This window comes from Globicephala melas, chromosome 1 (genome assembly GCF_963455315.2).
Source record: "Globicephala melas chromosome 1, mGloMel1.2, whole genome shotgun sequence".
In the NCBI taxonomy this organism is placed as follows: domain Eukaryota; kingdom Metazoa; phylum Chordata; class Mammalia; order Artiodactyla; family Delphinidae; genus Globicephala; species Globicephala melas.
In genome coordinates this window covers 34,357,906-34,630,041 of record NC_083314.1, presented here as the reverse complement: position 1 = coordinate 34,630,041, position 272,136 = coordinate 34,357,906, and the positions used below count along the sequence as shown (strand labels likewise).

General features: G+C 47.6%; 7 protein-coding genes, 1 long non-coding RNA gene and 1 pseudogene across 25 annotated transcripts; 7 read left to right on the top strand and 2 right to left on the bottom strand.

Annotated features, from left to right (window-relative positions):
- Positions 1 to 8,047: 8,047 nt before the first annotated feature.
- Positions 8,048 to 34,707, top strand: RAB7B (RAB7B, member RAS oncogene family). Of its 2 annotated transcripts, none has more exons than XM_030872818.2 (6): positions 8,048 to 8,169; positions 15,692 to 15,760; positions 16,291 to 16,417; positions 17,141 to 17,356; positions 25,977 to 26,102; positions 32,707 to 34,707. In XM_030872818.2, the coding sequence occupies exons 2-6, from the start codon at positions 15,708 to 15,710 to the stop codon at positions 32,785 to 32,787; spliced, it is 603 nt and encodes a 200-aa protein (XP_030728678.1). In that variant the 5' UTR covers positions 8,048 to 8,169; positions 15,692 to 15,707; the 3' UTR covers positions 32,788 to 34,707. The 2 variants fall into 2 exon arrangements, with proteins under 2 accessions (XP_030728678.1, XP_060141459.1); XM_060285476.1 differs by lacking the exon at positions 8,048 to 8,169 and adding an exon at positions 15,361 to 15,447.
- Positions 10,319 to 10,475, bottom strand: LOC115861758 (large ribosomal subunit protein eL39-like; annotated as a pseudogene).
- Positions 34,708 to 73,749: 39,042 nt separating the features above from the next.
- SLC26A9 (solute carrier family 26 member 9) lies at positions 73,750 to 93,067 on the top strand. Its single transcript, XM_030872807.2, has 20 exons — positions 73,750 to 73,874; positions 76,566 to 76,705; positions 76,812 to 76,922; positions 77,561 to 77,736; positions 79,258 to 79,422; positions 79,901 to 80,053; positions 80,386 to 80,468; positions 81,225 to 81,372; positions 81,651 to 81,764; positions 81,961 to 82,038; positions 82,599 to 82,694; positions 84,899 to 85,005; positions 86,083 to 86,152; positions 86,274 to 86,366; positions 86,505 to 86,618; positions 87,261 to 87,530; positions 88,625 to 88,679; positions 89,868 to 90,013; positions 91,440 to 91,511; positions 92,766 to 93,067. The coding sequence occupies exons 1-20, from the start codon at positions 73,750 to 73,752 to the stop codon at positions 92,811 to 92,813; spliced, it is 2,364 nt and encodes a 787-aa protein (XP_030728667.1). The 3' UTR covers positions 92,814 to 93,067.
- A 12,689-nt stretch (positions 93,068 to 105,756) lies between these two features.
- PM20D1 (peptidase M20 domain containing 1) lies at positions 105,757 to 133,231 on the top strand. Of its 2 annotated transcripts, XM_060293664.2 has the most exons (14): positions 105,757 to 106,049; positions 108,627 to 108,713; positions 110,202 to 110,434; positions 110,882 to 110,968; positions 112,215 to 112,348; positions 112,648 to 112,767; positions 113,520 to 113,595; positions 113,968 to 114,029; positions 114,272 to 114,350; positions 116,356 to 116,427; positions 121,619 to 121,787; positions 123,909 to 124,008; positions 125,229 to 125,324; positions 126,592 to 133,231. In XM_060293664.2, exons 1-14 carry the CDS (start codon positions 105,875 to 105,877, stop codon positions 126,695 to 126,697), a joined length of 1,596 nt encoding a protein of 531 aa, XP_060149647.1. In that variant the 5' UTR covers positions 105,757 to 105,874; the 3' UTR covers positions 126,698 to 133,231. The 2 variants fall into 2 exon arrangements, with proteins under 2 accessions (XP_060149647.1, XP_030728662.1); XM_030872802.3 differs by having other exon boundaries at positions 125,229 to 133,231.
- LOC132596793 (uncharacterized) lies at positions 111,198 to 139,037 on the bottom strand. Its single transcript, XR_009562799.1, has 3 exons — positions 138,564 to 139,037; positions 116,436 to 116,610; positions 111,198 to 113,628 (listed from the first exon to the last, which is right to left on the bottom strand). It is a non-coding gene; the product is annotated as an uncharacterized lncRNA (long non-coding RNA).
- On the top strand, positions 138,171 to 161,262 carry SLC41A1 (solute carrier family 41 member 1). Of its 5 annotated transcripts, none has more exons than XM_060293669.1 (12): positions 138,171 to 138,255; positions 138,625 to 138,742; positions 141,291 to 142,313; positions 150,231 to 150,338; positions 151,465 to 151,536; positions 152,181 to 152,325; positions 152,464 to 152,610; positions 153,217 to 153,364; positions 154,211 to 154,290; positions 154,805 to 154,939; positions 155,248 to 155,396; positions 158,686 to 161,262. In XM_060293669.1, the coding sequence occupies exons 3-12, from the start codon at positions 141,939 to 141,941 to the stop codon at positions 158,869 to 158,871; spliced, it is 1,545 nt and encodes a 514-aa protein (XP_060149652.1). In that variant the 5' UTR covers positions 138,171 to 138,255; positions 138,625 to 138,742; positions 141,291 to 141,938; the 3' UTR covers positions 158,872 to 161,262. The 5 variants fall into 5 exon arrangements, 4 of the variants coding, with proteins under 4 accessions (XP_060149652.1, XP_069899728.1, XP_060149650.1 ...); XR_009562798.1 differs by lacking the exons at positions 138,171 to 138,255; positions 138,625 to 138,742 and adding an exon at positions 139,170 to 139,592 and having other exon boundaries at positions 158,686 to 160,971; positions 161,112 to 161,262; XM_070043627.1 differs by lacking the exon at positions 138,171 to 138,255 and having other exon boundaries at positions 138,620 to 138,742.
- Positions 161,263 to 172,536: 11,274 nt separating this feature from the next.
- Positions 172,537 to 178,775, top strand: RAB29 (RAB29, member RAS oncogene family). Of its 4 annotated transcripts, none has more exons than XM_060293644.2 (6): positions 172,541 to 172,607; positions 172,934 to 173,183; positions 175,330 to 175,401; positions 176,096 to 176,277; positions 176,552 to 176,673; positions 176,957 to 178,775. In XM_060293644.2, exons 2-6 carry the CDS (start codon positions 173,060 to 173,062, stop codon positions 177,066 to 177,068), a joined length of 612 nt encoding a protein of 203 aa, XP_060149627.1. In that variant the 5' UTR covers positions 172,541 to 172,607; positions 172,934 to 173,059; the 3' UTR covers positions 177,069 to 178,775. The 4 variants fall into 4 exon arrangements, with proteins under 4 accessions (XP_030728655.1, XP_060149627.1, XP_060149632.1 ...); XM_060293649.2 differs by having other exon boundaries at positions 172,583 to 172,602; XM_030872796.2 differs by lacking the exons at positions 172,541 to 172,607; positions 172,934 to 173,183 and adding an exon at positions 173,266 to 174,768.
- A 9,741-nt stretch (positions 178,776 to 188,516) lies between these two features.
- On the top strand, positions 188,517 to 219,139 carry NUCKS1 (nuclear casein kinase and cyclin dependent kinase substrate 1). Of its 2 annotated transcripts, none has more exons than XM_030872793.3 (7): positions 188,517 to 188,780; positions 204,084 to 204,133; positions 205,681 to 205,786; positions 208,488 to 208,543; positions 211,680 to 211,832; positions 212,601 to 212,747; positions 213,685 to 219,139. In XM_030872793.3, exons 1-7 carry the CDS (start codon positions 188,764 to 188,766, stop codon positions 213,882 to 213,884), a joined length of 729 nt encoding a protein of 242 aa, XP_030728653.1. In that variant the 5' UTR covers positions 188,517 to 188,763; the 3' UTR covers positions 213,885 to 219,139. The 2 variants fall into 2 exon arrangements, with proteins under 2 accessions (XP_030728653.1, XP_030728652.1); XM_030872792.3 differs by having other exon boundaries at positions 188,518 to 188,780; positions 212,598 to 212,747.
- Positions 219,140 to 243,983: 24,844 nt separating this feature from the next.
- On the top strand, positions 243,984 to 262,888 carry SLC45A3 (solute carrier family 45 member 3). 8 transcript variants are annotated; one of them, XM_060293609.1, is made up of 7 exons: positions 250,184 to 250,365; positions 251,612 to 251,813; positions 254,726 to 254,796; positions 255,891 to 256,301; positions 257,117 to 257,902; positions 258,598 to 258,863; positions 261,001 to 262,888. In XM_060293609.1, exons 4-7 carry the CDS (start codon positions 256,130 to 256,132, stop codon positions 261,436 to 261,438), a joined length of 1,662 nt encoding a protein of 553 aa, XP_060149592.1. In that variant the 5' UTR covers positions 250,184 to 250,365; positions 251,612 to 251,813; positions 254,726 to 254,796; positions 255,891 to 256,129; the 3' UTR covers positions 261,439 to 262,888. The 8 variants fall into 8 exon arrangements, 7 of the variants coding, with proteins under 7 accessions (XP_060149608.1, XP_060149594.1, XP_030728648.1 ...); XM_060293611.1 differs by lacking the exons at positions 250,184 to 250,365; positions 251,612 to 251,813; positions 254,726 to 254,796 and adding exons at positions 244,294 to 244,359; positions 245,894 to 245,970; XM_060293625.1 differs by lacking the exons at positions 250,184 to 250,365; positions 251,612 to 251,813; positions 254,726 to 254,796 and adding an exon at positions 243,984 to 244,053.
- The last annotated feature ends 9,248 nt before the right edge of the window (positions 262,889 to 272,136 follow it).

The window sequence follows — 272,136 nt, the reverse complement described above, 5'->3', positions numbered from 1 at the left end:
AAGTTGTATGCCCATACTTTTTATCGCTTTTTGCTAATGTTTTATTATGGAAACTTCCGAACATGTGCACAAGCAGAAATTATAGTACAATAAATCCCTGTGCAGCCCCACTCAGTTTCCACAACCCATCAACACATGGCAGGGCCTGTTTTAACTGTTTCACCAGCTACTCCTCTCTTCAGCCCCACATACCTGGATTATTTTGAAGTAAAATTCTTAGCATCACATCATAAATCACCACATCAAATATTTATCCATAAACCCTTCTAATACAGGTATCCCCTGCTTTTCAAAAGTTCACTTTATACCACTTTGCTTTTATGAAAGACCTACATTAGTACCTGTTTTCCCTAAACTAAAGGAATCCAAAGAGGATTTTTTGCACTTATGAAAAAAAGGCAGAAATAGAAAAAAGCAGTCAGTGTTTGTTTTGCAGCAAGCTTTGATAGAGGCAGGGCATACCCAAGCAGTGAGAGTGGTACCACCAAGCTCCTTCATGGGAACTACACTCAGCATCTGGGCATCAAGCCTCCATAGCTTTGAACTGTATCTGTGAGCATCTGAGCTTTATCTTGATTTAATTTGTGTGTCCGTTAGCAAGGTGTGTCCATTAGCATAGTTTCATAGGAAACTTCTACTTTCAGATAGCAAGGGAAACCAGTATTCTTTTTTTTTTTTTTTGGTTAATTTTATTCAAGCATAGTTGATTTACAATGTTGTGTTAATTTCTGCTGTACAACAAAGTGATTCAGTTATACATATATATATATTCCTTTTCATATTCTTTTCCATTATGATTTATCACAGAATATTGAATACAGGTCCCTGTGTGGGAAACCAGTATTCTTAAAGGTGCTGTCAGTGTTCAGATGTTTCCTATTGCCTCATAAATGTTTGGTCATTTTTATGGTTGACTTGTTTGTGTCAGGATTCAAGGTTCACAAAGTACATTTGTTTGAAATGTCTCTTTTCATCCATAGTTGCACGTTCTGAATTTCACTGGTTGAAATCCAGAGCTGTCATGTAACATGTTTGTCTGAGTTCATTGTTTCTATAAAACGATAGTTAGATCTAGAGGCCTTATTTTGTGGAAGGAACACTTCATAAATGGTGCTGGGTACCTCTACTGTATCCCATCGGGGACAGATAATGCCGGTCGCCTCTCAATTTGTAACGTTAGGACTGATGGGTGGGTTCCCGAGTTGCCAGCCTCATCCACCCACGATAACGTTCCCTTCAGCGTTTGACCTAAAGGTTTCAGCAGCCATTGATGATCCTCGCTTAGATCCACACTATCACTAGGGGCTGAAAACAGGGATTTTTCTAATTCTATTTTTCCTCCTGTATTTGTTAGCTGGCACTCTTCTATAAAAAACAACCCTTTCATTAATTATTGTCCACTATGAGGTACAGCTCATACAAGAAAGGCAAGATTACCTGCTTCTTTCCCTTTATTTACCAGTTTTCAGAATAATGAGTATGTTTCAACTTTCCTGCCATTTTTTAATGCTCAGATCACCCCACGTTTAGCCAGTGGGCGCCCCTTCAGTTTAGCTCCTGTGAACTTTTGACTTGACCTCAATACAAAGAGATGTTCTAGGCCCGTTTTCCCACAGTTCTGGTTCTTTGCAGTGTGTTCATGTGTTTGTTGTAAATGAAAATATTTCACAGTACATGGGAGGGGTGTGGTTGGAGAGAAAGAGAGAGGGAGAGAGAGGCTCTGAACAGATGCTTTTCACCTTTGGGAACCAGGGCCCATCCTAAGTGAGCTGATATGGGGAATCTGGGTCTAAGGACCATCCTTTGCCACTAGGAACAACTTGTCTTTCTTTTCCTTCCTTTCAATTTTGCTTTTTTCAAAATGGAAATATCTTCAGCGTTTTTCTTATTCTAAAATATGTGAAAGTCCCCATGAGCCTCCTCCTCAGAGATAAGCATTACTATCAATCTGAAGTTATCTTATGCAGACTTTTTTCCTTGCATATGTTATCAGAGATGGCTATTGGTAAGGAAACCTTTTTCTTTTCTCATTTAACAGTAGATTTCCCATCAGTATATTCTTCTAACTCATTCAGCACAGTGTCAATCTATTTATCAAACCCTCTCTTAATAAATATTTGTTCTGTGCCAGGTGCTAAGAGAGACACCCCAAGACCTGCAAGACAACTGGGGCAGGCCCTGGCTGTCACTTCTGGCAGCAGAGGTCGTGGAAAACACACCAGGCTTAACCCTAACCCTAAGCCTGTATCCACATCTGTGCTCCACCCCTCACCAATCTGGCATCCTTGGCTAATTACTTTGTGTCTCCGGGATATTCTCCCTGCAGAGCTCTTGGGAAGAGTTGAGCTTATCTGGATGGAAGCGCTTGGGTCATAATGTTAGCACCCCTTCCCTCTAAGCATCAGGATCCAAGAAGTTCACAGCTACACACATGCACACACTTTTTTTGCTTTGTTTTTACTCTCTTTTTGCCTATATATATATATACACACACATTTTTTAAACTGAATTATTGCTTTCAGAGCAATATTTAAGCAATTAAGTCAAAAGCAGCATAGTGGGGCTTCCCTGGTGGCGCAGTGGTTGAGAGTCCGCCTGCCGATGCAGGGGACGCGGGTTCGTGCCCCGGTCCGGAAGGATCCCACATGCCACGGAGCGGCTGGGCCCGTGAGCCATGGCCGCTGAGCCTGCGCATCCGGAGCCTGTGCTCTGCAACGGGAGAGGCCACAACAGTGAGAGGCCTGCGTACCGCAAAAAAAAAAAAAAAAGCAACATAGTGGAGTGGTCAACAACACAAGCTCTGTGAGGGCGGGGCGCCAACCTTTAGAGGGCATCCCTGCAGACTTTCTCCTCAAGGGTGACATGGGCAGCAACCCTGATGTGCTGGCCTAGAGCCTGGGGGTCCAGGAGCCTGAGTGGTGGAGGCTGCAGTATGAAAGTGATGCTTCAATCACATCTGTAGGAAGTGAAATCAGGCTCAGTCCCAAGGCTGCCCGAACCCAGTTCTGCTCTGAGCACTCTGGTCCCTCAAGGCAGAAGTGATGCTTTCAGTCAGTGTGGACTAAACTCCTGCTGCCTGTGTAAACCTACTTAACCCTAATAGCTGCTTTGGGTTTTCCACAACTGACCTTGACTCTTTGTGACCTTCACATCAGTGGTTATTACCTCTGAAATCCAGGACCGTGTCCCATGTCCCACGTCTGATACTAGCTCACCACCTCTCAGGGGTGGGCCAAGAAGTTTGGCCAAAGCTTCACTGTGCCCTGGGAGTTGTTAAAGGATGCTGTATTCATTTCCTAGGGCTGCCATAACCAAGTACCACAAGTTGAGTGGCTTAAGACAACAGAAATCTATTGTCTCACAGTTCTGGAGGCTAGAAGACCCAGATCAATGTGTCAGCAAGGCCATGCTCCCTCTGAAATCGTAGGGGAGAAAACTTCCTCACCTGTTCCAGACTTCTGGCTGGAATCCTCGGCACTCCTTGGCTTGCAGCTGCATCACTCCAGTCTCAGCCTCTGTCATCCCATGGTGCGTCCCTGTGTGTCTCTGTCTCTGTGACTCTTCCCTCTTATAAGGACACCAGTCACATCAGATTAAAGCCCCATACTACCGCACTATGAACTCATCTCAATTTTAATTGCACCTCCAGCGACCCTATTTCCAAATAAGATCATTCTGAGGTACAGGGGTTCAGACTTCAACCTATCTTTTAGGGAAACTCAATTTAACCCGTAACAGATGCTCTGCTAACTGACTGCTCTTATATTTGACTTTTGGCTTCTTAAAATCCTTTTAGGAGTTTTCGGTGTTTTGTTGTTCTTTTCTTGTCTTTTCTCTTCTTTTCTTTCCTCTTCTTTCCCTCACAACAAATCTGTAAATTAGGCAGAGGAGGTTTTCTTACCCTGTTTTGTGGATGGGGAAATTGGGTTATAAAACAATGAAACCATTTGTCAAAAGTAGAGATGGGGCTTCCCTGGTGGCGCAGTGGTTGACAGTCCTCCTGCTGATGCGGGGCACAAGGGTTTGTGCCCCGGTCCGGGAAGATCCCACATGCCGCAGAGCAGCTGGGCCCGTGAGCCATGCCCGCTGAGCCTGCGCGTCCGGAGCCTGTGCTCCACAACGGGAGAGGCCGCAACAGTGAGAGGCCCACGTAGCGCAAAAAAAAAAAAAAAAAAAAAAGTAGAGATGAAGGTAGAATTCATGTCTCCCAGCTCCTAATCCACTGCTTCTGATTCATCCTCCTCCCCCACCCAGGTAGTTGCCAGTTCAGGATATCTCAAAGGCCAGGATGAAAGGTAGATTCTAAACAGTCCCCCTAATCATGTTTACTTGTTAAAATAAAAATGTATAAGCTGCTGAAAAGTTAATGGTTGCTGACCCCCAAAAGGATTCAAACAGTGTCCTCATGTCTGCTCCTACATGGAGATAAGACCTTGCCAAAGGGTTCCGGGGAGGCTGCTGTTTTTGTGTGTCGGGCATCACTTCCTTTGAGGAATGGTTCCCCTCCTGTTCTAAGTCCTATGGCCTCTCCTGGTGGTTCCTGGGTTCCCGTCATCACCAGTGACATTACAGGGGAGGACACAGGCCTCAAGTCACACCTGTCAGACTCTCTCTCCTGGGAATGGGAATCTTGAGTGGGACCCCACAGGACAGAGGGGCGCCTGGAGCTGAGCCGTGCATGGCGGGCACACAGAGTGCCAAGGTCGCAGGGCTACCCTCCTTCTGTCCTTCCTACTGTGTCTGTTCTCAGCTAAAGAACTCTGGCACATGCATCTCATTGTAAGAGGGGGGCTGGGATGACTGTCCTGTGTGAGAGTCGGTGGCCTCCGGACTGTGAAGTCTGCTCTTTTCTCTAAGGAAAGTCCCAAAGCATATCTCAGTGACTTTGGCTGGGGAACCCTTAAAAGAAGAACTTGTGCTTAAGAGGATGGTAAGGGGAGAGAAGCTATGTGAGAACTTACCCAACACCCCACACACTTGGGGTGTGTAAAACACATCAGGGTTTAGAGCTATAGGTACAGGCCTCAGGACCATAGTGTGCCCCCTCTCCTCAGCTTCAACATCTGCCCTCATCTTTTCAACACTTGCCAGGTTATGACATGACACTAGCTTCTATAACAATGAAACCCCCAAATCACAGTGCCTTAGCACAATCAAAGTGTATTCCTCGTTCATGGAGAGGCCAGTTGAAGAGTCGATGATTCAAAACCCTGGGATCCGTCTGCCTTGTGGTTCCCACATCCCCTAGGACCTCAGAGTCATTCTACTGTCCTGTGGACAGGGATAGAGTATGGCAGCTCCTATAAGAAGTCTTCCCAGGCCAGGTTTGAAAGAGGCCCAGTACCAGCGGGACACTTCTCTATACGCATTTGACTTGAGCTCTATGGGACCAGGGGCTCTGTCTTGTTCACCATTCTGTCCATTGCTAAAATGTGGTCCATGACCATGCCTGTCTATAGCGGGTGGGAAATGGCAGTGAGCTGTGGCCTGGCGGTATAAGGGGGCTTGAATGAACACTGGTCGTCTCTGCCTCACCAGGCCTCTGGCTGGGATCCTTTCCTTTCTCCTGATTCTTAAATGTGAGTATGTCTCGAGTTCTGCCTCAGCCCTCTTCTCCCTCTCTCATTCTCCCCTCTCCATTTCCTTACCCTCTCCCACATCGGGGATGATGTGTCTCTGCTGAGTGCAACCAATGGAGACAACCCCTGTGTCAACATCTCTAAGCAGACGACCTGTAAATTTATGACCTTTTCAAATTAGCTCCTGTATCTCTGTTTCTCATCCTACACTATCTAGCCTGACCTCTTGTCCTACAATTCATTCATTTACCCAACAAATATTTATGGAGTCCTATCTTGGGCCTGTTTCCTTAAGGGGAAATTTTTTTTAAATGCCTGAGTCAGAAGCTTATATTTAACATTTTATTGGGAAGTTCAATTCAAAGGAAGTAAGAAAGGGGGAAAGGGAAGTGAAGAAGAAAGAGAAGGGGAATAGATACAAGGAGGTGAGTTTCCAAGCTGACTACAGATTTGCAGCAAACACAGCCACCTCCAGCAAACTCTCTGCATGGCAGCAAGGCGGTAGACTGAGGGCAGCTCAGAATGCACCATTGGCAGGGCGGTGGTGAGGGCCAGAGGTGAGTTTGAACCATGTCTTATTTCCACTGATAAAATACAAGTATCCATTTTGTGTCCCCCAAAGGGTCTGACACACTCAGATTATTGAATGAATGTGTGCAAGAGGGAAGAAAGGAAGGAACTTCAATGCACAGTGTCAGGGCCTCCCCTGCAGAGTAGAAGCTGGACGCCATTTTCCAGTGGAGCGTGTGTCAGAGGAAGAGAAGGGAAGTTGCTGACTTTTGATCCATGCAGACAGAGGAAGTGGGGACTAGAGCCTGAAGGTGCTTAGTGACTTGGCTTCCAAAGGTGTTAAGGGTAGTTTGCAAACATCCCCTAAAAGTATAAATTTCAGTCCCATATTCAGAGGCTGTAATGACTAGCTGAGGAGAGTTCACTTCCCCTACCCAAAAGCACCCATAGCAGCTGTTGGGCCCGTGGTAACTTTTACATGTTCTCTGAAAGAGGCTCAGATGTGCCTCTATACCTCTACAGATACCCGTCTCTCTCCCTCCCTCCTCTCTCTCTCTCTCTCTCTCTCTCTCTCTCTCTCACACACACACACACACACACACACACACACGTTCATTTAAAACCTGATCTCAGAAAAGCAGAAGAATGGGGGGCAGGGGATTCCAAAGGGCACCAAATTAAGGGCAAACTGGCTGTCATAAACCAGTGGTTGTCCTGAGGGCGAATGGAGGCATCCTTTCCAAAGTAAACCAAGTGGAATATGCCCTAGAATTTTTCCAAATTTAATGTATCCTGTCCAATACTACACTTCATGGAAATCACTGCACCCTCCCTCCAGGCATGTTTGCTAGTGAAACAAAGAAATGAGCTTCAACTGAAGCTTTTGTTCCACCAAAAACTCCTCTCCGGGGCCTGTATCTAGCACTTCATGTGGCCTAGTGTGGGTTCAGGGATATTAAGTCCACCCTTGAGGAATGTATAGTCTACCTGACCAGACAGACCTATACAGTAGCAAAGAAGCAGCGTCAGAGACTCAGATTGGAGAAAAGGAAGAACTTTTTGACGGTGAGGATTATTAAACTAAAGGATGGAACTCCAAGGAGGAAAAAACCCCATCTCAGGAGGACTGTGGGAAAGGAGGGGCGCATCAAATGTATTATAAGCCTTAAAGGGATCCATCTGGGCGTGTCTAAACTCACTTTATTCCCGTTTAATCTGCCAACCATAGTTACCCAAGGCATAGTTCCAGGCAGCTCAAATCTGCCTCACACTAACGTTTTAACTTCCTGTAGTCTCCTAAGAACTTCGGGTTGGGTCACACATTCTCATCTGAGAGGCACAGGGAGATGTCAGGACTTGCCTCCCATCTCACAAGTCTGGTTCTGTGTGTGTGTGTGTGTGTGTGTGTGTGTGTGTGTGTTGATGTGGTGTGTTTGTGTGTGTGTGTGTAGATGTGGTGTGTGTGTGCAGTATTAAAGTGAGGGCAAGGTGTGAGGACTAGAGCCTCTCCCAACCAGGCTGATGGCCGGAGGGAATCTACTGCACATGTGAGTCTGATAATTCAACCAACAAAAGGGCCCCTTTCCTGGGCGGCTTCCAGCAACAGAGGCAGAAGTTCCTAAAAGCAGCCGGACGCTTTTTATGGTGCCCACAAACTGGTACGTTACCTTGCAGACCCTCTGACCCACAAGGGCCCACCCTCATGCCTCCTATGCCTCACTCCCCCCAGGACCAGAGTCCCTGTAAACTAAATTCTCAAGGGGCCCCAAATCCAGTCAGCTCGGAAGCCTGGCTTTCCCACCCTCCCACTCCCTCCACCCACACGGCTGAGGTCACCCCAGCCCAGCCTCTTTTGCAGCTTTCCCAAGTTTGTGCACGAGACGGAGAGGAGGAAAACTCAGAAGGAAGTGGCTTAGCCTCAACAAACTCTTTTTTCCTCCCAAAGCCTTTTTCCTCTGACCCGGCCAAGACTGCTGCTCTAAGAGGAGACCCCGACCCAGAGGGAATCCCCGCCTGCCGTCAGAGGCTGAAAGGGCCCTGGAAGTTTTCTCGGTTCCCGTCTATTCCAGCAGCCCCAGAGGTATTTGGGTTTTGGGGTGTAGGGAGGAGTGGAGGCAAGGGAGGCTTAGAATCTGTCAGCTGCAGGGTTTAGATCCAGCCCAAAGAACACCCACGCCTGAGTAACTCCCAGGGGGTGGCAGCGAGCCAAGGCAGAAAGGACTCCCTGCCCAGCCAGGGGAGTTGGGGCCCGGCTCGGGGCTCTGCACGGCCGGCTGTCAGCAGCAAAGCGATGCAGCTGCCGGCACAGTCAGAGAAGGGCCAACCAGAGACCGGAGCCCTTCAGCAGGGCTGTGTCCTGCTAGCACCCAGAGTCTCCTCGCCACTTTGACAGGGCACCTACTGGGATGGAATCGTGTCAACCCAAGGGTCTCATCGGGGAAGGGGGAACCCCTGGAGTAGGAAAGTGTCCCTCTTGTTCTAAACTGTAAATACGCCTCTCAGCACAGCTCTGTGATGCTTGGGGAGCCAATGAGCAGCGTTGGACAGGCCCGGATGTTAGTCTCAGCTTGCCACAAACTAGCTGTTCCTGACTCTGAAATCCACTGGGCTATGATGGCATGTTTTTAACTGCAAAGTGTCCTATAGTTGCTAGCATTGTATATGAATAAAAATAATTTCTTTGGACTTACAGATCAATCCCCCACCACAGGTCACATGGAGATAGTAACTTACCTATATCCTCAGACCTACATAGTGCGTGGTAGGCATGCAGTCCATGTGCTGGATGGATGGATAGACTGATGGACGATGGACAGATGAATGGATGGATGGATGGACAGAAAGATGGATGGATAGATGACTATTTATTGAAGACTCAGTATTCCCAGCATGGGTCAGACTCTTTGGGGGGATACTGAGAGGTGTGAGGCATTGTCCTGCCCACTGGGCACTGACAGCCTACTTGGGGAAATAGAACTAATACCCCCAGAGAACTTAAAGAACAGGAGTGCTGAGCCTCCTGAAACCAGGGCTGTGGGTACACTTCCCAGAGAGAGCAGGTCTAAACCTGCTAGGATTTGGGTGGGTGAGGCAGACTTGTAAGCCTTCCTGTGAGGCAATAAAGGCATATGCTCCCCGATAGCCTCTTTTCAAAGGCAAACTTACTTCAAGACTGTAAATCCCATTTATGTTTTAGGGTGGATACATTTGTTATTTTCCAAAGCGTGGGAGCAGAGAGGGGAGGCAGTGACGTGGGGTAAGATGGTCTGAGGAGGGGAGGCTTTGCCTGCTTCAGAAATCTCAGCTGCCCCCCTGCTCACTGCCTCTCATCCCTCCCCCCGTCAGCAGAAATGACACCTCACCCAACACCTCTTTTAGGCGGAAGGTTGTGTCTGCGTCCCGGTTGGGGCCAGGAGGGTAGAGAGAAACAAAGTGGGAAGGTAAAAACACAGCAGGTCCAAGAGTTCTTAGAAGACTGACTTTAAAAAGAATGTGTTGCATGGGGTGGGGGCACTGGGGAGGCATCAACTGCATCTTTCTCACTCCCTGGGCACTGAGCTACACTGAGCTGTGGCAGATGGGCAAGGCTAGGGCTTAGAAGTCCTGCCAGGCAAGATGGGGAGAAGAGTTAGCCACGTGCAGTGGAGAACAGTCCCCGGCAGACTCTGCTCTGTTCAGACCTGAGCCGGCTGAAGGGGGGCCCTGCATTGCAAACCTGCTTTTCACTGTTACTTAACAGTGGAGGGTGATGACTCAGTCTGGCCTCTAGGAGGATGCACTGGTTTAAAGTATCTGAGTCAGCTGAGTGGGAGGAAGGAGGCTTAAAAGGACAGACATTGCCAAAGCCCAGCCAAGGGCAGAGCCCAAATGTTACAAGAAGGACCTTCAGGCACAGTCTGAAATCTGCACGTGGTTCCCTGGTGAGCCCATCCAGTGTCTACCCTCAAGCCACCCTCCATTGCCAGTGATGTAGTCCTGGTCACCCTCTTGCTGCTAGTTATCCTGGGACCAACGACCAGGCTGTTTTATTTTATTTTATTTTTCAAACAAAAGGGCTCACATATTTACTACTGAACCAACCTGCTAGTGCAGAAGCATAGAAACAAAGAGGAAAATCATTTTTCCCAGTAGAACATGTCCTGCTGTCCAGACAGTGGACAGCTAGATATGGTAAGATGCCAGTGACCTTGATACAGCATCGATATGTGGGCCGTCTCGTGTGTGATTCCTTACAGACCCAGCTTGGCTCTTCTCCAATATCTCCTCTTAGAGTTGTACCTGATTTTATGACCAGTTTTCATGCAAATCCACTGGGAGAGTGGGACAATTCTGTTTTTGTTTCCTGGCCAGGAATTGCTTGATCCTGAATGTCTTGTGAGAAGGCATGGCAAGGAACAGAGTCAACCACACACACCAAGCTGATGGAGAAGGGAAGAGAGAGACAGGCTATTGCAAATAGCAGCCCCAGCCAATCCCTGTCCTTCTGGTGGGGTGTAGGGGAATCTGCATGGCAGCAGACTTTGAGGGCTCAGCCAGAGGAAGAACTAGGGCAGTGGTGGGTGTAGGGGGCTCAGAGTAAAGGCTGAGGTGAGTTATAAGAATCTGGAGAAGAAAAGACTCAAGTAAAACTCCAAGACTTTAAATCTCAGGAGGGCTGGCAGGTAGTAGAGGAACTGAGCATTCTTTCTGTGGCTTCCAGGAGAAATCCACCCCTAGTGGAGGCAAGTTCTGTGGGGCAAGTCTGGCCATCTTTCCATGAATATGGTGCAGGTGGCTCAAGCACTGGGTGGGAGGTCGGACTAGATGAACTTTGGGGTCCTTCTGTAGTGAACTGGAGAATGATCCACACTGGTAGCTTGAAATCAGCCACGGTGGGAGTATTTACACCACAGAAAGCGGCAGGCACTACAAATCAGGTATCTGCCCCCCACCGTGTTTAACCGTTTAACCAGGTCTTTCCAATTTGCTCTAAGAGCATGACACATGCCACACTGCAGAATCAGCCACAGCCATGAGTGATGTCTATTTTACCCACAAGGGAACAGACTCACCAAGGTTAAGAAACTCTCCCAAGGTCACAAATATATGGAGGTGGGATGAAAACTCTGACGTCAAAACTCATGATCACTCTGGAGTCCCAGGAGGCCTCTCTCTCCTGCCCCAGACACAAAAGTGACTTGTCCTGTCAGGAAGTCACACTCAGATGTCTTTGGGCTGCCATCCTTCCACCTGCTCTTTATAAAGAAATGTTGTCTTTATTTGATGTATATATATATTTTTAGACGTGGTGAGGAATTCCAGGAATTTAAGCCAGGAAACTGGACTTCATGCCACATACACTGAAAAGTCCTCACCAGGCTTTTTTTATTTTTTAAATTTTTAAAATATTTATTTATTTATTTATGGCTACATTGGGTCTTCATTGCTGCGTGCGGGCTTTCTCTAGTTGTGGCGAGCGGGGTTTACTCTTCATTGCGGTGCACAGGCTTCTCATTGCAGTGACCTCTCTTGTTGCGGAGCACGGGTTCTAGGCGCGTGGGCTTCAGTAGTTGTGGCTCATGGGCTTAGTTGCTCCGTGGCATGTGGGATCTTCCCGGACCAGGAATCAAACCTGTGTCCCCTGCATTGGCAGGCGGATTCTTAACCACTGCACCACCAAGGAAGCCTTATTTGATATTTTTAATTACAATAACAACTTAGACTTGTGTAACAAATTTTAACAGAAGGCATATATAAAATAAAACAATAGCTCCTTGCCTCTAATCTACCTTTCCCCACATCCTATTAATCATTTAGTATGTATCTATCCATAGCTTTCTATGTATTGCAGGACAAGCATACATATAATATTAAACATATAGTCACACACACAGGGTTGTTGTTTTTATACAATTGTGATCATACTATACAAAATGTTCAGTGATTTTTTTTCACTTAAATTGTCATATTTTTCCACTTCATTACTTCACTCATTTAAAAACTGCCTAGTATTTCAGAGTATGTATGGATCATAATTTAGGCCAAGGGTCTTTTATTGATGGACATTTAGGTTACAATGTTCTTCAGCAATTATCTTTGTAAAAATGTATGTTTGAGCATATGTGTATTTCTGTTGGATAGACTCCTAGAATTAGAATCTAGGGTATATGCATATTAAATTTTGATACTGTCAAACTGCCGTCCAAAAAAGACAGTGCCAATTCAGAGTCTATCAGCAGTAAACAAGAGTTTTCCCCCACCCACTTGTCAACACTAAATATTATCATCAATCTTCTGAATTTTTGCCACTCTGGTGGGTAAAAGAGTGGTATTTTTTAACTTTGCATGTCCTTAAAAATTAGTAAGTTTAAGTGTCTCCCAAGGGTTACTACTTATCATTTATAAGATCTCTACTGGTTACTTATTCGTATTCTTTGCCCGCTTTTATGTTCTGTGTTGTCTTTGATTGTCTGTAGAGTGCTTTACACATAGTGGATATCGATCCTCTGTTATACGCATGCACTTTCCACCTGCCCCACCCTCAACCCCAGCTTTCCCTTCATACGCACACCAGCTCTGCTGCACCATGTCAAACCCGAACCATCCAGCCCCCCAGACTCTCCGACAGGGGCACCAAGTGGCAGGGTGTGTGATCCTCATTCTAGTTTCACAGAAGGCGGTAAGTAGGACCTAGCAGCTAAGAGTGTGATCTCTGGAGTCAGGCCTGTATTCAAGTCCCAGTTCTGCCACTTACAGACCGTGCTTTTAGAGATGAGCTAAACACCTCTCTAAACACTTCAGTGGTAAAACAGAGATAAGAGTAGTATCAATCCCACAAGATATTTCTGTGTGCTAACGTTTCTTGAGCCCTTAAGTAGTGCCATAAATGCATTATAATAATGTACTATGTGTGTTAAATGTAGTATAATAATGTATTCATTTATTAACCTCCCGATGATATGTTTATTTGCATATTCGCAAAGTGCTCTACAACACCACCAGGCGAGTAAATCTTAGCTTATAGTGTGAGCGTTGACAACTCCGCATGGCAACGTGTGAATCTGCTCCCCTCTGCCTCAGGATGCTCTTTTGACCCCTGTGGTCAGTCCACACACGACGGCTCCTGTTCAGCAGCCCATTCCCTTGGCTTCCACTGTGGCTCTTGTCCCTTTGGCTGCCTTTCTCTCGATCCCCTACAGCTCTACCAGGGTTTTGTTGGGGTTCACAAACCTGAACCCAGTGCCCTAGATCCTGTGCACACAGATTCTATGGTTCAAACTCAGGACGTCAGGGGGCAACATGGCACAGAGCAGCCTTCTCTGGCCTTTGACTCACACATTAACTCATCCGTATACTACCTGTGGGGCCTTAGATGAGTTATGAGTGACTTGGCTTCTCTGAGCCCCCGTTGTACTCATCTCATAGCTCATGATTTCCTAAGCCCTACAGAGCAGCCCCTGCAGGTGCTCAGCCAATGCTGGTTCCCTTCCCACTTCCCCTGCCTCCCTTTTGTCCTGACTCCCTTTCCAGGGCACTCTATTGGCCTTTGAGGCTAAGTTAGCGGGTTGTACCAAAGCCTTTAGGAAAGAGCTCACCCTTGCTCCCCTTCCCGACTGGTAACTGATGCTTAGAGACACATGCCTTTCAGAAGCTTCTGAGTCACTTCTCCCTTGGCTGGTTTCCTTCTGGGCGGTGACACCCATTACAAAATACCAGCCCCTGTTAATACTTTGAATTCTCTTCCTCTGCCTGTCTGAAGCGTGGGAAATGTTTGACGAATGAATAAATGAATGACAGAATCCTTGGTCTGTATTCATGACCCATCTTAATCTTGCTTCCTTTCTAGGCTTTTCTCTCTCCACACTCTTCGCCTCACCCTTCCCTGAAGCAAACCATCCACCTTCTCCACTCCCCTGTTCCCAGAGCTTTGATATTTCATTTCCTCCTTGGAAATATCACCCCCAACTACATGTGTCATTTCCTCAGGGCCCAGTTGGATTGGCAGCTTCTCCCGCAGCCCTGAATTCTCACAGCAGTTTCTTGGGGCCTCTGCCGAGACACTTGACATTTTCTCTCTGCTGTAATCACTCCCCCCTTTCCTTTCTCCCCTGATGACTCCCTGGAGTGGGCTCCTATTTGCTTTGTCTTTTGCCCTGGGCAAGGCTCTCGTGGCCCAGTCAGTTACACTCCAGTAGATAAAGCATTTTTCAACCAGAAGGGGCCTCGGGTCTTTGGGGCCCAGATGGCTCATCCTCTAGTTGGAAAGCCAAGACTCAAAGAGAGGAAGTAACTGGCCCAAGGCCACACAGTGGCAAAGTGAGAATTAGAACCAAAACCTCAGGACGTCCAATTGAGAGCTTTTTCCCAGTACCAGGCAAGTTCAAGCTGACCAACTTTTGCTACCTCGACCAGGCAGAGTCAGATCAAGGTTAACTCAATGCACCTACCGCATCCAAGGTCAGAAGACCCAGGAGTTGGGAATAGTATATATGTGTGTGCGCGTAAGGGTCGAACCAAGGAGCCGGTTAAGCATAATTCCCTGAGACAGTTTTGCTTTATCTTGTTAATAATCACAATATATATACATATATAATTTATATGTATAAAACAGACATACAAGTATTTTTCTCTTATAGGAACAATACATGTTTGACATGTGTGTTGTTAAAAAAAATTGGAACGTACTAAAAAGTATAGAGAACAAAGTTAAAATCATAGTTTCCTACCACTCAGAATTAACCACTTACGTTTTTTATATATTTCTTTCTAGATCTTTTTCCATGCAAGTAGGCATTCATTTCAATACGGGGGGGGGGGGGGCGGTATGGTATGTACAGTTTAGCGTCTTCTGTTTTTCATTTAGGTCCTGTGGCGTAAGCGTTTTCCCACGTTATTATAATATGCTCACAAACTCCATTTTAACGGCTGCTTAATAGTTCATCGTGTGCCATGATTTTTTTTTCTTTATTGTTGGATGTTTATAAATGACGCTGGGAAAAAACATTCTTGAACAAGAGGCTTTGCCTGCGTTTCAGATTATGTTTTTAGGACAAATTCCTAGAAGTGGAGGGCAGGGACATGTTTAAGGCTCTCAATACTCACTGCCAAGCAGCTTTCCAGAAACATGTACCAGTTACACCCCCACCAGCTGCATTAGAGAAGAGCCTTTTGATTCTGCCAATGCAGCAACACCTCGGGCTGAAGGAAGGCCACTCTTCCATCCAAAGCCTCTCAGCAGTCCTAACAATGGACCCCTTGTCCCACCCCCATCTCCTCTTCCCTCCATCCCTGGCTCCAGGCTTGGAACACAGGCTGTCTGCGAGGCCTCTGTTCAGTCCAGTCCAGCCTTGGTGCTCCACGGGGTTGGTAGAGCTGAAAGGTAAGAGGTGTGCCTGTCCTACAGGGCGGGGCCACCATCCTTCCAGCCTCAGGGAGACCCCCAGGGGGGGTGCGGAGGTGGGTGTGTAAGGGTTGCTGAGTCATCTGCCTCTTTTGGCGAACAAACCCATCCGATCCCAGGACAGAGTTCTGCACATGACGAGGGGAAAGTAGAGACCAGCCCCAGTGACAATGGCCACAGGGTTACTCTGGCCAGCATGTAGATGACTTCTGTTTCCCTACAGGCTCTGAAGCCCCTCCATGAATCCTCAGAAGAAGGTGGACCTCAAGCTCATCATCATCGGAGCCCTGGGGTAAGCCAAGTTCAGCTCGGGGTCTGGGGGTTGGGAAGAAGACCCTACCCAAGAACAGTGAGACGTCCTGTATGTGCTCCCACCTTGCATGGGTCCCTTTCTGATTCAGAGTGGCACCAGGGAGGGCATTCCACCCCAGGGAAGGGAGCTGAGATGGGAGAAAGAGACTGGGAGTCAGGCTACCTGGTTTCTGACCCCAGCTCTGCACTTAACTCTGCAGTAACTAGGTGTGTGAATTAGGCAAGCCATTTAGCATCTCTCTGCCCTCCTACCTCCTGCCACATACAGGAAAGACCTGAACCTTTTGCTGTGAGGCACTCAGCTCTCTGCAAACTTCTCTGCTCACTTTGGTCCCTGCTTCTTGTGTCCATTCCCTAGTATTAGCAAGCTACTCAAACTGCAAATGTTAGAAATTCAAAATCTCAGAGAGAGACAGTGGTGAGAGGGTCATGGTAAGATGTTGAGAAAGGTATGGATATGTGTGTGTGTGTGTGTGTGTGTGTCCACATGTGTCTGGGTTTTTTCCTTAGTGTTGGAAAGACTTCCCTCCTCCACCGATTCGTGCACAAGACATTTTACGAGGACTATCAGACCACACTGGGAGCTAGCATCCTCTCCAAGATTATCATACTGGATGACACAACTTTGAAGCTACAGGTGAGCTGCCCTCTCATTCCCTCTTCAACATACACACCTGAATATCACCCCACATTCCCTGGACGGCCACTCACACAGCAATGTGCACCAGGAGCTAGAAGAGTCTAGAGCATAGATCAGAAAACTTTAATTCATGGGCCAAATCTGGTCCGCCATCTGCTTTTGAAAATAAAGTTTTATTGGAACACAGCCCTGCCCGTTTGTTTACTCACGGTCTCTTTGGTTGCTTTCACAGTACAACAGCAGAATTGAGTAGTGGCAACAGACGGTGTATAGTCTGCAAAGCCTACGTTATTTACTATATGTCCCTTTACGGAAAAATTTACTGATCCCTGATCTAGAAGGAAGAGTATTAATCCAGAATTAAGAGGCCCCACCCTAAGGCTCAGGTTCCCTGGAAAACTTGCCAAGTGGACTTGGGCAAGTCACTCCCAAGGTCCAAATCTATCAGGTGGAAGAACAATGACTGTCCTGATGCCCCAGGTGGAAAATGAGGACTCAGATGTGAAAGTACTCTTGGGATGTTAAATATTACTGCAGAGATTCTGTAGTGTACATGGGTGACAGGGTGTGTGATGCCCATGTGTGAAAGGACCTCGTGCACCTGTGCCAGGGCTATCTGCCCCCTACCCAGAAAAGGAAGCTTTGTCATGATGAGACCTGGTTGGGCATACCTTCAGCCACTCATCACAGTCCCATGGAGCCTCTGTTCTTCCCCTCCAGATCTGGGACACAGGAGGACAGGAGCGATTCCGCTCCATGGTGTCTACCTTCTACAAAGGCTCTGATGGCTGCATCCTGGCTTTTGATGTCACTGACCTGGAGACCTTTGAAGCCCTGGAAACCTGGAGGGATGATGTTCTGGCCAAAACCATTCCAATGGAGCAGTCCTACCCCATGGTGGTGCTGGGGAACAAGATCGATCTGGCAGACCGGCAGGTACCGCTGACTCATTCATTCATTCATTTACCAAACATGTGAGGACTGGCTATATGCCAGGCACTGAGTTAAGTCCCACACATACAGAGTTGAATCAGGCAGGGTCCTTACCTTAAGAATTTCACAATCTAGTAATGGATGCAGATAATTTAAAGACACTTATGATACAATAAGATAAATCATAAGCAATCATAGAGATACACCTTGGATATTTGGGGACCATAGTGAAAGGGCATCTATCTACTTAAGCCCAGAGTATAGAAAGGGCTTCCTATAAGGAAGTGGGTTCCAGGCTGAAAAAACAGCAAGAACAAAGGTAAGAAATAGAATGATGTGAGCCGAGAGCCGAAGGCAATTTTGTCTAGAGAGAGGGAATGGAAGAATGAAGGCATCAGAAGTAGGCAGGTAGGATTTGAATTAACCTGTAGAACAGTATTTCTACCCAGGGTCAGATAAGGGGTTTGCAGTTATGAATTCTTGAAACTACAAATTTTCTGGGAAAGTAGTAATACAGTATTTATTTCTTATTAGCTTAAGCATATTCTATATCACCTGGCCAGCCACTTGACAAATGATCTGCTTGCTCCATGGCTGCGGTGACCACACTTATGTAGGTGTTCACCACTGCAGTGGCATTGAGTAGAGCTCTGTTCATCGTTGCCTACTAATGAGAAAAGAATAAAAGTAGACAATTTATAAAAGATGCTCTTGTGCCAAACAAAGCCCAAAGGACACCAAAAAGAGCGTCTGAACAAGTTGTCTTAGTGTTTCAAATAGAGAAAATAAATGGGGTTCATATTTGAACCACATTTTCACAAGTGTTCAAATGGAGAAAAGTGATAGGAGAACTGAGGCATCATTTGGAATGATGCGTGGGTGGGTGGATGAATGGACAGTGGTGCTTCCAACTAAACTATTACCACCATAAAGAAGAGCCTCTTGTTCAGAGAGAGAGAGGAGTTTGGTTCTGACACGCTGAGTTGGAGGAGCTTGGAGAACAACTAATTGGGAATGACCAGTAGGCTTTAGAACACATAAGAATGAAACGTCAAAGGAGAAGTCTGTGCTGGAAATAGAAATCTAGAAGTCATCAATTCTATGGTAACTTCAGGTTGCAAATTTAGTGTCAATTCTCTAATTACAAATATCCAATCTCAAATAAGAATCAAAGTCCTAAGTTCATTCACAGCCAAGGGGTCTCTCTTCTTTCCACTGGGGCCAGCTGCAAGTGAGAACACTGTGGTCTAGGAGGGGCATCTCATTGCCAACTTTATGTGTCCACACTTCCTCCCCTTCTCAGGATAATTTTGGTTTCAGACCCCATCAGGAATGAAGGAAAAAGAGGGATAAGAGGTCAGGAGAAGCGAAAACACCCTTATTTGACGGGTACTGTCTTAAGATAGTTTGTGCTCTCTGGGCCTAACAGGTATTTCAACTTGTCTCTTGGTGGATTACTCCTTTGGGTCCTAAGAAGCCTCCACTGGGAACATTTAACTGTACCTCCCCTGACAAGGGTCTTGCATATGCATATTCTTCCTCAACTCCTAATATAGGAGCTTAAGAGCCATCCTCCACTCCATGGGGTCCTTTCCTCCTGCAGACACTCTTCCTGATGGGGTTTACAACAGCTCCAGGCTGGCTAGCTCTCTGTGGAGCCCACCTCTCTTTCATAAGGCACACCCATGCATTCTGGCTCCATTGTAGGGCCAAGGGTAATTCGTTCTCAGTGCAGTCTGTCCTCTCTCTGCCCTGTTGCCTTTTGCCTTAAATCCCTCAGATGCAATCAGATACCAATCCACTGTAGCCACCAAGCTCCAGGGGTCATATGTTAACCTTTCCAAGTGGCCTCTTTTGGCCAGAGGTGAGGCCTTACATGGTCTCCCTCTTGGGAGGGGTGTCCCCCCAACACAACTCTCCGCCCCCCCAAAAAAATCCTTTCTAGCCTCCTTTTCAATCCTTTTATTCCATGCCGGGGTGTTAGAGTCGTCTAGCAGATTCTTGGTCATGAACGTTTGGAAATGTGCACGGTCCCAGGGGTGGTCTGTCTCCCAACCAACCTGATACCTGGCATCGATCACACTGTAGTGTCTCTGCCAAAGCTTCCATTTCACATCTTGCTTCATATACCTGCAAGTCGTGGGGTGGGCAGTCGAGGGAGTTCAAGACTGAGAGTCCGACGTTTCCTCAGTGAAATAAGAGGCACCATCTTCTGTTGAGAAGGGAGCCCAGGAGGAGTCTCCAGAATCATGGTGAAGCTGTGCCAGTCACTCTGCAGAGCAACGGGTGAAGGGGCTAGTCAGGGACAAAGACCAGAGCTGATGGGCAGAGCAACGGGTGAAGGGGCTAGTCAGGGACAAAGACCAGAGCTGATGGGCAGAGCAACGGGTGAAGGGGCTAGTCAGGGACAAAGACCAGAGCTGATGGGCAGAGCAACGGGTGAAGGGGCTAGTCAGGGACAAAGACCAGAGCTGATGGGCAGAGCAACGGGTGAAGGGGCTAGTCAGGGACAAAGACCAGAGCTGATGGGCAGAGCAACGGGTGAAGGGGCTAGTCAGGGACAAAGACCAGAGCTGATGGGCAGAGCAACGGGTGAAGGGGCTAGTCAGGGACAAAGACCAGAACTGATGGGCAGAGCAACGGGTGAAGGGGCTAGTCAGGGACAAAGACCAGAAGTGATGGGTGACACCAAGGGCTCAGGAGGCCAGGAGTTTGAAGTGGAGTCTATGTTGTGTTTTTCTTCAACCGTGGTACATGGGGTAAAAGCCAGGGACCTGATGGAAGGTTTTTCCAGACAAGAGTAGCTGAAAAACAGAGCTGCAAGGGGACTCACTGAGAACCCATGGAGGAAAGAGGAGAGACAAGAAGAGGCTGAAGAACGAGGAGGCTGTCAGAGGTTGAGGAACAGGGAAGAAGGAGGGGGGGGAAAGGAGACCAGACAATGGAGGCCCTGGGTCTGGGCCTGGGAAGGAGAGGCTGAGTGGAGAGAAGGTGAAGACGGCTACAGGGGAAGGAAGTGTGAGGCTCTCGTGAGCGTTGGGGGCTGCATGCAGAGGAAGCTTCACGAGATCGCAAGTGTTCAGTGAACCAGGGGGTACCTGGCAGGATGGGAGGCGTAGGTGACGACTCAGAGGGGTAGAGGGGGTCCGATCCCAGCTGCAGGGAGATGAGCTTTGCTCTGCAGAGAGAGGAAGAATAAAAGTTTGAAAGAAGCAGCAAAGACCCAGGCAAGCCCATCCAGGTCTCTGGGGTCTGTACTGAGTAGGGTGTGGAAATAACCCGCACTGGAGAGGGTGACAAGGGAAGGGCTTGAAGGGAGGCAGGAGGAACAGAGGTAAGGAAGTGCTCGCAGCCATGAAATGAGCACAGGGAGGTGGGGAGGAGGAACTGGAAGTGGGGAGAGCAGAGGGACTTCAGTCCAGAGACCCAGGATCGTGGAGCTAGAGGTGAGGCTGGGAAGCGGCTGCCCTCAAACGGCACAGACCCAGCAGGGGACACCGCCAGTTGCTGAGAGGCACACCCTGGGCTTGGAGATCCAGGCTGGAGACGCTCCCCGCTTGCACAGGGTTGAGTGGATGAGAGCTGAGGGCCACCGGAAGGGGCACCTTCTCTGGGCTCAAATTCATGCTCAAATTCGTGTGTGTCCTTGGCCAGTTCCAGCTTCTTTGTGAAATAGAGACCAGACTCAGATTTCATGAGGTTGTTTGAGGATTATAGGCAATGATGCCTACAAAGCACGTGGCAATCTTAATACATGGAAGTGACTGTTACCCTCCTTAATTTAATATCTCCAAGGTGTGGGCTGGGAAGATCGGGAAGCTCTTCCTACTTAACAAAATGAAAATGAATATTTAAAACATATATGCTAGATGTGGGATGATGAAAAAGCTGTGGAAATGAGCAGTGGTGATGGTTACACAAAGATGTGAATGTACTAATGTCACTGAACTGTACACTTAAATATAGTTAAAATGGTAAATTTTATGTTTATGTATATTTTACCACAATCAATCAATCAATACCTCACCAGGATAATTTTAAAGAAATTACTGACTTAGATTTTTCTTAAAACCCCTACACCTTCTACACAAGGTAAAAGTGAAAAAAAAATTAGTTTATTGGAAAGAACAGTTCTGCTAGCATCTATGCTGCAAGGAATTTATTCACTAGGACGTGAATTCTTTGCTCTACACTCAGGCAGTTTCTAACTTACTGCTGATTCATAACATTGGGATTATGTTTTCTTTGTTATTTTTGATTGGTTTAAGATGTATCGGTACACTAATCTTAACACACACAATTGATCATTTTAAATGCATATGAAGTATGGGGATATATGTATATGTAGAGCTGATTCACTTTGTTATAAAGCAGAAACTAACACACCATTGTAAAGCATTATACTCCAATAAAGAGGTTAAAAAAAAAAAAGGAAAAAATAATAAATAGGGGCTTCCCTGGTGGCGCAGTGGTTGAGAGTCCGCCTGCCGATGCAGGGGACGTGGGTTCGTGCCCTGGTCTGGGAAGATCCCACATGCCGTGGAACAGCTGGGCCCGTGAGCCATGGCCGCTGAGCCTGCACATCTGGAGCCTGTGCTCCGCAACGGGAGAGGCCACAACAGTGAGAGGCCCGCGTACCGCAAAAATAAATAAATAAATGCACATTAGGGAATTCCCTGGCGGTCCAGTTGTTAGTACTCCGTGCTTCCACTGCAGGGGGCACAGATTCAATCCCTGACTGGGGAACTAAGATCTCACATGCTATGTGGTGTGGCCAAAGGCAAACAAACAAACAAATTAATTAATTAAATGCATACGAGATGGAAAAGCATCAGAAATAAAAGTCTGCAAAGTGGACTAATTTTGTCAAACATCTGACTTTTAATGAACAAGCCAAATTGTAACAGGGAAAGTAAAATGTTAATAGTATATTGTCGGGACTTCCCTGGTGGTGCAGTGGTTAAGAATCCACCTGCCAATGCAGGGGACACAGGTTCGAGCCCTGGTCCGGGAAGATCCCACATGCCATGGAGCAACTAAGCCCGTGCACCGCAACTACTGAGCCTGCGTGCTAGAGCCCGCGAGCCACAACTACTGAGCCCACGTGCCACAACTACTGAAGCCCTCAGGCCTAGAGCCCGTGCTCCGCAACAAGAGAAGCAACCACAATGAGAAGCCCACGCACCACAACGAAGAGTAGCCCCTGCTCACCTCAACTAGAGAAAGCCCACGCACAGCAACAAAGACCCAAAACAGCCAAAAATAAAAATAAATTAATTTTTAAAAAGTAGTATAGGGCTTCCCTGGTGGCTCAGTGGTTGAGTCCGCCTGCCGATGCAGGGGACACGGGTTCGTGCCCCGGTCTGGGAAGATCCCACATGCCGCGGAGCGGCTAGGCCCGTGAGCCATGGCCGCTGGGCCTGCACGTCCGGAGCCTGTGCTCCGCAATGGGAGAGGTCACAACAGTGAGAGGCCCGCGTACCGAAAAAAAAAAAAAAAAAGTAGTCTATTGTCAGCCAAAACAAAATCAATGGAAGTAACACTTTCAAAATTTTCATACTTCCCATGTCCCCACGGCTGACACCCTGAGTTTATTTCCACAGTCAGAGCCTAAATTATAAATAGCTGTTATTTTATAAATAAAAGAAGACAAGATGATTTTAAAAATCATGAAGCTGTAACTAGAATTGGAAGGGAAAAGTGCTGTGTGGGTCATTTTCTTCCCAGGGCGACATTCTGAGGTTGAGTGGGAGAGGTGAGGGATATAAAAGGAATGTTAATTTGCAGCACAATCTCAACTGATATTCTAGAGTGTGTATTTAATCACTCCGTAAAAACCAGACAGAGAATGATCGGGGAGAAGTGAGAGAAAACGTCTGTCATAACCGGACTCTGGGCAGGCCCAGTCACTGTCAGTGGTTGAGAAGGGACAGAGAGATCTTCGGGCTGTAGGTGTGGGCTTGTCTTCCTAGCTTTGTCTCTGGGTGACCTTGGGCACCAGTCTGGGCTTCAGCTTCTCATGCCATAGCATATGAAGAATCTCCCTGCTTCTTGGAGAAGCAGAGACACTTGACTTCATTGCAATTTACTTCCATTTTTACTGCAACTCCTGAGCACCAACGATGTGCCCAGAAAAATGCTCATTAGCTGGTGGCAGTAGGATATAAAGAAGGGGGAGCAATAAGAAGAGTAAGTCCAGTCCTTGCCCTAAAGTCTTTTTTTTAAACTTTTATTCCTTTTCTTTCTTTCTTTAAATTTATTTTTGGCTGCATTGGCTCTTCATTGCTGCGTGTGGCCTTTCTCTAGTCGTGGCGAGCGGGGGCTCCTCTTCGTTGCGGTGCACGGGCTTCTCATTGCCATGTCTTCTCTTGTTGCGGAGCACGGGCTCTAGGCACACTGGCTTCAGTAGTTGTGGCGCACAGGCTTAGTCACTCCACAGCACGTGGGATCTTCCTGGACCAGGGCTCGAACCCGTGTCCCCTGCATTGGCAGTTGGATTCTTAACCACTGCACCACCAGGGAAGCCCACCCTAAGGTCTTTTAAAGAACTTTAAAAGATGCAAAACCTTTGGGATTCCAAAGATGCCATCAAGGTATTATTATAACATGTTAATTTCTAATGATTATTTATTTGTGTGTTACTAGTAAGGACAATAATAATCAGCAACTTGGCCATCCTTGATTCTTCATCCACATAGTTCAGGATTTTCCCCGATCTGTTAGGCTTCTTGGTTGTTCACCAGATCAAGGACATCTATGCTCCACAGAACAGAGCAGTTGTGGCCAGTTCGGGGGCCCCTCGCCCCAAAAGGCAGGAGGACCTTAGAGATCAGAGACCAAGACCATGGCCTGGACTCTCTCCCTGCTCTGCTGAAGTGCAGCAGCTCCAGGGAGACTGAGCGTGGGGGACCAGAGGTGTCATCTGGGCTCCCCAAAGGGCAGGCTGCTTAGCTACCCCAGTTTCTACCCTGCAGTCTTAGGAAGCGAGCCTCACAATACCAGAGCAATGCCACTGGACAACAGAGGCTTTGTGAAAGAGAGCCATGAGTCCCTGGGGCCTGCTGCCACTCCTGAGGCCAGGACAGCAAGGGCCAAAGAGACAGGGGACAGTGATGGTTCCTTGAATCCCAGTAAGCTAGGCTTTCCAGAACCTGCAGGAGACAATGTGACAAGGAACAGTCTCAGATCTCCCCCTGGCTGCCCTGGGTTCAAGGAAAGGGGCAGAATGATTCTTTCTCCATGAGAAAAACCTTGGCTCCCTTAAAGTGAAATAATGGTTAGAAAGTATCAGGCACAGCAAATATCAATATATGGTCATTCCCTCTTCCCCAAAATAATTGATTAGACTAAACTCAGGAACCAATGTCTTTGGAAGGAACCCACTGGCTGCCAGAGCATTCTCCAATCTAATCCTCAAACTGTGATTGGCGTTTGCATTTGGGTAGAGCCGTATTCATTCAGCCTGTACTGAGTGGTTCATGGTGCCAGGCCAAGAGCTAAAAGTCCTGACCCTGAGTTCAAGAAACCTGCAGTCCAGTGGGAGAGACAGACCAGCAGAATTCTTGTGCAGTGCCCTGAAGAGGGCAGTGCAGATGCCATGGGACCACTGAGCTGTGGCTGGATCCAAGTTCTGCCTTCCTTAGCTGTGTGATCTGAGGCAAGCTGCTGAACCTCTCTGAGGCTCAGTGTTCTTATCTATAAAGTGAAGCTAAAAAGACGCATTTCACAAGGTTGTTAGAGGATTAAGTGAGTTAATAGGATCAGATGTCTAACCTAGTATCTGGCCCAGAGTGGGAGCTTATCAACTGTTCCAAAGACTCTACCCCGAGGAAGAAGGGTTAACAGGGACCTGAGTCTCTGCCCAGCAGCGTGGGCCTGGTCAGCCAGCTCAGGAGAAGGAAGTCCTCCCTCCCTGGCTAGTGTCTGTTATGTCCACCTCCCTTTGAAGGAACTGAGGAAGGAGTCAATGGCAGGAAGAAGCTCCTAGTGTAGGCCTTAAGAAGATGGCATAGTTCAGAGGGCTCTAATTCTTCCAGGCCTGTATTCAAACCCTGCTCAGCCCCACACACTCCAGTCCTCGAACTCCTCATGTGTAAAATGGAGCTAACAATAGCTACTTCATTGGCTTATGTTAAAAAATAACACGTGGGGCTTCCCTGGTGGCGCAGTGGTTAAGAAGCCACCTGCCAATGCAGAGGACACGGGCTCGAGCCCTGGTCCAGGAAGATCCCACATGCCGCGGAGCCACTAAGCCCATGCACCACAACTACTGAGCCCGCGAGCCGCAACTACTGAAGCCCATGTGCCTAGAGCCCGCCCTCCACAACGAGAGAAGCCACCGCAGTGAGAAGCCCACACAGCGCAACGAAGAGTAGCCCCCATTCGCTGCAACTAGAGAAAAGCCTGCGCACAACAACAAAGACCCAACGCAGCCAAAAATAAATTAATTAACTAATTAATTTTAAAAATAATAATAACACCTGTAAACTTACAGACCCATGGAAGGTTCTCAATAGATGAGAGTGGTGGTGGGGAAGGTGGGACTGTGATAATGGTGATAGTCATGGTGGGGATGGTGGAGATGGGGACACAGGAACAGTGATCATTTCTTCCCCTCATGCAGGTGCCACAAGAGGTAGCCCAAGACTGGTGTAAAGAGAAGGATATTCCCTATTTTGAAGTCAGTGCCAAGAATGACATCAATGTGGTACAAGCCTTCGAGATGCTGGCCAGTCGGGCTCTGTCAAGGGTGAGTGGCAGCTGCCAGCTGCCCCCTAGGATGGGGCAACTCAGGAGCATCCAGAAAAGTATATATTGGGAGGGACGAGGGTGGGACAGGATTGCTCATCATCTTAATTAATCAGCTGTTGAATGGGCTCAACAGTATTCCAATTCTGGAACCACAGAATACCAGAGGCATCAAGCTTCCTTAGAATCCATCATCAGTGGTCCCTCAATCCGGCTGGTTATCATTTGTGGAGTTTCTAAAAAATACAGTTCGATACCTCACCCCTGGAGACTCTAATTTAGTAAGAGTTTGAAAAGTAATGCTCTAGTTCAGTCCTCACTGATGGGAGGGAAGCCCCAAGGTGCCAAGTATTGGTCCAAGTGGAATAATGAAGCCTGCGGGAGTTGCTGACATCCTCCAATCAAAATGATGGATAGATGTAGACCACTTGGTGCAGTCTCTCAACAAGCATGTGTTGAGTATGTCACGTGTGTCAGGTCCCGTCCAGGGCTCCGAGGTCCCTTGCTCTCATAAGGGAGACAGATCGGCACAGGAGTGGCTGCAGTGCAGGCACTGTATGGTGGGCAAGGACTGGTGATGGGGCCTCAGAGGAGGGACACACAGCCCACACTGCAGGGGAGAGAAGGGGGAGAGAGAAGAGGAAGATCGGAGGTCACCTGGAAGTATTAGCAGAGTTTTAATGCCATTCTGATATAGAGTTCAGAAACTCTGAAGAGGGTCCGTGAGAGATTTGCACAGGGAGGGGCTCAGCATGTTTCATTATTCTGCCATATGCAATCAAGGTGGGCTTCTTGGAAGTGGGGAGGTCATCACGGCAGTGATTCTGAATTGAGGAAAGGAGCGAATGAGGATGGGCAGTCGGAGGGCTCCCCTCTGTGGAAGGGCCTGCTGTCACGGGTCTGCCTGGCCCTGCCCTGTGGGTTGTCCACAAAGGAGAGGGACAGCAGCCACCCCTAGCAGCTGCCCAGGGAGAGGGCTCGAGCCTGCCACCCTTACACCCCGTTGCCTGCATCTCGGAGGTTGCCCCCGTGTGCTATTATTCATGCTTCCCCTCCCGGCCCCCAGCCCTCACTGTGTCATGTTAAAAGGAAGAAGAGGGGTGTCTATCTCTAGCACATGGTCAAGAAGTGCTGCTCTATCACACAGTCGGTGACACAGGTGTGCCTGCTCATGCCGTCCCCTGGAAGGTGAGGGATGCTCTTTGACCTCATAGCGTGATACGTGATCACTGATCCTCCACAAACACAGTGCAGTGATCGCCAGGTGCTCAGTCACGGGGAAGCTCCCTCAACCCACAGCCAGGGTCTGTGTGTAGTTAGCAACTGTCCTTTCTGGAGAAGGAGTGTCCTTCATTCTTGAAACTATGTCCTTCCTGCTGTGTCACTTTTATGACACAGTGATGTGAGTGGATGGTAGTTTGTCTGCTTGTTTTTCTTTTCCATTGTCCTTACTTGGCAAAAGAATGGATTGGCGACCCCGTGTCAGTCCCTCACAATGATGGGGGAAATTTACCGATGAGAAGTTTGGCGTTCACGGGTGTGATACCCGCAGTCAGACTGACCTGGGTTTGATCCCGTCCTCATGCTTTCAAGTGGACCCCTGGGCAAGACATATGACTTCTCTGAGCCTCAATTTCCTCATAAGATGGAAATAATTCCATCCCATAAACGTTCTTGAGTTGTCAGGCTAGGGCTGGAGATGTGGACTTCAGTGGCCCCACGGTCAGGTAAAGGAGTAAGGCATCCAAAACCGGAGGTCATGCAGAGAGAACAGGCTTGCGGTTGCCAAGGGGGAGGGGGGAGGGGAGGGAAGGATTGGGAGTTTGGGACTAGCAGATGCAAACTCGTATATATAGAATGGAGAAACACCAAGGTCCTATTGTATGGCACAGGGAACTGTAGTCAATATCCTGTAATAGGCCATAATGGAAAAGACAAAACATATAGGTTTACAAAAGAAAAAAGAAAACAGATAGACTGTCATGGAGTGAGGTAGGTGCCATAGGCTGGGGCGGGGAGGGGACACAGCCAAGGCATTGAGGTGACTCAGAGGTGCTGGTGGCGAAGGCGGGCAAGGATGCCTGCCCAGAGAGGTGACATGTGAGTTGGAGGTTGAAAGGTCATATGCAGTTTGCGTGGGGGACACGGTAGGCCGTTGAAAGCACAAGCAAGAGCCGCAGAAGGGCGGAGAGAAGGGCGTGGCAGAGGCCCAGGCGTGAGTCCACAGGGCTCACGTGAGGGACCACTGTGGGCTCCGTCTGTAAGAGGAAGAACCGTGGCATGGAGGGAAGTGGGGCCGCTGGGCCGAGGTGAGCGATGGGGCTCTCAAGGCCAACAGCACCAGACCATGAAGGCCTGGTGAGCCCCAACCAGACCTTGGACTTCATGCTGTAGGCCCATGACCTCTAGACCCGCTACCAGACTCCCAGGGCACACAGGGGCCCAGTACGGAGGCCAGGAGGGCGCATCTTCCAGCAATGTCTCTATTATTCAGAAATCTGGAAGGGAAATATTTCACCCTAAAATAAACATAATTACTCGAGCACTGAATGTAAAAACTCACACGGATTTTTAAGGTGAAACTGGAGTTTCCAAATCTATACTTTAAAATCAAACAGGAGTTTTCAAGGACATTTCCTACAAGTAGCTCTCCCCTCCTTCCCAGGGAGGTCATGTGCTCATTCACACCAGCCCAGAGTATTCGTAGAGGAAGACGTGAGAGGTGCTGCTAGAATAAGGAGGGAGCCGCAGCCTGGGGTAGGAAGAGCTGGGCTCTGAAGCCGGGTGGGTCTGGCTTATTTCCTGGCTCTACCTCTTACTCACTGTGTCCCTGACAAGTCATACAGCCTCCCCTAAGCCATCACTTCCTTCCCTTTAAAGTACAAGTAATAGTATCTTCCTCATGGGGCTGTTGCCAGGGCTAAATAAAATAATATGGTAGCACAGAGAAGGCATTAAATAAAAGGTAGCTATTTTTAAATGAAAGCTATGGCTAAGGGCTTTCAGCAGGGAAGTTTCATGCTGCAGGGAGGATGCGCTTGATGGGTGATTCAGAAAGGTCCAGGCATGAGAGGATGAAGACGGCAAGGACGGGGTAGATTAAAGAGACTTTGGAGGGAGAACCATCAGGGATTGATGATGATCAAATGTAGGAGAGAAGGAATCAGGAGCTGTTGAGGTTGATACCGAGGTTTCTAGCTTGGCAAACGGAGGGATGATTGATTAGTGATGCTATAGACCAAGATAGAAAAGAGAGGGGAAAGCAAAAATGTCACACGAGGAGGAGGCAATGGAGCACATGGCATTTGGGGTTCCTTGAGGTTCCTTGGAATGTCTGAGTTCTGCAGTGAGCTCTGGATGGAAAGAGCAGCTTACAGGTAGAGTGCCAGAAGAGGTACTCGGTTTACATTTTGAAAGGAGAGAAGGTAGCTAGTTACGTTAGTTTCCCAATCTGGCCACTTTCAAGGATTAGGGTATTTAGTTATTCCAAAATATGACTAAGAATGCCCTCATAATCAAAGAAGGGACACCCACCTGCTTTGGGGGATTTGGGATGAAGGGATTTTGCTCTTACCAACTTGGCAATACCATCCCTGCTGGGGCCCGGCGTGAACTGCAGCACGGAGGCCGGTTCCTTTTGGATTAATTAGAGAAAGACAAACTTGCCACATCCGGGAGGGAAGCAGGCTGACAGGCAGGTAAGCTTAGTGAAATTATAGGACTTTTATGAGGTCCTCAGGATGTAGGATCTAGAGTCAGGGCTATGAGGTGGCCAGGCTTGGAGGGGCAGACTCCCACAGTCACATCCCCACTGAAATGTGCATTAGGACACTATGGTGTTACTTTACAGTTAGACATGCACATACTTGCTAAGATGACTGGGGTCTGGAGAAAAGAATTACACAGGAAATCTAATAATGGACTGCCAGTGACTTGGAAGGTTTGCAGGAAACCTGAGGAGGGAGATGATGCCCTTATCGAGTGAAATGATGTCATAAATGGGAAGAGCTCAGGGCTGACTTGGACCTGGGGAGGATGTGACTCTTATTGGGTAAAGAGAGCTGGCATGAAGACCTCAGGCTTTGCCGGTGTGTAATGAACGAGGGCGTTTCTCACACCCTCAAAGGCAGCATTGTTTGTTCCTCGAATAAAGTGCAAAGCAGCTCAGAAAGCCCTCAGCTTAGACTCTCCCTCCCAAAGGCTGGCCTCGAGGACAAGGCACAGGTTCTGTTCATGATCCCAGCTGGGCCTTCTGTGGACGTGAGGGTGAGGCATACTCAGGGGTGATGAATCAACAGGCCCTGCCCCCTGGGTCCAAAAGACCCAGCTAGGAGAGTTCCTGATCCCAGGCAAGGTCTCTTTGATGTTTATGGTGAGAGGGGGACCAGGAAAACACAAAAAATAGGAGAATCTTTTCAAAAGCCTGTCTTTCTGGGAGAAGTGGATCAGTCAGCTTAAAAAGGGACTTAAACAGCAATGCTCTGCTCCCCCTCATCTCTCCCTGTGAGGCTCAGATTGTCAGTGGAGTGAGTGGGCCCTGCAGATGGGGCCAGCTGGAGGACTGGATGGTGTCCCGGGCGGTGCAGCCCCGAGCCCGCACAGCAGACCTGGGCAGTCCTGGGGGAAGGAGCCTCAGGAAACTCAGGGGAGGACTCTGCTGTTTCAGGGTGAGGGGCTGGGGAAGGCCTGTGGTGCGCTGGGCCGGCTCTGCCAGCAGTGGGCTAGGATCCTCCCCAGCGGAGGGGAAGATGGAACTGGGGTGTGGAGACATCCCCAGAAGGACAGGCTTTCATTAGGAGACACTGCCCCTGACTCCCCAGAACTAATCTTTCCTAATGAAAAAATATATATATATATAACAAATAAAATTCTAATAGCTCCAAAGAATTTGCTGAGGGCTACTCAAGGCCCATCATCCCGGCTGACTAAGGGTAGCTGGTGCTCTGCTGGCCCGGACACCCTACCAGGGAGCGGGTGAGAAATGGGGCCTCTTCAAGAAGCAAAGGGCTTCCCTGGTGGCACAGTGGTTGAGAGTCCACCTGCCGATGCAGGGGACGCAGGTTCATGGCCCGGTCCGGGAAGATCCCATGTGCCGCGGAGCGGCTGGGCCCGTGAGCCATGACCGCTGAGCCTGCGCGTCCTTTGCCTGTGCTCCGCAACGGGAGAGGCCACAATAGTGAGAGGCCTGCATACAGCAAAAAAGAAAAAGAAAAGAAAAAAGAAGCAAACAGTGGGAAGAAGGGCTGGGTCCCAGGCCCGGTGCCCTGAGCTCTGTGCTGTCAGGCTAACCTACTGCTTGCTGTATGGCAGCAGCAGCGAGTGACGGGGCATCATGGGACCTTCTCATGTGTCTTGGGGGGTGACCATCATGAGGGTGCCGCAGGCAGGTCTGACACAGCCTCCTGGGGTCCAGAGTCACCGGCACTAAGGGTTTGGTTGACATTCGCCAGCTGGGCACCATAGCCGGAGCCCAGGAGCCATGGAGGAGAAAAAAATCAGTGAAGGCACAACCACTCTTCTGGAAATTGTCCCCTCAGAGGGGCACTTCAGACAGACAGCCCCACAGGGGGCTCTGTCCAGCTCAGGTCTGCACCAGCATGTCCACTTACCCACCTGCCCTCACACACACACCACTGGCTGCGGGGAGAACATGAATGCTGGGAGCTCGGAGACTGGGGGGAGGCTTGGCCAAGGAAAGAGATGTGATCCCTCGAAGAAGAGACCCTTCAGTGTGTAGAACCCATCTCCTTGAGGAAGGACGCCCTCACCCTTGAACCAAGCTGGTGGGTCATAGGTGAGGAGTGGCCAGCTGCGTGGGGAGAGGCTTGTTAGACTGAGAAGGGGCTTCCTCTGGACCTCGTTGGGACAGGAGACTTTGGGAGGGTGGGCAAGGAAGCAAAAAGCTCCGGTAGAAACATTGAGTCTATTTTAGGGAGGGATCCCTGGACATGGGAAGTTCAGAGGATGGTGGGAGGTTGAGAGGTGGGCACGGTGAGAGAAGGTTGGGGTGTGGGGACGTTTGCAGGGAGAGGTTTCCTGCAGAAATGAGGAGTGGGCCGTCATCATCTCTGCCTGAGGGCAAACATCACCTCAGTTGTCCCCTCTGGAGAATGGCAAGTTACGGGACCTGGTTGGAGGTCAGGAGACCTGGGCCTCTAATGCAGCCGCCCACCTGCTCTGGGCTCCTGGGAAGGAGCTGGAGGAGGAGGTGAGGAAGGAGGGGGCGGGGAAGACTTCCTCCCCACCGGGCCTCAGTTTCCCAACTGCACAAGGTGGGGGAACAGAAAGCCAGACCACCATCGGCCATTAAGAAATAGAGGGCAGTGCTTCCCTGGTGGCACAGTGGTTGAGAGTCCGCCTGCCGATGCAGGGGACATGGGTTCGTGCCCCAGTCCGGGAAGATCCCACATGCCGCGGAGCGGCTGGGCCCGTGAGCCATGGCCGCTGAGCCTGTGCGTCCGGAGCCTGTGCTCTGCGACGGGAGAGGCCACAACAGTTAGAGGCCGCATACCGCAAAAAAAAAAAAAAAAAAGGAAAAGAAATAGAGGGCAGGTGGAGCTCTGCCTGCCAGGATGCGAACGCTGACTCCTCTTTTCCTTCTCCAGTATCGAAGCGTCTTGGAGAATTACCTCACAGACTCCATCAAGCTCTCACCAGAAGACCAGTCCAAGAGCAGTTGCTGCTGACTTTCCAGACTCCCGCTCTGCACACCCAGGGACAGAGCACGCGCAGGGCCTGGTCATCCTGGGCCCCCACCAGCCCCACTGCCCACCCAAGCTCAGATGGCAGTCCAGGCTCTGCGGCCAGAGCCCTGAATCCCTCGCATCTGCACTGGACCCAGAACCAGAGGGCGGCCCTGCCTCAGGCTGAGTGTAGAGAGGCCAGGGCTGGGCCCTTGAGCCTGGATGAAACTCCGGATGTCACAGCCAAACCCCAGAAGAGTCACGATTCCCTCGCGGACTCCAGCTTTCTTGCCACACTCCCTTCCCAGCCACACCCCTGCTCTAGAACGCACATCTCTGCAGACAGGCCGCTCTCTCTGGAGTCCTGTTATATTCTCCTATGGACTGGCCTTCCTCAGCCCATCCACCACCACCCCCAAGAGCCACAGCACAGCTTTGGACAAGGGTGCAGCTCAGGCTCCCTCGTAACCGGGGCCAGGGAGTGAGGGTCTACCTCAACCCCTGGCAGCAGCTGTTCAGGCCTGGGACACCCCCTGTTTGTCCCCTCCAGAATGCAGGACTGAGGGAGCGCAGGAAAAACCCACCGGGGACTGGTGCATTTCTCCCTGCTGGTGCTCAGGCAACTCCCATAACTCTCTCTGAGCTTCAACTTATTCATCTGTCAAATGGGAGTTGCATGTGCCCTGCCCACATCAGTGTGGTTTTGAAGACCAGAACCTCTGCTTGAATCTCAGTTGCTCTTGTTGAGATACATTTATTATTCTTTCAACAAGTATTTTTGAGTATCTACTATGTACGATGCATTGAGGTCCAGTGACAAATGTAACCAACCTTGCTCTCCTGGATCCGACATTCTGGCGAGGGAGAGAGGCAGTAAACACAGAATTTAAACAGGTATTTTCAAATAGCAGGTAAGTGCTTGAACAAAGTGAAACAAGGTAATGGGGTAGAGAGGGACAGGGGGTGGGGTTGGGTGCTGTTTCAGACAAAGTAGTCCATGAAGGCTTCCCTGGGGAGGTGACATTGACTCAAAGGCTAGAGAATGAGAAAGGGGCTGCCACCTGAACTCGACAAAGAACATTCTGAGAAGAGGTTGCAGCAAGGGCCAAGGCCCCAGGTCGAGGACAAACTTGCATGCCAGGAACAGTGAAAAGATGAATTTACCTGAGGACTCAAAGCTGCTGTCCCAGAGAAAAGCAAAGGGGACCCCGCCCTCTGGATGACTCCTTGAGTCTCTGTCAACCGACCAACAGAGGGCAGCAGTGATCCTTTCCTTCCAGCAGAGCAGAAAGCGGAAGCTCCACAGGCTCATGAAGAGCTGCAGTTTTCCTGTGTAGATGCTCACAGCTTCTTCTCGGGCTCTGGGCATTTTCAACCCTTCGAGATTTGTGGGGCAGGAAAATCCCAGTTTCTTAAGCCTACAGAGAGACGAGCAAAAACTGCAGCATCAGTGATTCAGGCAAGAAATCTGCATCAGTGACAAATACTAGAAGAGGGGCCTGGAAAGCCCATGGAGCCTCTGTCCCTGCAATCTCTACGGCCATAATCTTCTTTTTCTTCTGGCGATAAACAACACAGATAGAGCCCAACCTGAAGGGAATAGGCAAGATGACCCCACAGGGTCTCCCATGACCACATCCATGCCCACCACAGAAGTCTCCTGTCTACACAGAAGTATTCTTCCCTGAGCTCCCAGCAGAGCTGGGGATGTTAGCCTATGACTTCCAAGTGTCATCTGACACTGAAGATATGAGGTGGGAGTCAGTAAGAAAGTCTGGGGAACCCCTTCTCCCCACCCAGCTGTGAAGTAAGAATTGCTTGTCCTGGGCAGCGGCATGGACCTGACATAGGAGCAGGTGGCCTGGAGCACACTTTTGTCTCTGTGTCCTTCATGGGGGTGGCACCCTGCACATCACACAGGCTCTCCTAGGAGTCTGTCGGACTGTGGATTGGACGTGCGGTGCGTGGGCGTGTATGCAGCAGCCCGTGCGCTGCAATGGACGTAGGAACCATTCTAAACGTGCACAACAAATAACAAGTGTGTCTTTCTTCGTTTTAATCTTTTGTGGTATTTAGTTTTTAAAGTTTTTTTTTTTTCAATATCCCCATAGTTCAAAATTCAAAAGATAATAAAAGGGAAGACAGAGACAACAAAGAGTATAATAGGAACAGTGATGTAATTGGCAGGGCCCAAAATGAAAATGCCCCACCCCTTGGCCAAAAATCATGAGGCGTTCCGAGACGGTGACACTGGATCATTAAACCAAGCGTGGGGTCCTTCCGAGCGAAGGGGGCACACACCCAGGAAACTGCGCCTGAGTAAGCACTATGTTTTCAGTGCCCTCCGGAATGACAGAGCCCTGGCCAGCCCCACCTGGGCCGCTTGGAGATAAAAGGTTCTGTCTTTGCAAAAGCCACGTGCCCCAAACCACGCATTCTGAATCTTCCCCAGAGTCAGGAGCCAGGACTGAATGTTCACATGCGGGGTGGAGAGTGGGGACCTGAGGCCCACGGCATCCCTCCTATCAAGACTAGGGGACATGCTGGTGACCAATCTCCAGGGCAAATGGAACTGAGCCAAAACACTGTGGGCCGCTCCACACCCCTCCCCCACTCCTGAGTCTGAGACTGACCCTCGGTTCCCAGCCAGTAGGGGCAGGTATTCGCAGAAAGAGGCAGGATGTGGGGCTGCAACTCCCGGCCAAAGGGAGCCCACTAGAGCCTGGCGGGGGCCGGGCAGCATGTCCCAGGGCCCTGTCGTCAGCATTCTTTCAGAGAAGAGGACCTAGATTAACAAGACTGCTCCAACCAGGCTGCTCCTCTACCCACTACAGCCCTCCTCCGAGGGGCAGCTCCAGGCTGCTAGTGAATAATCAAGAGAATCCAGGCCAGGGCTCTGGGCAGCACACGCCCATGAGGCTTGGAGAAAAACAAACCCAGATCTTCTCGCCAAATAAACCTGGCCGGGCCCTACTGGGCGCCATGGTGCCCAAGGGGATTTGGGGAAACGCTGTTTCTGCATTTGCTCTTTGCTCAGCAGAGGCTCCCACTGCATCCACAGCCACAGGCAGATGCCGCAGTCAGGCCCGTGGCAGGTGCCCACAATGGGGTCCTGTTCCCAGGAGCGCACAGTCCAAGGGCAGCCTCAAAGCAGCCACGCTGGCAACAACACCAAAACTAGGTGCCGCGCACAGCAGACACAGCTGCGACAGCGGACCTGCGTGAGGCCAGCCCTGCTGCATGCGCACCTGGAGGCTCCCTCTGCAGTGTGTGCTGGCAAGGCAGGAAGTTTAGTTCCAGTAGAGGGCAGCGGCCTGTACCAGGACACTCTGTGCATGCCTGTTGGGGGCGTGGGGGGAGCAAGGGCTTAGAAGATCAGACAGTAGTTTTCCCTTGCTGAAGTACAGAAAAATTGTAACTAAGCTCATAGGCTTGGAGGGGAGCAAACAAAAAACCAGGTGAAGGGGTGCTGGCAGTGAGGGGACAGAAACCCTGCCAAGAGCCCTCCTCATACCAGTGAATCCTCCACAACAGCCCACGGAGGAGGGCATTGGCCTCATCTTTCAGATGAGGAGACTGAGGCTTCCTCTCCCGCCACTCACATCCCGCCATGTCCTGTCAACACCTCCTCGTCCTTGTCTTGAATTCATTTCCTTCTCCCCTCATCTTCTGCTCCAATGGGTCCAGCCGATCACAAGCCTTGCCTAGACCACACTTCCTTCCCCTTGAGCCCCCTGCCTGCCCTCTTGTCCCTTTCCTAACCACTCCACGTGGCAGCCATCGCAGTGGCCTCCACAGGACAAGTGCCTCTTGTGACCTACAAGGGCCCACCGCCGCCAGCCACTGCCTGCTTGTCAGGGCTCAACTCTGGCCATAGTCTCTCTCGACGCTGCAAAGGGAGGACTTTCTCTCAGTCCCCAGGGATGCCTCTCACCTCCCTGCCCCGCCTGGCAGGGGACCTCTGTTGGGAACTCTGGCCCCTCTCTGGTCCTTCACCAGGCCAATTCCTCCTTAGCTGTTAGTTATCAGCTAAAGCATCATTTCCTTCAGTAAGGATTCCCTGATACCAAGACCAGGTTAGGGACCCCACCATGTGCCCCCCCAGCCCCCCGTATCACAGTGCCAGAACAGTAGCTCCACTAGGGGCAGGGATTTTCATTGGTTTTATTCACCACCGTCTGCCTCATGCCCAGAGCAATGCCTGACAAGGGTTGGGACTGGAGAAATATTTTTGGAAGGAAGAGCTCCTGCAGTATTTTATCATAATTGTTTGTCTGTTTGCCCTTAGACTATAGTGTCCCTGAGGGCAGGGCTTGTTTTTTTTTTAAATTAACTTCTATTGAAGTGGGCCTGTTTTGATTAATCATTTTAACCCCAGCACTCAGCATAGAGACTGGTGCATAGTGGATGATAAATAAATACTGTGGAATAGAATAGAATACTGCATAGGTATTTTTTTAATAACAATAAAATGTTCTATGTAATGACATGGAATAGATAGCTGAGATTCATTGTTATGTGAAAAGGCAATGGCAGAATCATGGGAATAATATGCTATCTCTTCCATAACAGGAGGCTTAAATAAGATTTTATGTTCATGTTTGCTTGTACATAAAGAAAACTCTGGAAGGATGCATGGAAAATGGATAAAAGCAGTTACCTTTCAGAGGGGGACTGGGCAAGTGGGAGTCAAGAGTGAAAGCAAGACTCTTCCTTGTATAATTTTATACTTTGAACTTTGAACTCTTTGAATTATTACATAATCAATAATTTAAAAGAAGGAAAATTAATATTGGTGGGAAAAAGTACAAGCAGGGAAAGAAGCAAAACTCCAACCAGGACCTAGCTGCCTCCAGTCAGTCCATCCTATGGCCTTGAATCCAAGGCTGACAAACTTGGATTCTGCCACCAGAGGGTACACGACTAAGAAATGCTCCAAGCTCACATGCTCTGGCCAAGATGCCAAGTCCCTTGGGATGTGGTGAGATCATCTCAAATTCTCTTGGTTCTCGTGTGTCCTATCGGAGGATCCTGTCTCCTGGGATGTTAACTAGTAACTGAGCGATCATTTCCAACATCAGAAGCTCAGTTCTGGAGATAAACTATCAAGTCTGTGCACTCCTTTGTGAATTACCACACTTAGAGGTAGGAATTTCCCAAGGTTAATCTCAGGGCTTACCAGTTTGTCAACACTCTGGAACCCCCTTTCCTAAACCCAGCACTGACCCCTGGAAAGACACTACTCTAGCTTATAGGCTCCAAAGTAAACTGTACAATTTTTTTTGGATATATTGAGTAAGGCACCACATACAGGCCCTCCAAACCTGCAATTCCACCCTGCACATGCACAACCCTTGCTGGTGCACCAGAGGTCATGATCAAGAATTTTCTCCCACAGTCAACATAATACTAAACAGTAAAAAGCTGAAAGCCTTCTTGCTAAATTCTGGAACAAGATAATGTTGCTCACTCTCGCCACTTATATTCAACACAATATTTGAAGTCCTAGCCACAGCAATCAGACAAGAAAAAGAAATAAAATATATCCAAATCAGAAGGAAGAGGTAAAATTTTCATTATATGCAGATGACATGATACTCTATATAGAAAACCCTAAAGACTCCACACAAAAAACTATTAAAACTGATAAATGAATTCAGCAAGGTAGCAGGATATAAGATTAATATACAGAAATCTGTGGCATTTCTTTACACTAGCAATGAAATATCAGAAAAAGAAAGTAAAAAAAAAAAAAAAGATACTGTTTAAAATTGCATTAAAAAAAAAATTCCTAGGAATAAGTCTAACCAAGGAGGTGAAATACTTATATGCTGAGAACTATATATAAAACATTGATAAAGGAAATCAACAAAGATTCAGTGAAATGGGAAGAGCGTATCCCATGCTCTTGGGTTGGAAGAATTAATATAGTTTAAATGACTATACTACCCAAAGCAATCTACAGATTTAATGTGATTCCTATCAAAGTATCCATGACAATTTCCCCAGAACTAGAACAAATAATTCTCAAACTTATATGGAACCACAAAAGACCCAGAATTGCCAAAGCAATCCTGAGGAAAAAGAACAAAGCTAGAGGCATAACCCTCCCAGACTTCAGACAATACTACAAAGTTACAGTAATCAAAACAGCGTGGTATGGGCACAAAAACACATATAGATCAATGGAACAGAATAGGGAGCCTGGAAATAAACCCACACACCTATGGTCAACTAATCTTTGACAAAGGAGGCAAGAATATACAATGGAGAAAAGACAGTCTCTTCAGCAAGTGGTGCTGGGAAAGATGGACAGCCACATGTAAATCAATGAAGTTACAAAACTCCCTCACACCATACACAAAAATAAACTCAAAATGGCTTAAAGACTTAAATATAAGACATGACACTATAAAACTCCTAGGAGAGAACATAGACAAACATTCTCTGACATAAATCATAGCAATATTTTCTTAGGTCAGTCTCCCAAGGCAAAAGACATAAAAGCAAAACTAAACAAATGGGACCTAATCAAACTTATAAGCTTTTGCACAGCAAAGGAAACCATAAACAAAATGAAAAGGCAACCTACGGAATGGGAGAAAATATTTGCAAATGAAGAGACAACAGGGCTTAATTTCCAAAATATACAAACAGTTCATACAGCTCAATATCAAAAAAACAAATGACCCAATCACAACATGGGCAGAAGACCTAAATGGACATTTCTCCAAAGAGGACATAACATAACATATGGCCAACAGGCACATAAAATATCCTCAACATCACTAATTATCAGAGAAATGCAAATCAAAACTACAATGAGGCATCACCTCACTCCAGTCAGAATGACCATGATTAAGAAGTCTACAAATAATAAATGCTGGAGAGGGTGTGGAGAAGAAGGAACCCTCTTACATTGTTGGTGGGAATGTAAATTGGTGCAGCCGTTATGGAGAACAGTATGGAGGATCCTTAAAAAACTAGAAATAGAGTTACCATATGATCCAGCAATCCCACTCCTGGGCATATATCCTGTAAAAAACATAATTGGAAAAGATACATGCATCCCAAAGTTCATAACAGCACTATTTACAATAGCCAAGACATGGAAGCAACCTAAGTGTCCATCAACAGATGAATGGATAAAGAAGACGTGGTATATATATACAATGGAATATTACTCAGCCATTAAAAAAAGAGTGAAATAATGCCAACTGCAGCAACATGGATGGACTAGAGATTATCATACTAAGTGAAGTAAGTCAGACAGAGAAAAACAAATACTATATGATATCACTTGTATGTGGAATCTAAAAAATAGTACAAGAGAACTTAATTACAAAACAGAAACAGACTCACAGACATAGAAAACAAACTTATGGTTACCAAAGAGGGAAGGGGAGGGGGAGGGATAAATTAAGAATATGGGATTAACAGATACATATCACTATATATAAAATAGATAAACAACAAGGGTTTACTGTATAGCACAGAGAACTACATTCAATATCTTGTAATAACCTATAATGGAAAAGAATAATATAGATAGATAGATAGATATAGATATATACATACACATATATAACCAAATCACTTTGCTGTACACCTGAAACTAACACAATATTGTAAATCAACTATACATCAATTTATTTTTTTTAATATTTATTTATTCATTTTGTTTTTGTCTGCATCGGGTCTTAGTTGCAGCACGTGGGATCTTTCGTTGTGGAGTGCAGGCTTCTCTCTAGTTGTGGCGCACAGGCTTCTCTCTAGTTGTGGCACGCAGGCTCCAGAGAACCTGGGCTCAGTAGTTGCGGTGTGCGGGCTTAGCTGCCCCACGGCATGGGGGATCTTAGTTTTCCAACCAGGGATCGAACCCACATCCCCTGCATTGGAAGGCGGATTCTTAACCACTGGACCACCAGGGAAGTTCCAACTATATTTCAATTTAAAAAAAAAAGAATTTTCTTTGTAGTATTGTTTGTAATAGCAAAAAAAATTTTAAAGAAAGAAAGAAACTAGAAATGACCTAGATATCCTACAGGAAATTGGATAAATAAAATGTGGTATATTCAAACAATGGAATTTCACAGCAGTGGAAATAAATAAAGCCACATATATCAACTGGGTGCATCTTAGAAGCTTATAGAAGATAGCAAGCCATAGAAGACATACTGTAAACCATTTATGTAAAGTTCAAAACTAAATGGTTTATCTTCATACTTATTTATCACAAATGCATGTGGTAAAACAACATAAAGCAACAAAAGGCATGCAAACAACGGACTAATGGACCCCAAATTTAGACAGTGATTACCTTGATTGGGGGTCGGAGTGGGGGGAAGCAGAGGGATGCAATAGGGGCCAGACATACAAGGCACCAGGACGATGCTGGGAATGTTCTATTTCTCCATAGAGTTGTGGAGCCACAGGCAGTCATTTTATTATTACACCTTGCATCTTAGATGTATGTTACAGGCATTCTTTTTAATGACTCAAGTATTCAAATTTTAAAATTTCAACCACAGCCTGAGCTTTGGCGTCAGGCCCACCTGGGTTTGAATCCTGACCTTCTTTTCTTAGCTGTGGGACCTTGGGCCTGTCACCTGACCTCTCAGAGCTTCCACGGTCTCATCTGTATGTGGGGATAATAATGCTTACCTTGAAGGGTCATGCACGTGCTATGCCTGCTCGTAGTAGATGCTTAATAAATGGTGGTTATTACTGGATCAGGAAGAATTGCAAGGGTGTTGGTTTAAATCTCTTATTTAAATAATAAAGTGAATAAAGACATAGGATTCTGGGATCACCATTGTAGGTTAAGGGCACAATAAATGAGGATGCAATGAATAAACAAGTGAGGGAACAAACAAAAAAACTCATTCATCCTATTTGTACCTCCACATCTTCTCCCCTCAGTGACTTCTGGGACTCAAGTTGCCTGGTTAGCATTGTGGTCACCTAAAACAAAATCCAATTCTCACGCCTACCCAGGGCATCTGAAAGCAGGCAGCTGACAAGCCTAGCCCCAGGAAGATTCTGTCTCCACCCTCCAATCTGGACCAAAGAGAGGACCTTTGGGAAGAACTCACTGCATTCTCCCTATGCCACGCACCTGGCACAGTTCTGGGCCCATAACAGCTGCTTTTGGGGAGGAGAGGGCTTTGGTCAACAGGGAGCTCCCCAGACATTTGCAGCCTTGGATCCATCACTCTTGAATCTGTGGGAGATTTCCTTGCCCTTAAAGTCTCAGCAACATTTGTTTTGTATACAATGACAGCCCATGATTGGAAAAAATTAAGTGGATTTCCAAATCCTGAAAATGGGAGAGACTGATGTTTTTAGGGCTTCTGAGAATCTCTGCCAGTCTCTGATTTTATTTTATTTTTTTTCCTGTTTCAGGCTAGATCTAGGGGAGAGAGTTACCTGTGGAATCATGGACAGAATCATTGATTTGAAGTCAGGTTATTTTAACCAAGCTTTTGTGTGGTCTTGAGCCATTGTGCCTAGCCTCAGTTTTCTCCTCTGTAAAATGGGGACAATAATTATTTCTTGAGGACTTCCCTGGTGGTCCAGTGGTTAAGACCCTGTGCTTCCGTTGCAGGGGGCACAGTTTCCCTGGTAGGGGAACTAGGATCCTGCATGCCGTGCAGCACAGCCAAAAAATTATTATATCATTATTTCTTGGTCGTTTCACAGGGAAAGATAGAAAAATGATAGAAAGATAAAATAAAATCATGAATATGTTAGTCATTTGGAAACTATACAGCTCTACATAACATGGTGTAGAGAGAGAATGCTGGATTTGGAGTCAAAATACCTTCGTTGGTTGGTTGTTTTTAAGCTACCAAATATATTTTGAGGCTTATTATGTACCAGGCACTGTTCTGAGCACTTTATGAATGTTAAGTCATTTAGTCCTCACAGCAATCCTATGAACTAGGTGTTATATTATCATCCCCATTAGACAGATGGGGAAACTGAGGCACAGAGAGGTTAAATCCCTTGTCCAAGTTGCACACCAGTATGTGGCAAAGCTGAGATCTAAACTCAGGCTGTCAGGCTCCAGAAGCTGAGCTCTTAGCCAGCTATTCTGCGTCCTGCTTGAGAGGTTTGAAGCCTACACCAGCCTTTCACTAATTCTTTCTTCTATCTTCCATTCATTCATTCCATACATATTTACTGAGTGACTACTATGTGTCAGGCACTGTTCTAGGAACTAGGGATGGAGCAGTGAACAAAACAGACTGTTATGGAGCTTACATTCTAGCCTGGGAGATGGAACATACACAGATAATCACGTAAGGTGTCCAGAGGAATGAGTGTAGTGGAAGAAGGATAGAGTGGGTGTCTCAGGCTGTTCAGGCTATTGTAACAGAATACTAGACTAGGTGGCTAATAAACAACAGAAATCTATTTCTCACAGTTCTCGAGGCTGAAAGTCCAAGACCAGGGGGCCAGTATGGTCAGGTTCTGCTAAGGACCCTCTTGTGGGTTGCAGATGGCCACCTTCCTACCGTGTCCTCACAGGGTGGAAGGGACAAGCTTGTTCTCTGGGGTGTCTTCTATAAGGGCACTAATCCCATTCATGAAGGCTCCACCCTCATGACCTAATCACCTCCCAAAGGGTCCACCTCCTAATACCATCAACTTGGGGGTTAGGATTCAGCATATGAATTTTGGGGGAATACAAATAGCAGAGCAAGGAGATATAGTGTGACCATGGGCCAATGATGTCATCTCTTTGAGCCTCTGATCTCTTATTGTAAAATGGAGCTGCTGAGGCCTTGCATACTTCAACAGTCTAGGAGCCAATCAAATAAATGACAGAAGTGTACATGGTACATAAACTGTAAAATGCTATTCCAATGCAGGGATTGTGGAATTTGTTGTTATTTCCTCTGTTCCTTTGGTACTTGGTTCATATCTCTGTTTTAGTATGTTCACCATTGTTTCATAGCTGGCCATGCAGGTCACTGTGTCTCTCAATAAACTGAAGTTTTGAGGGCAGGAACAGACTCATGTGCAAAGTAAGTACGAAACAAAGATGTAATTATCCATGTCAATAATCTCTATTTAATGAGCCCCTACTAGTGCCACACACTTCACCTTCAATATATCTTATTATCTCTGTTCCCAGAAAGAGGCTCAGAGGCTCAGGGAGGTGAGTATCTTGCCCGTGGCCATTCACCAGGGAGTGACAAAACCAGCATGCGATCTTGCATCTCTCTGACTCCAAATCTATGATCTATCACCAACCCCAGTCTGTCACTGGGTGTTATTATCCATCACACAGCAAATATTTAATGAGCACCTGCAATGTTCTAGGTGCTTTACCGTGTGCTGGAGACATGGAGATGGATGAGGCAGGTGAGGTATCTGCCCATATGGAAGACAGAACCGGTAAGTTATCAAATAAATAAGAGAGGTACAGCTTTGATACTCCGGGAGTCCTATCCAGGTGGGGAGGCAAAGGAGGGCCTGTGTGAGGAGAGGACTGCAGAGCCGAACCCTGAGCGATGAAAAGGAGGGAGACGCAAGAGGGAAGAGATATGGGAATATATGTATATGTATAACTGATTCACTTTGTTATAAAGCAGAAACTAACACACCATTGTAAAGCAATTATACTCCAATAAAGATGTTAAAAAAAAAAAAGAATCTGACTTTCAGAAGACCTTGGAGGAAGAGCCAACAAAGAAAAGAAGCTGAGGTGTGAATGAGCTAGGAATGTTCTCCAAGCTGTAGGGCAGCCAGGGGCCTGAAGAGTCATGAGAAAGGGGACAGTGGTAAGAGGTGAAGTAAGAAAGGAAGTCTGGATCTGCACCGTGCAGGGCTTCATAGACTGTGGAAAGGAGCATGGAGACTAACAGAGGCTCCCAGGCAGAAGAGTAATGTGATCTGAATGTGATTATTTTTAGAAGAGATATTATTATTAGTTTAAATAGCATTGGAGTTTGTGAATAGTAATTATAACAATGTTTTTTTAAAAACATGTTTAGAAGACAAGAGACAGAGGGGAGAAGAGGTCAGGGAAGGCAGACGTAGGCAGGGAGTAGGGACAGTGGTTCAGCAAATGATTTTTGCAGGTGTTTCCCTTCGCCCGAGCTTCAGCAGAATTCAGCCTCCTTTATCTTATATACCGGGTTAGCCAAAAAGTTTGTTCAGGTTTTTCGTAAGAGTGTACGGGAAAACCCAAACGAGCTTTTTGGCCAATCCAGTATACTAATAATGGGCTGTAAATGGAAAACACTAGATTTCCGGGGCGCCACTGTGAGAGGGATCAGGTCTCTTCCCCTTTCCCTTCCTACCCCGAAGAGAGAGGTGGCCTAGAACCCCAGGGCTGAGGGGACCCATCTGCTGCTGTCTGGAGCAGTCTGGAGGATGCTTCTTAAAACCAGCCGTTTCTCCCCAGGAGCAAGGCTGTTGATTTCTAGATTCAGTTCAGTCTTGGCCAGAATGTGGCCTGGGAGTCGGGCCTTCTGGGTTCTTATTGTGTAGCCTTGGCTGCCCTCTGGGAAATGGGCGGACAAACCCAGCCTCATTCCTGCTCTACTCCCATGAATTTGTGAGTAGAAAGAAGATCCCCACAGAGTAGGGACAACAGAAATGGGAGATGGTACTGCTGGGACCTGGCAGAGGCCTCAGATGTCTACACCACCCCTTTTCTCCAATTCAGATGTCTACACTGCCTGTCTTCTCCACCCCATCCCTTTTACTATGCTCCTCCCCAGTCCTCTTCTCCCTCCTGGAGAGGAAGCTGATCCACATCTTAGGAAGCTGACAACAAGCAAAGGAAAGAAAACTCCAAGAAGGAAGAATTTTAAGAAGCAAAAAGATCTAATTTGAAAATTTCTGGACAACTGAGTAATCTCACCCATGCAAATTACACAAGATTATGCGAATTGTAATGTAAATCAGTGTACTGGCACATTTCCTCCTCTATTTCCAATCTCAGCTCTTTGTACTCCTGGAGGTGTCTGGGGTGAGGGGATCCTGGCAGAACCCCCGGTGCTGATGCAATGCTTGCAGGTTTGAGTTTTCCAACCTCTCCCACTCCCAGACTGCAGATTTCTTTTTTTTTTTTAATACATCTTCATTGGAGTATAATTGCTTTACAATGTTGTGTTAGTTTCTGCTGTACAACAAAGTGAATCAACTATATGCATACATATATCACCACATCCCCCCCCCTCGAGCCTCCCTCCCACCCTCCCTATCCCACCCCTCTAGGTCATCACAAAGCCTTACTTTGGTTCTGTTTCCCTCCACTCAGGCCACAAGGCATCCCTGGAAGGGACCTAGGAAAAAAGCCTTTACCAACCCCCAGCCCCCAAGACATCCCTTGTCCTAGTGGCTGGACAGCACATTTATGTACCATATTCAGAGATGATGGGGCAATTTTGAAGGAGGGAGGAGCTTAAAACAGACTTATGCAAATAGAGCTCCTTTATGCTAATGATATGCAAATACAGTTGGTTTTCTCTCCTTGGTCCCTGGAGCCAAGCAATGACTTGTCTATGTGCAGTGGACCGAAAAGAGGCCCAGAGAGAGAGCTAGAGAGAAGGAAAGGGAAGAAAGAGGCCTGAGAGTCCTGGCTGACAGTCCCCACCCCAAAGTCATCTGACCCCTGGGCAAAGAACAGCTGACAAGGCAGCCCAGGCCGCCTGGAGGAAGCACAGAGCTCAGATGGGTGGGGGTGGGGAAGTATCACCTGTGCCCTGAGCTTTCAGGACAGGTGCTGTCCCCTTCTTTCCCTGTGGGGAGTGCCTCTCACCACCTCCCTCCATCTGTATAGAGATTGTCTCTCTCTCTCTGTTATTATCTCCTACAATTGCTCATAAATGACAACACCCCCCAGCAGCCCGCCCAGCACTTGAACCCCTTCTGGCCCAGGAGGCTTGCCTGAGGATTAGCTCCTCTTTGGAGAGTCCACAATAGCCCTCCATATCCTTTGTGCCACTGTTTGCTGCAAATATTGAAGCTCTCTCCTGAAACCCCATTACAGGCCATCGGGACAAAGGCTTCCCACGGGTCTCCAGGACAGAGCCAGTGCCAGGATGTTCCTCGATACTATACCCGCTGCCTCACCTGCTGCTTCTTCTCCAGTTACCCCCAAAGGGAAATAATCCACATTCACACCAGGCATCCCTGCGCAAGGCAGTGGGCAGGCAGACGCAATGGTGCTCACTCCCAGGCTTGCCCATCAGAGGGGAAGTGGGGAGCTGGGCATTCTGGGGGTGAAAGGGGTCACAGGCAGTTGGGAGATGGAAAGATCTGGGGCGAGAGAAACTCGGGTGGAGCTGAGGACATAGCAGGTGCGCCATGCGCTCCTTTGCCATTGGGCCCTCCCAGATGCTTTACCTCTGCCTGGAACATTCCTCCCTCCCTCTCCCCAGCCTAATTTTCAGGGGCTAGTTTTATTCATCCATCTGGTCTCACCTTAGATTTTGCCTCATCACCTCCTCCAGGAAGCCATCCCTGCTTCCCAAACTTAGGTGTCCTTCCTCAGTACTTGTACCTGGTATTATAACTGCCTGCTCACTCTCTGCTTCCCTTGTCCCTCCATCACCCAGACCTCTGAGGTCCCCAGGGCAGCTCATCATTGCGCCCTCATGTGGCACAGCTCTTAGAGCATGGCAAGTAAATATGGCTGAATAAATGAATGATTGAGTGAATTCAATCAAGTGTGGGCTATGCCTGGTCCTTGAGTCCTCAGAATTCTGACTAAAATGGTGTTTTAGCCCCATAAAGGGGCCTGGGGAGGGAAGGACGAAGAATCTCTCAGTACTTTCTACGGAGACGCCTCCATTTAGTGAAGGGCACTGGACTGAGTCCACCAACCAGGAGACACTGTACAAGTCTCTGATCTCACCAGAGCCTCAGTCCCCTCATCTGGCAAATGGGAAGAACGATACTGGGAAGGTGAAGTGGGAGAATGCTCTGAAAACGGCAAATGAGTTGATACACGAGCGTTACTTGAAGGGATGTGAAGGACCTTGGCTCGGGGTGAGGGGACCACCTCACGAGAGGAAACAGAGCAGTTTTTCAGGTTGGCACCCAGCTGTCACCCAGGAACAGGTGCTGGGTTGGAGACACGGGGTCCTGCTTCCAGGTCTGAAGGTGGCAGGTGCACCTCTTGGGAACCTTGGGAGGCAACCCTGGAGTCTGAAAGCCAGCTGGCCCTGCTTTTCCACCTGCCCTTTCACTCTCCCAGTTACTGTAAGTGAGAAGCCTGGTCAGACGGGCCAGGGGCTGAATCCAGCCACTTAATGGGCAAGTTCTTCATTTCTCTTTGCCTCAGTTTCCTCCTCTGTAAAACAGAAATAATAACAGTGCTACCTCACAAGGTTGTTGTTAAGAAGCTTAGTTGAGTTAACTATACAAAGTATTGAGAACTGCTTCCAGCACCTCACAAGCTCTCCATAAACACAAGCCATTGTTCCTGTCTGCCCCCGTACACACCCTCACTTTGTTTCAAGGAAGCACAGAGATCACCCTCCCATTTTACAGAGGGAGAACCTAGAGAGGTTCCACTGGAACCGGAACTTACTAGAAGTTAACAGTGGTTCAGGAAAAGGAGTTAGACAAAGACCTAAGGTGTCCCAGTTTCTACTCCCATTTCCTTGTGGTTTCGGACTTGAATAAAATTCTCTCATTACTTCATGTCTATTAGCCCTGGCCACCCTATGAGTCAGCGACAGAGGTTTCTCCTGTGTCCCTCTCACCCTCTTAGCAGTGCTGGGCTATAGACACCCTCGAAAGATAAATAGTGGGATGGCTGATGTATTGAGAGATGGACAGCAAAGCAGAAGCAATCCCCTGATCTCACCAGGCTCCCCAGGGAAGCTGAACTATGGAGCCCAGCGCTCACCAGGGGTGTCTGGGAGCCCAGATGTCCAGCGGTGGACAGCAGTGTCCAGGTGACTCTGGCAGCCGCAGGGGCTCAGGGAGGGTACCTGACAGGCCTGGCAAGTTGGGCCAGGGGCACTGGTTCTGAGACAGGAGATTTCCCCAACAGGACTGTCAGAGGTGAGGGCAGCCTGGGCTGCTCAGCCTACCGAAAGGTCTTTAGTCATATGGAAGGAGGACCCTGTGGAAATGTGGCGGCATGTCTGAAAACTGGCAAGCAGTCAACTCTCTAGATGTTTCCCTGCAGGAGCACGGGGGTAGTTGGCGGGGAATGGGGCACCGCCACCCAGGAGTCTGCCCTGGGCAAGCTTGCTCCACAAGGAGAAAGGCTTTCCAAACAGAAGGGACTCTCCACTCGACCTCCAGCTCAGGGGGACAAGTCCTTGCTCGTGGCTTCCCCCTATGCTAAGCAAGTACCAGGCATACAGCAGACAACAAAACACACCTGAGGAATGACTGAATGAACTGTCCTCAAAAAACACCGGGATAGAAGCTTCCACAGCCTCTTCCTGGACCCGTGTCAGGACCTCACAGGTCCCTTCCTCTCATCTCACCTCAGTCCTTTCAGCTGCCGTTTAATCTCTGATTGCTGGGTCAAGAGTCTAATAAATAAGCCTCTCTAAGTTCTTGGATGGTGATAAGGTGCCCCCTCGGCCTTCTCTGGAATAAGTAATCCTAAAAATATCTTTCATCACTTCCTTGGCTCTCCTCTTGGCCCATCTCCAAGGCCTTCCTCAAATTTCCTCCTTGGACCCAAACCTGAGTGTTCCTGGCTGGCTCTGCCAGGGAGAGAGCTCTTGTGTGAAGAAGCCTGGGGTGTGGGGGGGACGGACCCGGAGGTGAGAGCAATTTTCCGCTTCAAGGGCCTCCAGCCAGGGGATTGCCTCCCTGCCTGGGTTTCTGAAACTCTGCTCATTCAACCGGTCTTATCTAACTGCCACCAACCCAGACTCCTTCCCGGCATCCTGGGAGATGAGTCCCTCCCTGGCAGGGTACAGTGTGATGATCGCATGCCCTGGCTCTCGGCTCTCTCCCTTTACCATTCCTAAGAACTCCCCCAAGGGAGCCTGTTCTGATGCAGATTCCCAAGCCCCATCCTCAAAAATTCTGATTCCAAGGATCTAGGGTGACGCCCAACCAGCTTCGTTTTAGGAAGCCCCCCAGATGCTGACGGTCCAGGAATACTGCTCATGGACCATCTCCCCAGGAGACCAAAGGGTCGAATGAGAGGTGGACAGCTCCTACAAGGAGGCAGAGACCTAGTCTTGCTGCCCATGCCAGGCAAGAGGCAGATGGCGAGCTGGGGGCCAAATAGAAGCAGGATCTTGGAGCTGGCCACCTTGGGAAACGGAAACCCTCTCGCACCAGCCCCCAACTCAGGTCCCAGAGCATCAGGAAGCCAGAGGAGAGAGGAGCAGGAAAGCCCCCAGAGGAGAAGAAATGCTGAGCAGCTTCTGCAGTGACAGAGGTTTTCCTCCATCCCAGGGCAATGACGGGGCAGAGACTGGCTGCCTAGTTGATGAAGTCTGGTTGCTGGGTGATGGGGGAGGATGGGGCAAGGGGAGCGAGTGGCCCCTTGGTGACCTGTAAGGCTGTCCAGTTATCCCTCCAGTCTCTGCCTCTCTGTCTTTTGGAGTCATTCTGATCCCTGAAACTGACAGCCCAGCTCAAGGCTCCTGAGCTTCCTGACTGCCCCTCCAGGTCGCCAGCCCACAGAGGAGCAGCAAACGCCCCACCATCGCCCTTTCACCCCATTGGTCTCAGGACCCTCACCACAGTCCCACAGTCCCGATCCACCCTTGATTCTGTTAGTCTCTGTGCAAACCCACCGCACCCAAGGGGAGCTGCCTTCTGGGCAGCCTAGTGGATTTAGAGTTGGGAGGCCTGGCCCGCTAACTAGCGGTGCGAGCTGGGGCAGCCTCCCGGCATTTCTGAGCCCCAGTTTCTTCATCTGTAAAGTGGGACTAATAATCCCCACCTCCAGAGTGCCCGTGAGGATCAAATGAGTGCTTGGTCAGTCAAATGCACGTTCTGTTGACTAGACATCCCCTGTTCAGCCTCAGCTGGCCCAGCCTCGTCACTCTTCCTCAGATACCCTACCCTCTACACCACCCTCACAACTTCCCTGTACACACCCAAACCCTAAGCATCTCCCGAAGCCTGCAAACTCCAGCCTGCAAGGAGTTCTTCTATTGCTCCCCAAATCAGGGTCACCTGTCAGTCTCCTCTCCCCACCTAGACCCCATGCTCCCCAGGTGCAAACTCTACGACTTGCCTGTTTGATCCCAGCTTAAATGATCAGATTTCAAAGAAGTCAGATGTCATAAAAGACACATCACACAAACCATCCCCAAATTCCTCCCTCTCTAGGGACCTGGAAACTAGCTGAGGATTTTATAGTATCAGGTGATCTCATGGTGGGTGGCCCAGCACAGAAATTCAGGGTTGGGGGCATTCCAGTTGGTGGCCTGCCAATCAGTGTTCACGATTCCTATTTGGGGGTTTTGGAGAAAGAAAGAGACCCTCCCTGGTAGTGCTGGCTGCTGGCAGAGACCTTTGTGCTTACAGCCAAATGGACCGGCTATGAGGACCTGGGGCATTTTACTTTACTTCACTTTTCAGAGCACACAGAACGTTAGAGCTGGAAGGAGTCTTAGGGGCCAGCAGGTCCCACAGCCCCTCCCACCTCCACTTTACAGTTGAGGAAACAAGGAGTGTCCGGCCCAAGGTCACCTCAGGAGACAGGGACAGAGCTAAAAGTCTCGATTGCCTAGCACTCTGGTCTCACTGGGAACTCCACTGGGAGGGAGAGAGGCTAAAGAGCTATGAAATGTACAAAGCACTCTAACATTTGTCTTTTATTTAGTCTCCTCTAACCTGTGAGGTAGGTATAATCAGTAGCATTCTAATTTTACTGTTGTGGAAGGAGGCTCAGAGCAGTTATAGTACCTGCCTAAGGTCACACAACTGACACGTCTGGAGCTCTGTCCTTGGAGCCCATCATGGCAAGCTGTATTACAGACCTGAACGCTTTTGTTTCATTGGGCTTAAGGGAAAAGGGCCCTTTGCCTCCTAAGTGGGAGTGGGAGAGTGGCCATTATAGGAGGTGGGAGGAAACCTCACTCCATAAAGTCTTACCTTCACAATATCCTGAGGAGACCATCCCCAAAGTTACAGAGCCCCTGTAAGTTAGTGAGTGGTAGCTCTTGGAACCAGGCAACATGGATCAACAGATCTTCTGTTCTTGGGTGGTTGCCTCTCTCTGTAGTCCTCCACCTGTACATAAAAGTCCCATAGCAGGGACAGCTGCTGTGACCCAGAACCTGCTTATTCATTCACTTGCTCATTCAACAAACACCTACTGAATGCCATGCACGTGCCAGGCAGTGTGCTGGCACTGAGGATGCTCAAGTGACTAGGACAGTCAGCAGAGCTCCTGGTGGGGCTGAGGTCCTCCCCGGTCCTCACCTCTTGGCCATTAACCTATATTCTAGTGAGGGAGACAGATACATAAATAAGGACTTGACCATTCACTGTGGTAGGTGCTCTGATAAGGCTGTGCAGGGGCTCTAGGAGCCCAGGGAGGGGCACCTGGTCCAGGCTGGGGGATGACAGATGGAGAAAGTGGGCTGAATTCAGAAGTGTGTGTAAAGGTAAGCCTGGCAAGAGAAAAGAAAGGGCATTCCAGGAAGAGGGTGCAGACAGCATGAGCAAAGGTGTGGGGAAACAAATAGCATGGCATGTGTAAGCTGTTTGTGTACACTTAGAGAAAGATCTGGAAGGGTGTATCCTCAACTGCTAGGGCTGGTTATCTCAGAAAATTAGATTACGGAGGCTTTTGCTTTCTTATTTGCACATTACCATTTTGTTTGAAATTTTTACAGTGAGCAGGAATTACTTTCATAAGCAGAAAAAAACAACACACAAAGAAAGAATGTTTTGTGTATGATAGATCTGAAAAAGCACGGTGTTTGGGGAGTGTAAAATTGGAGGAGAAAGTACAGGGAGCTGTCAAAAGTCCCCAGGGCCTGGAACAGCAGTGGGTCTGACTCTAGCCCGCAGGCAGTACCTGGAGTGCTCAGTAACTGGGTGAGTCCTTTCCTGAGAAGGCTCAGGGCAGCTGGAGCTGATGTATTCCACCTAGAGCTCCAGGGAGCAAGCAGATCCCTGGGGTTCTGGTGCCCCTCAGCTAAAGCTCCCACTTTCCTTTAGGTTGGGACCCGTGCTGAGCTCTGGCGGAGAGGTGATTCCACTGGTAGCATGAGGGGTTCTAGGCTCCTAATCGGGGTGTTTCTCTTGGCCCCTGTCTCTGTTTCACTACCTCACTCCCTAGCCTGGAACTGGGCTAGACCAGTGAAGGACGAAATACCTGAAGCTCTTTAAACAAGGTCATTTACAACAAAAAAATATTTTGATCTTACCGACCTTTCAAAGGAGTTTTCTATAGACATCATTTTTTTTTAACACCCTCAGTATTAGTAGGCTCTTTCTCTATTTGTCCTTTGCCAGAGAAGAAGGAAATAACTTGCAAGCTGTAACTCAGGTATATCATTCAAACACACACATACACTTACAGTTCCTTCATCCATTCAGCAGGGTCTGTAGGAAGGGGCTGCAACAATGTCTCCAATCCGGAATAACCTCTCCTTCACTGGTGTTTGGAATTTTATTTTAGGCTTAGGTACTGCTCATCCTCTTCCTATAGCTTCTCCTTTTTCTCCCCCCCTACTACAAATGCCTGGGAAGGTTAGGCTCGGGTTAGATCTCAGCAACTTAACGCAGGTTTGTTGGTGGTGCATATTTTCTCTGCAGAGATCTCAGACCAAATTGGTATTATTGGTTCCCCTGCTTAAAGAGCTCAGAAGGGGGAGGATGCCTGGGGACAGATCAGGGGGGTACGGGTTGGTGGGCCTTACCCATGCCCCCCTCCCAGTGGGGACTGTGAAGAGTCTCCCAAGAAAAGAATGAGAGAGGTCAGCTGTTCAGAGGAGGAGCTTGGTTCAGAACCAGTCCCCAGTATGATCACTTCCCTTTTGGTTAGAACTGGGTGGAACTGCTCCCTCTCCCCTGAGGGGAGGTCTGCCTTCAGAGCCTCAGTAGATGAGGATCAGCTCCAGGAGACAGGGACATGTCTTATTCAATGACACCGCTGATGACAGAGATGACAAGTTTCAGTATCAGGGTGGAAGCAGCACAGGAGACAGAGGGATGTTTCAGAGAATATTTGATTTTAAAAGTGATGATGTGAAAAATCATCCATTACCGATCAAAATCACATCACTTGTGCCAGGAGACAAAACACATATTTGGGAGGCTATTGAGGGAAGAAGGGCGGATTAGGGGTAAGGCGGGGTTTCCCTTACCTAGCTGTGTATTTGAATAGTTTACAAAATACTCATGACCATGTCCCCCCAGACACAGGGACTCTGAATATCTAGGAACAAGGCCTAAGAATCTGTACATTTATTTTCTGAACCCTCCGGGTGGTTCTAAAGTACAGCCAAGTTGGACAAACTTAACTGTGGTTAAAGTGAGAGTGGAGGCTGGGGGAAAGAACCACTGGGTTAGGGCGGAAGGGGGAAGGGAGCCCAGGTCTGAGAGGGAAGGACTGGAGGGAGGAGGGAGTTCTGTGTCCCGTCCTGGTGACCTCCTGATGCTGAGATGAACCCGGACTTGTTTCAGAAAGAAATTTCCCACAGCTCATTCAGCCCCCCCCCCACCAGAAGCAGAGGCTATGATGCGGAGGGGGTGGGGATGGGAGTGGGGTTTGCAGAGAGGGGACCAGCCCACTTAGCACACTCTCTCACAACCAACGTCCTGATAAAAGGGCCAACTTGAATTTCCCTTCGGGGCCAGGAGAATGGACTTAGAGTGGTTTTCTGGGTCCCTCGGATCCCACTTCCCATTTCCCGCCAGTGCCTGAAACGCCTTTGCCCAAGTCTCAACCACAGGGCCTCCTGGGGGTAGGGGTCGGGGAGTCAGAGAACGCAAGCCAAGGGGAAAACCTGGCAGATCCCAGAGCCTTGTGTTTACTCAGCGATTCTGCAGGGTGTTAGGCGGGGATGGGGGCCGGGGTGGGGCGGCGCATATTACAAACAAACCTCAACACAGGGGGTAGTGGGATGCCTCATTCACATGAGCTTTTGAGGAAACACACAATGCTTCCCTGACACTTCTCCTGAACCTGTTCGGGTCCCCCCTCCCCCCTTTCCTAACTTTTGTTATTTTGAGTCTTCTGGCAGCTGCCTTTAGGTCTCTCAGTATGTTTAAACCTTTATTTAGTATGACTATTTTTTACATGTCAGCTCTGGATAGTGACACACCTCCCCTCAGGGAAGGACGGGAACCGACACCCGACAGATCAATCCGCCCCCGCGCCCCGCCGCGCATCCTTCTCCCATCACAGCATTGTCTGTATCCCATCAGAGTTTCCGTGCTGTACCCGTGATTAATTCTAAGAATGACTAAAAATCTCTGGCATGTATTTAAAGACGCTGCGCCCACTGAGCACATCGGCCCCTGCGGGGACGCGGTCAGGACTCCCTGTCCTTAGGGAGCCTCGGTGGAAGTCGGAGAGGCACAGGGCTGGGAGCCTGTCGGCCCCATTCGGAGATAAAAGTCGGAACAAGTCAATACCGGTAGAGGCAGCACCTCGGTGGAAGGCGGTCCAGTTACAGTGTAACCGGACTATCAGTTATCTAGTGTAAATGACTGGTTATCAGATCCTCCTGGTGTGGGTTAGGGAGGAGGGGGAGGACGAGAAGAAGGCAGAGTCCTCAGAGCCTGGGGTGGGAAGATGTAAGGGGTGGATGTGCCCGAAAGGGCAGCTCCTTCGCAGCCGCAGGAGGAGGCTGCGGTTGAGAAAGCTTGCACTCCCTCCACCGCACGCTCAGGTCTCCGGAGGGGGTGGGGGTGGGGGGCAGCCCTATTCACCTTTAGCCGTTCAAGGACACACAGAATGGGCGCTGAGATGTTGATCATGCCTTTGTAAACACGGTGTCCCTGCAGGTAATGAAGATTAGATTTGGGGACTTGTTTTCTGGTGGTTAGGAAAAAAGTCTGACTTTGTATAAAACAGACTGTTTCACAAAGAATGCAGGACCCATTATGCTAAGGGAAAGAAGCCTTCCCAAGAGTACCTATTGTATGATTTCATTTAGTGAATAAAGTTACAGAAAGGCCAAACTAATCTATGGTAGAAAGAAATCAGAAGAGTTGTTTGGTTTTGGTTGGGGGGGGGGGTGGTACTTATTAGGAAGGGGCCTGAGGGGACTTTCTGGAGTCATCACCATGTGCTGCAGCTTGATATGGATTTGAGTTGCACAGGTATATGCGTTTGTCAGAACTCATCTCTGGCACACGAGATCTGTGCGTTTCGTTGTGTGTAAAACTTATCACGAAAGAAAAAGATAACTACAACAAATATTGACCTCTTGTTCATGATGTGATGCTGACTGACGTATTGGCCTAGATGGATCCTGATGTCTGCACCTCACTTTATTTTTTTTATTTTGTTTTATACTTAACTATAGCTGATTTACAATATTGTGTTTCAGGTGTGCAGCTTCAGATTCTTTTCCATCGTAGGTTATTACAAGACACTGAACATCGTTCCCTGTGCTATACAGTGTGTATCTATTAATTCCATTCTCCTAATTTATCCCTCCCCCTCCCCTTCCCCCTTTGCTAACCATAAGTTTGTTTTCTATGTCTGTGAGTCTGTTTCTGTTTTGTAAATAAGTTGATTTGTCATTTGTTTCATTTTGAACAAATTAGAAAGAAAATTAGAGGAAACTAGAAGGAAAATTAGAAAGGGTGGTGCTAATTATTCATATGGTAATAATTTTACAGTATAAGGAAAACAAGCAAAATATGGCATTTGTGTATACCTATCTTGCTTGTGAATTTTGTAGTCTAATATAATTGGCAAATTAATATTATGAAGTAGTTAGAGGACTGACTTCTAAGACAGACTGCTTGGATTTGAATTTGAACTCCATTATGTGTTACCTTTGCGTGCCACACACGGGGGGTACTCTTCATTGCAGTTTGTGAGGTTCTCATTGCCGTGGCTTCTCTTGTTGAGGAGCACAGGCTTTAGGCGCGTGGGCTTCAGTAGTTGTGGCACATGGGCTCAGTAGTTGTGGCTCGCAGGCTCTAGAGTGCAGGCTCAGTAGTTGTGGCTCATGGGCTTAGTGGCTCCGTGGCATGTGGGATCTTCCTGGACCAGGGCTCAAACCCGTGTCCCCTGCATTGGCAGGCGGGTTCTTAACCACTGCACCACCAGGGAAGTCCTGAGCACCATTTCTTCTTAATCTCAGTTAGTAACACAACTCCATTTCTCACCTACTTGCTAGTCCCAGGGAGACTACAAGACTAGAAGCTACCAACCCACAGGGTTCTTTCTCGACCCTAAAGACTCCCAACCCTCCCCCTATCTTCTCATTCTAAGCAGGAGACAGAGGTGAGGCAAGCAGGAGGGCTGAGCCCTCGTCCAAGGAGGCTCTCTTTAACTGGGGATATCAATTATAAAGATTCTGCTGTTGGAGACATAGAGAACCGACATATGGTTGCCAAGGGGGAGATGGGGTGGGGAAGGAAGGATTGGGAGTTTAGGATTAGCAAATGCAAACTATTATAGATAGGATTGGTAAACAACAAGGTCCTACTGTACAGCACAGGGAACTGTATTCAACATCCTATGATAAACCATAATGGAAATAAAACTGAATCACTTTGCTGTATAGCAGAAATTAACGCAGCATTGTAAATCAACTATAATTCAATAATTTTTTTTTTCAAAAAAGAGAGAAAGGGAAAGGGAAAAAAAGATTCTGCTGTTGGTGAAACACAGGGCTGGGAGTCCCAGCTGCCCCAGACTGGGATCCAGAGACTGGGTGTGTCTGATGAGCTGGTGAATCAGAGGCCCTCCAGTCCTCTATTTACAGGAGAGGAAGAGTTCCTTTGGTCAAGTCTCTGGGGCAGAGAAGGAGAACCCAGGAAATGGGCCTCTACATCCTCTCTTCTGAGCCAAGCCCTGGGGATCAATCCAGCCCTTACACAGACAGGGTGCGGGACTCCAAGCAGAGGCTGAAGGGGCTGTGTTCTCATCACACTCGGGGCCTATGTGTACGTTAAAGCCTAAACTGCCATGCAGTGGAGAGAGAACCCCAGCACAGTGGATGGCAGAATACAGGAGTTCTTCTCTCCTACAGCAGTCTCAAGGTGAGCAGGCTACTGGAGCCCTCAGCTTCATGAGGTCATTGATGATCTCAGATCCCTTCCGTCTGTTCCTTCCCCACTTGCCAGGCCTTTATCATCATGCATGGTAGGTGCTAGGTCACCAGTATGGCTGGTGGAGGAAAGAGCACGGAGAAGACACGCCCAGCACCTGAAGGCCCAGACCTGGAAGGCACTCACCTCATTCTAGGCTGCATGCGCGAGGGTGAGGGAGGCTGGGAAATGGAGTCCAGCTTGCTGCTGGGTGCCTCACAGTAATGCTGGCTCTGGTGGTAGAGGGCTAACAGTCTGCACCACGGCATCACCAGGGTTGGGCCAACACAACGTGACACAGACTGGAGAGAAGCCACCACCCATGCTCCTGCGGGACACATGGAGTGGCTGCCAGACACAGCGTGCACTGAGACATTGGAGCCTCGAAGGCGGGAGCTCCGGGAAGCCGCAGAGCAGAACTCCCCGGAGGAGCCATCTCTCCATGGTGAGGGGGCAACAGACAGCAGGGATGAGTTTGGAGCAGAAAAAGCCACCCAGAGACCCCCGGAGACTCCCAAGCCTACCCACAGGAAACTGCAACCCAGGAGGGGATTCAGGCCCTGAGTCAGAGGGAGGGGGTTCAAGCAGGCAAAATGTGGGTAAGTCACGGTATTATGGGCTCACCAGCTGGTGGGGTGTGGCTGCAAATGAAGCACCTCTTTGGAACCCTTGGACCTTCACAGAGCAAGGCTGAAACCACAATAAATGACGGTTCTTCTATAAGTGCCCTGCGGCAGGACCCAGGATGGGCTCTCAGTCAATAGGTAAGCGCTCATTTTAATAGGCTTAGTAGATTTTGGTCTGTGAAGGACACAAGAGAAGCAAAACACCCAAATCCTACGCTCCAGGAAGGTAGGCTCGTGTGAGCCATCAGAGCCAAATCCCTAAGAGCACCTGGTCAAGTGGTCAAGTGTCTCGTTGCGGTTATCACCTGAGAGAACTACAGGAGTGTGAGTGCAATCAGAGCAGACAGGGCCGGCTTCACGGAGGAGATGTGGTCTGAGCCGAAAGACCTGGAGAACTGAGAAGGGAAGGGAGAACATTTCAAGCTGCATGGGGACAGCGTATAAGAGAAAGGACAAGGTCGGGGGGGGGCCTCTGGAAATTGCCAGACCCTGTGCTAAGTGCACTTCGTGCGTTACCTTGCTTAATCTTCCCGATATCACTCTGAGGTAGATGCTGTTATTCCTCACATTCTGAAGATGAGGAAACTGAGCTCAGAGAGGTTCCGTAACTTGCCCATAATCACACCGCTTATTCCTAGGGAGCCAGAGCCAATCCCAGGACACTCTGGTGGCAGAGTCTGCTCTCAGCCTCCTTGCCAGGGCCAGCAGTGGCGTCAGAACATCCAGGCGGACTTGCTGCTGCTCTTGGCAAACAGCCCCAAGGGTCACATCGAAGGCCGAGGCCCCACTGCTCTGAGCTCCCTTCTCAGTGGAGCAGTCCAGGTCCTGCCCGCAAGCCTGGCACCCTCCCTGCCCCTGAAGACGTCTTCAGTGGGAATCACAGCCAACGAATGTACCAGCAGGACAAAACAAGCTAAATGCTCAAGAGGCTCCCGGAGAACAATGAGGCTCTGTGAGCAGCCCAGGCCAGAGCGCAGCCCTGGAGGGCTGACAGGAACTAGCCCCGGCCAACTGAGTTGTCCTGAGGATTCCACAGAACCCGTTCATGCTGTGGCCTGTTCCCTGCACTCCAGGGCGACGATGTGTACTTCTTGAGCCTTGGACCCCAGAGCCACTCAGCCACCCTCCGTCATACCCACCTCTGCCTGTTAAGCTGGGAGACCCAGAGAAGTGCTCCCAGCTGAGGTCCCAGCGGGCTGGCCCCTGGTCCCCTCCTGCACCGTCACACTGGGGCCACATTCTCAGGGAACTCCATGAACGTCTCACACCCCCCTGACTCCCAGAGGGAGAATGGGGTTCAGGCTGGTCAGGACTGACCAGGCTGAGAAGCCCCGAATGTGTCCCAGGCTGAAGCCCTGACTTGGTCCCAATCCCCCACCCAGAATGGACAAGCCCTTTCTTCAGGGCTGAAAACCTACCCCTGACCGTGCTCCTACCTCTGCCTGAGCCTGTTGTGAGTGGTTCTGGGGAAGGAGAGGGAGGAATCAGGGTGCTGGGTGCCCTGACCTTGGAGGGTTGAAAAAAACACAGCAAAAGAGGCTTACTTTGGGGATAATTTTCTGGACTTGTCCCCCAAACACAGCCCCTGGGGAAAAACTCAGGGTAGACACCTTCCCCTCAACCATCCCTTCTCTCCAACATGAACTGAGGGGAGTCCCAGCTGCAAGACTCTGTTCTTGCAAGGGCTGCCCACACCGAGTGCAATTCAGCCCTAGAGAGTCTGGTTTATTCCTTAGGCAGGAGGGCTCCAGGACCCAGAGGGTGAGGGGACTCACCCCAGCCCAGCCTCCCTCAGCTACAGCAGGGCGAAGCAAAGCACCACAGGCAGAGGGTCATTGGGGAACGTGTGGGATGAGGAGGGAGCAAAAGCAAGGGTGTCCCACTCCCTTTCAGGAAAGCATCCCTGTTCTTGTTCAGCACCCACATCACGGACACAAACACCCACATCACAGACACAAACACCCACATCACGGACACACACCCCCACATTCCCACTCACACACTCTCCACTTGGCACCTCCCAGAGGCAGGAGGGGCATAGGGATGGGAGCTCCAAGGCCCAGGTACAGATAATGTCCTGATGGTTTTGCTCTGTTACAGCAACCTGGGAGAAGAGCCTTCTCGAACCTATTCTGCCACTTGGCTGCATCCCTGGGAGACTGGGAGGGCAAGGCCTGCGAGTAGGAGCTCAACACTCCTGGCTCTTGAGACAAGGGAGCAAGGGTCATTCATGGTGCAAAGGTGATAAAGGTTGTCACCTGGCTGGGGTGTGGCCAAAGGGCTGAGAGCAGTGGGTAGTGGAGAGATGATAGAGATGGGCAAACGGCCGGGCGGTCATGCCTGAAGGAAAGGAACTTGCCTTACAAAAGCACTTCCCTTTCTGCCCTGTGTCCCCTTTTACAGAACAAACTGAGCCTCACAGAGGTTAATACTTTGCCCGCGATCACATGACCAGCAAACCCAGAGTCAGGATCTCAGCCTAAAGTCTTGGTTCTTCCCACTGTGTCCTGATGCTTCTCAAGTACATGTGACACAGTCACTGACTTAAAAGAGCTGTTAGGGAGACAACACCTAGAAGACATAGAACACCTCACCTTTGGCTGGTTGGGGTTCAGGGAGCACAGCTGTCAGCACTTAGAGAAGAGAGGCCTGTGTGGTCAGGGGTGATGGGAAGGATGATTTGGGAGGACTGGACTGGCTGGTGAGTGACAGATACCTTCCAGTTTTACTCTCCTGGAGAATGTGGGATAGGAAAGGGGAGACGAGGAGGCATCATTTTTATCGATAACTTTCCAAGGTCAACAGAACTCCATCTTCTGACCAAATTCTCTTGCTGCCCAAGCTAGACCCTGGAGCTAGGGCAAAGCCCTGGAACCAAGATTGTCAATTCCATGTTTCTCCAGCTATCTCAGTTCTCCTAGAATTGGGGGTTTAGTTCCTCTATACCCCACCCTTGGAGGCAGCCCCTACACCAGGTTAATATGTGCTTGGCTTACGGGCCCGAAGTCAGAATTGCAGTCAACATGAATCGCCTGGAACTCACCCCCTCCTCACCTCCAGCCTCGTTTGCAGCATTCCCGGGGCAGCGTGAAGTGCCTTGGACACCTTCACCCAGTCCACCAGTTTCTGGTTCTGAGCAGAATCGTCTCCGTGCGGAGGCTGCAGGACCAGGGCACCTGGGAGCCGCATCCCCTGGGCTCCCAGGCCCGACACTGTAGACCTGTTTCCCCCAAACCTCTCCCTTAACAAAGTGGCTGGTGCCCGACGAGCAGGGCAGTCCCTCTGCAGCCAGCACTCTGGATATCCAGCGTCTCTGGAGAGTGACCAAGCAATACTGAGAAGGAAGGGGGGAGGGGTCACCAAGTAGTCTCCTACCCGCTTTGTGGAGAGAGAGCTTGGTTCGGGCTTCAGGGCCAGGCTGGAGAGCTAGTCTGGGGTCCCGGGTCGAGTCCTGCCTTGGCTCTGACATTGCCTCTCTGGGTGACCTTGGGCAGGTCCCTCCTGTCTCTGGGGCCTCAAGTCTCTCATCTGTAAAACGAGGGAGGTGACTCAGAACCCTAAGACCCATTCTTCTTCTCCCAGTTCTATGGTTCAGCGACACTCCCGTTCCTCTGGCCTCAGATGCTGGGGGGTCTTGGCCAGCTCTGGTCTGACTTTCTCCAGACAGGTCCTGTCCTTACCCTCCACCCTTCAGAGCCCACCCTTAGGTTCCTTCCAAAATGCTGTCCCCAAGCCCTGTGACCGTGTATATTCTGGGAAGCCTCCCTCTGCCTACTCTTTTCAGAGTCTTGGCCTCCCGAGGACTGGCTTTCATAGGTCTTGGTCACCAGTACTTAGCACAGTGCCAGGCACATGGCAGGAGCTCAGGTTCTCTGAGTTAAAAGACCAAGCACAGGTTGGCGTCACTGCCACTTACCTCGCCTCCCCTGTCTCCTGACCGGTCTAAGATGCTCATCGCTGGGGCACTGAGCCCCTGGCTTCCCTGGGAAGAGAGGTGAGAACTGGCTTCTGCTTGGGTATCTCTGCAGCCCTGCCAGATCCCATGCACTCAGGAAACTGGCAGCCACAGGGCCAGGTCAGATCCTGCCACTGCAGGCCAATGTGCTGAAGATCTTTCTGTCTCCAGCCTTGAGGTGTTTGCTTAAGCCACTGGGCTGCTCTGCCCAAAACATGATCCTGCCCACACCCTTGGCCCAGGCCCCATGCAGGGCACAGGTGCAAGAAGCCAGCAGGTGCAGATAAGGCCAGATGTGGCAGGATTCATCTCCTTCTTGGGGTCTAGCCTCAGTTTGCTAATCTGAAAACTAGCTCTTCCTTAACTGGACCAGCTCAAAGGTGACATGTGTCAGGAGGGAACTTTATCAATACTTTGGCTTTATCTGCGTAACTCAGTAAATCCCCAAAATCTGTTTGGTATGAGTGTATGTGTGTTTGTACACACGCGCGCTCTAAGATGTGTTGAAGAACAGGGCTGGAGCTCTGGTCAGACGGGAACTCAGGGATGGGCTTTAAAGAGAGAACCTGGAATGGAGTGGGGAGTCAGACTCTTGGGGACAAGCTGGGACTCTCCCTATAAAAATAGTACTTCCAGGACAGTCCCTATCCCACTTCTTCCTGGGAGTGGCCACGTGGAGTTTAGAACTCAGGTCTCAGGCTCTGGACGTGATAGGCCCTTCTATGTCCTCTCCTGGGGAAAGCCTTTCCCAACCCCACCCCATCTCCTCAGCCTCTCCTCTGCATGGCCATGGCACTCTGTGTTCCCATGTGACAATGGTCTCTTCACCTCCCTGTCTTCCCCCCAGAGTGGGATCTTCTCAGGGCAGGGGTTGGGCCTTATTGATCTCAGTATCCCCAGGGCAGCATCCTGGCACTGGATAGTGGTTTTTAAGTGAATGAATGAATGGATGAACGAATACAGTTTTCAACTCTAGGGGTGAGGCTGGAGTAGGTTGTTACCAAAGGAGAATCTATACGCTCCAGAGAAAGGTATAGGGTTGATGCTTAATTGCCTTCACCATGAAAAACAGGCAATGATTTAACAAAAACCAAGACTGTGAGCTGCTAAGATGTTGATGTGCTCTTTGCCCCTTGCTCTTGGTTTCTGAGTCTGCCTCTTCTTCTCTGTGTTGTCATTTCTGCCATCTGTCTGTCTGTCTCTCCATAGCTTTGTTTTCCCTCCACCAGCCCTAACTGTGTCCCATAATTTAATTCTATCCAAGATACCCTTCTGAGTCATCAGCCTCTCTCCCTCCTGTCCTCTGCTTCTCCAGCCTCTGGTCTGGCTTCCTCCTTCCTGGGCTTCCCTCCCATGACTGTCCCCAGACTCTGAGGCCCCCGCCCATCTCCCTTGGTGACTTCAGAGAACCCTCGTGGCTCATCTATGCTTTCTGTCTCTATTATACAAGATCTACCTGCCCAGAACTTTGCTGAGACAGTTGGAGAAGGATTAGGGAGGACAGTGAACAAGTTCCCAGCCCCAGAACATATTCTGGACGCCTCTGCCATCTTCATCCAAGTTACCTTGGGAGATATACCTGATGGGGAGGCTGAAAGTGTCTAAAAGGTGGAGTTTCATAAGGTGACTGCCAGCCTTCGCTTTGTAGGTTCAAAGATTAAAGTGATAATATGGACTAAGCATAGGATTTGAAGCCATAATATCCAAATTAGATTCCTGCCTCTTCCATCCAGGTCTTTGTGACCTTGGGTGAGTTATTTCACTTTAGTCAACCTGTTTCCTCCTCTGAAAAATGAGAGTAACATGCCTACATCACATGGTTGCTATGAGAATTAACCCAGATAACCTGTGTGAAAACCCAGTGTCATTATCAAAAGTCAGTCAGACTCAGGGGAGACTGATTCACATGAACAAAACTCACATTAGACCAATCAGTAGACCAGAATATTCATGGGTCATTTAAAAGAGAGAAATGTACCTGCAGGCATCCCCAGATGCTCCAGTAATTGGGCAGTGCATTCTCTGCACTGAAGGAACCAAAGTACAACCAAAAGGGTTTCCCTGGCAGGCATGGTATCCAAGCAAGGGATCTTAGTTGTTTGATCTTGGTGGCCACTGTCACCTGGCTATAGGGGGAATCTGATAACTTGTCCACCATAGTTTAGAACAGGTCACGCTACCCATGCCACTGGACAGTGCTGGAGATGAATGGGCAAATTCTGGCCCTCTGGTTCTACTTTGTTTGAAGATTCCATCACACAGTCATTCACCCATTCCACGAATCTATATTGAGCTTCTACTAAGTGCCAGGCACTCGGCTATGCGGTAAGCATACGGAAGTGAACGAAACAGGCGCTTCCCTGGCCTCCTCATGGAGTTCACAGTCTTTGGAGAAAGACTGACAATTGAACGCATAACTTCCATCCATCGTGATCAGTGTACTGTTACCATGGTGAAGCAGAGGGAGCCATGGGCACATGGCAGCTAAGCCAGCGCAGGGGCCTGGGGAAGGGCTGCTGGAGGAACTGTCCACCTGCCCTCAGCAGGTGGCAGGACACGCTTGGGTGGCTTGCCTTCCAGCTTTCTTCGGTCATGTTCAGGCGCCTAGGTACACCCTGACAACTCTGAGTGACCTTGGGTGTTTCCTTAGTCCCCACAAGCAATGCATCTACAGACTCTCCCTTGGGCTGGGCTTGCAGACAATTCATTCTTTTATTCATTCAACAAATATTTATTGAGTCCCTATAATGTGCTGAAGCTAGCTCATTTCTCAGCGGGACTTTCTCCTTAACTTCCAGGGTGCCTTACTGAAGCCCCCTGTACTGATTCCAGCCCACCTCAGAGCCTCTGTTGTCTTCTGGAGAGGTGGGAGGACAGTTCAGGCTAAGGCAGTGCAGCCCCAGATGCATGAAGGAAGGGGCTCCTGGCACCAGCTGGGGACTCCCCTTCTCAGGAAATATGTCAAGAAACTGCCCCAACCCAGCTGTCTGCCCTTTCTGAGGTTCTCCCACCATGCTCAGTAAGCACGGGGTGGGTGGGCAGCTCTAACCCAGAAGGCAGGCAGCAGCCTGAGCAGAACCACAACCGAGGTGGACATTCATTCATGGAAGTGACAGAGGCCTATGAATTAGAGATTTGCTAGCCTTCAGGTCGCCTTACATATCATTGTTGTAAGTCCAGTTTCTTGAGCGCCTTTACCATATCCCAAACCCCCATGCACCCCTTGCACCCTACCTGGGAAGTTAGGAGGGCAAGGAATACTTTCCCCATTGCACTGCTGGATAGATCAAGGCACAGAGCTTACAAGTGACCTAAGGCTGAGGACAGAGCTGGGAACCAGGTCTCCACCACTGCCCCAAACCTCTCAAGGACCCTCAAGGCCTTCCAAAACATGGCTTGTGGCCTTCCTCAGGGGTGTTCAGAGGTCTACTGTCCCCCTTCAACACCCCCCTCTCTCCAACGTTCAAAGCAAGCAGCCCCAGGACCCCACCTCCCTGGGGGCCTCAATGGGTCCCATTGTCCAAGAAGCTATTTGGCTTGACCCCAGCCCCATAAGCAACAGGACACAAGCTCGGAGAGGGGTCTGCCTTGTCCCCTGCTCAGCCTCGGCTGGCCGCCTTGGGGGAGCCTGTGAGGCCGGGGGCCCCGCTGAATGTGACCTATTGTCTTCAGGGTGGATTTAGGAAGTGCCAAGCTCCCATCAAACAGCCCTGCTCCTCAGGTAAAACAAAAAAAGGGCTGTTCATTTGGGACCTTTCTTCCCCTTATCTCCTTTTCCTATCTCCTCAGGCTTAGCTATGGTGTAGTGTTCAAAACCACTTCCCCCCTGAGCCAATCGGAAGCCGGGGCTCACCCTGTGGCCCTGAGGTAAAGTTATTTATAAACGCCTCCCTGGATTATTTGAGCAGAGCCCTTTCGCACACCTCTGGAACACCTTTCGGCTGCCCGCTCCCCAGACACACCTGCAGCCCTGCCCAGCCGGCTCTGCTCACCCACTGGTAAGCCCCACCCAGCCCACCCCCTGGGCTGGGGGTCATCCCTGGAAGAGGGCGGGCACCGGGGGCAGTGAGAGGAGGGATGACAGGAACCAGCCGATCATGGCGGTGGCTGTTTGCCAACCTGGGCACAAGTGGGAAGGAGGCTCTGGGCCCCCTGGGTCTGAGAGCAGCCCCCAGCCCTTCACCTCGGAGAAGCCCATTGGGTCCTCACTCCCATGTCAGGACCTCAGCTGCAGGGCAGGGGGCCGAAGGGAGCTTGTGGGATGGAAGGTCCGGTGGAGGAGGTCTGCTGGACCCCCAAATGGGGTGAGGAGAAACAGCCAGCTCCTTTGCAAGGGCTTCTTTCCTTTGCAGAGGAAACAACAAAAATATTGGAACTTCCTCGGGGCGCCAGCCTTTGAAGCTGCTGGCTGCACCTCTCCCTTTCTTTTCAAGTCTTGGAAGCCAAAAGCTCTTAATGCTTGGCTCACCGGCCTGCTCTGTGTGGCTGTCTACCCCCTCCTTCTGCCCCCCAGACGTCCTCTTGCACTCGTTCGCTTCTCCACCAGCTCGAGGCCCCTGCATGGGCTGCGTGTGTCCCCAGTGTCTCCATGAGTCCTGAGAGGTTGGAGGAGGTGGAAGGAGGGGAAAGTGAGGATTAGGAGAGGGTGAGCAAGGGACTGGCTCCGTCAGGCAGGCAGGAGCAGGACCCAGGGACCCGACTCCCAGGTGCCTGCTTCAACTCAGGAGGGGTGGGACCAGCTCCACTGGCTCCCAGCCTCCTAACTCCTCATCCTGCAGCTTTGAGGGGCCCCAAATCACCCTCAGGCAGTGCCCCCACTCCTCAAAATCAGCCCACGGGCTCCCCAGGCTAGGCCAAGCAAATCTTCTATCATTCTAGCACAACCCACCACCACCACCACCACCACCCGCCGCCATGACACTTGACTCCACTGGGTCTGAGCACCGGGAGGAAGACCAGCTTTAAGGCCGTGCCCCTCAGGGTGGCACAGCACCCCAAGTCAGGCAGACAAGAGGGGGGCTATCCCCCCGATGGCTTCACTCACACGGACACCCCTCTCCCAGAGCCCCACGGCCCTCCCCAGCCCTCCCTTGGCCCTGGTGTTCAGAACCTGGCAGGACCCTCCTTGGGCAGCACCGAGACCAGCGCACATGGCTCCTTCACCACCAGGATGGGCTTCCCGGGCACCTCCCAGAGCCTGGTCGACTGTCTGGAATGCTCAACTGTATAAAGCCTGGGGGTAGAGGTAGACTCCTTTTTTTATCTCTTGATGTCCAGAGTCTTCCCAGGGATGGGCACATACCAGGCACTTAGTGAGCGTGTGCCGAACTGAATCAGACAACCCAAATCTGATTCCAGTGAGCTCCCTGAGGGAATGAGGGGCCAGCTCAGCACTGAGCAAGCTCTTCATTCCTTGAACCAGAGCAGCGGGCCCATTACTGGGGTCCTTGTACACTGGCCTACTTCCAAGTGAGACTCACCCTAGTCTCCTTACAGACCTCTAGGCATCTAACCTTAAATGTCCATTTCGGGGACCCATGACCTTGGTCAGGTCTCACTGCTGGAAAATGCCTTTCTGCTGGAGCTTATTTCCTCAGCCCAGCAGCCACCCCCAGCAGGGAAAGCAGAGAGGAAGGGGTGAGCAGGCTTAGAGATAAAGAGTGGGGATTTGGGCAGGTAGCAGTGACTCTCTCCCCTACAGGGGATACCAGTCCCTAGAACAGCCAGAGAGCAGGAAGGCAGCACAGGGACATCTTGTGCTCCCCTTCACATTACTGGATTAGGCTGGGGTGAAGAGGGGGTGGGAACTTTTCCCAAGAAACATGGGGACAGTAGAAATAAAAAGAGTAGTGATAAAATGCCTTGGAAACTCACAGGCCTCTATACCCTCACTCCTTCCTGCCAGGGATGTGGTCACCAGCTGAGACCCCAGCTCTCCTCTCCTATCTCCAGCTCTCATCCCACCCACGCTGTCACTCAGAGGTGGCCCTTTCCCTCTGGTTCCCACCCTGGATGAGGCGGGGAGGAACCAGCAGCTAGAGCAAAGGGGAAACCTGAAAGTGACCTTTCCTCTGCCCAGAACACAGCGATCGCCCAGGTAGGGACCAGTGATAAGAAGCCTGAGCTGCATTGGCCGAGCTGGGGTTGCTCCCGTGCCTGGCACATGTGCACATCAAAGAACACCCCCCAATCTCACACACACACACACACACACACACACACACTCACTCACCCGGCAAGGCTGAGGAGGAAGCCAACCTGGGCCACAATGACAGGATCACCTCCAGACCTACTGAAACCCCACAGACGGGTTCCTCGTCTCCCTGCTCCCCAGATGTCCTGCCTCTTCTACAAAGATTTTTTTTCCCAGTCCCGGGAAATTTTGAAGGAACAAGGGCATGGGGAAGGCAGGGCGGGCGGCATGTAGAAGCAGATGGGAAAAGGAAGGCCAAGAAAGTCAGAGTGACTTGCCTGAGGTTGCAGAGGAACAAGGAAGAGACCCCTCCAGAATAATTGGAGTAATAATAACAGTCTGAATTTGTTGCTCACGTACTGTGGCCAGGCACCATTCCAAGACTTTCTATGCATTAACTTGGGCACTGTGCCCAAGCCCATCTCTGCCCACTGTATTCTCATGGGCAATGTGACAGACCTAGTCAGAAATATGACTTGGAGGAGATTCCAGTGGGCTTTCTATTGAATGAGTTCACTGTGGGGGAATTAAGATTTTGATGAAGCCCAAGAGGGGGGCCTGCTCTGGTCTGTGCCCTCCCCACAGAGTCCATTTCCCCTTTGTTCCACCCCCAGCTCCTTAGCTCTGCAAGACTTCCAGATCCCCCTTGCCCCAGATGTGACCCCATTCCCCTGCCAAGCCTGGGGAATTGTCCATACACCCACCTCTCCTCTTCCCTTCTCACCTTCTACTTCCCCTGAGCCTCACGGGCCCCCCTCTAGGTCTCTCCAGCAGCTCAGGACCCGCCCTCCTTACCTCCACAGTGGGGGAGGGGCGGGGGCACCCTTTGTTCCTCAATATTGTCACATGGCCCTGCTGTTTCTCCCTGATCCGGTGGGGGATGGGAAGCAGTGGAGGGGCTGACACCGTTTGACGGGAGGCCAGAGCCGGTGATACACACCTATGGCAGTAGAGCCCTCGACTTTTCAGCCATGCTGACATCATTTGGCAAAGGCCGTGTGTTTGTTTAACTAGGGATCAAGTCTTCACGTTCCCTATACCTCTCTCCCCTTATTGCCCCCTCTCTCACCTTGCCACCCCTAACCTAGCACTGTAGGAGCCCTCTCTGGGGGTCCCCGGGAGCCCCTGAACTCTCTGAGAACGCGGGGATCATCTGGGAGAGGCGGTGCCCCCACCTCGTTGCCAGCTCACCCTTTTCCGCCTCTCCCTCCCATCCCCCTCTCCTCCTAGACCTGAAGGACTGGCTGGGGATGAAGTAACCTCCCCGCCTAAGCCCCACCCTGCCTCAACCCCTATTCTTGGAATGAGTAAGTATGATGAGGGTACCTCCTCACCAGGAGCCGGGGCAGTTGCGTGGTTGCAGATTTGCCACTCTGTCTGTCCCTATCCTGGGAAAGCCAAGGCCAGGAGAGGAGTCAGAACCCCCAGCAGAGCCCTCGCGAAGGTCCTGTATCACTGGCTGGGATGGAAGGTCACCAGGGTTGTCTGATGCCACTCAGGGATGCCAGAGGGCAGGATCAGGGTTGTCTCTGGAAGGTCTGGGCCGCTTCCAACAGGAGCACTTGAGTTGGAGTCAAAGGCCTGGTTCAGTTCCCATCCCGCCTCTGAGACTCAGTTTCCTCATCCACAAAATGAGAGAGCTGGACTTGCCTAGACCTCAGGTTCCCTCTGGGCCAAGCTTTCTGAGGCTGACGGGCTGCTGGGCTCTCATTTTTGTACATAGTGCACACTCAGGATTAGGAAAGCTCCCAGAGCCTTCTCCCCTTCAACACCCTATTTCTGGAATAAGATGAGGAGCGTATGGGAAAAGGGGCAGATTTTGCATTCCAGTAAAGCAAGGGATCTTCTCTCCTCTGTCAGCCTGTGTAAGAGGGAACTCCCGTAGCATCTCACCCCATCTGTATAAAGCCTGCCCACAGGGGCAGAAACAGTCCTGCGTCATCCAAATTCATCTGTGCTCTCAGAAGAATTTCCAACACCGTCACCCGCTTTCCTGCCTCCCTTCCCTGGAAGCCAACGGTGGTGCACAGGCTGGACAGGTCCCAATAAAGGAGATTCCAGGAGAAAGAGATCCCAGGCCAGGGTGGTCAGGAAAGTCTTCATAGAAGAGGAACAGGTAGGCAGGGAGAAGGAAGAGAGGGAGGAGAGGGGAGGAGGAGGAACCTAGCAGGTCTTAAGGAGGGGCAGGGCTAAAAAGGCAGAATGAGTCAGGACATCTCAGGTAAGGAGGAAAGAGTGGACAGAGGCCCTGAGGGGAAACCGAGGAAGCTTGCTCAGGGGATGCTGAGTGGACAGCTTGGATGGAGTGGGCAGACCCAACCTACAAACCTACTGAGCCCACCAAAACAAGGCCAGGTGCTGTAAGGACGAACATGCCAAAATAAGGAGTCTGGGCTTGATCCTCCTGGAAATGAGGAAGCTGAGGTTTTCTGAGCAGGGGGTGTGGGCTGGGGAATCTGTCAGAAGGCTAATGCAGTAGTCCAGGTGTGAGATAAGACCTGAGAGAGACACCGGAAGGAAATAGCAATGGGATTTGATGAACTACTCAATGTGGAGGCTGGTGGGGAGGGAGGGAGAAGTGTGCAGGGTGGGGAAAGGTGCCACTGAGGAAATGGGGGAATGGCGGGGGGGGAGCCGGGTTAGGAGGTTTAGTACGATCAGACACTGCCAACCCCTCTGCCCACAAACACACCACTGGAACTGGGAGCCTTTGAAAGTAGCCTGGGAAGGGGCTTCGGGTATCACCGCCTGCTGCTTAGCAAGGAAACAAGATCTCCCATCGCCTCCTCTTCCCTCTTCTGCTTCAGCCCCCTTGACAATTCTGGCTATTGCTTTGCAAGTGGTCTGTTCGGTGGCCAGGCATTGACTCCCCAAACGATGAGTCTTCCTCTGAAGCCGGGCTGGAGCGCTGGATTCCTCCAGAGGGTCACGATCCCCACTCATTGCTCCCAAAGGGCCCGCCAGGCAAAGCACCTAGAAAGTCGGACCCTTCCTGATCCGATGAGAGGGTGGGGAGGGGAAGGAGGTGCGAGGCCATCCTGCTTTACCGGGGCAAAGGGCTGGAAGCCTCTGAATAGTCTCTCCCAAGAGGAAGGAAGCGCTCTCCTATCTTAATCATAGTAATCATCGCCGTTCCAATTTACTGGGTGCCCTTAGGAGACCAGCCACTTCACAGACATGATCTCATTGAATCCTCATGGCAAACACCTGGGACTGTTATTATCCCCATTTACAGATGAAGAAACTGAATCTTTGAACCCAGGTCACTCTGGCTCCAAAGCTTGTGCTGTTTACCTTATGCCACTCAGTCTCTCACTTCTCCCATTGAAGTGTCTCACGTGCCATTGCTCTTATTCTTTTCTGCCCATGTCTTCTCTGAAACAGCATTTATTGATTCACTCAGCAAGCATTTGTTGGGTGCATATTAAGTGCCCAGGCAAGGGCCTGGGCACAGACACTGTGGGCAGCCTCATTCCCCCACTTCCCTGCCCGTTGGGTAGCATCCGTGGGGTTTTGCCAGACACTCAGCCCAAGCTTACAGGTCCTGGTGGGCCTCAGGGTCCTGCGACCCCCCGAGTGGAATGCACCAGCCTGACCTTCATCCACCTGGGCACAGTCTCATCCACAACAGCAACTCGTGTTTGCATCACTCTTGACATTTTACACAAGGCTTTCCTGTCCATTTATTCATTTGATCCTCAAAAAACCTTGTGAGGTGGCTATGGTACCCCAGTTTTACTGATGAGGAATCTGAGGTTCAGAAAGGCAATGCTGCCCCTTCCACCTCACCAGTAAAGCCAGCACTAGAACCCAGATTTCTGGGCCCTTAGTTAATGCATTTTCCACCTCTTCTCCGGTATTCTCTTCTACAAAAGGCATCAACCAGCCTGCTCCCCTCTGATAACCTCTCATTCACCCAGGTTCTCCCCTAGGAAGCCAGTGGGGGAGCATCCTGAGACCCCCGTGTGGTTTCTCACTCTTAACTCCATCTTGAATCTTTTGCCAAACTGGCCACGGCCATCCCACACTCCCCACCTCGCAGACGTAATCTCCCTCTAAGCCTGTCCCTTCTCTTTCCTCACCCTCCTTCTTCCTCTGAGGTCCTCCAGGTGGGCTTCTCCCAGCTCTGGGGGGCAGGGGACAGGAGAGCGGACCAGCAGTTTGAGGATGGAGGAGGGAAAGATCCCTGCAGGGAGCTCCTCTGGGCCTCAGGGGCCCTGGCACTTAGTCCTGTCCTGCTCAGCTCCTGGAACGTCAGCAAGGTTGCGCAAAAAGCTGGGAAGAGAGGCACCAGTACACAAGGGTGGAGGAAAGTTAGACACAGGAAGCCGTGGGAGAGCCAGCCGCCGCAGACCATCTTGATTTCCCCAAACACACCATTGTCCCCCTGGGGAAATCTGTTGGTGAAGTCCTAGGCGGTTCCTTTAAGAAGGGTCCTCTTGAGGTCACCTCAGCCATCCCCCACCCCCCCACACCCCCGCCCCCAGGCAGGCTGTTTTCTCTCTTTCTTCCAAGCTGACCGGCTGAATGGTATGAGACATTCTGCCAGGGAAACTGAGGTCTAGGGAGGCAGAGGGGCTTGTGGGGACACCAGGGGACGATGTGGGGAGGGTGGTAAGGGGGAGGGGGCAGAGGATCAACCTGCTGAATCCCAGCTGTGACTCCTGCCCTTGCACTCCCACCTCCTTTTTGCCTGGTGTTCAGCGGGGGTGACGGTGATGTAACAGGTGTGGAGTGCCAGCCACGTGCTGGGCGCCAAGCAAAACAGCCAGGGTGAGTGTATGCATCATCCGTGCCTGGGAGGCAAGGCCACCAAAAGAAGTGAGTCTGGTGGAAAGACTTGAAAGATGGAAGGGAGGCACCTTGCTGGCTGGGGGCGGGGAAGACAGAATAAAAGTCTGCTGAGCTAGGATTAGAGAGAGAAGGCCCAGGCCGGCGCTGAGAAGGGATGCCCCTCGTTCTTCCCTACTCTGCTTCTCCCAAAGCTTGTAAATGCCCCAGACATGAGCCAGCCCAGGCCCCGCTACGTGGTAGACAGAGCTGCCTACTCCCTCACCCTCTTCGATGATGAGTTTGAGAAGAAGGATCGGACGTACCCACTGGGAGAAAAACTTCGCAATGCCTTCAGGTAATGTGGCCCAGAGCCCAGACTCCTCTCTCTTCTACTCCCCACCAAAATCTTCCTGTACCAGGCCATGACTCCGGTACCAGTGTCCCTAAGACAGGACGTGGGGAAGCCTCGGGGAGGTGAGATTCTGAACCCTGAATGTGAGATCCTATGCCTCAGCTCTACTGAGACCCCCAAGGAGGATGGGGAGTGGAAGCAAGGACCATCCACAGGCTCAGAAGGGCTGTAAACCATCCCCAACCCCCTGCGTGAGGTCTCGCCATATTCTCAGTCCACTCAAGTCTCTCCTGGGATCTTAAGGGAGCTGGAGAAGGGCACGCTACCATATGCGGGTGGGGAGCTGCAGAGCCTCTGCTGCTCCTGTCCCTTCTCCTGTCCTTTCCTTATCAAGAAAAATCTGAAGCCTCCCCCACCCCCATGCACTTTGTCCTCTTTCCCTCCTGGGTGCTCCTTCCTTCTCCTGGTCCAGACAATGCCCAAAGACAGCCCCTAAATTCCTGGGCTCTCCTAAAGGGTACCTACCAGGATGTGATCTCACCAGCCCCTGGGCTCTTTCCTCTCTCAGATCCCTGGCACTGTGCTGGCGGGTAGTGAGACCATGCCTATGAGGAGGGGGCTCCACAAGGGGATCTATACCCACACTCCAGGAGCCTGAGGCTACGAGCTTTATCTCCCCCTTCCCAGACGTCTGGCAGACCTCCCTCAGGCTTCACCGGGGTCTGGTTTGCTCTTCCTCACTTCCCTGGGGAAACAGCTGATTCAGTTACCTGAATTGAGGTCACTAGCAATGGCTGAAGTAGAGATGCAGGTGGAACTGGTTCAGGCTGGGGGAATCACCCAGCTGAGTCTTCACGAAAAGCCCCAGCCCAACCCTACCTCTCCTGGGAGGCTCCACCTCTGCCCGGTTACAGTCAAGACCTTGGGTGCCACAGCTGTGTCCCTCAGGCAGGCGGGCTCTGCAAGTCTTTGTGCCCAAAGAGTTTAAGTTTGGGTTGTTACTGTACTGGAGGGATGAGGGTACCTGCTGTTGTCCTAAAAGATTAGGATGATGGATAACATAAGGCGATGCAGGGAGCTAACAATTCCCATGTGGCTGGCAGGAGAGCCTTGAACAGTGCCTGGCACACAGAAGGTGCTCCAGTAAATATTTGTTTAATGAATGAATGAATGAATGTCTAGAAAACCAACCTGTCTCCGTCCACTTCCCGCCTGGCTTCTGGAACCTCTGTATGGGTGTTTGGCATCTGTTCCCAGTTCTTCTCTCAGGCTTCAGATTGCTTTGCTCAATATATGGCAGGCTTGCAAGTAAGGCTGGGCATGTACAAGCCCTCGAGTGGGTTGTTTTTCTTCCCCAGCCAGCTCTGCATTCACGAGTCCGGTTTTCCCTGCTACAAACAAACATGAGAGAGTTCCTGCAGGCCTGATTCTCTCTTAGGACAAGCCTTTAGAGATACTTTAAGCTATCTACTACCAGTCCAACTCCCCATCCAGCATCCCAGGGATGGGAGAGGCACTACCCACCACAGAGGAGACCGGGGAGTCAGATGGTGATGGTGATGCGGTTCCATGAAGCACTGGTTGGGACAGAAAATCTACCCAGACTTTACAGGGTACAAAGCATTGCCTGTGTTGATTTCAGTTTTGGGTGACATCCAGGGGACCCAGTGTCAGGGAAACTATTGTTGAGCAAGAGCAAAGAGCAGGAATTGGTGCTGGGCAGGAAAGGAGGCCTAATCAGAGAAGGCCAGTGAGTCACCCGATGGGCCCTGAGTATTTGAGTTCCCTCAGCTGGGAGAAGAAAAGCAAATGCCTGCCCGCCCCCCTTCTAGTCATCAATCCACCAGCTGTCACCCTTGAGATTGAAGGCCCTTGTTTTTACCACTCCTGAGTTTCTAATGAAAGGACCTCAAGGTGCTCAGCAAACAGGGGAGGGATCAACTCTCCCCACCCTGCGTTAACCAACAGTTTCCCCATTCTTCCCTCTCCTGATGAATGAACAGGGGAAAGAACTCCAGCACTCGAGTCATCACACACAAAGGATAGCAGGTCAGCAGAGGTGCACCCTGCAGGGACAGTGGAGCCTTCCTTTGGGGGGAAGTTCTAAGAAATATGGCAGCAGCCCCCACTCAGACTGAGTTTCAATTCAGGCCCATTCTTTCACTTATTCATTCATTCATTTCTTCAACAGATACTTACTAAGCACCCCAGTGTAATGCACGAAGTATTCAAAGCTGAGCAAGAGAGCCAGACTTCTCTCCATGTTGGGTTTACTGTGTAGTGGGAGAGATAGATGAAAAGCAAGAAATTACAGCACAAGGTACACACAATGCTGCAGGAGCCCAGAAGAGGGTGCCCGGGCCTGTGTTCAGTCAGACCAGAGCAAGGCCATCTGAGGTGGAGGCTGGACTTGACACCTCGGCAGGCTCAGCCACCGCAAAATCCATGCCTTTAGGCCGAGTCTCATAGACTTCCCAGGTGAGCAGTCAGCAATCAGACCTCCAGCTAGCGCCTAAGGCATGGTGACGGCTCTCAAGAGGAAGTCCTGCCACACAGTGTGGGTGCTCACTGAATTTTGCGTGAATGAGTGAACGAATGGGTGAATGACCAAGAACAGGATATTATAATCTATTCCCGACTCAGAGCATCCAAGCTGTGCAGTGCTGACCGGAAACCTGCCCTCTTCCCCTCCAGATGTTCCTCGGCCAAGATCAAAACCGCAGTGTTCGGGCTGTTCCCCGTGCTCTCTTGGCTCCCCAAGTACAAGATCAAAGATTACATCGTCCCTGACCTTCTGGGTGGCATCAGCGGTGGATCCATCCAGGTCCCACAAGGTAAGGGGATCCCCTCAGGCAAGCCTATTTCTCTCCCCACCCCACTCTCTGTGACCTCCATAACCCAACCATGCCCCTGGATGTTCACTGTCTCGGTCTTCTGCAGGCATGGCATTTGCTCTGCTGGCCAACCTTCCTGCTGTCAACGGCCTCTACTCCTCCTTCTTCCCCCTCCTGACCTACTTCTTCCTGGGGGGTATCCACCAGATGGTGCCAGGTAAGGCCTCTCCCCTCTCAGCAGGCAGCTGACCTGGACCACAAGGATGGGTGGTGGGTGGCGAAGGGGGCTGGGGTGATTTCCCATCTGCATTCTCCTCTAGCTGGTGCTGCTTGGTCCTGGAGGGACCATCACTGTGCGTGTCAGTCCCAGGTCTTCTGTGACCTTGGAGAAGCCACTTAGCTTCCATGAACTCAGTTAGCATGACCTGTTGGGTCTCCCTCCCTGGAAGGTGGGGAAGACTTGGTGGAATAAGATATGCCATGAAGTGCTGAACAGATGTGGGAAATTACCATCTAACTCCCAGACTGGTCCCAGCGGACCACTTCAGGGACACATGGAGTTCTCTGGTGCTAAGTGAGATGGAGAAAAACGGCCTGACCACAAGGCCTGTTTCTGGCGCAGGCTCTGCTTATATTTCCAAGCCCATTTCCTCATGTGTCCAATAAAACAACATTAACAGATGGGGTGAAGGCACATTGAAGAGTTGTAGATCATGGTTGGATGTGAACGGTTACTGTTATGCTGGAGAGGAGCCTTGGAGGCATGGGGGTTGGGAAGCGTTCCTGGGCCCCTTTCTGGTTTCCACGGGTGTGGTCCAAACCTCTGACTTTTGCTGGCTGGGTGGGGCACCACAGGTACATTTGCCGTTATCAGCATCCTGGTGGGTAACATCTGTCTGCAGCTGGCCCCAGAGTCGAAATTCCGGGTCTTCAACAATGCCACCAATGAGAGCCATGTGGACACAGTGGCCATGGAGGCCGAGAGGCTGCACGTGTCGGCAACGCTAGCCTGCCTGACTGCCGTCATCCAGGTGAGGGGGGCGGCCTCCATCTCTGCCGGGGCCCCACCTCAGGAAGGCACCAGCCCACCCTGCCCCTGCCTCAGAGTCCCAGTTTTGACATTAAAGCTGACTTAGGGCTCTACGTCCTCCCTCTTCCCCACTTCGAGGCTACAAAGAACCTTGAAAATTCAGAGCATCTCTCCTTCCCTGTCTCCAGCAGGTGCATAAGACCAGCATCTACACCTAATAAAACTGTCCTGAGCTAATGACTGTCTAAAGGACTTCTGGCCTCTCTCCACTACCCTTTCCAGTGCCCAGCTCTCTGCCAACACAGTCTTCCAGTTTCTCTAACATCACTTATCCCCCTCCTGGGAGCTTCTTCTGCTCCAAGCCACAGCATCACCTGCATGACATAAATTACATTTCCACCACACGCAAAGGACTCTGCTAGGTTTTATGAAGGCAAACGCAGCAGCACAGAATGTAAGAGCAGGAAGCAACCTTGGAGGTTTCATTCATTGATTCATTCAGTTAATGTTTTTTGGTTGTTTCACCGTGCCAGGAACTGGGCTAGGCTCTGGGGATCAAAGATAAGTAAGAAAGAGGCCCAGTTCTCAAGGAGCTCACAGCCCAGCAGAGGAAGTAGCCATATCAACAGATAGATGTATAGGCAGTGAGGTCAGCAACATAATGGGGCTATGTACCAATAGCTTCAGGAACGCCAAAGAGAAAGTCAGGGAAGGCCTCTCCTCAAAGAGAGGAGGTGACATCTGAGCTCAGTCTAAAAGGATGAGTAGAAGTTGACCAGTAACCAAATGAACAAGGCATGGAAGGGACAGTCCAGGCAGGGGGAATAACACCCCCAATGCACTGAGGCCTAAGAGAGTGTGAACTGACCAGGGAATGGCAAGACAAGGAGTTTGGTATGGCCAGAGGGAGGAGGCCTTTGGGGAATGGACCAGAGAAGAAGGTAGAAAGGTAGGCAGGGGCCAGACGATGAAGTCTGAAGTCCGTCCCCTAAGCAGTGGCTTTGGGTCTGACTGGCGGTTGGTTTGGACCACTCAGACTATGGAGAAGATGACGGACGGGAGGTAGATGAGAGTCAAGGCAGGGGACCTGTTAGGAGATTATGCAGAGGTCCAGGCAAGAGTGACAAGTGCCTAGACCAGGGTGGCAGCCAAGGAGATGAGGGGGTAGACTTGCGGAACATTTTGGCAGGAACAAAATGAACAGGGCTTGGTGATAGATTGGAGATGGGGGGTGAGGAATGATGGCTCCCAAGTTTGTGGTTGGCCAGCTGGTGGGCAGGGGTATCAATTACTGAGAGAGGAAACACTGGTGAGTACCAGGAGGAAACTGGAGCCAACGAGGTGAAGTGTCAGAGGCTAAAGGTCTGCTGGCAGGAGAGGGCGAGACAAGGTCATGATGGACTCATTTCCCTAGAGCTGCTGCTGTCAGGGCTGCACGGAACTCCAGCCCTGGGTTTGAGCCAGGCAGGTATGGGAGCTGCTGACCCACCTTGGTCTCTCCCCACCACCCCTCTCCTCTCAGATGGGCCTGGGCTTCGTGCAGTTCGGTTTTGTGGCCATCTACCTCTCTGAGTCCTTCATCCGGGGCTTCATGACAGCCGCTGGCCTGCAGATCCTGATCTCCGTGCTCAAGTACATCTTCGGACTGACCATCCCCTCCTACACAGGCCCAGGGTCCATCGTCTTTGTGAGTCTAGGAACGCACCCCTGTGAATAGAGAGGGGCTTGAGCAGACACATGAGCCGAGTTCACTGTCTTAAGAAGTTCAGAGAGGATTCCAAGAAGTTCCCGCTTTGGGAGGGAGTGTCAAACACGTGACCTTGAGGGCTTGCTGAGGTTCTCTGTGGTTAAACCCTGCAGAAAAGCAGAGGTACACTCTCCATCAGCTCCCCGTTCCGGTTCCTCAACCCCTCCCTGCCTGGGAAGTCCTTCCTTATGTCTAATCTCCATCCCTCCTCCTTTAGCTTGAACTCTTTCTAGAGAAAGAGGAAGGGAATCTGCATTCCCATCCCAGTATGAGCTCCAGACATGCCCTGTGGGAGAGGGTGGTGGAAAGTGGAATCCTGAGTAGGATCTGGATTCTGCTTTTGGTGAGAGCTGATGACATCCCTTCATTGGCTCAGATGCTGGGTGGGAGCCCATGAGCATGATGCTGTCTCCCACAGACCTTCATTGACATTTGCAAAAACCTCCCCCACACCAACATCGCCTCGCTCCTCTTCGCCCTCATCAGCAGCGTGTTCCTGGTGCTGGTGAAGGAGCTCAACGCCCGCTTCATGCACAAGATCCGCTTCCCCATCCCTACAGAAATGATCGTGGTAAGGACCTTGCCCAGGGGTGGAGGGCTGGGGCCCAGGCAAGAGAGGCTGTGAGAAAAGGAATCCGGCTCCAGTCAGAGCCAGGGGAGCCCCTCTACCCACCCGGCCCCCGGCCCACTCGCCCACTGTGAGCCAGTAGGACAGGAGTCAGGGGTGAATCTACTCCTTCCCCCTGTGTATGGCTCCCACTCTCCCTGATCCTCAGGTTGCCCCCTTCAAGGAGGCAGGGGAGTGGGATCTGGGGTCCCCAAAGAAAAGGGAAGGCTTGAGAGGGACCCCTGCCCTGGCCCCAACTTAGAGCCAATCCCAATTCTCCACTTTGGGGTTTGCAGGTAGTGGTGGCAACAGCTATCTCTGGGGGCTGCAAGATGCCCAAAAAGTATCACATGCAGATCGTGGGAGAGATCCAACGCGGGTGAGTCCAGGTGGCTGGGAAGCCTGACCCCACCCCCACTGCACCGCCCCCAGGTTCAGAGTCAGAGATGAAATGAACTCTATGAAAGCACATTATAAACTCTGTGACACTGACCAGCTATGAATTATTACTATTACTTACTATGGAGAAGAGCCGCACAATGCTGGCTGTTTCCTGACGGTGAGTCATGAAACACTCCCCGCGAAAGTCTCAGTTGATGGAGGCTGTTAAAGCAAAGCCGCTCTGGTCAGCCCCTCTCTGGTTCTTTGCCTTGCTCTAATACATTGGCTCTTTTACCCACGTGGAAAGGAAGCCGTTAGGACTAACAAAATTCACTGAGCGTCTACTCTGTGCCAGGCACCACACTGGGCCCTGGGAGGGGAGGGGAGGTGCTTATGCTGCAGAGTTGGAGCAGGCCATGGAGAAAAGGCCCACAGCACTGGGGGCTGCGGATATGCGGACGAGTGCGCGTAAGGAGTCCAGAATCTGGATGTGAACAAGTAAGGCCCTACCGCTTACTAGCTCTGTGACCTCAGGCAGGTTATGTTCTCTAAGCCTCGGAGTTTTGCTTTGTCAAGGGGAGTGACGGTAGCGGCCCTGCAGTGTGGTACTGAGGATTCAAACCGGAAGGGCTAATTCATGTAAAGGCCCTGGCACAGAGTGGGGCCCAGCCGGTCCCTGTGGGTTGGTGAAGGTCGCAGTGCCCTCCCTCTCCTCACACCCTTGGGCCCTGCCTCCTTTCTGGCTCCTTGGCAGGTTCCCCACTCCCGTGTTGCCTGTGGTTTCACAGTGGAAGGACATGATTGGCACAGCCTTCTCCCTGGCCATCGTGGGCTATGTCATCAACTTGGCTGTGGGCCGGACTCTGGCCAGCAAGCACGGCTATGACGTGGATTCTAACCAGGTAGGTCCGGCCACCCCCCAGCAGGGCTGAGCAGGACAGGCCAGGGCCCACAGAGGCCTGGCAAGAGATGTTCTGGGGCTCTGGGCTTAGGTGAGGAAGGCTGCCTGCTAGTGCGGAGAGGGGGACTCTAACACCAAGAGGCTGCCTTCTACTTGATTGGGAGAACGTGGCTTTAAAGCAGTAGGGTCACTCTGAAGTTCAAGATCCAGCTTGCAAGGCCAACTGTGTTTGGTCTGTACCCTGCACCCCAGCCCCAGCTTCCAATCCTGTGCCCACAGGAGATGATCGCCCTGGGCTGCAGCAACTTCTTCGGCTCCTTCTTTAAAATCCATGTCATTTGCTGTGCTCTCTCTGTCACTCTGGCTGTGGATGGAGCTGGAGGAAAATCCCAGGTGAGCGCTGCACCAGGAGAGTGTGGGAGGGGTGGGGGAGTAGCAGAACAATTGCCCCGGAGAAGCCAGGCCACCTGCTTCTCCAACCTTCCTCTCCCCTCCTTAGCCTCCAGTCCACCAAAGGCATCTATTGGAAACAAAACAAGAGCGAGAATTTCACACCTATGCCCTGTTTCCAAACCCTTTCTCTGAATAGATGTCAAGCCTGTGCGTCTCCCTGGTGGTGATGATCACGATGCTGGCCCTGGGGTCCTATCTCTACCCTCTCCCCAAGGTAAGAGCACAGCACGAGAGCAGAGGCAGTGAGAGACTCCAGTAAGAGCAGGCCCTGAGGGCTGTGTGGTGCTTTACAGATTACCAAGTGCCATCCTTGTCACACGTTGTCCTAGTCACAACCTGTGAAGTAGTAATGCAGGTTTTACTCTCCCCATTGTACAGGTGAGGGAAACTGAGGCTGAGAGGGTCTAGGTGATCTGCTTGTGGTGACAAGGCTCACAAGTGCAGGGCTGGTCACAAACTCCAGCCTTCTGACCTCAGAGTCCACACCCAAGTCAGTGTTTACAAGTCGGTGTGGGCGCCTGACTAGGAGGGCTCTAGGCACGGGCCGTGTGGGGATGAGGGAAAAGAGGACGGGCAAAGATGGGGCCAGGGGCCCTATGACTCTAGCACCTGCACTCCAACCCTAAGATTGAATGCAGAGATTTGGGGTCTCTGTCAGCAGAGATGTTCTAGAACTGCAACTCTGTCCTGCCAGGTTTCAGGGTCAGGTGTTTGCAGGAAAGGCAGGAAAAGGGGACACCCCAGGTGACAAGGAACAATGTTCTACTTCCCCAGGCTGTGCTAGGAGCCCTGATTGCTGTCAACCTCAAGAACTCCCTCAAGCAACTCGCCGACCCCTACTACCTGTGGAGGAAGAGCAAGCTGGACTGTGTAGGTATTGGGCGGCCTCTGGGTACCCGTTGTGCCCTTGCCGCCTCCTCCAACCCCACAGCCCTGTCATTTCTTCTGTCAGTGATCCCTCTGGTCGGCTGCTCGCTGATTAGCATAACCGAGTGCTGACAGCTCAGGTTTTGTTTGTTTGTTTGTTTGTTTTGTTTGTTTTTTTTGTGGTATGCGGGCCTCTCACTGTTGTGGCCTCTCCCGTTGTGGAGCACAGGCTCCGGACGCACAGGCCCAACGGCCATGGCTCACGGGCACAGCCGCTCCACGGCATGTGGGATCCCCCCGGACCGGGGCACGAACCCGTGTCCCCTGCATCGGCAGGCGAACTCCCAACCACTGTGCCACCAGGGAAGCCCCAGACAGCTCAGGTTTTGGAGTGAGACATCTTATGTTCAAATCCTAACTCAGCTGTTCACTGGCTTTATGACCAATGGCAAGTCCCTTAACCTCTCCGAGTCCTGGCTTTCTCATCTGTGAAATGGGTATCTTATACTCTCTACCCCCCACCTCAGGATGCTTATGAAATGAGATAATACAAGTAAGGAGCACATTGTCGAATTGTATCTTGTGTTCAATAAAATTTAGCTATTATTATTTTTATGATTTATAGTTCCAAAGAAAGCTAAATGAAATCATTTTAAAAAACAAAAAAAACCTAGAACATAAAGCCAGCAGACCAGGATCTTAAGGAAATTACCAGACTTCTCTGGAGTTCTGTTTCCTCATCTGTAATGCGGGTGATGGTCATGGCTGCGTCACACACTGGCTCTGAGGATTAAATGAGATCATAATGGGAAAGCCCCATGTAACCATAAAACAATCAGCAAACATGAATTATTGTTTTGATTAGTCACATTCCCAACGCATCTTCCACTGGGCAGTTGAAATGAGGCTACCATATACTGACGACACTGCCTCATCCCCACTTGAGCCCCACCATAAGCTGTGAGAAAGGATTTACTAACCTCCTTTCAAGATGCTGAAACCAAGCCTCAGAGAGGTTTAGTAACACATCAAAGGCCACAGAAGTAGTAAGTGCTAGAGTCAGGACTGGAACCCCAAATCTTAGACTCCAAACCTCTGGACTGGACTGTCTCCTAGGGGAGAAGGTACACTTGCACAGTATGAGAAGGAAATCCTTAAAGCCAGAGAAGTGAGTGGTCCATCTGGGGTCCCCCAGGGAGTGAGGGATGAGGATAGGGAGAAAAATGGCGTCCCAGTTCCCACCCCGAGAGATCTGCTTTTATCACATCCCAACAATCCCCCCCACTGTGACAATAGTTCCTGATATTTACATAGTGCTTTGGGTTCCCATCTGATCTTCACAATTCTGTACAAGAGTGTGGGCAGATTTATTTCCTTCAGAGGAAAATGGGGGACTCTAAAACACCACAGGAGGCAACTGTCAAAACTGCATCCAGGACTTTCCTGGTGGCGCACTGGTTGAGAGCCCGCCTGCCGATGCAGGGGACATGGGTTCGTGCCCCGGTACGGGAAGATCCCACATGCCACAGAGCGGCTGGGCCCATGAGCCATTGCCGCCGAGCCTGAGCGTCCGGAGCCTGTGCTCTGCAACGGGAGAGGCCGCAACAGGGAGAGGCCCGCGTACTGCAAAAAGAAAAAACTGCATCCAATCCTGTCCCCAAACGCACACAACCAGGCCCCAGGCTATCAGATCAGGAAATGTAGCTGAGCACGTGTCCGGCACACAGCTTACTATCAGATGGAGGAATGGAACTCAGGTTTACTGAGCACTCACTGGGCGCCCATCACTAAGGCTAGGACCTTATCTTCCTTAACTCTTTAATCCTTTCATGAAGCTGGTATTATTATTCCCCCTTTGTGAATTAGGCAACTAAGGATCACACAGCTAGTAAGTAGGAGAATGAAATTTGGAACCCAGGCATATCTGACCCAAGACTCATACTCTTCTCACTGAGCCATCCTGACTCCCTGTGTATGCTGGGGTTGTCTATTAACAAGCAGACAAGATCAGGGAGCCACACTCAATCTAAGGGAGATGGGCAAGTGTAACCGAAGCTCAGTTACATAAAACAGTGCAAAAATGGCATGAAAAGGGAAGGGTGGGTCTGAAGTTGTGCTAGCAGAGAATGACCTAGGCTGGTCCAGGAAGACTTCCCCAAAGGGGCAGTTTTCTCCCCAGGCCCGCTTTGACGTCTCTCTCTTCACAGTGCGTCTGGGTGGTGAGCTTCCTCTCTGCCTTCTTCCTGAGCCTGCCGTATGGTGTGGCAGTGGGTGTCGGCTTCTCCACCCTGGTTGTGATCTTCCAGACCCAATTGTAAGTAACAGCCCCTCACCCCAAGGCACAGAAGTGGGGCCCCTGGGCCAGTCTGCCAAGAGCTCCCACGTGAGGCCTGGCCCAGCCCACTGCATACTGTCACCTTCTGGACCTGGCACTGGAGGGGCTGCCAGGCCCAAGGAGAGCCTGGCCCAGCCAGGACTTTCGGCACAGGCTGGGCTACCTGACTTCCCACATCCTGAAAACCCAGGGGAAGCCATCACAGTCTTGGAGGGCTGGGGGACCAGAGAAAGTGGGAGTCAAGCAAGTGGGTGAGACTCAGTGTCCTTTCAAGGGTGCTACTAGACCCCAGACCAAATGGAACCCCACCCCAAGGGAACAGCAAGTCAGAGGACAGCTACGTCCTTGCTATAAAAACATTAAGTGGGCTTCTCTGGTGGTGCAGTGGTTAAGAATCCGCCTGCCAACGCAGGGGACACGGGTTCGAGCCCTGGTGCAGGAAGATCCCACAGCTGCGCTCTAGAGCTCTCGAGCCGCAACTACTGAAGCCCGCGCACCTAGAGCCCATGCTCCGCAACAAGAGAAGTCACCTTAATGAGAGGCCTGCGCACCGCAATGGAGAGTAGCCCCCGCTGGCCGCAAATAAAAAGAAAGCCTGCCCGCAGCAACAAAGACCCCACGCAGCCATAAATTAATTAATTAATTAATTGATTTTTTTAAAAAAAATTAAGTGAAACAGACCAGGGGGTCCAGGTCAGGGCAGGAAGGATGCTGAATATCCGGGAAACCCTGTCTTCTCTTCCTGAGAACTCAGAACCAGGAAGTGGTGACTTTAGGACCCCGTAAGCATGTCACCTTGTTTACTCCCCACCCTTTCTCCCCCCTGAGCCCCAGCCTGGGAGCTACGTCAAGGAGCTACCTGTCAACCCTCTAATTATAGCCCAGACACAGGCCATCAGGCATATGTCTCCAGTGCAGAAAGACAAACACAAAAACCCCAGGGTGAGGAAGGGACCCTCTCCTGGCCTGCCTCTGCCCAGCCCCCAGCCCCAGTGTCCCTCCAGGCCCATCCGCTAATAGCATTCTCTTATGTTTTTCTTTTCCTTCTTCATCCAGTCGAAATGGCTATACTTTGGCCCAAGTCATGGACACTGACATTTATGTGAATCCCAAGACCTATAATAGGGTGGGTAATCCAAGATTGTGACCTCCCTCTTTTGCCCTACCCCCACCCCAAATAAAAGGGTTTTAAAAAAAAAAGCCAATAAAGATATTGCTGCTAACTGAACCGAGTCTTCCTGCCACAGGCCCAGGAAATCCAAGGGATAAAGATCATCACTTACTGCTCCCCACTCTACTTTGCCAACTCGGAAATCTTCAGGCAAAAGGTCACTGCCAAGGTAAGGCTCGGTCCTCTGGTGACCAGAGGGGCTGGACAGAGCGTGCCTGGAAGATGCAAGAAAAGGAGCTGGGAGCTGAGAGCAGGCCACTTCCAAAGAGGGTGGAGGTTAAGACTGCTCTCTGCTCTCTCCCTACAGACAGGTGTGGACCCCCAGAAAGTATTGCTGGCCAAGCAAAAATACCTCAAGAGGCAGGAGAAGAGGAGAAGGCTGCCCATACAACAGAGGAAGTCCCTATTTATGAAAAACAAGGTGAACTGAGGCTAGAAACAGCCCATGCCCTCTCCCCTGCCGTCTCTGATCTTGTTACCTGGTACCCCACCTCCCAGTATCTTTGAAGTCAAAGATATCAAGTCTCTGTGGCCACTGCCTGGTGGGTATTGCCTGGTGGATATCTTCTCCTTCGATGAGGAGCTGTCAGCTCTTAGGGTAACCACTGAACTCCCACGGCCCGTCCTCATTTTCTGGCTAAGATAGGATACGCCCGTGGACTTACAAGCAATCCCATACGGGGAGCAGCAGTGAATTTCCTGGGGTACCCATCCAACCTAGATCTAGCAAGGTGGATGTAGGTGTGGGAGTTCTGCGGAGAAGGCAGACATGGATAAATGCGAAAAAGGAGCTCAATTGTTTCCGAAGGGCCTTTCTCTCAGAGCAGAGTGGGCTGAGGCTTCGGTGCCTCTCTTGGAAGGGTTGTGGGAGACCAAACGTGCAGGCCCCACCTAAGGAAGGGGCTATGGGAGATGCCGGTCCTATGGGCTTTTGGGGGCTTATATTCACCACCACCAGGTTCAGTTACCTCCACCTTCACGCCCCTTGCCCCAGCTTCAGCCACAGCAAAGTGTGACTGAGTGTGATGACCCCTGACTCTGCCCTCCTACTCCCGCCCTCCAGACTGTCTCCCTGCAGGAGCTTCAGCAGGACTTTGAGAATGGCTCCCCAACGGACCCCAACAACAACCAGACGCCTGCTAATGGCGCCAGCGTGTCCTACATCACCTTCAGCCCTGACAGCTCCACAGCTGCCAGTTGTGAGCCCCCGGCCTCTGCTGAGCCCAGTGACATCCTGGCCAGCGTCCCACCCTTTGTCACCTTCCACACCCTCATCTTCGACATGAGTGGGGTCAGCTTTGTGGATCTGATGGGCATCAAAGCCCTGGCCAAGGTGAGGCCCTCGGGTGGAGGGAGTGCCAGCCCACCCCCCAACCCTAACCGTCACCCCTGCCCCCCTACACTCCCTTTCCTTGGAGCCCTCATTTGAACCAGCTGAGCGAGACAGCTCACCAAGAAACCTAACAGCTCCTAAGGTCCCTCCTTGTTCCCCAGATGCTACCAGGACAGAATGCTCTCTGCAGAGCAGGCCCAGACAGCACGAGGCAATGCCTGCCTGGGGAGGGATACCAAAGCCAGGCCGCTGGTCCACCCTGTCCTAGCACCCCTCTGTAACAGAGTCCACCCCAAGTTCCCTCTCAGGCTGCCAGGAACCCACCCCAGGGTCCTCTGAGTAGAATTCAGCTTGGCCCTGGTTCGTGGTCTGCCCTTCCTTCCCACACTCACCCAGACACTCTAGCGTCAGCCGGTTCTGGCCAACAGAGGAAAGAAGACATTATATCAGTGCCTCACATCCTTAGACCAGACACACAGCTCACAGGATACCTTGAATAAATGTATCCACGTGATAACTTTTCAGCCGCCACTTCCGATGACAAGGAGTCAGTAAACCTCAGAGGCTGGCCCAGAGAGAAGCAGCCCAGAGAAACCGAGGGGTACAGAGGGCACATAGGCTGATGGCATCACCAGCCAGGTGCACAGAAGGCTCCATCCCCAGCCCTGGGCTCAACCTGCTTCCCTAGCCTGGACCTGGCATGAAGCCGGGCAAAGCAGTAGCCTCTCTGGGCCTCGGTCCTCCCCTGCAGTTTCTGCCTGAAGCCACGATGTCAGGAAAGAGGTGGAGTCGAGGACTCTAAGCAACTGAAAGAAAAGATCTGGCCCCATAAGAAGGGGTCATGGGGACTTTAAGTGGCTGCCTCATTGGCAAAGCCCCACGTCCACCCCGCTGTCCAGAGGAGCAGTCAGCCAGCACTCCAGGGAGAAGTGCTGTGCTTTGCTGCTATTTTTATCTTTGGCTGCCAGGGCTCTCGGGGCTACTTATTTGTTTGGCTCCCCCTCTGATGTGCGTTTTGTGAATCGGTTTTCAGGCCCACTCAGAACATTCCTTTCCTTTTGTCTCCCTACCCAACACCCTCCCGACTCCTCTAGCTGAGCTCCACCTACGGGAAGATCGGTGTGAAGGTCTTCTTGGTGAACATTCATGGTAAGAGAAGGAGGACGTGTAGGCGACTGGAAGGCTGGCAAGGGGCTGAGGTGGGAATAGGTGGGTGGGATGCTGAATAGTGAGTGGGGTAGAAATGAGAACAGCCAAATGTTCCCCTAAACTACTGGCTGCTCATAAGCGTTTCGGGCACAAGTTAGAAGAGACTACAGCCGGGTTAGAGAACATCCTAGGGGTCTCAATTAGAGAGTGGGGGGATCATGGAGTTAAGAAATGACAAGTAGGATTCTAATTTGCCCACCACTAATTTGCCATGTATCTTTGGCCAAGTCACTTCATCTGTCTAGGGATCGATTGCCACCTACATAAAATGAGGCCGACTAGATAAATTTGGGAATCTTCTCCAAATCCAAAAGTCTATGAATAAGCACAAAGCATAGATACACCATAACCATCCAGGGAAGACACAGATAACACAGTGTTATACGCACACAGTCTCCAGGGCCCACACACACAGCCCCAAACCGTGTCCACATCGCAGTGGACTTTCACCTCATCGGCATGTGTGCAGAGTGCAGGGACACGGACACACAGCAAGAGTGCACAGACACACGGGAGAAAGGGAAGGGGCACATACTGGCACACCCCGTTTCCCGCGGAGGGTCAGCAACTTCCAGCAGGCCTAGCCAGCTTCGGCGCTGGCCTGAGCACAGCCCAGGCTCTGTGCAGCCTCCGTTCAGGAAGAGAGTCTGCACTGGCAAGTGACCTGCTCTGTGTGTGCTCCAGAGTTAGAATCAGAAGCTCCCGCCGACCCTCACCAGACACTCCTCAGGAAATCATGTCCAGGATTGGGTAGGAATAAGGGCTCTTCCACACACTGGACATTGTAGGAAAGGTCTGGATAAACAGCAGGAAGGACGAACCCTCAAGGGACAGAATGGGCAAACGTTTTAGCCTTTCCCACTCGAATCACCACGAAGTACCAACTCCCTGAATCAAACTGCTTCCTTCTGCCCTGGGGTGAAGGTTCAGCATCTTCAAGCTCATGTTGCCCTCTGCTGTCCAGAAATGATACTGCAAAGCCAATGAGAAGGCTCTAGGATATAGCGAGAGCACAGCCCTCAGGCCTCTCTCTCCATCTCCCTCAGGCCCTCTCACCATTTTCCCCCAACCCCAGGTCCTGTCCACGGTGGTGTTAACCTTTTGAAGGTGATCTTTCCCTCCTTCCAGCCCAGGTGTACAATGACATTAACCATGGTGGCATCTTCGAAGATGGGTGCCTAGAGCGCAACCACGTCTTTCCCAGCATACACGACGCAGTCCTGTTTGCCCAGGCAAAGGCCAGGGAAGTGGCCCCAGCACGTACCTTCCAAGGGGTAAGGTCCCTGCACCTGAGGAATCCTAGGCCATGGGTCACTGAATTAGCGGGACGGTTTGGGTTCCAACACCAATTCTGTCAATTAACGGTTCTGAATCTCAGTTTTCTTATCTGTGGAATGGGTACTCTAAGGTAACATTATCCACCACGGGATTTTTCTTTTGTTTTGGTTTTAAGATTAACTGATACTTGTATCTTTTACGTCACTTGAAAGAGCTTTGTATATTACAAAATCCTTATTAATATCAATTTCCAGATCACACAAACACCCAAAGCACAGCGGGTTATGCCTGGCATTCTGGCATTGCTCATCCCTGCTATTCCTTCACTCTTTCTACAAGAGGCTTTGGGAAAGGGAGGGGAGTAAGCCTGCCTGTTTTAATTTAGCAGAGCTTGGAGATTTCAGGCTGGTGATGGATGAAGAGTGTGGATCAGAGTTTTGTCTCAGCTTCTTGACATTTAATTTACTAGCTCAGTAAGTGGTATGCAAATGAGCTACAAATAACACTGTCTACAAATAACACTTCAGAAAGCTGGGAGGCAGAAAAAGCCCATTCCACTGGGGTCCCTGCCCAGGCATCCCCAGCCGACGCCACCTCCCAGGCTCCCCTGCCAGCTCAGCTTCTACCCTTGGCCTCCCAAGACTCTGTGCCCCAGTCCATGAAACAAACCTCTTCTGCCCTCTGTGGGTCATAAGAAAGGCTTTTCTGGCCCTAGAGCAACGATTTGCTGTTTGCTTTAAGAGACTGATGAAGGTGAAGCCATCTGTTCTAAGCGCTGAAAGCCTGCCCAGGGAAACACGGGGCCTGGCGCCTGCCTACCACACAGAGGGAAACTGTGAGAGCAGCGGCCTTTCTAGCCTCATGCACCCTGCCACCAGAGCAAAGAGAGGGCGATTCCAGAAGAATCCTCATCATCCGTTATTGCACAATGTCCACTATTTACAGTTTATATATTCTTAAAAATGTATATTATATGTATTGTATATTTAACTATTACAGAACATATTCATATCTATAAATGATACACACACACACCCTTTTCAACAGCATGGTGAGGGAGAGAGCCAGCAAAGTGAGTCTGATTATCCTACTTTTACAGATGAGGAAACAGATTCCCAGAGAAGGGAAATGGATTCACAGGTCAGGCAGCTAGCCAGTGATCCTTGTAAGCTAGGTAAACCTTCCCTGCCTCTGAAATGCCCACCAAGGAAGCCCACCCTGATGTACACCTGTCTGCTGTGAGGAGGAAAACCACAGCTGTGCTGTATTTTGAGAGGCAAATGAGGGAGGTGAGGGAAAAGTCAAGAGGGCAGGTTATGCATCAGAGCACGTGGTGCCCCTCACCCACCCCGGAGCCTGCCATTTGTGCCAGACCGTCACTCAGTTACTGCAGCTCAGTTTGCACTTGTTTCCCCCATCCAGGCTCCAGTGGACCCCGAGCTCTCTTCGTATGATTCGGAGGAGGACAGTCCCAGCTGCTGGGACTTAGAGCAGGTAAGCTGAAGGCTGGGGGTCAGGAGGAAAAGGAAGGAGACCCTCTCAAACCCAAAGTGTTGGCTGGGCTCTCCCATCTCCAAGCCAGAGCAGTCACCTTGAAGGCAACAATGTATCTTTCTCATCTTTCTTTTAATAGCAGATCTTAATTCTTCTCACTCACTGAAATGCATCATGGGGGAAGGGAGAGTCACTGGACCAAGTCCTGGATAACTAATATCTATTCTTAACTCTCCAACACACCTGCTACTTGACCTTCGGCAAGCCACGTAACACCACCAGGCCCCAGTGTTTATCATTGTGAAATAAGGGGAATATGGGGAATACCTTGTCCCATCTACCTAACAAGATTAGTGGGCGTTGCTTTTGTTCTCTGTTAATTCAACTGGTATTTATGGAGTGCCTACGACTTGCCTGACACTATCCCAGGGTGGGCACACAGCAGTGAACAAAACAAAGACCCCTGCCCTTGGAAAACTTACATTCTGGTAGGATCAGATGAATTCTAGGGATACATGAGGGATACAAATATTACTGCACGTGGATGGGCTTTAAGAGCTAAGAGCTATGCAGGTGTGAAGTCTTACTTCACGTAAAGCCCTATGGTCCTGACATGAAAAGTAGCCCCACCCCAGTGCCCTGAATTAAAAGAAACCAGATCACTAGGTTTAGAGGAATTTGGCTCTGGGTCTATTAGAAGTAACATCTCACTTTGTGCCTCTTCCCATTCTTTTGGGGTATGAGTTCCATGGTCCTCTAAACATGTCTCTGGGGGTGCTGAGGGCATGCGGGAGGCATTAGGAAAGAGAGCTGGGGCCACAAAGATTTGGCGGATGGATTTCTGGGTCCCTGTGGAATCTCCAGCACATTCCAAAAGCCTGGGTAGGACCAAAATAGCTTATCAGAGCAAGAAAGGACTTCAGAGCTTGTCTGATCTCAACCCTCATTTTACCTAATAAAGAAAGTGGAACGAAAAAGGAGGGCAGGACCTGTGAAAGTCACACAGCACACCAGAGGTGATTCAAAGTTAGATTTCAAGCATCTTCTCTTGTCAGCTCTGTACCAGTTCACCTCTTAGGCTGACCCTGCCTCTCCCCGGTTCACATACGCACGTGCACACACTCGCACACACTTCCTCAAAATGCCTCTTTCTGGCCGGGGGTTCATAGGGTCACCTGGCGATTGCCACCACTCTGAACCCAACAGGTCTGATGCTGTCTCTCCCCCTCCCACTTCCTTCCTGTGGCCCTGCAGGAGATGTTCGGCAGCATGTTTCACACAGAGACCCTGACCGCCCTGTGAGGGCCCAGCCGGTTCCCATGCTGCCTGCAGAGCACCTGGTACCTGGGACTCCCATGAAGGATGAGCCTGGGATCATGGAGAGTGGCGGGTAGAGGAGAACACCTCCACCAGGACTCCAGTACCTCTCCACCCTCCTCCTCCTCTCTCATTCCCCTCCCAGCATCTCTAGAGCAAGTCAATCTCAATGGCAGGGAGAGACACCTCTTCATCCTTCTGCTGACCCTCAGGGCCCCAGCCAGCAACAAGCAAGCCTCCTTCTCACTCCACCGCTCCCACCCACGCCCTGCCTGTGGCAGCTGACAGGACCCCCGACTGCTGGACTTTAAGACTGAGCCAGGAACAGAGAGGAAGCCGTGTGCTGACGTAGAGTGCAAGCTTCGAAAGTGTCCTGGCGCCAGCATGGCTTGGTGTCAGATGGTGTCAAGCTGTCACAGGACACAGAGACGAACTTGCTTAGGACTGTGTGGTTGCCCTCCCCAGCTGCCCAGTCTGTCTCTGGCAGCTCTGTACCCCTGGGACCATGTGCTCCCACAACCCAGGTATCTCTGTCTTGGTGACTATGTCCCCTTCTTCCTCATCTCAAGGCTGCTGAGACCTCCACTACTACTTAGCACATCAGATTCTAGCCTGGGGAGTGGCTACCAGAGCTACCTCCCCAGGGGCAGCCCACCAAGGTAGCCACATCAGCCTCCTGAAACATTATCACTCCCCCTGCCCTCAAGGGCTGCTTCCTTCTACTTGAGACCAGGTAGGAACCCAAAAGGGACAGGGGGGTAGCTGGCAGAATCCTCTGGCAACCCAGCAACAGATACTAGTTATTCTGCACAAAAGCTTTCCCTCTTTGTACTGGAGATGTGGAGGGGCAGGGGGCGCTAGTACCAATCCAGGACCAACGGGTGGGACCTGGGCCCCGACTGTCTCCCTGACCTTAGAAATGCGTCCCCCACTTGGGAAATCTGCCTTGTTCTCTTCATTTGGCAAAAAGCCAATGAGTTTAACTCTCCCTTATCAGCTTGGGGCCTGAATCGTTCAGCCAGGCAAGGCAGGACACCCCACCAAGGGCGTATCCCAGCTGGGTACCAAGCATGGAGAAGGGCTGATCCAGACTGGGTCTTCCTCCACAGGGATTCCTTAACAAACTCAGGACCTGAGGCCATCTCCTTCCAGGAGAGATGAGAAGAGGGGTTAAGTTCTCTCTATATATAAGAAGGTAGAGAAACCCCACTGTTGACTTGAAAATAAATAGGTTCCATGTGCAAGTGTTTGAGAAATTTTCCATGGAAGTGCACCAAAAACCTTTTGGCCTCTCCCCACTGATTCTCCCAAGTTCCTTCAATGAATGATCCCTGCCCAACAGGATGGGCTGGCCCAGCCTGGAAAAATGTCCGAATTCCTAACTTCAGCCTGACCTCCACTGTGTGCCTGTGCCTTGAGTGAGCTGGTCAACTAGCAAGTCTTCGTAGAGTTAAAGGAGGGGGTGCTGGTGAAGAGCCAACAGATTCTTGGCCTACAAGCATTGCTTCTTTGTGAATTCATTATGCCATCTGGCTGCCAATGGAACTCAAAACTTGGAAGGCAGAAGACAATGTTATCTGGGATTTACCGTGCCCAGCACCCGAAGTGCCAGATTTCGAGAGGACAAGAACCGTAGCCAATGAAAACTCACCCTCCCCTGCTCCACCTCCTGCAGAGTCCAGCTCAGGCCCAAGAGGTGTGGGAAGAGCACAGAGCCTCAGGACATCCCAAGTTAGAGGCGCCTTGTGAACCAAGTGTCTAGAACCCTTGAGGACTTGATGAAGTGACTGTTAACCCCCAGGCCAGCCCCAGACCAAAAGGTGATTGCTGACTCACAGTGGCCTGGAGCTGGGGACTCAAGGAGGGATCCTGAACCATGTCCAGGGGTGTAGGTACTCACAGAGACCACAGTGGATGTAAGATCGGAAACACCTGGGGTGGAGGGAGGCCTTGAAGAGAACTTCACTGTTAGAATACTTTGGAAAGAACATAAATTCACCCAGACCACTCACTGGACGTGACTGAGGCAGGAAAGGAGAGCAAGATAGTCAAATAATCCAGGATTTCAAAACTTCTGAATGTTCTTAGTTATACTGACCAGCAATGATGTGGTTCCTGGAGAAGACCGGGACTCTTGAGATATTTGTGTAATTTATTTAATTTAAACACCATTCTCCTTTTGTTCATTTTGCTAATAAAGTGGTTTTGAAATGTGAACAAATGCATGTGTTCGGGTGGTTTTACAGAGAGGCAAAACCAGTCACCTCCAGGAAGAGGTGGCTTGCTTTGCCCTGTCCTGGGGAAAAGAAACAGAAAGCTAAGACTTCTTGAATCTCCCAGCTGCTCTCCAGGTTCCGGTTTTCCACTCCTGAGAAGGAATAAACGTCCACGATCCAGCTGAAGAGCAGAGATTGGGGCATGACACCTGGACCAAGGGATCCCCATACTCAGGACGAATTCCCAGAGCCAACTCTGTGATTTCTGTGGCTATCAGGGAAGTCAAACTTCCACCATCTCTTCTGTATATGCTTCACGTGCTAATTCTTCAACATTCATGAGATGTCTGTTAAGGGCCAGTCCCATCAATACTCAACAAAGCTTTCAGAGTCCTTGGTTTGGAGGAGCACACAATCTCCGACATTTCCCTCCCCTGTTTGTGAGACAATGCAAGGAGCAAAAGGCCAAAGGACTCAAGTGTCCAACGAGCTAGGCTGATTCTCAACTTTGTTTGCTAACTGTAGGAAATGGGAGGAAATAAGAGGAATCACAGGGCTTCCCTGGTGGCGCAGTGGTTGAGAGTCCGCCTGCTGATGCAGGGGACGCGGGTTCGTGCCCCGGTCCGGGAAGATCCCACATGCCACAGAGCGGCTGGGCCCGTGAGCCATGGCTGCTGAGCCTGCGCGCCACAACAGTGAGAGGCCCGCGTACCACCAAAAAATAAATAAATAAATAAATAAGATAAAAAGAGGAACCACAGAAAAAGAGCAAAGGCTTGAGGGAGACAGAAATAGAATGAAGTGGAAAGAGATGGAGGGCTAGAGATAAGAAAGATCAGCGGGATAGATGCATGGAAACAAAGAGATCAGGAGAGCTAGAAAAGGGAGAAACAGGTGAAGGAGGAAGAGGATATATTGCAGGGGCAGAGAAGTCACTGAGTTCCAAAATGATAATTTATGTAAAATAAACTAATCTTGCTTTATCATGCTATTCAACTGCCCTGCAAGATCTGAGTAAACTGGCAATTAGCATCCCTCCACTTTGAATTTTATATATGTTTTTAATGATGCTATCTTAGCCTGAACCCCTCCCCCCGCCAAAGTAGAACATGAGACAAAAGCTTCCATACACGTATTTGGGAGGTGATCCCAGCAAGCGGGAGTGAAAGGCAGGAGGAGTGAAACAGGGAGGGAGGGAAGGCCAACAAAAGAATGAGTTACTGAGATAGCCCCTGTGGAGGGCAACTGGGGCTCCCACCTCCTACGAGCTCTGCAAAATGCATCTCTAAACTGTCCTGGAGAAACATTTAACCATCATTCCCATCTTCTGTTGGTCAAGGGTGATCCCTTGGATATTAACTCTCCAAAAATTATGGGTTGCATGGACGTGAGCACAGAGCAGTTCCAAAGGGGTCCAATGCTGTGGCATCAGGGAAGCCCCCCAGGACAGGAAGGAAGAGGTGTGCGTGAGACCAGCAGGTAAGACTGCTCAGAACTGTTACCCCAAAAGAGGCTTCGTAGGAGAGTTTCGAGTGGCGTAAAAGTGGCATCTAAATCAGATGCATTTCTTTAACTTATCTTTAAAACACATTTTTACCTTTAGTTGTAAAACTACAACATGGCTTTAGCAGTCTTTGGGGGACTGCTAAAGAAGTGTCAAAACTTCTATGTTAACTAGACGCTGTGGTGATCATTTTACAATATATACAAATATCAAATCATTATGTTGTACACCTGAAACTAATATAATGTTACATGTCAATTATATCTCAATTTTTAAAATTCTATAAGATGATCATCTCCCCATTCTACAATGGAATGGAGTATTTTAAGACTCTGCCTTCCTAAACATAGTTTCTAATACAATTCCTTGTTAAGAAGAACCAGGGCCCCTCAGAGCAATGGCTGGTTCCAGGGCCAGGGTAGGGTAGGCACAAAATGAGTCTGAAACAACTTTTTATGCCAGAAGGCAAGGAACTGTTAAATAAAAAAAAAGATGGAGGCATATCACAAGGACCAGATTCAAGCACCTTCTACTAACTGAATGTAGGGTAATTTGGGCACCAAAACAAACACAATGATGAATTTTAAACCAATAAAAACAAGAATTGATTCTATACCAATACTAGATAGATAGATAGATAGATAGATAGATAGATGGACAGAAGATAATTCTAGAGGATTTCTAGTATTTTGTAACATCTGGAAGCTTTAGTCCCCACCTATAACATTTTTATGATACAGTTTTCTTATTCAAGGATATAATATTCCTTTCCATTTTAATCTCCTTTTGATAATCTAAATAGTGTCTTCTCATATAGATCTTACACATTTCTCAAGTATATTCCTAGTTATTTTTTACCTTTTTTATTGCCTTTTCCATTATAAATGGAATCTCTTCTTATATTTTCTAACTCGTTGGTGATTGCATATACAAAGGCTATTGACTGTTGTATATTAACTCTGTACCCAGATTACCTGCTGAATTCTCTTCAGTACTAATAGTTTTGTAATAGTTTGGCAGTCGATTATTTCAAGTTTGCCAGCTATACATCCTATGTGTACAAGTAATAAACATTATCAATTTATCTCCTTAAATCTTTATACTGCTAATCTCTTTTTCTTGTTTACTTGTCTTGTCTAGTACCTGCAAAAATAATATTAAATAATAGTGGTGATAATAGACATCCTTTTCTTGTCTCTGACTTTAATGCTAAAGTTTCTGCTTTTTTCTCATTAAACATGATTCTGGCTTTAGTACTGGAAAATATATTTTATCATTTTAAGACTTTTGTCACAAAAGGATGTAGAACAATCAACGTCTGACTTGACAGTGTGAGGAGTTACACTGATCAGCTCCCCAGTGAAACTGGTAACCATTTTTTTAAAAATTTAAGCCTGTAGATATGGTCCTAAGGGCAAACAACATATGAAGAAATATCTATTCAAGAAATAGCTATTAGAAGAATATAGATATAAGACATTAGAAGAAAACACAGAGGTAAATTTTCATGACCTAGGATTTGGCAAAAAAAAAAATTCTTAGATATGACACCAAATGCATGAGCAAGAAAAGAAAACACAGGTACATTGGACTCATCACAATTTAAAACTTTTGTGCTTCAAAGGACACCGTCAAGAAAATAAAAAGACAACCCACAGAATGGGATAAAATATTTGCAAATCATACATCTGGTATCTAGAATATATAAAGAACCCTTGCAACTCAAAAATAAAAATACAAATAACCCAATTTTAAAATGGGCTAAATATCCAAATAGACATTTCTCCAAGGAAGATATTCAAATAGCCAATAAGCACATGTAAATATCATCATCATTTGTCACCTGGGAAATGCAAATCAAAACCACAGTGAGTTATACACATACACACATTCTTTTTTTAATATTCTTTTCCATTATGGTTTATCCCAGGAGATTAAGTATAGTTCCCTGGGCTATACAGTAAGACCTTTTTGTTTATATGTGTGTATAACTGAGTCACTTTCCTATACAGCAGAGATTGGCACAACATTGTAAATCAACTCTACTTCAATTTTTAAAAATTAAAAAAAAAACAACACAGTGAGGTACCACTTCACATCCACTAGGATGACTAGGATCAAAAAGTCAGATAATAAGTATTGACAAGGATGTGGGGAAATCAGAATCCTCATACATTGCTGGTGGGAATGCAAAATGGTACAGCCACTTTGGAAAACAGTATGGAAATATATCAAATGATTAAACATAGAGTTACCATATGACCCATCAATTCCACTCCTAGGTGTATATCCAAGAGAAATTAAAACATAGGTCCACACAAAATCTTGTACATGAAGGTTTATACCAGGATTATTCATAATAGTCAAAAGGTGAAAATCCAAATGTCCACCAATGTATGAAAGGATGAATAAATGAAGTGTGGTATATACATACAATGGAATATTATTCAGTCATAAAAAGGAAGTACTGATACATGCTATAATATTGATGAACCTTGAAAAATATAAGTGAAAGAAGCCAGACACAAAAGACCACATATTATATGGTTCCATTTATATGAATGTCCAGAATAGGCAAGTATTGATATACAGAGACAGAAAGTAGATTAGTGATTGCTTAGGTCCAGGGAGAGTAAGATGGGGGGAATTAGGGATGATGGCTAAAGGGTACAGGGTTTCTTTTTGAGGTGATGACAATGTTCTAAAATTGACTGTGTTAATGGTTGCACAGCTCTGTGAACATATTAAAACCATTGAATTGTACACTTTAAAAAAAAAAGAAATTTGACATCTAGACACCTTGTAGTGAAGCTTAAGAACACTAAAAACAAAGAGGAGTCCTTGAAAGGAGCCAGAGAGAAAACAGTTCACGACAAAAGATCAATAATTACATTGTCAGTCAACTTCTCAACAGGAAAGATGGAAGCCAGAAGACAGTAAACTAATGTCTTCAAAATGCTAAGAGAAAACAGCCATCAACTTAAAATTGTTTGCTCAAGAAAATTATCTTGCAAGAATGAGGATGAAATAAAGATATTTTCAGATAAGCAATAATTGAGAGAGTTAACTGTCATCAGACTTTCAGTAAAGTAACTTCAAAAGGATGAACACTGGGAAAAAGAAAAATTATTCCAGAAGTAAGGTCTGAGATTCAAGAAGAAAGATTAAACAAGGAAACTGGTAAACATACTGGTAAATATAAAGAAACTGTCTCTATATAATAATAATAACTAATTTGTGGCATTTTAAAAAATAAATTTAAAACCTAAAATAAATAAAAAATAAAATAATGAACAACAATAGCATATAGAGAGAAGGAGACCAGGGTTAAAGCATTCAAATGTCTTCACATTTTTCAGAGGAAAAGGGTTACAATATTAAATTCAAACTTATTAAATATGAGCACTAAAATTTCAATAGTAAATCATAACACAACAAAGAATATAATTTCCAAACCAGTGGGGCAGAGGAGAATAGAATAAGAAAAAAACCCACATGATGAAAGTTTAATTAATTGTTTAAAAAGGCAATACGTGGGGAGAAAGAAGCATAGAAAAGGTAGTGCTAATAGGAAGATGATAGAAATAAGTCCAAATACAGAAGAAATCACGGAAAAAATGTAACTAAACTAATCTCATTAGTAAAAGAAATTGTCTGATTAGATTAAACTTTAAATTCAGAGGTCCTTCTAAAACATAAGGACAGGGATTCCCTGGCGATCCAGTGGTTAAGACTCTATGCTTCCAATGCAAGGGGCACAGGTTCGATCCCTGCTCGGGGAACTAAGATCTCACATGTCATGCAGTGTGGCCAAAAATGTTTTTAAAATGAAAAAAATAAACTAATAAATAAATTAATTAAATAAAACATAAGGACACAAGAATGGAAAAAACAACCTATACAAGATAAATATTAACCAAAAGAATGAAATAGCTGTATTATTAGCAGACAAATTGGTTTTAAGACAAAGAGATTATGAAGCATAAAAAACCACTATGTCATGATAAAATTTTCAACAATTCTAAACCTGAATGTACCAAATAAAAGTCTCAAAATAAATAAAGCAAAATTGATTTTTTTAAAACTGAAAATATGACAAATCCATCAACAAAATGGAAGATTTCAATATACTGTCTCATTAAGTCATACAGATTTTTTAAAAGTAAGGTATGAAAGAGTTAAGCAATAAAATAAACAAACTTGATTTAATAAACAGATGGAATTGTACACACAACAATTAAAATTTACACTTCTTAAGTACACATGAAATATTTACACAAATTTACACTAGGTCCTAAAGCAATTCTCAAAAAATTTCAAAGCATAGGTGTCATTCCACATTTTGTGACATAATTCATTGAACTTAAAAATCAGTTAGAGGGCTTCCCTGGTGGCGCAGTGGTTGAGAGTCTGCCTGCCGATGCAGGGGACACGGGTTCGTGCCCTGGTCCAGGAAGATCCCACATGCCGCGGAGCGGCTGGGCCCGTGAGCCATGGCCGCTGAGCCTGCGCGTCCGGAGCCTGTGCTCCGCAACGGGAGAGGCCACAACAGTGAGAGGCCCGCGTACCGCTAAGAAAAAAAAAAAAAATCAGTTACAAAAACATAACTTGAACAAAAAAATAGGCGTTTAAAAAGTTTTTAAAAACACTTCTGAAAAACTCATAGTCAAAGAAGAAATTATATGGAAACTTTAAAACACTTAGACCTAAACAATAATGAAAATACTACATATCAAAACTTGTGGTACATAGGGAAGTATGCTTCAAAGTAAACTTATAGCCCTAAAATGCTTTTGTTAGAAAAGAAAAAAGACAAAAATTAATGAGCCAAATATTCAACTATGGTAGTTGGAAAAAAAAACAAAGAAAGCAAAAGAAAGGAGATAGTAATAATAGAATAGCTAACATCCATTGAATGGTTACTATATGCCATGTACTCTTCCAAGCCCTTTACATGTATTAACTTATTTAATCTTTCCAACAATTCTGGGAGGTACATACTGTTATTATCCCCTTTTTACAGATGAGCAAACTGAGGCTCAAAATTTTAAGTAAAGGGCTTCCCTGGTGGTGCAGTGGTTGAGAGTCCGCCTGCCGATGCAGGGGACACGGGTTCGTGTCCCGGTTCAGAAGGATCCCACGTGCCGCGGAGTGGCTGGGTCCGTGAGCCATGGCCGCTGAGCCTGCGCGTACGGAGCCTGTGCTCCGCAATGGGAGAGGCCACAACAGTGAGAGGCCCGCGTATCGCAAAAAAAAAAAAAAAAAAAAAAAAAAAATTTTAAGTAAGTTTCCCGAGATCACTCAGCACAACTCCATGAATGTAGAGCGCCTAGGAATTTAACCCAGGCAATCTGGCTCCAGAGCTTAAACTCTTAGTATAAAGTTGAAAACTTAAACAAAATGAATAAATTGCTAGTAAATATAATATACCAAAATGGAATCAAGAAAACAGTAGAAAGCCTTAAAAATCCTATAACCATTAAATGAAACCAGCAGTTTAAAAGCTTTCCACAGAGAAAATACCAGGTCGAAATTACTTTATTTTTTAGAATTATTAGAAAAATATCTTAGGTTTTTGGTCCTACTTTACATACACACTCTTCCAGAGAATGCAAAAAAAGGCGGGGTGGGGAGGAAGGTCAATCCTTTAGTAGTTTAAATGTGGTAGAAATTTCCCTTTCCTTCCCCTTCCCACCTCTCCTTCTCTCTCTCTCTCTCCCTCCCTCCCTCCTTCCCTTCCCCCCTCCCACCGCCATAAAAGCAGATCATCACGGTCCAACATGGCTGCTAGAGCTGTAGCCATCACATATGAGAATGGAGGAAGAAATTTAAGCAGAATGTATCTGCTTATCCTTCATTCTCCACATTCAGTCACATGGCAAACCTGGCTGCAAGGGTCTGGGAAATTTATTCTTTTAGCTGGGTATCAATGTGTTGAGCTCAAACTCAGGGTTCTTATTACTTAGAAAGGGGGAAAGAATATTGGGGCAGCTAGAAATCACTACAATATTCTCTAATTAGATTTCTACTATTCACTTGATATCAAACCCAAAACAGAAAAATTACAGGCCAATCAAACTTACAAACAGAATTGCAAAAATCCTAAAGGAAGATGCAGCAATGGGTTTATCCAAGTTGAGTTTATTCCAGGAATGTCAGGGCAGTTTACATATTTTAAACTTATTAATGTAATTCATTACATTAACAGGCTAAAGGAGAAACATGCTCTACCTGACTTTGAGATGTATTTTAAAGTTATAGTAATTAAGACAGTCATATTAGCATAGAAATAAACAAAGCAACCAATGGAACAAAATAGAAAGCCCAGTTTTCATTCATACATGAAAACTTAATAAATGAGAGAGTTGTCCTTGCAGATCACTGAGGAAAGGACAGACTATTTAATGAATGTTGCTGGGAAAATTGGTTACCTAGTTGGAAAAAAATAAAATTTGACCTGACCTCATACCATTTACAGAAAAAACAATTCCAGATGGATTAAGATCTTTGATGTAAAAGGCAAAAGTTTAAAATTTTAAAAAGATAGCATTGGGCTTCCCTGGTGGTGCAGTGGTTAAGAATCCGCCTGCCAATGCAGGGGACATAGGTTCAAGCCCTGGTCCAGGAAGATCCCACAGGCCACAGAGCAACTAAGCCTGTGTGCCACAACTACTGAGCCTGCACTCTAGAGCCTGTGAGCCACAACTACTGAGCCCGTGTGCCACAACTACTGAAGCCCGCGTGCCTAGAGCCCGTGCTCCGCAACAAGAGAAGCCACTACAATGAGAAGCCTGCGCACTGCAACGAAAGAGTAACACCCACTCGCCGCAACTAGAGAAAACCCACGCACAGCAACGAAGACCCAACACAGCCAAAAATAAATTAATTAATTAATTAATTTTTTTAAAAAGATAGCATATCCTGGTACTGGCACAAAAACAGAAATATAGACCAATGGAACAGGATAGAAAACCCAGAGATAAACCCATGCACATATGGTCACCTTATCTTTGATAAAGGAGGCAAGAATATGCAATGGAGAAAAGACAGCCTCTTCAATAAGTGGTGCTGGGAAAACTGGACAGCTACATGTAAAAGGATGAAATTAGAGCACTCCCTAACACCATACACAAAAATAAACTCAAAATGGACTAAAGACCTAAATGTAAGGCCAGACACCATCAAACTCTTAGAGAAAAACATAGGCAGAACACTCTATGACATAAATCACAGCAAGATCCTTTTTTGACCTACTCCCTAGAGAAATGGAAATAAAAACAAAAATAAACAAATGGGACCTAATGAAACTTAAAAGCTTTTGCACAGCAAAGGAAACCATAAACAAGACAAAAAGACAACCCTCAGAATGGAAGAAAATATTTGCAAATGAAGCAACTGACAAAGGATTAATCTCCAAAATATACAAGCAGTTCATGCAGCTCAATATCAAAAAAACAAACAACCCGGGCTTCCCTGGTGGCACAGTGGTTGAGAGTCCGCCTGCCGATGCAGGGGACGCGGGTTCATGCCCCTGTCCAGGAGGATCCCATATATGCCACGGAGCGGCTGGGCCCGTGAGCCATGGCCGTTGGGCCTGCGCGTCCGGAGCCTGTGCTCCGCAACGGGAGAGGCCACAACAGTGAGAGGCCCGCGTACCGAGCAAAAAAAAAAACAAACAACCAACCCAATCCAAAAATGGGCAGAAGACCTAAACAGACATTTCTCTAAAGAAGATATACAGATTGCCAACAAACACATGAAAGAATGCTCAACATCATTAATCATTAGAGAAATGCAAATCAAAACTACAATGAGATATCATCTCACACCAGTCAGAATGGCCATCATCAAAAAATCTAGAAAAAATAAATGCTGGAGAGGGTGTGCAGAAAAGGGAACCCTCTTGCACTGTTAGTGGGAATGTAAATTGATACAGCCACTATGGAGAACAGTATGGAGGTTCCTTAAAAAACTAAAACTAGAACTACCATACGACCCAGCAATCCCACTCCTGGGCATATACCCTGAGAAAACCACAATTCAAAAAGAGTCATGCACAACAGTGTTCATTGCAGCACTATTTACAATAGCCAGGACATGGAAGCAACCTAAGCGTCCACCAGCAGATGAATGGATAAAGAAGATGTGGCACATATATACAATGGAATATTACTCAGCCATATAAAGGAACGAAACTGAGTTATTTGCAGTAGGTAGATGGACCTAGAGACCGTCATACAGAGTGAAGTAAGTCAGAAAGAGAAAAACAAATACCATATGCTAACACATATATATGGAATCTAAAAAAAGAAAAATACAAAATGGTCAGAAGAACCTAGGGGCAAGATGGGAATAAAGATGCAGACCTACTAGAGAATGGATTTGAGGATACGGGGAGGGGGAAGGGTAAGCTGGGACAAAGTGAGAGAGTGGCATGGACATATATACACTACCAAACATAAAATAGATAGCTAGTGGGAAGCAGCCACATAGCACAGGGAGATCAGCTTGGTGCTTTGTGACCACCTAGAGGGGTGGGATAGGAAGAGGGTGGGAGGGAGGGAGATGCAAGAGGGAAGAGATATGGGGACATATGTATATGTATAACTGATTCACTTTGTTATAAAGCAGAAACTAACACACCATTGTAAAGCAATTATACTCTAATAAAGATGTTAAAAAAATAAAATAAAAAATCCTTCAGTCTTAATGTATTTGCCTGGAGTTGCAAAAATGCAGTGTTAACATTGATATCAAAAACACTTTCAGCGAATTCCTAAACAGACGCAAACATTCTCATCTAATATACTTCAAAACAATGTCTATAGACAGAGCAATATTGTTCCAATTGAAATGAAATCAAGCCTGGGGGTGCAGAGCTTCCTCAATGGAATCTAAGGGAATGGTAGTCAAGCCCTAAGCTTCAGAGGAAGCGAGAAGTAGATAAAGGTCTGATAAACTTTGTTCATTTATTTGCCTTTTCCCCCTTTTATTTGGTCTGTTGTCATCTAGAAAGGGATTTACGAGTATCTCAAAGCAGAAGATCAAGTGCAGGCAAGACCTTGCACTAACTTGCCTGGAACCCTACGCTACGAGCTACAGGGCGAGAAACCACAACCCCCAAAAGGCCTTGCGGGCCTGGGGCGGGGCCGTCCCGTGGATTGGTTGTCCTGCATCTCCAGGCAAGGGATGATTGGCCAGCCCTGGGAATGGAGTGAGACTAAGGCAGTTGCGGGAATTAGAGCAGTGACAGGCCGAAGATCGCCGGCTGGCTGTTTAGGTCCAAACTCCAGCCCGCCGACTGGCAGCGAGGAATTGAGAGAAACATGGCTCGGCCGTACGTTTGCCTGCTGACCCTGGCGTCTGTGCTACTGCTAGGTATCGCCACCGTCTCCAGATCGAAGGGCCTGCGGGGCAAGGGCAAGGGGCATCAGAGGGCGCCGCGAATCCCTTCTCAGTTCAGCCAAGAGGAGCGCGTCGCAATGAAGGAGGCTCTGAAAGGTGAACCTGGGTCCCCTTCACCACTTATTCTCATATATAGGTCGCTGTCTCCTCGGGCCAACCCGCGACTCCCTTCTGCCGCCACAGAGGTCGGCTACTCGAGCTCGAGCTCCGCAACACCCCACCGCCGAGCCCTGGCCCCATTCACAGCACCTCGTGCCCGGCTTGGGGAGCCCATTCTTCTCCTAGACCTGGCTTCTGGGGACTCCAGCGTTCCCAGCCTACCCTGGAAGCTTCAACTTTGCCCTTATCCACACTACCCCACCCCCACCTCCGCTTGCCTGGAGCACGGGGGTTGGCCACAATCTGATCTCTTTTGGAAGAGGTGGCTGCCAGTGTGTCAGGGGGTCATCACTGCCTTGGGGAGGACGGGGCAGGGCAAAGAATCCCTCCAACTCCTGCGTGAAATCTCTGGCCCCATCCCTGCTGGAGGTTGGACTGGATACCCTCCTCCCTCATTTGGGGGGTGTTGCCCCATCACTGCCCAGCTCCTCCGACTGACCCCTTGAATTCAGGCTGAGGGTACTGATCACTGCCAATGTAGGACTTGCTGGAAGATGGGGATTCTTGCCCCTCTCCAGGTCTCCTCCTTAGGTGAAGTGATAAAGGAAGGGTCTAACGTCTTTTTAAATGGCACAATTTTAGGGATCTGAGGGTGCAGTCCCTTCACCTGACACTGGAGGGGACCCCCTAAACTCTTCCCCCCACACTCGAGGTTACTGTGTGGAGGGGGAGCAGGGAGATCTAAGCTGTGGTGTGAAAGGGTAGGGAGAGATGCTGGGGGTGAGGGTGCTGTGTTCTAGACCCCCCATATTATCCCAGTATCCCCTGCTCCCTTTTCCCTCACCCCATGCCCCCAGTTCTGTGGCAAATCCAGATTGTGAAAATGTACAATAAATGTGTAATGAGTAAAAAAAAAAAATACAACAGCTTTTAACTTTGAGAGTTTTCACTTGTTAAATCACTTAAGACTAAATGATCTGAATCTTATCTACAGATGAGGGAAATTGAAGTTTAGGTCAGTTAAATGATCTTCCCCAGCACCCCGCACCTTGGAGTAAGCACTGGGTGACAACATCTAGTGCCTGTAGTTTCTAGATGGCTCCAAAAAGAGGTGTGGGAGTGTTGCCGGGGTGTGAGATGTTCCTGATTTCTTCTCCTAAAGGACATCTCTCCCCTAGACCGTAAACCAAGGCTAAAAATTTATTTACCTTCCCAATCTGCGTTTTCCAGGAGAAAAGAAGAAAGTTTCTGTTGAGTGCTAGATCCTGTGGTATAATGAGATCCTTCCTCACCATTGGGCTTAACGCCAGTCTTTTCCCTTCCATTAAGTGATGGATTAAAAGAAACTGCCTACGTAAACATGTGCCGGCAGATGCAAAAGCTAACCCTCATTGTTAAATATAAATTGTGTTTGTGCTGGAGCGATAGGCCTGGGAGGCAGAGCAGGGCTTTCCCAAAGCATCATAGTATAAATAGTTCTCTGAAGGGCATTGGGCAAGCAGCTCACTAGAGTCTCCCTGCACAGAAGAAAGCAAAAGCTAGATTAGAACCTAAAAAAGGGGCCTCATAGCAACATGGCTTAGAATGCTGAGCAGGGGACAAAACACCTGAGTTCAGAACTCGAGTCTGCCTCTCCATCTCATGTAGGCAGTTTTAGTCTTTTTGAACCTTGGCTTCCCCAACTATGTGGTAGGCTATGACGCAGGGTTGACTCTTAGCAAAACTGAGTACAGAAGTCAGAGGCCCTCCCTTGACATCAAGCTGCCCTGGGTGCATTTGTTCCCAGTGTTTTCGGACAGCCATCTAATCAAATAATTTCATGATCCATGTGTTTCTGCGCCCCTCCTCCCCCCCCCCCACCCCCGCTGTTTGCATTTGATAGTGGAACTCTTTAAGAATGTAAAGCCTTCACCAAGGGATCAACCTAGTGGCAACTCAGCAACTGAGACTTCCGGGTAGAGTGGATGAGATTGTTTATGACTGAAGAGCTTGTTTGGGAGCTTCTAAATCCACCCCTTCCCAGGCATCATGTGCCCAAAAAGCTGGCCTTGGCTGAGAGAACAGTAAGACTCTGGATGAGCCAGTCTAAGAGGAATATGCCTACTCTCTGTACAGAAAAGCACACAAAGCTTCATTCTCGTAGGGACCCAGGACAGCGGGCTCCTTAGATTCATTGAAGGGAGGGTGGCTTCAGAGGCAGAGTGAGACCTTAGAAGCAATTTATAGCAGCTTCCCACTCAGGGTCAGGATATAAAATCTACTCCTGTCTGACCTCCCCCACCCCATCCCATCTCGGACTTTATTTTCCTTTAAGAACCATATTAGCCTAAATAAATTCAAAGAACTTGAGTTTAAATCCCAGTTCTACTGCTTGTTTCTGGACGGTCTTGAGCAGCTCACCTAACGCCTGTAAGCTTGTTTCCTCAGTTTCGAATAAGGGAAAACGACAGTGCCTACCTCAAAGGATTGTATTGCCCTCCACCATAAGATAATGAATGCAAGAGAACTTTTTATGTACAGAGGGCTGTGGAAAAATCAATGGTTGTTATCATCTTCCATCTCTGACTCTGATAGGTGCCGTCCAGATTCCAACAGTGTCTTTCAGCCCCGAGGAGCTCAACACGACAGCCCTGGCTCAGTTTGGAGAATACATTCATAAAGGTCAGCCACAAACTGTGCACAAGGGGCAGGAGGGGTAGCGCTGGAGACACGGTGCTTTTACAGAGTGATAAAGAAGTTAATTTGTGACTGACCACGGGCAACCTAATTTGTATGGGCCTCTTTTGACCAAAGTTTGTACATAGTGGGGAGCAATAGAAGGGAGACTCCAGGAGTTAGAGTGGACACAGAGTAGAGACTATAGATTTGCCCTTTGAAGAACCAAGGCACATAGCTGTTCGGTTGGAGTTTGAACTCTCCCAAATATGTCAGTCAATACATATAATCTAATCAAAAGGTAGGACTAGGAATTCCTTCTCCCATAGTTGCCAGAACTATGCTCCATGCTCCTCCCACCCCTACCTCCATACACATACCTACAGCCCACACATGTGCACATCCCACCTACCCAAGCCCTACTCCAGATTCATTACTAACACGTTTCTGAGCTTCTAGGCAGTCGACAGCTTTGAACTGTCACATCAGTCCTCTCCCCCTACCCCACTGCCCATGAGCTAAAGAAATATGGGTCAACGGAAAAAAGGAGACTTGGAGCTCCCCCTCCCCATAGAAGAAGCTCATGGAAAGTAGTGAGGCCACTTTCCTAAATCAAATAAAAAACAGCCCCCCTCAAGTCTCAGGCGGGAGGGGCTGGCAAAGGCACGGCAAGGAGCCCCCTCTCTAACACTCTGGGGACGGGTGGATCTGGGGTCAATCCAGCAGGCTGAAAGTCTTCACTAAATAGGAGATAAAAATCAGGAAAGAAATGTACAGTAAGAGTAGACTAGGTAAGCTGGCTGACAAGAAGAAAGCATATTCTTTATTTTTGTTTCATTGGTTGGTTTTAGGTATCCACAGAGGTATATATGGATTCTTCCAACACAGCCCAGAGGGAGATCAAAGTTCTTTCTCCCATGTTTCTAAGGCCGCCTGTGTTAATACTTATCTATAACCAGAATAGTTGACCCTGGGAACACCCACACCTGCACACAAAATTGTGGTCATATGCTAGACAGAATAATCTTTTATCTCCATATAACACAAACATTAAAAGTATTGTTTTGTAAAAGAAAACTATCTCTGATTTTTTAATATATATATAGTGGTCATGTTTGGTTCCAAGTAATTTGGATACTGGGGCCTATTATATTTAAAATTTAACATAGTCTTCATCTCCGTCATCCTGTAACGTGTATTTGTGACAACATTAGAGGTCAGACCAAGCCAGATCTTAAGCTCTTATCTGTCATAAGGGTGGGGTCTTGATATGCAGGTTATTACACAGTAATAGCACATTATAATATAGGGAAGAGGTATTTCAGAGATTGGGCAAATCAGGAATCAGACTGGCTTTGTACCAGAAGGCTTCCTAAAGGAGGCTGCATGTTTTAAAGGGAAAAGAAAAAAGCAGGGAGAATCAAATGGTAGGAAAACCAAAGGCAACTGTTGAATCTGGCTTTCTCTCATTGCTTTTCATCTCTCTGCTTCTAGTCTTTCCTACTGTGTTCAAAACCAGCTTTATCCGGCATGAAGCTGTGGGAGAGTACAGCCACCTGTTCACTGTCCAAGGCTCGGACCCCAGCCTGCAGCCCTACATGCTCCTCGCTCACATTGATGTGGTGCCTGCCCCTGACGAAGGCTGGGACGTGCCCCCGTTCTCTGGGTTGGAGAGTGATGGCTTCATCTATGGTCGAGGCACACTGGACAACAAGAACTCTCTTATGGTCTTTAAATGCTATGTTCCCTCTGCCTTGGAGTCCTAAAGATTAACCCAGGAGGGGGGTGCTTGGCTAACCCCTGGGAGGCAGGAGGCTATGGTAGAAAGAACCTAGGCTTCAGGATACCTCGGTTCCAGTCATCAGTTTGTCACTTCCCTAGCCCCGATTTCTCAAGTGTGAAATAGGGATTAGAGTAGATGATCCCCAGGTACCCTTTCAGCTCTGACACTGATATATTTATGCTTTCCTCTAGGTGGTAAAAGTTTCATGCAGAGCTCTGCTTCCCTACATCCCATCCCCTGGGACCATTTTAATTTGTTCTCTCCAAAGAGAGTCTATCACATCCTAGTCCCATCAGCCCTATTGCCAGCAGCCAAATGTCTCTGATGCCCGTTGGTGCCACACCTTAGAGAATAAGCCTTTCTCCTCTTCCATTGTCCTTCTGTCCCCCAGGCAATCCTGCAGGCCTTGGAGCTTCTGCTGATCAGAAACTACATCCCCCGAAGATCTTTCTTCATTGCTCTGGGCCATGATGAGGAGGTAGAACCCCCTCATCCTATACCTATCTCTGGGTCCCCTATTGGGGGAGGGAGTATGCTTCACCCTGGTCTGGTTTGCTCCCCGGCTGCACTGTCTCCAGGATATGGCGTGGTAATTTGCCAACTTCTCTGGGTATCTGTCGCCAGAAATATCTAAGGACTTTGACCAAAATGCAGATGCCTGGGCTCTGTGCCATAGATCCGAATTTGTTATTTTTAAAGACTTTTTTTTTTTTGTGGTACGCGGGCCCCCCACCACTGCAGCCTCTCCCGCCACGCAGGCCCAGTGGCCACGGCCCACGGGCCCAGCCGCTCCACGGCATGTGGGATCCTCCCGGACCGGGACAAAAACCCACACCCCCTGCATCGGCAGGCGGACCCTCAACCACTGCGCCACCAGGGAAGCCCAAGACTTTTTTTCTTAAGAGCAGTTTTAGGTTCACAGCAGAAATGAGAAGATACAAAGATTTCCCTTATTTGCACGAATGCACAGCCTCTGCCAATATCAACATCCCCCACCAGAGTGGTATGTTAGTTACAAATGATGAACCTACACATCATAATCACCCAAAGCTATAGTTTACATTAGGGTTCACTCTTGGTGTTGTACATTCTATGGGTTTGGACAAATGTGTAATAACATATATGGTATCATTATGGTGTCATACATATTTTCACTGGCCTAAGAAGCCTCTGTGTTCTGCCAATTCATCCCTCTCTCCTTCCCCCAAACCCTGGCAACCACTGCTCTTTTTACTGTCCCTGTAATTTTGTCTTTTCTAGAATGTTATATAGTTGGAATTATACAGTATATAGTCTTTTCAGATTAGCTTCTTTCACTTAGTGATATGCATAGATCTGAATTTTTAACAGACTCCCTGGTAATACCTGAGGCAGGCACGTAATCCATCAGATACGCCTAGAGAAGGACTGGTGTGATGGGAAGAGAAATAACAGGGAGATCAACGAATGTGTTTTATTTCCAGTGATGCCACTTGCTTTGACCCTGGGCAAATCACTTCACGCTCTGGGTCCCAGTCTCTTCCCTTGTGAAATGAGGGGCATTGGGCCCTTCCAGCTCTGACACTCCAGGATTCTGTGAGGCAGGATTGTCAAGGGCCCTGCCCCCCAGGAAGAAGCCTGGGTGGGGAGGCTCTGGAGCCCCCAGCTATGCTGAATGGGTCTCTATGAGCTACCTCTGGAGGTCAGGCTGAGAAGGACTGTGGCTCTGGGTTCAATGTCTGCAGGTATCAGGGGTAAAGGGGGCTCAGAAGATCTCAGCCCTCCTACAGGCAAGGGGCATCCAGCTAGCCTTCATTGTGGATGAGGGGAGCTTCATCTTGGATGGTTTCATTCCCAACCTCCAGAAGCCCTTTGCCATGTGAGTAAAGCACCCCAGCCCCCAGCTTGGAAGGCGTTCTCACCCCATTAGAGTTGACCTCAGCCTGGTGTCTCTAGACCATGCGAAACAACTCTTTATTTTACTCCTCTTGCTTTAATCACCCCGATCTTCGACCAGGTCTGGGCTTCCCTTTCCCTTCCTCCTCTAGAGTACATTTTGTTAAGCAGCATGAAGCTGACCTCCTGGCCCACCAGACACTGCACAGATGGGCCTGGGGCCTATGGGATCATTCAGGGTGGGAGGAGGTCAGGAGGGCCCTCTCTGACCCTCTCCTACAGGGTTTCAGTCTCCGAGAAGGGTGCAATTGACCTCATGCTGCAAGTAAACATGACTCCAGGCCATTCTTCAGCTCCTCCAAAGGAAACAAGCATTGGCATCCTCGCAGCTGCTGTCAGCCGGTAAGCAATTCCTGGCCCTGCTCCCTTGCCAGACTCAGGCTGGAAGACCTGGCATTTTCCCACTTTGAGTGTGAGGAAGCTAAGCTTCTTGTCCTGAAGCTGGGCTGAGAAGCCGCCATGGGGGCTGCGGGAAGGACAGTGGGTTAGACATCAGAAGAGGATCTATCCATTATGGCAAGTAAGGGCCAGCAGACAAAAGCTAGGTTAGGTAGCTGGAACAGTCCAAAGTCCAGGCCTGAAGTTAGAGCTCACAAGCTGGAAAAGAACTGTCTAAATTCTCCACCTGCCCTGGCAAGATAACTAAGGCAAATAAAGGCTGCTGGCTGTGGGTCCGGGTCTATAACAGCAGAGCTTACCTCTGGCCGATTTTCTTGCAGAGTAGGAAGAGGAATTATATTCATTCATTTAAATATTTAACTATCTACCATGTTCAAGACTTTGTGCCCAGTGATGGGCATACAGACAGTCCCTTTCCTCTAGGAACTCAACAGTTAGCAAAAGAGACTGACAATTTGGCTGCAGTGTGGTAGGTGCAATGAGACTGGGGGTGCCTACCTTGGGCTTGGTAGACAGGGACAGCCCCACTTGTGCTTTGAGATCTTGGAACGGTTGGATTGGTGGAGGTGATGGGGAGGTGAGTGGGAGGCCTCCTGGCCAGGCCTGTTGAAACATCCTATCTCTCTCCTTCTCTTCAGACTCTGCTGGTCTTAGACTGAGTTGAGTGAGTCTTGAGAGCTCCATTTCTCTTCCAGACTGGAGCAGACACCAATGCCAAACATGTTTGGAGGCGGGCCGTTCAAGATGGCATTGCAGCAGCTGGCAAACGAGGTATGAGAAGGAATCTCGCAGACCCCTTGTCAGCTGTGGAAGAGGAAGAAAGGGTGGCGGAGAAGTTGCCTTTCGAGTAATAAAGGAGCCCTACTGCTGACCAGTGCTCTGCCCATTCTCCCCTGTTCCCAGCCTGTGGCTGAGCCCAAGATGTGGGGATCCAGCTTGTTCTTTGGGGCTCTTGGTGCTCAGGCTGAGAACCTGAGATCTAACACCGGGCAGCCTGAGGGAGCTGGTTCCCACTCATCCTTGAGGCTACTGCCAAGTGCCCTCAAGGCAGATCCAAAGTAGGGAGAGACGCAGGCCCCAGAACAGTGAGCCTGTTATGCTGACCCCTCTGAAATCCTGCTGACCTGCTGCTTTCCCTTTCAGTTCCCCTTCCCGACCAACATAGTCCTGAGCAACCTGTGGCTATTTCAGCCCCTTGTAAGCAGGTAAAGTTTTATCTTTCTGTCCCTCATATCCCCCACCCCAAACCTACCCACTTCCCAGTCCCCTCTCTTTGGCTTAACTGGGCCTGACGAACCATCCTTCAGCCACCAGACACTACATCTAATTCGTACATAGGACATCCCTCCTTGTCTTAAAGATCTCCAAGGTTCAGGAAAGGGGGTAGTCCAACAACCCATTCTTTCTTTCCATTGTACAATGTCTTACCTTAGTCCTTCTGCTTTAGGTTGATGGAGAGGAATTACATAACCAATGCACTGGTCAGGACCACCACGGCACTCACCATGTTCAATGCAGGGGTCAAGGTAACACCACCTGGTTCCTCCCACACACCCCTCCATCCCTTGGCTTTATCTCCTGGCTTCTCCTTCCTTCTCTGGTTACAATTTGAATAGTAGGAAGGCCCAGTGCTGAACTGTCCTGTGTCATCAGATGGGTAAGCCTCAAGAGCAAGCGTTCTAAGCTGACGTCTACAAACTCCGTGAAATTGCTGGACAAGTTTCATATATGTGCATTTCAGGGGCCCCCTCAGGTTCTCTGGGTCTGTACCCCTTCAAAAAAACAACCGTTACGCTGGTGTGAAGAGGCATTATTTGGGAGTTAATTCTTGTGACCTATACTCATTCAACATGTAATATATTAATTTAGCATTTTGGTCACATAGGCTTAAAGATTCCCAACCTCCCTACCACCTTTGTATTATTCTTCCTCATATTTTGGAAGATTTATTCACCTCACAAATTAATGAATGATGAATATATTTTCCCCTAGTGTTACCCTGAATTGAATGAGAGAAACTCACCTGCCATTTAAAAAATCTATAACATTTGTGATATACATAACACTTAAAATACATACACTGTCATTCCCCAAAATACAGTAAATATTGGGTGGCCTTTGCAAACGTAAATTCTATGAGGTTTACTTTTTTTTTTGGCCACGCAGCGAGGCTTGTGGGATCCTAGTTCCCCGACCAGGGATCAAACCCCGGGCCCTCAGCAGTGAGAGCGCAGAGTCCTAACCACTGGACCACCAGGAAACGCCCGAGGTTTACATTTTATAGAAATAAGTTTCAGGTGAACCACTACTTAGATAATTTTTTTTCCAAGAACTACTTTTCAGCAAATTGGTCTACTTCCAGTTGGACCAGCCACTAAGGGGCTTGTCTGTTTGAACTAGCCACGCTAGCTCGCCTGGGCTGAGGCCTTTCTGAAATCTGGAAAGGAGTTAGACCATTCCAATTTCTACCAGTACCACCAGCACACATTCAAGGAGCATCATTCACCTAGAATACAGTGTGGCCTTGTGGAGCCCTGGTACTGTGCAGCCCGGGTTGAGTGTAAGTGAATGGTGCCTCAGAATTCACTCCTGACGTAACTGTGTGTGTCAGCCAGGCCCGAGTGTGTCTGGCGTGTCAGCCAGGCCCGAGCTGGCTTCACCAGCTGCCTAGAGAGTTCACCAAAATAACAGTACTGTGTCCTTGCATTTGAATGGTGTTTTTATCTGTCCAGAATACTTTCACATTTGTTATTCCATTTGGTCCTCCTCACAGAGGATTATTGCCCCAATTGCCAATTGAAAGACAGAGACACAAAGAGGTTGTCATTATTCAAAATCACATGGCTAATTTATAACAGCCAGTTCTCCTGTCCCTAGCCTGGTGCTTTTTTTGCACGATACCAGTTCAAAGAAAGATAGGCAATTGGGGAATCTGTTCTCTCGCGGGCTCTGGGGAAAAATTCCCTCCATAGCTTAACTCTCTTCTCCAATTAGTCTTGGATTTTTCCTGGTCAAACAGAGAACAGAGTCAAATTTTGCAGCTGGATGTGGGAAATCACCATCACCGTCACCACCACCATTATCATGATCAACCCCCTGAGAGCCATGATGGGGCCTCAGATGCTCTGGGTGCCCTATCCTGAGTAAGGACTAACGCTGACCGCTGCAGAAATGTCCTGGGTGCCCTGGGAAAGAGCACACACAGAAGACTGCCTGTGGCACTGCATGGGGCCAAAGCAGAGGTGTCTGTGCACTCCCAGAGAAAGCAGTCTTTCTCTGAGCATCTCTCTGTGACCCCCTCCAGGACCAAGAAGCATGAAAGTCTGGCCTGAAGCGGAGACACACCTCTAGCGTTGAACACATGTCAAGGGCCCAGAGAAGACAGGGGCTGACTGAAAAAATTAAGCCTTGGATTTTTCAATCAAATCAGCTTCCTCTCCCCTTGCAGGTGGTAGTTGGCACTTCCTGGGCAGGGGTCAGGTGTGGGGGGCTTGAAGTCGGCTCAGCCAGGATTTGTGGGTCTCTCTCTAGGTGAATGTCATCCCCCCTGTGGCCCAGGCCACCGTCAACTTCCGAATTCACCCTGCACAGACAGTCCAGGAGGTACGTACCATGTGTTCCTGACAACTGAGTCAGCATCAGTGAGATGTGTCTGTCGGGACTGCGGTGGAGCTGCAATCCCAGGGCTGGCCCAGGCTCTCATTTGTTCAATGATTTTTCAAAGCCTTCCTATGTGCCAGGTGCTTGGCTGGGATAGGAGATCTCTGGCTTGGGGGAACTTGGAGTCTGGGGATGGGAGATGAATGATAATAATAAGTGACAAATAGGAAATGATAACAATAGTAGCAAACACAGGCAGTGAACTTTCTGTGCTCTTGGCACTGTTCTCAGGTAGACATGTACTCATTTAATCCCTACAACCACTCTATGAAGTAGGAAATATATTATCCTCATTTAACAGGGAAAACAGAGGCACAGATAAACAGAGGAGGTAAATAACATGCCCAGGATTATACATCCAGCACTAGTTCCGGAGTCTGTGCTTTTAGCCACTACACTATACTTGGATTATAACAAATAGGGCTGAACAAATTACCACAGGACCAGTGCACAGAAGGGGGCTGATGCTACCTCTGAGGATCAAGAAAGTCTTTTGTGATCACTAGAAATTTGAACTGGGACTTAAAGACAAATAGGACTTTGCTAGAAGTAAGACATTCAGAATTCAAATAAAGTCTAAAGAGTTGGATAACTTGGGGGAGAAGTAATGGAAGATGAAAATGGAGTTGTAGTTTGGGGATCAAGGCCTTGTATGCCATGCCGAGGAGTTTGGGCTCTAATCTGTGGACAAAAGGGAACTGTCAGAGGTCTTCAAACAGGGCTGTGATAGACTCAGATTCTTTTTTAGGGAGACAGTGCTAGTGGTGATGCTGAGGAAGCCCTGGAGTAAGAAGAAACAGTTAAGCTGTTACAACATCTCAGGCAGTGGGTATAGAGGTTTGAACTAAGGCTGTGGTCATGGGGTGAAGAAGGTACCCACCAGAGGTGGGTGTGAGAGTTGGGTTCAGCAGGTCGCTGTGTGTAATGGATGTGGGGTGAGTGAAAGACAGGACGGCCCCACGGTTTTAAACCTGGGTAGTTGGCCAGGTGCTGATGCCTTTAACCAAGATTGGGAATTCAGGAAGAAGAGCAAGTTCACAGAGAAATAAAAGGGTTTAGAAATTTGAGAAGCTTCTAATATATTAATAGGCAAGTATAAATACCTCAGATCTAGAGAAAGAATGAACTAGAGATAGAGGCTGAAGTATTATTAATTGAAACCTCTACAGCCAATAAAATCCCGCGGGAAGGGTGTGTGGAGTCTGGAGAGAAGAGGGTTGCGGACAGCGCCTTGCAATGTTCTGCTATGAATATCAATTTTAAAATTATAAAAATGAATGTATAATTGCAAACCATGCTGAGTGCTATGAGGAAAGGGGGCCGGGTGCTATCACAGAATATAACAAGGAACCAGACCTTGTCTGTGGGGTCAGGCAAGGCTTCCCTAAGGATGTGATATTTGAACTGAAAGCTAAAGGGTGAAAAGAAATATACAGAATGTTTGACATCTGTAGGAAAGGCTAGCTTATTTAAACATCAGGTTGAGCTAAAAAGAATTTCGAAGGTAAATCTGATCCTTCTGAAAAGGATCAAAAAAAGCAACCTAACAACTGTCAGATGAATAATATGTTCCAGGATTAAGCAAGGTAAGGGTCAGATCATCGAGGGTCTGCCACATTTAGACTTCTGTGGTCCTTTCTCCCTGGGGCCTTCCCTACAGAGGATGTTGTGTCCTCACACAGGGCGGGAGGCACACCCCTCATTGCAGGGGTTGGGGGGATGAGTTGACAGCCAGCCCAGAGTCACCCAGCATTGGCAGGGATCTGGGACAGTGTAAGCCCTGGGCTCTGCTGCTTTTCATCCAGTGCCAACCTTTGTCCTCTCCCTGGGGACTCATGGGACCAGGAAATCACTGAATTCCCCTCACTGAGCTTCTTTCCACCAGTTTTTTTTCCATCCTCATTCCAACTCCATGCCCTTTCCACGGGCTGTTTTCCACCAGCTGGGGCTTTCATCTCCCCAGGTTCTGGCACTCTTCCCTCCTCTCCAGTCCCCTGCCACAGTGGCCTTCCTTCCCGGCCTATCTCCGGAATCCTTAGGCCCATCCTGCTCACCTGCCCCAGGGAGGAATGCAAAGCCCCTGTCATCCCAAAAGCACGCAGCACCTCTTTGTCCTGGTCACTCCTCTCCCTCGTGCCCCAATTCCATGCATCAGGGACACTCCCTGCTGGTCTGAGGGCCGAGGGTGCAGAGCCTTGCGCTGGATCCGATGGAAACATAAATGGCTCCCAGAGCCCTCTTCCTCCATCTTTAGCTGGTCTCTCCCATGTCGTGGATGTAGATAGGTCTCCGGTACCCATCTGTGCGGAACAAGCGCCTTCAGAAATGTAACAGGCTTCCATGTAGAAAGGAAAGTTTGTTCTGCATGGGCCTCAGGGAGTAGAAATAAGGCCACTGGGAGATACTTCAGGGAGCCCCCACTTAAAGGAGAGTTTGGGAGTATGGCATCTTGGATGGTAATGAGCTTCTCAGAGGCTGGATGTCCACCTATCTAGAGTGTTTTACAGAAAATTCCTTTCTTCCTTCACTGATTCATTCACCAAGTGTTTATTGAGTGGCCACTATGGGCTAGACATTCTTCCAAGCACTTGGGAAAATGGGGAACAAGCCAAGATTCCCATTCTAAAGGGGCTTAGGTGCTAGTGGGTAGAGACAGCAGGAAGCAAGCGATCAAACTGAAACCCAAGAAGGAGCAAAGACCTGGGGGCAGCATTCAGGCAGCAAGAGCACAGGCCTCGAATCTCAACAGAGATGAAATCCTGCTGATGTGTCTTGTACTATTTTATCCTGTGGACTCTACAGAATATTTAAAAAATAAATAAAAAGAGGTGGGGGGGGAGGTTAGATGCTACAGGAAGCCATATCTCAGTTCATTATTAGGAAGACATTCATAACAGGGTTATTCAAAGGTGGAATATATTAAAACACATGACGGTGAGCTTTCCGCCCCTGGAAATATTCAAGGACAAGCTGATGACAGCCTGTCATAGACGATCTAATGAACAGCCTTTCAGTAGGATAGAAGCTGGTCTTGCTAACTCTAAAAGACCTTACCAATTTTAAGTACACATTGTCCTTGCCTTCAACGAATTCATCATTCACTTGAGAGGAAAATACAGCTTCGCATAAAATAGAAAAGAGCTCAGAGAAATGAGGGATCAATGTGCTCTACAGTGACCCTTGAGGTCCCTCTTACCATTGATGAGTCCCTTCTCTTAGTCCCATCCTTGTGCCTCTGATTATTGCCCAGGGTGGTCCCTCCATTCTAAACAGGCGAATAACAGCTAACATACATGGAGTGCCAGGAACCAGCCTAAGCACGTTACATATATTCCGGTAGTGGTAACAACCACCTTACCAGGTAGGTGCTACTATTATCCTCCTGTTAACAGATGAGCAAGCTGAGGCACAGAGGTTAAGCAGCTTGCCGAACATCACACAGCAGTAAGCGGCTGTCTGTGGCACAAAGTTCGGTGTTACTCCTCAGTTTTTGTACATGCCCCTCTCCATGCTCAGACTGCCTCTTGCCTCTTCTCCATCAGTTTCATATCCTTCCTTCAAATTCTGGCTCAAAATTCATCCCACAAAGGAATCCATCTTAAATGAACACCACGCTCTTGCTGGCTCTGCTCCACGCCACCTCAACCTGTAGGTACTTTGGAAGCAGTAAAGCATCATCCCGGTAAAGTCAGACCACGTTCAGATACCCAGCCCAGCAATACCAACTGGATAAACCTTGGGCAAAAGCTCCTTAATGAGACAACTCCCATTGTTACTTTTATTGGTTCACATCTTTTAAAATGTGTGTATCCAACGTTCATTGCATGCCTTTTATGTTCTTCGTACTAGAAATATAGAAATGAGGTGTTTGGGTCAGGACCTATCCTAACAGCTGGTGGGAAACCTGGGCTCTTGTGCTCATTGAGGGTGGTCCAATCTGTGTGCCGTCTTCAATTTCTGGAGGCAGGAACCTTAAAGTGAGTTGGGACAGGGAGCAGCAGACACTTCTGGGGATGACTTCAGGAACCTTTCCAGTGGGTCAAGAATATATCCAGACTATATATTAATTCTTGTAGCAGAGTATTAGGGACATAAGTGCTAGAGTGAAAATAAGCTCTGACAAGTGAATTGGCTCCTACCCCTAATCCAACAGCAGGGAATTTGGTTTGCTTTAAATGGTGGTTTCGAAGCCAGAAGTAGGAACCCTCATTTTCTTCCCAGACTCAGCTCATAGCATGCTTCTAGGGGACACTGACCTAAAAGTGGTCTTCTTGAGATAATGCCCCCAAGCTGTGAGACAGACACTCCCCTTTCTAGGGCAGAGACAGTTCTAAAACAACTGCTGATCAGATGGGTTGAGACTACTGCTGGGACTTTCCCTGGGTGGCTGAGTGGGCTTGGGGGGCCACCCTAAGTCAGCTGCCTGGTCCATTCCCACATGGCTCCACGGGACCTGATCCTCAGGGTCTGGTCTACATCCTGCCTGGGACCAGGACTTTTGCTGAGTTCAGCTCTAGTTATTTCAGACTGAATTTTCTAGAAGCTTCCTCAGGTTCCTTCCTGAGGAAAGGAGGCACAGAGAGAAAACTTGAATACCAGTCCCCCAACTCCTGACTTCTTGTCTGTTGAGCTCATCTTCCTGGCTCCAGTGCAGTCGGTTTCAAAGAGGAAGCAGGGATGCCCAGAGGGAAGAAAGAAAGAAAGTATATGACCCTGTCACCATCCGTCAGAGACTCTCCCTGGCTGAAGTGAGGTCATCACATCTATCCCCCTGTCTCGAGATGGTTGAGATTTCCACTGTGCTGTCTCTTCTACATTTTCACCCAGCCCATGGTTCTCAACCCAAGGGAAAGGACCCAATTTCCTGATTTTCCAATCCCCCACCTGCCTCGTGGCTGTTAAGGCAACCTCCCAAACATTTAACCTAAATCTACCATGCTGTAGATTTCCAGGAAGACCAGCCCTTCTATCTCCTACAACCAGTCGGCTGAAATTGAGGTCCCAGTGCCAAAGTGAGTCTCCTCTGTAAACTCCAGGGCTCTGCCTTGCTGGAGAGAAATCAAGACTGTTTAAATTCATACAGTACTTGGACAGCAGATTAATAAATCGAACTCCCTTTGTTTCCTCCCTCAAGGTCCTAAAACTAGCCAAGGACATTGTGGCTGATGACCGGATCCAGTTCCACGTGTTGAATGCCTTTGACCCCCTGCCTGTCAGCCCCTCTGATGATCAGGCCTTGGGCTACCAGCTGCTCCGCCAGACCATACAGTCTGTCTTCCCGGAAGTCAACATTGTTGCCCCAGGTAATGACTTCATCAGCTGTGGCTGGGGGGAGGGGGAGCTGGAACTGTATCCTGTCTAATATCCACTGCCCCACCCCCACCCCAGCTGTTCAGCCTGGAAACAGCTGGCTGCTTCCTCTCCTGATGGGACTGGAGCTGTATTTTCCCCTCTGAGTAGAAGTGAAAAAGCAAACAGGAAAGGATCAGAAACAATAAATTAGGTCAGCCAAGCCTGGGTCCTTGCTTAACCTAGGCCAGCCAGTCTGGCATGGAGGAGAGGATCGGCTCCGACTCCCCCTCCTCTGGAGGAGCCCCAGAGGGGGCCAGGTTCCCCATCTGGTTCTGATCCATTCTAGGATAGCAGTTCAGCAACAGAGCTCAAAATCCGCAGCCCAGAAACTCCTCCTGGCTGTACCATCTGAATTAACCTCCTTCACCTCTCCCAGTAGCAGCGCCGCTACACCCCTTTCCCAGTCTTCTGACGTACCTTCCAAGTCTATGCTGTATAGACGGTGGTTCTCAAATTTAACAGGAGAAGAGGATCACCTAGGGAATTTATTAAAATGCAGATTACCTGGACCCACTCCCAAGGATTCAGGTTAACCAGCTCTGGAGAGGACCCTGGAATCTGCCTTTTTAACAAATACTCCAGGGGATTCTGACACTGGAATGATGACTGACCACAGTTTGAGAATCTGTGGTCTGTGATGTGAGGAAGAGATGCTCTGATGTGAAGACCTGTGTTCACTTTCCTTTTATCTAGCTTTAATCATGGATTCTCTCATTTTCTAAGCTAATATTAATACTTAGGACCTGCCCCTGTGCTAGGCATGGGCCCTTAAAGAGATTACAGTGAAATTCTGCACCCATAAGCTCCTCGGGTGTGGGGAAAAAGAGCAGCCTTGTTTTTTAATCAACTTAAATCAGATCCACTCCTCAGAAATTCAACCTCAGACATTATTGAAGCCTCCAAGCACCACCACCACCACCTGAATCAGGCCCTTGGGGTCTTATGCGACAGCATAGCATCGGGATCCCTTAGTCTGTGGTCATCGGTCCTTGTGGTTGCCTCTGAGACATCCATTATCCTGGCCACAAGGTCACTTCAGGTTGCAGATTTCCTCGGATTCCCTGGCCTGTCCAGGGGGTGAGATCTTTGACTCTAGACCCAAGAACATACCCTGAATGTACCCTCTGAGATTTGCCACCTGCTTGGACTCCTGCCACAGAGCGGGGCCTGGGTCCCCACCACCTAGGAACCCTCGCTTGCACACTCCCAGATTCTCCTCTCTTGGCCCTCAAAGGCTCCCTATCTTACCCTCTCCTTTCTGGGGCACCTGCCATAATCCCATCAACAGAGTTGGGCTTTTACAGAATAAAGATAGGCAGGCATCAACTGGCAGAAATCCCCAAAGCCAGGAATTGTGAAGGGGCTGATTATCCATTTAAAACCAGGAGTGAAAAGTAGAACAAAACACAAATTACCATCGCAGATCATCCCACCACACTTTAACTGATGTTCCAGGGGGTCTTTCTTTAAAGAACACTCCTACTGGGGAATGGGGTGACCTGCTACCTTCAGGAGAGGGGGACACTAGAGAGTATCCTGGGACTTTCCAAACCTGAAGTTTGACTCTAGGAAGACAGAGTCATCCTTCAGAGGACAAGAATAACAGGAAATTATGTTCTACTTGAAGAAGATTGCATTTTATAGCAGTAAAATTCCCCCAGAGAGTGTTTATTTCTGACCTGGGTGATATACAAGAAAACTCAGGCAATAAGGAAGATGTACTTAGATTTCTGGATATCTAGATTTCTAGAGTAACCTGGCTATGGGTATGAAATGATGCTGTTGGCCTCCATGGTCATCACGGAGAGAGGGCACTTTGGACCATTCAAGGGATGTCTCATGAATGCCTTTGGGAAGATAGCCCATGTTCCTGGCTGAAGTGGTGTTTTAGAAAGGTTTTGAGAATGGGTAGCCTGAAGGACAAAAATTCATAGTCTCAGCCTTCCAAGGAAGGGCCAGACATCTTCTGTGGTGACACAGGGGTCCCAGTTTCCCAGGTAGCCCACCTGCCACCACTTCCCTGGCTTGGCTGCTCACATAAAGCCCCATTCCTCTTGATTCTTCCTTTCTAGGTACTTGTATTGGCAACACAGACAGCAGACACTATACGAACCTTACCACTGGCATCTACCGGTTCAACCCCATCTACCTGCAGCCTCAGAGCTTCAGCAGGTGAGTGAATGGAACAGGTTTGGACAGCTTGGTGGAGAGAGGAGATACATCTGACCTGTCCCTTTCCCACACCGTTCTTCTGACAGTCCACAGAATGGGAGAAACCCAGGGTTTGCACAAACTAAAATAAAGATATTATGGAACCCAACTGGCCAATTTTCCTGAGCACCAGAGTCTTGCCACTCCCCAGAATGAGTGGGAATTGGTGACTGTTTCCAGGGATGGAGATAATCAGATGACCGGAGAGAACCTGGAAGAATTAGGACCCTTGAGCGCTAATCCCACCTCTTCCTCCCTTTGAGAGAGTGCTTCCCCTCTGGATCTCATCTTCTCCCCCAAGAGGGGGTACTACAGAGTTCTCAATTTCCAGTCAGTGAAATGCAGACACATTTGAGGTCAAAGGTGGGCTTGTGCTTTGAATTCTCAAAAGAAAGCACAGTGTAGGAGTCTGAGACCTACGCACTAATTTCAACTACTGCATGTGAATTACTACTTTGTGGGTTCTTCAGCAAATTTTTAGTCCTGGGGTATGGGGGGATGATTGCCATTTACCTCTCTGCTCTTTACCATATCCAGCTCCGATTTCCTCATCATAAGTCAGTTACCAATAAAACAAAAATATTTCAATATGAGCTTAAGAACAGATTTCATGGGGGGGTGTTCATTTTTTAATGGGGGTAGGGGAAGGTAGCTATTCTTTATTTCCTTTCATCTTTGAGGTTACATGTGTGGTTATGTTGTGTTGTGTTGAGGCAGGTTGTGGGCATCGGATCTGGAGGTGAAGTTCTAGGTGAAGTAGAGAAGCCATAGGTACCCTGGGCAATTGCCCTCCCTATCCACTTGTGCCCCTAGTAATGTGGGGTGGGGGATGGCTGGCTTAGAGATAAGTCTAGCTGGAATTCTGGCCTTAGAATTAAAAGATAACTTTCCCTCAGAGGAGAAATTATCAAATGGATTCCAGAGCAGGAGATGATTTGCAGTCCCCAGGAGTTTATTATTATCTGCCCCCACTGTTCTTCGCCATGGACACGGATCTTGGAGAGATGACCAACATGTCATATGAAACCTCGCTTCCTACAAAGGGCTGCTCCCACCTTGCCCACTTCCTACCCCTGGACAGTCAAAGGCCAATGGCTTCAGGGGATGTAGGGTGGGGAGTGCTCTGTAATAACACTTGTACTAGAGCAATGGACTCTCTCGCCCAAATCTCTTTCCCTCAGCATCCACGGAATCAATGAGAAAATCTCAGTCCAAGCCTACGAGACCCAGGTGAAGTTCATCTTCGAGTTCCTCCAGAATGCTGACGCAGACCCAAGGCCAGTTCCTCACCTGCACGAACTGTGAGGTCGGGGAGCCAGCTGGATCAGGGATGGCTGATGCTGGGCCAGGACTAACCCAAGGGGGAAGCCAGTGTTGATGAAACTTTGGGTCAAAGTCACATTATACTGACCTCACCCACCTGCCTTGCTCACTCCTAAACTCACTCAACACTCAAGAACAAGGCCAGGGAGAAGGGGAAGGCCAGCAGGAGCCCGGCTTCTCCCTTCCTCCCGGCAACTCCATCCCTCAGCCAACCGGCATTTACTGCCTTCTTGTCACTACCTTAGAAGGTATCTGGCCTGTCTGTCTCACGCTGGTGATTTAACTGCTCCTTGTTAAGTCCTGACTGAACAAATGCAGATTTGAAAAACATCAGCCAGATTTGACCTTCTACAAGTGTTTAATTTAGGGCACGCTTGTTGGGCTGCCTTTTCCATGGCTTATATATTTCTTCTTGCTGTAATTTCCCTTCCTCCCCCAGCCCCCGCCCCGTCTTCTTGGATTGTTTAGCTGGCTCTTCATCTCTCCTCTCCTGCCCCTGCATCCCTCCCCTTATCCTCCCTTTTATTCTACCCCTGGAGGAAGACTTAGTCTAACTATGATACTCCCATAATTGCCACAACAATTGGTCAAATAAAATGGTCTATGCTGCATCAGCTGGGGGGTAAAACAGAGGCAGGGGGCTTTGGAGGAACCCCAGACCTCCTGGTTCTGGAGGCTGGAGCCTGGAGAAGCAAGCCTCTGTCCTCGGGCTCCTCCCAAGGGCTCCCTGGGCTTTGCTCCCTCCCCTGCCCTGTTCCTGCCACCTGCTGCTGCTGTCCCACCCCAGGAGGCACTAATCTGTGGAAACATTTCCCTTGCACATCCCACGGGCTGAGCTCCCAGGAGAAGGGCAGCCTCTCTCTGGAGCCCAGGACCAGCAGGACGCTGGCATCATGTCCTAATTCAGACTTATCAAAGAGAAGTGGAGGACATGGGGTGGGGGGACTGCCTGGAGGGGCTCTGCTCTGGCTGGTGGGGCAGGGGGAGGGGCGAGCTGCCCTCCATTAGGGGACTGCAGAGCTCCTGTCTTTTTTCTCTGGAATCTAAGCCTGAGCGTATTGGAATCTGCTCAGTAGCTGTCAGGTGGGGAGCATTGAAAGGCAGCATTTCTTGGCTCAAGGCTGGGAGCTGTGCTTTGTGGATCACAAGGGAGTCAAGGTCATGGAGGGAGACACAGAGGGAGCTGAGACCTGAAAGACTCCCTCTTTTTTTCCTCTCCAGACAAGGACCTTCCATGCCTTCCTGGGGTTTGATGGCAGTGGGCTCCTTTTCCCTCCTCACAATGCCCGGCCCCTCCTGCCTGCCTGTGGATGTGAGCTGTTCTTAGGAGCTGGGGCCTAATGGAAAGTGTTAGAAACACAGTGCAGGAATTATTTGAGGTTTTCTGCTACTCCCCCTAAGATTCACATTCCTTCCCTCGCCCTCCCTTTTCTGGCCAATTCAGTACTCATTCAGCCTTTGTTAGAGGGTGAGCTGAAGAACAAAAAGGATTCTTCACATTTGGGCAGAGCTGTACAAAGTGCTTTCACAACACCTTATCTCATCGGAGCCACATAAGAACCCCCGTGAAGAAGGCATCATTTTTCTTACAGAGGAGGAGTTGGTTCTCAGAGAAGTTACGCATCTAGCTGGAGGCAGTTTCAAACCCATGTCACCTGGCCCCAAGCTCATTGTTATCCCATGATCCTTTGTGACTGATGAAATCTACTTCCCGTTGATTATCTTATTTAATACTGACAATCACTCCAAAGGGGTTACTGCCCCTGTTTTTAACAGATGAGGCAACTGAGGCTCAGAGGTTAAGTAATTTGTCATGCAGGTGTTAGGGGCAGAGTCTGTCTGCATCCAAAGCCTGTGCTAATAGTACTGAAGAGGAAACTGAGGCTCGGAGAAGTCATTTGCCCAGATTACACAGTTCTTAAGGGGCAGCCTTAGAATTCAAATGCAGCTCAAAAATCCCCAAGTCCAGTGCTTTTTCAGTCACACCACACTGCCTGCCCCAAGAACCTGTGGTGTCTGGCTCATTCATTCTGACCCAGGGAGATCTCAAGGACAAAGACTGTTCTACTGTTGGATTTGGTTCTTAGCTCAAGCTCTCTGTTCCCCTGGCTGACCTCTCCCTAGTCACATCTCTCCGTCCGTCTGGCAGCATTCCTTACACACCCACCCCCTGCTTCTGGGTTCAGCTCTTCCCCCTTCTTGAGTTTGGGGACAGCCAGGTCTCTAATGATCTGTGGGATAACTGAGAGAAGAGTGAGCAGGGAACGCTGTCCCTGTCTGGTCTCACCACTCTCTTCAAGCATCAGAAACAATAGTGTTCTGAGCCCCCGGAGTGGGAAGGAAAGCCTTGAGAGGGAGCTGCTCCAAATCCTGGCTCTGAGAACACAGAAATTCCAGCCCTCTGTCCCCTGAAGTTTTCTGGAAAGAGCAGCTGAAAGTGCTGGCCAGAACAACGTGAGCCCTAAGATTCTGGGCAGGATGGGCCAATGAACCTGGGACTTTCCTCCACCCCTACCTTCATCCATCTGCCACTCCCCAAGTCCACCTTGAAAGAGCTTCAGCAGATAATCACAAGTGCACAGCACACCCCCATCAAGGAATTAGCTCAAGCTTCTCACTCATACCTCCCTAAGGTTGGAAGGAAGACAAAATATTCATAAGCAAAGAGAGTGGGAAAGGAAAGGAGTAAATTTTGGCTGAAGTCCCTTGATTTTGAGCCTGAGTTGCTGAAAACTTGGCCATTCTAGACCCAGTATTCTTTTCTTCCAGAGGAAATAAGAGAGACAAAGTTCCTACTGAAGAGTTGGACACTTCATTAATTTTTTCAAATTTTAAACCTAATTAAATATTTTAATAACAATGAAACTATTTGCAATTTTTGTGTTCAGTGTCCATGAGGCTATCAATAAAAAGGATAAGTATCATTTCATATATGTGACATCTAGACCTACAAATGTAAGAATGCTATAAATTACTTAATGCTACAAAATGTTCCTCAACCACCATGTGCAATGTTGCAGATATTACACTAATTCATGAGTTCCTACAAAACCAGAAATTGGGACTCAAAGAGGAGCAAGATAATGGTTGCTCAGCACTCCTGGGAAATAACATGTCGCGCAGGAACCTATTACCGTCATGCTATCCAAGAGGAAGGACTTGACAAGTCAATTTTCTTTTCCCTTAGCTAAGCACTTTGACAGCTGAATTCCTCCCTGCACTCCAAAGCTAGTCTGTCTCCAAAGTTCACAGTGACACAACACACAAACCTTCAGGGTATTTCAGATGTAATTTTTTTTTTTTTCTGAAGACACAGGGCAATTTATGTAGAAAAGCGTTTCTCTGGGGCCTGAACTATGTTAGTCTTAGAAATATGTGTTTAGGGTGACAGGTGCTCTGTGCCAGCACTGAGTGCTGAATCCCAAGTGACAGAAACACCTCTAGGTTTTTAATAGATTTAGTTCTTTTGTGGCTGTAATCTATGGTACCTTCTAAAGCATGAAGCCCAGGGCAAGGAGCTCTCTTGCCCAGGTCTAAGAGATAAGGTCTTATTTTATATACCCGATGGTGCCCAGTTGGAGGAATCAGGAAGGCCTCTGTGGTAAGGAGGTCATGAATAAGCTAAGACTTCAAGATTGAATAAGAGTTAACAAGGCAAAGAATTGGGGAGAATGGGGTGGGGTGCGGTGGAAGATGCGCCAGACATAATAGAGTGTGCAAATGAGAGCCTGCTGCCTTCAGGAAACTGAAAGGAGGCCTGTTTGGGCCTTGTAAGTCAGGATAGGAATTCTGGAACTTGACTTAGGGACAATGGGAAAGGGAAAAATAGTTAAAAGGTTATTTTTCCTTCCTTCCATCTTTCCATCCTTCTTTTCTTCCTTTTATTCCTTCTTTCTAACACTTACACAGTGATTACTCTATTCCAGGCACTGTTCTAAATAATTATATCTATGTATATCTATATCTAGATATAGATAGATTTGTGTGTGTATAATCATTTAATACTAATAATTACCCTAGGAAGTAGGCTGTTGCAATGTAACAGTTGAAAAATCGAGTCAGTGGATTGGAGAAAGGTAGGTGTATTAAAAAGTTATTTAGGTTAGTCATTAGAGAAATGCAAATCGAAACCACAAGGGATACCCCTTCACATCTACTAGGTTAGCCATAATTAAAAAAGAGGAAAACAACAAGTGTTGGTGAGGGTGTGGGGCAATTGGAACCCTGGTGCCTTTGCTGGCGGGAATGCAAAATGGTGCCGCTGCTGTGGAAAACTGTTTATTGTTTCCTCCAAAAGTTAAACGTAGAATTACCATATCACCCAGCAATTCCACTCCTAAGCATATACTCAAAAGAACTGAAAACATGTATTCACACAAAAGTTTGTACTCCTAGCAGTACTATTCACAATAGCCAAAAGGTGGAAACAAACCAAATGTCCATCAACAGGTGAATGGATAAACAAAATACATTGTATCCATACTGTGGACTCTTAAGTCGCCATGAAAAGCAATGACACATGCTTCAACATGGATGAACCTTGAACTCATTATGTTGAGAGAAAGAAGCCAGACACAAAAGGTCACATATTACGTGGTTCCACTTTTACGAAACATCCAAAATAGGAAATCCATAGAGACAGAAATCAGGCTAGTGATTGCCAGGAGCTAGGGGGATGGGGGAGGGGGGAGTGATTAATGATTAAGTGGTTTCCTTTTGGTGTAATGAAAATGTGACTAAATAGAGGTAAGAGTTGCACAATATTGTAAATGTACTAAATGCTAACTGGATCGTATTTTTTTAAATTGAAGTATACTGATTTAAAATGTTTCACGTGTACAGAAAAGTGTACACGTGAAACATTTTCCTTTCATTTTAGGTTATTCTATTTTTTTTCAGATTCTTTTCCATTATAGGTTATTACAAGATATTGAATATAGTTCCCTCTGCTATACTCGTTGTTTATTTATTTTATATATAGTAGTGTGTATCTTTTAAACCCAAATTCCTAATTTATCTCCCCCCCTTCCCCTTTGGTAGTCATAAGTTTGTTTTCTATGTTGGTGAATTGTATGCTTTTATTTTATTCATTGAAGTATAGTTGATTTACAAAGTTGTGTTAATTTCTGCAGTACGACAAAGTGATTCAGTTATATATACATTCTTTTTTTAAATATTATTTTCCATTATGGTTTATCATAGGATACTGAATATAGTTCTCTGTGCTTTATAGTAGGACCTTGCTGTTTATCCATTAGCAAGTGAATTGTATGCTTTTAAATGGTTGATTTTATGTTATGTGAATTTTACCTCAATTAAAAAAAAAATCAATCCAAAAAAAAAGTCTTTAGGAGGTGGAGCCAATGGATGGCACTTGGTGATTGATGGATGGTAGGGAGATGGAGAAATAGAGGAAGGAGTCAAGAATGACTCCCAGCCAGCTGACTTGAGCAAATAGGAGAGTGACTACATTTACTGAGAAGGGGAAGACTGAAGAAGGAGTAGATATCTAGGAGATGATGAGCTCCATTTCGGATATGACAAGTGGGAAGTGTTGAGGCACCCAAGTCCGGAGCTAAGAAGAAAAGTCTAAGACAAAGATATTTGGGAGTCATCAACATAGCAACATAAATTAACACTACAAGAATAAATGAGACTCAATATCTAAGGGTCTGATCAAGGAAGAAGAACCAAATTTGTAAATTTAAATTAGCATGTTAAAAGACACGTCTGATAAGGGACTGTTATCCAAAACATACAAAGAACTCTTAAAACTGAACAATAAGAACCCAAACAACCCAATTAAAAAATGGGGCTTCCCTGGTGGCGCAGTGGTTGAGAGTCCGCCTGCCAATGCAGGGGACACGGGTTCGTGCCCCGGTCCGGGAGGATCCCACATGCCGCGGAGCAACTAGGCCCGTGAGCCACAACTACTGAGCCCGCACATCTGGAGCCTATGCTCCGCAACAAGAGAGGCCGCGATAGTGAGAGGCCCACGCACCGCGATGAAGCGTGGCCCCGGCTTGCCACAACTAGAGAAAGCCCTCGCACAGAAACAAAGACCCAACACAGCAAAAATAAATTAATTAATTAATAAACTCCTACCCCCAACATCTAAAAATAAATAAATAAAATAATCTTTAGGGAATTCCCTGGTGGTCCAGTGGTTAGGACTCGGTGCTTTCACTGCCGTGGGCCCAGGTTGGATCCTAGGTCAGGGAACTAAGATCCCATAAGCCACATGGTGTGGCCAAAAAGAAAATAGTCTTTAAAATAGTAGACGGTGTCAGCAAAGGCATTAAAAATTAATATAAATTTTAAAACATAAAGCTTCTATGTTCAAGGACTTTGTAGCCTAGTTGGGAAAACAAACCCAACACATCAAACAATACGTCTTAAGTTGTGTAACTTAATCATCGAAGACTATATTTCATCTTTCACCCTCCACTTCTCTACATGCGTGCAGCCACACGTTGAAAACTCTGCTGTTCCTGGAAATGCCACAGTCTCCCTTGCTTACCTGCCATGTCACTCAGTTTCCTCTAAATAGAATGCTTTTCTCCTCTGTTTTCAATTCTTCTGGGCATATACTTAGCAGTGGAATTGCTGGGTGATATGGTAATTCTGCGTTAAGCTTTTTAAGGAAATATTGAACTATGTCCACAGCAGCTGCCCCATTTTACATTCCCACCAGCAAACGGACAAGGGTTCCAATTTCTCCACATCCTCACCAACACTTGTTATATTTTCTGGGTTTTGCTCCTCTTTTTTTAATGAGCAACCTAGTGACTGTGAAGTTGTATCCCTTGTGGGTTTTTTGTTTGTTTGTTTTTAATTTATTTATTTGGCTGCGTTGGGTCTTCGTTGCTGTGCATGGGCTTTCTCTAGTTACGGCAAGCGAGGGCTACTCTTCGTTGTGGTGCGCGGGCTTCTCATTACGGTGGCTTCTCTTGTTGCAAAGCACCGGCTCTAGGCACGCAGGCTCAGTAGTTGTGGCACATGGCCTTAGCTGCTTCGCGGCATGTGGGATCTTACCAGACCAGGACTCGAACCCATATCCCCTGCATTGGCAGGCAGATTCTTAACCACTGTGCCACCAGGGAAGCCCTCCCTTGTGGTTTTGATTTGCATTTCCCTAGTCACTAACCTAAATAACTTTTGAATACACCTACTTTTCTCCAATCCACAGACTTGGTTTTGAGCTGTTACGTTGAAACAGCCTACTTCACAGAGTAATTATTAGGATTAAATGAGTCAATATGTAAATCCACACAGGAAGATTCAACTGAAGCATCTCCATGTCTTTGAAGACTTCCAGAGCCTTCCAAGTGTTCAGTGTTTCCTCCTATGACAAAGGCATATTGTTCTAATATGTAGCCTTGATTGAGAACCACGGGGTTGGGGCACTGTTCCCCAAACTGGTCAGATCATGGGAGTCATCTTGTGCACTAATTAAAAGGGTGGATTTCCTGGCCTGGCACCAGATCTTTGGAAACAGAATTTCCAGGAGAGAAGGCTGGAAATCTATATTTTAAAAGAAGTGCCCACAGGAGATTCCTATGACCAAGCCTGTTTAGGAAACCCTGGGCTAGCAGACAATCAAAGGGCAGTAAACACAGAGGGCATTTTGAAACTAGATAATCTGGTTTGCAAAATATGATCTTCTTGCATCCTGTCTCTGGAAAGATCAAGCTTACTCATCTTTGGCCGATAACTTACTACAGGAGTGCTGCCCCCCAGACTATCTCCCCACCCACGTCCATGCGACAGAGATGGTCCATCTTTAACACTTTGCAGTTAGGAGTGCCCTCACACTCTGTGAAGTCTAGACCTCAGTGTGAGTCCCAGAGAGAGCCTGAGCTGCCCCGAGCTGCCCCTTCCAGATGCCTAATTCTTATTTGTGGCTCTTCCTCTTTGGTGAAATCGTACTAGTCCTTACCGTGTGTGGGAAATGTTCCAAATGCTACGGTATCACTAATATTCACAGCATCTATAAGAAAGAGAGTAGTGTCTCCATTTTTTAGATAATGGCTCAGAGACATAAAGGAGTTTGCTCAAGGTCACATACCTAATATGTGACTGAGCATGGATTCAAACCCATGTGATTGCAAAGCTGTGGCACATTCCACTCTGCAACTCTGCCTCTCTCACAGATTACTTCATCTCCCCAGTTATAGCTCACCAGACTATTTTGCTTGCTGTTAACTCTTCCCAGTTATACCCAGTAATTTCAGAACTGCAGTTCCAAAATACCGGGAACCATCCAGCCTAAAGGAATCCAGGGAGAGTACCCAGAGGGCTTTGGGAAAGGAGAGCTCAGTTAGAAGAAAAGGGGATGGTGAGAGCAACTAGCTTTGAGCACAGATGGCCACACTTCCCCATCCACCCCCATCACTACATCCTCCTAGAACTGAATAAAGCCGGAAGGGGATATCACCTTAGCTCAGGGCAGCAGGAAAGAAGTTGACCTCTGGGAGGGAGATAGCTGGGGAGGGGTTATAGCAAAGGGAAAAATGGGAGGGGGCATCCCTTCCCCAGCAGAAACAAAAGACAGAAAACTTTCCAGCCATGTCAGGCTAGTCTTGTGACTATACCATGCTAGTTAGGGGATCCAGGATTTACAGGGCTCTGGAATTTTGTAATGTTTCAGGATGGGCATCCAGGTAGTTCGTGGAGAAGCCATTGGTAGATAGCGGCTGTTCCTGAAAGAAGGCCAAGGGACCTGGAGGACCTCAGGATGGAAGCTAAATGAACCATATATTAGAAAAGTGCCAAGCAAGACTGAAGAGGGCCGCCCACGGAGGTACTTCCCTCCCAGGCTCCTCCACTGGCCCCTGGCCAGTGATCAACACCTCCTCCTTCCCCCGAATCCTCCACCCCCGCCAACAATCTCATACTCTAAGCGAAGCGCTGTGCCTGCTATACAAGTGCCATTTCATGACACTTCATCAACCCCTCTCCGGCTAAACTGCTAAGTCCCCAAGCTTATCCTATATAGAAAATTCTGGAGCAGCTTCTAGCCTCATTGTCTTCTGGAGGGAGGGGATGCTGTGAGGTTTTTGCAGTGTTGCAAGGGAGCAATTTCTCTTCTGTAGTCATGGGAGTTGGTCAGACTTCTGACCTGACCTGGTATCAGCTATAGCTGAAGGAGGGGAAGGAGAGGACAGTGGAGAGAAAGATGGTGACAGAACACTGTGAGAGAACACAACAGGCCTGGGGAAAGACTTCCTGGAGATGAAGGGGCTGGCAGTGACTCAGTGGTCTTTCATCTTCACGATGGATATTATAGGCCATAACGAAGTTAAAGCCAGTTCTGAAGAAGAAAGTTCCTTATTGGGGAGGTAGGAATGAGACGCCACAACCAGTCTCAAGGCATCTCCTTTGGAAAGGAAAAGTGTAGAAGAGCTCTCTCAACTAACAAGCTTTAAGAGTAAGCAGGAGGAAAGCAATTATACCCCAATAGAGATATCTACAAAAAAGAGTAAGCAGGAGGGAATTTCCTGGCAGTCCAGTAGTTAGGACTCAGTGCTTTCACTGCCGGGGGCCCCAGTTCAATCCCTAGTGGGGGAACTAAGATCCTGCATGCAGAGCGGCTCGGCCAAAAGAAAAACAAGAGTAAGCAGGAGTAGCGCCTGCATGACCTTGGAGGCTTTTGCCATACAAAGGTCCACTGTGATGCTCAGAGACCCTTACTGTCTCTTTGACACCACCGCCCCCTCCACCTCCGAGTCTCTCCTTCTGAAGTATCTGGCTGGCTTGCTACCTGCTTGTAGTTCCTGTCTTTTCAACTGCGCCCTCTGCTCCCTACATCCCTGCTTCTCTCTTCACAGACTGTAGCTGTTTCTGCTTTTTTCAGTAGGGAAGGGCTGGGTGTCTTCCCCTTCCCAAGGTCACAGCTGGCTGGGCTGGAAGGAAATCTGCTCCCTCTATCCCCTTTCAGTGTTTGGCCCTAGGAATCAGCGCAACACAGGGCAGACTACCTGAATGAGTCTCATCCATCATTCATTCCACATATTTATTTAGTACCTACTAAGTGCTGGGAGCTGGGAGTACACTAGTGATCAAAATATAGTCTTGTCCCAGTGGCCCTGAGGCTTTGGAAGACCCCAAAACTGGGGCCTTCTGTATTTATATACTCATAGAAATATCTGCAGTACCCGTAACCAATAAAGAACTCATATCTGAAATGTATAAAGAAATCCTATAGGGCTTCCCTGGTGGAGCAGTGGTTAAGAATCCGCCTGCCAATGTAGGGGACATGGGTTCGAGCCCTGGTCCGAGAAGATCCCACATGCCGCGGAGCTACTAAGCCCATGTGCCACAGCTACAGAGCCTGTGCTCTAGAGCCCCTGAGCCACAACTACTGAAGCCCATGCGCCTAGAGCCCATGCTCCGCAACAAGAGAAGCCACCGCAATGAGAAGCCCACACACCGCAACGAAGAGTAGCCCTCGCTCGCCGCAACTAGAGAAAGCCTGCGCACAGCAACGAAGACCCAACACAGCCAAAAATCAATAAATAAAATAAATTAATTTTTTTTAATCCTACAAAGCAATAAGACAGAAAGCCTAATAGAAAGTGGACAAAGAAATGGACAAAGTACTTGAACAGATATCCAAATAGTAAATAAATATATGAAAAGGTGCTTAATCTCACTGGTTACCAAGGAAATGCAAATCTGAACCACCATGAGGTACCACCCACCAGAATGGCTAACATTTTTAAATCTTTATAGATCGACAGTACAAAGCGTTGATGATGATGTGGAGCAACTGGAATTCTAAGACGCTGCCAGCAGGAGTGTAAACTAACATGAGCACTCTGGAAAATGATTTAGTAGCATTTATTGACACTAAACATATAAACATAGCCTATGACCCAGTAAGTCTGTTCCTAGGTATATATCCAACAGAAATAGAAACATAAGTGTATCAAAGGACAGAAACAAAACGGTTATAGCAGCATTATTGATAACAATCCCAAACTGAGAACGACCCAAATGTCCACCAGAATAATAGAAAAATAAATTGTGGTATATGCATTTAATGGTGACAAAATAAAATTCATATTTTATTCCAAGACAGGAAAAATTTAAACAAAAAAGTTTTCTCTCCCATTTGGGCCTCCTCCTTCCCCTTTAGTGTGTATCGTGCGTCTGTATTAACCAGACCTCCTTAGGAGATAACATTCCTTCTCAATCTTGTAAGGGGTCATGATGACCCACTGCTTTATACTGCAGATCTGGATTGCGTAAACTGTCAATATGTCATTTGGTGTATAAACCTTTGTCTCAAAAACGTATATAACTGTGCTTTGACCTTTAATGGGCAGAACAGTCCTCAGAGGTTTCTGAAAAACTGTCTCCTGAGTTATAATCCTCAGGTTGCCTCGAATAAAATTTTCTATTTCTTTCTTAGATTGACTATTGATTAATTTTTTCATCAACATCTGCAATGGCATACCATAGAGCAATGAAAATAAATGAGCTACTGCTACCACAACAATATGCATGAATTTCACAAACATACTGAGTGAGAGAAGCCAGACACAAAATAGTACCAACTGAGGGACTTCCCTGGTGGCGCAGTGGTTAAGAATCCGCCTGCCAATGCAGGAGACACGGGTTCGAGCCGTGGTCCGGGAAGATCCCACATCCCACATGCGGAGCAACCAAGCCCGTGTGCCACAACTACTGAGCCTGCGCTCTAGAGCCTGTGAGCCACAACTACTGAGCCCGCATGCCACAACTACTGAGCCCGCATGCCACAACTACTGAAGCTCGTGCACCTAGAGCCCGTGCTCCGCAACAAGAGAAGCCACCGCAATGAGAAGCCCGTGCACCGCAATGAAGAGCAGCCCCCGCTCACCGCAACTAGAGAAAGCCCATGTGCAGCAACGAAGACCCAACGCAGCCAAAAATAATTAATTAATTTAAAAAATAGTACCAACTGAATGGTTTCATTTATATAAAGTTCAAAAGCGGATACAACTAACATATGGGATTAGATAGAGGTTAATTTGGGAAGGAAGGTGGCATAGTGACTGCGAGGAGACATGCGGAGGGCTTTGGGGGTGCTGGTAATGGTCGAATTCCTGATCTGGGTGGCCATTATACAGGTATGTTCACTGTGTCGTAATTTGTTGACCTGCACACTTAGGATTTGTGCACTTTCCCATAGGTCTGGTATAATTCAATTAAAAAAAAAACTCACAGGAAAGGAGGAACTGTTAAAGGGGGATTAAAAAAAATAGGTGGGAAGGGAATAGAAGGCATATCAAGATTTTACATACAGGTGGATTAGCTGCGGCAAGATGAAAAGGGAGCAGGGAAGACTGTTGAATGGAGCAGGAACTGTTTCCAGCCCCTGACTGAAAAGTCTCCAGATACATCAACCTTAATTCCCCACCCATCCCTACACCACCTATTGAAAAACTGATCCTTTGGAAGAAACCCAATGTTTCCTAGTCTAGCAGTTACTTCTGTCTCCAGGCGGAGAGACTCAGTGTTTGTAGCCAAAATTAGAACCCCAGTTTTGACACTGACATTTTCTCTACTAGGTGCTGTGAGACTTCAGGCCCTTGATGCAAATTCCCAGCAGCTAAACTGGAATAATCCTGAGGACTAGAGTGGGAGGTGAGGAGCTAGGTTGTACACGTTTGCCATCCTTGCCCAAGGGAATCACCTGCCTCTGTTGCTGTGTGTGCTGGGGGGTGCGTGTACTTCGGAAAGAGGAAAGCGCAGCCAAAAGCTTCATACCCAGCACTGTGTTCTCTCCCCAGGCACTACTCTACTCCAAAACCCATCCAGGGGTCTAGAGTCATGCTCGAATGCACCCCTTAGCCACTTTCCGGGAGGAAAATGACAGGAAGGAACCACTGGTCACAGGTTCCACTGACAAGAGGGGAAAACCTGGGGGTGGCGGTTCCTTTATGGGGGAGGCGGTTCCTTTATGGGGGAGGTCACACCCCCTGCACAAAAACATCCCCAAAAGAACCTGTACTGAAATTGCGTTAGAGAGGTAGAGATACCCCAGGGAGGAAGTGGCAAACGGCGAAATGGGAACACCCCTCTTTGATCCCATAAGGTGCGTCAGGGAAAGTTGGACTTCGTTTAGGCAGGGACGGAGACATCTCTTCCCATGCTGCCACCAGGATCAGTGGGTCAGAGGAAGCCAGGCCCCCCCCCGCCCCTACCTCAGTTGCTGCGTGTGGGACCACAGCGGTGAGTCTGACCTCTCTTCCCGCCCCTTTCAAGGCTGGGACTTTATTAAGGCCGGTTCTATCAGGCTGAGCCACGCGCTTGGAGGAATGCGGATTCTGGCGGAAGCGCGAGGAGACTAGCCAGCAGGAGAGGAGCTGTGTCCGAGAACAAGGTAGGGACGGTTCTCTCCGGGAACCAAGCGCGGGGTTAAGAGCACGGGGATGGCTGCTTGAGGCCCGGAGGTCAGAGCTGGCTGGCTCCACGGGGAGGTTTCCCAGTCTCCCCGGCTCAAGGAAACATTCAAGATGCAGGGATAGACGTGCACAGGCGAACACGGCTTTAAAGAGCGAGGAAAGGTCCCAGCGCGGCGGGGCGGGCCCGAGGGAGGTGGCAAGGCGCCTGGAGCGGGAACCTCAGGCAGCCGGCGGATGGGCGCTGGGACCCGCGAGCCAGCCTCTGGCTCCAGTCGCTCCTCGCACTGCGTTTTGCTGGCGCCCCGCCTCCGCGGCTCGAAGCGAAGGAAAGGGGCCAGGCCGAGTCTGAGCCCGCCCCCTCCCCCGCCCCCGATTGGCTGCTGCAGTTGTCCATCCAGAATCTATTTTTGATGGGGGGGGTGCCACCCAGTCTGCCCCAGATCACGTTTGCCCCTAGCAGCCAACCAGTCGGGCCCAAGTCCCCGGGCAAGAAGCGATTGGGGGCGAGTGAGCTCGGCCCCACGGTCCCCCGTCCGGGTCCCCCAGCCCCCGCCCGGGAGCAAGGCGGTATATCCTGCACTCCCTCCCTGACCACCTCCCCTTCGTGGAAGCGGAGCGGCGGCCTCGCAGTAACGCAGAGGCGAAATGTAGCGAGCCGGGTGTCGCGGCTGGACGCTCGCCTTGGCTGGGGGTGTGGGGGGCACGCCGGAGGCCGAGGAGGACTGCCGAGGAGGAGTGATGAGAAGAGGGGGATCCCTGCACCCCCCAAGACCACGGGTCCCTGCTGCCACACGCCAGGCGCCCCTCTTCCTCCCCAGCGAGGGGCAGGTCAGTCCTGTTGGGTCTAGAGGGTGGGTGGCGAGGGCGGGAGACCTGGAGCGCAGCGCATTTGCTGAGTCTGAATCGGGGAAAGGCGGGAGGGCCACCCAGATACCTCTCCCTCCCGGGGTTTGGGGATACTAAGACGGTCTTTTTTGTCCCCTCCTCAGGGCATCCTGGGTCACTTTTGCTTCTTTCATCCCATGGCCTTAGGCCCATCTGAAGTCTCAGTCACTGGAAGGAGTGGGGTGAGGGACTGGCTTCTCTTCCTTCGAGCCCCCCTTTCAGGTTAGGTGACCTGCCAGGAAGACGGGAGGAGGAGGGAGGGTCAAGTTTTAACGGACTCAGAAACTTTTCTGGCAAGGGGCAGTGGACTCTCTTGCTCAGAGGTTTCCTCCTGGATCTCTAGTGAGGGTTTTTGAAAGAACCACAGGACAGTGTTTCAGGAGACTGGAAAAGGGAGTCCTGGTGACGTGAGTGACTAGAAAGAGAAAACAGTTCCCATGGGCCAGTTACTGGAGTTTGATCCACCCTTTCCCAAACAGGAGTTGACTAATTGTGTGTGCTTGGAATACTTAAGGACCTATTCATCTTTCCTAGGGAAATTCTCTTTAAATTTATTTTTTACTTGTGAGAGCTATTCTGGTGAGCTGGAATAGGGTGGGATCAAGGCCTGGGGATTTCTTTAGGCAAGAAAAGTGGGGCCATTACAGCTAAAGAGACATGCAAGTGCATGGGAGCAAGTGCATTTTGGCTTATGCTGCTTTGCTTTTTATTTTGCTTTGTTTTATTTACTTATTTATTTGGATGGTGCTTTTGTTTTTTGTTTTTGTTTTTTAAGAATTACATTATATCCAACTCTCAATAACCCTGGGGAACAGGGTGAACCTAGAGAACTGAAATGTGTGCATAATAACCAATAGTTTTACCGTCTTTCCCTTCAAACTGAGATAACACCCTTGTCCTATCTGACAAGCTCACAAGGCCAAGAGCAGGGGGAGAGAAGTAGGAACAGAGGCCTAGATCCAAGTCAGTGTCTGAGCTTTCTGTAACACTGTTGACCCTCAAGGGCAGGAGTGGGTAGGCCTCTGGCTCTTGGCCTTGGTCTGGCAGCCTTGCCCCATTGCCCAGGAAGTCCTCCCAGTTGTTGGTTTTTTTTCCTCAGGGGCTCAGGGGCTGGGGCTTTTAGGGGTCTGGGGTCCCTCACTCAGTGATCAAATTCTCCCTGCTTATTTGCCCTGTGTGGCTGTAAACAATCACTTTCTACAGCAGGGTGGCTACAGGGAGCTTGTGACTGAATTTGTAACTGACCCCACTGGGAGACCACACCTTAATAATCTTGGGTTCTTAATGGGCATTCAAGAAGGGATCTCCCCCAGGACATCCCTTCCCATCCCCGGTCGCTGAGAAGGCAATGCCAGGGTCTCCTGCGCAGCATCTTCCTAATCCCAGGCTGGCCACATCTCATTGCTGTTGACCACAGTGGTGGTCCCTGTGAGGCAGTGGGTTGCCTGTTGGGAACATGGCAGGGATAGTGCCCTCTGGGCATCTAGATGTCACAGGGCAGGAATGGGTGATTTAATGAAAAAAAGGAAGGCAAATAGCAAACTCTTTATACCTGCCTTGTGGGAGGATTCTCCCAGTAGGAGCTGTCCTTTGCTGTATCATAACATTCTCTTTTTCTTGTCTTCTTTCTTCATACATAAGGTGTTCCATACAGATTCTTGTGACTTTAAGGACCAGGGATTTGGGAAGGTGCAAGGTCTTCCCAGGAAGGAAGGACATCTCTGGAAAAAAGGAGAGAGACAGCAGACAGTGCCCTGGGACCAGCAGAGCCCGAGGAGCTGTGGGAAGCTGAAGGAGCCCAACCAGAGGCGGGGGAAGGAGCCACAGCCCCCGGCCAAAGCTGCCTTCTGAAAGATCTGAACTCAAGCTACTTTAATGAAAGAAGGGCCACCTCAGAGGGCACCCCAGACTTAGCTGGGCTCTTCTACTCTGGATGGCCCTTGCTCTGAGAAGCCTGCACTGAGAACCAAAGAAGTTAAGAGGCCAGAGAAGCTTCCCCCAAGCACAGCGCTGGCCAGCTGGGTCAGGCTTCTGCACCCCTAGTGGCTGGCTGCAGAGTCTGGTGAGGAGTTTCTTGCTCCCCTCCAGCTCGTGGCTTCAGTGCTTGATGGGGCTGCCTGTTGGTGGATCAGTTTTTGCAGCACCTGATAGGAGCGGAGAGCCGTGGGAAGAGGTCCCGCGGCGACCAAGCCTGGGTTCACCCCAAGACTAAGTTCTTTCCAGAGTTAGAAAGGGAGAGAAAGCAAACAAAGAGAGAAGAGTTCCCCCTTCTCCTCCTCCCTTCCCGTCATGTCCTCTAAGCCGGAGCCGAAGGACGTCCACCAGCTGAACGGGACTGGCCCTACTGCCTCACCCTGCCCTTCGGATGGCCCCGGGCGAGAGCCCTTGGCCGGGACCTCAGAGTTCCTGGGGCCTGATGGGGCTGGGGTAGAGGTGGTGGCGATTGAGTCTCGCGCCAACGCCAAGGGGGTTCGGGAGGAGGATGCCCTGCTGGAGAACGGGAGCCAGAGCAATGAAAGTGACGACGTCAGCACAGACCGTGGCCCCGCACCACCCTCCCCGCTCAAGGAGACCTCCTTTTCCATCGGGCTGCAAGTGCTGTTTCCCTTCCTTCTGGCAGGCTTTGGGACTGTGGCTGCCGGCATGGTGCTGGACATCGTACAGGTAGGACCTGGGGAGGGCAGCTCTTGACCCTGAGCCCGGAGCCACCTTTTCCTCCCGGGAAACTGTCTCTTGGAGCTTTTCTTCCACCTCCCTGTCAGAAGCAGCTGCTGTTTCCTGGAGTACTTTTCCCTTTGGATCATGTCCTTGGCTGCTTCTTCATCTACTTACTTTCTACAGAAGCCTTGAGGAAGCTCAGTAGTCCCAGGGAGGTGGTCAGGGCAGTATTGCTTAACAGAAGCAGAATTGGTTCCAGAGCTCAGGCTTGGAAGAGGAGAGATGGAATTAGGGTTGTTACCTGCCGTCCCTCCTGGGCATTTCTGCTGAGCCCAGCTCAGTAGGAGACATTTAGATAGGTCTCCTCTTTATACTTTCTTTTCGCTTTACTTTGGGGTTTCAAGGATACCCACAGGAGAAAGCTCAGTTTCAAGTCTCCCCTTCATCCCCCTGCTGGGCAGGAATTTGTCTAGCTGCCAAGAGGGTCTCAAATTAAGTGGGAAGGTTCTTAAAGGCATTTTGTGTTGCTTGTCTGCCTGTAACCTTGGCAGGATCTTGCTGGGGATTGGGGGTGGGCACATGCTGTCTGATACATGATTTGCGGGGGTGGGGGGCGGTGTTGGTGTGATGAGACATAGAAGTGCTAATTGTGTGACATATATGGGGACAAAATATAATCTCTCATGGAATCTCTCAGGAGGACATGGAGTTCAGCATCCCCTCCCCTTTTCCCATCCAACCCTACCAACGATGCATGTGGTAGTACAGAGAGTCCTGCTGGCAAGTCTCACCAGGCCCTTGTCCCAGGAAACAGGGTGGTTGGTTCTAGGTGGTTCTTTCAATGCTGTCTACCTGGACCACTTTGGCTTGAGTCCTTAGGAGAACACTGCAGCTTTGGTTGCTAATGAGGATGACATTTATGTCATTCCTGCTCTCTCCCCTAACCTGTTATCTGGGGGATTGTTCCTCATGCCAGAAGCTAGGAAGGCAGGCTTTGGATTCCTCCCCCTGGTAGCTGCTCCTTCTAGGGCAGCGAGTGGAGGTAATGGGAGGAGGAGAAATGAGACCAGGGTAGCAGTTCTCCACCTCTTCCATCCCTTTCCTGTGGCCTTGGTTTTCATTCTAAGAGTTTTCCAGTTCTGGTTTGGTGCCTCCAAAGGGTATAGAACCAGGATCTGGTGGTGACCTGGGAAGGGGTTGTTTTCTTTTGTGGGTAGTAAGAACGGTAGTGGGGAGCATCTGTTGGCCTCTTCTGTGGGCCCATGAGGTAGGAACCGTAACCATCTCCATTGTGTAGATAGGGAACCTGTGGCTCAGAGGGATTAGGTAACTTGTCCCTGGTCATCTGACTCAGAACCTATGCCATTAACCTCTATGGCCTTCACCATGGCTGTGGTTCGCCAGTTGGTTAAAGGCTCTGGGAGGGGTCTGCTCTCTTTGTCTTTCCCCGAAGAACAGCATAGACTGGAATCGGGAACAGCTGGAGTTACATTCTAAAATGAGCAAAGAACAAAAGTTCTTAGAGGGCCCCTCCCTCCCCCCATCTCACACACTGAAAAGACTTCTGACACCTTGCCCACCTCCACCCCTCACCCATGGTCCTGAGACACTGAGAAACCCAGGTAGGGAATCTTTGGAGCCTGACCAGTGTGCCCACAGAGGACCAACATTTGCCCTCAGTGTGGCACCTAGGCCCACCCCAAAGCTAAGGTCCAGCTGGTATGGATGACAATGGCTGGTTTGTTCTTGTCCCCGTCCCCCCAGCCTCCTGCCACAGCTGGTCTGGAGCAGGCCCTGCAGATGGCTGCAGTTATGTCATGGCAGGGGTGGGAGCAGAAAGATCAGGGACCACAGGGAGATTCTTATTCCATATCTAAGGGGGCAAAAGCGGTGTCTGACAATCTCGGATTCAGGAAAAGCAGGACAATTTCTAAGGATTCACACGCATTCCCCCTTCACAAGCTAAGATGACCTTCAGTGGGACAGAATCTGGGGCCCTAAGAGGCTGGGGCCATCAGGAGGAGCTGGCTGTAGAGTATCCCCAGTGTCTCAGAGCAGCTGAGCAGAAGGCCGTGTTGGTACAGATGTCTCCTTGGTCCAGGGCACCCCCCTTTTTTCCCCACTGCTGCAGAAGCCCCAGTCTCTTCCCCAGGCCCATTTCTCTCTCCTCTTATCTGCCCTCCTCTCCACTCAGCCTGTAGAACCAGCCTCTGCAGTGAGATAAGGGGCTGGCGTACTGGCCAAAAGTAGGAAAGGTTTAAGTGGACTGCAGTCTGCTGCAACTTCCCTACCGTGGCTGAAAGTTCCCATAGCATTTGGGAAGGAAAGCAGGACTGGGCCCAGTGTTGGAATTGAAGGGGGTTGGGATCTGGGAGCCTCCATGCTGCAGATGCCCTGCCCCACCTCCTGGTTTGGTCCTAGGCGGCCGCAGAGCATCTCACTCCCCTCTTCTGTCAGCCTTTTGAGGGATGGGGGTGGCAGGAGGTGGTGTGCCAACCTTCACTGGAATCCCCAGCTGTGTTAAAACAGGTGAGACTCCCAGCTCCTTATCCTGACTCACTCCTCACTTGCTGAGGATCCCAAGGAAAGGAGACACCCCCTCCCCGAAATACCTCCTCCTCTCGCTTTTCTTTCCTGCTGTGTATACAGAAGAGTCTACAAAGGTGAAAGTGGATGGCAAGCATGGGCTTAGGGAAGTGGAGTGGGAAAGAAGCGTTCCCCTCATGGCTGGCCTGCCCCCGTGGCTGCTGGCATTCCTGGCTAGGACACTCAGGTTCCACATGTCCACCCCTTTGATCACACTTTGTACAGCCCTCTGTACCCGGGTGCTGCCCTGAGGCCCTTCTCCTTGGACACCTAGAGGATGTCTGCAGGTGGCGGGGGAAAGCCTCAGGTGAAGGTTGGGTTTACTCTAATCTGAGCTGACTTAGTCCTCACCCTGAAAGGTAACTCCAGCCCACCTTCCCAGGTTCTCCTACAGCCTGGTTCTCAGAGCTGCTGGGGATCTTAGTCTTCTTCATGTCCTTGACTCCAGCTTTTCCAGGCTGTGACTTTCTTCCCTGCTGCTGTCTCCCTGGAGGGGAAGGCTCAGGGCAGAACACTCAGAGGCAGGCAGGGGTCTGTCTTTGAGGCCAGAAGAGGTGAGGGATGGAAGAGGCAAGATGGAAGTATCAGGATGAAGTAGCAGCAGGGCCACTGAGGTGTGAGACTTAGGGTGATTGTTCAGAATTGGGATTATTTCTAAGTGTGAAGGGAACTGTCTCATCCCTGAGCCCCAAAATATCAGGGCCCAGTGAGCCCTCACTCCCCTGTATCCACGGACAGAGAAGGAAAGGGAAGAAGAGCTACATTTCTGAGAAGCAGTGTTGATGTGTTCTGTCCCCGCTTCCCGCCAAGTGCTTCCTGGAACGTGCCCTTTTCCATCCCCAGCAGAGCAGGAAGGTGTGGGTGAAGGCTTGGCTGACTGGTTTGACCTCAGGGGCAGGCACTTCCAGCCTGGATGAACAGGATGGGCCTGAATTAGGCCAAAGGAGGAAGGAGAGACACTGTCGGGCCCCTGCCCATTCTACCCACTCCTCACCTCAGGGCAGCCTGCTTCTCGGGCTCTCTCAGAGCCGTGTGTGTGTGTGTGTGTGTGTACATACATGTCAGAGGCTCCCCTGTCTGAGCTGTGTCTTTGAGAGGCTTTGGTGGGTGAAGAAAGTATGTGTGTAGGCATTGGCTACTTTGACCCGAGTGCCAGCTCAGGGCGTTGCTGGGTAGGGGCACAGGGGGTGTGAGGTTCCAGGCTGTATCCTGGCTGGCCGGGAAGACTTCTGCATAGGGCTGTCATTGCAGCCGCTGGTTCTCCTTTCCTGTCTGTCCCGAATCTTATCGCTGCTAAAACCCTATCCCTTCTAGGTCCTTGTGTAGTTGAAGGAGAGGGTGCCTGTGAGCTGGGAGACGCAGGGATTTGGGAGTATTTATAGTGGCAGCTGGAGGGGCTTAGCTGAGCTTCATACATTTTTTTTCTTAATCGTAAAGACAAACAATATACCTTACAAACAGTTCAGAAAATATTGCTGGCATACACTTGGAGTATTTCTTTCCGTGCTCCTTCACTCTGCCAATAAGTACACATATTTTACATTCGCCTACCTGGAGATCAAAGCTTTTCACAGAGCCTGCGGCTTGGAAGCTGGGAGCGGTAGGTGTTATGCATGAGGAGGGGATACGAGGCTGGGCTCTTGAGCGGAGCTTCCAAACCACCCTTATAGGTCAGCCACCCTTATGAGGGGCGGGGAGGGGAGCAGAGAGAATTCTTCGTCTCTGGAGCTGCGTGTCCAGTTGAGGTGAGGGAGGAGGAGGTAGAGCTGAGCACGGCCTTGCCTGCTGGGAGCTGGTGCCCCAGAGCTATGTGCTGGCCTTGTCCAAGAACAACAGTCCCCGAGTTCCTCCAGCGTAGACGGGACTCACTGGGGCTGCCTTCTCTTTGGGGGCCCAGGGATGAAAAGGGATTTGCATCCCTCCTGGCTCTTCCTGTGGGTGCCTGAAAGCTCAGCAACTGTGGCTGGGGGACAGGCGGTTTCTTTCCCATCCTTAGTTTTCAGAAAGAGCCTTCCCTAAAAACGTCCTGCGCCTTCCACCAGTGAGGAGCTAGGCCAGGAGCTCAGGTACAGATACGCTCCAGCCCTAATGAGATGAGCCCTTCCCCTGGGTCCTGGTAGGGACTCCCCCTGCCATCAGCACCCCACACACACCCACAAAAAGAACTCTGACAGGAAAAGAGAGGTCCTTGCCTTTATAGGACTCCCCAATGTCCAGCCTCCCCTGGACTCTAATCCTGGCCTTAGCCCCCTCTGATTTCCGTGCTCCTCTTTTTTTTTAACTGTGGTAACAAACACATAAAATTTATCATCTTAACCATTTTTAATGTATAGTTCAGTGCTGTGAAGTATGTTTTCACATTGTTGTAAAACAGATCTCCAGAACTTTTTTATCTTGCAAAACTGAAACTCTACACCCATTAAACAAACATGAACTTCCCTTTTCCCCCTCCTCCTAGCCCCTGGTAACCACCATGCTACTTCTATTTCTAGGAATTTGAATACTTTAGATGCCTCGTATAAGTGGAATCATATAATATTTGTCTTTTTGTGATTGGCTTATTTCACTTAATATAATGTCCTTTTTTGGTGTTTTTTTTTTGCGGTACGCGGGCCTCTCCCTGTTGTGGCCTCTCCCGTTGCGGAGCACAGGCTCCGGACGCGCAGGCTCAGCGGCCATGGCTCACGGGCCCAGCCGCTCCGCGGTATGTGGGATCTTCCCGGACCGAGGCACAAACCCGTGTCCCCCGCATCGGCAGGCGGACTCTCAACCACTGCGCCACCAGGGAAGCCCAATATAATGTCCTTAAGGTTCCTCCATGTTGTTGCATGTAACCGGATTTCCTTCCTTTTAGGGCTGAATAATATTCCCTTGTATGTGTAGACCATGTTTTGTTTATTCATTCATCTGTCAGTGGACACTTGGGTTGCTTCTACCTCTTGGCTATTGTGAATAATATTGCTATGAACATGGATGTACAAATATCTCTTCGAGGGCTTCCCTGGTGGCGCAGTGGTTGAGAGTCTGTCTGCTGATGCAGGGGACACGGGTTCGTGCCCCGGTCCAGGAAGATCCCACATGCCGCAGAGCGGCTGGGCCCGTGAGCCATGACCGCTGAGCCTGCGCGTCTAGAGCCTGTGCTCCGCGACGGGAAAGGCCACAACAGTGAGAGGCCCGCGTACCGAAAAAAAAAAAAAATCTCTTCGAGACCCTGCTTTAAGTTATTTTGGGTATATACCAGACGTGAGATCGCTGGATCATATATTAGTTCTCTCCTTAATTTTTTAAGGAACCGCCATATTGTTTTCCATAGTGGTTGTACAATTTTACATTCCATCGACAGTGCACAAGTGCTCCAGTTTCTCCACATCCTCACCAACACTTGTTACTTTCTATTTTGTTTTGTTTTTTAATAGTTGCCATCCTAATGAGTATGAGGTGATATCTCATTGTGGGTTTGATTTGCAGCCTTGCTCATCATTAACTATAGAGCTGTCAGTGCTGGAATTGCCTTTAGGGACCATCTGATCTGGTCCCTGAAGTGTACCTTTTATAGTCAAGAGCTCAAGGCCCTTATAACTTGTCTAAGGTACCCCTGGCTGGTCTCTGTGGGAGGATGTTGGGGACACAGCATGAGGCCTATCCTTGTGGTCTCTTGTGCGAGACCCACGACTCTCAGTCCAGTGCCTTTGCTCATGAGAGCACTTTGCCTCCTGACCTTGATGCTCTGATCAGCCTGCGTACCTCTGTCTGGCCTCCTGACCCCTCGCCTCTCCAAACCTGAAGGCTTTCCATTCTAGAAATGGATAAAGGCACAGGGAAAGGAATCCACATTGCCCTCGGGGGCAACACAGTCCCAGCCTTTTTTGCAAGTCTTCAGTTTCAACTGCAACTAAAGTAGCTTTCAAATAACCAATCCTGGCTCCTACATTTTTCCTACTTAGCACTAAAGAGTGCAGTGCTCTCTGAACCTCAGTTTCCTCATTTACAATGTGGGATAATAATAGCTCCTACCTCACTGGGTTGTTGATAGGATCTAATGAGGAAATGCACGTAGAGCCTTAGGCTGGCACATGGTACAGACTTAAAAGATGTTAGCTGAAGAAATAGGTAGGAGAGCCAGGCCTGATGGTCTCAGGGCTGGAATCCCTGTCTCCTGACTCCCAGTCCAGGGCTCTTCCTTGCAGGGGTACACTTACCTTTCCTAACTGAGAGATTGGGGCAGGTCTGTAGGGTGAGAGAATGCAGAGGATGAATGAAAAACCTCTTGCAGACCAACACTCTGAGGTTTGGGGGCCTTAATTCAGAGCCTGTTCTAAAGGAGAGCTGCCGTGGCTGAGGCACAAAGCCCTTGGAGATAGATAGAAACCAAACAAACTCTCTAATCTCCTCAACCCCAGCCCCATGGAGCCCAGTGCTCAACAGCTGAGACAACACTGCTCAAGGCTGAGGCCACAGAGAAACCAGACTGAAGACAATTGGAAGGGAGATCGCAAAGGAGTTCTGGGGTGTAAGCCAGCCCGGGGTGACTCAGCTGTGTGGGTCCCTGCTGTCTTCTCCCCCAGCTCCACAAAGCAGGCAGAAGAAGCAGAGACGGGCTAGGGCCTCCTGACTGGAAGGGACCCTCCACGTCTCCTCTTGTTCTGGGTGGCAGGAGGGGGGGCTTTGTTGTTTGGAGTACCACGGACTTGGTTTGCTTCCAGGGTTCCTGGAGGAAAGGCGTCTGACGTGCTCACTCCCTGCTGATTCCATTTTCTCCTCAAGCCCCTGCTCCCAGACTATCCAGTTGTAACCGAACAAGGGCTCGTGTGCCCACAGCCCAGAAAGCCAAACTCTGACAGCAAGTTCGCAGCAAAGTAAGGGCTGACTGCAGGGCACCGAGCAAGGGAGTGGGAGACAAGCCTCAGATCCACTCCCACTTGGTCTCTGAGTGAGGGGGATTTAAAGGGGAAGAACAAAGAAGCTGGGGTTAATCATCATCTTGTGACATTTCTTAATTGTACTTTTGGGACTCAGAGTTTAAGAGTCTATGGTCCGGTGGTCCATGACCCAAGGGTCTGTTAGCTCATTTTGACCTAGAGAAACAGCCTAGGTCTGTACGTTAATGATGTTATGATTGACCTCAGCAATCTTAGTCATCTGACTCTGGCTGATTGGTGTTCAGTTAGCACAGGATTGAGGTCAGAAGGGACAAGAAAGGGATTAAAGTTTTGGATAAAGACATTAATCATAACCTTGGAACAGGAACTCGCTTTTAGGAGGACTCAGTTTCACGTTCAACCTCGATGCCAGCCCTTTGGGGCCCTGAAATGCCTGGGTTCTGTTTTCACCTTGCAGCACTGGGAAGTCTTCCAGAAAGTGACAGAGGTCTTCATCCTGGTGCCTGCACTGCTGGGGCTTAAGGGGAACCTGGAAATGACCCTGGCATCAAGGCTTTCCACCGCAGTGAGTGTCCTGGCTGGGAGGAATGGGGCACACAGAGGACTCGGGGGCAGCACAGAGCCTGACTAGGAGATCACCACAGGCCTTTCTCAACTGTCCAGGTCTGCAGTGTGGGTCTGGGGTGGAAAGGAGTAGGGAGACCCCAGGCCGGTTGTCCTGCTCCTGGGCAGGAGCTCCCTGCCCAGAGTGGTTCCCAGGCTCGGTTTCTGGATGTCCCAGCCATCCTTGGCCTCTTGCCCCACCTCCTGCTTCGCAACCCGCCTCGTGACTGTTTGTGCAGCTTTGACAGGCGAGCATCATGCTGGTCCCTCCACCTGCACAGATGGGGGCCTCCTCTGATCTCCAGCCCTACTCTGCAGCTGGGCAGGAGCAGAGCCAGGCCTTCCCAGCCCCCCTCCAATCCCATTCCCTTTCCCCCATGGCAGGCTGCTCTTCTGTAAGGGAATAGATGAAGAGGGGCTTCTCATCACTCCCACCTCCCCAAACTCTTAGATCGGCCTTCATGGTTCGGAGACTGAACCAGATACAGGCCCCATGGGGTGGGAGGCAGGAAGCAGTACAACTCAGGAGCCCAGGGGAGCCAAGTGACAGGGGTGTCCCTGCACGGCCATGAGCCTGGAGAAGGCAGCAGAGAGAAGTGGCAGCCAGCCTAGCCCTCCCCAACTTGCCCTCCTGGCCGATTCCCATGCCGCCTCACTCCTTCCCAAACACTCTCGTGGCCTCCATCCTGCACCAGCAGCTGACCTTTCTCCCCTAAGATGGCAAGCTGGCTTCAGAGCCAGGGAAGGATCAGGTCATTTTAACCCATGTGGGAATGAGCTGCCCAGGTGAGCAGGGCAGAGCATGGAATCGGCCTCTGCTCAGTGGCTGTCCTGAGAGGAGGGGAGAAGAGGAGGCTGCCTTGGGAGCCCCCTTCCCAACCCCAGCCAGAGGCAGGAGCTCAAGGCTCTTTTGCTCCTTCCCTCTCACCCCAGCCCCTCGACCCTGCTTCACTTTCCCTGGGGGTCACGTCCTGGTCCCAGAGTCTTAGGTCACATGCACTGCCTGCTGATCCAGGCAAGGTCCTAATGGATGGAGCTGCAGGCCTTTTCCAGCCTGGAGCTCCAGACCCTCGTCCTCCCTCTCGCAGGCCAACATCGGGCACATGGACACACCCAAGGAGCTCTGGCGGTTGATCACTGGGAATATGGCCCTCATCCAGGTAAGAGAGCAGGGACCAGAGACAGCGGGGCTAAGCTTCCTCCCTGGTCAGGAGTTTGAAAGGCTTAAGTCAGCCCCTGCCGGCTCCTGAGTAAAGCTCCAGCGTCCTGCCGAGCTGGCTTCTCCCAAAGGGACTCCAGGAGGTAACCAGGTTTCCCAGGAAAACAGCCAAGATGGGGGAGACCCCAGTATCTCCACTGTCAGTTCTTGGCTTCCGGTGGTGCAGAGGGCTTGCGTCCCCACAGATCAGACTCAGGAGGAGACCCGGGAGTGCTGACGGTCCTTGACTGCTGTTGTCCCATCTCCCCATGAGGCCACACAGGTTCCGAACTGGGAGTCTTCCCCGTTGAGTCCCAGGCCTTGTGTCTGGACTGAAGTCTCAGGCTCTATTGAACCTCCCCCAATCCTCAGAGGGACACTCATTCAGCCAGTAACATGTCCTGGGTTCCTGCAGGGTGCATTACCCAGTACTGGTGTCTGGTGTGAAACTAAATAAATAAAGACATCATTCCCGCCTGGGAGGACTGGACAGGCCAGCCCCGCCTGCCTCCTGGGGCTGCTGAGGGCAGGAAGAGGTCTCGCTAAGTGCTCAGTGACCTCAGCTAAGACACGCTCTGCTCTCCGAGTTACCACTCCCCTCCTCAGGTGCAGGCCACGGTGGTGGGCTTCCTGGCGTCCATCGCAGCCGTCGTCTTTGGCTGGATCCCTGACGGCCACTTCAGTATCCCACATGCCTTCCTGCTCTGTGCCAGCAGCGTGGCCACGGCCTTCATTGCCTCCCTGGTACTGGGTAAGGAAGGGAAGGGAGGGGCAGGGGCGTAGGAAGGGCTGCCCCAGGGGTGTCAACTAAACCTCCAGTCTCTCTTTTTGTTGGTTGATACCCCATTATCTCTTCTTACCCTGGCTGGCCCCTCTCCTTCCTCCCCAGGCATGATCATGATTGGAGTCATCATTGGCTCTCGCAAGATTGGAATCAACCCAGACAATGTGGCCACGCCCATTGCTGCCAGCCTGGGAGACCTCATCACCTTGGCACTGCTCTCAGGCATCAGCTGGGGACTCTACCTGGAGCAGGGTGAGGCTGAGGCAATCAAGGGTGTGACCAGGGTGGACTCCTGGGTGGGACTGGGAGAGATGGTAGTGGGCTTGCACGTGTGTAAGGATGTCTTCTATGTTCTTAACTGTTTGGTGGGAGCACAGTTTGTAATAACTCCCTGCCTTAGAGAGGTGAGGCTAAGTACTTATCTCAAATTCATGCAGGCAGCGGGAGCAGGGGTGAAAGTATTTGAGAAATATGCTTGGTGCTGTCTATTCTCACTTATCTTGGAGGGGTAAGGGGGAAAGGAAAGGAGCTAGAGGCTGGAATCTGCTTGCAAATGAAGAAGAAGAGGGGAGATAGGGATTTCTGGGGAATCTAAGCAAGAAACCTAGGATCTGGTCTGTGCCCCTAATAAGTTCAATATCTGAGGAGGTTTCACCTTGGTTTCCTTATCTACAAATGGAAAAGGCTGGCCCCATCTACCTCCCGGGTGTACAGTGAGCATCAAATGAGGTAATACATTTACTGGCATTGAGTGTGGTGTTACTGTTGGTCAGTTGGGGCATTTGCAGGCTGAGCCAGGGGGAGGCTGGGAGCAGGGAGCCGCAGTGCTCACCTCCCTCCCATCTCTGCCTCTCTCAGATGTCTGGCAATATATCTACCCCCTGGTGTGTGCCTTCTTCGTGGCCCTGCTGCCTGTCTGGGTGGTGCTGGCTCGACGGAGCCCAGCCACAAGGGAGGTGTTGTACTCAGGCTGGGAGCCTGTCATCATTGCCATGGCCATCAGCAGGTAGGCTCGGGCTCTTGATGCCCACCCTCCCCCTCCCCCCTCCCTTCCACAGACTCACTTTTAAGCCGCGGAAAGAGGAAGTGTGGCACAGACCCTAGAAATGCCTTCAACACTGGATCAGTCACATGTCCTTCCGGTGCAAGTGACAGAAGCCATCTGAAATGGGTTTCATTAGAAAGCAGAACACACTGGCTTAGAGAACTAAAGAGGCACAGCTGGATTCAGGGACATAAATGATATCATTAGGGCCCCAGTATTCTCCATGTCTCAGCTCTGCTTTTCTCTGTGTTGGCCTGCAGCTTCAGGTTTGCACTTCCTTACGCTTACTGATGCCAGCAGGGATTCTTTCTCTCAACAGTTCTGCAGAGTCCCATTACAGAATGTCATTGGCTGTCATCCAGTCATGTGGCTATCCCTGAACCAATCACTGTGGCCTTAGGGATGTGCTGCTCTGATTGGATGGGCCTGGGGCCTCACCATCATTGGAGCAGTGTCACTCGAACCACAGTGACTGAGTTTGAGAGAGGTGGTTCCCTGAGGAAAAGCCCAGCACTGTTACCAGAAGGGGAAATCATACTGAGCAGGCAGAACAGCAGGCGGCTCCTCTAGCCAACTTGGGAGGTGGGTAAAGGAGACAGCTGCCTGCCCCAGTTTGCTCCGGGTGCTGCGCCAGTGTGTATGTCAGGAGCATCAGCTGGTCTGGCAAGGGGAGGCGAGGACTGGAAGGACAAGGGACTCCTGGGAGCCACCTTGCTGCCCACGTCCAGATGGACCTGTACCTCTCATCCCGAGGTCTGGAACAGAAGCCTTCAGTGGTCTTTGTGTCTTGTCTTTGTGTCTGTGTAGTGTGGGAGGCCTCATCTTGGACAAGACTGTCTCAGACCCCAACTTTGCAGGGATGGCTGTCTTCACACCTGTGATTAATGGTGAGGTCTTGGCATTAGCTGCCTAGGGGAAAGAAGAGGGCGGGATCAGAGGATTTAGGGGGCTTTGTATCAGTCAGGGTTCTAGCAGGCAAGAGAGTCCAGCTCAGATAGTTCACGACTTGAACTGCTACTTGAAACTGGTTACTGGAACCAGCGCATGAGCACTGGATGCCTGGGTCCACGCAGAGTTTTGGAGAGGGGCTGAGCCAGGCAGGGCCTTGTCCCCTCGGCTGTGTCTGACCGCAGGTGTACACTCTGCATTGATGGAGAAGGCAGGCTCCCTGAGTCTGCAGATCCACCTGTGTCCCTTCCTGCACTCTCAGCCGTGTTAGGAGTACGTGGGACTGCCACCTCTCCATAGCATGGGGGATGGGAGGAGCCTGGAAGACTCCCTGGAAGGAAGGGTGTCTTTGTCTTCCTTCTTAGTGTCTCACTCTTTTCCTGGGGTCTGGTGAATGGGTCGTGCCCTCCCCACTCCCCACCCCCACGTCTCAGGTCTTATGTGTCTCCGCAGGTGTTGGGGGCAATCTGGTGGCTGTGCAGGCCAGCCGCATCTCCACCTTCCTCCACATGAATGGAATGCCAGGGGAGAACTCTGCGCAAGCCCCTCGCCGCTGCCCCAGCCCTTGTACCACCTTCTTCAGTCCCGGTAATGCCAGAGTCCCCACCTCCTAGGTTCACTCCATCACTTCAGAAACAGCTGGGGCCTGCATACGTAGGTTCTCCTTCTCTGTTGGGCTGTATGTACCAGCTGTTCTGGAGGGCAGAGCCCAGGCAGGAAGGCTGTTCTTTCCTGGGTCACCCTGGGGGTTGGGGACCATGGGATGGAGACATAGGGATAGTCAGCTGTCTGCTGCCCTGGAGTGTAGCGTGGTACCTCCTGACTTCGAAAGGCCTCTTGGAGCCCGTTCTCCTCCTCCCCTTCTCCTCCTCACACCATCTCTCCCCTGGTTCCAGATGTGAATTCTCGCTCGGCCCGGGTCCTCTTTCTCCTCGTGGTCCCAGGACATCTGGTGTTCCTCTACACCATCAGCTGTATGCAGGGCGGGCACACCACTCTTACACTCATCTTCATCATCTTCTACATGACAGCTGCACTGCTCCAGGTACGGACTGGCAGGGGCACGGGGGCGGGGGCCAGGGCTGCCCTGCACGGATGGGAGGAGAGGTCCAGGCTTGGCCCAGAAAGAGTCTTCCAACTCTTTCTCTGTGACTGTGTGGCCAGTAAACACTGGACAGGGGCTCAGGAGAACAGGCTGTAGTTCCAGCAAGGTCACTAACATGCTGTGTGACTTTTGCTCAGTCATTTTACTTCTCTGAGGCTCAGTGATACATTTGTAAATTGAGAGGAGTGGACCAGAGGTGGTGGACTTCAGGCAGGTGCCACCCCCCCTATCCTGGCCACACAGCTCCATGTGTTTCTGTTCACATGCTGGGGTTCCTTGGGAGATTTCATTTGAATAAAGGGTTTCACAGCTTGAAAACGTGTCAAAACCACTGCACTAGATAATCTGTTGGATCCCATCCAGCCTTGCCATTCTGTAATACTAGGATGCTTTCTCCCTGGCTTTTTATTACCTTTTTTTCAACTTTTTGTTCTGAAATAATTATATATTCTCAAGAAGTTGCCCCCCAAAATGTAGAGAGATCCCATGTACCGATCACCCAGTTCCCTGCAGTGGTAACATCTTGCATAATTATAGCACAACATCAAAACCAGGAAATCAGTGTTGGTACAATGCACAAAGCTATTCAGATTGCACCAGTTTTAGTATGCACTCGTGTGTATGTGTGTGTGTGTGTGTGTGGTTCTATGCAATTCTGTCATGTGTACATTCATGCAACCACCACCACAGTCGAGATACAGAACAGTTCCATCACCACAAGCCTCCCTTATGCAGCCCCTTTATAGCCAAACTCACCCTTAGTATCACATTTTCAATTTCTACAGATTTGCTTTTTGAATAGGTAATAGTAGTCACATAGTTCAAAAAATGTGTAAGGTTCATAGTGAAACCTCAGTGAAAAGTCTTTTCTCTGCTTTTTCCAGCCATCCAGTTCTGTTCCTCACAGGCCATTGGTGTTATCTGTTTCTTTTTTTTTTTTTTTGAAGTATAGTTGATTTACAGTGTTGTGTTAGTTTCTGGTGTACAGCAAAGTGACTCAGTTTTATATATATATATATATATATATATATGTGTGTGTGTGTATATATATATATATATGAATATATATATTCTTTTCCATTATGGTTTATTACAAGATACTGAATATAGTTCCCTATGCTATACAGTAGGACCTTGTTGTTTATCTATATCTGTTTCTTATGTATCCTTCAAGTTTATTCTATATTTATGGAAGCAAACATACATATTTTTCTTATTTTCCTCTTTTTTTTAAACACACATGTAGCACACTATACATACTGTCCACACCCTGGTTTTTTCACTTAATTCATCTTAGAGATCATTCCACACCCATATGTGAAGAGCAGAACACCCTGATTTTTATGGCTGCATTTTCTCCTGTTGTGTAGACGTGCCACAGTTTCATTTAACCAGTCCCCTATTGGTAAGCCCTTATCCATAACTCCAACCCCTCATCCCCGACTTTAGAAATGTTGTGTGTTAGGACATCTTAGCAAGGGCTGGGCCAACCACATGCAGTTTCCCCGCGGCAGTTACCCAAGTTGCCAAGTTGCATTGTGAGTTGGGGTGAAGCACACTCGATGGGAGAAGGGAAGGTGTGTGTACCGAGGGTCTGTGGCTGGAGGGTAGCCCTTGGCCACGTCGGGAAGGATGGGCCCGGCTTCATTCCCCATTGTGAACACGCTGGGGGACACTCTCACCTCTACTGTCTTCTCTAGCCTGTGCAGGGCCGGAGCACGGCACTTGATCCCCTCTAAAGGTTCTTCCTGACCCCCTCACTGCCCCCTCCCAGCCATGTGTCCCAGGGCCTGCTCGGGAGGCTGGAATGTGGGGACAGCTGCTGCCATTCCCTTCGTGGGACACGTCCCGAAGTCCTTCTGGCCACGCTCTTTATTTGGGATGCTTCTGCAGCTGCTGGCCAGGGTGTGAAGTTATGGGGGGCTGGCCCTCACCCAGGGCTGGGGCCAGGGCCACAGGAGTCCAAAGCAGCCGTGTGTGGGGCAAGGTGGAACGTGAAGGTGCTAGAACTGTAACCTCTGGCTTCCTTGGAGAGAAGACAGGAGAGCAACCAGGTTTGCCTAAAAATAGGTATCACTTCTGGCTTCTGGATCCCCCAGTGGCCCTGGTTCCGGCATCTGAGCCCCTCAGGGCAGAATTTGCATACCACAGTATTTACAAAGTACAGTCAGGAGTAAAACCTCCCAAATGACTGTGTTGGAGCTTTACCGTTAGAAACCGTTTCATTCTTACGCAGATGCAGTCATTTGGGGATCCCCAAATGTCAGGAATCATGCGGACTATATCAAAGACGCAGGCCAGCCCACTCCACCAGAATATTTTAGACCGAGTTTATCACCAACTTAAAAGTGCGTGTGAATCTTGTTAAAATGCAGATTCCGATTTAGGAGATCCAGCGTGAGGCCTGAGATTCTGCATTTTTCAGAAGCTCCCAGCTGTTGTTGATGCTACTGGTCCTGGGCCCACTAGCAAGGTTCTAATCTAGATCATTCTTAATTTTCTGTAGTAATGGAAGAAAAGCAAGGGCACAGGTAAATCAAAGCAGCAGATAATCCAAAACGTCTTTTGAATTGGTGTGCACTGTCTGCTTTGTATTTAGCCGACTCATTCTTAATTCTGTTTTGCTAGGACTAATGTTAAAATAAACTTGCATTCTCTGAGCCCACAACGGCAGAATGGGAAGGGTCAGGAGGAAGGCAGCTTGGGATAATCAACTGTTACGCAGACAGCTGTGCCGGCAGCAGCCTCAAACGCCGTCCTTATTCCACTCTGCTCTGGGACAAATCCCTGTATGAAAGGCAAACTCCAACCCCCAGTCCCCTGCTGGGCTCCCAAAGAGGCCAACATGGCAAGAATTGGAGTGACCTGAGGATAGGATGACCCAGAATTAGAGGCAAGAGGGCTGAATTCCTGCAACCAGTGGGATGTCAATTAGGAAGCCTCTTGTTTAGTAAATTTGGGAGCAGAATGTAATGCTGATGTGGGAAACTCCACGGGGTAGGGGCATCCTCCTTCCCAAAGAACTCGAATTACTCCTGTCATCTGTTCAAGGTGGTCACTGTGGGGTGAAGGAACATAGAGGGGTTGCTGAGGCAGAGGGACGAGCTGTCCCAGCTTAAGGACTGTGGATAGTCAAGCCTTGTGATGCAATGAATGGGTTGATGGCATGGCCTCTGTCTCCCCCTGGAGAGAGGGGATGGCTGCAGGCTGGGCCCTTCTGTTTCTCCAGGTGCTGATTCTCCTGTACATCGCAGACTGGATGGTGCACTGGATGTGGGGCCGGGGCCTGGACCCGGACAACTTCTCCATCCCGTACTTGACGGCCCTGGGGGACCTGCTTGGCACTGGGCTCCTAGCACTCAGCTTCCATGTCCTCTGGCTCATTGGGGACCGAGACACCGATGTCGGGGACTAAGCCTGGTCACTCGGCCTTCTCTCCACCTCTCTGCACTTTCTGTGTGAAATTTTTTTTTGGTTTCTCTTCCCCCACCCCACCCCACTTGACACTCCCACCTCTTTCTAGGACTTCACTTTGATACCGAATTCTCATTATTTTCAATGGGAATTTTTATACATTGAGCCAAGTTTGTAGAGCAAGAATTCAGGCAGGACAGATGGACTGAGATGAATAGTACAAGTAGATTTTTGAGACAATCACCAAGTGCAATTTCATGGTGGGTGCCTCCAGGTGAAGTGGATTGGGGCAGGGGTTTCCATCTGGGATCTGGGGACCTTTGGTTTAGCTTTAGCAAACTCAGCCTCAGTGAGTGGGCTCTGGTTTTGGGGGTTTGTCTTTGTTTTCTTTTTTTCTTTTCGGTTGAACAGAGGGATAAATGTCACTCTCCCTTCCCCTCCCACACACACATACTTTTTCTAGAAATGGACCAACTTCAAAGCACTAAGCAGGAGACAGCTGCTCCTGGCCCCAAATAATCCGAGCCCTATTCTCTACCCTGCTCTCAAAGAGAATGAGGTGAACTCCTTAAATTGTGTACATGCTCCTTACCCAATTGCCTGATAAATACCACCAGCCCCTCCCTTTGATCTTTTTTCCAATTGATTGTCTCATCCAGGAAGATATGAGCAGTGGCCTGGTCTCCCTGTTGACCCGCGTCTACCCATAGTTTGCCGGGATCTACATCCTCCCTGGGCCCAGAGAACTGATTATCTCTGTTCAACCTTTATTTCTAATTACTTCTAAGCACGACCTTTCCCAGAGCTTGCCGGGTTGGGTTCCAAGATTAGGGACGGAGAATGGGTATGTGAAAAATGGTTGGGAGGTTGAGGGCAGCCAGGGGTGTTTCACTGCTGCTGTTCTCCTGAAGACATAATCACGTGGTCACCTTAGACCCTGTCACTTCCTGAAATCGCTCATTCTTTCATGCCATGGAGGTCAGTTTTCCTTTCTCTTGGCTTCTGCCCACATTCATCATTCATTCACTCATTCATTCATTCAGCAAATACACAGCCTCCCCAAGAGCAGCTCTTCTGCAGGCACGGTCTGAAACATTTGTTGAGCGCTATCTGTTGAGTGCCTACTACGTGTCAGGTCCTGTTTGCACAGGCACTGACTAGCCAGCAGTAAGGGAAACACGGTTCTAACCTCGCCTCGTTCCTAGATATAAAGGCCATGTGCCCTTTTCAATCTGGCAGAGAGTTTCCTCGCTGTATTTCCATCTTTGTCACCGAGCCAGCTTCCGCCTCTAGATTCCACTCCTGGATCCCACTTGCGCACAACACTGACCACGGCTAGAGCCCCTAGCCCCATTGCTCAGCCACTGCTGATTTCCCTAAACTCCCCTTCCTCACCCTCCCTTCCCCCCATCTCCTCACCAGCCACGCAAAAGAGGATTCAGAACTAGAAGCCTGGATATCAACCAACTGCTTCCACTTTTCTCTGCCCAGCACAAGACTGGGAGAACACTGGAGTCTCTGCACCTTCCCCACACGTTACCGTGAGCAGATCAGGATTCTGTTGTCCACACTCACATGTACAAATCTGGGCATTTGGATGCAGGTTTTTTTCTAGCCTGTCTATCCACAGCTTTCCCTTAAGCCCTCCGCTCTGTAGCCTAAAGGGCCCCTCTCCAGGGGAAGACTAGGCAGTGACCCTGACTTTTACCACTACCATGCCTCATCCCAGGAACTTGCCCTTTACTTCCAGAGACTTTCCTCTCCCTCCATTTCCACCCAGGCCACCTTCCAGAGCCTAGAACTTTAGAATTGGAATCATAGAGGTTATCTAGCTGGGGTTGTGTCCAGCAGAGTTTATTAACACCAGCCTGGCCTTGTTTCTGCTCTTCCTCAGGCCTTCTTTCGTCTTGTCTTCCACCTCCAAACCCATTTGCACACAGACTCTTATACAGGCACCAAAACCAACTCTTCCGCCCCTGAGGCTGTGCCCCTGGGGTGTGCAGTCACCCCTGCCCCAGTCACTCACCGCTTCTTCATCTCTGGAGTTCAGCCAGGCTGCCCTGGGGGATTCCGGAGTGTCCTTTGCCACAAAAGCAAGAAGGTAGGCGTGCCCCAACCCCTGAGTGTGTGAGCAGAGGGAGGACTGCGGGGTGCGAGGGAAAGAAAATGGACTTCATGACTTTCATGGAAGATCCATTTCTTTTCCCCCGATTGCACAAACTGCATGGACTTGTGGCCCAGCTGTGAGGAGCAACATTGGTTTACGCTTCTATCCTTAAAAAGTTACAGAACTGTGTCCTACGACAATTATTTATAGTGACTATAACTGAATTGACAAATGTCAACGTAACTGATAAATTATATTTGGTAAAATAAAGAGGACGTTTATTTAGGTGGCTGGTGGTTCCTGTGTGTCTCATCAAAAAGCAGCTTCCACTGTTGCTTTGGGCCCCCTCTGTAGTCCCACCCCCTCCTCGCACAGAAGTGGAAAGGGGCCAGAGTGCAACAAGAAATATTTCTTAAATACAGAGATGCGTGATAGAAAACATCAGCCATTTATTGAGAAGCAATCAGTGCTGCTCTGGGACATATTCCAGAAGCCTTACTCTATCCTTGCTCTCCACACACTGACTCAGCCTTGGTTGGGGTATTGTGCAAAGGGTGCAAGCACCTATGGGTTAAGATTCCTTCCCGCCAGCGGTTTATAATCTGCTTGGGTCAAATAATAATAGCCATTCTTTGCTGAGTACTTGCACATGCTTTCACTGTGCTCAACCCTGTAAACTCTTAGCAATTTACAATTGACTGCAAAGGGTTTAGAGTCAGGCGTGAATTCAAATCCCAGATCTTCTGCATTGATCTGTGTGACCTTGAGCAGACCATTTACCCTCTCTGAGCTTCAGTTTCCTCATCTGTACTAATACGTATTTCCTAGGGTCGTTAAGCAACTTCAGTAAGATAACTGACATAAAGAACTAGACACTGTGCCTGGCATACACTAAACCCCAACATGCTAGTCAACTCTGAAGTGAGGGGGAGGTGGGCCAATGACTAGGCAATGTCAATACTATGACCATAGGGGTAAACCGAGGGTGGCTGGGGAGCAGGCAGACGGAAAGGACACCTAACCAAGTCTTGAGGGGCAGGGAAGTCTTAGAGGAAGCCAACAAGAATAGGAGCAGCATGTAGAAGGAGAACCATCCTGGAGAGGAAACAGTAAGCTAAGCAGAGAAGTGAGCCTGGTGCTTTGGGGAACTACAAATGGTTCGCATGACTGGGGTTTGGAGGGCAGGGGGTGATAACACAACCCTCTGAGACACGCACACGTTTGTGACGAAGCAGTTTTTCTGAGATGGCAGATAGGGAAGGGCAGAGTCACGGTGCAGTCCCACCCAGATCCGTCTGACTCCAAAGCCTCTGCTGGGAACCACTGCCCGAGAAGGACACGCTCCCCCAAGGATCCTTGACAATGATATAAATGACACAGTGCTGAGCATTACCCAGCTTGGTGATCAGCCCTTTTTTTTGAGATATAATTGACAAAGTTGTAATATATTTAAAGTATATAATGTGATTTAATATATGAGTACATTGTGAAAGGATTTTCCCCCCATTGAGTTAAGTAACACATCTATCACGTCACATAATTACCCTTTTTTTTCTAGTGAAAACATTTAAGAAATCAGCCTTTTATAAGGGGCCTGGACTCTGGGACTAACTCTTCAAAGCAGTAATATGTTAGTAAGGCCATTAAGGGTTAGTGGAAAGAGGATAATTGCTTGTTAATTATTATTTGTATAATATTTAATATATAGTATATTATACTCTATGATATACTTTTAAATAATAGCCTCATTTACAACTTCAATATTATCTCTCAAAACTTTGCAAAAAAGATATTATCACCTTTTTACAAGCGAGAAACTGAGGCCCAGAGGGGTTAAGTGTCTTGCCCAAGGTCATAGATTCACACCCAGGATTCTCTCAGCCCAGTGCTTTCCCACCATGCCTGGAGCCAGATGAAAGAGGTGTCCAAGGTGTCCCTGTGTAGAGAACATTAAAACGTACTGAAATGGTCAAAAATACTGTGCCTGTTATCTGTTTTGCCCTTGAGACACCTTGTATTGCTGTAAAATGATAATTGTCTACAGAAATAGACAATATCTTCCAGTGGACATTTAAAAACAGGCCTCCCAGGCGCCAGCCTATCCCTGATGATATTTTTGCAACATAATTACAGGCAACACCACCAACCCTGAGATCAGTCAGCTGACAGTCTCCTGAAATCCCGCTGTCTCCAGCTAAAATTCAGTAACTGAACAATCACAGTATAGTGCTGTTTAGTACACTATATGTTATTACATTATCTAAAGATAAAATATTTTAATATGACTCCCAAGAAAATATATGGCTTGATTAAAAAAATTTTTAAGGGCTTCCCTGGTGGCGCAGTGGTTGAGAGTCCGCCTGCCGATGCAGGGGACGCGGATTCGTGCTCCGTTCCGGGAAGAACCCACATGCCGCAGAGCGGCTGGGCCGGTGAGCCATGGCCGCTGAGCCTGCACGTCCGGAGCCTGTGCTCCGCAACGGGAGAGGCCACAACAGTGAGAGGCCCGCGTACCACAAACAAAATAATAATAATAATAATTTTTTTTTTTAAAGCTAGTAAGAAAACCAATTGCAGGGAGTTCCCTGGTGCCCTACTGGTTAGGATTCCCGGCTTTCACTGCTGTGGCCCGGGTTCAGTCCCTGGTCGGGGAACTGAGATCCTGCAAGCTGCGCGGCATGGCCAAAAAAATCAAAAAAAACAGAAACAGAGTACCTTCCTGCTAGGAGGAATGGAACAGCCTAGAAGGCTGGTGCCCCTGGGCCTGAGGAATAAAATTAGCCTGGGTGGTTAATGTTAGTGTTTCTCCCCTTCCACAGGGTCTCTTTGACAATAGGAACTGTCTGACTTGGTTACTTCTCGTGAAAACACCTCAAACCCCTACCAGCTTGAACTCTCAGTTGAAATATTACATTTAAAGGCCAGACAGAACCCAAATGAATGGATGATTGCATCACCTTTCAAATATCACTTAAAAAAATCTATGTAGTGAAGACTCAATTCCTTTGGGAAGGAGCAGGAATGAACTGTCACCCGTATCCTCCCTTGGCTTCTATTTTGTCTCTCTCCCTCTATTACTGGCTTCTCTGCTCTCTCCCAGGCTCCCCCTTCCCTTGTCTCCCCACCCCTTCTTCCCATAAAAAAAAAAAAAAAAAAAAACAGAAACAAAATGCAGGAATGTGAGAACCAGTTGGCCAGAGAGAAAAAAAATTCTAAACATAATTTGAAAGACTTTATGGCTATATTCATGTTTAGTTAGGTTGGGTTGACTAATATTGTCCAGTTATTGGTGTTTTCTTTTACAAAGTTAAATGAAAATAATCCCAAATAAGTAAATATTTTGTCATATTCAGAGCATAGTATAAGTTCCTTATTTTGAACATACTAGAACAAATTACTTATGTTGAACATTACAGAAATTATTTTCTCTTAGCTCCTATCAAAGAAATGTTGAGCAAGTAGATAGAAAACCTAGCTTTAAGGGAGCTCCAAATTGTGACCTGCCTGGGACACCCACATGTTTATCCATCCTTGACTCTGCACAGACTGTCATATGTGTGACTTTCAAGTACATTACCTAAGTTGTTGACTACCTCACAAATTACTCAGAAATCAAGTATGTATCTGGTTTTTAGGAGTTAGAAATCTGTGGGAAAAGTAACTAAGTCAAATATGAAATATTAACTAAGATTACCAGGCCAAAAATCAAACCAGCCTTCGATACAGGTTCAGGAAGGTGCAGGGGAGAGATGTCACCATTGCCTGAGGTATTCTCAGGGGACCCAATCCCAAGCCTGGAACACAGCCACTGATCTTCTCCCTTGGGACTCCCATGCTATGGAGGACAGAACAGCACATCGCGTGCCCACCTAGGCTTCTACATTCTCTATCTTTTGCTTTGCTTAGCATCCAGGTTATCTTTTTCCTGTGTCAGGGTCAAAGATGGTGGCCAGAATCCTCTGGGATACCCCAGGGCATCACTAGAATTCTCCTACTCCTCCAGTGAGGCACAACTGCCCACTGCCTTCTCCAATCAAGGCAGATTCTTATTTTTTGAGCTCAATAAGTAAGACTCATCATGTCCACTTTTGGAATGAGGCAACTCTTGGAAAACATGCTAAGGATGCTATACTCTTCTTCTGAGAAGTCATCACCCTACTTTCCTCACACAGCTTAATTTTAAATATAATAACAAGCACAAGCTTTAGAGGTAGACATAGGTTTGAATCCCAGCTTTCTCAGCTCTTTTGATCCCCAGTTGTTCCTTCTGTAGAATGGGACAGCAATGCCTTCTCTGTGGGGCTGTTGAGCACACAGAAGTTTCAATAAACAGAAGCTCTTATTATTATTATACAATGTTGATTAAAACGAGAAGAGAAATACTCAGAATATAGAGTTTGGGATGATATGAAGGAACTAGTGAATTGAGAAGTTAATAGACCCAGACCCACCCTGGATTCTGCTCATTAGTGCCGTGGGTGCAGTTGAAGTTGGACAAAGTTGTGCAGTGTGGCAGACCAGCCAGGTTCATAGGTCTCTGTTGGGTAAGTGCACTGTGACCCTGACCCGGCTTCATCTTCAGTGGCCCGAAAACTCAATCCCATCCAGAAGTCATCTCAGGGAGGCTGACTTAGGCCCACAAACTCACAGAGGCCTGTGCATAAGACAAGATGGTCAGTGGGCCTGACACACATGGAAGCCTGACCAGCACATTCCCTCCCTGGAAGGAAACTACCCAGGAAAAAGGTGATCAGAAGGTACTCAGAGAGTTGGGAATCTTAACAGAGAAGTTTGTTTTATAACTTGAAAATATAGTGGTGTCAGGCCTTGTTAGTCAGCTGCAGAGTCTCCACAATAGGGACACCTGACAGACAGCCAGATATTCCCTTAAGACTAAGGTGTCTGCCAGACAGAAGCCAGAGATGTGTAGCCACTCTTCTCCTCTCAATGTCTCCTTTCTTTACTTCTAAGACTGACCAACTTCCCTTCAGATCAACACATTTCTGCTTTAGATATGTTCATACTCCAATCAGTCTAGTCTTCTGCCTAGGAACCTCTCATTACATGTTGATTTTGGAGTTTAACACAGTATTTCCAAGTTCTTGGTGGAGGGGTGGGGGGTTGTCAGTGGGTAACTAAGGGTGGCCTGTGGGTACAATAGTCTCTGGCTTGCTCCCCTCTTACAGAGTTGAAAGGTCATAGAAAATTAGAATCATCTGTGTTAGAAGGGAATGCCTTCATTATACAGATGCAACTTTCTCAGTGACACGTTGACAGTTGGGGCCACACACTCAGCTCTTTAAACCAAAAATTCTCCTCTACCCCTTTTCCTATCTTCTTTCCCTGGTTTTATTTGGGGTGGATGGGAGGGTATCCATGGAAGAAGGCAAATGTGGCAACAAAAGCAGTAAAAACTAGGTTATAATGTTTTCCCTGGATACTTCCAGGCTCAAAGCTAGCTGCAGACTCTTGGGTACAAGTCCGCAGAGGAGTGATTGACACGTTGCCCTTTGAGCCCACCAGCCTCTCTCCAGAGGGTTTCCTAGGGTACCTTGCTGCAGAAACTTCTGGCTGAATGCTTAGCTGTGTCACAGGCATTCCTGTGCTTCTGCTTCCTGTGCCCAAAGCAATCACCACAAAGTTATGATTACTTAAGTGAATCTGGAGTTTGGGGCTTAGGGACAGCTGCAGCCCCATGGCCTGACCCTTCTCTGGGTCCATCCCTCCCATCCGTGCTCCTGGGCCACTTGCTGTATCATTTCAGTCTCCATTTCATGTTACAAAGCATTTTTCCACTTTCTTCCTAGCACAGGGGTGGAGGCTATGGAGATTATATAAACTTTCTCTTCTTCTTTTTTTTTTTTTTTTTTGCCACGCAGTGCAGCTTGCAGGATCTCTTAGTTCCCCAACCAGGGACTGAACACAGGCCACAGCAGTGAGAGTGCCAAGTCCTAACCACTGGATCACCAGGGAATTCCCTAAACTCTTTCTCTTCTATTTGAAGTCAAGCTCCCAAGTTCTTAGGCGATTTCCTAGTGCTGGGTCACTTCTTTAATAAATATTTATTGAAATCATATGGTAGTCATCACCAACCTGAAATTAGTGATGTAATAAGCTATACACCACCTCCTCTAGGTAGGGCTCTTGCCAAAAACGTTTTTCCAGAATCTAATCTTGAGAAAACAATCAGACAACCCAGAACATGGGTTGACAACCCAGACTCTCTACAATACAACTCTTTAAAAAGAAAGTCAGTGTTATGAAAAGCAAAAAAAATGGCAAGGGATTACTGTAGATTAAAGCTCTCCAATAGAACCGTCAGTGATAAGGAAAACAGTCCACGTCTGAGCTGTTCAATATAGTGGCCACTATTACATGTGGCAACTGAGCACTTGAAACGTGGCCAGTGTGACTGATGAGCCAATTTTAAATTTATTTAATTTCCATTAATTTGAATATAAATAACCACATATGGCTACTGGCTCCTGTATTGGACACAGCATAGTTCTACATTAAAAAAAGACTAAAGAAACAAAATGACCAAATGCAATGCATGAACTTTTATTGGATCCTGGATCAGAGGAAGGGAAGTGAGAAAAAAATATTTCAAGGGATATAGATAAATGTAAATTTTTTATGATATTATTGAGCTAAAGTTAATTTTTTTAGGTGTGATAAGGGTAACGGTATTGTTACCAAGTCCGAGCTCCTACTGCTTGCCGCACAACAGGCCAATAAATGGAGAGTTGAGTTCTTGGGGCACGGAATAGCGACTATATTTGGAAAGCCAGATGACCAAGAAGATGATGGACTAGTGTTCCAAAGAACCATCTTACCCTAGTTAGAATTCAGGCTTCTTTTATACTAACGGAGAAAGTGGTGTGGTTGGTTGTTGAAATGTCTTGGTATTGGTGATGTAATCCTTTGTGCTTGCAGCTGTCCACATAGGTCAGATCACCATGTTTCTATAAACCTCCAACAGGACAAATGTTATTCTCTGTTCTGCAACTTTTTATCTCTATATGAACGGAAAAGTATTATACTTACTTTTAAAGGTCAGAGCCTGGACTTCCCTGGTGGCAGAAGTGGTTAAGAATCTGCCTGCCAATGCAGGGGACACGGGTTCAAGCTCTGGTCCAGGAAGATCCCACATGTCGCGGAGCAACTAAGCCCGTGCGCCACAACTACAGAGCCTGTGTGTGCTCTAGAGCCCGCGAGCCACAACTATTGAGCCCACGTGCCACAACTACTAAAGCCCATGTGCCTAGAGCCCGTGCCGTGCAACAAGAGAAGCCACTGCAATGAGAAGCCCATGCACCACAACTAGAGAAAGCCCGCGCACAGCAACGAAGACCCAATGCAGCCAAAAATAAATAAATAAATTTATTTTAAAAATAAATAAATAAAGGTCTGAGCCTTGAGAATGCACTATCCTGTATATTTCAGGTGATAGGCAACATTCTTAACTTACAGCAAAAGTAACAGAATACAAAGGTTAAAGTAAAAGAAACAGATCTAATATGGAGTCAGATTTGTTCTTCCTTATACAGTATTTTGGTTTTATAGGAGAATTTAATTATTAGGGCCTATGTACTAAAGTATTTAGGGATGAAGTGTGTGCTACTTACTTTCAAAAGGTTTGATATGTATACACAAAGAGACAAAGCAGATGAGGCAAAATGTCAGTAATTGAAAATCCAGCTTTAGGACATACTGATATACATTATACTCTTCTTTTAACATTTCTATGGGTTTGAAATTTTAAAAAAAAAGTGGGAAGTAAAAAGGAGAGAGGCAGGCACCAATTGGAAGTGTGATAGTAACAGAGCAAGGCTGACCACTTCCCCAGCTTCCAAAAAGCTGTGTTCCAAACATGTACATGTAAATCTGCTGTTGGCACTCTGAATGTGCTTTCCCTCTCTCTTATTTATGACTGTCTATCTGGGAGACTGAAGCTTACTATCGAAGAAATACAATACCCCTACCCCCACCAAAGGAATTGTCACTCCTTTAATAGAAACTCTGTGACTTGGGGGGATACCAGGAACTTGCTAATCTTCCCTCTTAAATCCTCACTCTTCACACTTCTGATTTGGCAAACTTAAAGTAGCTCCTCTTACAGACAACTGGGGCCAAAGCCAAAATTTTGTATTTGAAATGCTTGTTTACTTTGCAATGTACTATTTGCATATAAGTTAAATAATTTTAAATTGGTCACACAGTTAAAGGAACACAGATCAAACCGATTGTAAATGCTCCAGGTGATGAATAAGGGCTGCAATCATAAGGGAAATATTCCTAAATCGGTTGATGCATAAGTCAGGCTTTAAAGCAGCATTTCTCAAAGTGGAATCTGGTCTGGGTATCACCTCAGTACTTGACAAAAAGGCAGATTCCCCTGGGTTCTACCACAGCCCTGCAGAGTCAGAATGTTCATATTTAACAAGCATCCCCAAGTAATTCTTATGCACACTAAAGTTTGAGAACCCAAAGTATGGTAAGATTTAGGTGTGTGAAAAGAAGCCTGAAGGGTATTCTGATAGGTGAAGCACCCTGAGCGAAGATACAAAGTAAAAATGAAATTGGGCTTTTAAAGAGCAGAAGGAACATCACCCTTTGGAGGGGGAAGATTCCCGTTTGAGATCAGGTGAGATAGAGTTGTTAGGTAGGGTGGGGCTTTGGACACCAATTCAGAAAGGTTGGACAATTTTTGGATAATTGGTAGACAATGAAGGAACAATGATGTTTTAGGAAAATCATCCTGGCTGGTTGTACAGGATGCACTGAAGATTTTAAAACACTAAAATCAGGGAGATCAATAAACAGGTTTCTGAAGATGATCCAGGTGCGAATAATGAAAGCCTGAACATGAAAGTGGCACTGGATACAAAGCATAAAGGATGGGTGGGAGAAATGTCTTTGAAGGAAGGATCAGTAGGATGTGGTGACTGACTTTTTAAAACGGAGGGGCTGTAGAGGAATGTGTGTAAGAGGAAATATTAATAATGCTCACTACTACACACTACTATATATAAAATAGATAACTAATAAGGACCTACTGTATAGCACAGGGAACTCTGCTCAATACTCTGTAATGACCTATATGGGAAAAGAATCTAAAAAAGAGTAGATATGTGTATATGTATAACTGATTCACTTTGCTGTGCACCTGAAACTAACACAACACTGTAAAGCAACCATACTCGAATAAAATTTTTTTTAAATGCTCAAGGTCTACAAGCAAAAACAAAAACCTAATAACATAGTTTTAAAATTGGCTAAGGAGTTGAATAGATTTTTCTCCAAAGAAGACATACAAATGGCCAAAAAATACATGAAAAAACATTGAATGTCACTAATCATCAGGGAAATACAAATCAAAACCACAATGAGATATCACTTCACACCTATCAGGATGGCTATTATTTAAAAAAAAAAAAAAAGACAAGTGTTGGCGAGGATGTGGAGAAATTGGAACCCTTGTACACTGTTGGTTGGAATGCAAAATGTTGCAGCCACTATGGAAAACAGTATGAAGTTTCCTCAAAAAACTAAAAATAGAACTATCATATGATCCAACAATCCTATTTCTGGGAATTTATCCAAGAGAATTGAAATCAGGATCTCAAAGAGATGTTGGCACTTCCATGTTCATTGCAGCACTATTTACAATAGCCAGGATAAGGAAGCAACCTAAATGTCTATCAAATGATGAGTTTAAAAAGTAGTATATGCATACAATAGAATATTATTCAGCCATTACAAAGAAGGAAATTCTACAATAAGCGACAACATAGATGAACCTTAAAAACATTATGCTAAGTGTAATACTCAAGTCACAGAAAGACAACTACTGCATGATTCCACTCATACGCGGTATCTAAAATAGTCAAATTTATAGAGTCAAAGAGTGGAAGAAATAGTGGTTGCTAAGAGCTGGGGGGAGGGGGAAATGGGGAGTTACTAATCAATGGGCTTAAGGTTCAGTTAAGCAAGATGAATAAATTCTAGAGATCTGCTGTACAACACTGTACCTCTCTTGCACACTTAAAATTTTGTATTTTTTGTATTGTATTGAATACTTTAAAACTTAAGAGGTAGATCTCATGTTAAGTGTTCCTACCACAATAAAATAAAAATGTTCAGGTCTGAAGCCTGAGTGAAAGGAAGAAATCATGAGGCCAGTGACAGAAATAGCTGTTTTTGTGGTGATGCAGTGAGAGGGAGGCTCTGGCACGACAGCCAAATGGAGGCACCTTTATAGCAGTTGAACAGAACTGACTGGAGATAAAGATATAAATAAAATTTAGACAAAGAGAAATTTGAAGCCAAGGCAATTCACTAAAGTAAAAAGTTTAAAGAATGATCAGCTCAAGGACCAAGACTGAAGCCTTAGGAAATTCTTAGGGAGTGATGGGATGGAAGGAAACCATGAAAGAAAAAGGCGATCATCACAGAAGTAGGAGGCTAAACAAGAAAAAGTGTCACAGAAGCCGCGTGAGAAACAAATTTCAAGGAGTTGTCAACTATGTTAAAGCCAACGGGAATTGAGAAAAGACCATTGGAAAGGGAACTGAGACATTCGGAAAAGATGAGTAGCCTAGCCTGAACTTCCTTACCTGGGTAACAAATATTTTGGGCTAAATATATTCATTGTGAACCGTGCTGATGTTCTCTCCTCACAGAACGTAAGAGGTAGCCTATCAAGAGATCTAACCAGGGCTGTTTTCCCATTGCCCTGTTGCTTTTACTTCTATTCCTGGGAAAAGTATAGAAAATGGAAATTATTTTCTTTGCCGTGAAGCTCATGTCCCCTTAACTGCTACCTAAAGGGCAGGCAGGTCAGAAAAGTTACAGGCTAAAAAATTAAAAGTATTTGCAAAACTGTAGTTTAATCGTTATTCATGAGAAACAGCAACAACTGGAGGAGGGCTGCCAGTGTACTCCAATTAGCTTCCAGCCCAAATGATGTGATGACTAGAGATTGTGGAAGTGAGGATGAGGAACCGTCTGTTGTTTTCTATCTTTACTGCAGTAGCTAGTTATTAAATATTAATAACTAACATTTAACGACATGGGTTTTCCTAAGAGTCAGCCTTTTAATCTGTCCTTGAATTTGACTGATATTGGGTCTTTGGGGAAAAATATAAGAGCTAGGCTTCATCATGTTCACAAGATCCTGGATATGTCCATCCAACTGAAAGAATAGGAAATAGATTTGGAGCATGAGGGATGAGGCTTGAGCTTTTATTAGTGGAATAATGTATGGCATCTATGGAATAATTTTTAATCTTAGCTCCATAAAACTTTTAAAGATAGTGAGAAATCTACCTGGGGACGGATTTAGGCAGGTGAAATCATGTCGAACAAATCGCTTCTGAAGGATCTTCTCTATTCCAGAATTATTTTAAAATAAGATTCCAAACGGTTGAAAGGATTTGAAACTTTGCGTAGTTTTTTTAAAAAGAAAAATAGTGCATTAACTACACTTCCCAGGAGGCCAGGCGGGCGAGTCTCCTCACTCGCCTACTTCTCTTCACCGCGAGGTAAGATGGGAAATGTAGTGCCTCAAGCAACGCTGCACGTGACGCACGCGGAGGAAGGCGAGAGGGACTGCGCCGCCTGGTGCGGTATGGGGTCTGGGGAGTCTGGTTGTGAACGTCTTTTTCCCCAGAATTTGGTTTTTGCAGTGCGGGGAGGGCTCCCATCTTCTCCCTGACCGTGAAATGAGCTGGCCTGGGTTCATTTGCCCGCCGGAGCAACTCCGGGGAAGTCCCGGTGGGTGAGACACCGTGGTGCTTCATCCAGTTTCTCGGTAGCCGGGCGGGGAGGGGGAGAAGGTGAGAACAGCAGGGGGCTAGCAGTTTGCGCCCTGCGCCCCACCCAGGCTGCGGCCGCCCGGGGAGGAAGGGCGTATAGGTTGAGTGCGAAGTTTCCTTTTTTGCTTTCTCGTCAGAGAAGCCCCAACGGGCGGTTCGGCGGGAATGCCAAACTTCAGTTTGAGCGGGGTCGCGAGCCAAAGGGTTTAAAATAAGTTACTCCCCCCACTTCCCGCCGCCGTATAACGTCCATCCCGCTAGCCATGGGCAGCCGCGATCACCTGTTCAAAGTGCTGGTGGTGGGTGACGCCGCAGTGGGCAAGACGTCCTTGGTGCAGCGATATTCCCAGGACAGCTTCAGCAAACACTACAAGTCCACGGTGGGAGGTGAGACGTCGCTGCGGGGGCGGGGTAGACGAGAGGCCGGGATCACGGGACTTGAGCCGCGGACTCAAGTGGGGTGGGGAACGGGGGATTTGGTGTCTTTGGGTCCTTCCTCGGGCCTGGAAATAGGTGTCTGGGATCCTGAAGGGAGGCATGCTGGTGTTTGATTTGCATGCCTCTCTTGGGTTTCCCCCAATTAAGTTTTCCCAGCCTGAGCTGATTGTCTGGAAAGAGAGCAAAGCTGTGACGATGGGAAATGAGGGCGGGTGGATGAGAAAATGAGCGATTCCTGCGTTTCGCTAGGGAACTCAAGTCTCCTCCTGCAGCCTTCCTAGCGGTCACAGGCACATCTCTGCGATCAGCAGAAGCAGCTGAGACCCTCTGGAGCGCCTGGTTAGGTACCAGTTGGGGCTGTTGTCCTGCCTCTCACGGGAGTTACAGACAGCTGTTGAAGGAACAGAAAGGTGTTTAACCTGGCCTCACGGAGCCTAGCTTTGTTATGGAAATACCTGCATGGGAGGGCCCCTTGGCCACACAATCAGATGCTTATCAGGGCTGAAGAGCTGTGTGTTTTTTGTCCATCGATTGCTTAAATAAAGACTAGGAATTCTTCCTAGTGTAAAATATACCACTTTTCTGACCTATCTTCCCACACACACACACCTTTTTCTCTCAAACTGGGGAGATGAAGGAGGCAGGGAAGACAAAGAGTTAATTCCTTTCTTTCCAGTTTGGCCTTTGGACTCAACTGTCTTTTCAGAAGTAGAAAAATGCCTTCTAATTAGAAGTTTAGATGGGAAGAGCTGGTGAAGAGGGAAAGTAACAAACATTTATTTATCTCCATTAAAAGAACATTTTTTAAGGAAAAAAAATTGCAGTAATGTAAGTTTTGAAATTGTGTGCTAGTGTTCATTCTGGAATTTTTTTAAATTAACATGCATTTACATTGCAGTTAAAACACCCTCCTTAAGAACATTCATCAAGGGCTTCCCTGGTGGCGCAGTGGTTGAGAGTCCGCGTGCCGATGCAGGGGACACGGGTTCGTGCCCCGGTCCGGGAAGATCCCACATGCCGCGGAGCGGCTGGGCCCGTGAGCCATGGCCGCTGGGCCTGCGCGTCCGGAGCCTGTGCTCCGCAATGGGAGAGCACAACAGTGAGAGGTCCGCGTACCGCAAAAAAAAAAGAGCATTCATCAAAATTAAGGGTTTAAAGTTTCAAACAAACAAAAGTTTCAAAGATTGTTTCCTGACCATTCTGCCCCACACTGCTCAATAATATGAGCGTCCCTATTTCATGGATTTGGTTTAAAAGTATCCCACTAATTTTTAGCAATTGTTGTAGTTTTCCTTTAGTAGAGAATATAATTGACTGGCTAATTTTTTGTTCAGTGTTTATTCTTAATTTTCCATAGCTTTTATTTCTGTCATAGACGTGGAGAAATGTATTTCCAAATCTCAGAAATTATCCTGTTGCTGTCCTTATCAAAAGCTCTCCCCCGCAGCCTTAACTCATGGACTCAGCATCTACAGATGTGGCAGTAGATTCCAGCACTGTTCTTAAGCATCATCCATGGAGTATCTTCTTGCTGGTGAATCCTCTGGGACCTTTTCACTTTATCCCATTCCTGCCCAAGATAATTCCTACGGCCTTATGGAGAATGTAGAATTCCCTGAGGGTGTGTTTTTCCCATAATACAGTTGGACTAGAAACCAACACTGAAATGTGGAAGATGCAAAAGCCAACCCACTTACCTCATTTCCCTCTTCTACCCCATCATCCCTTCCCTGAGAAAACCCCCTAAATCTCCCAGAAACTGTTTAACCTGAGATTAGGAGTTGTTTTTATAATTACTCCCATCCTCCTATCCCCAGCCTTAGAGACAAGTAGGATCAAATACATTGATTTGATGAGAGAGTAAAAACTGGAGATGCCTTCAGAGATGCATGTGAATTACCTGTCCCACACTTAATACATGAGTGTGGGCTCATCTCAGTCCATTGAGGGCTTAAAAGTAACCAAACAAATAAATAATGAATGAATGAATGGGATTGGAGTTGTGTGTCTCTAGGGTTGTAATTGCATATTTGATATGACTTTGTGGATTTTTTAAGGTAAATTTAATTCAAGTATATTATACATAAATTTTCAGTGGATTTTGCTCTGAAGGTTCTCCAGTGGTCTGACTCAGAGATGGTGCGCCTCCAGCTGTGGGATATTGCAGGTAGGATGGATAAGACTGGACAAGAACAAGGAAGACATTTTGGTTTAACCAACAAGCTCTCAGAGAAAAAATGGGACAGGGAGACCAGAAGTTTTTTCCTGAAGCTGGAATGATTGAACTGCTCTGAGGACATATAAGCTGAATAGATGTAGAGCTTTTGTAGATGTTTTCTGTAGATGTTTTGCCCTGAATAAATGTAGAGCAGTCTGTGTGGGTGAGGGTCTGGCAAAGTAGTGAACTGTCCAGACCGTAGGTAGATGCTCCCACAGCAGGGGGAGGGGGTGCTCTTTCTAGGTTTTCAGCTGACCTTGGTGAGAAACAAGAAAAGAGAAGACAATAATAATAATAGCTAATCCTTATTTATTATGTGCCAAGCACTTTTCTGAGCATTTTAGATTCACTGACTCATTATTAATCCTTACAACTATCCTATGATAAAAAGCTACTGCTTGTTTCCCCACTTTACAGATGCTTAATCTGAAGCACCGAAAGCTTGACTTGTCTAAAGTCACATAGATAGTAAATGACAGAGCAGGGATTTGGAATTGGGTGATCTGGGCGCAGAATCTGGACTCACCCACTACGCATACTGCCCTCTTTCCCACAATGAAGATGGAAAGGGCAGGGTGTCAGGGAGGGTTCCAAGGCTGGCTCTCAGGATCACCTTCTCAAGAACCGTCTCCTTACTTCCCAGGGCAGGAGCGCTTCACTTCTATGACCCGACTTTACTATCGGGATGCATCTGCCTGTGTTATTATGTTTGATGTTACCAACGCCACTACCTTCAGCAACAGCCAAAGATGGAAACAGGACCTGGACAGCAAGCTCACACTGCCTAATGGAGAGCCGGTGCCCTGCCTGCTCTTAGCCAACAAGGTATGTGGTTGATCTTGGAAAATGGCCCCTGGCCTCAATCCGTGGGCAGAGAGTAAGCGTGTCTAAACTGCACTCTGATTGTGGGTATCCACTTGCCCTTCTCTACCTCCTTTCAAGAGATGTTGAGACTTTCTTTGGGAAGAATGTTGGCTGTAGATTTCAGATGCTGCTGTTCTAGCCATGGGTGGAACTGTTTTAAATCCACACGTATCTGAGCAATGTTTCTATTCCCAGGAAGTTTATGGTGTTGCCTTTTATTTATTTTCTTTGCCAGTGTGATCTGTCCCCTTGGGCAGTGAGCCGAGACCAGGTTGACCGGTTCAGTAAAGAGAATGGTTTCACAGGTTGGACAGAAACATCAGTCAAGGAGAACAAAAATATTAATGAGGCCATGAGGTGAGTAGCTCATCCTGTTCTAGGGATAGGCACGCAGATTTACCCATCTTCCACTGCAGCCCCTTGGACCTCCTTTCCTTGTTTCTGAGCAAACAAGAACAGACTGAGCCACTGGAATGCCAGCTCCTGAAGGTCAGGGATGCTGTCTTCTCTCCTGAGATAATTGGGGACAAAGGGGCATTTAAACCTTGTGGCTTTACTGAGTGCCACCTGGTGACAAGACAGATAATATCTGCCGTTTCTCCATCCAGCTTCTCAGGTTTGTTTTTTATTTGTTTTTTAGAGTCCTCATTGAGAAGATGATGAGCAATTCCAGGGAAGATATGTCTTTGTCCACCCAAGGGAACTACATCAACCTGCAGACCAAGCCCTCTTCCAGCTGGGCCTGCTGCTAGTAGCGTTTGGCTTGTTTTCCCCCCCAGTTCTAGGAGATCCTTCTCTTCCCTTTGGTTGCCCACCCAGCAGTTTTACTAAGTACATTTGAACTGTCTGCTGCTGACGGTCCAGTAAGGAGGGCCATCATCACTAAGAGAAGACACATGGGACCCATGGGCATTTCTGCTGCCTCTGCTGCAAGTTGCCTGTCACTTGCTGCTGGCTCACGGGGCCCAGTCAGTGCCTTCTGTCCAAAAAAGATCATCTCATCTCTCAATTTGTGATCTGGGATTTTGTGGGAAGGATTAGAAGTCAGCATCTGTGTTTTACGGATCATAATTCTCACCTACTTTTGAGCATATTTTTCCATTTAATGTATATTGATATCTCAATCTGATAGGACTTCAGATTGCAAGGAAAATGAGATCAAAGGTCATTTCCCAAATTCCTTGTTGATCATTGCTTTCAGATTCTTTCTGTCTTGGACTTTGAATTTAAACACCTGATTCTGAGATACAGGAGAAATGGGGCTGGATATCTATGGGTTTAGGGCTACTGGAGGTAAACCAAAAGTCACTATTTCTTTAAGCTTCTCAAGTCATATTAGCTTTCTTTTGTCTTGGTTTTAAAAATAGTTAACCTTTTAAATGATCTGTCTTTGGTTAGAGCGATTCTTTCCCCAAAAAATTAATTCTCACTTTAAGGTTTTCTAGTGTCTCTCTCCCAGTGGGATGGGGACAGGGTTTGCAGGTTGATGTCTTGCCACGTAATGCTGCAAGTGACATCAGCTGGCCGTGGTACCCTGAACTAGGTCTATTCCTCACAGCTCTGGGAGTCTGAATGGAAGAAGAGGGTCAGGTTAACAGAACAAAATCCTACGGGGCAACTTGCTTAGGAGCACTTTGGGTGTCTAGCACTTAACAGCCATAGAAAATAAATATTATGTGTAGACCTTTGCCTGGGGGTGGAGAGTAGATAGACAGAAAATCATTACGTAATTTAAGTGCTAAATTGGGTGGAGTTTTTAGTATCAAATCACTTCTAGACAGTTTAATTTGTTAAATTCTCACAGGATGGTGATTTATAACCTGCCCAACGTTATGAATATTCTTAGTGAGCTCAGGCTTAGAGCTCTTTGAGAGACACTTACCTAAATAAGTGTTGTAAGTCAGTGGTTCCCAAATCTGACTAATGAGAACCACCTGGGAAGTTTAACGATTTTAAAATAAAATGTTTTAAGATTTCTGTTTCCCAACCTCAAACCTACTGAACCAAAATGTCCAGGGATGAAGCTTGGGGATTTGTTGTTGTTGTTTTTCAGAGTTTCCCAGGCAATTCTGCTCAGCCCAGTTTGGAAACCCTTGCTGGAGAACGTGGTAAAGATGCAGAGACCCAGGCCTTCCCTGGGCTTCTGTAGGCTCCATTAATTCTCCAGGTGATTTTGACACACACCAGACTTTGAAAAGCACTGTCCTAAGAGAGCTCAGAGGCCAAATATCAGAGCCCTTGGTGGTTTGTTTGTTTTTAATGCCAGATGTTATAAATTTTGCACAATCTTCTGAGACCTTCAGGTTCTCTTTTGTATTACTCTTTCCAGGTAGGGTTTTTATTACAATGATTCTGAAAATAATAGTGGAATAACAAGTTCTCTGTGAAAATAAAATTGATTTTTATTCACTGGTTTGAACCCCTGAAAAATCACAAATAAATGGGAAATAAGTATTGTATTGATAGTAGTTATTGGCCTTCAATGTGACTTTGTTATTTTATACTGATAGAGTATTGTGGAAATGGAGACTTTATTTTTTAAATACCTTCTTTAAAAATGAAGGTAAGGGCTTCCCTGGTGGCGCAGTGGTTGAGAGTCCGCCTGCCGATGCAGGGGACACAGGTTCGTGCCCTGGTCCGGGAAGATCCCACACGCCACAGAGCGGCTGGGCCCGTGAGCCATGGCCGCTGAGCCTGCGCGTCCAGAGCCTGTGCTCAGCAATGGGAGAGGCCACAACAGTGAGAGGCCCGCGTACCGCAAAAAAAAAAAAAAAAAGAAGGTAAGTGTTATTCTGTTTATCTGTTAATTTACCAGTACTGATTGCCTCATTCAAATTCAGAACTTGATGTAACTTCTCAAATACTGCAATGGTGACCATTTAAAAAACTTGAATATGCTTTCTTTTCCCACTTGCTGACTCAGGATATTCCTGCCTTTTCAAGCATTGCTAGAGGCTGGCCTGCCAGCCCTTCTGGATTTTCTCTCCCAGTTGGTCAACGTTATGGCCCTGAAACTAATTAAAGAAGAAAGTGAAATATTTCTCCTTATGTTCCTATCTATAAAGAAAAGGGAAAGCAATTAAGATAAGGAAGAAGAAAATATTTACATGGTTAGAAATGTGATTATACTAAAAATAATTAGATCCTATCATTTGGATGCTACCTCTTGGGTAAAAATTGTTTGGAACATGGATATCATTGTAGCCCTTCCCTAGAGAAATTTCCATATTTGAGACAAGATACCCCTTCAACCATCCACCAGGTCTGTGGCCAAAGAGAAAACATAAGCATTCCCTGCAGACTGTTCTAAGAGACCCAAGGAAAGGCTGAGAACAGAGCTGTGGGACTGTGACTGCCCTGGCTTTCAACTTTGAACAGAATAGCTGAGTGATCAAACAAGCCAGGAAAGGAACCCTAAGTCAAGGAAGGCCCCTAAGCATAAGTGATGGTTTGCTGTTTTGTACTGCTAATGAGCCGGAATTGCTCCAAGATGCTGTTACTCACTTTCCTTTCCTATTGCTAGGGAATATTTGGGTTCCTTATTTTTCCCTTTTATCTCCAGATTTAACTGTTTTCTTTAGATGGTCTTTCTTCTGTCCTCAGGACACTGTCCCATCTAACAGGAGGCTCTTCCTGCCTGTCGTCCTTTTGTAGGCAGTGGCCTGCTTTTGACATGATCTAAGGCCATGGTTAGAAGATGTAAAAATCTTCATGGTAGGTATTCTGTAAAATCTAGTGACTAGATTGCTCAGGGAAATAAACCTCTGTGCCCTTTTCTCCTTCACCCCGCTTGGTTCACTATGTATAGGAAGAGGCCTCAGCTGTGTACATGACTCATTTATTAAAACCAAATAACCCCCAAGTTGGAATGGATAGGAAGCCACTAGACAATGTGCATTGGGGACTTCCCTGGTGGTACAGTGGTTAAGAATCCGCCTGCCAGTGAAGGGGACACGGGTTCAATCCCTGGTCTGGGAAGATCCTACATGCCGCAGAGCAACTAAGCCTGTGCGCCACAACTACTGAGCCTGCGCTCTAGAGCCCACAAGCCACAACTACTGAAGCTCGCATGCCCTAGGGCCTGCGTGCCGCAACTACTGAGCCTGTGTGCTGCAACTACTGAAGCTCGTGTGCCTAGAGCCTGTGCTCTGCAACAAGAGAAGCCACCGCAATGAGAATTCTGTGCACCACAACGAAGAGTAGCCCCCACTCGCCGCAACTAGAGAAAGTCCACGCACAGCAATGAAGACCCAACGCAACCAAAAACAATGATAAAAAAAATGTGCATTGGAAAGAACTTTACATGTATTTTTGATTCAGCCATAAATACCAGAGACTTGAGAATATATCTACATATGACTTTTGTTGTTGTTAGAAAACGCTGCCTTCTCTTTGGCTTTCAAGCATAATCTGAATTCTGTTCAGTTTTATCTGCAGGTTTCAGTATAATACTGGTATTGCTCTGTTTAGGGTTCTCCAGGGAAACAGAACTAATAAGATATGTGTGTGTGTGTATGTAAAGGGATTTATTACAAGAATTTGGCTCATGTGATTATGGAGGCTGGCAAATCTAAAACTTATGGAGCTGATGTCCCAGTTAAAGTCCCAAGGCTGGCAGACTGGAAGAGCTGATATTCCAGTTCAAAGGCCACCAGGCAGGATAATTCTCTCTTACTCAGGACAGGGCCTTCAACTGATTAGGTGAGGCCCACCCGCGTTAGGGAGAGGAAACTACTTCACTACATCTACCAATTTAAGTGTTAATCTCATCCAAAAACACCCTCACAGAAACACCCAGAATAATGTTTGACCAAGTATCTGGGCACCCCATGGCCCAGTCCAATTGACACACAAAATTAACCATTTCTTGCACTTAACGGTACTTTACTATGTGATGGTGCTGTTTTGATAACTTTTCTTCACACTCAACTTTAATTTGATTCACACTCATCTGATTAGGAACTAACTATTAATGGGAGTAAAGAAGAGAAAGCAGATAGGAAAGGAAGACTATAAGATAGACATTTTATGATTTATCATGATATGAGAAGGGCAGCCCAGTAGCACTGGATACCAATATCTGACTTGGTATAAACTCTTCCCTCAGCTCTGTGAGTTGTGTATGCTTCTTACACTACCTTGGAAATAAGAAAGCAGATAGTTCTCATTTTATGTTTGAGGGAACAAATATCTCAAAATTTGACTAACTGAAAGGCAGCTGGTTGAATTCGTAACAAAGCCAAGACATAACTGCAAATCTTCAAATTCCCCATCTCCATTCTGTCATTTAGGTTTCTGTGAAGAATTTGACCTGAAAAACCTATTTTAGAAAATAAGCCCAGACATTTAGAGAAGCAGAACTGGCCCCTTTTGGGTTTGAAACTCTTAGTTTGTGTTATATAGACTTTGAGACCATGTTCATGTGTTGAATAGACACATGTGTGTAATTAAATTTGGAGCCAAATTAAGTGCAGGTTGAATAACATGCAGCACAGATACGTCCTGAGATGTTTGACAAGTTCCGCTTACTAAGATATGTCACCCAAGTGCAGTGACTGTTATTTAATTTTGAACATCAGCTTTCTTGTTTGCAAATACAGGGGTTAAAATGTTTTTATTCTTTTCCATTGTAGTTTATTACAAGATATTGAGTATAGCTCCCTGTGCTACACAGTAGAACCTTGTTTTTTATTTTTTATATACAAGTACAGGGATTTTAACAGCCATTTTATTTTCGACTGTTGTTGCCAGTAGTTGACATCTGAGTGTTTCTGTAAGCCAAATACATATTCTTCTAAGCACTTCACATGGATTATTTTTATTTTCACAATGACCCTATGAGTCTACATATATAGACATTTAAGGCACAAAAATTAAAACTGCTCAAGGTTAGACAGCTAGGGAGTGGCGAACGGATTTTTTTTAATATTGCTTCTGTTTTTTTTTTAATGTAAATGCGTTCATTTTTGGCTGCGTTGGGTCTTCGTTGCTGCGTGTGGACTTTCTCTAGTTGCGACGAGCAGGCAGGGGCTACTCTTCGTTGGGGTGCGCGGGCTTCTCATTGCGGTGGCTTCTCGTTGCAGAGCACGGGCTCTAGGCACGTGGGCTTCAGTAGTTGCAGCACACAGGCTCAGTAGTTGCGGCACACAGGCCCTAGGGTGGGCGGGCTTCAGTAGTTGTGTCTCGTGGGCCCTAGAGCGCAGGTTCAGTAGCTGTGGCGCACGGGCTTAGCTGCTCCATGGCATGTGGGATCTTCCCGGACCAGGGCATGAACCCGTGTCCCCTGCATTGGCAGGCGGACTCTCAACCACTGCGCCACCAGGGAAGTCCCTGGCAAACTGATTTTTAATCTTAAGCAGTGTGACTCCAGAAACTCCCTTTACTATAATACACTGCCTACCATTTTGTATGTGTATGTTTTGATGGTGGCATCCTTGAAGTTTTCCCACATAAATATTCAGTAAGGTGGGAACAAAGAGTAATTTATTAAATGGATATACAGGTTTTCAAATACTTTTATGATGAAAAATTTAAGTCTACTCATTAAGGAAAATGGAGAAAAGAAGGAAAATCCAAACCACTATAGACCCAAAACCCAAACAAAACCTCTATTTACATTTTGATAAATTTGTGTTCAGTCCATTGTTTTTAATGCAAAGATTTTTTTGTCATATATTTGTATTTACACTTAAATCATTTCTGATTACATACCTTTTATGTATACAGTATTGCAGTAGGAGTTGTGGGGGATATAGAGATCTATGCCATAGAACTTCAAAGAAGGAGGGCAAGAAAGGTTTCTTAAAGGGAAGTAGGACAGGAGATGGACACCAATCGAGAAAGAGGTGGGCTAGGATTTCAGGTTGGGAAGAAAGGGGGTTTCGAATTTTTACACAGGTTTGAGAAGTAGCCAGTAGACCAAAGGGCTCATGTTGTAGAGCAGTGGGAAATAAGGTTAGAAAGACTGTGGACAGATTATATAGGTCATTAATTAAGCAATAGTGGCACACGTACCATGTGCCAGGTACTTTATTAGAAGCATGGGATGAGGCCTGGGGAAGAGCGTTCAGACTTTATCATGGGAGCTGTAAGGACGTATTGAAAATTTGAGTATAGGAATGCCATGAGTGCTGTGCTTTAGGAAGGTAGCATTGTCTGTTGTATCTACCACATATTCCAAAAAGAGAAGAGAAGCTGTCGCAGTAGTTTAAGCACAAACTGGTGACAAGGGCCATGGCGAGTGAAAAGTGAATTTGAGAAATGCAATGAAGAAAGAATCAAGAGGTCTCTATACTGAAGACAGTGAGGGCTTGGGGTGGGGTCAGAGGCACCAAGGGGTTGAGCTCAGGTGATTGAGAAGAAGGTGCTTCTGGCAGAGGTGCAAGAGTCAGGAAAAGAATGTGGGTAGGGAAGATAATTTGTTTGGCATAGATAAATTGAGCTTGTGGGTATTCAAGTGGAAATATCTGTTAGGCAGTCAGGATACTCGCTGGAACTCAGAAGCAGAGGGGCTGGCAGTAGTTGGTAGAATGATGCCCATACTGGGCATGGTCGGAATACATCAGTTCTCCTAGGAATGGTTAGGAGATAGTGGAGAAAGAGCGACAACGCCTTGGACATTCACCGTGGTCAAACATGACTGTCATCACTGTCACCTTTTCTCCATCTGTATGCTGTGGGCAGTGTTTGTTAACTCTGTTCCCGGGGCTCAGGGATTGTTATGCTCTAGTGGAGGAACAAACCAGCTGTTGGATTTGGGGGTTTTCCTTCAGTGAAGACAGTGTGATCCATGCTGCCTCCCAGAGTGCTTCACAGTGTCCAAACTACTATACCTTCGCAAGGGATCCCTTTTTGTTGTTATTGTTATGCCAATCATGTGAAGGCTGTAAGGAGCAATATAATTATCCCCATTTTACAGGTGAAGAAGCAGAGGCACAGGAGTTTAAAATTTGCTGAAAGTCACCTAGGTAGTAAATCACAGTGCTCAAGGCCAGTAGTTTTCATTACAAGTTCAGTGCTCTTTTTTGTTATACCTTGGGGTCTCCGCTTTCAGCACTGTTCACTTAAAAGTATTTGTTGGTGGTTTAGATGGATAAGGCTCTGTCTTCTTCAATGTTACAAGGGCAAGTTTTCTATGGATTTTATTGGTGGTGAGCAAAGCAACAAGTATTAGTCTTCTGGGGTTTCTTCTTCAATTTATACTGGATGTCAAGTTGTACATCCTTTTTATTTCAGTGGTAGAAACCCATCTAAACTTAGGTCTTAACATTCTAAAAGTAGAGAGGAAGATGGAAGTCTGGAGCAGAAGAAATATACACTTGAGAAAATGAATGTAAAAGTTAAAACTGGGGACTTCCCTGGTGGCGCAGTGGTTAAGACTCTGCGCTCCCAATGCAGGGGGCCCGGGTTTGATCCCTGTTCAGGGAACTAGATCCCACATGCATGCCACAACTAAGAGTTCACATGCCACAACTAAGGAGCCCATGTGCCACAACTGAGGAGCCCGCCTGCTACAACTAACAAGCCTGCCTGCCACAACTAAGATCCAGCAAACCAAATAAGTAAATAATTTTTTTTAATAAAATGAAAATAAATAAATAAAAGTGAAAATTGACTTTGGCCCAGTTTTTTTCTGGCTGTGACCTGAGGCAAGGGAGCATCGTCTTTAACCATGCACCTATCTCCAAGCAGGTTTTTGGCCTCTGGGGTTACAGAAAGACTAACCAGACACACAGCTCTTCTATCCCACCCTTTCTTGTGAGTATTGTGATGGGGCAGAGAGTCAGCAGGTTGGAAGTAGAAGAGTAAAAAAGAAAATAAAGCCTGGAGAATCTTTCTTTAACTTCCCGGCAGGGTCTTCAAAGACAGGTCCCTTTCTGAGCTCCTGTGGTCAGTAGAAGCAGTGTCTATCTTTAGACCTCGTTGGTTGTTTTTCATGAGGCCACAGAACTGGAAGTCCCCAGCACAGAGTAAGTGCTCGAAAATTTTTACGAAGCTCCTGGCACCTATAGCATAGCCTTGAAGGAAGTGGGTCCTTTTTTTTTTTTTTTTTTTTTGCGGTACGCGGGCCTCTTACTGTTGTGGCCTCTCCCGTTGCGGAGCACAGGCTCCGGACGCGCAGGCTCAGCGGCCATGGCTCACGGGCCCAGCCGCTCCGCAGCATGTGGGATCTTCCTGGACCGGGGCACGAACCTGTGTCCCCTGCATCGTCAGGCGGACTCTCAACCACTGCGCCATCAGGGAAGCCCGGAAGTGGGTCTTTGATAGGGATAGGGAAGAGCCATCAGGCCCATCACCCACACGCTGCCAGGTTTTTTGTTTGTTTTTTATTTATTTATTTGGTTGTGCCAGGTCTTATTTGCAGCAGGCGGGCTCCTTAGTTGCGGCATGAATGTAGGATCTAGCTCCCTGACCAGGGATTGAACCTGGCTCCTGTTTCAAAGCCCATTAAATCTCATTTCCAGGGAGAAAGAATAACTGTCTTTTCTGTCTCCTGAGCCTGTTTCGTTTTCACAGTTTCTCATAGTTTTATTACATGTATTGTCTCTTCAAGGTTAACCGACATGCATCTAAGATCTACCCTGTCATATGATCAGTGTCTTTCTTCAGTTTCCTACACACTGGCTGTGCTTGAGACGTGTCCAGGGAAGATTCTCTGGGGATGCACTGGAAGGATCTGACCTTGGAGGTTGCACTCCAGGTTCTCCTGACAGGCAGGGAAACAGTGCCAGGGCTCTTGTAGGCATAACTCTGTACTTGCCCACTAAAAAGTAAACTAGAAGTTCAAGTCTTACGTTACTTCCTTCTTAAGAGACAGTGTTTGTTGAAATACTGAGCGAATAAACAAGCACATAGAGGGAAGACTTTAGCCAAAGCTGAGATGAGGAGAGATAGAGGCTATGACCCTCACCTTGGAAGAGGAAGAGCCTTCATTCAGTGGCCATCTATATATAGGCCTTGAAGTAAACTACAATGCCAAGGCCTGGAAGACCCGTTCTGAACTTTCCACCTGCCTGGACATGTAGACTATGGCCAGTTCCTTTCATTACCTAATAAGTAAGTAACAAGAATTCCTCTGCCTCATCTCACGATAACAAATATTGGTATTTGCTAAATAATGGCAATCTGACCTAATAAAAGAGCCTCCAACAAAGTCACTCGTGATCACTGCACCACTCCAGCTTCTGCACTGGCATTTTGACAATAATATGGATGACAATACACTTAGTCAAAACAGATTCCAGCACCCATTATGCCCCATCAAAAAAAGCAAAATAAATGTTGACAAGATACGGAGAAACTGGAACGCTTGTGCACTGCTGGTGGGAATGTTAAATGGTGCACGTGCTATGGAAAATAGTATGGAGATTCCTCAAAAAATTAAAAATACAATTACTATATGATCTAGCAAATCCACTTCTGAGTATATGCTCCAAAGAATTGAAATCAGGGGCTGGAAGAGAGACTTATACACCACATTCATAGCTGAAATTATTCACAATAGCCAAAATCTGGAAATGACCCAAGTATCCACTGACAGTTGAATGGATAAACCAAATGTGGTATATACATACAATGATATATTATTCAGCCTTTAAAAGGTAGAAAATTTTGATACCTACTACAACATGAATGAACCTGGAGGACATTATGCTGAGTGAAATAAGCCAATCACAAAAGGACAAATACTGTATGATTCCACTTATATGTGGTTCCTTGAGTAGTCAAATTCATGTAGACAGGAAGTAGAATGGTGGGTACCAGGGGCTGAGGAGAGAGGGGATGGGGAATTAGTGTTTAATGAGTATAGAGTTCAGCTGGGGAAGATGAAAAAGTTCTGGAGATGTGAATGTACTTAATGCCACTGAACTACACATGTAAAAATGGTGAATTCTATGTTATGCATTCCTTTTTTGCTATCAACAATAGCATTCAGGGGTGAAAGGGTGGAGTGACATGGAAGAGGAGATATATATATAACTTTTTTAATGCTTTACTGGTGGACTGTGCTATTCTCTTCCCTTAGGGAAGCCAGATTTTACAAGGGGAGACTTTCAGGAGGCAATAGTGATGGGTTGGTTTGTTTGTTTATGGAGTGTAGCTTCAGTTGGTTATTAACAGGCTGCCTGTGATAGGGATTGAAGTCTATTTTACAATGGTCAGGTAAACCTTGGCCGTTCCCATAGGGATCCTGAGCTCTGCCTCTGAGAGTTTTATGCATCCAACAAATGTTCATGGATTTAAATGGAATGATCTGAGTTACCCTCAGTTATTTGACTTGAGTCTTGAGGCAGCCCCTCCCCCATCCCCACCCAGGGATAAGGGACTGAATTTAACAAATACTTACATTGCACTTACTGTCTGCCAGAGACTGTCCAAAAGCCTTTTCATATATCAACTCATTTAATCCTAATAATCCTATGAATTAAGTACTATTGTTCCCCAGTTTACACATGAGAAAACTGAGGCAGGCACAGAGAGGTAAAGCTATACAACTGTTAAGTGGTGGACCTAAGGTTCAAACTGAAAAACCTTCTGGCCCAGCGCTCATGCTCCTGATCATTAGGCCCCGAAGGTCCATGTCTGGGACTTTAATGACCCTGAAGTGATCTCAAGGTCCAGAATGGAGAATGGAAATTGGTGGTTAAATTATTCCTTGCCTGTGATCCTGCCTCCCTGCTCCAGCAGCGGTTGGGCTCCTGAGGTCTAATGCTTAAGCAAGGAGAAGGGGCTTGTGGGTTTAAGGTCAAAATTTTTGAACCTATGGAATTTCCCTCCAATTCAGAAGCAGCCCCTTGCTGACGAATCAGCTGCCTATCCCACGGGTTTTGCTATCAGTGGAGTTTCTAGATGATCAAGGCAGGCGAAATGATACATCAATAAGCTAACATTAAATGATATTAAACTCTTAATAAATCTTTTTTCCTAGTCATCCTAAGACGCAAGCCAAGACGAATCTGCAACTCTGGAGTGGAAACCAGGGGGCGGGCCGAGCAGCGACCATTTTTGTTTTGCGGCCGTGCGCTCTCAGAGCACCTTGACTAACAGGACCTCACGGAGGAGGCGGAGCCTATCAGTGAGTGGGGCGGAACCTGGGAGACGTGATGATTCAAACGGACGAATGAGCTCTGCGCATCTGGCAGAAGCCGCCAATGACCGGTCGTGTTGGGGCGGAGCCCACAGGCCCTAGTGGCTTTGGTTGTACGGCGGCTTTGGCGCATTTTCGGCTGGTTTGATTCATCCATTTTGAAGAGACAGGGGAGCGGGGGGCTCGTCTGATTAAGGGGCCCTGAACCAAGGAGCAGCGGAGTTTGAGAAGCCAGCAGCTCGGGGTTCGGCGGCAGCGGCCCCCTCGGCCGAAGTTGGGGGGGGTGGGGCGCCGAGCGCGCGGGGTGGGGGGGGTCCTGGTCTTTGGCTTCTCGACTCGGTCCTGTTTCGACAGCGAACATGTCTCGGCCTGTCAGGTCAGTGCGGAGTCCGAGGCCTGGAACGGGTTGGAGGGGGTTGGGGTGAGTGGTGAAGGAGTGGGGGACAGAAGCCTAGAGTCGGCCCTCTCCTGTGCCACGCGCGGCCTCCTCCTTTTCGGGGCCCGCGCGCGCCCTTGAGCGTAGGGGGCCTTGCTGGCCCGCGGGGCTGCGTGGGGGTAGCGGCCGCGCGCCCATGCGCGCGCTCCTCCCCGCCCCGCGCCGTTGCAGGGCTCTGGGCTGCTTTGCTGCCTCCCCCACTCGCCGCACTGGAGCGGGCGGGGTGTTCCCTGAACCTCCGTCGGTCGGAGGGGGAGGGGTGTGAAGTCAGCGCCCCCACCCAGGCCCCACCTCCTCCGGCCCGGCCCCTTGGAGCCGGCCGCGGGGACCAGCGGACTGGGTCTCGGACCCCACCTTAATGGGGGGGGGCGGAGACGCCGTATTGTCCCTTCCCCCCTCGGCTTGCGTGGGGGTGGGGGGGGGGACTCAGCCCTTTTTCTCTAGCGGACGGGGGTGTTCCATGCAAAGCAGGAGGGGCAGCTCTGCCGCCGGGCCCCGCCTCCGTCCTCCGGGTCGCTGCAGAGCCCCGCCTCTCGGATCAGGCCGGGCGTGGGCGGGACGCGTTCTTTTTCCCTCCGCAGCCGAGAGAGTTCGGGACTAGGCCCTGGAAAATGACTGCTGTGTCCCCCCCAACTCGGAGTTTTGAGCTGGTTAACCCCCGCTACCCCGCCTCGAGTTCGCTCTTTGCCTCCGACTAGAAATGTCCTTCCTCGGAAATGTCCCTACTCAGGGAGGTGTGGGTTAACTGCACGACCTAAATCCCGTGTGGTTCTCGTTCCCGCTACCTCTCTTCCTCGGCGTACACGTCTCGGATGTTTTTGTAATCTTATCTTTACCTTGAATAACTTTAATAATAAACGGGCTAGATTCGGTTAATCGGTAGACTTTATTCTGAGAATTTCAACAAGTTTGCTGTTCCCCAGCGGACGGTGGAATCGCCCTTGGCCGTCCTCCCGGCTATCGTATGGAATGTGCCATTTATGGAGGGGTGTGGCTTAATCCAATCTGTTGAGGCCTTACGAAGGAGAGCTGTTGCAAATAAATATTACTTTTAATATAATGTCCTTGGCGCTTTCAATGTAAGGAATTGGCTGCTTTGCATAGTGCTTTATGGATAAATAGGTTTAGTTTCTAAATGTTTTAATAGTTGTTGCTTCCCCTTCTTCATACCAAGTTGTGAGGAACGGAAGTATTTTGAGCTAGAGCTCTAAAGGGAGGTTTGGAACCCCGGAAAGGGTTTTGTGCTACACCGTTCTGTCTGCAGACTAGAACAGCAGTCTCCGGCTGGTGGGGGTATGGGGCTGCATGCTCCTACGCTCGGGGTGGGCGTGAGGAGAGTGCTAACTAACTACCTGACAGCTTTTCTGCCTAATTTAAACCCACATCTCCGATAACTCACCATCGCCACCGGGAAGAGTTTTGCCTACTTTTTGGCACGGAGTCTGAATAGATATTGCAAATTATAGTTTGCATACTTTTTTTGGCATAATAAATGACCAGTGTATCCCATCAGTTTATGAATAAATGACCAGTGTATCCCATCAGTTTATGTAGAGTATTTTCTTTAGGATCAGGAGAAATAGACAATATCATAATAAAGATTTGTTTCATCTGGATTGGATCTTCTGTCTTCTGGGAGTAAATTACTGTGTGGTGAAGTTGGACTATTACTTTTCTTTACCTTTTAACTGCAGTTCACTAGGTTTTGATGACTTTTAATTTTATTGTTGTAATTTTACTCATTTGCCTGAGTTTGTGCTCCCAAATTTAGACGCTGGAACACGAACAGAACTTTTTTTCCTTGAAAACTTGGATTTTTAATGTCACCGGGTAGGAGTAAATATATTAAGCACGTTCTAATCAGTTTTTTGAAGGCATTGGGATTTGTGCACAACTTTTTTCTTGCTTAGTCTGTTAAAAGTAATTTTAACTGTATATTTGCCCCTAATTGAAGAATGGAGTTAATATATTGTGGGCATTTTTGGGTCACTTTCAAGTTATTAATTTTAAAGCAACTTGGTTTTTGATTATATATTTTAGTGAAGAAGTCTCTTTGTAACTTTTTTGAAAGCCTTTAACATACTCTTGACCAATAATAAAGCAGAAATAATTAAACTTGACTTTGGTGGTTTGTTAAATTTTGCAATAAAAAAAGTTCTGCCTTAGGGAAGTGCTTTTGTAATTGAAGAGTCTGTGTACTTGAGGGAATGTAACAAAAAAAAATAGATGTTGACCCAATATCAGAATGATCAACCTTGTTTAAAAACAAACCAAAAACAAGAAAAGCATGTGTTGGAAAATGTGTCCCTGCAGCTTCTTTTGGGATATGTTTCTGCCCTTAGGCCTGTATATAATTTTGAGGATTTTCTGCTTTTCATTTTTTACTGTGACTATTATTTTCATTTTAATATTAACCTAAGCATTTAAGGAAGATTTAGAAATGTACTAATGGCTGCTTGACACCAGTTTCCAAATGAATGGAATGATGAACTGACCGGCTACAGCAGGGTTTTCCGTAGACGTGTGCAACACATATCTAAGTAGTTTTGTTCACACTGTATTGCTTTCACCTTTTACAGTATCTGACTCATATATAAATGAGAGCTGAAATATTTTAGGCCTTGGATTCAAATTTATAGCGTAAAATTGCAGTCTTAGAGCCAGAAAAAAAATTAGGCAAATTCATTTTACGAGTGACTTAATGTGGGGACCTGGACAAGTGAAGTGCCTTGCATCACACACTAGTAGATGCCAAGATTGGGCCTAGAACCTAGATTCTTAATTTACAGCCCTGCTTATCCTCATCCTCCCCCCTTTCCACATAATCGCTTGTTTCTTCTACCAGATAAGTGTTGATGTCATTTTAGTGTATGGCACTTTTAACTTTTCAAAATGCTTTCATGACTCTTACCCTTGTGAGGTAGGGAAGAAAATGCTGTTACTTTTGAAAGAAAGCTCAGAGATTTACTAACTTGCCCAGCCTAGAAACCAGGTTTTTTGAAATTTACCTTCGTATATTCTTCAGAGATCTTCCTCCCTTATTGAAAATGGTCCAAATCACTCAGATCAGTCTGTTTGCTCCTTTCTTTATAATGTAAGTGTACCTGATGTCTTGTCTTCTTTTGTTTAGTACTTGAGACTGCAAGGAACCTTTAACATTGAAAGTTTAGATGTGAAAGCATAGGCTTTTACAGATTGATATAAAATTTTTTTGGTCATTTTTTATTTATGTTGAGAATCAGCTTCCCCAAGATTCCAGATTGCTTTCTTTTCAAAGAGAATTCGGTTGGAATGTGTGTGGATTTCTGAAAAAAAATTGATATTTTCTCTTACCAGAAAATTAGTTTCAAAAAGCCCTCGGTTAAAGGGAAAAACTTGGAAACCTGAAAATTCAAGGTAGCTTGGAATTAATGATACACAGGAAGACACTTAAGAGTTTAGTATACTAGTAAATGTGGTTTTAGATGAGCCTGGTTCCTTGTATCTGATCTTATTCTCTATGTCCAGGTCGTGTGTGTGTTTGTGTGTGAAAGAAGTGTGATTTTATTAACCTTTGATCTGTACATTTATTATTACTTTCATGTCACTTTCTTCTAAAAAGACATAAACTCTTCTGTAGACTTTACCTTCAAAGATATCTCGCATAATAACTTGGAAAGCCTGAATAATGGGGGAGTTAATTTTATAACAACACTTAAGTATTCAACATTTCCCAACATATATGTCTTTAATCTGAAGATTACAAGAAGACAATGTTGGGAATTCCCTGGCGGACCAGTGGTTAGGACTCAGCACTTTCACTGCCGGGGCCCAGGGTTCAATCCCTGGTTGGGAAACTAAGATCCAGTGTGCGGCGAGGCCAAAAAATAAATAAAATGCCCAAAAAAAAAAAGACTTTAAAGTTTGATTTTTTTTTTTGGAGTAATTACCAAATAAACATTTACTAAGAGTAAGTGCAGAGTCAGGTACAGAGGATTTCACTTAATCTTGTTTTATCCTTATTACAACCCTGTAATAGAGGATTTTTTAAAAATTCCCATATAGTAGATGATGAAATAAGCTTAAATAATATGTTACTCAAGGTCACAGAACTGTGAAACAGCCAAGATTTGAACCTAGATTTTCTGAATACAATGCTGGCATTCTTTCTGTGGTAACACTCTTCCCTTCCTAGTGTTTGGCATGAAGATGGTCAAATGCTATTTTATTTTGTAATCTCCAAATAATGGTGAGTGCATTCTGTATGCACTGGTTTTTAAGCTCTATGTAGAAAATACTTGAGGGGAAATATATGGCCAAAATATTTTAAATAGCAGTTTTTTCAACTTACTCTTCAAAACAATTCTCAGAATAAGTTTTAATTAAAAGCTTTTTTTTTTTTAACTAGAACTGAGATTAAGTCCAGTTCCTTCAATTTACTACTGATGACTTTTAAGTCTAGGAGCTAAGGCATAGAAATGACAGTAAAGCTGGATTTAGACTGCATGAGTCTTACCTATTTAACTCTCCATTAGATTTACATTTATTATATACATTTGATTCACGTAGAATGTTTTACAGGTTCACAATCCTTAGTTTGAAACCATTGGGGACTATATGTGTTCAGAATTTTTCAAAAATTTAAAAAATGGCTTCCCTGGTGGCGCAGTGGTTGAGAGTCCGCCTGCCGATGCAGGGGACACGGTCATGCAGGGGACATGGTCATGCCCCGGTCCGGGAAGATCCCACATGCAGCGGAGCAGCTGGGCCCGTGAGCCATGGCCCCTGAGCCTGCGCGTCCGGAGGCTGTGCTCAGAAACGGGAGAGGCCACAACAGTGAGGCCCGTGTACCATTAAAAAAAAAAATTTAAAAGATAACAGGGCGCCTATACTGTATATATAATGTACCATCACCAGGTCTGGGGCAGTGCTCCTATAATCAAACACATTAATCTCTGTGGTAAAACCTAGGAATTTTCACACTAAAAGAAAATCCTAAAAAGCCCCTCTTGTTTGCCCCACATGTGTTTACCACCATATAAATTATGAAAAGACTTGGTTGTCAGAACTTTTTGAATTTCTAAATTGTAGATAAGAAGACTAGACCTTTAACAGCACAGTTCCTTTCTCAACCTTCAATTTTAGAAAAAATAAAATTACTCGAAACTCAATAGAGCCATCACTTAATGAGCAACACTTTTTGTGCCAATTCTGCCGGATACTCCTCATGTTTTTCAAAATCTTGAACAACTCTGAGCAAGGTATATATTATCCCTTGTTTCATATGTGAGAGGGCTGAGGCTTAAATTAAGTAACTGATCCAGTTCACCTAACCATTAAAAAGGAAGCAGGAATTCAAATAGAAGTTGTGGCCAGTGTGGTCTTTCCAATCAGACACTGCCACGGGGTGTTAACTCTTTCTTGTGGTAGTAGCACATTTGGGGGTCATGGTTCATAGCAGGACTTTGGTGGGGAAGACCAACTTTAAAGTGAGCGGGGGAGGGGCGGGGTGGGTGGAGGAAACGAAAATTTTTTCGAAGGAATAAGAATATGAGAAGGGGTTAATTAAAGGAAAAGACACCTGAACGTAGAGGAAAAAGGACTGAAGTAGTGTGAGGCTTTAAAAGTGGGAGGAAACATGAATGTTAGATAAGTGGCATTTAAGTGTATACATAATCAGGGACATTTCCCCCTGACCAAAGTAAGTGAATAGATTCCAAAGCCACCTAAAGGACACCACAGAAAATTAATGGGCTCATTTTACGTACATGTATAGGTGCAAGAATGCCAAACAGTATTAGCTAACTGAATCCAGTATGTATTAAAAATACATATGATCAAGTAGCATTTGTGCCGGGAATAAAACTTAAAATCTGTCACTGATTCATATTAAAAGACCAAAGGAGAAAAACCATAGCATTTGAAAAGATTCAGCACCTATTATAAAACTCGTCAGTATATTACAATTAGAAGGAAATTAAGATTAATAAATTGGGGTTGATTTAACTTGACAAAAGTTACCAAGATAAGTGGTTGAGTTTTAGTGTTTGAAATCATTGCAATACAACTAGTTAATAAGGAGAAAGTAGTTTTGAATAAAGAAAGGGAGATTGATTTTATTTATGTTTTTGATCTGTTTTCCCCAGAAATATAAAAAGGCCACCATTCTGTGTAACTCTGGGACACCATCTGTGTTACATCCACATTATAGTCCATGTGAATAGTGCCCCTCTGGCACTTAGAGACTGCGGTGTTGTGGTCAATAAGAGAAAACATTTGATTTAGTATATGACCACTTTGGTCAAAATGGGGCATCCCTGTGTTTTGTTTAAAAAATATTACTATCTAGGTTCTAGGAAGTGGAACTGATTGTTACAGAATTACATTGCCATATTTTAAAATAGTATCTAAATAGCCATAATTATAGGTCTTTAAAATATTTTTGGTGAAGAGACCACAGGTTGCCAAAGTGTTTCAACTGGCTATAGCATGTTTTCAGGTGCTTCTTAGTGCCTATCTACTTATTGAACTGTGCACCTGTTCAGTTACCTGCAAAGCAGGGTGATCTTCAGGGAGATTTCATGTGTCAAGATAAAATGGCCCAGAAGATGAATTACTTGAGAAACTAAAACTTAGCTCCACTGAGAAGTAAAAATCCAGCCGGCTATTCATTGGGCTGGGATAACAGACTATCTTCCACAGATATGCTATAACTGGCAAGATTCATAACAATGCTTCTTTGACTACTGCTTTCCTGCTACGAAAAGATTCTCTAAAATCAGACTGTCAGAAACTTACGCTATTTGAAATTATATCAATCAGAGTGAAACATCACACTTTTGTCAGGAAAAGCTAACTCCTTCTGACACGGAGAGCTATCTTGATTTAACATTTTTAGAGCTTCAAATGAGGGGTTGCTGGGCACAAAATTCACATCTACCTAAACTTCTTTGCCAAGAAATAGGACCCAAGGTCCACTTCACTGTCTAGACCTGATGTAGACCCCTTTTCACACGGTCTGCTGTGCTTTGAGCCTATCAAGGCACTGCTTCATTTAAGTTTCACCTAAATTGTACCCTTCCCCAAATCCTTTTTAAGTTTTCCTCTGTTTGGTGAGATGCTCCACACTTCTGATGTTCCATTACCTTTATTGTAATGAGTCAGTAAATCTTTTTCAGGCTACAGATTTGTCCCTGGTAGTTGGGTTAAGACAATTGGAAGAGTTCACTGAGAGTCCCAAGACTCTTGCTGCAGACAGGACTACTTGGTAATGTGCTAATCTGAGACCCCTTTAATCTCACCTGCTTGAGGTTTACTCTGTTCCTAATTGCATAGTTTTTGCACTAAACTTCCTGTTGGGAAAAACCTAGCCCATTTTATTTACAGAATACTTTGTTATACTCAGAAATTTGTGTGTGACTTTTAAATAAAATAGTATACTATATGGAGAGAATATGGTGGAACTGAATGTATTTTGGGAATAAGGAGTGCCATATAAGAGTTCATATTTATTCATCTGGACTGAAATATTAGCAAGTTGATAAATTTAGGAGGGCATTGTGACAACTATCTCAAACATATACCTGGCTCGTCATTCAGAACTCCTTTATTCCCCTTTTGTGCAGAAATTTACTTTTTCCATTTGAAAAACTTTAAAGAGCTATTTCCTGTAATGTTCTTGATTTTAAATATTTACTTTAAAATTTTTGCTTTCTTGTATCTTGTGACTGTTTTTGAATTCTGTTTAATTGTAGAAAGCAGAATGATATAAGATGCAGTCAAAGCAATATATCTTAGCCAAAAGGAACGTGAAGCTCAAAATAAGCAACTGTGAGAAATTAACCTGAATTGAGTTTAGGTATCCCGGCTTCTATGAACTAATTTTCTTATATCCTGAGAAAACTTGGCATATGAAGAATCTTGAGGGATAGAAGAATGGAGAGAGGTAAATGTCCTAAGTTTTAAGGACATTGATATGCAGAAACTTTAGTATTTAGCCTTGAAGAAAAAAGTGGAAACTGTCGCACAAATTTTAAGGGCTGCTCTATGCAAGAGGGTTTAGATTTAGACCATGGTGATCCCAGGAGCTAGACAAGACAGAATTGGTCAGTGGACTTTAGAGGCAGATTTCACCTCGCTGAGAACTGTCTCATTATCCGGTTTTCTTGGAATTATTTGCCTTGGGAGATCATGAAAGGTTCTCAGTCATGCCCTTCCAGGGACATTTGTTGATAGAATAACACGTTTTGGGTAAGATTGGATTAGATTGTCTAAGGTCCAGTAGCTGTAATACACCTGGTGGTGTATCACCCTTCCCTCTGTCCCCCACGGGCCACCAAACTTTGATAGGTGTTATGAGTGCTTAAGTTTAAAAAAAGTGGTTTTCTTTTTTAATATTTATTTATTTATTTTTGGCTGTGTTGGGTCTTCGTTTCTGTGCGAGGGCTTTGTCTAGTTGCGGCGAGCGGGGGCCACTCTTCATCGCGGTGCGCGGGCCTCTCACTATCGCGACCTCTCTAGTTGCCGAGCACGGGCTCCAGACGCGCAGGCTCAGTAGTTGTGGCTCACGGGCCTAGTTGCTCCGCGGCATGTGGGATCTTCCCAGACCAAGGCTCGAACCCGTGTCCCCTGCATTAGCAGGCAGATTCTCAACCACTGCACCACCAGGGAAGCCCCAAAAAAGTGGTTTTCTTAAAACAGTGAATTAAAATAAGAAGAGATGTTATACTTTTGTGGCCGTGGATTAATAACAAATCGTTTTTTGTAAAGGTGAAACTAAAAACTACTTTGGAAATCATTTTATTCTATAGCAGTGGCTCAGACTTTTTTGATGAAGTTCCTATAAGATATACATTTTGCATTACAATTTGCTACACACAAGAATACAAATACCTGAAACAAGTTTCAGGAACTTGCCAGTTATTTAGGTGTAATTTTCTCTGATATTTTCTATTTGCTTCTTTTTCTTTTAAAATGCTGGTTATAGGGAATTCCCTGGCAGTCCAGTGGTTAGGGTTCAGTGCCCTCATTACCAGGGGCCTGGGTTCGATCCATGGTCAGGAAGTAAGATCCCACGCGAGCCGCAGCCAAGAAAATAAAGTGCTGGTTATACATCAGTAAATTGATTTCAGGACCCAATAGTGGGTTGTGACCAATAGACTGAGAAACATTGTTCTAGATGTTTATCACTTAGGTGATTAGTGAAAAGAGCTATGTTAGCTATTTTGGGTTTCTCAAAACTTAGATTTCAAGTGCACTTTAAGTGCCTAATGAGAAAATTGCTGAATTCTAGAAAATTAGCTAGGTGTTTCTTCTTCCCTGCATTGGTCAGAACAATAGGACTTCTTCAGGGTAAAAATGGAAGATAGCTTGATTGAGCTAAATAATGTAGTAAATTGTCAAAAAGTCTCTCTGATTTGCCTTGAGAAAATGATTTTGTGTTCTTTAATACAAAGCTTAGGGTGTCAATAATTAAATGTGGGTTTCTATTTTAAAGTTCTGCTTCCTCACCTGGAACTTAATTGTTTCTCCATATTTTGATGTGCAGGTTTGTTAAAGAGTAGCACTTAATTTTGTGGTTTTAAGTTGTTTTCTCATGTTTAAGGTTCAAAGGGTTAGATGAGATCATCTCAAAAAATGTGGTAGTTTCCATCTCTGAAATACTGTTGATCCTTGATTCTTTAGAATGTTAGTTTTACATACCTCACATTTCAGGAATATTATTGATTTGGTCTTGGATGGTTGCTGCTGTAAGAAAGAAAAGGCATTTTGGGGGGTAGACTTACCAGTATTTAGTAAAAAGAAGTTGATGATTAAGAGAATGGAAGAAAAAAAATCCTATTGCTTGAGTTATCCACATTTGGTGCCAAAAATGGATCTTTTAGTGTTCTTTGTCTAGCTTCCAACTTTACCTTTCATTTTTGCACTTTGATGCAAAAGTAAGGGCTTAATCTCAAAGCCCTCTGGTGATCATCCAGGAATTGGTTCATTTGTGACCAAGGTACCTTTAGGATCTAAATATAGCGATTATATCAGCTTTTAAAAAGAGCAGGCACATAATTGAAGTTTTTCTTTTTCTTTTTTTTAAACTTATTTATTTATTTATTTTTGGCTGCGTTGGGTCTTCATTGCTGCGTGCGGGCTTTCAGTGAGTGGGGGCTACTCTTCGTTGTTGTGCGTGTGTGGGCTTCTCATTGCGGTAGCTTCTCTTGTTGCAGAGCACGGGCTCTTAGGTGCACGGGCTTCAGTAGTTGTGGCGCACAGGCTTAGTTGCTCCGTGGCACGTGGGATCTTCCCGGACCAGGGATCGAACCTGTGTCCCCTACATTGGCAGGCAGATTCTCATCCACTGTGCCACCAGGAAAGCCCCTTAATTGAAGTTTTTGTGTTCTTATAGTTTCTATTTTAAACATTTGTTTTCCTTACTGGGTTACAGTTCTCTTTTCTAGTGCAAACTTTTAGACTTACTTAGATGGAACTCCAGTTGATCTGAGTGATAGAAATCGATCTAACTTAAATGGTAGACTTAAAATAGCTACTGTTGCTACTTTCTCTGGCCTAAATGGCAACTGAAAACTTTATCATAAAGTTGGAAATAATATAAAAATAGGGGGGTATTTTGATATTGCATTTTAATGAAATGAGCAACAAACTCTTAAAGACAATCTTTCTAAATAGCACTAGAATCAGTACTCTAAGACATAACGTTTTTATTTTATTTTATTTTTTAAGACAATGGTTTTAAAAGGAGCAGCTTAATCGTGCTGTTCTAATAAATAAGAGTGTTACTTGTGTATTTACATGGGTTCAAGATTGCAGTAGTAGTCTGGGTGGAACAAGTAAGTGCTTACAAGAAATAATGGCTGCTATTTATTGGATAATTGTGTACCTGGCCCTCGAAACAATCTTGAGAGATAGGTATTGTTATTCCTATTTTACAGGTGAGGAAACTGAAGTTCAGTGAGGGCAAGTAACTGGCAGAGCCAGGATTTCAACCCAGTTTTAAAAATCTGTGTTTTTAACTTTTATGCTATATTGAAATTTTGTGTTGTCCTCCCAGTTCCAGTTTTTGATGCTCATTTTACACTGAAGAGTTGGTTTAGCTTTGGCATTTAATTTAAGTAATAAAAATGAGAATGTTTCTTTGTTTTTAGCTAGAGGTAGGACTTCCTATGACTTTAGACTTAAATATTGACTTCTTAATTTCAACTTTGCATAGGAATAAGTTCATCAAAAATGTATATCAACCCTGAATAAGGTAAATCTCTAAGTAGTGGAAAACAATATGTTTTGAATAAGCATCTTTAGAAAGCAAAAAATGAACCAAACTATTATTATAAATCATTATAATGAGTTTTTGTGAATGACCCTTGTTATCATAGATCTTTTATTTAAATTATTTATTTTTGGCTGTGTTGGGTCTTCGTTTCTGTTTGAGGGCTTTCTCTAGTTGTGGCAAGCGGGGGCCACTCTTCATCGCGGTGCGCGGGCCTCTCACTGTTGTGGCCTCTCGTTGCGGAGCACAAGCTCCAGATGCGCAGGCTCAGTAGTTGTGGCTCATGGGCCTAGTTGCTCCGTGGCATGTGGGATCTTCCCAGACCAGGGCTCGAACCCGTGTCCCCTGCACTGGCAGGCAGATTCTCAACCACTGCGCCAAGGGAAGCCCCTTTCATTTAAATTATTTTTTCTTTTCCCCTCTTTAGCATTTATAGATGGATTTTTTTTTTGACTAGTTACCCTTAAGGCAAGAGTGCTTCTATATTCATATTTTGCTTTACTCAGGTTTTAGTTTTTGTGATAAATAATATTTATTATGTAAGATAATTCTGGCCATTTTCACATAATTGAAAGTTAAAATATTTTGTGTTTCAAGGGAAGCAGTAGTCTTTCAATTTAGTTTTGAAATTTTTTAATTTAATTACTTATATAATGTCAGTATAGTCTGTGTGACATTTCTGTAGTTTTCCTGTGTTGAAAACTAGGATAGAAAAAAATGTACTAAATAATTGCCTTTTAAATCTTTCTTCTTATTTTTGGCCGCACTGTGCAGCTTGCAGGATCGTAGTTCCCTAACCAGGGATTAAACCAGGCCACCGCAGTGGAAGCGCCGAGTCCTGACAACTGGACCTCCAGGGAATTCCCCTTTAAAATCTCTTAGATTTTAAATAACAAGTTTTTCAGTTTGGAGAAAACTAAATTTTCTTTTGTCGTTGGCAGTGGGATTAAATGTCTGATAAGTTGAAAACTCCAGTGGTACATGCATCCCCTCTACTGATTCCCTTTCCCACACTAATCCTCTGCAGATGCCAAGTCCAAGTCCATTCACTCATCAAGCCTTCCTTGAATTTGGTGTTCCAGATGAAGGAGAGACAACCCCTGTCCTCAAGATGTTCACATTTAATAGGGAAGACAGACATTTAGTAGTTTATGTAGTATCAATAAGGGAGTAAAGTTGTTGAGAGGTGAGGTTATATCTGATATGAGTGAGAGTGATATGAATAGCATTCTAAGCAAGGGAGCTGCATGACCAAGTGGTAAAATAACAACCTGATTGGTGGAATTAAGCCTCCTGGGGTTGCTTGCTTGTTAAGTGGCAAGAGATGAGATCTTAAAAATCTTTAAGGAGATTGGATATTATCCTCTAGAGTATTTTCTAAAATTAGGTTTCTAACAGAGCTCTTAAAATTCGGTCCTAAGAGCAAAAAGTTCAGAAAACATTTGAGTGCCTACTTTTTACCTTGTTCTGTACCAGAAATGTGGATATAAGACATGATTGTTACTTTCAAGAAGCTTAGATTAGTGAAGAAAACAAATGGTACAGTGGTACATGTTAAGATGTATGGTGTGCAAAAGGATAGTTGACCATTTACAATTGAAAAAGTCGTCTTTTTCATTAAACTTTGATAATTTTATTTAATTTTATAGAGCAGCTTTTTAGATCTGTCAAGCAACGTAGGTCATCAGTTCCAACAGATGAGGAACTGAGGCCCAGAGAAGTAAGTGATTTGCTTGAAATTCTAGAACCCAGGATTCCTACTAACAGATTCTTTATCTTGTACTATATAATTCCTTTTTGGAGTGTTTCTAGTGATAGACTAAGGAAGTAACTATATCATTAGTAAACTGTTAGGAAGTTCTTTATATTGAACCCACACTTAATCTGATCACCAAAGCTAACATGTTTTCCCTTTTGCAGGTTAAAAATCCCAGTTTATTCAGTAGTTCTTCATATGATCCTTTGCCATATGGTTACCCTCCTTTATATAGTCTCGTAATATCAGAAATTGATACCGGAAATTGTACCAGTATTTTAGCTGCAATTCCACCAGCTAACCTAAAATTATTATGCCCGCGATTTCAGAACCTGTACATAATTGTTAGAGATAAAGATTTAAAACTCCCTCTTCTGGATCCTTTCTCCCTAGTTCCATGTCCCATTTTCCTTGATCCTAAGTAATGCAGAAAATGGTCATCTTTGCACTGTGTTCATAATACTGTTTTTCATGGCATCTGTCATTAAAAATCCCTATTTCCTGGAACATGATAAGCATTTGGTTACTAGCGGCCCCCAAATAGGGTTTTTTTTAAGAAAAAATATTTTTATTTTATTCTTTTTTTTTAAATTGTGGTAAAATAACATATTTACCATTTTAACCATTTTTAAATGTACAGTTCAGTAGCGTTAAATACATTCACATTTTTGGGCACTCAATTTCCAGAACTCTTCCTCTTGCAAAACTGAAACTGTACATACCATTGACTCCCCATCCTCTACTACCCCACCCCTGGCAACCACCATTTTACTTCCTATCTCTATGAATTTGATTAGGTAACTCATGTAAGTGGAACTAATAGCAATATTTTTGAAATTAACTTTACTAATAGAATGGTATCTTTAATATATAAACTCAGTTTCTTATAACAAAATATAGTTACAACATATTTTATAGTTTTGCATCTTGACTCATTGAGGCAGTAAAGTCAGAAGATAATTCATTGTTGGTAGACTAAAGAAAAACAGAATACAAAATTCCTTAAGAGCCTTTCTTTTTTCTTTCTTTCTTTCTCTTAAATCAAGGATGTGGCTATACCTTCCTCCACATCTAAGCCCCAAACATGTGTTCAGCATTCACCCCACCCTATCATTTTTTGCATATTATATAGAAGTTCTGCCTGCACTTGAATTCTGACTCTCCTGTTCTTGCATTTAAATGGTGTCTTAATCTATAAAACCAGGAATAGTCCTCGACTTAGGTTTAAGTGTAGTTAGTGGCATGTTTCCCTTATAGTTCTTTCGGTTCACTTGTTCAGTTTCCATTTAGTTACAGTACATCTAAGGCTCTTTTAAGTTCCAGGCTGTTTGGATACTAACATGGAAGCTCTTATATCTCTCTAAGAGAGGAATTTTAAACTTTTAAGTTTAGAATATGAAGTAGGAAAATGGAAATCAAATTTGTTTGAGATATTAAAGATGCCTTACCTAGTAAGAAGTACTTAAAAATCACTGAGTCAAAAAAAAAATCACTCAGTCAAGTAAATACATAAATTTGTATCTTTAATAAATGCTCTTTAGGGAGTTCCATGTAGCCTAGTAGTTAGGATTCCAGGTTTTTCACTGCTGTGGCCCGGGTTCAATCCCTGGTCAGTGAACTAAGATCCTGCAAGCTGCGCGGCATGGCCAGAAAAAAAAAAAAAAGGTCTTTAATAACGAGCATCTTTTGAATGAATCCATTTTTTTCCATCCCTTCCTATGTAAGGCTTAACTTACCGTCACCATAGTGACGGTAAGTTAATTAAATATAATTAACTATTATAATTAAAAGTCACTTTGCCGTGAAAAAAACTCAGTACTAACCTTATTTATCAGGTGTACACGTGTGTATATCAGTAAGAATAAAGTAACATTTACAGTTTTGGTTTGTGTGCATATGATATCATCTCTGTATAATGAATATTTATGGTAGTTTGGCTTATTTTGCTGTTTTATGTACTTGTGGGAGGTGGGAGGTTGTTTTGTAGGAAAGGATAGTATTTGGGCTATGCCTCAGATGAGCAATATGAGAATTGTCATTTGAAATACTTTGGGTTTAAGCTATACTTTCCTGTAACAAAATGTGACATTTTTTGGCTGAGTTAGGGGCTTGTTGAAAAATAAATTTCAGAGAGCTAGTTCTAATTCTGTTTGTGAAGTAGAAATGTGGGTTCTGATATCTTAGAAAAGTCCTACATTTTTGTGATCTTAATTAGAGTCTCTTCTTTCTACAGAAATAGGAAGGTCGTTGATTATTCACAATTTCAGGAATCTGATGATGCTGGTAAGTTTTGTGATTTCAATAAGTTGTAAATTCGACTGACTAGTGGAAGAATACCCAGTTTGTGTACATTCTTATTATTCTTTTGAAATAGGTTTCATTTTTTATTTTTAGACTGTTGGTGTATATAAATTATGTCAATCTGTGTCACTCAAAACAAACGTTGAACTTGCATGGATTTTAACTTTTCCTTAGTAAATCATTGAAAATAAACACTTGAATAATTTTTTTCTTATCTGGTTTTGGAGTCCAAAGTTTAAATGTGCGATAATTCTGATGCAGTGTTTATTAGTTTAATATATCTCCTGCTATAATCACGGTAAAACTCATACATTTTAATAGGGAGTATGTAAATTTTTTGCATAATAAAGAACGATGAGAGTATTTTGTGAAATACCTTTGATTTGTGAACTAACTCAGAGTGAGTAGTGCATCTTAAATTGTAGCCATAAAAGGTCTTTTTAGAGTATGTCCTTACTCTCATTTTCCAGATGTGTTTACTATTCTTTTTCCTTTATTTTTTTAAAATCTAATTTTACTTTATAAACATAATATTATGTACCTTGGGAAAACCTAGAAAATGCAGCAATGTATAAAGAAGAATAAAAACATAATCCACCCTCCCAGAGGTAATACTAATATTTATTAAATGCTTACTAAATGTTTGCACTTACTCATTTAATCCTTAGATCATTCCTGTTAAAATGGGATTATACTATTTTTATTTCCATTTTACAGATAAGGAAACTGAGGCAGAAATATTATTCAAAGTCCTTTAGCCAACAGATGGCCATTTTAACTTTTTTGTCCTTTTTTTCCTTTTAAAAATATAGTTGACATCTTGCTATAGAATTTTGAGTTCTGTGCCCCTCCCACCCCACCCCTACTTATCTTTCTTGTGTTACTAAAAGTTTACGTTGGTTAATGGTTGTATGGTATTCCATAATTTATAATTATCCAACCATTTAATAATTGCTGAAGCTTCCGACTATTCTAGATACTCACGATTGTATATGATGGTGTAGTAAATAGTTTTGGAATAGTCACTTTTTAAGGTTTTATAGGACTTTTTAAATTGGAGGTATTTTCCTCAAGTGCCAGAGTGTGCTATATATAATACTTTAGTTTAAAAGTAATTTACTTGATAACAGTAATTGTGTTAGGATTGTAGAATTGTGGGTTCTTTACAGTCTAAAATGCTTGTAATATAACCAAATTACTATAATAGTTTCCAAATAAATATGAAGATGTGGAAACATGTAAAAGTCTTTAACAAATTAAAAGGCTAGAATATAAAGTAAGATATTTGACTGTGGGTATATTAAAATATACACATGAGGACTAGAGAGTAATATGCAAAAATGGAAATGATTGAGTTAAGGTGGAACTGGAGTAGAAAAGATTTTTTTTTTAATGAAAGAAAATTATTTAGGAAATTCTGCCCTCTCACCTTTTAAATAGCATGAGAGAATTATCAGTAAATAGAGTGGTAATTTTGACATGTAAAAATCATAATATAGTTCATTGAATTTGAAAAATACTTTGTTTAGATGAAGATTATGGAAGAGATTCGGGCCCTCCAGCTAAGAAAATTCGATCATCTCCCCGAGAAGCTAAAAATAAGAGGCGATCTGGAAAGAATTCACAGGAAGATAGGTAAGAGGCATAAGTCTGATTCTTCTTACACTGTCACCACTCAGATGAGGATAGTGTCTGGTCTCTAAATTGGTAGAATCTTCAGTTACTTTGGGAAAGTGCTTATTGTTCACTTAATGTTGTTTTGCATGTTTCATGTTATCTCAGACAGTGCTTCTGAGTCTAGAGGTTAGCCTCTTTAAGGTCATGGAATCCAAGGTGAGCTGCAAGTATGCCAGAATGACTTTGGTGCTACTTCAAACCTCTGAACACAGGCAGAAAGATTGTTTAAGTATATAATTTGTTGCCCAAGGTTAGTATTGGCATTTTCATTGTAGAAATGGCAAAGAATAAGTGGCCTTTCCTATTCAGTCACAAATCATTGGCAGAATCATAACTAAAGCTTATAGAATGTTGCATTGCCTGCCGGGTTTTACTATCTATAGTCAATTCTACTTTGTTTAAATAATTTAATCATTTTGGGCTGTTTCCTTTCCCTTAGTTTTATAAATGAATTCAGATGAGTTGTATTTTTAACTGTAATTGCCTCATGAGACGAGGATATTGTAGCTTTCATCTCTGCTCTTACAGCTATACACATGGATTCACTCTCGTACTCAGTGTAGCATAACTTTAAGACCTCCTTGATGGTGGTGGTGGTGATGATGATAGTTACCGTTTATGATTATTATGTGCCAGTATCTTATTATATGCTAATTTATATTCATTATCATTTAATTCTCACAAAACCTTTATTAGGGTAAGTAATATTAACTTAGAGGGGTCAGTGATTTATCCAAGGACCAGCAAATAGACGAGTAGGTTTTGAAACCATGTCTGTTGGACTCCAAAGTCCATTTTTTTAACCATTAGGCTATACCACTTCCAAACAATACTATTAAGTATGAGCAGTTCAAAGAAATGAAATAATAATTCTCACTAGTTCTTCTAAGTTATTTACTTTTGAGCACTAAAACCACTATAATTCCTAGGCAGAAATCTTTCCATTCTGAATTCACAGAATGCTAAGTTTGTAAAAATAATACTAATTAATAAATGTACCTAAGTATTTTCTGTTTGCTTGAATCGCTAACATCTAGTATTTTCTTTCCTGGAGAATTTCAGAAATCTGGAGAAATTTTGAGGAAAAATAAGACAAAATTATACTGTAGGGAGACACATTTTTCATAGTTTCATAATATATCTCTCTAATCCAGTTTTATATAGCAGCCCAACTTAGAACTATCTTTCATTATATTTATTTTATTTCTCCTAGGAATGAGCATCTTCATGGCCTCTTGTAATGTCTCATCAATATAATTGATATCTAGCCTAAATTTTTCCTTGTTGCAGTCATCTGGCTTTATTACTCTCTGCTAAGTGTCCAGGAATGGTTGAAATACATATAGCTTTTGTTGCCATTTGTATTAAGTGCCTTGTACGTTTATTCCCTTAGACCAATATTATGTTGCTTTTTGTGTTGGTCTCTACTTAAACGTTTAGCTTTTACTTGACTTCACTGTAATGGTGCTCAAGGATTAATGGTCTCTATAAACTCAATAATAAAAGAACTAGAGGAAATGATACCGTTCTTCATCATTGTAATAGACTTGTGAATTAAATGCTTACTTTGCATAAGATATTTATATAGAACAGTCATAGGTTTCAGAATTATAGTATATTTGGATCAGATTACTTAGTAAAGAAATGTGTTCGGTTTTTCTTTTTGCTTAGGAATCTTGGGTTCAATAGGTGGTCATTTGAGTGTGGTCTAAATTACAGGAATACCAAAAGAGATTTACAGGATCTGCTGTTTGAGAAAAGAAAGCTATCAACTTTTATGTGACTTTCTTTTTTTGTTTGTCAGGATTTCTCATGGAATCATAAAATTTTAGCGCTGAAGAGTACAAGTGATTTGCCTAAGATCATACAACTAAATAATTCATGACAAAGACAGAACTCTAGAACCCAGATTTCCAATTTAAGATTTGTGAAGATATAAAATGTGCATCTTTGTGACCTAAAAAGTTATTTGATAAAACTTTTCATTGAAGCTCGTTAACTTCTTATTTTACTCTGCAGTGACCTTTAGCTAGCTTTTATTTTCTCCATGATACAAGGCAGGCCTATGTGTTGAGGTTTCTGATGTATAGAAATATTGGATCCTAAATATTAATATTAGGAGGTAATTAATTGATTTGTTTTCATTTTGTTTTAGATAATTTTTTTAGGCATATTGTAATTTATATAACTAAACTCCAGTTTCCTTTAATAATTATAAAGGTGTTTTCTACATCTATATTTGGGGCTATCCATTTACTTGCCTACTTTACCACCATTGATACATTATATAATTTATTTTCAGTATATTCATACTTTGCCTCTGACAACAAAAAATTTTTCTTAGTAAATGTTCTCCTGAACCAGGTCTTATCCATAGGTGAAAAGTTTTTAGCCTGTGTTGAGATACCTTCTTTTTTTCCTTTGGGTCTTCAGAGGGAGCAGTGTTTTCTAAAAGTAGATAAAATTGTTCTTAATCACCAGCATTCCTATGAAGTAGGGAAATAATGCAAGCAAGCAGTTCCACTCCTCAGCATCTGTTTGAATATTTTATGTATAAAAGAGGTTTTCTTCGGCGTTCTTCTCCAGTCAGATACCAGAGATTTACGTTCACTTGGATTTTGATCTAAGATTTTTAATCTTTTCCCCCTTCCGCTTACAGTGAGGACTCAGAAGAAAAAGATGTGAAGACCAAGAAGGATGATTCTCACTCAGCAGGTAGTAAAGAATTTTTAATGTAATAGGTGTAATTCTTTTTATATATTTATTTATTGGGCATTTTAATAAGTGGTTTTATTATAATGCCAGGCTCTGTGGTAAATGCTGCATTACAAACATTATGTGTTTTCATCTTCAAAGAGCTCACAGTGGTTCTCAATCCTGGTGGCTTATTGCAGTTTCCTATGAAGGAGGTTTGTTTTGTTTTTTGTTTTATTTTGTTTGTAGGTTTTGTTTTTAGTTTTTTTTTTTGCGGTACGCGGGCCTCTCACTGCTGTGGCCTCTCCCGTTGCGGAGCGCAGGCTCAGCGGCCTAGCCGCTCTGCGGCATGTGGGATCTTCCCGGACCGGGGCATGAACCCGTGTCCCCTGCATCAGCAGGCGGACTCTCAACCACTGCGCCACCAGGGAAGCCCTGTTTGTAGGTTTCAAAAAAAAAAAAAAATTTTTTTTATTTATTTGGCTGCGCCAGGTCTTAGTTGTATTGCCGCGTGCAGGATCTTCATTGCAGCGTGTGGGATCTAGTTCCCTGACTAGGGATCAAACCCGGGCCCCCTGGATTGGGAGTGCAGAGTCTTAAGTGCTGGACCACCAGGGAAGTCCCTATGAAGGTTTCTTTGTTTTTTTGGTTTTTCTAATTTATTTATTTATTTATTTTTGGCTGCATTGGGCCTTCATTGCTGCACGCGGGCTTTCTCTAGTTGTGGCGAGCGGGGGCATCTCTTCGCTGCCGAGTGCGGGCTTCTCACTGCGGTGGCTTCTCCTGTTGCGGAGCACAGGCTGTAGGCGCGCAAGCCTCAGTAGTTGTGGCACACAGGCTCAGTAGTTGTGGCACACAGGCTTAGTTGCTCCGTGGTGTGTGGGATTTTCCCGGACCAGGGCTTGAACCCGTGTCCCCTGCATTGGCAGGCGGATTCTTAACCACTGCGCCACCAGGGAAATCTGATATGAAAGTTTTTATAATGTACTTAATATCCATCCCATCCCAGGACTTCTCATTCAGTAAGGTCTAGGTGGGATGTTGGGGCTTTGTTTTGTATAAGTATTTACAGATTATTCTCATGCATAGTCAAAATTGAAAACCATTTACATGAACAAATAAAAGATATCAAACTAAATAGAATAGTAAGAATAAGGGGGAGTGATGACTCCAGGTTGGAAAGCAAACAACGATTAGTTTCAATCTGACTCTTTTTAGCTGGGAAGTAGACCTTTGAAACAGTAGCCACAGAGAAAGTTTTTTTGTAAGAATTCTAAATTAAAAGAATTAATGAGGGGCTTCTCTGATGGCGCAGTGGTTGGGAGTCCGCCTGCCAATGCAAGGGACACAGGTTCGTGCCCCAGTCCGGGAAGATCCCACATACCGCGGAGCGGCTGGGCCCGTGAGCCATGGCTGCTGAGCCTGTGCGTCTAGAGCCTGTGCTCCGCAACGGGAGAGGCCACAACAGTGAGAGGCCTGCGTACCGCAAAAAAAAAAAAGAATTAATGAGGAACTGACTAAATTAAATGTTAAATCCTGATTACTCATTGGTATTTATTTTTTAAAATGTAACTCTTAAAAGAATTGAGAGTTTATCCCATCTTGCTCCCAACCATTTTAGTTGTGGTCTATATTCCCCTGCTTTTGCCTTCCTGGATCCCCCTTTAAATGAGACTGCTGGGCTTCCCTGGTGGCGCAGTGCTTGAGAACCTGCCTGCTGATGCAGGGGACACGGGTTCGAGCCCTCGTCTGGGAAGATCCCACATGCCGCAGAGTGGCTAGGCCCGTGAGCCACAACTACTGAGCCTGCGTGTCTGGAGCCTATGCTCCGCAACAAGAGAGGCCGCGACAGTGAGAGGCCCGTGCACCGTGATGAAGAGTGGCCCCCGCTTGCCACAACTGGAGAAAGCCCTCGCACAGAAATGGGGACCCAACACAGCCAAAAATAAATAAATAAACAAACCAATGAACCGACATTTAAAAAAAAAAAATGAGACTGCTATTTAGCTAATATGTAGAGAGGGTAGACAGAGTTCCACTGGATTCACTCCACTGAGCTATTTTGCATTCGTTTTTTTCTCAAGTCTGCTAATTGTCTGAAAATAAATTATATTAACCTTTTGCACTAGTGCTGTTGTGATAATGTAACGTACACTTTTATTCATCTGCCTTGTGAATCCTAATTTGAATCTCTTACATTTGTAAGCATTTGAGCAATTCAAGATGAATAACTCTGTACTAGTGTTAAGCTACTGTGAGGTGCGTTTAGTTTTGAGTCTACCAAAGTCAGTTCCGTTCCGTGTGTCTATTTGTCTTCAGGTGAGGTTTTGGGTAGTGAAAGTGATGACTTGAACACTGACCATGGCAAAGCTTATAAGACTCGAGTGTTTCTGGAAGAGTAACAGCTAAACCTTAACAGAATAAGGGAGCCTCAGAGTCCAGGAGAAGGGCTGTAGGTAGAGACTAATAAAAATATAACTTGGTCTAGAGCCAGTAGGCTGGCATCCTGTTGTTTAACCAGATTTATGCACAACCACAACTGTGTGTTGAAAAGAACTTTTAATTAATAAACTATAGTATATGAAAGTAATTTTTTTATAAAATTGTATTGAGATCTAATTGATTTTAATATGTGTTTTAAAGATTTCCCTCAATCTCCTCTAAACTGAAATGGCCACACCTCATTCATTGAAAAGGGATAGTAGTTTGGCATTATTTTAGATTCTGTATGTTTTATATCTTAGAATAAATATCATTGGAAGACAATCTTCCCCTGTTCTACTATTTAAAAATATTTTTCTAACTAGTTTCTAAAAACTGTGTAGATAGGTTTGAATGTGATTGCGAATTTCAGGGCAAAGCAATGATACAAGTTTAAAGTATGTTATAGGAAACATGTGCTCACACCTTAATTCAGCTTTATTATTACTTAGAACTACATGCCTAAGTTATTTCATATGTGCTAGTGGGTGCACAGTCTTATTCAAGCTCATTCTTTGAATTTTAGCTCTTTTGTGTATTTTGTAGAAATTTTTAGGGATAAAATTTACCCTTTTTGAATGAAATAAAGCTGCAGGTTATATCTCATGTCGGCTTTTCTAGTCAGCTGTCAAACCCATAACTCTTTGATCATTGCATTATTACTTGGATATTGCAGAGGACAGTGAAGATGAAAAAGAAGATCATAAAAATGTGCGCCAGCAACGGCAGGCAGCCTCTAAAGCAGCCTCTAAACAGAGGGAGATGCTCATGGAAGATGTGGGCAGTGAAGAAGAACAAGAAGAAGAGGATGAGGTGCCATTCCAGGAGAGTACGTAAAGCTGCCTTGTTACTTTGGTCATGGTTGTAGTTTGTGACCTCGATTACTTCCACATTTTTGTGGATGCTCAGTGTTAAAATCAGTTGCTTAAATTAGATACTAACTATTAAAAGAGATGACTGTTTTGATATCTGTGTATATTTTAAAAGGTTCAGAGATTCTCATGATCATTATGTCCATCATTTCTAGTCAGATACTGAGTGAACAGTTGTTAGACTAACAGTTACATGGCGGGTGTTGTGATTAAGATTTGTATTTTGGCTTGGTGGAGAAGGGTGTAGACCTCTCCTTGCAAAAAAAGGTGTTAACTAAATTTAGATGTTTCACAGGTTACTCACATTAATTAATTACATGTATATCTGCTTTGTATGTAGTTTTCTTACTTCATTTGTTTATACTTGGGCCAAACACACCAAATCAGTTGTTTCATTTCCCTGGTCTCATCAGGACTATATAGGAGTGATGGAACTACCAAAAGTTACTTGATGGCTTCAGTTTTTATCCAGATTAAGTCTTATCTTTTCCTGTTTTCAACGTACTCTTCAAACAAGCCAGTCATGTAACCCTCATGGTGCGTGCTAAACCATTTTACAGGTGGGGCCAGTGACAGCTCCAACCAGATTGGTAGTATCTGCAAATAGAATCCAAGAGTGTTTGACTTCCAAATCCATTCTCCATTCTTAGCACTCTCTCCCTTTGTTCACTTGGAAGGCTGTATACATTAAGTTGGACGTTGAAATTCTTCTTTCCTCTCAGAAGATTCCGGCAGTGATGAGGATTTCCTAATGGAAGACGATGATGATAGTGACTATGGCAGTTCAAAAAAGAAAAACAAAAAGATGGTTAAGAAGTCCAAACCTGAGAGAAAAGAAAAGAAAATGCCCAAACCCAGGCTAAAGGCCACAGGTGAGCTCTCCAGAAGTCAGATTAAATTACTGCTTTGAAAAATGTGAAGAACCAATAAACCTCTACAGAAGTTCTTCATTAGGGCTTGGCATTGGCCACGTACTTAACAAAAATAAAAGGATCCTGTGTTCTATACCTGGAAGTATCACTTATTTATTAATTAGGACTCCAGCCCCTCTGAAATTCTGGTGGCTTAGCCCTGTTCTTCAACTACTGCCATACGAGAGGCAAGATTTGGGAATGACCTATTAGTGTCAGGTACAGTGGTAGAAACACCCCACCAGCATAGCTGTTACTGCCCTTTTCCCCCACTGATATCACAATCCCAGCAGCTAGTAAAGACTTGAAATTGTGAAAATACACACCTACAGTAATACATTTAAGTTCTGTGTTCTGATTCCTACACCATCCTCTGTGCTAGCAAAATAAAACCACACTTGACAGCAAAGATTCATTTTCTTTAGGCCCTTGTGGTTCCTACCAGGTATTCTCCTATTTGAAGCTAGTTTGTGATTAAATCAGAAAGCTGGATTTGCTTTTTCTTTATTCTAGCAAATAGAACTTTTACTCATCATGTCTTACTGTTAGTGATGATGGAACTGTTAAAAGTTATTTGATGGCTTTAGTTTCTATTCAGGTTAAGTTGCATCCCCTCTTCTTCACCCAAGTTTTAAACATAAACAATTTTTAGTTTCACAAGCCACTAAGGATGATGTGCAGTTTCTATAGCATCCTGTTTCTCTATTGTAAACATTACTGCTAACATAACATTACAGTGTTGGTTAAAACGGTTGGGAAACCTGTACCCACCTTCATTTTTAGTAAGTTAGGGTGTTGTCTTTATAGATTTTTTTTCTTACAGATTATTTTCTTTAGTAGCTGATTTTGTTAAAGATGCTTTCTTCCCTTCCCCAAATTGGTATTTTTCTTCTTTCAGTGACGCCAAGCCCTGTGAAAGGCAAAGGGAAAGTGGGTCGCCCCACAGCTTCAAAGGCATCAAAGGAAAAGACTCCTTCTCCCAAAGAAGACGACGAGGAACCAGAAAGCCCTCCTGAAAAGAAAACATCTGCAAGCCCTCCACCTGAGAAATCTGGGGATGAAGGGTCTGAAGATGAAGCCCAGTCTGGGGAGGATTAAAAGTGATGATGGTTTGGGGAGAGGTTTTATTTAAAAAAAAGAGAAAAAAAAGAGAAAAAAGAAAAAAAGAGGGAAAAAAAAAGAAAACCTACTTAAGATAGAATATGGTTTTGGCTATGGCTTGACTCATGGGCTTTCAATGCTTTTTTTTTTTCCTTTTGTTGAAAATAACATTTTCTTTTTCTTTCCTTTTTTTTTTTTTTAAGAAAACCATTGTATGTTTAATTTACCTTTTTTGTCTATGGGTCTCTTTGTCATGACCCCCTCTTTTCCCTCCCCCTCTTTCCCAATGAAAGCCATGTTAAATTAATCACTGGATTGACTGCTTCATCTTTTTATTTTTAATGGAGGGTATGCCACAGTTGTAAAGCAATAAGATTTGAGGTGAACACTATGGAAATTTTGCTTTTTGCTAAATGGTAGCAAGTTAAACAGTAATCAGAAAACATAGAAGGTTTTAGTTAAAAATGATTGTTTCTCTACCTGAACTTTTTAAGAAAACAGTTGTCATCTAATACAAGTTTATATTCTATATACAAAAATATGGATGTCTAGAAAAATCATGACTTTAAACTTCCACTGATGGGGTAGGTAGGAGATAAAGATGAATTCAGAATTGTTACTAAAAGTATTCATGTTTTTTTATCTTGGGGCAGCACAGGGAATTGAGGTTACCTGACCTTGTTTGAGGGTGTGGGTTATTTTTTTTTTTAATTTCATCACTTGTTATCTCTAAGAGACTCGGAGCCAGTGATCCTTTATCCTGCTACAGTCTTTAAGGAACTTTAAAAAAAAAAAAAAAAGCAAGGGCCGCCAAAACTTAAATCTTTCTTGATTTTCTATTTCATTCTCTAATGGTTCATGTTTTAAAATATATATATGTATCTATTCTGTTTCTTGGATAAAATTTTACCAAGGATCAAAAGAAGAAACCCTAGAATTTAAATGGGGAGATCTATATATCACAGTGGATTTCTTCTCAAACTGACAATGTTTAGGTTTTAAGCAAATAAAGTACCAGTTAATGTGAAACTCAATCACAAAGACTTGACATTTTTGCTTTATGAAAACAGAGAATTGAAATTCTTTTATGCCATAAATGTGCATTCAGATCCCATGAACCATACTCTCTTTTTATCTGGGGATAGAGCGTTTTCCTTTTCATACCCCTGTCTTCCCATTTCTTCGTAGAAACATGGTATGAAGTCATCTCTTGGATTCCTGCTAGGACATAGGACACTACTGCACAGCCCCACCACTAATGTCTACCAGCCCTGCTCTAGGACATGAGTTCTCCTGGCTCTGTTCTTCACTTACATTACATCCTGTGCTTGACGGGAGTGTGTTAAATGCTGCTCCAACACTATTCAGTCAGCAGTTATCTTTTTACTGGTGCCCTTGCTCACTGCTCATGTTGCTTAAAGCAGGAGTTTAAGGGGCTCTGAGGGGCTGGAGAAACCATGTATTCAGGAGGTCTGTGTGTAGTTGATAACAGCCTTGTTACATGCCTTATGAAGGCAGTCACAAGACAGATCTGTAGGTTTGCTCCTCCACATTCTGGTACCATGAGCTAATGGGAACAAGGTTTAGGGGGTCTTAGTGTGCTAATAAGTCGAAAAATTAGTGAAATTTAACCTCTGCCTTTTTATCTAGATTTGCTTCCTCAATATTTACGACGCAGTTTTCTTTTACCTATTGAGTTACAGCATAGTTTTCTCTCATACAACCTGGTTCTTACAGATGTTCATAGAACAAAGGTTATTTAAGGAATATTTTTACTCTGATTTTTAAGACAGTGTAAGGAATATCCTTATTCTGTGATTTTTTTTTTTTTTTTTTTTTAAGAAAGCTCCCAGTGGCAGAGAGTCATTTCACTGTTGCACTATGCGTGTTAAAGAATGAATTTGGAGATTTTAGTACTCGGCCAAAAATGTAAAACTTGAACATTAAGTAGCAATTGGATTATTATCTTTCATGAAGGTTAACTTTATAGTTGTGAACTTTGTAATGAGGTGTTAAAGATTATTCTATTTGCTATATGGGTTTGTTCAGGTATTTTAACAAGAAGGTTTGTGTTCACGTACTGAAAAAACCTATCAGTGTTTCCACCATGCACTTCTATTTGTAGGGGTTTATAACTTTGAGTCTTACATTCCTAGTAACATTTGTGCTTTCCTTAGATTATATTTCGTGAATATTGGGGGCAAGTGTCTTTTAAAACTTTAGCCTTGGTATTTTATGTAACACAGTCTCTGTAATATATTAATCTGCACTAACATCTCTGTGATATATGCACATCCTTTAGGGGTAATCACATCTTCTAGGTTATTTGTGTGCGTTTGGTTGGGCTTTTTGTTTGGGATCCCTTTTTTAAAGATTAATTCACGAGATTGAAAAATGTATTATATATTTCTAATAGACTGGACAAAGGATCTGTGTCCCCAAGAAAGACAGGCTCTGAATGACCTTTGTTTTCTCCACTTTTTGCTAATGATTTAAAACACTCTGGTCTTCCCCTCAAATCATGCATGCCAATAGGACAGTTGTGGTGTCTCAACTGGAAACAGGTGCTCAGTAGTCAGGCTTGATAGTGATGTCAGAACAGGTTACAAGCGATAAGCTGATAGCGACTGGCCATTGGCACCACCCTTGACTAAATGCCCTCTTTCTCTAGTGTGCCTATGGTGAGGTGGCAGTAGCATTCACTGTCTTGCAGTGCTCAGGAAGTGGGACATTCACTTTGAACGTGCTTGTTTGTATTATCTCAATTCTCTATGTTAGCTCTGTTAGGTTTACCTCTGGAACATGGATTTCGGCAGCTATGCTAACTGACACTACGTTCTAGTTCTTAAGTTTCTTTTTTTCAGACCTCCCCAACACGCACGCACACGCACACACACACACCACACACACACACACCACACACCCCCAGAAATGGGTAGCTTCCATCTTATTAAATCTATTTGTAGCCTGCTGCTGCTTTTAGCCTTCCCCACCTCAGATTATAATCAATGGAGTGGGCCCAAAGGATACATTTTAATTTCAGTAATGGTATATCTGTCCTGCTTTCTAACACACCTCTCCCTTTCATCTCTCCATGCCCTGTTGAGTCCATGTAGGAAAATTAATGGCTGTGTCCTCCTTTATGGAGGTAGTGAGTGAAAAATCTTTAAATCTGGAAGAATAGTAGTTGATTTCCCATGTTGGAGCTTTGATGCTTTTTTTTTTTCTCACAATAACTGGTTTGCTCCAGGTTCAACCCTCAGTTCAATACTTACTCTTGGTACTGGTTCACATAGCATTTTCTTACAGGTAACTAATCAAGAGTGGAATTTGAGGTTACAATCCAGTAGTTTTTGACATTCTTGTGGATATGATCAACTAAACTGAACTTGACACTTCTTCTTTAACGTTTTATTTTTTTTTTAATCCATGAACATTCAATAACAAGTGGCTTTTAGAGTAGTGGTTGAGGAAAGGGAATAGTGCTTTTTCCCTTTCCCTAGGAGATGTTTTGACAGTGTTAGAAAGGCAGGAGCAACAGGGAAAGCTTTATTGAAGGTCATGTGGCCGTTGTGGCTTTTATGAAGAAAGGGAGTTTTGATTTGAGCAGTTCTTTCTGTGCCTGCATCGCCAGGAGCTATGCTGAGGAGAAGAAACTATCACTTTAGGAGTTTGGAAAGGAAGAAACCTGGCCTGTGGTTTTTATGGCATAGAGACAGATACTTAGAAGGAGTGACGGTTTCTGTCACGGGATAGCTCTTGAGGTTGGAGAGTTGTCCTTTTCTCTGTGCATGGAGCTGGATTTATTTGAAAAGGGAGTTAGTTTATTTGAATATTGGGATATCAAACTACCCAGAGCCAAATTTCAATGTGCAACTCATTTTCCCTTTTTCTTGAGATAAGCTTGATACAAAATGAGTCTTTTTGAGTCCCAAATCCCTAAATTACACTTTTTTTCAAAGCCTAGTTCACAGAATTCACAGTGGTGCTGTGTATTAACCACTATTGGGAAAAATCTTGTAAACCTGCCTGTTGCCATGCCAATGGAGTGACTGAACTGGTGACATCTGTTTGAGCATGCTTTGTGGCTGGTGGAATGCCACCATTGTGCATACACTTTGTACATCAGGGGTGAAGGGAGGGTTTTCTAGATTATGGGGGGAGGGTAAAATTGGGATTTTTTTTGTTGTTCTTTTTTGGTGGGGTGTAGGGGTATAGTACTCAGCTTATGCCCTAAATAACTTGTATAAAAACCCCTGAAGTATTGTGTGGGTGTGTGTGTGAGTGTGTGTTTGTTACATGTCTGGCAGTTAAACCTTTGTCTTCTGGAAATTAGTGAATTCTTTTCTTCTTTTCCTCCAGAATTATTTGTTACAAGATTTGTAAATAAGAGCTCTACTTAGTTTGTTTACCAAGAACATGTTGCAGCAAACCTTCTACACCTGATTCCCTCAAGGTTGAAGGAAAGACTTAAGACTTGCCAGGTTAAGCAGCAGCCAGGTTCTCAGTAATTGTTCACCTTAATTCATCTTTCAGACTCCATTTTGCCAGCTCTAAAATTCCCAGTCTTCCTTAATTGTAGTCCTTAACCTTTTACGTTCTGAGCAGGAAGGGTAAAAGAGAAAAACCTGCTTAAATGTATTTAATTGTCCTTGGGCTGAGACCAGGGCATCCCTTAATACTGCAGTGTTGCTGGGTACATGTGATCAGACACCGAGGGTTGGGCATTCTTGCAATACCTTAACAGTGCTGAAATCTGCAGCATGGTACTAAGGAAGTTAAAGTTTGAATGTAACCACTTTATTTAAAAAAAATTTTTTTTAATTTAAATGAAAAGGGGTTGAAGTGAACATGATTTTGTTGACCATGTTCGTGAATTATAGATGCAACATGCATTGGTAGACTTGTGTGATGGTCTTTTGTGATACTTAATTTTTACATATCCCAGTCTCTGTATGTATCTACATAGACAAAGAAAAAAACAAATTCCTGCTTTCTCTTATTGAAGGGTTTCCAGGACTGCGTGTCTGTTCCTGAGCTCTGTTTTAAGTATGTGTATCCTTTGCTTGTATTTTGTATTAAAAAATAAGAAAAAGAACCCTTTATTGTTGAGCATGTTGGCATTGTCCCTTTTATTTTTTTCTCTTTTTGGGACACATGAAGCAAGTTATTCTTTTTCTGTATCTTTTTTTCTTTTGTAAACTTTTTTTTGTTTTGTTTAAAAATGGCTTTATAAAAGGGCTTTTGTAACCCAGATGCGTGCTCTGTGTACTTCTTGTAATACTCTGAAGCAAATACACTGACTTACTATACAGCTGATCACCTTGGTCTGTCAGCTCCCAGTCCAGCCTGACTTTAGGGGGAACCCACCATCTGAATGAATTCTTTAGAAATTAGCAGTGACCGTCACTGGTGCTGGTAACAAAAGTATGCCTTGTCTTAATTAGTACTTCGGAGTAAGGAATGAAGAGAGGCAGTATATTCGTTAACTTGATTAATCAAGGGAGCACTGGGCTTGGTGCATGAGGATCCCTAGTTAGCGTTGCTTCTTGTGTTCATGTCCAGGTTATGAAGTCTTATGGAGGGAAAAATTCTTTAAATAATCACATATAATAAAGGATAGTATTTAGACTCATAAAACAGACATCTGCGTTCAATTTCAAATACCTATAAAAACTACACTATCTTGCAATTTATAGTTAAGTATTATCTCTTAGATGGAGAATATCGTACAAGATACTGTAGCTATTAGGGATTTTATCCTTTTCAACCTTTCCCCTTGTTTACATTCTTGCCTTGTCATCTGAATATTGTAATTAACATACAAACTCACCTTGGCTTTGAAATTGAGTGCTTTTTGCATGCTGTTAACCTTTAGTGACTAGCTAACTTGGCATTTATTTCTTACATTGTTGTTTGTCCCAGGTCAAAGTTTACTTCAGAAGAACGTTAACCAGCCACTTTTCCTCATAATCTTCAGGTGTTTTATGATTAACATTATCAAATTTCTGTTTCAGTACAATGCTGAAGAAATAGAGTCTGGTTTAAAGGACTTCAAAAACCATCAGGTAGGGCTTCCCTGGTGGCGCAGTGGTTAAGAATCCGCCTGCCAATGCAGGAGACATGGGTTCAAGCCCTGGTACGGGAAGATCCCACATGCTGTGGAGCAGCAAAGCCCATGTACCACAACTACTGAGCCTGCGCTCTAGAGCTCGCGAGCCACAACTACTGAAACCTGCGTGCCTAGAGCCCGTGCTCCGCAACAAGAGAAGCCACCGCAATGAGAGGCCCGTGCACTGCAACGAAGAGTAGCCCCTGCTCGCTGCAACTAGAGAAAGCCCGCGCTCAGCAACAAAGACCGAACTCAGCCAAAAATAAAGTAAAAAGTAAATAAATTTAAAAAAAGAAAAAAACCATCAGGTAGACAAACAGACTCATAGAGGTTGGGTTTGGTAAAAAACCATTCAGAACTCCCTCACTCGACTCCTATCCATGAGCATTACTCTACAGTAACTTAACACTGTAGCTGTACAGCACTTTGCAGTTTATGAAGCGTTTTTATTTACATAGTACCTTATTCAGTTTTCCCAGCAACTGTGACTGCTCAGGTGTTGTTCCTCCAATTCTGTAGAAAATAAACTGGCTCAGGATGTGATTTGACGTGGCTAGTATGTGGTACAAGGCTTGAATCAGGTCGTTCTTTAAATTGTCACAGCTGTTCTAAAACCAGCTCCCATTATCTTATGTAAATGCGTCCCTTGGGGCTTCCTACTGATAATAAACTTTTGAACATATTGCTGTTGTTCAGTATCACTAAGTAACAGTGATACTTGAACCAGTCCAATGAGACATCAAAGATTTAATGGGAAAAATGTCTTTTCAATGAGATACGAAAATTTCTCATTAAATACTTAAATTTACTTGAAAATCCCTGTGGTCCCTGCATACGAAGCTTCAACTTATGTAAAAGCTTTCATTTCTTTTTATTTTTGATTATGTTTTAAGGTAATGGCTATACAGAGGAAAATATGTCATCTTGACTGCACCGCCCTTATCCTTTGCCAGTAGAGGGCGGTATTTGTCCTCCATATACTTAGCTACTGGGACCATTGCTTACCCCATCTCATCTTTAGATACCGACTCCTGGGCTCAGCGACCACAGGTTATCGGGACACTCTACCACCTGCTTGGGTTAGAGATGTTCTGTGATCAGTGTGCCCACTTATCATCCTAGTGTATGCAGCAGCAATATTTTCTGATTTCAAGTGCAAAAATAGGATCTCGATTCGTGCACATCTGTCTGCTTGTGTTGTTCCCTTTTAACAGTTCTAAAAGATGAAAGTGTATGTTGAGATTTCAAAAATGCATCTGTGGACGAAGTGAGAGAGTGGCATTGACAATATATACACTACAAAACGTAAAATAGATAGCTGGTGGGAAGTAGCTGCATAGCACAGGGAGATCAGCTCTGTGTTTTGTGACCACCTAGAGGGGTGGGATAGGGAGGGTGGGAGGGAGACGCAAGAGGGAGGAGATATGGGGATATATGTATACGTATAGCTGATTTCACTTTGTTATAAAGCAGAAACTAACACAACATTGTAAAGCAATTATACTCCAATAAAGATGTTAAAAAAAAGATGCATCTGTGAACTCTTGGCCCCATTTGGAAACAGGTGTTGCCTTTTGGAATTGCCCTCCAGCTCAAAAGCCTCATTTCTTGCACAGGCAGCACTGGTAACATGTTCGTGTACAGCAATACTGAGACTTCTTTTCAAGGTAACATGGTACCTTGTGTTCCTTTATCTGGCTGGCATGCTTCTCTTTCCCTCCATTATTTTAGTAGAATGGACAGATACCCATTCGAGATGCTTTGGCTGGGCCACCGTGAGGAGAAATCAGCATTGCTCGTGGGTGTAACCCCTGTTTCAATATTAAAGTCCTGGACAAATATAGTGAAATAAATGCTGTGTTGATCCTGAGGTCAGAGAATGAGAGTGCAGCCAGAGTTTACATCCTAGTAAAGAAAATAATTACTTTAAAATATGATATTATAAAATGTTAAAAGTAATAGTTTGCCTTGATTTAGCTCTAAGTTGGCACCCAGAAGTGATTTGTTTAAAAATCTAACTTTGGGGGCTTCCCTGGTGGCACAGTGGTTAAGAATCCACCTGCCCATGCAGGGGACATGGGTTCGAGCCCTGGCCTGGGAAGATCCCACATGCCTTGGAGCAACTAAGCCCGTGCGCAACAACTACTGAGCCTGCGCTCGAGAGCCATCGAGACACAACTACTGAGCCTGCGTGCCACAACTACTGAAGCCTGCGTGCCTAGAGCCCGTGCTCCGCAGCAAGACAAGCCACCGCAGTGAGAAGCCCGCGCACTACAACAGAGTAGCCCCCGCTCGCCTCAACTAGAGAAAGCCCGCGTGCAGCAATGAAGACCCAACACAGCCAAAAATAAATAAGCTAATTAATTTAAAAATAAAATTTAAAATCTATCTTTAAGGAATAAGTAGTAGATCAAGGAAGATCACATATATATTATTATTATTGGTAATGTTTTAGCTATTAAGTTGAATACATATATAGAGAGAGATAGGCATACACACACACAAAAACCCTTTTAATAGAATGTGTGAGACCACTTCCTTGGCCAATGTGGAATGTAATGTGTCTAATGGATGATACTTTTTCCACCTTGACTAGGAACAAGAATACATAAGGCTCTCCTGACTACATGAAATTAGGGCGGATGAGTTAGGTAAGGCTCTGAAGGAGGTAGAAAGTCACTGGAACAAGAAAAACGATGGATGGCCTAAAATTTGGGGGAAATAACAATTTGGTAACTCTAGATGATTGGTTATGTGATAAAAATTGATTCTCGGGCTTCCCTGGTGGCGCAGTGGTTGAGAGTCCGCCTGCTGAGGCAGGGGGCGCGGGTTCGTGCCCCGGTCCGGGAAGATCCCACGTGCCGCGGAGCGGCTGGGCCCGTGAGCCATGGCCGCTGAGCCTGCGCGTCCGGAGCCTGTGCTCCGCAGCGGGCGAAGCCACAAGAGTGAGAGGCCCGCGTACAGCAAAAAAAAAAAAAAAAAAAATTGATTCTCATCAATGAACTCAATGTGTATAGTGATATAATTAATAAAAAGTAGATCGTAAAACAGTTGTCTTTACCCAAAAAGTGTATAGAGACAGTCACATACACTGGGTCCTCACTTTGTGACTATAAATTGGTTCTCTAATACGACTTAATGGAATAAGGTACTGATCATTTAAAAAATATGGTTTTACATCTAAAGTAGTTAAGAATGAAATAGCAAAGCTCTTTTCAAAGACACTAAATGTGTTTAGGAGTCATAGAGGACTCAGCTAACATTCTGTTTAGATCTTGGAACATAATCTGGGGCTTCAGTAACCTAACTTCATATCTAATGCATGCCACATCTCAGTTACAAACTCCAAGCTCCTCCTGTTTGGTCTTTTCCTCCTGCCTCTGACCTAATACACCACTATCTCTCTTTTCCTTTTTTTTATTTTTGTGAATGAACAGTTTCTATGGCGTTAGTGTTTCTGAGGTAAATATATTTTTTATACATGAACCAGATAGCCCTAGAAGTGGTTGGGGAACCAGCTGTCCTGTAGAGAGTCACACAGTTGGCCCAAGTACAAGATAAATAGCACTTCCTGTTAAACCTGGACCAATGCAGAACTTAGACTCCAAAGCTCCACTGTAGGGCGCTGCTGCTGTGACCTCAGGTATGCAGGATATACACGGTGCCTAGTCAAAGAGAGTGCTTGCTGCCCTAGACCTTGCACAATGGGCCACTCTTGGGTTATCACAAAGCAGGTCACTCCTTTCCTCATCTTGCTTTCCCTCATTCTCTTCTCATGCCCTCAAGTGAAGTAATAAGACCTAATATTTGGCTCACGGGCCACTCACTCCAAAGTCAACAGCACTGAGCAGTCGCTGAGAAGCAGATGCCCTGCTCTGGGAGATCCAAGTCCGAGCGCGGACACACTCCTAATGCCAGACAGTAGAAAAGGGAGTTCCTACTACATCTGTTGCTTCTAGAGTTCACCTCTGAATTAGCCAGCCATTTTCAATAATGAAAATTATGGTGACTATATTCCGAACCCAGAATTGGGACCTGTGGTATGATGGAGAGTTTTGTCCTACTCCTCATTAGGAAAAAAGTCTAAGATACAGTCTGGATCTCAGAGTATTAGCATTTCTGTGATATTTTTATAGTTTAAGGAACTAAAGCGTGAAATATTTAAAATGGGATTACTCCAGGAAATGCATGTGACCTGTATAAAAAGTGTAACAGGGCTTCCCTGGTGGCGCAGTGGTCGAGAGTCCGCCTGCCGATGCAGCGGACGCGGGTGCGTGTCCCGGTCCGGGAAGATCCCACCTGCTGCGGAGCGGCTGGGCCCGTGAGCCATGGCCGCTGAGACTGCGCGTCCGGAGCCTGTGCTCCGCAACAGGAGAGGCCACGACAGTGAGAGGCCCGCGTACCGCCAAAAAAAAAAAAAAAAAAAGTGTAACAGGTGTTAACAGCAGAGTTGAGAATAGCACGTAACACCTACTAAAGCATGAGTTTGTTTTACTGAAGCCCCCCATCGCCTTTCCTCATCTTGAGACCTGCTTTAAGAGAAGCTTTGTGGCTGGTTGTGGATGAAGCAGATCTGTTTAGAGAGTGATCTTGGGCTAGTCACTTACCCACCCAGCCCCCCATCTCTCCACACCCCATGCCTGTTTCTCCTTTTTATAAAATGGGGATAATAAGAGACTGACTTTCCTCTTCTTCAAAGGGACGCTGTGAGCATGAATGAGGCTGTGTGCACGTAACACCTGGAACCTAAGTTGCTGCTGGCTTTGTAGACTAACCGGCCTCAAAAGCAGCAAAGTACCTCTAGGCAAGGTACAGGGCCGGTGAAACCCTTATTCCTGCAGAACTGAAATCCCTTTAGCTTTGTCTTTGAAGTACAAATGAGTTATTTATTAGTGAGAACACTCTTGCAAAAGGGTAAACTTTAACCAGTCCATAATGTAGGGTGGCTTTAGAGGGGAAGGAAGAGTGACAGTAATTCCCAAGTCACCTACTCTAGTGAAAGGGTTTTTTAATAGTGGAGGTACACAGAACTGATTGGCGTTCAAGTGTTTCTTCAGCTTCTCATAGGAAAAAAAATTCCACCCAGTGGTTACAAACTATATTCCTAGTTATGGGACATACATTTCAAATGAGGGAACACTCGTTTTCACTGGAAAACTGATGTTCTCATGATCCTGGAGGCTCACTAGGACGCTTTCTGTGGAGGGCCGGGATCAGGAGACCCTGATGTTTGTTTCTTTTTCTGTTTCATCTTTACAGATGAAGAGCATCTTGCAACCAAACCCCAGGGATGAGCTGCAAGATGGATGCCTCCCTCTTCCCCCACAAATTCTCTTCAGTCTGTGGGGGAAAAAGACCCAATTTCAACAGATAGGGAAGAGGCCTTTATTTTTATATTTTATTTGTTTTAATGTATTTATTTATTTATTTGGCTGCATTGGGTCTTTGTTGCTGTGCGTGGGCTTTCTCTAGTTGAGGTGAGCCAGGGGCTACTCTTCGTGGCAGTGCGCGGGCTCTAGGTGCGAGGACTTCAATAGTTGTTGCATGTGGGCTCAGTAGTTGTGGCTCGAGGGCTCTAGAATGCAGGCTCAGTAGTTGTGGTGCACGGGCTTAGTTGCGCCGCGGCATGTGGGTCTTCCCGGACCAGGGATCGAACCCATGTCTCCTGCATTGGCAGGGGGATTCTTAACCACTGCGCCACCAGGGAAGTCCAGAGACCTTTTTTAAAAAGTTCAATTTGTATAAGTTGAGTAACAGTTGGACTGTACAAATACTGAAATTCTGGTCAGCCTGTTATCCTGTAATACTCTCTTCCATCAGATTTTTAAGAACACCATTTGTGCTTCTTGTGTAGATAAGATAACTCCCAGAAGTTGAAAGTCCCCCTTGTCATGCTATCTTGCCTAAGGAGATAAAACTGGTTATCGGGGCTTTAGTAAAATTTTCACTTTTCTCAACCCAGTTAGCATCTCTGAGCTCTGTTAATGTGCATGACACATGCTTCCTCCTCATTAGGCGTTTTGGATAAGTGTCAGCATTTAAGGTCATGAGAACTGGAATTTTGTTCCCTCTTAAGAGTTTGGTATTAAGAAAACTTAGTTGTACACTGGGATAGCTCTCTCTCTCTCTCCCTCTCTCTCTCTCTCTCTCTCTCTCACACACACACACACACACACACACACACACACACACGCACCAGGCTTAGCTTTCACAACATTCTTGTAGAGTCAGAATGCGGGCTGGGGGCAGACAGACAAACAAGGCAGTTTCTCAATAGGAAAGCATCCAGTGGTGAAGCGCCAGCATGAAGAATAAGGAGCCCGCCTTCTTGAGCCCCATTTCTCTAATCACTTGACAGACCAAGTCAGTTCTTGCGTGTGTCAATCAGACTTTCAAAAGAGATTATTTGTTATGGGATGTTTGTTTCTTTTCCTGTTTTCCATATGAAATTCTTAATTGAGAATATACATATTCATTTTCTTATCAGTGTAATAGAGTTAAATGACTAGTAACTAGGACTTCCCTGGTGGTGCAGCGGTTAAGAATCTGCCTGCCAATGCAGGGGACACGGGTTCGAGCCCTGGTCCGGGAAGATCCCACGTGCCGCGTTTGAGCCTGAGCTCTAGAGCCCACAAGCCACAACTACTGAGCCCACGTTCCACTACTGAAGCCCGCGCGCTTAGAGCTTGTGCTCTGCAACAAGAGAAGCCACCGCAATGAGAAGGCCGCGCACTGCCACGAAGAGTGACCCCTCTTGTTTTTAAGTGCTTATGTGTAAAGAATCCTCTTGAGTGTTTATCATCCCTTCTATCATTGAATCCTCACAACAGTCCCATGAGGTCCAGGTAGTATCACTATCCCCAATTTACAGAGGAAGAAACTGAGGTCTAGAGATGGTTAAACAATGTGCTCCAGATCACATCTCCTGACAAACACAACATTCTGCTACTTTTATTTTTCTGCTACTTTTTTATTGACTAAGGCCAACGTTGATCAATTGCATTAGGCTATTCCCCAGAATACCCAGCCTGTAGCCCAAATATCAGGGAGCAGTGAAATGACCAAAAATAGATGAACAAGAGTGATATCATGAAGAAAAATAACAACTTTAGACAGAAAGTCAGGGATCCGGGTTTGAGTTCTCGTTCTCCACCAACCAGATACTTACTTTCCCAGAGTCCCAGTTTTCTCAGACTGTTAACTATGTCAGTAACATCTACTTCTCAGGGTTGTTATGGGGACCATAAGTGAAACTGCCCAGCAAGAGGCCTCATGGTGGTGTTTCCCCCCAGGGGGGCAGGGCTGTGGAGGGGTGTGGGATGAGAAGCCAGTAATGCTTCACTAGCACGAACAAGAAGCAGCCTCAGCTGCTGAGAACGGGAGAGCCCTTCATGCGTGCTGCAGAGGGGCGCTACATTTCTCTGTGTTTTCTCTTGCAGGTGGGATGATGGTGCAGTCCAGGTGAATGAGGGGATGGGAGGAAGGGCTGGGAACCACCCAGCCAGCTGGTCTCAAGGCTCCTGGCTGCCTGTCCTCTGTGCCTCCCAAGTGCCTTGCTTCAGGCACTGTCTGTTTATTTATACTAGTTTTGTGAGATAGCTGGCAAACAACAGGCTTCTTATGTACATTTTGGTACTTGTGGATGGAGCCAGACAGGGGTCTCTGCTGGAAATGCCCTAACATCCAGGAAGGACACAGGCCAGGCCTGCCTCAGAACAACATTCTCTCGGCTGGTCAGATCTCCTTGGTTAGGCAGTGGGGGTGGTGCATGGTGGAAACATAGAGGAACATCTAATATCCCTGCTCTGACTAGGAAAGAGGACAATAACAGTGTGGGCTGGAGAGGAGGGGGGATGGTTGGGAGGGGTGTGAGTTCCCACTCAGCCCTCCCCCTCCGATGCTGCAGCTCCTATAGAGGAGGAGGGCTGGGGTGGGGAGGCCTGGAGTTTCAGCCATACCTCGGTGGACAGGCTACAACTGCCAGCCTAGCGCAGGCCTGTGGGGTCTCAGTCTTGGGGGAAGTGCTGGTGGTGAGTGGAAAGCGACACGAAACAGGAAGTGGGGAGGTAAAGACCCCAAGGTAGCAGCATCCTCTAGGAAGTTGTTTATGGCTGGCAGGCCCTGCGTCTGCCTGCCTCCTGAATCCATCATGGCGTGCTCCTAATTCAACTAGATTTTAAAGGTATTCCATATATTCTAGGACACCTAGTATTTCTTTTTCTGAGTGTGTGTATGTATAAGAGAGAAACAGGCAGAGCCTCAAGTGTTTGTGTGTTCTGGAGGCTGGGAGGCTGGAAGGCGGGGGCTTCTCATCCCTCTGGAGCCCCTCCTCTCTTGTCAATGTAGCCAAAGGACCCGTTGACTGCGGGGTCCTCCCATTTCCCCGGGCTAATTACATGCCTCTTTATGAAAGGAAATAGTTTCTCCACTGAGCTGGGAAACCCAGGTCTCTGGTGCCCCCTCTTCATGGGTATCATGGGAAGGACAAGAAAGGAAGCAGCTGCTTGCAGTCTTCCCTGCCTTCCCTGGCCTCTCCAGGAGCGCCCAGCCCAGCCCGGAGACACGGACTATCTCCTCCCCGCAGAAGCTCCTGCAACTGCCACTGGGCCTGGCTGTGATGTGACATGGATGCTTTGAGGAAATCCAAGCAAAGGATGTGATTAGGTGGTGGATACAGGCTGTATGTAGAAAGGACCCTAAGGAAGTTGAGTTGTTTATTCACAGCCCCTCAGCTGCTGCCTGGGAGTGAGAGGGAGTGTGGCTGTCCCCACCCCGGCTGTGTACAGCTGCTGGGGAGGCTGCTTCAAGCTTGGCTGGGGGAGGGGGTGCGGGGGAGGGTGGGGAGGGAGGACAACCCAGTGTGGGGGCGGGGGAGGTTGGCTGAGGTCCCAGGACAGGGCTGCAAGATCTTCCTCTCCCCCAGGCCCTCCTGTCAGCACAGTCCCTGGGAGGTGGTTTTAGAAAATAGCCCCTGGTGGGACTCTCTGTGAGAGGGATGCAGAGGCGCAGTTATGGGAGCAGGAAACAGCTGGGCTGCTGCTTCCCTGCAAAGGTTACTCATGAGGCAGATTCCAGGATGTGAGGGTTACGGGCACCTTTCCTCTTTCCACCACTGAAGAGACAGAAAGACAGACGGATGGGCGCAGAGAGACACAGAGAGGAAAGATCCCGAGAGCCACAGTCTCTGCAAGACCTGCAGTGAGATGGAGGAAGCTGCTCAGCTGGGAGAGAGCCGGGCCGTACCGAGCCTCAGGAGAGACCATCTCTCCACCTCTTCTCTGTCGCCTTTCTCTGACCGTTTAATCTCAGGGCTACCCCCAAGGTTCCAAGAGCCTCTCCCTCCAATTCTCCTTTTATTTTTATTATTTTATTGTTTCATTTATTTATTTTTGGCTGCATTGGGTCTTCATTGTGGTACACGGGCTTCTCATTGCAGTGGCTTCTCTTGTTGCAGAGCACGGGCTCTAGGCACGTGGGCTTCAGTAGTTGTGGTCACGGGCTCAGTAGTTGTGGCTCACGGGCTCTAGAGCGCAGGCTCAGTAGCACGAGCTTAGTTGCTCTGCAGGATCTTCCCGGACCAGGGCTCGAACCCGTGTCCCCTGCCTTGGCAGGCAGATTCTTAACCACTGCGCCACCAGGGAAGTCCCAATTCTCCTTTTAAAAAATGTCAAAGTTGGAGTTCCCTGGTGGTCCAGTGGTTAAGACTCCACACTTCCATTGCAGGGGCCACAGGTTCGATTCCTGGTCGGCGATGTTGTGTGAGGAAATCGGGAATGGGGAAATCAGGAAGAGGAGTGAAGGTTAACCTGAATTTGTGGCCTTTCAAAGACCATTCAGCAATCTCCTCCGTGAAGAAGATCAGCCCACTCATTTATTATGCCTCAACTACATTCAACGCAGAGTGCGATAAAGAGGCAGAGAAAAGACACAGAGGACACGGTAGAGACTGTAAGCCCCTTGAAGGCAGGAGATCTCTCTCTCTCTCCCATATTTGAAATTTTTATTGAGATCATTGCAAATTCACATGCAGTTACAACAATAAGATTCCTTGTACACTTTGCCCAGTTTTCCCCAAAGGTAACATTTTGCAAACCTATAGTGTAATATCACAACCAGGATATTGACCCTGATACAATCCACCAAACTTATCTAGATTTTCCATGTTACTTGTGCCTGTGCTTGCATGTGTGTGTGTGTGTTTAGTTTTATACAATCTTATCGCCTGTGTATGTTGAGTCACAATCCAGATTCTGAAGTGACAACATGACAGGGAACAAGGATCCTTTGTGTCCCCCTTTTATAACCCTCCTTCCCCCCCATTCCTGGCAGCCACTATTCTGTGCTCCATTTCTAAAGTTTTATTTCAAAAAATGTTATATAAAAGGAATCACATAGCATGTGTCTTTTTGGTATTTGCTTTTCTCTCAGCATAATTCCCTGAAGATCCATCCAAGTTGTCGTGTGCATCAATAATTCATCCCTTTTTATCCTTTTTATTGGTGAGTAGTAATCCATGGTATGTTGTTACTAGAGTTTATTTAACCATTCACCTCTGGAAGGACACTTGGGTTGTTTCCAGTTTGGGGCTATTACAAATGAGGCTGCTATGGACTTTTGTGACCAGGTTTTATGTGAACGTCACGTGGTTTTTCTATCCAGTGACAGCATCGAGTGGGCACACAGTGGATCCTCAGTCGATGCTCCTTGGAGACTGAGGACATTCTGCGATAGCACTTCGTCCAGGAGAGAGTGAGGGAGGACGGGAGGATTATGGTGCATGCGAGGAGTTACCCTCAACAACGAACCAAAAATCAAGGCACCCTTTGAAGAAAGAATTGACCAAAAGACACATGGTCATCATTGGCATTAAGCAGTTGGGACAAGGAGGGCAAGATTCTATATAGAAACAAAAGGCTTCATAAGACTGTGGTGAGGATGAGAACAATTGACAAGCAGCCTATGACAGTGTGAAACGATACACAAGGAAGTCATGGGGATGCTGAGGCAGCTCTAAGAGTGAAGAGAAGAGGGGCTTGGGAAGCAGACCTGATTCATATCCTGCCATCACCATTTTTTAGCTGTGGTGTTCTGGGCAAGGTACTTAAATGTCTCTGAGACTCCACTTCCCAATCAGTAAAATGAAGATAAATATCCTTCTCATAAGAGTAATAGGAGTAGGGCTTTCCTGGTGGCGCAGTGGTTGAGAGCCCTCCTGCCAATGCAGGGGACGCGGGTTCGTGCCCCGGTCCGGGAAGATCCCACATGCCGCAGAGCGGCTGGGCCCGTGAGCCATGGCCACTGAGCCTGCGCGTCCGGAGCCTGTGCTCCACAACCGGAGAGGCCACCACAGTGAGAGGCCCGCGTACCGCCAAAAAAAAAAAAAAAAAAAGAGTAATAGGAGTAAAGAAAAACAGGGTATATAAAGTTCTTGACTCACAGCAGCCCCTGAATAAATGTTCATTTCCTTCCTCCCTCCACTCCCTAAAGAGAGGTAAGGGGAAATAGATATTGGAGCGGGGTTAATCGGAGAGACCTCAGGAGTCTGGCTTAAGGGAAGCCTGTTGGGGGGCATAAGAGTAACAGGGAGGATCTGAGCAAAGGTAGGGACGTTGGACCCAGGAGTGGACTGGGTTAGATGAGGCACCTCTCTTCAGCATCAGCGTTGACTCCAAGTAGAACAGGACCCGGCAAATGGTACTTGGCCCAAGGGATCGCCAGTTTCACTACCACTTGGCTGGATACAGCATGCTGGTTGTTTCCACTTTCAAGGTGAGCTTATCCTTGCTTTATTAAAGGCCTGAGATGAACAGTGGGCATCCCTCTTTGGAACGGCTACTGGATAGAATGACTTCCCCGCCAAACCCTTGCAAACTGTCCACTAACCTACCCCTCCCTTCAAATTCCAAACCCCAAGCAGCCAAAGTCCTTGGTGCCTCCAACGCCTTCCAGAAACTGCCTGGCCCCTGCACAGCCCTCCTCCCAGTCCGGCCTTTGATCTGACAAAGATGCTTAACCTTTTGATCCCATCATGGGACTTTCCCCAGGCCTAGGCCACCAGAAAGGGAGAAAGAGAACCGTCCTTTCCTTGTTCCTACTCTTGTTTCTTTTGAACAAGGAAAAGAAGGAGATTACAGGCTCTTGACACCCCGTTCCCTGTTCCCATCCTGCCTCTGGCGCCGCCCAGGACCAGGCTGGGTCCAGAGGTGTGCCGGGAAGAGCCCCCGGCCTTTGAAACCGGTAGTTGGGGGGCAGGGGGTAACAGACCATGGCCCTTCCAATTGCCTTGGTCTTCTCACTCTGCCACTTCTCTCTCCCCTGACCCTTTGGGTCTCCTCAAATGTGGGGGTGGTGGCGGAGACAGGAGAGGGGAGATGGAGGCAGAGCTCCCCTTGGGTGTGGCCGGTCCCAAGGAGCCCTTCTCACCCCGTTCAGGGCCCTCCAGGCCACTCCCGTGGTCACAGCAAAAGTCCGGTCCTGTTCCAAACGTCTTCGCACCATCATTACTGTTTTCACTGGAGTTATTGATACTTCTCCCTGCCAAACTCAGACCTCCCAAAGTGTCCTTTAAAAACATAAATGAGATCACCTCACTCCTCTGCCTGGCTCCTTCTAGAGTCCTCCTGTTGCCCAAGAATGAAATCCACACAGTCTGGTTTCTGCTCACTTACCCAACCCCATCTCTGCCTCCTTCTCTTCCCCTGGCTCTCTCTCCATTCCTGCACTCATCTGCCTCATAGGCTGGTCCTGCCTCAGGGCCTTTGCATTTGCTCTTCCATTTTCCTAGTCCTTTCCTCTCAGATCTTCCTGGGGTGGGCTCCACCTTAATTTTCCAGATCTAGCTCATATGTCACCTCCAGAGGGTCCTCTCTTCCTTGACCTCCCTCCCCATCTCCTCCCCACAGGCCCTCTAACTCATCATCTTGTTTTACTTCCTTCATAGCCATCTGAAGTTATTTAGCTACGAGTCTGTGTGGTTTCCCTCTGGAATGTATACTGCACGATGTAAGGACCTATAGTGTGTCCCCAGCATCTAGAAGGGGCTTAGCCAATATTTTGTTGGATGACAGATGGATCCTCTGAGGTTGTAGCTGGGCTGAGAGAGGCCCATAGTGTGGGCAGAATGCTGGCTGCAGAGACTAGAAAACCAAGTATAAGTTTGCAGCTCAGCTTTGCCTTGTATTACCTGTGGGCCCCAGACACGTTGCTTTACCTCTTTGCATTTAATTTTCCTCATCTGTAAAATAGAAATGCTACCACTTGGCTTCATGAGATTGTGGTGAGGATGAGAGAATTATGTGAAAGCACAAAATAGATATGGAATAAGTCCTGGTTTAAAAATAAATCTAAAAAAATAAAAATAAATCTACATGGTTATCCGAAGAGAGTAGAATAGAGCCTAGGTACTCTTTCACACGAACCTCTTCACTTCTTTAATCAGCTTGATCATTTTTATTCAAGGAGGCTGGCACACAGGACAACTCTAATGGGAGGCTAAACAGAAAACTACCACCCGCAGGCCGAGTCCAGGGCACTGCCAGTTTTTGTACGGCCCATGAATGATGAACGGTTTTTGCATTCTTAAGTGGTTTAAAAAAAATCAAAAGAAGACTATTTCCTGACACATGAAAATTGTATGAAAGATTCAAATTTCAGGGTCCATAAATAAAGCTTATCAGAACACAGCCATGCCCACTCGTTTATGTGTTGTCTGTGGTTGTTTTTGTGCTACGAGGGCGGAGTGGAGCTGTGACAGAGGCCACCTGATGGTCCCTAAAATATTTACTATTTGACCCTTTAAAGAAAATGTATGAGGACCCCTAGCTGATTTTAAAAACTGAAAGGGCAGGTCTGAGAGGCTGCCTGGAGACAAGGAGAGGGACAGCATGGCCCCTGGGGACCGCTCCTCTTTCAGGGCTCTCTGTTGCTCGCTGTGGAAAGCCCTGTCTCAGCCCTGGTCATGGAGGCAGCACCAACTTCCCCGAGTCCAGAGAGGCACTGGGGGCAGCCGTGCATCTGCAAGCCTCTGAAGAAAGCCCCCCACGGGGGTGCCCCACGGAGCCCCTTGCCCGGCTGCAGCTCCTCGGACCTCCCTTTGCTTTACTTCTAGAATCTGGCGGGGTGGAGGTTAAGTGGCTTAACTTCTGGGACATCAGCTCTCAAAGACAAAGGTAATCTATCCAAGGGAGGACCCCTAGGCACCCTCTTTCCTCCCAGAAGCTGTTCCACGTCCGCACTGCCGGTCCCCGTAGAGCAGCCTGCAAGAGCTCTGATAGATTCTTCTTAGAAAAAAACAGGAGAGCTAGCTGCTTCGAGGATGTGGAAAGTCTGCTCTTAATGACAGGCCTCTCTCTCCAGGGAGCTTATAATCACCTTGGGAGGCTCCCCCTTCCTGGCAGAGACTCAGGGTTGATGGGGCCTCAAGATCAAGGAGGCTGCTGTGTGGCCTTGGGGGCGGGCTGTGGAGGGAAGTGACGAGTCAAAATGCAAATGCAAAGGCTCAGGCCTCGAAAAAGCTGGGGTGCTGTGGTGAACAGGAAGCCAAGAGCAGGAGGGGTTGGGCCGCCGTCCTAAGGTCAAGGCGGGGGCTCCGTGCAGAGGGTGACACCCCGTCTCTCTCCTGGTCCTTCCTCCACCATCTCTGGGGGGTCGGGAGGGCGGGGCCAGACCCCCCACTGCTCTGCTCCTTCCAAGGAAGAAAAGGTCCATTTTACCAAAGACTTCTCGGGGAGCAGAGACAGAGCGTGTCTGTCTCCCTGCACTCCGGTCCCAGCACCCAGCAGCCTGTGCGCCTGTGACTCACCTTCCTTAGAAGCAGTCATGGCCAGAGGGCCAAGGGTCAGGCCAGGCTCCAGCTCATATGGCTGTGTGGCCCTAGCAAGTCACTTTCTATTTCTCCAAGTTTACGTTTCAGTCCTTTACCTGTCTCCCAAGGTCATCGTGAGAACCAAATGACACGCTGCACATGAAACCACTTTGAAAACCATGAAGCCCAGGAAGGAATGTTCAGGGGAACAAGCTGTGGTCTTTGTGCCCACACCACCCAACAGATAGGGCGATCCTACCGTTACACTAACAGTGAGACAGGGCCCAAGTGGCTGAGTGACTTGGAAATAACCTAAACATAACATGCCCTGAGCAGAGTTAGGGGGGCTGGAGGCCTTGATTAGTGAGGGAGGAGGGCCTGTCCCAGAGCTGGGAGGCCCTGAAGATGCTATCACAGCCTCACATGACAGTCAGGCCCCTGCCCGTGGTCTGATCTCAGTATCTCTCTGGTTGGGCCCAGCCTTCCTGGGGCAGCCGCAGCAGTTAGGCAGAGATGGCGGTCTGCTTCCTGCCAAGGCTGGTGCAATGGCTTCTCCCGGTCCTTCGCTCTCTGCTGCTCATCTGCTCAGGGCTGGGAGGGTGGAGAACAGGTTGTTGGTGTGTGGATTTCATGAGACACCCGCCTTCCCCTCCTTTATTCTGGGAAGGTGTTGGTAAAATTCTAGAGCCCTCACCCGCTACCCTGTGTGACCACTGGGGAGCTCAGCACCAAGGGTGTGGGCCTTGGGTTCTAGTCCGGTTCTGCCACCCTGTAGCCACATCACCCTTGGTAAGGACACACCCTCTCCAGGGCTGTGTCCTCGTCCTATAAAGTGCAGAATTGACGCCTTCCTGTCTGCTGCTCAGAGTGGTGAGGAGCACATGGAAGGTGTCTGTGCAGGTGCTTTGAAAACAGGACTCCTATTGTCATGGAATGAGGGATGGGGAAGATAGGGAAGACTGGCAGGGCGTTGGGGACAGGCCATGGCCCTGAGCCTGGGGTTGGAGGCAAGGGACACTGGTGGGAGGATGGACCAGGGTAGTGATTATTTACTGCTCTGTGACAAGCATGAAACTCAGCACTCTGATTCTCACACAACTCTGTGGGATGGGTACCAACATCCCCATTTACAGGGGGTGACCTAGGCTCAGCAAAGTCATTTGCCCCAAGTTTACCCCTAGTGAGGCCAGCAAGCCCAAGCCTAACTCCAGAGTCCATGATCTGTGTACCCCACCAAGTACCTGGTCCTGGTCCATCATAGGTGCCAGGGCTACTGCCAGCCCCTAAAGTGCTTTCATGCAAATTAGGGAAAGGTAGATGCAGCCATGAGTCTTGGCTAGCTGTGCTTGTGAAGTGAATAGCGTGTATCTATACAACTGCACCTTGTAGCCCTGGGAGGGACTTTGAAATTAATTAAAGAAAAGAAAAACCAAACAAAATCCAGGATATAGATTTTGTGGCTTGTTACCCCTCCATTTCCTGGCCTGGGAGCCCAGCAGATGGGCCCCTCCCACCAATTCCTTCTTTCCTCTGGAGCTCCAGAGTCTGGGGGCTGGTAGCCCTGCCCAGACACCTGAACCAAGCCTGTGCCTCTCTTCCCCGCAGGCCTGGGGATAGATTGTGCAAAACTGGCACCATAACCTAAGGCAAGAGGTTAGTTCACAATCTAGTTATTAATTACGCACTGGCTTAGTATCTTGAGCATTGCATCAGGACCGTGAGAATGGCTTTATAGACACTTACATTAGTATCAGCTTCCCTATCCCCCCAGACACACACACAGGTCCGGGTACAGCAGTAAATCCTGCCAAAAGTCACTCCAGCCTCAGCCTATTGCCCACAGCTCCTGGCACATTCAGGCCATCCCTGCCAGAATGGGAAACGCTGCCTAGCCAGCAGGATCCCCAAGGGCAGCCCCCGGAGATGGGGCCAGCTGCAGGTCACCTCACCCTGACGCGAGGGCTGTGCACTGCACTGGACTTGGAGAGCTTGGCGGGGGGTCACTTAAGGAAAGGAGGTTAGAGATTTCACACCTTATCTCGGATGCCCGGGGAAGTCCCTCCTCCAGTCTGACTCCCATCCCTCTTGCTGCAGTTCTAGTGTTTTTCCCTCTTGTTTGGCCCTCCTTGTCTCTGGTTGAGTAAAGACTGTGAGAGCACCTACCAGTGGGGATAGCAGTCTCCTCCTTTTATTCCTGCCTTGCAGTGGAAAAGTCAGCCCTACAGGGAGAATGGGAACAAGACCTTGAGGCCTTTTCCCTTGTGCCCTCCTGCCCCTCACATGACCCCTCTATCTTCCCCACTCTGGAGACTGTGGAGTCACAGCTGGCAACTAAATCCCCTTTGAGCTCCTCGGCCTCCTGATCTGGACTTTGTCCACCTGCTGCTGCTGGAACACAGCTGAGTGAGTAAGCGCTGAGCTCTGCCCTCTGCTGCTGGGCAGGCAACCAGGACTTGGATTCACCCAGATGAGGGGCCTCGGGCCCTCCCTTGCTTCAGCTCTGCCACCTTGGGCAAGTGACTTGACCTCAGTTTCCCCATCCATAAAAGGAGGTGGCACCTGCCTACCTTAGAGGTACTTGTAAGAATCAAACCTACTGATGTCAGTGAAAGTGTTTGTAAATCCTTAAGTGTAGCACAGAAGCAAGTAATTATCCCTCACCTTCACCAGCCTGCTGGCCTTAAAAGCCCAGCTTGGAACTTCCCTGCTTCCCTGGATTTATCCCAGGGATACATGAGATAAATGAACTCCGATCATGTTTGACCTCTGGAACTCGTTTATGGCCTTGACATTTTTGCACTTGCTGATGTGTCCCACCACTTTCTAGTTCCCAGAGAAGACTAACCTCCATGAGGTACCTCATATGTCCTTCCCATCTCCTAAATCGCATTTAGGATTCTGTACATAAGACAGCATGTACGGGACTTCCCTGGTGGCACAATGGATAAGATTTCGTGCTCCCAATGCCAGGGGCCTGGGTTCAATCCCTGGTCAGGGAACTAGATCCCACATGCCTGCCACAACTAAGAGTTCGCATGCCACAACTAAGAGTTCGCATGTTGCAACTAAGGAGCCTGACTACCTCAACAAAGACCCTGTGCAACCAAATAAATAAATAAATAAAATAATTTAAAAAGAAAAATAAAAGACAGCATGTACAAACATGGGTTGAGATTCTCCTCTAAATACATTATTTATGCAGTAGCCTTGCATTCTTCCCAACAAGCTTCCTGCATAAGAATTAAGACTCTGAGATTAAATGACTTGCTCACAGGCATAAAGTTACTATACCTTAGCACTGAGCCTGATTCGTAATTGTTATTTAACAAATGTTTGTTGAATGAGAAATGAATGCCTGGATGCGTAGTAAATAGCACTGGATCTGTCTGATTCCAGAGCCCACATTTTTTCCACTGGAGCGTAGAGCTTCTCAGGGGCTAGCTGGTGCAAGATCTCCGTGGGGGCGTGGAGCTGGCAGAGCTCTGTCACATCTGGCTGTCCCTCCCCATTCTCCAACCAAACCCAGCCCAGTAGCCCCTCAGGCAGTCTGAGCTCCAGAGTAGAATCCTGGGTATTCACAGTGACATAATCACCTCCTTGCTCCAGGCATTTTAGAACACAGCCCAGTTAACTAATTGTCTCTCCCGCTAAAGACTTATAGGGGAGTCGTCTGCTTCACTCCTGAACCCTTAAGGGGAAGGAGACAGCATCACCTTTTTGCCTCTGCCTCACTGCCCTGAGCAAGTCCCGTGAAGCGTTCCACCCCCAGTTCCAATCCTTCCTGTTACTTAGGTTTCTAAAACTAAGCCGTCGCGGCTCCAGTTCTATGCTCCTTGACTGGGAGCTTTCTGCTGATGCCCCAGGAAAATCTAAGAGGCTAAAGGACTCAGTTGAGAGGAAAGTGGGACGGGTTTCATTGGTTCTTAGAGCTGGAAAGGGCTATTGTGTTCATCCAGGCTCACGCCTTACCTGGTGCCTGAGAGCCCTGCAAATGTCCCCGCCACGCTTAATCTGTTGAAAGCGGCTTGGGTCCTGCCCCTTTGTGAACTCACCTATGATCTGACTCCCCGTGACTCTCTCCGCTGGTCTAGGCTGGCTGGCCCTCTGAAGGCATTCCCTTTTTTTTTTTTTTTTGCAGTACGCGGGTCTCTCTCGCGTTGCGGAGCACAGGCTCCGGACGGGCAGGCTCAGCGGCCATGGCTCATGGGCCCAGCCGCTCCGCGGCACGAGGGATCTTCCCGGACCGGGGCACGAACCCGTGTCCCCTGCATCGGCAGGCAGACTCTCAACCACTGCGCCACCAGGGAAGCCCTGAAGCCGTTCCCTTTTGACAGTGACTTTGCTGTTGCCTGGAAAAGCCAACACCTTTCCATGGAAGAACAGGCTCAGCATTTCCCTCCCTCTGCTCCCCACTCAGCTGGATTTCTCTGCTTTGGAGGTAATTTTGGTCTCTCCCCCAGTTCCCCATGGACCTGGGTGGGGCACGGGGAGGACTCAGAAGGAGGTTTAAATCCAGAGGAAAGTTCTCTTCGTAAAAGAATTTCTGTTTTTTCACGGTCAGAGGGAAGTTTCCTGAAGAAAGTACCCTTGAAGGTGTTTGTTGTTGTTTTAAAAACTTCCCTGCGTGGGGTACCACTCAGATTGGACTGTCCCCAGCTGCGAGGTGGGGGACCTCATTCGCCAGCAATTTTAAGGCTCTGCCTTGTAGCAGTGATAGTCAGGGGGGAGTACGGAGGACCTCAGGACCTAGAGGCCATGGTCATTCCCAAGCTTGAGGTTTGAGAGGGAAGATGCAGCTGTCCAGTTCTTTCAGTGGTTTCAATATCCTCCTCACTGTGCCCACGGAGTGCTGGTGATGGTGGAAATACCGTCCAAGTACGAGGGTAGACCCCCTCCACCCTTCTCAAGCTGCTTCATCTTATTTCTTCACCCAATCCGTTCTAAACGTCTCAGTTAAGGAGGCCCTGGGGGTGGTTTTCCTTCTCTGGTCCCTGATCTCCCCAACCCCTAACCCTCTGAACAGAAATGAGGTGCAAGAGTCCACACTGGGGAGCAGCCCAGGGGTGATTTCTCATTCCTCTTTCTTCCTCCTTCGTTTTATTTTTTCCTTTAAAAACTAATATTTATTGATTCTTTTTTTTCTGTTTACGAAAGCAATTTATGATCCACATAGATTTGGAGATACAGAAAAATTTCCCTAGTGCCTCCTCCCCTCAAAATCATCCGTTCTGTTCATTGAAAACCAGTATTCAGCTTTTGGTTATGTGTCTTTTTTAAATCATTTCTTTTCTATAGATATACACCTAATTTTAAAACTCTTTAGTTTGTAATAATTTTAGATATACAGAAAAGTTGCAAAGACAATAGAGTTCCCATATACCCTTCAACAAGTTTTCCCTGATGTTAACATCATAGTACAATAATCGAAACTGAGAATTAATACTGGTGGAGTACCATTCACTAAACTGCAGATTTTATTCGGATTCCACCAGTTTTTCCACTTATGTCCCTTTTCTGTCCCAAGATCCAATCCAGAATATCACATTGCATTAGTATAAAACTAATTTTTTTTTTTTTTTTTTTTTTTTGCGGTACGCGGGCCTCTCACTGTTGTGGCCTCTCCCGTTGCGGAGCACAGGCTCCGGACGCGCAGGCTCAGCGGCCATGGCTCACGGGTCCAGCCGCTCCGCGGCATGTGGGATCTTCCCGGACCGGGGCATGAACCCGTGTCCCCTGCATCGGCAGGCGGACTCTCAACCACTGCGCCACCAGGGAAGCCCTATAACTAATTTTTAAAATGTGTATCCCACTATGTGCACTATTTTGTACCCAGCTATTTTTGTTGGTAATATACCATAAGCATTTCCCCATTCAGTTAAAATTCTTCTATGTCATTACCATTTTTTTAAAACATACTTATTGGAGTATAATTGCTCTACAATGGTGTGTTAGTTTCTGCTTTATAACAAAGTGAATCAGCTATACATATACGTATGTCCCCATATCTCCTCCCTCTTGCATCTCCCTCACATCCTCCCTATCCCAACTCTCTAGGTGGTCACCAAGCACCGAGCAGATCTCCCTGTGCTATGCTGCTGCTTCCCACTAGCTATCTATTTTACATTTGGTAGTATATATAAGTCCATGCCACTCTCTCACTTCATCCCAGCTTACCCTTCCCCCTCCCCGTGTCCTCAAGTCCATTCTCTACAGTCATTACCATTTTTAATGGCAGCATAATATTCCATTACATGGATTTGCCGTAATTTGCTTAGCCAATGGCTTATTATTCCACATTTAAATTGTTTCTAATTTTTCACTCTTATAAAGAATGATGAGAGATTCCCTGGTGGCGCAGTGGTTAAGAATCCGCCTGCCAATGCAGGGGACATGGGTTCGAGCCCTGGTCCGGGAAGATCCCCCATGCCGCAGAGCAACTAGGCCCATGCACCACAACTACTGAGCCTGCGCTCTAGAGCCTGCAAGCCACAACTACTGAGCCCATGTGCCACAACTACTGAAGCCTGCACACCTAGAGCCTGTGCTCTGCAACAAGAGAAGCCACCGCAATGAGAAGCCCGCACACCACAATGGAGGGGTGGCCCCCGCTTGCCGCAACTAGAGAAAGCCCGCATGCAGCAACGAAGACCCAGTGCAGCCAAAAATAAATAAATAAATTTTATTTAAAAAAAAAAAGAATGATGAGATGAACATCTTGTACATACTTCTGATATACGTATCTCTGGTTATTTTGCCATAAGAGAAATCCCAGAAATGGAATTCCTGTGTCCAGGGGACCGATCCTCCCCCCTTCTAAGTCCACGGTGAGGATTTGGGCCTGTTGATGGCCTTTATGCCTAAAGAGACTGTTGACCCCTCATCCTGAGACAGGCAGGGGAAGAAGCAAAGAACCCTCTCAAAGGGGACCACCACCTTTGGGTGGTAGAGATAGCAAGAGGAGGAGGAAACATCAAGGGAACTCCAGGTTCTTCATGGCTTCTCAGGCTTTTTCCAGGCTACCCAGCCCCAGATGGGTATCTTATCTCGGTAGAAAGAGGACGATGCTCGCTCTGAGCCCAAGGATAATGGGAAGGGGCTATGGGTGGGGGTTGGAGCAGAAGCTGCTAATGCATTTTTGCCGGCATCTTTGGTTTCTCCAATATCCAGCCAGACTATTAGCAGTTCCCCAAGGATGCCCTTGCTCCTCACGTCATCCCCCATTTCCTATAAATGGGAAGTGGCTAGGGAGTAGGGTGTGCGTTGTGTGGTGGGGGGAGGGAGCGGGGATGAAGGGAAAGGGACGTGGTGGTTTTCCTACAGCTGACTTAGTGGGGAACTGAAACCCAGAGAAGCTGTTACTAATCCAGAACGACCCAGCATTGTGGGGAGTAGTTTGGGTGTTAGGACTCTCATTAAGGCTTGGAAGTCACTGGTCAGGATAGATGAGGGATTGCTGCCTCTGCCTTGTTTCTGGGGCCCAGAGACTCTGTGTGTGTGAGTGTGTGTGTGTCTGTATTAGTAGTAGCAGTAGTGGTGGCAGTCGTAGTAACTGGACTGAGGGATTGCTTCAGTTTCTTTATCTGAAAATGGTACCCATCTCTTGAGTTGTCACAAGGATTGAATGAGTTAATACATGAGATGCATTTAGAACAGTGCCTGGCACAATCAGTAAAAGTTAACTATTATTACATGAGGCTACACCAGCAGAAAAAGGGGAGGGAGCATCTTCCCAGCAGAAGCCCCTACAGCACCCTGTGCTGGGTGGGGCCTGGAGACTACATCCAACTGGCTTGGTAAAGAAGGGTCACCTGCATTAGGGAGGGGTGAGCCAGGAAAGGGGTCGGTGGCCGGCCAGGACGACGCGGGGTTCTCGGGCGCAGGCCAACTTGCTTGGGGAGGAGTGAGGAGTTATTAAGGAGGGAAAGGTGGCTGAGCCCTGGCACTTCTTATTCAGGTGGCCAGACCCGCTGGGTGGAGTCCAGTATCTCACAGTAGGCTGTGTGCTCACTCTCCCAAGCCCTGCTCCCCTTTCCTCGTGTGGGAGGGAGGGTTCCTATTCCTCTGAGGTGGGACAACTCCCGCCTGCTCCCCCAGTGCTCCTTCCCCAAGCCTGGAAAATACCACCATCCACTCTCTCCTGGCTCAGTAATTTTCCAGCTGACCTGGAATTCCCTCTGACTCCTGCCCCCTTTCCTGGGGCAAAGGAGACACCAGCTCAGGGACCCAGGACTCCACCCAAGTCTCTCTGCTGTCCACAAATGGGTGTGCCAAAGGCTTTGGAAAGCCACTGGGGCACTGGAGGGTCACCTGCTGGCAGGTGGGGGGGCGAGTGTGCCCAAAGACGCAATGCTGAGACCGTTCTCAAGTTAAACTTATTCAGTGACCCAGAAGGTAGATTCTTGGTTTTTCTCCCTCTGCTCTCTCCTGCACCCACTCTCTCTTCCCCACGGCCACCAGGGCTCCACTATTCCCCCCTCCTTTCTAGATTTCCCATTCTTCTCTGCCTCCAGTTGGAGGTGCCCTTAGAGACCCTCTGGCCAAGTCCTTCTTACCAAGGTTCAGAATATGGGAGGGACTTGCCCAACATCACAGCCGGTTGGTGGCAGGGCCAGCACTGGAGCTCAGTGCCCCAGTGCGCAGTCCATGGCTCCAGTCAACGAGGTCCTCCCCTTCAAAGCCATCTTCCTCCGATTTTTGTAGCATTCAAGTCAACGATGCACAAAAATTGGAGTTCTCTCCACGCTAATAAAACTCCACGGAGGAAGAAAGACACAGCTGGGCCTCCCACCCCAAGGCCAGCCTGGGCCCCCAGGGATCTCCCACTTGCATTGTTCACTCTTGTCAAGGCATTCTGGAAACAGGTATCTTTTGGGACCTTGCTCAACAGCTGACAAAGGGAACATTTTACTGTCAGTGTATCACCTCCTTTCCCCATACACACCCTTAAGGAAAAAAAAATTGAAATTTGGCTTTTAACTTCAGGAAGAAGGGCTGAGTTAGCTATCAGGAAGCTCTTTATGCCTCAGAGAACAGCAAACAGTAGGAAGAGTAACTCCGGGAGAATGTGACATCTCCTTTCAAGGCTGGTCCTGGATGGGTGGGGTGCTGCTCGGACCGGGGACAGGGGGATGGCCGGAATAGCGCGTGGGGGTAATGGTCGCAGACTGGCTCAGGGGAGGAGAGGCGCCCCGCGGAGCCGGGCAGCTTTCACCTAAATGTTTTGGTGTCGAGGGGGCGGCGCACTGCCCTAGGTAATGATAGGGCAGTCTGGGAGCCACGCGGAGGCTGCCCGTCGCGGTCGCGGCTACAAAGACAGCTTGGAGACCTCCCGCTTTCTTCCCTTGGGTACCAGCCCCACCCCTCCATACCCCCTCCCAGCACCCCCACCTCCGTCCCGCCTCGCCCCGCCCCCTCCTGGCCGCCCCAGCGCGCATGCTCTCTCCCCCCGCGGAGTAACCTGGAGATTTAAAAGCCGCCCGCTGGCGCGCGTGGGGGGAGGCGGGGGGGGACGAGCTCGCACGCGCGGGCCCCGGGTGACAGCCGCGCGCCTCGGCCAGGTAGGGGCGCGCCCGCCCTTCTCCGCGGGGAGGGGGTCCCGGCGCGGGAAGGGGAGGGGCGCTGCGCGGCCGAGCTCCGTGGTGTCGCGTGTTTTGCGCCCCGCGGGAGGGGGCCGCGCCGTGGCTGTCCCGGACCCGCGCGTCCAGCCCCGTGAGTCCCAGGGGAGCTGACGCGGCTGCGGGCGCCCAGGCGCGCCCCCTCTTCCTGCACCGGGCCGGCTGCGGGGTGCTCGGGTCTCCGCGGAGGCGGGCCGGGCTGGAGGCGCCGGGTCCCCCGCGTCCCGGGCCGGGCAGCGGGGTGGGCGGGGAGAGGCGCCTCCCCGGAGCCCCGGGCCGGGCACACGGCGGGCACAGCGGCCGCTCGCTCCTGTTGCCGCCTCCCGCGTCAGAGTTTTCTTTGGAAAGTTGCATTTATTTTCTTCCCTTGTCTCGGCTTCACCGGAAAGGGGCAGGATGAGTCACCGTGGCGCGCACAGTCCGGGACCTGGGAGCCGGGAAAGGGGTCGGCGGTCGGGACGACGCGGGGTGCTCGGGCGCGGGCCAACTTGCTTGGGGAGGAGTGAGGGGTTATTAAGGAGGGAAAGGTGGCTGAGCCCTTTCGGACGTTAGTCTTGGGGCTTGGCTCTGGGCAGAGAGTTGGGCTGGAGTGTGTGCCCCGTCCTGCGCCTCGGTTATTCCTCATGGGAGGAGGAAAAAGAGAGGGTGTCTTTATCCTTGCCTCCCGGGCTCAGGTAGGGATGGTGAGAATCCTGAGATCAGCAGACAGGTGTGATGAGGTGATATCTGGGCACCCACTACAGCTTCTCAGGGCTCTGGGCTTACGCATGGCAGGCCTGCTGGAGAGGGCCCCAGGGACCCGCAGGGTTGCTCCTGAGTGAGGGTCAGTCCTTCCTGTAGTCTCCTGTTCTCCCCAGGCGCTGCAGCCCTGTCAGTTGATCTTGCCCTTGACCTCTGAATCAGTTTCCTCTTCCTGACAGACACCCTTGACCTGCTCAGCTTTCCCCCGCTCCCCAGGGCCACACCTTCCCCTTTCTTTTTTCCCAAGGGGCCAGAGTGGAGGGTAGGGAGGGGTTTGGCATGGTGGGTACCTGCTGAGGACTTGCCCTTCAGCTGTTACACGGACCCGATTCCAGTGGAGCAGGGACTAAGAATAGCCCAGCTGCTGTCTTGCTGCCCTGGAGTCTGCAGCCGGGCACAGCCAGTGGACCGGGGCCTAGAGTGACCCTTGCTGGGCTCCTGAAGGCGTTGCTCAGGGGTTGGGGTGAGGCCCTGGGGGCTTCTGGCTGCCTTTCATGATGCACGTAGCACTTCAGAGCAGGACAGCCTTGGTGTTGGACTCACCTGCCCAAGGCCTGGGGAACAGGCTGGCATATGGGGGTGGGGAGGGCAGGGCCAGGAAGCGTAGGCTGACGATTTCCTCAGGCTTCCCTACAGAGCAACTTCTAGGGTGTGAATACAAAGTTATTTGAGGTCACAGTCCTTTTTGTTGGATGGGTCTCATCCTCTCATTCCTCCCTTATCTCCTCCCCACAAGCTTGTCTGGAGCTGGGACTCTGTTGTTCTAAAAGTGCTCAGAAAAATGGAGCTCGAGTCAGCAGGATGAATCTGAAGGTACAGATACAGTTGTGGGTGAACGTACAGCTGTGGACATTCAGGCCCCACCTTAGTGGAGATGTGACTGGGGCGGGGTGGGGGGAGTTTTCCTTCGTACTCACGGGGTGTATAGTGAACTCGCCTGTTCCTCCTGGCTCTGAGGTGTCCCCAAGGAGGAGCTGGACAGTGATCCTTGGTGGCCCAGTGAGGTACCTCCAGGCCACTGGGTGGTGGGAGGATGGCATGGATTCCCCTCTCTCAGCCTGGGTAGGGCTCTGGAGTCAGAGAGGCAGGGATCGTCTCAGGACTCCAAAAGTGAAATTAAGCTCTATCATCTGGACCATTGGAGCCTGATAACACAGCATTATGGATAACAACCCAGACTGTCAGGTGTTTGTATCCTGGCTGCTCCAAACTGGCTGTGGGACAAAGGGCACGTTACTTAACCTCTCTTAAGTCTCAGTATCCCTGGCTGCAAAATGGGGTTGATAGTAATAATGATAATATCTACTCTGTAGCTTTGTTACTTATTAAATAATAAATAGAACAAATGTATATGTAAATATATAATTCTATATAATCTAAAACGTAAAAGAAACACTATAGCTTTATTAAACCGTACATATAGAGCACTCGACTGTGTGCCTGATAGGTAACAAGCGCTCAGTAAATATTAGCTGGTATTAACTATATCTACTATATCTACACCTGTGACCCAGTGCACAGCAGCACAGCCTGGGCATCTGTTCTTGGGTTCTCCTGTAGACCTTTGTTTCTTTGGGACCAAGGCCTCCTGGACTTCGGGGAGTAGGTATGACTCATTGAGACTGGCCTCTAGCACTCAGATGCCTGGGTCTGAATCCCATTTCCTCTTGCACAAGTTACTTCACCTCTCTGTGCTTCAACTTCCTCCTCTGTAAAATGAGGATAACAGTACCTGCCTGGCAGTATTGTGAGGCTTCAACGAGCTGATTAAAGCTCTGAGCCCAGCAGCTGCAAGTAAAAAGAGCTTGATAAATGTCAGCTGCTGTCATTCGGTAACAATGGAGGCAATCATTGTGGCTTACACTCAGGAACCAAAGTTTCTTAGCAAGGGAATGATACCATATACAACTGTACATAAACTGTGAATGACACATTTGCAGTTGAACTTGTGGTCTGGTGCAAAGAACACACCAGGACTTGATGTCCTGGTCTCTCCCCTGTCAATACTGTGTGTGGTTTGTTTTTTAATCAGTCCAGAAAGCCCTGCCCTGCCTGTTCCCTCAAGACGGAAGAAAGTGCCGTGAAGTGATGGAGGTGAATATATATCCTGCAAGGCTGAGTGCCTTCTATGCAGAAAAGGTTATTTGTTCTGATTTTTGGAGAAGTTGTATGAGAGGGAGGGAGTGTTCTGCTCTGTCCTCCCCACCCCCCCACAACGCTTGGGATACAGTATCTTGACACTGCTTTCTGGTGTCAAGAAGAAAAACCCAGCCTGGCTTTCTGTGAACAGTCAGTGGCCCTGTTTGTTGGATAGCAAGGGTGGAGGCTGGACCAGTTGGTACCAGGCCCAGTGTCTTGAACGCTGATGCCACTTGACTCCTAGCAAATAGAGCTGGAGTGTGGAGCTTTGTCCAGTGTATTAAGTGTCCCTGCTTGGGGGCAGGGGCTGGTGACAGAGCCATCACGGGATGGTCCTGATGTCTGGCCAGAACTTCCTGTTTAATCCCTTTTTCTGCTACGTGGTCTGTGTTTCCTCCTCCATGGGAAGAAGTCCACAGTTTTGTCACTGACCCTGAACGACTTGTGGGGCTTCTTGTGTCCGATGTTGGAGACAGGCCTATACCTCACCTGTTGGCCTTGGTTTCTGTGTCTGTAAAATGTAGATGATAATATTCACCTTGCAAAGTCATGGTGAGGATTAAATGAGATCGCCATATTTAGCAAGGAGCCTGCATAGACCAGGTGCTCAGTACAAGTTTGTTCCTTTCCCCTTCATTGTTAATTCTGGAGATCACTGTCTCTGGGAAGCTGGGATGAGCCAGCAAGAAGGAGGTTGAAGACTAGTCAAGGTTTGGGAGAAAGGACTCCTTGACAGCTCGAGGTCCAGGCAGCCCTGGAGGAGGTGGAGGACTTGAGCTGGACAGGGTTCAGGTGAAAGGGAGAGGAGGTCCAGGGGAGGTCACTGGAACTGATGAGTACTTTGAAAGCAAAAATAGGCCCAGTGCTGATGAATAGCCCCGTCTTGGGCCCATGTCTCATGATTTGGGGTCTGGTATTCCTTGCACCACCCCTGACTGGGGAGGGGCTAAAAGGAGAGGTGGGTGCATATAGAAATCCCAGGCTCCAGCAGCTGTGTTTTGCAGACATCTACCCTTTGCATAGTTCCTACCTACTGGTCTCTCACGGCTCAGCCTCCTCTAGGAAGCTCTGGAGGCACTGAAGATGTCCCACTGTAAGGACTTGGGTCTCAGCCCCTGCGCCACCTCATGGTGCTCTGGCTGCACCTCGGCCCTTCTTCTGAAGGCGCTGAAGTCTGTTGTTTCTGAATCCCCAGCCCCTTCACAGCGGGCTTGCACACGCCCGGAGCTCAGTAGCGGTGGGTTGGTAGGCTTTAGTCTCTTTGACAATTCTCTGGGGAAGGTGAGATTGTAATGCACTGAGGTACACTCTCTTCAAGGGTGGGCAAAGTAGGGCTCTTTAACAACGACAAAAAACCACATCTTTTTTGGAGGCCCCTCATGCCCTGCTCACCACTGAGTGGACTGTTTTGGAGAACACATCCCTAGGACTGAGTCCGGCCCAGAGCCCTCTGATGATAAATGGGGCTGGTCACAAACCTTAGGATAGCAGCGCTGAGAGAGCCTGGCCTCCTTCCTGTATCCGTCACCTTCTAAGGGAGGCCAGGCAGCAGGGAGGGGACAAGGATGTGCATGGCTGGGGAGAGCTGCCTGGTCTCGCTGACTGGCAAAGTTCAAGTTCACTAGGAGGGAGGCTGTTCAGGTTTCACTTTGCAGGAGCTATAGGGAGCAAGGGGCGGGGGGAACTTCCCAGTGGCCTGAACGTGCCAAGCTCCCCATTCTTCTCCTGCGTTCCTCTGCCCCCACCCTGGGCCAAGGGATTTCTTGGTACCATACCCCCACCTTGTAGGAGAGTGTTTATTGTGGCCCAAGTAGAGAAAGAATTTAGTTACTGATTTCTGCCAGGAACAGAGTCCAGCTCTGGGAAGGAGTAGGGAAGAGGGCAATTCTGCCCCCAGATGTCTTGGTTACTCGGATCAGTTTCAGGTGACCGCTGACCCTTGGCACTCTGTTGTACTGGAGCAATGTGTAGGCAGGTAAAGGATGGGGTAAGTGCAGCTGGGGAGCCCTTCTCTACCTGGTTCTCCTTGGCTCTCATTGGTGGAAGGCTATAACCGCGCCCCCTCCCCACCAGTGCCATGCGGCCTTGTCAGTGAGCACTCAGTGGGCACCTGTCCCTGGTGAGCGCCCTGCCTGGGGCTGGGGGCGTGGGTGTGAGGTCACAAAGCTGCACGGTTGTAAAGAACCTGACAGCATCTAGACTAGCTCTCATTTTACAGGTGCAGGAGCTGAGTCCCAGAGAGGTAGAGTGGCTTATTCTAGGCTACACAGTTATAAGAGTTGCTGAAACTGGACTACACTGTCCAGGCTCCTACTTCAGTGCACTTTCTAGAATTTTCGAATGGTTTGAATTTTCCATTCAGCCCTTTTTACCTGTGCAACGTTGGGTGTGTTAATGAATTTCTGAGACTCCATTTTCATCCTTGTGAAATAGGAATATTCAATAATTTGTAGGATTGTACAAATGGTATGAATTAGAGAAGGTTTGGCAGGTACATGCAGACACCTCCTGGACGGTTAGCGGGTGTCAGCCGCCGTGATTATTTTCCCTGTGGCTGGGAACCACCCTGTCTCCTCACTGGGGTTGTTTATCCCACCTTTCCTTTCCCTTTGCAGCCTCCAGCACCAGGCAGGTCTGCTGAGCGACCTCTGCTCACCTGTCGGGCCAGCACCTGGGGACGCATTTACATTCCTGGCATTCCTCTTGCCTTTGGGGGCTGAAAGAGGCACTGGTGCCCAGGTGGGAGGCACGTGGGTGAGAGGGATGGAAGCTGAGAAGAGGATCAGTGTTGGTCCCCCTCCGACCTCTGCTGCTCCTGTTGGGAATGAGAAACCCCCCTCCCAAGTTTCTCGGCTGAGGAAGCCCAGACAACTGAAGAAGTGGTTGCCAGAAACTTCCACATACTTCCTCCAAACACACTACACGACTGGGAAGTTGGTGGTATTAAGCTAAGTTGCCTCGCCTGTCAAATGGGTATACTCATCGTACCCGCCTCGTCAGGCGGTTGGAAGATTAAAACGCTTGGAAGAGGGCCTAGCATGCAGTAAACCTCAGTGTTAGCTGCTGTTAGTAAGTGCAGATGAGGAAACTGAGGTTTAGGGAGGTCAGTTAACAAGGTCACATAGCTACAGTGACATATGGAGATGGCACGCGAACCCATGCCAGGCCTCGGTCACCCTATAGAATGCACTGGGTTCGGGAATGTCTGGGCTCAGAGGCCTGTGACACCGGGGGTGGGAGAGAGCTCCAGGTTGAAGAATACGGATTGTCTTGGTTTGGAGGGCACTTGGTCAAGGTGACCCCGAGTGACCTTGGGTCGTAGCTGTTTGCGGAAAGGAAGTCTGATTGGGAGACACAGTTGCCTGGAGTCAGATGTGTGTCTGTTTTGACCACCCGCAGGGGGTGGCCACGTGATTCTGGGAGGGGTGCTTCGCCTAGACCAGCCAAGGTGAGGGTCAGGCCAGCCCCAGAATTCCTGTCGCTGGACTGGAGAGGGGAGGGGAGATCAGAGCAGGCTCCAGGGACTGCCCGCTGTCCTTTCCCCTCCCCTTCCCCCAACCTCCTCTGGCATGTGTTTCCTTTCAGAAGCTGTGCTGGGGCTCTCAGACGGGGCAACAAAAGCAACTTCCCTCCAAGCCACTGCCACCTGTTGGGTTTTCATACATTGGGGGTGAGCGGGGGGAGGGAGCCGTTGCCCTTTTCCCAGTGTCTGCAGGGTGCCCCCTCTGCACCCCCAGGGACTGGGATTCTCTTTGCTGCCCAGTGTGGCGGGGCTGGAGGGGGTGGGGGCCCGCAGCAGCTGGAAGGGGAATCGAGCGGGAAGGGGCCGGTGCTGGCAGCCGGGAGGGAGTTTGATGGATTACTCTGCAGGCCGAGAGGTTTCTCCCTAATCCCCCTTTGTGTCCCGGCCTGCCGGCCCCTCACTCTCTCTGACAAGCTGCTAAGCAGAAGCCTTCCAGTCCGAGGGAAGAAAAGGCAGCGCCGCAGGGCGGACTCTAAATCCCTGGCCTCTGGGCCCTGGGGAGGCAGGAGCTAGGGAGCAAGTCTGGATGGGGGTGGGGCCTCCTCTCTGCTGATGTCGGGGTGGAGAGGTTGCACTCTGAGTGGGGTTCTCAGGTGTCTGTGGGAGCACTGGGAGGTTGTGGGTCTTCGCTCCTCGTGCAAATCACTGTTGCCTTCGGTAGGGTAGGCTTGCGGGGAGCAGACCCTTGCTTCTTTGGAAGTACGCGTTTGAGCTCAGAGAAACAAAGACTAAATATGTGTTGGAAGGCATGGAAGCCGCGCTTAGACTAGTCCTGTGCCCCCCTCTCCCTAGCTGCCCAGGCAGAAATTCCCTCAGCTCAGCATCCCTGACGAGGGGGTCTGTCACGGTGGAGAGCTCGTTGCCTCACAAGGATGTTCATCTCCAGTCTGCTGTCTGGCCAGCGCAGGCTCTTTCTGGGCTGTCCCAAGACTCCTGTGGACCTGCCGTGAGGGCAGAGCTCATTTTGGGAGTGCCATATGCTGGGTTTTACGAGGTAAGACCAAGGGCACTGGTCCCCTAGGACTTCTTCTGTGCCCCCAACCTAGAGGATCTGGGAGAGCACAACTTGGAATGAGATTCTGGGGTCCAGCCCGCTGTGGAGGAACAGGGGTCCCCCTTCCCGTGCAGTCTCACGTCCTCTACCTGTGGGCTTCTCCCCACCTGCAGTCCTGGCCTGGGCCAGATGGCCCCGGGCTGGGGTGTGCGTTAGGGAGATTGGCCTGGAGTGACCCCACCCCTTTCTGCAGCTGAGTCATTATTCCTCGTGGCTGGCCTACCCCATCCCCAGTTTCCCTCTCTGCAGGGAGGGGCTTCCCAGTGGCCGCGTGAGAAAGAGCACAGTCTTTGTGAGCGTGGAGGGAGGACGCAGGGTCGTCGGCTCGCGGGGTCAGGGTGCGGCCGTTTGATGTGCCTGGCCGGCTGTGGGGACGCTGGCCCGCATAAAGAGGCCATAGAATTGCTGCCTGACACTGGCCCACTGCAGGGCTGCCCCCAGCCCGGCTCCCTCTGACCTCTGTCCTTCAGCGGAGGGAATCTGCTCCCCCAGCTCCACCTCAGCCGCGAGGGGTGGCAGGAGCCCCTTTGAAAGCCCTCAAAGGCCTCTTTATATATCCCTCTGACACTCCCTTCCCAGAGGAGCTACCAGGAGGTGCCTTTCCTCCTGCCTCCTCCACTCTTGAATTCTGGAGAAAGTTCAGGCCAAGTTTGTTCCTGTTGCTCAGTTTCATTTCCCTGTGCTCCCTGCTGAGGTAGCGGGGTGGGCAGGGATGGGGCATTCCAGCCTGGGAGGCTCTGTCCCATCCACTCACCACCTTTGAACCCTTAGGAGAGCTGCCCCCTCTGGGGGTCGGGCTGGAATTTCCTTGGTGCGTGGGGGGATGGGGGCAGGCGCTTAGGTCTTTCCTGTCTCTTCCGCCTCCCACTCCCAGGCTGCTTTCAGCCATCTATCCTGTAGGTAAGCATTTCCCAGGCCCCTTCTCATGCTAGGGTGGGTGCTGGAGAGTTGCAGTGGAGCCTACAGCCTGCTCTGGGGGTGCACTCGAAGTCTCCCGGTGTCTGGAGCTGGGTAGGTAAAATGCAGGTTCCCCGAACGTGCCCACGGCTCTCAGTCTCCAGGGCTGGAGCTCTGCTCCCCCAAGGGTGAGGGAAGATGGCCTGGAGCAGAGCTCCCTAAAGGTTCCCAGAAGTCTCGGGTTTCCTCCAGCTTTCTTGCTGTCCCGTTATCAGGGGGCCCAGGAAAGGGGGGAGATATTTGGACCTTGAGAGGGACTTGTCCTCCTTAGAAGGCTGCTTTCACAAGGTTAGGCCAGACTCCCCCTTTCAGGTACCTCCACTTCCCTCCTCTTCCCGCCCCCTCCCCACCAGGTGAGCACTCAGGGGCTGGCTCTTCTGGTTGAGCTTCTGTTTGCCGGACCGGGCGCTCCAGGAGCAGTGGGGCAGGAGGATCTGAGTCAGAAGCATCTCTGAGGCTGGAGGGGAGGGTTGGATCCTGTTTCCCCGTCTGTATTCCTGAGGAGGCGGGGGAGCCCCTGAAACAGAGGGACCCAATGGGGATCTGTCACTTTCAAGCTTTGGGAAGAAGTGTGCCCTGGGGCTGTGGATTGCAGTGGGTGTGACAAACTGCTTCCTGCTCCCCTCTGAACCTGGGAACCTGGGGCCTGGGCTTTTCTGTTTGTGTCCTTGGGAAGAAGGCCCTGGAGGGGCCGCTGGTGACTTGAGCTTGTGCTGTGGGTGTCCTCTGTAGTTTCTTCCACGTGAGGGGATGCAGTGGGGGAGGCTGGGGCACTGGGGAAGCTGTAAGGAGGAGAAAGGGGGGACTTTGGAAGGGAGAGTATTCTTATGGGCTTGGACTTTTCTCGGGCACTTCTGGGCTGGGAAGAGTCAAGTCTGTGGTGGCAAGAGTGCCCAAAAGAGGGAGGACGGGCTCAGCAACCTAAGAGGAGAGGGGTGCAGAGCAGGGCTGGAGCCCGCCCACTTTCTACCCAACTCCTTTCAAGGAATTCCTTACCTGGCCCAGCCCCTGGTCACTGGGTAAAGCACCTCTGGGGGTGGAGAGAGGGGCTGGGAGGGGGAAGCAGCTGGGCGGGGGAGGCGCTGGGCTGTAGGAGGATTTTGCCTTTCTCCCTCGTGGGCTGTGGAGGTCCTGCTTGGTGCTGGGAGTGGGGAGCTGGATTAAAGGAGGGAGTAAGTCAGGTGGGGTGATTAACGTTTGCTGGAGAGCTGCAATTTATTTAAACCACAGGGAGCAACCAGGGCTTGGGTGCATGTTGTGGGAGAGGCTGCGTCTGATAAAGTCTGTTTACTCAGGGAGGACCTGGTCCCTTTAAAACCCAGGGCAGGTGAGTCTCCAAGGCCCTCCCAGACTTGGTGGAACTTGGGGGAGGCGGCTGCCTAGCCTTGTCTGAAGTCCCTTCCTTGGTCTATAGGCTGCAAAGCCCTGGAAGGCAGTTACGGAACGGACACATCTTACCCAGGATTGATGGCCGTCTGTTTCCTTTGTGGCACAGCTCAGAGAGCAACCTACAACATGCTTCGTAACACAAAAGTCCCTGCGGGGCTTAGTGATATTTGAAACGATAAAAGAAGTTGAAGCACCAAGTCATGAGCTCTGAGATTGGAAGAGGGCATGAGTGAGGGCCGAGGGTGCTCCAGGAAGGCTCTCGGGTGGGCCCAGGCCCTTGGCAGTAAACCTTGCACAGGAGCAGTGCTCTTCAACAGTGTCAATGGGGTTGAGTCGGTGAGGCCGGGGAGGGCACTCCAGACTCCAGCCATAAGTGGCGTGAAGCTCTGTCCACCCGTCTACGCCGCCATGGGATGGATGACAGGTTGGGGGACTAGGCCCCACCCTCTATACCTTCTCTGCATAGCTGACTTGATTTCCCCTCTTTTGTGGTCACTTGTAAACAGCGGACTGCAGTGGGTGCCACAGTCAGGAAGCAAGACCTGGAGGCCCACTGCCTGTGGGTGGAGGACCCAGGGTGGGTACTCCCCTGGTGGGATGTGTCTGCACAGGAGGCCTAGCAGGAAGGGCTGTGGGGACGTCTGCTGAGAGTGGAGCCAGGTGGGGAGAGAGGAAGTCTGCCCCGGGGTCACTGACATCATCGCAGTGGCCACCAGGTGGTGCGGTTTCATGCCCCTGTGAGGCTGGAACCTGGGACCGGTCCCACTGTCCCCTGACAGTTGAGCAGCGCGTGTGGGAATATGTCCTCCCCATGGACGTTGAGCATGGAGAGAAACTCAAGGTAGAGGTTTTCAGGCCTAGGTTCTTCCCGGGGAGCGCTTTTTTTTTTTTTTTTTTTGCGGTACGTGGGCCTCTCACTGTTGTGGCCTCTCCCGTTGCGCAGCACAGGCTCCAGACGCGCAGGCTCAGTGGCCATGGCTCACAGGCCCAGCCGCTCCGCGGCATGTGGGATCTTCCCAGACCAGGGCACGAACCCGTGTCCCCTGCATCGGCAGGCGGACTCTCAACCACTGCGCCACCAGGGAAGCCTGGGGAGCGCTTTTTAAGTGGTTTCAGTGAGAGGTTAAAACCCAACCCGACGAACCACAGCCTCTCTGGTCTTCCTCTTTGCCCTCGTCCTTGGGGTGGAGTTATGGTGCAGCATGGCTTGTGGCCAGGTAGTATGGAAGAGGAAGTGTGACTCTTAACGAAGGGGAATTGAACAGCCCAGCTTTGGGAAGTAGAGAGAGAAAAGCGAACAAACCAGGCCTGGCAGAGGGTTTCCAGGGGGCACCTTGGTAAACAGTGCCTCGGGAACTGGGAATTCAGTTGGTTTGATTTTTTTTTTTTCCTTCAATACTAGGAAACAAGGGCAATTGCAAAGATATTCCAAAACAGAGAATTACTGACATCTAGTTGGCTCTGGAGTGTACTGAGGTTTAAAAATCATATTTACCTTATGAATATGTCAACCTTAGGCTAGTATTAACATGCACTTCCTGATTGGCCAGTAGGGAGTGACACCTGGGTGGCAGGGCCACACCATCAGCCCGGGAGTGAACAAGATTCAGAATTCAGAGCAAATCCTGCAGATCAGATTCACGGGAATCTCTGTGTGTGTGATTGTCCCAGCTCTTTTAGGATCTGAGTGTTGAGTTATGTCCCCACCGAGGCACCCCACGACGACAGACAGGCGGTTAGCATGGCTGAGAAGCTACACCTGCACGGAGGGCCTGCAGAAATGGGTTTCTGGCTGAGTCCTATGCGGTCGGTGGCAGCAAGGAGGAGAGGCCTGGGCATCTGGAGCAAGACTGAGATGGAGCAGTCCTGGAGTGTGTGAACAGGCCGGAGCCCTACCCGCCTGGCGCATCATGGTCCAGAGGCTGGGGGTGAGCCGCCTGCTGCGGCATCGGAAAGCCCAGCTCCTGCTGGTCAACCTGCTGACCTTCGGCCTGGAGGTGTGCCTGGCTGCGGGTATCACCTACGTGCCACCCCTGCTGTTGGAAGTGGGGGTAGAGGAGAAGTTCATGACCATGGTGCTGGGTGAGTCCCTACATCCTCCTTCCCTCCTGCTCCAGATATGTGTCCCCTGGGGAAGTAGGGCGACAGGGCCTCTGCCCAAAGAGCTGCTTGGAGGCAGAGGTGGCTGCCTGCTGTCCCTGAGCCTGGTGGGTCAGCCTGGCTGGGGAGGGGGTGACCCTGGGCTGAGGGGGTCTGAGAGAAACAAAAGGGTACAGGGACGTTCCCTGGTGACCTCTGTATCTCTGGTCCCTACGCCATGCATGGCCCACAGGAGACACTGGAGAAACTGCCCTTTGTAATTCCTATCTGTGGTCTCATTTAATTCCTGCAGCAACGCTTTGAGGTTACCCATTTCACAGAGAGGATGATGGAAGCTAATAAGCCGTCAGGTGACTTAGGCCGCTGGACGGTAGCTTAGCTGCTGATTAGGAGGGTCGGGACCACCCTCGGCCCCCACCGCCAGGGCTCTTTCTTGCCGCTAGGGCAGGGGCTGGGCTCCTAACTGCGGACGAATTCTGTAAAAGCCACGGAGGGCAAATGTCACCATCATGTGACTCCCAGGAAGAGGGGGCTCTGTCAGGATGACAGGCTCTGGGGTCCGACTGCCCGTTGAAACCGTGCCTGTGCACGGTGATCACCGGTCAGTTGGGGCACCAGTGATCCTAGTTGTGAGCAGTAAATTGGGGTCCTGTGAAGTACTCAGCACAGCCCCCGTACACAGTGGGCCCTCCATGGGATATCATCATCATTTCCACCCTTCTCGAGGCAGTTGGTACCCTTCCCCCTGCCCCTTCTGGGCCCCAGCCTCCAGCTCATACTACTTGCCCTCCTTGCAGGCATCGGTCCGGTGCTGGGTCTGGTCTCGGTCCCGCTCCTAGGCTCGGCCAGCGACCACTGGCGTGGGCGCTATGGTCGCCGGAGGCCCTTCATCTGGGCCCTGTCCCTGGGCGTCCTGCTGAGCCTCCTCCTCATCCCGAGGGCCGGCCGGCTGGCGGGGCTGCTGTGCCCGGACACCAGGCCCCTGGAGCTGGCGCTGCTGATCCTGGGCGTGGGGCTGCTGGACTTCTGTGGCCAGGTGTGCTTCACGCCGCTGGAGGCCCTCCTCTCTGACCTCTTCCGGGACCCAGACCACTGTCGCCAGGCGTTCTCCGTCTACGCCTTCATGATCAGCCTGGGGGGCTGCCTGGGCTACCTTCTGCCTGCCATCGACTGGGATGCCAGTGCCCTGGCCCCCTACCTGGGCACCCAGGAAGAGTGCCTCTTCGGCCTGCTCGCCCTCATCTTCCTCACGTGCGTGGCAGCCACACTGTTTGTGGCTGAGGAGGCAGCGCTGGGCCCAGCCGAGCCCGTGGAAGGGCTGTCGGTCCCGTCTGTCCCACCCCACTGCTGCCCGTGCCACGCCCGCCTGGCTTTCTGGAACCTGCGCGCCCTCTTTCCCCGGCTGCACCAGCTCTGTTGGCGCATGCCTCGCACCCTACGCCGACTCTTCGTGGCCGAGCTGTGCAGTTGGATGGCATTCATGACCTTCACACTGTTTTACACAGACTTTGTGGGCGAGGGGCTGTACCAGGGTGTGCCCAGGGCTGAGCCAGGCACCGAGGCCCGGAGACACTATGATGAAGGTAAGGCTTTGGCAGCCCGGGGCCCTGTTGTGGGAGCTGCCCTCCCGTGGATGTTCGGGTGCAGGGAGATGCCCACAGCCTGTGCCTGGGCTGGAAGCTGTGCCTTGGGCCCCGATTTCCCCATCAGGACGATGGCCCCGTGTGCAGCCTGCGTGTGCAGCTGCTCAAGGAGCGAGTGGCTTTGCTGCAGTCGCAGCAGGGCCTTGTGCTGATCGGGGAGTTTGATCAGGCATTGCCCCAACTTGATGGAGGACGAGGCTGGGCTTGTTTAAGGTCCAGAAGCTGGGCCTTGGGTTCGCCTGGCCCGAACTTCAGTGTGCCCTTTGCTCCCCTACTGACTTTCCAAATCGCCTTGCCAGCCCCTTCCAGCTCAGGCGTCTGGAATTCTATCTTGGAGCAGAAATGTCTTTGTGTTCCCTCTACCTCTCCTGACAGGCTGAGCACAGCCAGCCCTTAGAACATCTTCCTCTGCCCTTAGCCCGTGGCTTTGGCCACATTCCCTGAGGTAGTGGAAGAACTTACACCCCCGTTGCTATGGGCAGGGCAGGGGATGCTGGGGAGCAGTTCCGGAAAATAGCAGGTCTTGGGCAGCAGGTGCCTGTGGCTCCTGATTCTGAGCACCCCTCCCCCCTCATGGTATTGGGTCCTTTTTCCCTACCCCCTGTCTGATGGCCTCTTCCCCCTCCCCACTCCAGGGGTCCGGATGGGCAGCCTGGGGCTGTTCCTGCAGTGTGCTATCTCCCTGCTCTTCTCTCTGGTCATGGACCGGCTGGTGCAGCGATTCGGCACCCGGGCAGTCTATCTGGCCAGCGTTGTGGCTTTCCCCGTGGCTGCCGGCGCCACGTGCCTGTCCCGCAGCGTGGTGGTGGTGACCGCTTCAGCTGCCCTCACTGGGTTCACCTTCTCTGCCCTGCAGATCCTGCCGTACACGCTAGCGTCCCTCTACCACCGGGAGAAGCAGGTACTCGCCCTGGCCGCTGAGTGGAGTGGGGTGGAGGGGCAGCTGACCAGCCCAGGACCGGTGTCTGGCAAGAGAAGCTGGAGAAGGAATTCTTTGATCAGAGAGGAAGCCTGTTGTAGCCCCAGGGCCAGAGACTTGGGCTGCGGAAGGAGGGTGTAGATTAGATTCTGGGAATGACTTCCTGGTGTCAGGACTATAAAGCACTTAAAGTGGATGATTGCAGGAAATGTGAAATCCTTCTCTGGAAATCCTGAAGAATCAGGCTAGCAGAAGGCCTCAGTCAGGGCTGAGTTGTTCTGTGCAGAGGCAGGGGGCTGGATCAGATGACCTCTGGGGCACCCGGCTTCAGCAGCCAGTGAGTGGGAAAGGTCTGGTGTGGGCCACGCCTTCCCTTATTCAGGGGGGGACCTTGTGAGTGACCCAAACCTTGCTTTGGTCTCGGAGATGGGGAAAGCTCCCTACCGCCCCTTCCCCTCTTTTGGTTTGTCTTCCTTTTCTGTTTAATTCTCTCTTTTCTTTTCCTGCCTCACTCCTTTGCCTCGTCCCCTCCCCCCGCCCCCATGGCGGATCTCTGAGCCTGATGCGCCTGACACCGCTCGCCTGGGCACTGTGTAAGTTGGGGGGCCTCCTTCCTGCTCAGCCCCACACTAACCAGCCCCTCCAGGGGCCCCCTTCTCTGGGAAGCCTCCTGACCAGGCTGTGTGGTCACCTTTGTTGTCTCCATTGGCCTCACTGAGCTACAGCCCTGGGTGCAGAGCTCTGCCCAGAGGGCAAGAAGTTGGGGCGTCCCAAGGAAAAAGAGATGCAGCCTGGCTTCTAGACTGTAGGAAAGACATAGTCTGCCCCTTGTAGGACATGGGTGGGGTAACTGCGAGGCTGGTTAAGCGAATAGGTAGCTGCAGGGGTGGGGGTGGAGGTGGGGCTTTGGGTTGGGGGTGGAGGTGGGGCTTTGGTTTGGGGGAAGCTGGTCCCCGAGTCCCCTGTCAGTGCATTGAGAACCTTCATCATCCTCCACGCTCTCCCGCCCTGGTTGGGCTGGTGTCCAGAAGCCAGGCTTGGGCATGTGCCAGGGAACGTGCCGAGCTGGTGGTCTTCCCTTCAGGCTGAGAACACGTCTGTCCCCAGGGGCCTCTCCAAGCTTCAGCCACACTGATCTTTTGTGGGGTGGCAGCAGGAGGTGAGGTTCCAGGCATGGTTGGCCCCGCACCCCATCTACGTCTGCTTTGTCCACTTCTGGCTGCACCACGAGCCTTGGGATTCCCTGGTGTCAGGCTTGAGCTCTGCTGTGGCTCCCAGCGCTCATGCAGCTGACCCTGAGAGCTCTGTGTTAGGCACTAGTGGGCCTTGGAAAAGCGGTCAGATGAGTTCTGGCCTCGTCCTTAGATAGGAGGGAGGCTCTGGGACATGGCGGGCAGGGCAGGGGCAGGTCACACTGATCCAAGGCAGACAGTGAGAAGGAACAAGAAGGCTTCGGCCTCAGCACAGCTGGACCATGGGAGTCGGGAAGAGGGCGACTCTTTCTGTTCCTCGCTTCCTCTAGGCTGAGTCTGAGGACCCTCCCTGCCCCAGGCTGGGGCCGCAGACCTCACAGTAGGGCAGCAACTATAGCCTGGGCCTGGGACCCACAGTGGGAAGGGAGCGTCTCTCTCTGGAGGTTGACAAGGGTGTCCCAGTAGTGAGGTGGTAGGAGCAGAAGGAGGAGGGTTAGGAGCATCTGTGTGGGGCTTTGGGGCCTTTGGGGCCCCACCTTTGGACTTTGTTCCTCTGCTCTGACATGTCTCTCTGCCCACCTGTCTTCATTCTTCTGTGTCTTTCCTTTTCCTTGGGGTTCTGTTCTCTTCCTAACCTGCAGTACTGAGTTTGTCTGTCACTTACTGATTCTAGGAGAGGCTAGAGGAGACCTAGACTTCTGGTTTCAGATGTCCCCTCCTGGCCCCTGCCCGCCTTCTGAGGAGAATCCTCACTAGACCCGGACCAAGCAAGGTCTGCTCAGTTTTCTGAACTGCTGCCCGATTTTCATTAAGGCCTCGTGCCTGGTTTCTTCTAGCCCCTGGGATAAAGGCCAGGGCCTGTTCTCCTAGTTGGGGGATCCCATGCTTGGGTACATACCTGTCCTTGTGTGTTCCCCTCCCCCCAGGTTTTCCTGCCCAAATACCGCGGAGATGATGGAGGTGGTACCAGTGAGGACAGCCTGATGACCAGCTTCTCGCCGGGCCCTAAGGCCGGATCTCCCTTCCCCAATGGACACGCGGGTGCTGGAGGCAGCGGCCTGCTCCCTCCTCCACCTGCACTCTGCGGGGCCTCTGCCTGCGATGTCTCCATGCGTGCAGTGGTGGGCGAGCCACCGGAGGCCAGGGTTGTTCCGGGCCGGGGCATCTGCCTGGACCTTGCCGTCCTGGACAGTGCCTTCCTGCTGTCCCAGGTGGCCCCGTCTCTGTTTATGGGCTCCATTGTTCAGCTCAGCCAGTCTGTCACTGCCTATATGGTGTCGGCTGCAGGTCTGGGTCTGGTTGCCATTTACTTTGTCACACAGGTGGTATTTGACAAGAGCGACTTGGCCAAATACTCTGTGTAGAGTACTTCCAACCCACTGAGGGAGGACCTGCCTCACTGGGTCCCAGCTCTCCCTATTCCAGTCCCCTGTTGGCCCGGTAGGGCTGTGGGCTGGCCTTCCAGTTTCTATTGCTGCCAAAGTGGTGTGGCTCTCTGCTGCCGCCCTGTGGCAGTGAGGTGTATAGCTGCACAAGTAGGGGACTGGGGCTTCTTCCCTCCCACCTCTCCTCAGTCTTTAGGGCTGGCTGACTGGAAGCTCTCCAGCAGGCTTCAGTCTGGACTTCCACAAGGAAAGAAGGGCAGGGCATTTAATTAACTCTGTGCACTGGAATGCAGGACTCTGCCGGGGGATCACCCAGGCTCAGGGTTAACAGCTAGTGTCCTGGTTGAGAAATACCCAGAGAAGGGATTTGGGGAGCTGAGTAAACTCAGCCACCTCGTCTCCTACAACCAAGGCCTCTTATCCCATAGGTTCTCCCAGTGTCGCTGTTGCATGGGAGTTTGTGATGTGAAACGGCTCCTCTACAGGATTTGAAAGTATGAAAGTTATTGGGGGACGCGGTCCCGAGGGGAGAAGGGAAGCTGCCTAGCCCCACAGCGCCACCTCTCTCCTGTTCCCCCTCCCCTGCATTTTATTAGGACTTGGCTTGTTGGCCCCTGTGTTGCCATCACAGGGACACAGGTTTTTAAATAATTAACTTATTTATTTAAGTAGAAGGGGAATCAAGGTGTTTAGGGGTTGGGTAGGATGAGATCCCTAATGACTAGGTCCCCTGAGACGATTGGTTATTGGGCTGAGAATTGTCAGAATCTCCTTCTCCTGGAGTGATTGGTCTGGCCCCAGAACTGCCTAACCCTGAGCCTGGAAGCTCTGCTTACCCCAACTGATATCCCAAATCCTGTTACCCAAGGCGGGGAGGGCTGGGGAAATGTGAAGGGTGGGGCTTCAGGTCTCAGCAGCCTCCGTAGCCTCACCTCCCCTCTTGGCCCTGCCGTCCCCCCCAGCTCCCCTCTGCTCCCTCTAGGACTGGGCTGATGAAGGAGCTGCCCAACCCCACCTTTCCCCACTGGCTCCACAGCCCTCTCCTTGGGGCTGTTTTGGGACCAGAAGCACAGAGTGTGGCTCCTTGAGCCTTTATCCGTCTCAGCCCCCAGGGCATATCTGTGCTTGGGGAATCTAGCACAGAAACTCAGGAGCACCCCCTGCCTGGGCTAAGGAGGTCTTATCTCCGGGGGCTTTAAGTGCCGTTTGCAATAATGTTATGTCTTATTTATTTAGTGGAGTAAATATTTTATACTGTATGTGAGCAATCAGAGTATAATGTTTATGGTGATGAAATTAAAGCCTTCTTATATGTTTAATTGGTCTTTGTGTCTTTTCTGAGCAGAAAAGACCAAATCTCTCTCAAATTATCCTCAGCTTCCTTCTCATCAGGACCGTTTTTTGGCAGCTTCAGTTCCCAGCACCACCAGCAGGTGGAGCCATAGACCAACACTCTTTTGTCCTTTGGCGATTGGGTGTGGCTGTGCTTCCCCAGAATTGGGGAGTCCCTTTGAGTGTGAGGGAGAGGGCGGGAGAGTAAGAAGTATAGAGAGTGGGGGCATTTTCCTTCTCAAATGGCTCGCGGTGTGGCCAAGGAGATGGAGCAAGCACCCATTATCAACCACAGAAATAGGAAGCCCCTGGCATGTATGGGTGAGGATTCGACACCACTGTGCCTCGGTTCCCACCCTTTCCCACCTCCTTCACCCTTCCTGCCAGGCTCAGGTCAAGTTCAGTCTTCTCAGCCTTGCCATTTCCTCATCCCTCCAAACTTCACCGGCCTTCCTGTCCCTTAAATTCAAGTGGTCAGTATAGTTAACACCCTAGGCAAGGACTAGCTTTATTTTTAAAATGTTCTGTTTTGTTTAACTTTCTATTAGTTTTCAAACATACACAAGAAATGAGCCTGGTGATAATGAACCCAACTTCAACATTTATTAACATTCTGCCATTTTTATTTCCTCTATTTTCCCTCCCCCACCCTTACCCACCCCCTCCCCCGGGGGCTATTTTTAAAGCATATGGCAGATACAATTTCACTTCACCTGAAAATACTTCAGAATGTATCTTTAAGAAATAGGACTTTTAAACAACTTGATCACAATACCATGAATATATTCAACAAACAGTAATTCCTTATCATCAATTACCCAGCCCATGTACATTTTTCCCCAATTGCCTTGAAAATGTCTTTTTACAGCTGGTTTGTTCAAATCAAGATCGAAGAAAAACAACTATTAATTTGCATTTAGTGGTTATGCTTCTTAGGTTTCTCTTAATCTCTAACAGTTTCCCTCTTTTTTTTTTAAATGCCATTCATTGGTGAAGAAACAGCCATTTTTCCTACAAAATTGTCTACATTCTATGTTTGGCTGACTGTATCCTCAGTGTTATTTAAAATGTTCCTTCTTCCCCACTTTCCCCCCATAATCTGGTAATAAGATCTAGAGGCTTGGTTAGATTCAGACTTGATTGTCCCATCAGAGGGACACAGGCCTTTAAATGTTTAACTGAATACCTCTGTACACTCCTACATAATTTTGAAGAAATTTCAGGTATCATATTCCATCCCTAAATATTTCAGGATGTATTTCAAAAATATAAGCACTTATTTAAAAAAAAACACACATAGTCACTTTGCTATTATCAGACCAAAAAAAAAAATTCCTTAGTATAATCAAATATCCAGTGTTCACATTTCCCTGTCTCATAAATTTTTTTGTATAGTTTTTGTTCAAACTGAAATAAGTTCCTTATGTTGCAGTTGGTTGATGTGTCTCTTAAATCTCTTGTAATCCACAGGTACCTCCTCAATTTTAATCTTTTTCTTTGCAATTCATTTGTTAAGGGAACTAGATTGTTTGTCCTATAGATCATCTGGATTTTGCTGATTGCATCCCTGTAGTGATATTTCACATGTTTTTATTGCCCTTCTATTTTCTGTAATTGCTCTTCTATTTTGGTAATTATAGTCAGAGACCTATTCAGATTTGTTTTTTTTGTTTTTGCAAGAATACTTAATAGGTTTGTGTACCTCCATAGAAGGGAATATGTATTGTCTGCTTGTCTTCCTTTTTTGATGTTAGTAACATTGATATCTTAGATCCATTTTTTTCATAGGCATTGGAAAATTATGATATTCTTTTATTTCCTAAACAAATGCTGGACTCTTTCCTTATATTTACCAGTTTTCAAAATAATGAATTGGTTAACTCCTAGTGATGACAGAGGTTTTTCCCCTTAATGTCATTATGTATTCATGTGTTTAAACATATGTGATATGTTTCAATCCTTTGCATTTGCTATTCACGTTCAAATTTTTCCCATCTTTGGCCAGTGGGAGCCTCTTCAAGTTGATTTCTTTGAGTCCTTTTGACAAACTTCTAAGTGGTCTTTGAACGCTGCTTTGCTTTCTGGCATGACTAGATGCCCTGGCTCATCTTGTATATTTCTTGCCATAGACCTGGAATGAGCTATTTTCTCTAAGGGTCTCTGATTGCTTTTTATGGAAAAAGGTTTTTTCCCATGGAGACCATAATATCGGCATTGGGAGTACTTGTTACTAGGTTGATCATTGGTTGTAGGTCTTTTCAGTGGACAAAGCTAGGAAAAAAATCTTTTAATGTAAATACATGGTGAGTTTCGGCTGATATTTCCAATTCAAGTTCAGGATTATAGATTATATATGTTTATATATCTACATACATATGTATTTTACTTCTGTATCTAATTTCTACCACACTGAAACAGAGCTGAAGGCCTGGCCCAAGGCTTTCAGCATGTATGTGTGTATGTGTGAGAAGAAGCAAAAAGAACCACCAGTCAGTAATTAATGTCAGCCTGTCTGTGCCACCAGAACGTAGAACCTGGCCCAGAAGCCATGTTCATTCTTTCTCCTGATCCAAGGGAGAGAGAATGAACACTTGGGCAAACTGTTTCAGAATACACAAAAGGAGACTGGGAATCATTAGGGAACAGGAAACTTGGGCTCAGAGAGGCTTTTCTTTTCTTTCTTTTTTTAAAATTGAAACATAGTTGACATACAATATTATGTTAGTTTCAGTGTACTACATAATGCTTTGATATTTGCATACATTATGCAGTGATCACCCCAATAAGTCTAGTGACCATCTGTCCCCATACAAAGCTATTACAGTATTATTGACCATATTCCTTATGCTGTATATTACATACTCATGACTTATTTATTATATAACTGGAGATTTGTACCTCTTAATCCCCTTCATCTGTTTCGGCTGTCCCCTGGCCCCCTTTCCCTTCTTGTAACCATCCATCGTTCTCTGTGTCTGTGAGTCTGGTTTTGTTTTGTTTTGTTTTTTAAATTCCACGTATAAGTGAGATCATGCAGTGTTTGTCTTTCCCTGTCTGATATTTCACTTAGCATAATACCCTCTAGAGCCATCCATGTTGTCACAAATGGCAAGATTTCTTTTTTATTTTATGGCTGAGTAACACTCCAGTGGGGTGTGTGTGTGTGTGCATGCGTGTGTGTGAGTGCATGCACATATGTACATGTATACCATATCTTCTTTTTGTGTGTGTGTGTGGACCTGTACTGCATGGCTTGTAGGATTTTAGTTCCCTGAACAGGGATCAAACCCGGGCCCTTGGCAGTGAAAGCGTGGAGTCCTAACCACTGGACTGCCAGGGAATTCCCACCACATCTTCTTTATCCATTCCTCTATTGATGGACACTTAGGTTGCTTCCATATCTTGGCTACTATAAATAATGCTGCAATGCACCTTGGAGTGCATATATCTTTTAATTCAAAATCAGTAATTCAAGTGTTTTTGTCATCTTCAGGTAAATACCAAGAAGTGAAATTGCTGGATCATATGACAGTTCTATTTTTAATTTTTTGAGGAACCTCCATACTGTTTTCCATAGTGGGTGCACCAATTTACATCCCCAACAATATACTAGGATTCCCTTTTCTCCACATCCTTACCAATACTTGTTGTTTGTTGTCTTTTTAATAATAGCCATTCTGACTGGTGTGAGGTGATATCTCACTGTGTGTTTTTTTTTTTTTAATTAAATACTTTAAAAATTTTTTGGCTGCATTGGGTCTTCGTTGCTGCACGTGGTCTTTCTCTAGTTGCGGCGAGCGGGGGCTACTCTTTGTTGTGGTACACGGGCATCTCGTTGCAGTGGCTTCTCTTGTTGTGGAGGAGGGGCTCTAGAGCGCAGGCTCAGTAGTTGTGGCGCACAGGCTTAGTTGCTCCGTGGCATGTGGGATCTTCCTGGACCGGGGCACGAACCCGCGTCCCCTGCATCGGCAGGCGGACTCTCAACCACTGCGCCACCAGGGAAGCCCCAGTATGGTCATTTTAACAATGTTAATTCTTCCAATCCTGATCACAGTATATCTTTTCATCTGTTTGTTGTCTTCAGTTTCTTTCGTCATAGTTTTCCAAGTACAAGTCGTTTACCTCTGTGGTTAGGTTTGTTCCTAAGTATTTCACTCTCTTTGATGCAGTTAACTTCAGAGGGCCTTTTCTAGCACAAGTTTTCAATATTGGGGACCAGCTAAGCCAGCTCACAGGCTGTGAGGCCTTGTGTTGGTAGCACCTCAGTTTTGTTTTTTTTAATATTGGAGTATAGTTGATTTACAATGGTAGTTCCTCAGTTTTAAACTACATTCTTCACAGAAACACCAACTTGCTAAGAAGTACAGAAGGGGAGGAAAGAAGCAGGAAGAAAGGGGACTCTGGAAAGGAGGAGGAAACTGCAAGTAAGCTCAAAGACGTCACAAATAACATTTACAGAGTCCTTTTCATGTGGGGTCTCAGACGAGTGCAACCTGGCCAGTGCCCTTAAGGAAAATTTAATTTAGGTGGAAAGGAATAAGCATGGATGAATCAAGTGTTCATAGATGTATCAGGTGGGATGTACGTGGAAAATTCAGAACATGAACCAAAGATACTAACAGAGTTTAGAGAAGGTAAAATGATTTTTTTGTGGTGGAGAGAGGAAGGCTTTCTGGCCTCATCATGCTGGATCCTGCCCATCTCCCAGAGGGGGATGGAGCCCTGGGTCCTGGCTTGTGGTCTGAGGCCAGGAATTGGAGAAAGAGGGGTTGGAGTGGGGTTAGATGGGCAGTGCTCCATCTTTGTACATTCATGGGTCTTCCTTTCTGGCCCGGGGGCCTCTCCCTGCAGAGCCGGTTACAGTGAGAAAGGAGAGCAGGAAGAGTAGGGGTGGAAACATCCCATGGCGGGCAGCTTGGATCTCGGGTTACTTCTTGTGCAGCTGCGGAAAAAGCCCTTGGTTTCCAGAATCAGATTTGATTACAGCAGCCTGGCAGTTTTGTCACTGTTGGCTGGAGGGCTGTTCAGAGTAGGAACTTTCTGACATCCAACACTGTCACTAGATCTCCACACACGTTAGGAGGTTGCTTGGTGTGCCCTGGCGACCAGGTCACTTGACCTCAGTCTGCCCCTTCCTAGCACTTGACCTTCAACAAGTCATTTTAGGGCTTCCCTGGTGGCTCAGTGGTTAAGAATCCGCCTGCCAATGCAGGAGACATGGGTTCAAGCCCTGGTCCGGGAAGATCCCACATGCCGCGGAGCAACGAAGTCCGTGTGCCACAACTACTGAGCCTGCGCTCTAGAGCGTGTGAGCCACAACTACTGAAGCCCGCGTGCCTAGAGCCCGTGCTCCGCAACAAGAGAAGCCACCGCAATGAGAAGCCCACGCACCGCAACGAAGAGTAGCCCCTGCTCACCGCAACTAGAGAAAGCCCGCACGCAGCAAGGAAGACCCAACGCAGCCAAAAATAAATAAATTAATTAAAACAAACAAACAAACAAACAAAAAAACAAGTCATTCTACTATGTGTACAATGAGGGGGTTAATGGACCATCTCTACAGACACAGCTCTAGACTTCCATGCTCCACAGTTCCCTGCCCTGTGTTCCCCTCCCCAGGACACTGTTTAGCACTTTATAGTCCCCAGTTAATGCTCTCCCCTTCCCTCCTTCCATCAAATAATATTTGTCTATCTTCCTATATGCTGGACTCTATGTGTGCCCTGGGGCTGTGGCACTGAAGACTCGATCACTGGCAGCTCAGATGGGGCTGTGAGGAAGCAGACTGGGAGCAGCCTCCTGCCCGCTGAGGGGCCTCCATCCTGGAGAGGAAGCGGGCTCCAGGGAAGCAAGATGTGGGTCCGCCAGTGAGCAGCCGCCCGCACCCTGAGACCACCTCACCGTCTGGCACGATTTCTCCCAGTGACGTGGAGAGAGCAGGTAGGCAGGGGACCCTGTTATCCTTCTTTCACCAGTGACAAAACTGAGGCTTGCTAAGATGATGTGACTTGTCCAAGGGCACACTGACTCAGGGCTGTTTTTGTTCTACCGTCACCAATTTTAAATGGTGGAGGTGAGGGGTATGTAGGAAGCCTCTGTGTTATCTTTGCAGCTCTTCTGTAAATCTAATATTATTCCAAAATAAAAGGGTTCTTTCGTCTTTTGACCCATCTCACCACCTTCTGAAATATACCAACAAAATCAGTTAGTCAACCATTACTGTTCACTGAACACCGGATAGGTATAAGGCTCCATGGTACATATAACCAAGGGGGTAATGAATATGTATCAAACGTGGTCCTTGCTCTCTGTGAGTTCTCAGGTTTCCCCATAGAAAAATAAGACATGTTCAAATGAAGTTATTTCTAATGGTACAAGGCAGTTTGATAAGTGCCAACAATACATAGGAGTACAAGGGAGATGGGGAGAGAAACCACTGCTAGGAGGATGTTTTTTTTAATAGGGAGAAAGATTATTTCCTTCTACAAAACAAGTTCAGTGTTATTTTTTTTTTTAATTTTTTTTTTTTTTATTTCTCATTGCGTTGGGTCTTCGTTGCTGTGCACCGGCTTTCTCTAGTTGCAGCAAGCGGGGGCTACTCTTTGTTGCGGTGCGTGGGCTTCTCATTGCAGTGGCTTCTCTTGTGTGGACCACGGGCTCTAGGCACATGGGCTCAGGAGTTGTGGCACATGGGCTTAGTTGCTCCACGGCATGGGGGATCTTCCAGACCAGGGCTCGAACCCATGTCCCCTGCATTGGCAGGTGGATTCTTAAGCACTGCGCCACCAGGGAAGCCCCAAGTTCAGTGTTTTTGACTTAATGAACACTTTTGAAATACATGAGCACTTCAATCGATAGTACATACATTTTCTCAGGTTTCCTGCATTAGTTATAAAGAAAACCACCAAGTCATATTGATTCTACATCCTAAATATCCCTCACACTGATTGCCTCACTGCTAACCTCACTGCCACTGTCATGTTGTCCCTCTCCTGGACCAATTCATTAACCATAGCCATCTCCCTTTATCTGGTCTAATCTCCACTCACCCTGACTCCCGCCGCCATTAGGTCCATGCTTGTACTGCAGCCTGAGTTAGTTTCCCATGCACTGAGCTGACAGCCCCATGCTTGGGTGGCAGGGGAACCTCAGGAGACTCACCTGAACATGACTCCTTCACATGTGGCTCCGTCCACCTCTTTATCCCCTTCATTGCCACCTCCCCATTCCTCCAGCCCCTGCTGGGGTTCCCCCAAACCCTGCTTCAGCCATAGTGAGTTTCTTCCCACTGCTCAACCAAACTTTGCTCTTATGAGCCTCAGTGCCTTTGCCATTGCTGCACCCTCTTTGTGGAAAGCCCTCTGCCTCTTCTGTGCCTATGGGAATCGTGGTTATTCTCCAACCCTCAGCTTAAAAATTCCCTTCTCTTGTTCCCTGAAGTTAATCACTTCCTTCTCTGTCTTCCCATAACATACTGCTACTGTGCAACTCATGTATGTTGGACAAAAACTTGGCTTATCCACAGGATGGGGGAAAATATTTGCAAACGAAGCAACTGGCAAGGGATTAATCTCCAAAATATACAAACAGCTCAGTAACTAAAAAACAACCTAATCAAAAAATGACTGGGACCAGAGGACAGACAGCAGAAGTAAGAAGAACTACAATCCTGCAGCCTGTGGAACAAAACCCACATTCACAGAAAGATAGACAAGATGAAAAGGCAGAGGGCTAGGTACCAGATGAAGGAACAAGATAAAACCCCAGAAAAACAACTAAGTGAAGTGGAGATAGGCAACCTTCCAGAAAAAGAATTTAGAATAATGATAGTGAAGATGATCCAGGACCTCGGAAAAAGAATGGAGGCAAAGATCGAGAAGATGCAAGAAATGTTTAACAAAGACCTAGAAGAATTAAAGAACAAACAGAGATGAACAATACAATAACTGAAATGAAAACTACACTAGAAGGAATCAATAGCAGAATAACTGAGGCAGAAGAATGGATAAGTGACCTGGAAGACAGAATGGTGGACTTCACTGCTGTGGAACAGAATAAAGAAAAAAGAATGAAAAGAAATGAAGACAGCCTAAGAGACCTCTGGGACAACATTAAACGCAACAACATTCGCATTATAGGGGTCCCAGAAGGAGAAGAGAGAGAGAAAGGACCCGAGAAAATATTTGAAGACATTATAGTTGAAAAATTCCCTAACATGGGAAAGGAAATAGCCACCCAAGTCCAGGAAGCACAGTGAGTCCCATACAGGATAAACCCAAGGAGAAACATGCCAAGACACATAGTAATCAAACTGGCAAAAATTAAAGACAAAGAAAAATTATTGAAAGCAGCAAGGAGAAACGAAAAATAACATACAAGGGAACTCCCATAAGGTTAACAGCTGATTTCTCAGCAGAAACTCTACAAACCAGAAGGGAGTGGCATGATATACTTAAAGTGATGAAAGGGAAGAAACTACAACCAAGATTACTCTACCCGGCAAAGATCTCATTCAGATTTGATGGAGAAATCAAAAGCTTTACAGAAAAGCAAAACTAAGAGAATTCAGCACCACCAAACCCACTCTACAACAAATGCTAAAGGAACTTCTCTAAGTGGGAAACACAAGAGAAGAAAAGGACCTACAAAAACAAACCCCCCAAAATTAAGAAAATGGTAATAGGAACATACATATTGATAATTACCTTAAACGTGAATGGATTAAATGCTCCAACCAAAAGACACAGGCTTGCTGAATGGATACAAAAACAAGACCCATATATATGCTGTCCACAAGAGACCACTTCAGACCTAGGGACACATACAGACTGAAAGTGAGGGGATGGAAAAAGATATTCCATGCAAATGAAAATAAAAAGAAAGCTGGAGTAGCAATACATTAGATAAAATAGACTTTAAAATAAAGAATGTTACAAGAGACAAGGAAGGACACTACATAATGATCAAGGGATCAATCCAAGAAGAAGATATGACAATTATAAATATATATGCACCCAACATAGGAGCACCTCAATACATAAGGCAACTGCTAACAGCTCTGAAAGAGGAAATCAACAGTAACACAATAATAGTGGGGGACTTTAACACCTCATTTACACCAATGGACAGATCATCCAAACAGAAAATTAATAAGGAAACACAAGCCTTAAATGACACAATAGACCAGACCAGATAGACTTAATTGGTATTTATAGGACATTCCATCCAAAAACAGCAGATTACACTTTCTTCTCAAGCGCACACGGAACATTCCCCAGGATAGATCACATCTTGGGTCACAAATCAAGCCTCAGTAAATTTAAGAAAATTGAAATCATATCAAGC

Excerpts from the sequence above, each read along its gene's own strand:
- RAB7B (XM_030872818.2), top strand. The coding sequence starts at position 15,708 with ATGAATCCTCAGAAGAAGGTGGACCTCAAGCTCATCATCATCGGAGCC. Across the intron at positions 15,761-16,290 it reads ATCATCATCGGAGCCCTGGG|TGTTGGAAAGACTTCCCTCC; the intron begins GTAAGCCAAGTT and ends TTTTTTCCTTAG. Across the intron at positions 16,418-17,140 it reads ACACAACTTTGAAGCTACAG|ATCTGGGACACAGGAGGACA; the intron begins GTGAGCTGCCCT and ends CTTCCCCTCCAG.
- SLC26A9 (XM_030872807.2), top strand. The coding sequence starts at position 73,750 with ATGAGCCAGCCCAGGCCCCGCTACGTGGTAGACAGAGCTGCCTACTCC. Across the intron at positions 85,006-86,082 it reads GTGATCTTCCAGACCCAATT|TCGAAATGGCTATACTTTGG; the intron begins GTAAGTAACAGC and ends TTCTTCATCCAG. Across the intron at positions 87,531-88,624 it reads GCATCAAAGCCCTGGCCAAG|CTGAGCTCCACCTACGGGAA; the intron begins GTGAGGCCCTCG and ends CGACTCCTCTAG.
- PM20D1 (XM_060293664.2), top strand. The coding sequence starts at position 105,875 with ATGGCTCGGCCGTACGTTTGCCTGCTGACCCTGGCGTCTGTGCTACTG. Across the intron at positions 112,768-113,519 it reads CTCGCAGCTGCTGTCAGCCG|ACTGGAGCAGACACCAATGC; the intron begins GTAAGCAATTCC and ends TTTCTCTTCCAG. Across the intron at positions 114,351-116,355 it reads TGTTCAATGCAGGGGTCAAG|GTGAATGTCATCCCCCCTGT; the intron begins GTAACACCACCT and ends GTCTCTCTCTAG.
- SLC41A1 (XM_060293669.1), top strand. The coding sequence starts at position 141,939 with ATGTCCTCTAAGCCGGAGCCGAAGGACGTCCACCAGCTGAACGGGACT. Across the intron at positions 142,314-150,230 it reads TGGTGCTGGACATCGTACAG|CACTGGGAAGTCTTCCAGAA; the intron begins GTAGGACCTGGG and ends TTCACCTTGCAG. Across the intron at positions 152,611-153,216 it reads GGGACTCTACCTGGAGCAGG|ATGTCTGGCAATATATCTAC; the intron begins GTGAGGCTGAGG and ends TGCCTCTCTCAG.
- RAB29 (XM_060293644.2), top strand. The coding sequence starts at position 173,060 with ATGGGCAGCCGCGATCACCTGTTCAAAGTGCTGGTGGTGGGTGACGCC. Across the intron at positions 173,184-175,329 it reads CTACAAGTCCACGGTGGGAG|TGGATTTTGCTCTGAAGGTT; the intron begins GTGAGACGTCGC and ends ATAAATTTTCAG. Across the intron at positions 176,674-176,956 it reads AATATTAATGAGGCCATGAG|AGTCCTCATTGAGAAGATGA; the intron begins GTGAGTAGCTCA and ends TTTGTTTTTTAG.
- NUCKS1 (XM_030872792.3), top strand. Across the intron at positions 204,134-205,680 it reads TCAGGAATCTGATGATGCTG|ATGAAGATTATGGAAGAGAT; the intron begins GTAAGTTTTGTG and ends TACTTTGTTTAG. Across the intron at positions 208,544-211,679 it reads GGATGATTCTCACTCAGCAG|AGGACAGTGAAGATGAAAAA; the intron begins GTAGTAAAGAAT and ends TGGATATTGCAG.
- SLC45A3 (XM_060293625.1), top strand. The coding sequence starts at position 256,130 with ATGGTCCAGAGGCTGGGGGTGAGCCGCCTGCTGCGGCATCGGAAAGCC. Across the intron at positions 256,302-257,116 it reads GTTCATGACCATGGTGCTGG|GCATCGGTCCGGTGCTGGGT; the intron begins GTGAGTCCCTAC and ends CCCTCCTTGCAG. Across the intron at positions 258,864-261,000 it reads TCTACCACCGGGAGAAGCAG|GTTTTCCTGCCCAAATACCG; the intron begins GTACTCGCCCTG and ends CCCTCCCCCCAG.